The 265,347-nt window shown below is 40.1% G+C and overlaps 13 protein-coding genes across 22 annotated transcripts; 7 read left to right on the top strand and 6 right to left on the bottom strand.

Annotated features, from left to right (window-relative positions):
* Positions 1–41,970: 41,970 nt before the first annotated feature.
* Positions 41,971–80,096, bottom strand: LOC119740207. 6 transcript variants are annotated; one of them, XM_038215415.1, is made up of 18 exons: positions 79,613–80,096; positions 70,502–70,900; positions 68,753–69,055; positions 65,632–65,997; positions 59,751–59,919; positions 58,896–59,062; positions 57,866–58,021; positions 56,809–56,970; positions 55,907–55,993; positions 53,173–53,337; positions 51,812–51,952; positions 49,438–49,578; positions 47,615–47,758; positions 46,736–46,879; positions 45,817–45,945; positions 44,877–45,248; positions 43,949–44,086; positions 41,971–43,422 (listed from the first exon to the last, which is right to left on the bottom strand). In XM_038215415.1, the coding sequence occupies exons 1-18, from the start codon at positions 79,686–79,688 to the stop codon at positions 43,289–43,291; spliced, it is 3,393 nt and encodes a 1,130-aa protein (XP_038071343.1). In that variant the 5' UTR covers positions 79,689–80,096; the 3' UTR covers positions 41,971–43,288. The 6 variants fall into 6 exon arrangements, with proteins under 6 accessions (XP_038071343.1, XP_038071342.1, XP_038071347.1 ...); XM_038215414.1 differs by having other exon boundaries at positions 45,817–45,954; positions 79,613–80,095; XM_038215419.1 differs by lacking the exon at positions 79,613–80,096 and adding an exon at positions 72,359–72,476 and having other exon boundaries at positions 45,817–45,954.
* A 1,598-nt stretch (positions 80,097–81,694) lies between these two features.
* LOC119741634 (sodium/potassium/calcium exchanger 3-like) lies at positions 81,695–92,903 on the top strand. The gene is made up of 9 exons (XM_038217467.1): positions 81,695–82,905; positions 83,333–83,560; positions 84,243–84,326; positions 85,945–86,048; positions 87,207–87,313; positions 89,335–89,606; positions 90,243–90,488; positions 90,735–90,836; positions 91,502–92,903. The coding sequence occupies exons 1-9, from the start codon at positions 82,731–82,733 to the stop codon at positions 91,867–91,869; spliced, it is 1,686 nt and encodes a 561-aa protein (XP_038073395.1). The 5' UTR covers positions 81,695–82,730; the 3' UTR covers positions 91,870–92,903.
* Positions 92,904–95,244: 2,341 nt separating this feature from the next.
* On the top strand, positions 95,245–123,833 carry LOC119740994 (retinal dehydrogenase 1-like). 2 transcript variants are annotated; one of them, XM_038216540.1, is made up of 13 exons: positions 95,245–95,294; positions 101,741–101,845; positions 107,616–107,756; positions 109,002–109,128; positions 110,182–110,372; positions 114,775–114,888; positions 115,667–115,769; positions 117,009–117,193; positions 118,378–118,542; positions 119,580–119,737; positions 120,996–121,070; positions 121,375–121,414; positions 122,470–123,833. In XM_038216540.1, exons 1-13 carry the CDS (start codon positions 95,265–95,267, stop codon positions 122,500–122,502), a joined length of 1,467 nt encoding a protein of 488 aa, XP_038072468.1. In that variant the 5' UTR covers positions 95,245–95,264; the 3' UTR covers positions 122,503–123,833. The 2 variants fall into 2 exon arrangements, with proteins under 2 accessions (XP_038072468.1, XP_038072467.1); XM_038216539.1 differs by lacking the exon at positions 95,245–95,294 and adding an exon at positions 100,208–100,254.
* Positions 123,834–124,557: 724 nt separating this feature from the next.
* Positions 124,558–142,207, top strand: LOC119740785 (retinal dehydrogenase 1-like). 2 transcript variants are annotated; one of them, XM_038216208.1, is made up of 14 exons: positions 124,558–124,632; positions 129,086–129,143; positions 129,709–129,813; positions 131,406–131,546; positions 132,513–132,639; positions 133,326–133,516; positions 134,389–134,502; positions 135,401–135,503; positions 137,141–137,325; positions 138,300–138,464; positions 140,520–140,677; positions 140,858–140,932; positions 141,109–141,148; positions 141,740–142,207. In XM_038216208.1, exons 2-14 carry the CDS (start codon positions 129,114–129,116, stop codon positions 141,770–141,772), a joined length of 1,467 nt encoding a protein of 488 aa, XP_038072136.1. In that variant the 5' UTR covers positions 124,558–124,632; positions 129,086–129,113; the 3' UTR covers positions 141,773–142,207. The 2 variants fall into 2 exon arrangements, with proteins under 2 accessions (XP_038072136.1, XP_038072135.1); XM_038216207.1 differs by having other exon boundaries at positions 124,565–124,647.
* Positions 142,208–142,671: 464 nt separating this feature from the next.
* LOC119740786 (polyamine-modulated factor 1-like) lies at positions 142,672–149,005 on the bottom strand. Its single transcript, XM_038216209.1, has 5 exons — positions 148,775–149,005; positions 147,540–147,645; positions 146,784–146,887; positions 145,291–145,489; positions 142,672–143,759 (listed from the first exon to the last, which is right to left on the bottom strand). The coding sequence occupies exons 1-5, from the start codon at positions 148,966–148,968 to the stop codon at positions 143,685–143,687; spliced, it is 678 nt and encodes a 225-aa protein (XP_038072137.1). The 5' UTR covers positions 148,969–149,005; the 3' UTR covers positions 142,672–143,684.
* A 923-nt stretch (positions 149,006–149,928) lies between these two features.
* LOC119740784 (testis-expressed protein 45-like) lies at positions 149,929–158,726 on the top strand. Its single transcript, XM_038216205.1, has 8 exons — positions 149,929–150,202; positions 154,144–154,817; positions 155,150–155,259; positions 155,620–155,845; positions 156,575–156,693; positions 157,321–157,525; positions 157,939–158,030; positions 158,343–158,726. Exons 2-8 carry the CDS (start codon positions 154,265–154,267, stop codon positions 158,496–158,498), a joined length of 1,461 nt encoding a protein of 486 aa, XP_038072133.1. The 5' UTR covers positions 149,929–150,202; positions 154,144–154,264; the 3' UTR covers positions 158,499–158,726.
* Positions 158,727–161,519: 2,793 nt separating this feature from the next.
* On the bottom strand, positions 161,520–165,576 carry LOC119741832 (NADH dehydrogenase [ubiquinone] 1 alpha subcomplex subunit 13-like). The gene is made up of 4 exons (XM_038217742.1): positions 165,441–165,576; positions 164,434–164,512; positions 164,090–164,161; positions 161,520–162,651 (listed from the first exon to the last, which is right to left on the bottom strand). Exons 1-4 carry the CDS (start codon positions 165,565–165,567, stop codon positions 162,462–162,464), a joined length of 468 nt encoding a protein of 155 aa, XP_038073670.1. The 5' UTR covers positions 165,568–165,576; the 3' UTR covers positions 161,520–162,461.
* A 413-nt stretch (positions 165,577–165,989) lies between these two features.
* On the bottom strand, positions 165,990–200,994 carry LOC119741080 (3'-5' RNA helicase YTHDC2-like). 3 transcript variants are annotated; one of them, XM_038216744.1, is made up of 33 exons: positions 200,908–200,994; positions 198,660–198,811; positions 197,748–197,838; positions 196,800–196,987; positions 195,744–195,949; positions 194,697–194,863; positions 193,828–193,930; positions 193,264–193,420; positions 192,212–192,266; positions 191,873–191,925; positions 191,209–191,366; positions 190,126–190,261; positions 189,464–189,590; positions 188,861–188,926; positions 187,738–187,913; positions 186,633–186,814; positions 185,424–185,504; positions 184,788–184,870; positions 183,892–183,997; positions 183,206–183,325; positions 182,007–182,172; positions 181,073–181,179; positions 180,160–180,254; positions 179,102–179,278; positions 177,200–177,337; positions 176,192–176,420; positions 173,899–174,091; positions 171,571–171,696; positions 170,425–170,973; positions 170,162–170,376; positions 169,735–169,892; positions 168,589–168,673; positions 165,990–168,264 (listed from the first exon to the last, which is right to left on the bottom strand). In XM_038216744.1, exons 2-33 carry the CDS (start codon positions 198,769–198,771, stop codon positions 167,815–167,817), a joined length of 5,055 nt encoding a protein of 1,684 aa, XP_038072672.1. In that variant the 5' UTR covers positions 198,772–198,811; positions 200,908–200,994; the 3' UTR covers positions 165,990–167,814. The 3 variants fall into 3 exon arrangements, with proteins under 3 accessions (XP_038072672.1, XP_038072670.1, XP_038072671.1); XM_038216742.1 differs by having other exon boundaries at positions 170,162–170,973; XM_038216743.1 differs by having other exon boundaries at positions 170,162–170,973; positions 198,660–198,797; positions 200,908–200,981.
* A 321-nt stretch (positions 200,995–201,315) lies between these two features.
* On the top strand, positions 201,316–203,430 carry LOC119742137 (phosphomevalonate kinase-like). Its single transcript, XM_038218168.1, has 4 exons — positions 201,316–201,502; positions 201,713–201,776; positions 202,228–202,516; positions 203,116–203,430. Exons 1-4 carry the CDS (start codon positions 201,414–201,416, stop codon positions 203,259–203,261), a joined length of 588 nt encoding a protein of 195 aa, XP_038074096.1. The 5' UTR covers positions 201,316–201,413; the 3' UTR covers positions 203,262–203,430.
* A 1,287-nt stretch (positions 203,431–204,717) lies between these two features.
* LOC119741855 (cyclic GMP-AMP synthase-like) lies at positions 204,718–208,161 on the top strand. The gene is made up of 3 exons (XM_038217769.1): positions 204,718–205,230; positions 205,771–205,946; positions 206,297–208,161. The coding sequence occupies exons 2-3, from the start codon at positions 205,913–205,915 to the stop codon at positions 207,412–207,414; spliced, it is 1,152 nt and encodes a 383-aa protein (XP_038073697.1). The 5' UTR covers positions 204,718–205,230; positions 205,771–205,912; the 3' UTR covers positions 207,415–208,161.
* A 1,362-nt stretch (positions 208,162–209,523) lies between these two features.
* LOC119741152 (alpha-N-acetylgalactosaminide alpha-2,6-sialyltransferase 2-like) lies at positions 209,524–230,659 on the top strand. The gene is made up of 11 exons (XM_038216849.1): positions 209,524–210,564; positions 216,328–216,450; positions 217,110–217,371; positions 219,040–219,208; positions 220,079–220,262; positions 222,686–222,824; positions 223,529–223,632; positions 224,972–225,055; positions 226,241–226,331; positions 227,204–227,862; positions 228,378–230,659. Exons 1-10 carry the CDS (start codon positions 210,536–210,538, stop codon positions 227,369–227,371), a joined length of 1,353 nt encoding a protein of 450 aa, XP_038072777.1. The 5' UTR covers positions 209,524–210,535; the 3' UTR covers positions 227,372–227,862; positions 228,378–230,659.
* Positions 230,660–235,150: 4,491 nt separating this feature from the next.
* On the bottom strand, positions 235,151–244,290 carry LOC119740699 (alpha-N-acetylgalactosaminide alpha-2,6-sialyltransferase 2-like). The gene is made up of 10 exons (XM_038216077.1): positions 244,232–244,290; positions 242,974–243,084; positions 241,450–241,702; positions 240,549–240,717; positions 239,403–239,574; positions 238,098–238,236; positions 237,097–237,197; positions 236,171–236,254; positions 235,745–235,838; positions 235,151–235,324 (listed from the first exon to the last, which is right to left on the bottom strand). The coding sequence occupies exons 1-10, from the start codon at positions 244,288–244,290 to the stop codon at positions 235,157–235,159; spliced, it is 1,350 nt and encodes a 449-aa protein (XP_038072005.1). The 3' UTR covers positions 235,151–235,156.
* Positions 244,291–248,262: 3,972 nt separating this feature from the next.
* LOC119740698 (alpha-N-acetylgalactosaminide alpha-2,6-sialyltransferase 2-like) lies at positions 248,263–259,503 on the bottom strand. The gene is made up of 9 exons (XM_038216076.1): positions 259,310–259,503; positions 256,257–256,431; positions 253,204–253,372; positions 252,544–252,727; positions 251,342–251,480; positions 250,941–251,035; positions 250,115–250,198; positions 249,776–249,866; positions 248,263–249,012 (listed from the first exon to the last, which is right to left on the bottom strand). Exons 1-9 carry the CDS (start codon positions 259,501–259,503, stop codon positions 248,845–248,847), a joined length of 1,299 nt encoding a protein of 432 aa, XP_038072004.1. The 3' UTR covers positions 248,263–248,844.
* Positions 259,504–265,347: the final 5,844 nt, after the last annotated feature.

Below are 265,347 nucleotides of genomic sequence, written 5' to 3'. Positions count from 1 at the left end.
CGCTTGGCGGAACCTGCGATCTGCATCGACGAGCACGGGTCTTAACTTCGTGTTTGTCCTGTCATACAGCCGATTGGAAACAAAAGTCTCTGTGGCTCCGGTGTCCATTATTTCCCCTCGGATGTAAAGTCCCAACTCTTGAGATGAAGCAGGTCGTTTCCTCAAGCCAGACTTCGGCGGGACTGCCTGCTCCTGCGGCGAGATTGCCTGCGCCGTCGACGAGACTGCCTGCGCCGGCGGCGAGGCTGTCCGTGCCGTTGGCAAGACTGCCTGCGCCAGCGGCGAGGCTGTCCGTGCCGTTGGCGGGACTGCCTGCACCGGCGGGGAGGCTGCCTGCCTCATGCTGGTCTTCAGTGGGCACCGTGCTCGGAGATGCTCCAGACTCCCGCACTTCCAGCAACCTGCCTTCCATTCCTTGGGTTTTCTCTCCACCAGGCTGCGGCGCTGCAACTCCAAGAGCTTGTATGTAATCTCGTCCCTTCAACCCTCCATCGCACAAGAAGTGCGGGACATTCTCATCAACCCGCCTTCCACCCAGCCCTACACAACGTTGAAGGAGGAGCTAATCAAGCGGACTTCCGAATCGGAGAAAAAACGGCTACAGAAACTCCTGACAACTGAAGAGTTGGGGGACCGGAAACCATCCCAACTTCTGCGCAAAATGCAACAGCTGCTTGGTGAGTGCAAGTTGGAGAAATCCATCTTCAAGCAACTGTTTCTCCAACGCCTGCCTGGCAACGTACAACTCGTGTTGGCCTCCGATGATGTCAACATTGAGCAGTTGGCTAAACTGGCCGACAAAATTGTGGAAGTCACACCTCTTCCCAGCCATGTTGCCACGGTAACAACTGGGGAGAGTTCACCTTCACAGGCTACGCAATTTCAAAAACTAGCCGAACAAATCACCCTGCTCCAGGCACAAGTTTCTGCCTTGTCCAGTCAAGCTCAGCGTCGTAGCCGCAGCCAGTCCCGTGATCGTCATCGACGCACCCGCAGTCCATCTCCCGATACTCTCTGCTGGTATCATCGCAAGTTTGGCACTAATGCTCATAAGTGCACCAAACCCTGCTCTTTCACTACACCTGCCTCCTCGTCTTCGGGAAACGGCCCAGCCAGCAACTAGCGGCGACAAGCTCTGCTGGCCCGTCCTCATCTAGTCGCCTATTCTATGTAACGGACAGAGCAACGACACAGCAATTTCTCATCGACACAGGAGCAGAGGTAAGCATCATACCATGTTCCTCTCGTGAACGTCCTCACCGTCGTCACGGTCAAGATCTTCAAGCGGCCAATTCCTCAGCAATTGCCACTTACGGAGAAAGATCTTTGACTCTTGACATTGGACTCCGGCGGCCATGCCGCTGGGTTTTCATTGTTGCTGATGTCCAACACGCAATCATAGGCGCTGATTTTCTGCGACACTTCAACTTCCTTGTTGATCTTCGCCATCGCAGATTAATTGATGCAACAACTACATTGAGTGTTACAGGAACATCCTCGAATGCACCACTGCTCAGTCCTGTCCTCGCGACGCCAACCTCATCACAGTTCGCTGACATTCTGAAAGATTACCCCGACATTACGAGACCTTGCTATCGTGACACACCAGTGAAACACAATGTCACACATCACATCGTCACGACAGGTCAACCTACTGCCGCACGTCCAATCCGTCTTGCACCGGACCGTCTTAAAGTAGCGAAAGACGAGTTTCAACACATGATGGACTTAGGCATCATTCGTCCATCGGACAGTAACTGGTCATCTCCACTTCACATGGTCCCCAAGAAACAACCTAGCGACTGGCGACCATGTGGAGACTATCGCGGACTCAATCGCGCCACTGTGCCTGACCGATATCCTGTTCCGCACCTCCAAGATTTCGCCGCATCCCTACACGGTATGACAGTATTTTCGAAGATCGATCTTGTCCGTGCTTATCATCAAATTCCAATGGCACCTGACTCAATCTCGAAAACGGCCATCACTACTCCCTTCGGACTATTTGAATTTGTCCGCATGCCATTTGGGTTACGCAACGCTGCCCAAACATTTCAGCGATTCATTGATGAAGTCACTCGTGGACTTGATTTTTGCTACGCTTACATTGATGATCTGTTGGTCGCTAGCACAGATGCTGACCAGCACGCACAACATCTCCGCCTACTGTTCGATCGTCTCAGTCAGTACGGAGTCATCATCAACCCTGCAAAATGTCGGTTTGGAGTGAACTCACTTGAGTTCCTCGGACACCAAGTCGACTGCCACGGGGTACGTCCACTCGCAGAAAAGGTCAGTGTAATCTTGAACTTTCCTCAACCTACTACACTGACAAAGCTGCGAGAGTTTCTTGGACTTGTTAATTTCTACCGCCGCTTCATCCCACGGTGCTCTCAGGTCCTCCATCCTCTCACAGCTCTGCTGGCTAACACTGGAAAAAAGTCAGCACCAATCACATTCAATGACGCAGCTACAGCCTCATTTGAAGAAATCAAAGCTGCTGTCGCAAACGCTACCCTCCTCACACATCCCAAGCCAGATGCTCCGCTGAGCGTCATGACGGATGCTTCGGATGTTGCAGTAGGAGCTGTTCTTCAACAATGGGAAGATGATTCATGGCAGCCGATCTCATTCTTCTCCAAAAAGCTCCAACCAGCCGAAACGCGCTACAGCACCTTTGGACGAGAACTCTTAGCTGTGTATCTGGCCATTCGCCATTTCCGTCACTCACTCGAGGGTCGAGAGTTTCACGTGCTCACTGATCACAAGCCCCTCACATACGCTCTGTCAGCATCAATGGACAGACATTCCCCACGTGAGATTCGCCATCTTGATTTTGTTTCACAATTCACTTGTGACATCAGATACGTCAAAGGTGGTGACAACCCTGCCGCGGACGCTCTTTCGCGTATCGAGCTCAACTCCCTCAGCCCAGAGCAGTCCCACACACCCATCGATTTCAACAAGATGGCTGAATTACAACGACAGTGTGACGAACTCCAACAACTTCGTCAATCCTCATCTTCGCTGTCTTTCAAAGACATGCCACTCCCATCATGTGACACGACCCTTACCTGCGACATGTCCACAGGTAATCCACGACCATTCGTCCCAAATGACTTGCGACGTCAGGTATTCAACGCATTTCATTCCTTGTCACACCCTGGTATTCGTGCTACTCAACGCCTCATCACAGACCGCTATGTCTGGCCAAGTATCAACCGCGATGTAAGAAATTGGACAAAATCTTGCATACAGTGTCAGCGAGCTAAAATCCATCGTCACACCGCTGCACCACTTTCCCAGTTTAAAGGCCCAAGTGCACGATTTGATCATGTACACATAGATTTAGTTGGTCCTTTGCCACCTTCCAATGGATGCCGTTACCTCCTGACTTGCATTGATCGCTTCACGCGATGGCCAGAAGCCATCCCCCTGCCTGACATCACAGCAGAAACAGTAGCCCGTGCTTTCATCACTAGATGGGTTGCTGCATTTGGTGTACCATCTACCATCACAACTGATCGTGGTACTCAGTTCGAATCAGCCCTTTTCGGCGCTCTCACAACTATGCTTGGTACCAAACGCATCCGCACCACAGCATACCACCCAATCGCGAATGGACTTGTCGAGAGATTCCATCGCCAACTAAAGACGTCGATAAAAGCGCAGTTGAATCCTAACAACTGGACAGAAACACTACCGCTTGTTCTTCTTGGGATCCGCACAGCAGTCAAATCCGATTTCCATCACAGTGTTGCTGAACTCGTATATGGCACTACCCTTCGCTTACCTGGCGAATTTTTCGACAGTTCTAGTGACATTGCTGAGTTGGACCCGACAAACTATGTTCATCGCCTGAAACGCACCATGCATGAACTTCAGCCACCAACACCCCGCACGCAACAACGAACAAAAACCAACGTTCCAGACGATTTACATTCATGTACCCATGTTTTCGTTCGTCGTGATTCTGTGCGCAAACCCCTACAACCACCATATGATGGACCGTACAAAGTTCTCAGCCGTTCTGCTAAACACTTTGTCGTCGAGTTGAACAATCGCACAGATACTATCAGCATCGACCGACTGAAAAGTGCTCATTTAGACACTTCTCCTCAGAACACCGCAGTTCCGAAATCATCACATCAGTCGAACCCCCCAGTTGATGCTCATCCTGAGAACACTGATAACGCAACTCGCACAACCCGTTCTGGACGTAGAGTGCATTGGCCTAAACGCTATGTTACATTCGCTCGTTAATTGCCACACACTCACTGGAAGGGGGCTCCTGTAGCGTTTTCAGATTATCAATTCTTAATTATTAATTCATCTCAATTTTTAGTTAATTATCACACTTTAATTATCAATGTTCCTTTTGAACTTTTTAATGATTAATTCTCCTGAATGCATTACTCATCGTTTTCCTTGTATACACATACACCCACACAGTGCCTATGCAATGTGTATAGTCCCTATACTTTTATACAGAGCAAATGACCTTCACTGCCCACACACAAGTCATTGGTCAGTTTCTTAGTACAACCAAGTTACTTTCAAGATCATTGTTTTAAGGAACTACATTACTCATTCCTAGTCATTTTTCTGAGACTCAAGGAAACCAAGATATGACTAAGTTTCCCCATTCTTAAGTATTTCTTATTCCCAAGACTTCCTGTTTCCACCAGTATATAAGTGCTGCTCCACTAGCAGTTCTTCTTTTCTATTCTGTTTTCTATTCTAGTCTATTTCAGTTCACCCAGTTCTCTTTGTCTCAATTCACTGTAACCAGTTCAATCAATCAATGTGTAAATAACCAAATTGTTGTGGAATAAACAGTCACGGTAAACACAGTCTTCAACCAAAGAATTGTGTATCGACTCATCCATTCCCCAACAAGCTCCCGCAGAACCGACAGTATCTGGTCAGTGGCCGTGGAACTAAGGGTTTCCTCCTTTTCGGGACAAGGAAAGACTGCACGCGACCGCCCAACTTTTCTGCCTTGCACCACGTACGCCTCTTCTTCGGCCGCGATTTCAACTGTTCCATCGAGGGTCGAGGGCTTTCTCCCATCAAAATGCACCAAGTAATCCTCAATGTACGATGACCCATCGTACTCCCGAGCACACGCGGCGCCGCTCCGGTACGTTCCAAGTCAGCGTGCTGGCCAACCCCATGAGCAGCACTGGATCCGCTAGCAGCGTTGTCAGTGTGCACTGGTATGTGCCTGCCCGCATGACGAGGCTCGCAACCGCTGCGTGCCCCGGTAGGACTCTTCGGGGATCGACGGCAACTAACGTCAGGGTGGTGCTCACCTTCGCTGTCCGACTCACTGCACGCCGCCCGCCACTGTGCCTGAAGATCACCCACTACACTGCACGACTTTCTCCGCCTACCGGTATCGTCCCTAGTCGATAGGCTCGGCGTCACTGGCACAACATGCCGAGGCTGATGTCCGGTCGTGGACCCGGTCGTATTTCTGCGTAAACTGTCCAGCAGGGACCGCTGCAGCCGATCGATTTCCATGAAAATGGCGCCGATGGCTTCATCGATACTTCGTGCCGACTCCGTGTAGCTTGCCATACTTCTTCCCCGAAAATCCTGTAGAAAATCCCTTGAAAATCCCACCGCTGCCACCAATTGTAACGTGAACTTATTGGGTTCTTGTCCTCCCAGTCCGGCCAAACGCAAGAAAAGGGGACAAATACAAAGGATTTCCAACTTCTGAGGAAACTCTTATTTATTAGGCACAACAACTCTGTGGTCAACCTGCCACACTGCTACCAGTACCACGACTGCTGATTCCCAGCATAGAAATACACAGTGTCTGAACAAATGTATACAATTGTAACAACTTGCAATGACCTCGGCATCTTGCCAAACCTTTCCCGCGTCCCCCAACAAAAGAAACCCACTTAAAGGTAGAGTCCATCATTTGCAGCCATCCGAAAAGTAACTGGCGTAATTATTGTTGAAAAACTAACTTGGTTGAAAGATAGTAAGGAGACTAAACTCCCTGTGAAATTATTCTTTCTGGGAAGCTGTCATTTTGAAGTAATCAACGAAAGAAGGCATTTCCAACGGTGATTCTTAAGAAGCACCGTAGGAAAATTTAAATTAGTAGTTCGTTTTGTTATTCAGCGCAGCGCGCACAAGTATTCGAACGACGCACACGCGCGCGCGGTTGTTATAATTCGTCGGATCAGTGCGCGACGTCGCGTATAGTTGCAATTCAAAACAATTCAAAACATGATTCAGCAACTTTTGATTTGAAATTGAGATCTTAGAATGCTGTTTTTCTCGGAATGTACAGCTGAAGCTTAGCTGAAACTTCATCAGGTTAGTTGCTCAGTATCCTTCATTAGATTTTGAACTCTTTTGTTGCTTCAAACGAACAAAATGCACAAATTACAAATGATGGACTCTACCTTTAAGCAACCTATTTGTAGAGCCTATTTCCGGAGCGCGCTATAGTCAGACCCAAAACAGGTCAGGTGCGCGCCGCCGGAGCCCCTCCGCCGGAGCACTAGTGCTAGAAAGCAATGACAACAAAAGTGTGCATAAACTGTCCGTTACAATATCTAAGTGTTTTCTCAGTAAGTAGGCCTACTTCCACATTTTTCCCTGCCATAAATTTGACTTTTTTAGGACATATTATGGGAAAAATGTTGCAACCTGACGCCACTTTTTTCTTCATATATCGTCTCAATGAAGGTCACTCATCGCAAAAATGATGATAAATGTTTCTCAGTCCCAGATTCATGTCTTAATTATTAAGACATGAATCTGGGACTGAGAAACACTTCCAATTTTGTTAGGAAATGTTCTTGATAGGTCACTGAAGGGAAAATTTAGTGATGGTCAGATATGAAAATCTTTCCCCCACTAGTATCGTCCGTGTACTTGTTTTCGACTCAATAAATTCGAGGCATCAAGTTTTCGAGGTTTGTAGCGACGCACGCGCGCAGATTCGTACCACACTTGTTGTGTGTGCGGTACGGACGTCAGTGTTCAGGTTGCCGCCAGCCCCCCAAAAATTTGAAACCGCGGCTATGTCGGTGTTTTTCTCTTGCTTGAAACAAAGTTTTACACCTTCAAAAACCGGTACATCGAGGATAAGGTGTGACAAATAGTCCAGCTGTGTCGAGTACTGAGGGGCTATAATTAACCCTGTGTCTTCAACGTTCAATCAGCAGCTAGCTGAAATCACCACTGTGGCGCAGAGACCCACGCTCCACGGGTCCACTGTACTAATTCAAGCCCCATTGAAAACAGTGTAAAATCAACAAAGTTCAGGGCCAAGTAACATGCAAGCCAACATCACTGGGGTTTCTGAAACAAAAATTAAATTATTGTCTTGTCTTTCATCTTTTCATTTCTTTTCAATTTTACGTACATTAGCCAATTACATTTTTAAATATTCACACCCAAAAAAAATCACCTCCCGAAAAGTGATAGTTCCCGAGCCTGCATGTAGCCGTTTTACAAGTGGCATCTTTCCACTTTCACAGGCAAATAGGACCCATTTTTCATCCGTAATTTTATCAAGCCTACCCTCAGATGGAAGCCCCAAAACCAGGGAGTTGATCCTTGGGTATATTTAAACAATTCCATCGTTTTTAAAACCAAACGGTCTCCGTTTTCAAAAGAAATTGTGGGGGCACTTTTTATGCTAATGAGCTGGCATAGAAATTCTCGCTTGAATTAGTTCAGTGCACCCCCACGTGCAAGAAATCGAAATTGTTGCACCGAGCGCCACCAATAGTCGGTTGACACCACGCCCTCTATACGACAAATCCCACTAGTTTTAAATCAAGTTTAAATCAGTGCGGTTTGGTACTTGAACCATCAAGGCGGATGAAACGAGGGTTTCTTGCTCTATATGCCCAGATATCTAGATGCGGCTTCACAATTATAGTGTTTTGGAGGCGGGCACGCGGTAACGCTGCTAAATCAGCGAACCAACCAATCGATACCACTCCGTGGGAAAATGGCATGGTCGGTGTCGACGCTACGGCGCTCGATTTCGCCAAGGCGTTCGACACTGATGTACCACATCAGAGACTGCTTAAGAAACTTTATCATGTAGGCATCCATGGATCACTTCATAAATTGATTTCTAGCTTCCTAATCCAAAGAGAACAAACCGTCGCAGAGCTGACAAACCGACGAATAAGCGAAAACCTTGTTTTGAGTAATTTGCGTTTCAAGTTGGACACTTTTCTGGCCGCCGTATTGTACCATTAATGTTTCGATAAAAACCCTTTAAGTATGTATTCTGAATAAAATAGGAAACTAAGTATCCATCAGGTCACATCTAATCAGAGAAATTGTGCGATATCATTTTATTTGATCGTAAACGTATTCGTCAGTTTGTCAAATTACATTAATCTCCAATATCCGGTTGTTCTTCACAGTTTGTATGCTATTCGTCAGTTTGTCGGATCGTTGGTACTTTGAACGCACACCTTACATAAGCTGGTTACCAGCGAAATTTCGTATTCGTCACTATGTCAAATTATGGATTTGTTTTTGTGAGTGATTCGCCACAAGGGGGGCTTTGAATCTCAAAATCCAGACAAAAATTAAGAATTTTGGCATAAATACTTGAAAGAGCAACCTTCATTAACCCTAAAAATAACAAAAATTCGAAATCGCCAAAAGGGTCGATTCGCCGGTTTGTCAGCTCTGCGACGAAACAGTTGTGCATCCAGGGAGTCAGTTCCCAACCAGTCCACGTCTCATATCTGGGGTATATACAGGGCACTGTGGTGGGCCCTCTCGTCTTTTTGGTCTATGCCAGTATATCAACGTTACTGCTTGAAGGGCTTGTTCGCCGACGATCGTGTCATTTATCGCAAAATTACATCTTCATCTGACTGCGATATTATTCAGCAAGACCTGAAGACGCTGGGGGAGTGGGAGCATCGCTGGCAGATGTCATTTAAACTTTGGACAAATGCAATGTTCTCAGATTCTCCGATAAGAAAAACATCATTCAATCATCCTACAAGCTCTCTGATCACATGCTTAGTTAAAAACCACACCTTGGCGTTTATCAATCGGACAGTCATGCAGTCACAGCTAAACGACCCCTTAGGTTCAGCCCTGCCCAAGATCAAACTCCAAGCTTACCAAACTTTTAGTACATTTTATAAGATGGAATTTGATTCGGTTGATACATGTCTGCCCTCGTCTTGATGACTGTGCATGCAGTGTGGAATTCACAGCTACCAATTAACAGAAGATTGAGATGGTTCAACGAAGAGCTGCCCGCTTTGTCACCAACACCTATAGCTGGGACAATGCTATACATCTGACTGGTCTTCCTGAAATAGAGAGTTTTGTGGACGCGAGGGTGGTCCCAGCTGTACACCGCATCTTTGCACTTGTATTTCTGTGATATTTTTGGAATGAAACTAGACCTGCCGAAAGTCGCTCACAATGAAGAAATCGTTTCTCAAAATGGCGAAGGGCTTCAGTCAACGGTCAACCCCCACCCTCAACCCCCCCCCCCCTAAAAAATAAATACAATAAAATAAAAAATAAAAACAGAAAGTGAGAGTAAAATTTAGTCAAGCTGTATGTATCTTGATCACCTGTGAGCTTTCTGAGTAATTAGTCCAATTTGTGAAGTCGGGGTAAAAATCGTGCCAATTTACTGCTCTGCATGCCCGTGCCGAATCTACCCCTCGCCCACCAAGTGGTTTGGCCATTCATTGAGCTAGCTCATTCGAGGGCCAGGGAAGAGCAAAATGAGACGTACACGTTTGTTTTCGGTTAGGACTCGGAAGCGTATTATGTATGCACTGACAATGCAACGAAAACGTTGCATACAGCTTTACCCTGGATTTACCGTTAATTTATCATCATTTCTGTCACGACAACGCGGTGTAACTTACCCTTTACGATAATCAAATAATATTGATACATCTCGTCAGTCGCACCACGAACCGTCGTATCCCGATTTTTAGCCAAATTGAGTTTTTGTCATTCAACGTTTTTATTTCATCAAGGTGCTCTGCCCGTGCCGAATCTACCCCTCGCCCAACCATAGTGGTTTGGTCATTAATCGAGCTAGTCCATTCGAGGGCCAGGGAAGTACAAAATGAGACGTTCATTAATTTGTTTGTTTTCGGTATGACTCGGAAACGTATTCTCTAATAAGTATGCACTGACAATGCAACGAAAACGTTGCATACAGCTTTACCCTGGATTTACCATTAATTTATTTTTCACTTCTGTCACGCCAAGGTGGTGTAACTTACCCTTTACGATAATTCGTTCATATCATCAAATAATATTGATACATCTATAACCGTGGCGCATCGTGTCATACCACGTCCCTTGTTCTGAGGACAAAACTGTCCTGGATGTATACCTAAAAGTGAGGTCACTATCCAGCTGTGTTATCACTTCCAGAGTTATGTGATCAACAAGGTTTGCTTGTACTTTTTTCGGGTGCAGGGATCAGAAGGTTATTATATTTCTCTATACTAAGATCACGATTACGACACAGTGGCAGTTGCACTGAACATTTATGGAAGGGGGGAGGGGGTTGGAAATGGAGGCGAAACCCGAACATGCAAGCGGGGAATGTATTTGCTCACGTGCGTGCAATTGTCTGTCTAGTTGAAGTGATTCAATAACCAGTGAATAGTAGAAGAAAAAGGGAAAAAAGAAGACAAACCGCCTTACAAACAAATCATTTGAAACTTATAGGGGGCGCCCAATCTGGATCTGCTACGTGACCCGGAGGAACTTGTAGAAGGAATATAGCATTCCTGTTATCTATATATATAAGAGAGAAGTTTACTCGCCCCCGAGACGATGTTTGCTCCTGAAAGGATCCGAGACCGCGGGCTCCCGCGGCCCCAAAATCGCTCCACGTCCGTGGAAAAATGCGGAGGGTGTCTTCCGCCGGGTCGGACGCTTCGGGTCGTCCTAATTTTCCCGTACGGACTGGCGATCCGTTTCGTCGATTTTTCGTGACTGCGTTTTGCACAGGAATTTGCCGTCGTGTGCGCTTTCACGTTGACTGCCTGGCCGCCCCCCGTGCTGGCTTTTCTGCGTGTCTAGACTGTGCGAGGTCAGCGAGGTCAACGTAGGGATTTCGTTTACGTGTTCTACTCGGCCCTTCTGCAAAGCGTTCACCAAACGTTAGTATGGGGTGACCTTGGTAAAATATTTTTTGTCCATGGTGCGTGGCCACCAAGTGTCCCTATTCTTTCATATGCTTCGCTTGCCGCCCCTGCGCCGAGTGCAACGAATACTCAGAAGGACTACACATTAGTATGCCTAGCGCGGTCTGACCAATCGAAAGTCTACACTGCGTGGTACTTCCCGGCTATGCGTAAAACCGTCACTGGCAACGCGTACTGCAGCCTGCTCCACACTCTGGAAACGAGGTTGAGTCTACGGTGCTCGCTATTTGAAGCACAAGCATGTGACGTCGCGTGATAGAGTGTTGTTGCTTCCATAATGTGTTTACAGCTCGAGCTTCCACCAAGGCTGAGCGTTGTGAGTTCGCTGCCCGCCACGTATAATTCAGTGTAGCGTTATAATTTCGGGGGCCTGTTTGGGGTCAACGAAGGATCGATGCATTGCTTCAACTATCGCGATCTTAAACGAAGTCACAAAAAAATCGACGAAAAAGAGTAGTAGGGGAGGTGGGGGAACCGGAGCAAAATGGAAAAAATCTGCGGCAAGCCTGAGCACGCCGCTCTCGATTCTAAAAATAGTTGGGGAAAAATATAGGGGAATCCCCCGATCTCAAAAAAAATCTGACGCCGGGTGTGGGGGAGAAAAAAAAAAAAAAAAAAAAAAAAAAAAAAATCCTGACGCCGAGAGAGAGAGAGAGAGAGAGAAAAATATATCTCTGACGTCGGGAGAAAAAAAAAAAAAAAAAAAAAAAAAAAATCCTGACGCCGAGAGAGAGAGAGAGAGAGAAAAATATATCTCTGACGTCGGGAGAAAAAAAAAAAAAAAAAAAAAAATCCTGACGTCGGGAGAAAAAAAAAAAAAAAATCTCTGACGCCGGGAGAAAAAAAAAAAAAAAAAAAAAAAAAAAAAAAAAATCCTGACGCCGAGAGAGAGAGAAAAAAAAAAAAATCTGTCGTCGCTAAAATGAGGTGATGTCACCACCACGTGACCTTGAAAATATGTGAGTCACCACAACGTGACCTTGAAACGTGTTGAGGCACGATAAAAATTTGGTGTAAACAACGCGACCTTGAAAAATGTGTGAGTCACCACCATGTGACCTTGGGAATTTTACTACAGTCAAGCTCTCATGGATTATGAAATAATTGATCGCCCTCTAAAAAAAAATGAAAAAACAAAAAAAAATATTATATTTTCTATAATAAAATGGAGAGTAATATGTTTAGACCGACCGTCAAAGGATATTCTAAATGGAACAAAGCCACGCTGCGTGATTACGTACAGCGGTATAATATACCGCACAATGAAAATGTTTCTCTTACTCGTAAAGTATACATCGAGGGGATAAAACATTATGAAAGTAAATTTAAAAACTTGAGGAAAAAGAAACTTTATGAGCTCAAACAGATTGTAGACGAACAAAATCTAGAATACGTACCGACGGGTTATAAAGGACGAGTTTTGAAAAAAGATTTAATCTCGGCGATTAAAACATACAGACAGCCCGAATACTTTACAGAGTCAGCTTTTAGAGAAACGAGAAGGTTTAGAAATTACTACAGAAACTGGGAATTAAACCCCAGACTTTATAACCACGATTTAATCAAGTTTTTTGATTCGCACAAGGAACAAATAGTCAATAAAATCAAGTCTGAATTGAGAGAGCTGAGAGGTTTAAAAATGGAGCTCACAATCAAAATAAAATACGAAAAAACCAAACCGGATGGTACGATCGAAACGATCGAAGCTATTCATTATAGCAAACCGAAAGCCGTTTTAAATCAAAGTCAAATAAAACAGGTTTTAAAAGAGGAGATCGAAGAGCTATTCAAAAAGGATGAAAGGTATACGAATCAAGGATCGGGTTGGGCAGTCGATACAATACTCGCGTTATACATCAACATCAACAGATATAATCCAGCGAGAGGTAGTTCTTACATAAACCTACCCGAACATCTTAAAATTAAACAGGCGATGATCAACGTACAAAACAAAGACAACGAGTGTTTGAGATGGTGTTTGAGATCTGCCTTGGGGTTATACACAGACAAAGTAAAAAATCAAATAAGAAATAATCCTAAATATAAAATCAACGAAAGCAGACCGTCGATTTACACCAAAGACGACGGACTCAGTTTTAAAGGCGTTGACTTTCCGACACCGGTCGATCAGATACCCAAGATAGAAAGACAAAATAATTTATCGATAAACGTATACGGTTATGAGGGTGAGATATATCCATTATACGTGTCTAAAAACTATGGGTCACGAGAGATTGATCTGCTTTTGATTTCTAAAGGTGACAAGCATCACTATTGTTGGATAAAATATTTTACGAGGTTGATGTACGACGTTACGAAACATAAATGTAAGAAATATTTTTGTCGAAGATGTCTATGTCATTTTACCAATCAAAACAAATTAGACAGACATATCGCCGATTGTAAGGGTATAGATGCGCATCCATCAAAGATTGTATTTCCTATGGGTAAACCAAAATACATAGACGGGCAACCGGGCGAAAGAGACGTACCGATATTAGAATTTAAAAACTATAGGCACAAACAAAAAGCACCATTTGTCATTTATGCTGACTTTGAATCCATACTACAAACAACAACACCCACACAGACACTAACATCTAAACCTACTCACTCAGACAAAGAGACAAACACAAAAAAGATTAACGTTCACAAAGCTAGTGGTTATTCGCTAGTTGTAGTTCGATGCGACGCTAAAAATGTGTATCAAGAGACTTATAGAGGCAAAGACGCTTCAACTAGATTTATAACGACGTTGTTACAATTACAAAGCGATATTAATTGCATATTTGAAAAACCCCAAACCATGAAATTTAACGAGCGAGCTAAAGACCATCACGATAAAACAAACGCGTGTTGGATTTGTGAAAAACCAATTTATCCCAATTACTCGAGCAACTGTCAGTGCCAGAAGCCCAGAGAACCCAAGACGATAAAACAAAAGAAAGAATATCAGTACAAAAATAGTAAGGGATTTATCGAGTCTAAATGTCTCGACTGCAAAAAGAGCATTAATAAATTTAGAAAGGTGAGAGATCACTGCCACGTCACTGGTAAATATAGGGGTGCCGCACACGCTTATTGTAACCTCAAACTACAAATTAAACCCGGTTGTACACCGATACCAGTCTTTTTTCACAATTTACAAAATTACGACGCTCACTTGATCATGCAGAGTATTTCAGAATACGATAGTCAAACAGAAATACAAGTGATCGCTAAAAATTCAGAAAAGTATATTTCGTTCTCGATAGGAAATCTACGATTTTTAGACTCGTTTAGTTTTATGGCATCGTCGTTGGATAAATTAGTGAAAGCTTGTCCAAAAGAGTCGTTTCAGCTACTCAAAAAGCATTTTAAACATCCTGACTTGCTATTACAAAAAGGAATTTATCCCTACGAATATATGAACTCGTTTGATAAGTTTCAAGAGACCAGCCTACCACCCATCGGCAAGTTTTATAGCAGACTAAAAGACGAACATATATCGCAACAAGACTATGACAGAGCTCAACGCGTGTGGAACGAGTTTAATATACACAATCTAGGAGAATATCACGACTTGTACGTGACTACCGATACGTTATTACTTGCAGGCGTATTTGAAAACTTTAGAAGAACGTGCATTACAAACTACGGGCTAGATCCAGCCAATTATTACACCGCACCCGGATTGTCCTGGGATGCTCTATTGAAACACTCGGAAGTTAAACTCGAACTATTGCAAGACGTAGACAAACATTTATTTTTTGAAAAGGCAAAACGAGGAGGCATATCGAGCGTGGGTGGAATGAGACATCGCAAAGCCAATAATCAATATCTCGATGACTACGATTCAAACAAACCCTCGAGTTATATCGCTTATCTGGATGCCAACAATCTGTACGGTTGGGCTATGAGTCAATATCTACCGTACAGCGATTTTAAATGGACACCCTCGAAACCGTTTACCGAAGAAAGAATATTAACGCTTAAGAAAACGTCTAATACCGGTTACTTTTTTGAAGTAGACCTCGATTACCCGCACGATCTACACGTCAAGCATAACGATTATCCACTAGCACCCGAAAATATGGTCGTACCCCAAGATTGGATGTCTGATTATCAAAACGAGTTATTGGATACCGAACCTAGTAGCGACGTACAAAAATTAACGTGTACCCTCAATCCAAAACAAAAATACGTGTTGCACTACGTCACGTTGCAGTCATACCTCAATCTAGGTTTGAAATTAAAAAAGGTACATCGCGTGTTAAAATTTAAACAAGCGCCTTGGATGAAATCTTACATCGACAAAAACACGCAACTCCGAACCAAAGCAACCTCTGATTTTGAGAAAGACTTTTTTAAACTGATGAATAACAGCGTGTTTGGTAAGACGATGGAAAACGTTAGAAATCGAATAGATGGTTACCTACTGAGAGACAATAACGAGAGCGATCAAGAAAAATACAAAAAAATAATTCAAAAACCGAGCTATAAAACAACAACGCCGTTTCCAGAATGTGACCTGTCGTTTGTCGAAACGTACAAGACTAAAACCGTGTTAAACAAACCCATTTACTGCGGAGTGAGCATCTTAGATCTCTCAAAGACGCTGATGTACGATTTTTATTACAACCGATTGAAAGACAAGTACGGAGATCAAATCAGGTTGATGTATACGGATACGGACAGTCTGTTGATTGTCGTTTACACGGATGACATATACAAAGACATGCAATCTCACGGGCAACACTACGACTTTTCGAATTACAATCTGGATCACGAGTTGTACGATCCAACCAATAAGAAAGTGATCGGTAAATTTAAAGACGAGTTTGGAGGTAAGGTCATTCAAGAAGCCGTTTGCATAAGACCTAAGATGTACTCGATTTTAGCGGATGACAACAACATCACTCTTAAAAAAGCCAAGGGGGTCACAAAATCGGTCACCGACAAAAAATTAAAACACCGGCACTACTACGACTGCATCTTTAAAAATAAATCTAAAACAGAAACGATGACTCACATTCGGTCGGAAAATCACATCCTTTACACCATATCTCAAAATAAACTATCGTTGAGTCCGTTGGATACCAAGAGGTACATTTTATCGGATGGAATACACACGCTCGCTTATGGTCACCGTAATCTAGATATTAATTAGGCGGTAATTGCGTGTCCTCGGGTACGACTTGAAGCTCTTGTCTCACAAAACTCCTTTTTGGACCGTTTTGAAGGTAATAAAGAGTAGGACCCGTCGTGACTTTTTTACCGTTAATCATTTTAAATTGACTCGTTCTTTTTTCCACGTTATAAATGTCTACGCTCCAAATGGGGTCCGTGGCTCTTCTCGAGGTTCCACCCTCTTGCTCACCCGGGTAATATAAATATCTAACCATGGCGTCTTGCGGTAATTGTTGCTCTTTTGTTTTAACGGGGTTAGCCGGCGATTGCCGGACCTGTTCAAGTTTAACCGCCTCTGACGGTGCTTTAGCTATTAATCTCGTCGTTTCATCGTTTATAGCTTTGATCACGCTGGGTAATCGCTCGACCCATTGCGTGTTTCTACTCTCGGGATTTAACATTTCTTGAGCGTACTGATGACCAAACAGTCTCTCGGCTAGCGTTCGGTTAAATCTTTCTACGATACCCTGCGATCGGTGGTTTCCTGGTTCACCTACGATAATCTCGACGTTTTTTGAGGTCATCCATTTTTTAAATGCACCTTTAAATTCGGTACCGGCATCTACTCTCAACGTTTTAGGGTAACTCAAAGGCGATCTCGCGTAAATCTTGACGATAGCATCCTGGGTAGAATCCGCCGTTTTAGAAACCAAAGGTTCTGCTTCGTGGTATCGACTGGCAACGTCGACAACCGTCAAAGCGTATTTATAAGTCTTGCGTTTTACTTTATCCCAGGGTAGGTATAGCACATCCATTTGGTGAAAGTCGTTTGGTGTTTCAAACTCTCGCGAAGTACTCGTAGGCCTGGGTACATACGCGGGACCCGGTAGATAAATTTGCCAGATCGCTTGTTTTTTAAGCCAATCTCTGATTACCTTTTTATCGAATTTGGTTTTATCGTGTAAATGGTCGACGGCGCTTTCACCTTTCCAATAACCGCTCGGGCCATAATACAGTTTTTGAAGTTTATCCATCATTTACTATAATAATAATTTTAAAAGGCTTTATACATTAAATAGATGGCGTCAGCTGTTGCTATGATGGTTGGAGGTGCGATCATAAACGCCTTAGCTTTTACAGGTTCAAACTTTTTATTTTCAAGTCTAAGGGATGATGGCAGCAAAGAGCGTAAGAGACACGATTTAGCGACAGAACAACTCTCGGCCGCCAGATATCAGTGGCAACGAGAACGAACGAAACGACTCGATTTTCTCAACGAACGTATCAGAAAACAAAATGTTTCTAAAGAAACATTTTCCAACGTAGACCAAGCGTTGCGTTACTACAACGAAATGACCGGAGAAAACGTCGAGTTACCCCGCGAACCCAAACTCGAAGATTTTTACGAGCCTAGCGACCAACAAATAGAAAAAGAACTGGCGTTTATCGCGGGAGGAACGCTATTGGTGGGCTTCTTGGCTTACAGATATCTTTAAATTTAAAACTCGTATAAATAAAATGAATGCGTACGGAAAAAAGCTCAATCCCAGCAGGCTATTAAAAATACCCAGATCTATCAAGGGTGAGAGAAAAGAGGTGGTCATTACCCACAATCCTAGTAGTATATCGGCGGGGCAAACGCTGAGAGTTAAGTTTCCTCAATTGGGCGTAGACGACGTGATCGTACCCGGCACTTGTAAATTAGCTTTTAGTTTAGAACTCGACGGTGGAAGCGACGACAATAGAACCATTTTTAGCAATTTGGCCAGAAATTTAGTCAGTGAAATCAGCGTCAGGCTTCAAGGTCACGAAATTATAAGTTATCGTAACGCCGACGTGTATCACAACTTTAAAGACAATTGGATCAACAGCTCGGCAACTCGAAACATGGCGTACTCGGGCATAGAAAAAGAAAACGTGTCTAAACTAAGAATTGGGGCTGGAGATGCTAACGCGGGCGCCAACAGCGGTAAAGATCAGGCTATCGCGGATGCCTATGGTAACAGATATTGTATTCCCCTAGACATTGACATACTGACTTCGCATCACCCTTTTTACCCCAGCGGTTTAAAACAACCTCTGACGTACGAGATAAAGTTTAACGATCACGAAAAAGTAGTCAACAGTTCAGATACGGCGGCGATGTATTCTATCTCAGACTTGTCTCTCGAATACGAAGTGGTGACCAACAGAGACCTAGCTATCACCATCAGGAATAAACACAAGGGGTTAATGCAATATTTGTTTGATAAAATCCACTCGCTAGAAGTTAGATCCGTCAACAAATCGGACACGCTTTGGAACGTCAGCGTCAATCAACCCATCAGGAGTCTCAAGGGTATTTTGTTTTTGTTTAAAGATCCCGCGGTCAAAAATCCGCAGCGATTTTACAATCCAAAAATAACCAAAACATCAGTGACCGTAGAAGGTAAACCCAATCAACTCTACAGTCAAGGCATGTTTCAGTATCAACACTGGAATGAAATTAGCAAGTTCTTTGGAGACAGCGATACCGAAAGCGGGCGCGGAGTAGCTAAGGACTTAAATTTGACGGGTTTTGACCTCGGAGACTACCTAAAAGACAAGTACGGTCTGTGGCTCGATTTTAGAAGTAACGACGACAACTCCGCTCACGGATCCGGTAGGAAACTCGGAGACGGAGGAGGCATCAACATTCAATTTAACAGAGAAGCCGAAAGTCAAGGTGACCTCACGATGTACGTATTTTTGGTCATGGATGCTCAATTGAACTTGGAAGACGGGAATTTTAAATCTCTGTTAAGTTAAAATGACACAACCGCATTGCGCTTTAATCGTCGGCAAAACAAATTCGGGTAAAACCAAATGGATTTTGGATCTGTTAGAGTCAGACTATAAAAATACATTTGAAGCGATAGTCATCATTTGCCCTACCATATTTAAAAACAAAACGTACATCGAAAGAAAGTGGATTCAAGCAGATCCCGAGGTATACCTCTGCGATCCGGATTTGTACAAGATGACGCTCAACGAAGCGATCGATTTTTACAGTAAAATATTCGAAGGTGTTGCCACGCTGTTTATCGTGGACGATTGCTCTTCGGATCAAGAGATTAAATATCGTAAAAAGACGTGCGCGCTAAGCAAGATGGCGTTTAGCGGAAGACACATAAATCACAGCTGTTGGTTACTGACCCAAAAGTACAACAGCGTTTTAAAAGATTATAGAGAAAACACGGCTTGGTTGGCGTTATTTTACTGCAAAGATAAAACATCGTTTGATCAAGCGTTAGACGAAAATGACGTCGTACCCATTGAAGAACGAGATTATATAAAACGACGTTTAAGAGATGTGAAATATAGTAAATTGGTCGTATACACCGAACCTCCAGTTAGTTACGAGCTACTTGAGTAGGTCAATAACATAGCTCATCAACAAATAGGACCTAGCTCATCAACAAATATGACCTAGCTGCTTAACTAAAATAACCTAGCTGCTTAACTAAAATAACCTAGCTGAGTAATAACCTATTCAACAAGCTACACAGGTATTACAATTTGTTAATCAACAAACGTCAACAAAATACATTTTGCTGTTAGTAAATGATAGCAATATTCGAGTATTTGCAGTTTTTGGCTATTATCGTCATATCGATTAATTTATCGTTTTACACCTACGAGTACCTTCGCTTGTGTAACAAAGTTGCAACAGCTACAACAAAATTAAATTCCTTTCTAATTAAATGGAGGACCTAAAACTGACTTTAACGAACGAACAAGATCACAACGCAGAACATAAAGATCGTTTGTGCGGTGTCGTAGCAGCCGGAAACTCTAGAAAGTACTTGGGAAAGGAATACACCGTTAAATATATCGAAGCTCTTGACAGCAAAGAACTCGACAAATTATATCATCTGTACGAAACTAAATTTGGAAATGAAATTGTTAAAACCGTTGGTAAATACACTTTGAGTTTATTTTCGAGAGTGTTAGCCGTTGTTACACCCGTACAAGTTTTAGGCTATAACGTCACTATAGATTCTGAAGAAGAACTCACCAACGACTTGAGTTCCGATCCTATTATAAGCGCGAGTATGGCTGGTATGTTGAGCGACGTTTGTTACAAGTACGGAACTTTAATATCACCCCTAGTTGCTACGATTATCACAACAAAACATTTGAAATTTAATAAACCTAATATAATAAATGGAAGATCAACAAGCAGCGACAGCACCGATCACAGCTCAACCAGCAGAGACAGAGACGCCCCAACCGATAAAAACAACGTCGTCACCGACGGTAACGAGAGTGACCAAGACTAAAAATCCTAAACGAATACAGCAGGGTAAAGCTTTAGCCGAGCACAATAGACAGATGAAATTAAAATTAGCAAAAATGAACGTAACATCGGACGAAGCTACGAGCTCACCAGACTACAACTCTTGGGTGATGTGGGGGGCTATAGCGTCTATAATAGGAGTGGGGTTGCTGTTACTAAAAAGTAAGGCAACTGCGCCGGCCGTACAGCCAGTGCCGGCAGTCACGCAACCCACTACACCCAGCGCCCCCAAAACGCTAGACATGGAATAGATCAGACCTTTTAGGTCTGTAGCTAAACCAGCAATTTAAAAACTGTTATATTAAAAACGATGAGTAACTTTGACACCAACGGAATAGCTAATACGATTTATCACGGAGCCGTCATATCGGGTCTTTCGATGGGATACGCCATGGTAGGAAATAAACTACTCAAAATGAAAGCGCCGGATTTAAGCAAACTAAGCGTAGAAGATGCGGGTAAATTGACGGGTATTATAAGTGGAGCTCTGGCCACGCAAAATTGGTTGGTGGCCCAGGGTATACTACCGGGCAGTATAATGAAAACGGCATAATTTAAATAGGTTTATTAAATAAATGGATGAGGGAGGATTTGACTTTGACCCTGTTGATGATTACGATTACGATGACGATGATGATGTAGCAGAGACCAATGTAGATGACGACTTTGATACTACTACACCACCGGTAGACACAGAAAGCGTCCTCGGCACGGGAACAATAAGCAGATTATCTATAAAAGTAATAAAAGAAGATGTTGATTCATTTTACAAACAAAATAATATAGACCCCGCGTTTATCGACCCCAACGATTTTGAAATTGGTAAAGACAGAAATCTATACGTTAAAACATATAAAGGTCGAGAACCATTATCTTATAGACGAGGTGGTCAAAGAACATATTACAAATTAAGTACCTTACAAAATAAATATGGTACCGCATTTATTCGCGACACCCTCAAAATCGCTGACTATAAACCAACACTACTTGCCAAACTAAAAGATAAACTCGAAAAAGTACAACCCGAGAGTATCCCCTTGACAGAACTACCCAGAGCCACCGATGAGGTAACCGAGATTATAGACGATTTACAACGCGACACCAGCGCTCAAACGGAAGGATTAAATTACAGAGAACTCCAGGGTTTAGACAAAAGTCTTCAGACGTTGAGAGGTAGCCTAGAACTTAATTTAGCGCGTCTCACAGAACTGGACCAAGAGATATTTGATGCCGAACATGAATTAGGTGATCATAGGATCAGCGAAGAAGAACGACGAGAGTTAAACGATAAATTGAGCGACTTAGACGTCGAAAGATCCGCCAGATTAGAATCCGCAAAAGCCAACGAACGAGGACTCAAAAGTCAGATCGCTAGAATCAAAGAAACGATTAATAAAATTTTAGGCGACGACACGACTCTGGCAGAAAAGATTAGAACTCTGTTTAGAGAACAAGGTGTGACCGTAGTGAGTATTTTAGCCGCTTTGAGTTTAGCCATCAGCACGATAGTGAGTAGCATCGTCGCTAGCGTGAGAGGTGCGGGTGCCCCACCCGCACCATCGCCAACACCAACACCAACACCACCAAAAGGCGGTATTAAAGAGTGGATTTCAAAACAACTCGCTAATTTTGCATCTGCTCTTCAAAAACTCGGAGTGAGCGCGTTGGGTGCTCTGCCGGGTATCATAGGCAGCGTACTAAGTTGGATATTTAACGCGCTGAGTAAGTCCGTATCGTGGTTGGCCGAACACGTGTGGGCTTTGTTTTTGGGTGTGGGAGCCTTGGTGTTTGCGTACCTGCAAAAACGATGGTAGTAATAGTTGTAATCAAGTTTAAACAAAAAAAATAAGCCTTACCAGCACAAAGTTGGTAAGGCTTATTTTTTTGTGAGATTAGAGTGTGACTTATCGCGTTGCCTCGTAAGCTAAAATACCCATGCCAACGATAGCTAATATTCCTACCGTCAACGATAATTTTTCGTCTTGGTGAGTTTGTAGTTTCGTGGGTTCTTGGGTTAAAACTGTAGGTGCTGGTGTTGGTGAGGGTATAGGTGCTGGTGTTGGTGAGGGTGTTGGTGCTGGTGCTAGTGTTGGTGATACAACATCGTTCGTCATAGGCTCTAGGGGTGTTGGTGGCGCGACATCATCGGTGTCATCAAAAGAGTCGTCCGGTTGAGGTTGTGAGTTTAAATCTGGCACCAAACCAGTTTTCATTCTCTGGGTAGCAATTTGAAGATTGTTGTTATAGCCGTCGTGCGTTCCAACCCTCAAGTTCATATCCGATGGAATTAAATACAACCCCGGTTTCACGACAAAATTTAGAGGCGTTCTGGCATACTGCAAAGAGTCTTGAAATTGATTGATACTCGTTTCCATGTCGTCTACTGCATTGATGATATCTTCAACGATGACGTTAAATTGTCTCTGAGCGTCTAATCCGGTGCCCGGTGATAATACGCTCGTTTTTGTTTGAGCCTGCGCACCGAGTAAAGCGTACACGTAAGATCTGATCGATTCGTTGATCTTTATGATTCCCGCGGGGGTAAACGAACTCTTGTCGGGTATAAAATCTAACCAAGCCATTTTGACGATGTCGTCTTGTTCGAGATAACCCTTCCAATGCTTAAAAAAAGCATCGTGTTTTTTTGGATCGTCTAAACCCCAATTTTTATCACCCGTGGGGTTGATAAAATCGTCGAGTGTGGTCGTGTTTTTATCATAGTCTAACGGCAAGAGTAAAAATGATTTTGTTTTTTCGTTCCAAAGAAAAAGCCGACCTAAGCCATAAGTCTTTTGATCTCTCGTCTGTTTAAAAGACTTATTTTGATCGATGGCAAACGTCCGACAGATGTTGGTAAATGCTCCACGATCATAGGTGTTGCTGAGAGCATCAAACGAGTCTTCTCCCGGTATTGCTACGGCCATGTCGTTTAATATCCTTCTCACCGTAAAGTATAGATGAAAATTAAATAAGGCTTTAACGTAACGGTTGTTCGAGTTTAAAATATCGATTCCAACACCACAGCCCGTTGTAGCGCAATAGATCGCAAAGTTTAACTGATTTTGATAAAAAGACATGGGGTCTATTTTCCAACGAAGTACAGCATCGTTGGTATTGAGGCGAGATATTTTATAGTCCGAGATTAAGTCGGGAAACGGGGTTAAAAACGTGTTAGACGCGTTGACCGTAATCTCGAGTTCGCCAGTGAGATACGGACTGTCTAGTACATGCGCTGGGGTGGTAGCTTGTCGTTTAGCTACATTTTGATTTACTTGTTTCGTTACCTGATCGGCTATCGATTGTATCTGCTTTTTTAACGACTTAAAATCACTCATTATTTTAGTTTCAGTTTTAATATAAAAAGACTTTAAAATAAATGCATTCGTTTCACTTGTTTCAAAATGAGCAGACGTTTAAATTAGAAGACGTCGTAGATAATTTAAACGGTCAAAAATCTATACGCGTAAAAAGGGTGTTGTTTAACGCCGGATATTTTAATATTTCCAGCGCCACGGAGATTGATTGGTTTACGCAAATAGATGGGAGACCCGCGTTTACCACGGATAAACCTCCCCTCATACCCGCGGAGTTTCTTTCAGATGTACACATAAGAACGCCAGATAGAGATTTTATAGAGCGATTGTTACCCGATATACCATACCACTTTTTAATTAACGATGAAAATGTTTTACAAAAAACTATAAACGATCTTATAAAAGCGTACGAAGACGATAGACTAGAATCCGTTTTAGAATCAAACAAAAGAAAAAGAGCTATTATAGCTGAACGGCGAGGGTTGATTTTAGCCGCCATGAATTCAGAAATACCAAAAACTGAATTAGAACTTAATACGCTTCAATCTTTAGTAAGAATATTATTTGTTAGAGAAAGAAAAATCTTTGAAGGTGAGGAATTGGCTTTAAAGTTTATTGAAGGAGAAATGGGTGCGAGCGAATTGAGCGAGTTGAGAGATAGTAGGGAAGCAGGGGTAATTATCAGGGGAAGTCTTATCGTGACGGGTGAGGATTTAGATTTTATTCCTCCGAGTCATTTAGAGCCGTTGCCACTCGGAGTCACCGGTTCGGTCATCATAGCACCGGGGTGGTACGACGTCGATTGGTTCGATTTCATTTTAAATTCTATACCCGGGGTAAGTTTTCGAATATTTAGAGAATCTAAAAAGGTGACATTGGTGATAACCGACGTAAATCTCAAATTGCGCTTGAACAGAGAAGTCTCTCGATTACTCAATTTACCCAAAGGAAGACTGGTACCCAAAGTGGTGTATACGGGGTCTTACGACGTTAATCCGTTTAAATTTTTGTTTATTCACTGCCCGCAATTAAGTACTAGTGAAAACTTTTTTAATGGTCGTCCTTCTGACATCTTAAAAATCGTACCCGTGGCTACGCGCAAACCCGATATTGATAGAGCCGAGGGATTCAAAAATCTTAAAAACGGTATAATCGACAAACTGACATTTTCTATCAGCGGTGAAAAAGGACAGGTATTCAACAATAAGGGTGAGGGTATCATTATCGAGTTGGAGATCTTTTAATTTTAAAATCTTTTTATATTAAAAACATGAGTGTAGATGGTAAGGCGTTATACCCCGATATTTCTGGAGATGTACTCCGATTAAATAGTAACGAAGAAACAAAAGTGTACAGACTTAAAAAGATTGAAGAGATTCGATCTTTAATCTTGAAAGAGAGAGACCACCGAGAGCGCACTTATAAAAAAATAAAGAGAGTGATCGACACTATTAATTACGTAGAGATAGGATTAGAAGGATTGGGGGCTGTAGCGGGGGCTGTCAGTATTCCCGCTCTCTTGGGTGTTATATCAGCCCCCGTTGGATTGGTGCTAGAAGGAACGTTTATAGGCGCTTTTGGTGTAGATATTCTGCTTAGAATCGCGTCTAGGCGATTATCCGCCAAGCTAAAAAAGCACGACCAGATTAAAATATTAGCAGACTCCAAACTTAACACGATTGAAGAATACGTGTCTCAAGCCATCAACGACGGAGATATATCGCACGAAGAGTTCTTATTGATTACGAGAGAGCTCGCAAAATTTAACGAGCTTAAGCAGAAAATTAGAACAAAGACCAGCACAAAGCTTCAAAAGATTAAAAACGATACAGACTTTGAAAAAGAAGTTAAAAAACGGGTAGACGAACGGCTGGCAAAAGAAAAAAAATCTCTTATCGAAAAACTTACAAGTTCAAATTCACGGTAAATAAACATTATGAAAGCGAACCACCGAGTTATACCTCTATTTCACCTCTTAGGGCTACACCCTCGGCCCCGCCTTTATTGTAGTGGTCATCGTATCTTTTTAGTGCCTTATTAAATTGATTTTGAGTCACTTTAAATAAATCTCTAACTCGTTCTTTGTCTAATCCAACGACGTGATGATAACACGCCGCTATTAATGATCGTTTGACGCAACCGTTTCCCCTCAATGTTTTGTAATTAACGAGCTCGTTATATTTATTGATTGTTTCTTGGACATCTTCCGAGCCTTGCTCTGGGCACACAGACAAAACAAGTTTGTCCACAGTTTTTCTTTTGTTTCGTTTTAAAATTGACCAATTGATACGATCTTCTTGTGCATTTTCTGCCGAAAAATCAAAATAACGTGAAACTATTTCACCGCACGTTTCACAAACTAAAAAACCATTCTCGATGATTATATGATGATCGCACTGATCTGTTTTATTAGATAGCTCGAGGTTTTCACTCATTGATATATTTAATAAAAACCGATATTATTTTTTATTAATTTTTCAAATACTCGTCGGTCTAAACATATTACTCTCCATTTTTATATAAAAAACAGCTCCTCTACCTTTTTACAGGTAGAGGAGCTAATTTTTTGTCTCGAGTTTCAAGGTCACGTGGTGGTGACATCACCTCATTTTAGCGACGACAGATTTTTATTTTTTATTTTTTTTTTTTTTCTCTCTCCCTGCGTCAGATTTTTTTTTTTTTTTTTCTCTCTCTCTCTCTCGACGTCAGATTTTTTTTTTTTTTTTTTTTTTTTTTTTTTTTTCTCCCAGCGTCAGATATTTTTTTTTTTTTTTTTTCTTCTCCCGGCGTCAGATATTTTTTTTTCTCTCTCTCTCTCCCGGCGTCAGGATTTTTTTTTCTCTCTCTCCCGGCGTCAGGATTTTTTTTTTTTTTTTTTTTTTTTTCTCTCTCCCGGCGTCAGATATTTTTTTTTTTCTCTCTCTCTCTCTCTCTCTCTCCCGGCGTCAGATTTTTTTTTTTTTTTTTTTTTTTCTCTCACACCCGGCGTCAGATTTTTTTTTTTTTTTTTTTTTTTTTTTTTTTTCTCCCCCACACCCGGCGTCAGATTTTTTTTTGAGATCGGGGGATTCCCCTATATTTTTCCCCAACTATTTTTAGAATCGAGAGCGGCGTGCTCAGGCTTGCCGCAGATTTTTTCCATTTTGCTCCGGTTCCCCCACCTCCCCTACTACTAAAAGTGTCCGACCCGGCGGAAGACACCCACATTTTTCCACGGACGTGAAGCCGCGGTCTCGGATCCTTTCAGAAGCAAACATTTCTCGGAGGCCGAGTAAAACTTGCTCTTATATTTAGACAAGCTGGTTTACCCGATCATAGATCGGGTAGGGCGTAGTGTTGGGGATGAAAATGTGGGGAGTTAAATGTAAATGGGGGATATAGTTGGGGAGACATGCAGTTAAAGAATAACAATTTCTGTGGTGTGATCTGAGGCAATTTCTGATCACTAAAACCAATTTGAGCAAAAGATCGTCTGTGAAAGTTATGAGTTTTGAGTAATTGAATCAGCTACATGTATTCTGAGCAATAGAATCATTATTGTAGGCTACAATATTTTTATTCGGGGAAGGAAAAGTATGGGGGGGAGACCAAACAATGTCCCCCCTCAAAATGTGTGTGTGTGTGTGGGGGGGGGGGGGGGGGGGTTCCCCCTGTCCCCCGTCGATTTACGCACATGATAATTATGTACCATGGCAACTGTCTGTAAATGTTGCCGTTGGTCTGTTAAATTGGCTTTTTGTGAGGCAGTCGCATTTGGAAAACGTAGTGAAAATGTTACTGTAGTACACAGGCGAAGGCTGGTTGTACAGTTTGACAATAAATCATAATACAATAAAACGTGAAGGTGTCATTTAAAATGAAAATGTTGAGTGTTACCAAAAAATTACAAACGGTCTGAATCATGGAGGAAGGTCATAATTAAGTTTCAGTATTGGACTCTTCAACAAACGTAACTTGAACTTCTTACAATTTGCGAGACCGTCTGCGATGCAACTTTTATTCAAGTTGGTTAACGATCTATATATAAGAGCAAGTTTTACTCGGCCTCCGAGAAATGTTTGCTTCTGAACGGATCCGAGACCGCGGCTTCACGTCCGTGGAAAAATGTGGGTGTCTTCCGCCGGGTCGGACACTTTTTCGTCGATGTTTTTGTGACTTCGTTTAAGATCGCGATATTTGAAGCAATGCATCGATCCTTCGTTGACCCCAAACAGGCCCCCGAAATTATAACGCGACACTGAATAATACGTGGCGGGCGGGCAGCGAACTCACAACGCTCAGCCTTGGTGGTGGAAGCATGGAGCTGTAAACACATTAAGGAAGCAACAGCACTCTATCACGCGACCGACGTCACATGCTTGTGCTTCAAATAGCGAGCACCGTAGACTCAACCTCGTTTCCAGGGTGTGGAGCAGGCTGCAGTACGCGTTGCCAGTGACGGTTTTACGCATAGCCGGGAAGTACCACGCAGTGTAGACTTTCGATTGGTCAGACCGCGCTAGGCATACTAATGTGTAGTCCTTCTGAATATTCGTTGCACTCGGCGCAGGGGCGGCAAGCGAAACATATGAAAGAATAGGGACACTTGGTGGCCACGCACCATGGAGAAAAAATATTTTACCAAGGTCACCCCATACTAACGTTTGGTGAACGCTTTTGCAGAAGGGCCGAGTAGAACACGTAAACGCAACCCCTACGTTGACCTCGCTGACCTCGCACAGTCTAGACACGCAGAAAAGCCAGCACGGGGGGCGGCCAGGCAGTCAACGTGAAAGCGCACACGACGGCAAATTCCTGCGCAAAATCCAGTCATGAAAAATCGACGAAACCGATCGCCAGTCCGTACGGGAAAATTAGGACGACCCGAAGCGTCCGACCCGGCGGAAGACACCCTCCGCATTTTTCCACGGACGTGGAGCGATTTTGGGGCCGCGGGAGCCCGCGGTCTCGGATCCTTTCAGGAGCAAACATCGTCTCGGGGGCGAGTAAACTTCTCTCTTATATATATAGATGGTTGAACCAACTTGAATAAAAGTTGAATCGCAGACGGTCTCGCAAATTGTAAGAAGTTCAAGTTTACGTTTGTTGAAGAGCCCAATACTGAAACTTAATTATGACCTTCCTCCATGATTCAGACCGTTTGTAATTTTTTGGTAACACTCAACATTTTCATTTTAAATGACACCTTCACGTTTTATTGCATTATGATTTATTGTCAAACTGTACAACCAGCCTTCGCCTGTGTACTACAGTAACCTTTTCACTACGTTTTCCAAATGCGACTGCCTCACAAAAAGCCAATTTAACAGACCAACGACAACATTTACAGACAGTTGCCATGGTACATAATTATTATGTGCGTAAATCGACGGGGGACAGGGACCCCCCCCCCCCCCACACACACACACACATTTTGAGAGGGGACATTGTTTGGTCTCCCCCCCCCCCCCACACACACACACTTTTTCTTCCCCGAATAAAAATATTGTTGCCTACAATAATGATTCTATTGCTCAGAATACATGTAGCTGATTCAATTACTCAAAACTCAAAACTTTCACAGATGATCTTTTGCTCAAATTGGTTTTAGTGATCAGAAATTGCTAACACCACAGAAATTGCTATTCTTTAACTGCATGTCTCCCCAACTATATCCCCCATTTACATTTAACTCCCCCATATTTTCATCCCCAACACTACGCCCTACCCGACACCACAGAAATTGCTATTCTTTTACTGCATGTCTCCCCAACTATATCCCCCATTTACATTTAACTCCCCCACATTTTCATCCCCAACACTACGCCCTACCCGATCTATGATCGGGTAAACTAGCTTGTTAAGTATAAAATTAGTCAGTGGTAACTCAGGCTTGCCGGTGGCGACATATCACTGATGGTGTTTAGTGCTATGGGCTTGAAGGCACAGATGGAGGGTGCACACACGGCTGCTTCTGGAAGTTCCATATCCTGACAGTTTTATCTTGGATAGAAAGAGTAGGCGTATAGGCAATTAGGCATCGACATTGGAGCTTGGTTGCTGGTAGGGAATGGTTACGACGGATGGAGGATGATATGTGCTGGAAGTGTGGTGGAAAGCTGATGTTGACTAGTTGATGCTGGATTCCGTAAAACAGAACTGATTGGTTGAGAAGACGTCTCGTTTGGAAGCTTTCCCATTCAAGCTTTTGTATCATTGGTGTGGCAGAGGTGGTTAATAATTCCACGGAAGTCTTAATTGGAATACAAAGCGGGCGGCTTGGCGCAGGATATTTTTGAGGCGCTGCACGTCTTTGTTGATGTGATTCCAGGCTAAGGCTTCCGTACTCCAATTGGGGTCTGACTAAGGAGAGGTATGATTTGGCCTTAACAACACTGCTGCAAGCTGAAACCGTTCTTCTCAACATGCCAAGAGTTCGACTGGCGTTGAGCGCAGGTTTTTGACAATGGGTTGACCACTTCAAGTAGCTAGAGATGCATGTGATACAAGTACCAAGGTAGTCACGTTGTAACACTCTGTGCAGCTCTTCCCCAATCCCAGTGGAATGTGAAAAGAGGCTGGGTTTTTCTTGAGAGTCACAGACAATGATGGCACATTTCCCGACATTGAAGGACATAAGCTAGGTGTTAGACCAGGTAGCCAAAGTTTCGAGATCTTTCTGAATTCTGTCATGGTCAGATGGAGAGGGGATTTCTTTGTAAATAATGCTGTCAATAGCGAAAAGCCGGATGACAGATTGAAGATGTATTTATCGTATTCTTTGGTATGTCGGTGAAGGCTTCAACATTGAACACAGATTAGAACTGAGAGTTCAATGTAGCTGCTTAGGCAGAATCGGTGGCATGTAATTTTCCACTTGATTTCAACGGTGATATATTTATGTTCTCTGTTTTCATCAGGCGCACATAAGACCAAAAGGTCTTTGGGTTGTCCTGAAGGGAGCCTCCAACTACTTCATTAAGGTACTGTGTGTGCATGGGACTGGCGGACAGCTTCAGCAATTTTGTTACGAAAGAGTCCTGTAGGCAGTCCATTTACGGGAGCAATTGGTTTTCCGAGCTCTGCTAAACATCTTATCCCTCCTGTGCATCAACCTCTTCAGGGTTTGATCAATTCATGATAGATGATGCCGGTTACGAGACAGTTTGGATGGCACATGTTTATTCATAAGCGCAGTGAGACTTTGCTTAATCTTAAGCCAATTTACGTTCACACTGTTGTTTTGTGGGTTTGATGAAAGAAAATTTGCAGTAAATTTGGAAACGTCATCTTTTCAGGAAATCATTGTTGGCTTTCTTCAAGAGAAATATCTTTCTCTGAGGTTTGCCACTATGGGTTTCATGTCAATGTTGAAGACCACAATGCTGTGATCAGAAAGAACAATTTTTACTTATATGCTGATGACAAGATTTTGGTTGGACGTGACAATCAGTTCCAAAACTTTCCCAGATGCAAGACGAGTGATGTCGCGAACGAGCTGCACCAGAGAGTCTTCCATCAATAAACTGCAAAAATTTGTCATGAATGGATCTTGTAATCTGCATAGTTGGGGGTCCAGGTTTCCAAGTGTATGTCACCCAAGTTACAGTCTCCGCAAATTATAAGATTTGGAACTGGGCATGGATGTTTCAAGAACAGGCTTGAGAGAGAGGCATTTAAATCTTCAAGTGAGGCAGGACCAGCATTAGGTTTTCTGTAGAAGCTGTCAAGGTATAGATAGATTTTGCACACAAAATGAAGATTTGCCCATGAAATCTCGCTGTCGGAATCGAGCTCAGGAAGTTCGGGGACGATAAGAGGGTTTTGGATGCCCAAGACATCACCGCGACCCTTGCCGTCTCTGACTTTGCGAGTGATGTTGTAATTCTGAGGAAATACAGAGTAAGCAGCAATGGAGCCATCTATCTAACTCTCGCAGCCCGTGATTATTTCTGTTTTCAACTACTGCTTGAAACTCAGCTTGCTTCTTCTGTCCTTCTGACTCGTCCTTTAAACATTTCCATGTTTTTCCGGAACAACTGAAGGCGCCGTGATGTCATTTCAGGAAGACATTGTTCAGTTTAGGGGTTTTCTATTCAAATTGTGAACCCAAAAATGTGCTCACTGAAAATATTTGTGAGAAAAATTGCCGCTGGCTTACTGCACTGACACAACGAATCACCAGAGAATAGAAAATATACGACATCGCAGCAAAATATCCAAATAGTCTGGCAAGTTTTGGTGCTGAAATAACTGTAACATTGAGTTTTCTGCCTGAAATGACATCACACTTTTGCTCACGATTATGGAATTTCGAACTTAGTATAAAACCACAAAGGTACTAGAATACCCTTGAAAATGGCAAAACTAAAATTGAAATTAAGCTTAAATGAGACACAAAGGTGCATTTTCAAGGACTGCATTAAAAAAATACATTGCATGAACCCTTTAACTGATAAACCACAAAAGTGAAATTCATCATACATGCAATATATTATAGGATATAGGAAACACCCAAATGGGCTAAGAAATTGGCAGTGCAAATAATAATCGCAGCAGCACTGCACACCCGAACGGCTAACATCAGCACGAAATCAAGAAAAACTTACAAACCAAATGATTCAGTAATCGGCTTGGTCCAGGGTCGAAAACACAAACAAAATTTCTTAAGAACTTTATGAATCTGACCTGACTGCTCCTGAGTTACGGCAGTCGTGAGGTAGACACCAGCAACAAGCAGAAGAGGTACAGCTACAAATCTGGAAACCATGGTGTCAAATCCGTGATGCTAAACCCGCAGAGAAATGGGCCAAGTTCCTGAATTACGATTAGCAGTTCAGCACCAAAAGAACTCAACTGCCTGGCTTGCGATGACGAAGCAGCAGTACATGTCCTGCCAATGGTTCGCACGAGCCTTGACATGACTACTTGGTACTACTTGGTACTTGGTGGTTATCCTCTTCAGAACTCCTCGAGGAAGTATAACTAAGAGGCTTGGAGAGTGGCATAATTACGAAAGCCCATTAGCGCCACTGCAAGTATATATGTTACAGATTGTGTAATTCGTTATTACGGATTATTAATTCGTTATTACGGATTACTAATTCGTTATAACAGATTATTTAATTCGTTATTACGGAATATTAATTCGTTATTACGGATTATTAATTCGTTATAACGGATTATTAATTCGTTATTACGGATTATTTAATTCGTTATAACGGATTATTTAATTCGTTATTACGGATTATTTAATTCGTTATTACGGATTATTAATTCGTTATTACGGATTATTAATTCGTTATTACGGATTATTTAATTCGTTATTACGGATTATTTAATTCGTTATTACGGATTATTAATTCGTTATTACGAATTAGGTATGATGTTCTCACACGTGGAGAGCACGTGACCAGGGGCCTGTGTATATAGCGCCGCTAGGCGGCGCTATCTTTGCATACAACGTTTGCACTCCTGTGCCATACTTGCCGAGTATGACTCAGAACGTATGAGTAATTCGTAATAACGAATTAATAATCCGTAATAACGAATTAAATAATCCGTAATAACGAATTAGTAATCCGTTATAACGAATTAGTAATCCGTAATAACGAATTAATAATCCGTAATAACGAATTAAATAATCCGTAATAACGAATTAGTAATCCGTAATAACGAATTAGTAATCCGTTATAACGAATTAGTAATCCGTAATAACGAATTAATAATCCGTAATAACGAATTAAATAATCCGTAATAACGAATTAGTAATCCGTTATAACGAATTAGTAATCCGTAATAACGAATTAATAATCCGTAATAACGAATTAAATAATCCGTAATAACGAATTAGTAATCCGTTATAACGAATTAGTAATCCGTAATAACGAATTAATAATCCGTAATAACGAATTAATATTCCGTAATAACGAATTAAATAATCCGTTATAACGAATTAGTAATCCGTAATAACGAATTAAATAATCCGTAATAACGAATTAATAATCCGTTATAACGAATTAGTAATCCGTAATAACGAATTAATAATCCGTAATAACGAATTAAATAATCCGTTATAACGAATTAGTAATCCGTAATAACGAATTAAATAATCCGTAATAACGAATTAATAATCCGTTATAACGAATTAGTAATCCGTAATAACGAATTAATAATCCGTAATAACGAATTAAATAATCCGCAACATATATACTTGCAGTGGCGCTAATGGGCTTTCGTACATAATAACTAAATCAATGATTTAAATTGATTGTGGTTTGGGGCATTGATGACATCTTGGGGTAATTTGTTCCATTTTCTGACTGTTCTTGGTAAGAAGGATTGCATGTAGACATTGGTTCTTGCGGTGATTTCATTAAATTGGCAGTTGTTCCCCCTCCTTTGTCTGTTACTTTTCGGTTGCAGTGCATCTGGTTGAATGTTTACTGTGTTGTTGATGACCTTGTACAAAAATACTAGTTGGTTTAATTCCCTCCTCTCTTCAAGTGATGTCCAGCCCAGGGTAGCCAACATCTGAGTTACGCTGCTTCTTCTTGAAAAATCCTTGCAGACGAAACGTGCAGCTCGCCTCTGGACTCTTTCAAGTGAAGAGATGTTTTTGGTGGCATATGGGTTCCAAGCAGTACTCCCATATTCAAGGAGGGGCCTAACCAGGGTGAAATATAATTTCTCTTGGACGGACTTTGAGGCTGGGTAGAAGTTTCTCATGATGAAGTTGAGGACACTGGTGGCTTTATAGGCTGCATGTTCAGTCTGGCGGTTCCAACTCAAATTATTCTGGATGATGATACCGAGATAAGTGATCTCAGCTTTTACTTCAAGATTTACCCCTAACATGGTGTATGATGGTTTTACCGAGTCTCTTTTTCTGGAGATTCTCATGATATTGCATTTGCTTTGATCGAATTTCATACCCCATGTATCTGCCCAGTCAGCCAAGGTATCAAGATCTTTCTGGAATGAATGCTCATCGGATGGAGAATGAATCTTGCGGTACATCAAACAGTCATCAGCAAAAAGTCGTGTTGTTCCACCCACAGAGTCGTTGATGTCATTTATGAAGAGTAGAAACAAGTGCGGTCCCAGGACTGTTCCCTGCGGAACTCCACTTAATACTTGATGCCACTTGGATGTTTCACCATTGACCATCACCCGTTGTAGCCTGTCTGTCAGAAATGATTTAATCCAGTTCTGAGTTTTACCTCTGACTCCATAATACCCAATTTTTTGGATTAGCTTCTTGTGAGGGACGACATCGAAAGCTTTGGAGAAGTCTAATACTGCAACATCTGTGGTTATCTGGTTGTCGAAATTACTGGTCAGATCTTGCATGGTCATGACGAGCTGTGATTCACATGACAAGCCTTTCTGGAAAGCGTGTTGGTTCGGGTTCAGGATTTGGTTGTCTGTAATATGTTCCATAAGATGGCTGTCTATGATGTGCATATGATGAGGGATCATATCTGGAGCCCTTTTTGAAAACTGGCGCAACATTTGCTTTTCTCCAATCTGTAGGCAGAGTGCCAGTGTCGAGTGACTGTCAGTGTCGAGTGACAGGGCTATCAGACCTCACATGGCTACACAACCCCCAGGAGGTTGGGCTGCATGGCGTTGACATTACAAGGGTTTTTAACACTAATGTTTACAAAATGTTTCCAGTTCCTATATAGCTCGATGCTACTGCCTACGATCATCGATCACCGTGACTTTGGCATTTGTTTTTATGGCACCATGATGGGACCATGTGGTGGACCGGCCCGCTACAGGTAGGTTTACATTCCTGGTTTACATGGATCATGTCTCATTGATTGATGCAGTAAACAAGCAGCTTTCTCATTGGTGGAATCTTATCTTTGGAGCTTTCTAGTCCTGTGATCTCACTACTTTCACTTTGGCCAGGGTGCGTATCAAGCGAATGTCGAAGGTTTTGTCCTGTGATTTAACTTGTCCAGCTGAATAACATTGAAGCTGAAAAGTGTGAGTGAATCAAAATACCTGCTATATTCGTTCAGTATAATTATAGTATAGGACGGTAAACGCGCTCGCGGTATACTTATCACGTTTCCCGATCGGCATAGAGATTGGTAACCTTTGCGAAGTGTCCTGTCGACGTTGTTACCTCCGTCAAGGAGGTTATGTCACCGGCATTGGTTGGGGTGTTTGTTTGTTTGTTTGTTTGTTGGGGTGTTTGTTTTTTTGTTTGTTTGTTTGTGGACAAGGTAACTCAAAAAGTTATGGACCGATTTTCATGAAACTTTTTAGGGATGGTCCATGGTACAAACACAAATCATGAGCTTGTAGGAAAATTCTGCCTTGGAACTCTTGAAAAACAAAATTGGACTGTGACTCTAACAGAAATAGGAGGTTTTCCTCCTAATCTATGCAAATTATGGTTCTCCTGCTTTCCACGCCATATTGTTGCCAGAACCAATACTTACGCTTTGGTCTGCATTGCAGGGAGACCTCAAGATATTTACTAGTTCCGGGGCAAGGGTCCCCAAAGACATCGGTATTTATGGGAATCTCGCATCTATTCAAGCTTTGGCATCTACAAATTAAAGTGTAAGATTTACCATGGTAAAAAAACCCACAGGATGGATCAACATGTCATGAAGGTGAGTTCGAAAGGGAATTTGGTGAGGACAGACCTTATGGAGGGTGGTGACACTGTGATGATGAATGGTGTTTAGGGTCAGAAAGGTGAATAAATGTAAGTAAAAGTGCTGATTTGGGAATGTGATGCCTGTGCATGAAAATGGGCACTGAGTACTGATGGGAAGGTTTTTTTTTATTTGAATAAATTCCTCAATCTGGTCAATTTTCCATTGATGGATTTTTATAGGGAAAAACAGAGACGAGAAAAAAACTGTAAGAAGAAACTTGTTTGTCAACACATTCCTTTTTGTTTTCAGAACAGACAGAATGCATAAAGTTAAGTGCCCCATAACATATTAATGGTTGAGCAAGTTTGTCGAGATATATAACTATTAATTTTAACCTCCTCCTCTTTCGACTTAAGAAAATATGTACTTGTAAGAAAGCGTACAAAATGAAGCGGAACTGCGAAGCACTGAAGAAAAGTCATCACTTATACTTGTAAGAAAGTATTTTTTTCAAATTACAAAATTTCACATACTGTTTCAGCAGAAAAGAAAACAACACAGTCATCTACCTGCAAACCTTTAGAAATATAAAAGAAAGAAAAACAAAGAAGATACCTTGCCGCAACGATCGCAAACGAGTTGGGCTCAATGCAGTTTGTGTCGTTGACGGGCCCCCGGTTAGTCTGGGCACACGTGACGGTATCCCTCCGTCCAAAGTTAGCTGATTGCACTTTAATCAGCAGGTTGTCCTGGCAACGAAGGTGGAAAGTGTTGCCCTCGCACCCACTGCTCTTGAATCCCTCTAAATCGAAAGCAGATTATTAAAAGTCAGGTTGATAACGAGCCCTCATAATTATCAGCCTAAAAGTTGAACAAAATAATCCCCGGGAATTCTGCAGGGATCGGTTCACTTTGTCAAGTTCGTTTCGCATTAGTCCGGGCTTAAGTCACTTCACAATCTATCAAGAGAATTTGGATATTTTTGAAACGTAAAGCTAAGCCACTATGGGGTCAAGTTACATGGGATTTAGGCCTAATAATGGAGTTTGAAATTTATCGTAGAAAGAATGTTCCATGATAGTTTTCTGCGCATTGGAAAATTCAGGTCGAGGAAGGGGGAACTAAGGAAGGCTTTTAAAACATAAATGTCTATAACTGAGATAAAGTTCATGATGAGAAATAATTCCATCCAAGATTAAACAAAGGGATTGATTATTTAAACAGCCCAGATGACATGCACCTAAACACTGCATAAAATGCTTTAGGTTAGTAAATGCTATCCATGCAAAAAAAAAATCACATTTACAGGGGAAAGTCACATTCTTTAATAACGATTTTGAGTTTTCTCTCCGACGCATGCTAAACGACAGTACATATACATTGGAAAGAATTCCATACCTGGACATCACTAGACACCCAGGCTACAAAGTATTATTATGAGACTGGTCTAAAAACAGCCAAATGTTTTCTCAGTAAATGCTTCAATTTTCCCTGCTAAATTTGACTTTTTAGAACATGTTATCGCTTTCTGATGGCTGATGGGTCGCTGCATGGGGAAATGAGTGCTGTCCATGTAGCTTATATATAGAATTCTACCCAAATAGGTTAATTGGGACCTGATCACCCGATCGTATTAGGCACAATGAGACCAAAAAAGGTCCGCTCATGATCATCTGCACAATGGCTACATGTACATATCCTTTTCCTTTTGACGATTGTATTCTTACAACTCAAACAAGCACAGATAGTCGTGAATTTCTATAGACCCGAGGACAATGTTTCGTTTTTCCCTTTGTCCCACTCTCCCATAGACTATTAGATCCAGGACCGATTTCAACAAAAGACCAAACGCTCGAGGACTGAAAGGATCTTTTGTTCTCCCTTTGTGTGTCTGTCCTCTATCGTAAAGCCATGCAAATTTATCCAGGTAGAGAGGTAGTCTACTCATGCTGCTACTGCAGGCGCGGATCCAGGGGGGGGGGGGGGGTCAACCCCCCCATCTCTGTCCAAAAAAAAAAATCATACAAATTCCTAACAAATAAGTCGACCCCCCCCCCCTGCTGTGACACCCCCCACAAAAATTATACTGGTATAATGTCCGCCTGTTCAAAATACGGTACACCATTCTGTAATCTAGTGCTAATAATCGTCGAATTTGAACAGCGCCCCCTATTGAAATATGGTACCAGCCCCCCCCCCCCCTCCCCCTCTCCCCCCCCCCCCCCCCCCCCCCCCCCCCCCCCCCCGGGTTTTGATTTTACGGAGGCCAATTGTCCGGAGAAAAAAAACCCTGTGTACATTTTCAGATTTTTTGGCTGATGAAAACCCCCCCCTGCGAAAATTCCTGAATCCGCTCCTGTACTGTATAACATATGTTTCATCTGCCTGGAGCCCACTTACCAAAGAGAATGTTAATTTGTTAGAAAAGGTGCAGAAGAGGTGCCTACGCCTGTGCAAAGATGATATTGACATGGAGTCGTTGCAGGAGGGGAGGCTGAAAACAGACTTGGTTGAAACATGTAAGTTTATAAATGGCTTATACAAATCTCCAGCGGACTATTTTTTCACCCTCCCCCACAAAGATTTAAGAGGACGCTCCAAAAAGTTTTTTGTCGGGCGTACAAGAACCAAGCTAGCAGGCCATTTCTTCTCTAACAGAGTGGTGAGACACTGGAATGAATTGCCAGAATCACTAATTTCTGCACCAACTGTGGCTATTTTCAAGAAACAACTGAGAGTCCTGCCCATTGGCGAAGAGGACTAATCAACCAGGTATACCAAGTAAGTAAGTAAGTATACCAAGTAAGTGCTGTGCTTTCAAAGCAGAGATCACAAGATCAACAGTACCTGTTCAACCTTTTCAAGTTTAAGTTACAGATAAGCTTCACAGATCTAAAAGGTAAACTCACCAACTTCATTTCCTCCAACACTGAGAAGCATCAGAGACCAGTACACCAATCCACAAAACAAGATCCTTCCCGCTCTCGACCGGACAGCCATCTTGTCAAATTTCCCCTCGTTTGCTCCACCCTATGGGGCTGGGATGTAATGACTTTCAGAACACGAAGTTCAGCGAATATGGATCCGGATAGCGCGCTAGGCAGCAACTCGCCTGCTTTCCCACCACCTCCCCATTGCCAGCGGTAGTGACTGGTACGAGTATGTAACAGGTACGAGGTTGGGGGGTTAATCGGACGGTTCAGAGAGAGCCTGGCTGTCCTAGCCTTTAGCCTTGTCACTCACTTGTTGTGGGCGCATGTCTATTAAGGCCAAAAAAAAAAGTCTCCGGTTTCTGGTATGCGCGCGCGTCGCCGTAGCCATGCGCGTCGGCAAAATGAAAAAGTTTTTTTTTCAATGAAAGATAATGTCTCAAAACCGCCAAACTCACTGGTTTGACTGGAATCCTGGTGCTGCACAATTTTAACGTGTTTTCAGAGGGGGTTATGATCGAGAATAAGCTTTATGTGGCCTCTCTGGACTCCCATATATTAATTTGCACTAAGTTTAGTCGGGCACCATTTGCAGTCATCAGCCGACATTTGAAGCAAAAAAAATCAGGTAAAAAAAAAAAGCCGCGTCGCCGCACCACTTTTTGGGCAATCTCCATACCAGAAGCCGGAGACTTTTTGGGGGGGGGGGGGGGGGGCCCTAAGTTTAGTCGGGCACCATTTGCAGTCATCAGCCGACATTTGAAGCAAAAAAAATCAGTGTAAAAAAAAAAAAAGCCGCGTCGCCACACCACTTTTTGGGCAAGCTCCATACCAGAAACCGGAGACTTTTTTTTTTGGCCTAAGGAAAACAGAAATAACTTCAACACGGGAGATGGAATAAATAAAAAAACCTTGAGCAATTGCATGCATAGTGATACAATCAAAAGGTTACCGTACTTTCCCTTTTTATTTGGCTCTTTGTCTTGGTACATAAAGTACATTTTTGTACAATCATGGAGGAAGGAGGGTACAATGTACCGGTACTAATTGCACTTGCAATGTTAACAGGTTTTGGCAGGAAAGCCACACTTGGTCTATAGCCTTTAGTGCTTGATACTGTCCAAACGGGGATCACACGTAGAGGATACAGCTTTTTATTACAAATTTTCAAAATGAACCACACAGGGAAACCACCATAAGAATTATATCAATTGAAAAGTTGAACAAAGAAATTGACTGGAGCGACCAGGCTTGAACCAACCTAGGATCGCCTCCGGATATCCATTCCAGTGCTCTTATTACCAACTTAGCTACCCAACATATAGGGCTGGATAGCTCAGTTGGTAATAAGACTAAGAGCAACGCAACGCTGTTATCCGGAGGTCGCAGGTTCAACCCGCCAGACACACCCAAAGTGGAAGGAGGAGGGGCGTGGCCGTCACCCCCTCCTTTTCTTTTTCGCTGATACGGTTGCAACGTAATGATTAAGAAGAAAATTAAACTAGTTTATATTTGAGCTTCCATGCAGTGCAGAAGTGAAGAGTTTGCTGAAAGTTGGCATCGCGTTACCACAACATCCAATATGGCATACAAATCGCCTATACACCTTGAAAATAAGGATTCTTGACATAATACCGACAGGCAACCCAAACGTTTAAGCAGCTTCTGCATGTTGTTTGGCCTACATTAAGCAGTACATGTCACCACTTTGACACCAATATCACACTTCAAGAGATACTCATGCAACGGCAGAAGAGAACACAAACACAAGCACGAGGGGGCACTCAATGAAACGAGAAAAGAAGAGATGTCGTCTAAATCTACGCCATGCGATCTTCTTCGGTGTTATAAGATACTTTATAAAACAAAAAAAATCCAAAGGAAGTTAGCAGATCCGAGGAAGTTGCATGCGCGAATAATACTGTGAATTATGTGTGGGTATGTTACTGCATACAAGTGTCCTTCTTTGAGTTCACATTTTCAGTAGGATCCTGTCCAAGCCAATGGGTTCTGGTTTACAACTGTACAGTCTTTCCAAGAAGACTATAGTTTTAATGGAAAAAATGCATATTTATGAAAGTCCTATTATATAAGATGCATTCCTCGTGCTACATTCAGTTTCACCTTAAAAGATCGATTTTTTGTTGGTGTTCAATTGCTATTTTCCTGGCAATTGCTATTTTTCTAACAAAAAATCTACCAACGTTTAGTTATTGAAATATAATTAATAAAACTCGAATTATTGGCTGCCAGACAATAATTCGGCTCCAAGTGCAGGTTATTTTTTGCACATATGAAATTCCTTTTTTCAGAGGGTTGCAGACGCCTACAATCTGCATATACATGTAGCAGTTTTTCGTTAAAACAAAACATACAAATTGAAAATACGTTAGGAGAAAAAAACCCACATTTATTACAGAGCATGGGAATGCATCTTTAATGCAAATTTCACCATCAAACAAACCAAATCTATGACTGTCCGCACACAAAGCAGTTTTTGTCTTGCATATAAACGTTTTATTTCTTTCGTAAAATATAAGTACCATACAAAATATCGAAAAAGTAACAGTGTCAGTCATTCTAGCATGCAGGAGGAGGTTGACATAAAAGAATGAACTTATTTTTGGACTCCAAACTGATTGTATTTATTGTATTATACTTGTACATATTTAAGCTCTAAATCAATTTTATTTGTGGCAAACTTCAAGGTCGGATGACACATTATGCATTGTCATAATATAGACACTCGAATATTAAAATGTTATTTTCTCACAGTGTGTAATTATGCTCTACATTCAGGTACCGAAGTAAAACAGTAATTTTTGAAAAAAGCTAATAAACTTTACTTACAAACATCACTTCTAAAACTGTGCACTATAATACAGCAATCATAAACACTCAAAGATTACAATGTAATTAACATGTACAGGTTCAAAAGCTACAGTGTTGGTCACAAATACACAAAAACACACTTTTTGGGTCCCTACTCACTTTCTCAATTACTGAGCAAAATAGAAGCAAATAGTCGGATATTTAAAACAATAGGATCAATTGTCATTGGCAAACATGAGTTTTTGCGACATCAATAGTATTCAAACTGTCCCTAGATGACCTGCCCCTCCAGACACAAACATGGTAGGAACCATAAGAAATGGACCGTGTACAGGATAAATATGCGGCTCTGAAAAATCACTTGTTAAACCACTAGCTGCATACGCATCCTGTATGCGATCATTTCTAACTGTCCCTAGTGAGTTTAGAACGGCAGTGCTCAACATCGGGGAAGAGAACCTATGTTTCATTTTGGCAATGACATGACAGTCATCAGATGGGTGTTTGTGTGTGCACGGTAACAAAGACAGATTTTGTTCAGTGTCAAGTTCTGATAAATTTCTGAACTTTAAACATGCTCCGACACTATATTTATAATTGTTTCAGAACTATTTGTTGAATTTTTATTTATGAAAACCCGCAGTCCCTCATCTGCCTAATTTACTCATACCTTGGTGGTCAATTAATACAAGTATATACATTGTATAAAAATGACAGTTTTGCATGCAAAATATAACAATATCTATTTACGATTACACTGCATAAGTGATGTGAACTATAAAATGCCCCCACATCAAACAGTAAATAGTGAGTCTTTTAATTCCACTCATGTTTTAAGAGACCTACATGCTGTGCAGAGTGGTATTGTTTGCTGAAAGTTGACATCGTGTGTCCACAACATTCGGTTTTTGAAACAGGTGACATGGTCTACCAAATCCAATCAATTAGTAATGTGGCACAGGTGTTTGTGCTTGCCATCTTACAGCTCAACAGTCACCGAGTATTCCAGGCCGGAGCAGGTGTACACACCTTTGTATCTGGGTTGGAGGTTGTCAATCTGCAAACGAGTCACTGTGTCCGATACGTGGATGGCGCGGACCCTTCTTTTGTCTCCTGATGTCAAAAAAAGAAGACAAAATGTATGATTGGCAAGAACGTCATAAAACTAAACTAGTAAATGCAAAGAATTATTGGCTGACAGTTAAAGTTGCATTCCCATGCTCTTCAACGTGTTGATTTGTTTTTCCCCTTACAAGTGTTCCATTTGTATGTTTTTTTAACAAAACATTTTGGGCATCTGATAAAAAGGGCCTTCATTTTGTGCACAAATAACCCGCCCGCGATAGCCAAATTATTGTCTGGCGGTCAATAATTCAAATTTGTGAATAAGTACTTCAATAACTAAACGTTGGTGGATTTTTTAGTTTGTCTCATTCAAAAGTGTACAACTTTTATATTGCTGGGAAAAAAAAGCAATTGAAAACAAAAACAGAAATCTATTTTTCAAGGTAAAATGCATCTTTAACTGTCTTTTCATTATGAGCACATACACAGGTCTTCCGGACAAAAGAAGGATCAAGTAGACGGGTCGAAATGGATCCATGACGTATCTACTCATTTTCAGGAATGAATTGCCTACCTGTCTTGACTTTGGATCCGTCGGGAGTGGTCCATTTTGGCTGAATACCAGGCAACAGGTTGTAAGTACAGTCAACGGAAACGCCGACGCCTTCCTCTGAGCCCAAGCCCGCCACTTCACCAACGGAGACCTCTTTCACTGCACAGAGAGAAAAATAGACATCAGAAGGTGCATCAGGAGAAAACATCAGGGAAAACATCGGGCCCAAACACTTAAAGTGTGACGGTTTAGCAAGTCTGGTATTTCTGAAAAGTTACAAAAAAAACTTCTTTTGAGTTTTTCTGATGGCCAACGTTCTGAATGTACAAGTAGAGGGTAGTGCAAAAAAGCTAGCCTGTTTGCAGCTATGAACAGCACAAAGGCTGTAGTTGATAAACCCAAAAATATCATCTGTTGCATTACACAAAGATGCCTTTCTGATCTTAGACTTTTCAGTACACATTTCCACTGCTCATATATCCAAGATGCACAACTTGATGCTGAGAGTGAAACATGTACTACAGTCAAACAGTGGACATCTTGCAACTGTTTGCGACATTCTGCAGAATACAAGTGCATGGAAGTGCATTGCGAGAGATCAAAATTGACTGTGCAATAGTTTACGTCTGATCAGCGTTTGTGTCTAATTTCAGCCTATGTGAAGGCGGAGCGTTAAGCTAGCATTGTCTGATTTGGGCCCATCTCAATTCATATCCAGGACAAGTTCAGGACAAGTTGCGGACATTGTATCGGGTACAAGTTGCAAGATTCTGAATAACCTCCCTGCAATCTTCCCGCATATCAGTATCGGTGAGTCAGGCAGATGCTAATGAAACTTTCCCTGGGTCATGTCCGTGACAATGCCGAGCTTCTTCCAGACAAACCAAATGATTCCACACGCAACTTGTCCGGAACTCGTCCTAGATTATGAATTGAGATAGGGCGTTACCATTGTAGCACTGTCCATCGTCTTGACTAGGCAGCGCATCACAACCAGCACCGCCACCCAAACCTCCCTGTGGTATCAACTGTTCCTCCACCTGTTCCTCCGTCATCAGTCCCTCGAAGGTTTCCAGACACTTCCTGACAGATACCTCACATAATTCACGGCACGGTGGGAGTGGGAAATTACTACACTGAGGCACAAAGGTAGAGCATATGAAGGGTCTGAAGAAGGTTCCACAGCCGCTCTCAAATATGACCGATAGAGAACTAAACACATTGGCCACGTCTTCGGGAGAGAGACCGATGTCGTAGGTAGCCATGGTTTCCGTGTAATCCAAGCCGACTGCACATTCTGGAACGCTGATGGGCATGCAAGCTGAAAATAAAACCAGAAATTGGTAATTTAAAACAACTCAGTTCAGCAAGTCAGATCTTAAGTCCAACTAGGATTCGATCTGTATTACAAACCAAGCTGTCAAGTTGGATTTTATCTAAAAGGGATGCTTTTCTTGAAGTTGCATTCCTCGTACTCTTCCACAAATTTGATTTGTGTCTATTAATACATTTCAAACTTGAATAATCATTCCAACCAAACAACCTCCTTGTCCCCTTTTTTGGACGTCTGAAACCCTCTGAAAAAAGGATATTTGTTTTGGGCACAATCATTTGTGCTTTGGGAACAGAGTGGCACCTGGTCAGTACATTATCAAAATTACATGACTGTAGGACAGGAACCAACCTACTCTGAGATAATGGAATTCTTGTCGGGCAGCCAATAATTAGAAAGTGTCAAGTAATAATTCGACAACTGAACATGGGCCGATCTCACTCAAAAGTGAACAGCTTTTGTACTGCTAGAAAAATAACAATTTAGAAAAAGGAATCTTTTTGGGGGAATGAAACTTGTAAATAGCATTAAGCAACTTTAACACTGTTTGACTTACAGGTTGCGTTACAGTTCATTTCATCCACGCCTGTCGTGCAGTCATTGACTCCATTACAGGCGTCAGATATGGAGATACACTTAACTTCACCAGGACATGGAAACTTGCCATCAGGACAGTTGTTAACACCTGAAAGAACTGAAGAGAAAATAATGACAAATGAGATGTGATCCTATGAAACCTGGACAGAGTGGCAGAAGTTGCTTTCGCACACAGGGCATGTAAAGTCATCTGGGGGTGGAACTTACCATCCTAAGGTTTTGATATTTTCTGAATCAGTAACTGTAAATTTACAACTTCCCAAAATATAAACATAAAATCCATCAAGCAGAAGTGTGTTTTTGGTCAATTAAGTCAAAGAAAATGTGTATAGAAAGGTATACAAAAAACATTTCAATACATGTCAGGGAGTTCAGGTTGGTGCAGCGGTACTTTCCTCGCCTTCCACCGCTGTGGCCTGGGTTCGAATCCTGCCTGCCTGGGCCAACATGTGGAATGGGTTTTCAGTCCCTGCCTGATTCTGTGGGTCTTCCACAGAATTTTCTTCTGGGGTTTTCCTCCCACCTCTAGAACTGTAATTGCTTCTCATTGTCTCCTCTCTACAGGTTTTTTTCAGGCTTGCGAGCTACAGTGCCTAGGGCACTTTTTGAGGAGTTTTTGGTTTTATTGCCAGAGAAAAATGATGTGTTTATCTCATAATTGAGTTGTCAGGCTTTTACCACTTAATCCTTCTCCAAGGAGTGATAGGGTCACAGTACCTATGAAGATCATTTTCAAGCTGGAACCTCAGAAATTTGAATTGGGTCCTTTGCAATTCAGATTCTGCAGCGAATAGGAACAATTATCAACACCCCTTCCCTTTGAAAAGCCCATCTTGGACCCAGACTAGGATTAATGATGAGGAATGTTGAGATCTTACCGGCACCACCCTCACCACAAGCCATCTCATCGATGCCGTCATTACAATCCGGAAAGCCATCACACATGGCAGATGGTGGGATACACTGGTCACTTGTTGGGCAGGGGATGAGGCCATCAGGACATGACGATGGTGGAAATGGTCCTGGAGAACCAAAGTTGGAAAGTCAGTGATGCATCAAGATTTTATAAATTTTTTTTTTTTTTTTTTTTTTTTCTTTTCTTCAAGCTTGGATTGTACAGACAAGGTGGGGTAATATTTTGCTTTTTTGGTGTCCTCATGTACATTGGTGTCCTCCATAATTTGCCTTGGTGCTTTCGATTAGTTGCCTTGGTGCAATTTCCCATTCCTTGGTGCTCTTGGTAAAAAAACTTGAGGAGGTGCGGAAATAGAGGGCGCTGTTGGAGCTACCGCGGAACATTTTGGAGAAAAAAAAGATCGACGCGCATGATTAAAATCGACGCGCGCGCTGACCAGAGACCGACTTATTTTTTTTTTTGGCCTTATCCATGAAATAGGAGCATCTGTTAGCAGAAAATTATGAGCCAAGCAGCGCCATGAAATTGGGCCCAGATTACAAGAAATAAGTCTGAAGATCTTTTTCGTCCCTGGAAGGTACGTATTCAGCTCTCCACTTTGAATACCACACGAGTTTGATTTTCCACTACATGTGGATGTCGTAAATAAGGGAATAAATACGTGCTTGGCTGGTATTAAACATAGTGTTTAATACAACCAAGCACATATTTATTCCCATTCATAAATACTTTTCGGTCAAAAAATTAACACTTTTTGGTCCAAAAGTCAAAACCCCTTCCCTTTGAAAAGCCCGTCTTGGACCCAGACTAGGATTAATGATGAGGAATGTTGAGATCTTACCAGCACCACCCTCATCACAAGCCATCTCATCGATGCCGTCATTACAATCTGGAAAGCCATCACACATGGCAGATGGTGAGATACACTGATCACTTGTTGGGCAGGGGATGAGGCCATCAGGACATGACGATGGTGGAAATGGTCCTGGAGAACCAAAGTTGGAAAGTCAGTGATGCGTCAAGATTTTATAAACAGTGTGTTAAATGTTGCCCACTGCAGGTTTTTTTCTTTTTCAAATTGTTGACCATGCAGGGGCCTTTTTCATGACCTGCTTAACAGCAAAAAGTTGTGCTGACCTTAAGCACTTTTTTCATGGCATGCGCACTGAGATTTCTAGAATTACATCACTTATTAAGGCCAAAAAAAAAAAGTCTCCGGTTTCTGGTATGCGCGCGCGTCGCTGTAGCCATGCGCATCGGCAAAATGAAAAAGTTTTTTTTTCAATGAAAGATGATGTCTCAAATTCGCCAAACTCACTGGTTTGACTGGAATACTGCTGCTGCACAATTTTAACGTGTTTTTAGATTGGGTTATGGTTGAGAATAAGCTTGATGTGGCCTCTATGGACTCCCATATATTTGCACTAAGTTTAGTCAGGCACCATTTGCAGTCATCAGCACACATTTGAAGCAAAAAAAATCAGGTAAAAAAAAACAAAAGCCGCGTCGCCGCATCACTTTTTGGGCAAGCTCCATACCAGAAACCGGAGACTTTTTTTTTTTGGCCTAAAGCAACTTCCTCCTCTGAGGACAAGCGCACCTTGTGCTTACTGCTAACGTTATCCATGAAATAGGAGCATCTGTTAGCAGAAAATTATGTGCTTAGCAGCGCCATGAAATTAGGCCTAGATTACAAGAAAAAAGTCTGAAGGTCTTTTTTGTCCCTGGAAGGTACGTATTCAGCTCTCCACTTTGAATACCACACGAGTTGGACTTTCCACTACATGTGGATGTCGTAAATAAGGGAATAAATACGTGCTTTTTGGCTGGTATTAAACATAGTGTTTAATACAAACAAGCACGTATTCATTCCCATATTTTAAATACTTTTTCGGTCAAATAATAAAAACTTTTGGTCCAAAAGTCTAAACAAGTCAAAAATTAAAACTTTCCAACGATTTTGTTCAACAAATTTAATTTGTTTTTTGAAGCACTCCTCTTGCTATTTAATGGAGAGTACATCTCGCGAGTAAGAGGTAAAAAATCATTTTACGGAGATTGGCGCGCTGATGCGCAGATGCAGCTGTGGTTAGTGCATTGTGAATTTAAGACTGTGAAATAATGACTCACTGGTATTACGCATGCCTACATGAGGCTTGTGAACATTCAACCAAAATGCACTGGATTTCATAGGAGTCCAAATTTCATGTGACACTAGAAAAGTTTTTAAGATCAGCCAGCCTTGTCTTTATCATTCGTTTAAGACTGGCCACTTGACAGGCTCTCAACTAATGGGAATGGATAAACTGTCTTAGGTATTTAGGTAATCGTGTTTCATTATTAAAGAACACTGCATAGCAACTTTAGAGGAGCTTTCATCACTGTTGGAGTCAGCTTTGTGTACAAGTACCCCTCAACACCAAGAAAAAGTCAAGAGGGACCTCTAGAAGGAACTCTTCAACGTGTTGCCCACGGCGTCTGACACTCAAGTAATGATACAGGTCAGTGTACACTTGGAATAAAATAAGTCTGTGTACACTTTGTGCAGTGATGAAGCACTAAACGGTGTTCATTAATATAGTCCAGAGTCCATTAAATGGGTCAAGTTGTTAGAGAACGTTTGACTAAAAAATTTTACTCAAAAAAAAAGAAGGGCAAACGGACCTCCTTCCCCTCCACAGCTCATTTCATCGATTCCGTCCGTGCAGTCTTCGTTTCCATCACAAAAGGCACTTATCAGAATACACTTGTCATCGAATGGACAGGCGATCTGACCAATAGGACACTCTGATTCCGGAATAGGTCCTGCAAATGAAAACTAGGAAATGCTAACTTTGCTCCCAGGAAGTTTAAAACATTTCTTTTGTATTTATGGCGTTGTAAGTGGGGTGAGTATGGCCTGGTGGTTAGGGTTTATGACTCGTGATCAGAGGGTCAGGGGTTCGAATCCAGCTGCTGGGCATATGTTGTGTCCTTGGGTAAAGCCATTTCACCCCCACTTGCCTCTCTCCACCCATGAGTACAAATGGGTATCAGCATTATTTGGGAAGCAACCTGTGATGGATTGGCATCTCATCCTGAGGGAGTAGAACTATCCTCAGTCATTTAATGCTGCTAAAACCGGAGATACACGGTGGCCTGATTGGCCACATTGGTTCGAGACTGACTTTACTTTTTTTACTAAAAATAAAGCACTACATGTCTGAAAACTTGAGAGATAATTTTGCCTCGTGGTCTGGAACATTGAATTTGTGGTCTACGGGTTATTCTGCAGGTAGTGGGTTCAAATCCAGCCTGGGGTTATGGAGCGTGTGCCCTTGGGCAAGGCACTTTGTCACTAACAGAGATGCCACAAGGTTTGCTTGAAAAAAACGGAACTGGGTCTGCTTGAAAAAAACCGGAACGGCTGCTTGAAAAAAACGGACTTTTGTGTGTGTGAAAAAGCCACTCCGTGTCCGACACAAAGTCCCCGCTGTCATCTTTATCTTGTAGCCAAGCCAAGTTCTGTTTATTTTTTAATTTTGCTTCTATGGCCTTGAAAGCTGTCGGTTCGTTCAATCACTTTGACTTTTTCCATCCTAATATTTATTCTGCCTACCCGAATTTCCAACGTAATATTCGACACGAAACATGCATGATTCCACAACACTGCTGTCGGTGTACATGATCCTTGCACTACGCGATGCGCTCAACGAAAACATGGTTGGTACCCGCATTTTTTGTATTCACATATATCACTGCGATCGGAAACCACCGATAGCTGAAATGATAGACTTGATTTCCAGGCTGAATGCTACGTGTGCGTAGCACACAACACGCCCGCACGCGGTGAAGCACGCGCGAGGCGCCGTTGTATACTGCGTGCAATTAAGTACGTTGGCCGTTTGTATCGCATGCAGGCTCGGCAACAACATACACAAAGACTGTTTTTAAGACTACTTCAACGAACAACGTTGTGCCATGCGTGCGCCTAAATGTACTAAATCGAGGTAAAAATCAACGCATTTCCACAGTTTTTCTTCTCTTTTTCAGGTTAATTTGACGGCCGGAAAAACCGGAATTTTGTGAGATTTTTTTTAAAAACCGGAATTCCGGTTAAAACCGGAAAAGTGGCATCTCTGCACTAATTGCTTCTCTCCACCCACGAGTAAATGAGTACCTTGAGGGCAGATATGGTTATTGTGGTAGATTTTAGCTGCTTTGCGCCAAAATGGCAGCATCAAGCCGTATACTCCCCAGGGAGCTGAGATGGTCTTTGAAATGTTTTACTGGGGGAGTCAAGTTAGCGTAGCGGTACTTTCCTCGCTTTCCACCGCTGTGACCCCACCTCTGAAACTGTTATTTCTTTTCATTGTCTCCTTTGTACAGGTTTCTGCAGGCTTGTGAGCTACAGTGCCTGGGGCACTTGTGAGGAATCATTGGTTTAGTAATAATAATTCAACTAATAATAATAATAATAATAATTGGCCCATGAGCATGGTGATAATGATTATCTTCAAGCAAACTTGTATTCTCGATCCTAATCGGTCGATCCATGGCAACAATAGTGTGATATGAGGCTGTATTGCACGGTCCATATCGCAAGCTACGTATTGCGCTATTCCAAGATGTGAGCGACATTCCAGCTGCAAGCGCTAAACCGCTAAAAGGTTCGTGTAAAGCGATGGTCCAACTTTACTGCCCGTCAAGTTTGCTTGAAGATAAATTTGTTATCACGCTCGCGCTCGTGGAACACGGAAAATGTAGTGCGTCTGTGTCCCACATACCACTTCGGCCGAGTGGTATGTGGGACACAGACGCACTACATTATTCCGTGTTCCACTCGCGCTCGCGGGATAACTAATATTAGCGCCTTTAGCACCAATACTGGTGGATAGACGTGCGAATTCTAAACACTATGCATTATTATAGGAGTCACTTTACGAGTACAAAGCAATTTTTGTTTGCTGTATGTTGTTGGAATATATGGCATTTTCAAGGAGCTTCATGCATCCTGTCAAAAGAGTTAGATTTAAGAAAGAGAAGACACAAGACTGACCACCATCTTCACAGTCCATTTCATCCATTCCATCACTGCAATCGTCGTTTCCATCACAAATGGCACCCAGAGAGATACACTGGTCACTAGTAGGACAGGAGATTTGACCGATGGGGCAATTGTCCCTTGGAACAACAGGTCCTGTGAAATAATTACAAATCGACAAACTCAAAACTTCAACACACACTGTCATACTTTGTCATTTCAGCACCATGTCACACTTACTTGGCTATGACTTGAAATTACACACAAGTCTATGGGGCACGGCTGCAGCCGCTTCCATAGACTCGTGTATACTTTCAAGCCACAGTCAAGTAATTCGGGGCAAGGCCTAACTTTGGCTTGCAAGTTCACATAGACGTGTGCATTACTGCAAGCCGTAGCCAGGTAATTCCCATAGACGTGTGCATTACTGCAAGCCATAGCTAGATAATTCCCATAAAGGTGTGCATTACTGCAAGCCATAGCCAGATAATTCCCATAGACGTGTGCATTACTGCAAGCCGTAACTAGGTAATTCCCATAGATGTGTGCATTACTGCAAGCCGTAGCCAGGTAATTCCCATAGATGTGTGCATTACTGCAAGCCGTAGCCAGGTAATTCCCATAGACGTGTGCATTACTGCAAGCCATAGCCAGGTAATTCCCATAGACGTGTGCATTACTGCAAGCCCTAGCTAGGTAATTCCCATAGACGTGTGCATTACTGCAAGCCGTAGCCAGGTAATTCCCATAGACGTGTGCATTACTGCAAGCCGTAGCCAGGTAATTCCCATAGACGTGTGCATTACTGCAAGCCGTAGCCAGGTAATTCCCATAGACGTGTGCATTACTGCAAGCCATAGCCAGGTAATTCCCATAGACGTGTGCATTACTGCAAGCCATAGCTAGATAATTCCCATAGACGTGTGCATTACTGCAAGCCATAGCCAGGCAATTCCGATGGACGTGTGCATTGCTGCAAGCCATAGCCAGGTAATAACTATTTCCCACAGACGTGTGCATTACTGTCAGCCACAGCCAGGTAATTTGGGCACAGCCGTAATAATGAAGATGCTGCCCATCCCATATTGCATATTGCTACCAGGGATGTAGTCGAGTCCATCACAAGTTCATCACATCACAAATCACGTCACAAGTAAACCATAAGACCAGTCAGAAGTAACAGAGGATATAACAAAGGAATGCCTTTGGCAAAGCTCATCTGAATAGCTTGTGAGTTGAATTGGGACTGGAGGACTTGTGATGGACTTGCAAGGAATGATGATGATGATCCCTGATTGCTAATTAACATGCATCCACTCATTTGAAACAAGAATCTAAAAAATTCTCCAACGTGACAAACTGAAGCTGTAACCTACCTTCGCAGTTCATTTCATCACGTCCGTCGTCGCAATCTGGGATTCTGTCACACAATGCAGTCATGGAGACACATTTAGAGTCATTGTCACACAACATCTCCAACCGTGAACACACAATTGGCATGGGTTGTGAGCAAATCTCCTCCGATTCATCACGACCGTCCACTGTATAATGCAACATAAATCAATTCGGTGTCAACTCATCCTGATTTGATAAAAGGTACCCAAGAAAAGCCCCCGTCACAAATTTTTGGTTTGGAGCTACAGATCTCCACGGTTTGAAAATCATGATAAACCCAGGGAGTACCAGAGTTGTAACGAGTCACTGATTTTTGTGACTCGAGTCGAGTCGAGTCATTTTAAAGAAGGGACTCGAGTCGAGTCGAGTCATTAGGTCAACAAGGTCGAGTCGAGTCGAGTCGAGTCGAGTCACAGAGTGTGGTCGAGTCGAGTCGAGTCGAGTCAAGTATTTAGCTCGAGTCAATTCGAGTCACAAATATTTGAACACTAAATTACAATAAAAAGCAACAAACACAAGAGAGAAAGAATACAAGGCACCAGTCTATTACGGAAATCCAAAGACATAAAGTATGCTGTATGGTACCCAACCAACAGTTTCCATTGCTAGCTCACGTCACAGAAAAGAAGATGTGAAACTTCGGTCTTATAACTGGTTTGGCTTCGGGTCTAGATTTTGTTGTTCGCTGATCGCTGACAACGTTAAAACCTAATTGCATTATACAAAACTGTTTCTGATTATTTAAAGGTGGGCCCGTCCGTATCCATTTTTTTGTGTGAAATCGGGACATGAATTTAGCCAGCGTTCCACCAAGAACTTCAAAATCGCCTGAAACCAATGATGAAACCACAGATTGAGAAATGCGTTTTAAGTCTGGTTCCGGGTTTAGCATTACATGCTATAGAACCACAAGGTGGGAGTCCGCGACACGGTGTATGTTTGTTGTTTCATTATGGAGGAAGGAAACAGACTGCCGCTGTATATAAACGTACATTATTCGCGAACATTAACGTGACGTGAACAAAAACTGGCAACGCGAACGGCGCAGCGTAAGTCATTGCAAATATTTTTCGCAAGTAAGTTTTGCTTTTATTTTGGGACTCGAGTCTTATTAGCCTTCCTCGAGTCGAGTCGAGTCATTCTGATGAGGGACTCATGTTGAGTCGAGTCATTTGCTCGCAGTGACTCGAGTCGAGTCGAGTCATTTACCCGTCGGGACTCGAGTCGAGTCGCCAAAAAATGTGACTCGAGTCGGACTCGAGTCGAGTCATTGACTCGAGTCATTACAACTCTGGGGAGTACCCTATTCATCCTTAGTACATCCGTGGTTATCCGTCATCTACCTCGAGTATTTGTGGAGGGGCTACGAAACTTTTAAAATGTTCAAACCTTCCGTGGTGAAGCGTCATGAAAATCGATCCGTAAGGCAACCATGGGACATCCGTAGGACAACCCTACTGATTTGCAGTGTTATTCGTGGCTATTCGTACATATTCTTGGAGATTCGTAGCTCATTCTTGGTAGAAATCACGATGAATTTGCTATGAATGTCCTACGAATATGCCCGCCTGTGGAAGGGTTAATTCTGCTAAGGTGGTACCACGAATATCTTCATTTGTAGGAGAACCCTGGTCATCTGTGACCCAATTGCAGACAACCGTGGAGCAACTGTAATTTTTCTTAGTAGTACTGTCTCAATTCTTCACCAATCCGTCCACGTTCTTGACAAACCATGGTCATGGCTGTCCGTCCTGAAACCGTAGTGCATTCTCAGAAATCTTGACAGTTCATCGGGATGGATTGATATACCGAATACTGAATTAGAATTGTAAACTTGACCTTTTACCAAAGCATGGCCATGATTACGGAGCCTACTAGTATTGTAACTATGGGTGCAATCCCTGGCTTTACAGAGTGAGTAAAAAAAAATAAAACCCAAATGAAGGGACTATTGTTTTATTGAAGTTCTGCATGTGTAGCCCTTTCAAAATCTAGTATATGAAAGCCCAATTCATGAGCTTTTTTTTAGTACAAGAATCATTCAAGTCACTTTACTTTGCAAGTTACGGAATTTTAAACGCAACCACTCTTTTAAGGTTCTGTCCACGGATCACCAAAAAGGTGTGCGCTCTTTCAGCAAAACAAAAACAATTCACAAACATCCCTATGTGATTTGTTTTCGTTTTGCTGAAAGAACACTGAACTTTTTTGCGATCAGTGGACAGAACCTTAAAACAATGGTTGTGTTTAAAATTCTGTAATTTGAAAAGTACATAAGTGATTTGAATGATTCTTGTAATAAAAGAAAGCTTATGAATTGGACTTTCATATCCTAGATTTTGGAAACGCTACATGCAGAACTTCCCTAAAACAACGGTCCCAATATTTGGGTTTCGGTTTTTTTCACTCACCCTGTATACTGCTTTAATAACCTTTGACATGTGCACCGTGAACAAAGACATTGACAAATTGGGAAACCGCCAACACAGGGCTAGATATCTCAGTTGGTAGAGCACTAGTACGACATTCTGGCTGTCGCTGGTTCATATCCCACTCCAGTAATTGTTTTTCTTCAACCTAATATTGATTTTTTATTGAAATGTGTAAGATTTTTAAAACAATGATGAATTCTTTGGTTGCTTTGCCATATAGAAGTTGGGTTTTCAATCTAGCTCCTGCATTTATCAATGAAGTATTTCGTTGATAACCACTTACAACAATCCCAGTCTTGGTCACAAAGGAATCGTCGTGGTACACATCGTTCCCCGCAGTTAAATTCACCTTCAGCACAGGGGAATTCCACTGAAGAGAAAGGAATTATCACTCTTTATCGAAAGACAATAGCAAATGAAAATGCTTATCAATTGTTTCCCCCACCCCTCCCTCTGCCAGGTCGCCCCACCCAAGATGTGGGGATTGTCACTTCTGACGTGATGAAATCAAGTAAACCACAATACCCTCGGGTAAATTTTAAGTGACAATCTCTGACATACATGGGTGGGGTGGACTAAACTAACTGCCTTGCCAGCTTGTGGACCGAATGTAAAAATGTTTCTGAGTGATCAAAATCCCCACCCTGGGGCTTGAAAAATGAGACCAAACCCCGACATAAGACCTGGGGCCATGGGGGGGGGGGGGGGGAGAAGATGACAACAATAGTTCGGTGCATTTAATAGCAAATTGATGCTGAAAGCCAACATCACATGAACATATGTGATGCAATCAAGCTAAATGAGTCGTTTGTCGACCCTGGTCAAAAAATGTTTTATTACAGATTTGAAAAGAGCACAATCTCAGCATTACTCATGTGAAAACCGCATGCTGATACCATCTTTAGTTCACAAATTATGGAAGTCTGAACACCAAAAGATGTGATGAAGTGATGTGATGAAGTGGTCCTATTTTGGCCTGTATCTCCAAATGAAAATTCCCGTCAAACGACTCATGTTAAGCTTGATCGCATCACATATTTAATTAACAATGTTCACTGCATGACGTTTTGGCTGTAGGCTGTTTCTGCTCAGCAAAGTTTACTGGTAAGTGGTATGTATTGAGGTGAGCTAAACTCATTGCTTTAGCTTCTGAAGTCTTTGATGCCAATCTCATTCTAAACCTACCAGACACAGCCAGAGTAGCCTCAGTCAGTGTGACGTTCTTCTGATAACCAGTCACTGTGCAGAGATATATACCAGCGTTCTGTTGATCAGTGAAACCAGTGATTACCAGCTGACTGCTGCTAACTCCAAGTTGAGCAGCTCTTACGTTGCCTTCACTATCACCTGTAATAATTTAATATAAATATCAGGACACACATCATTTTAAAATGCTCTCTCAGAATTTTTGAATTCACTATTAAACTGACACTGACATAGCTGCATGTATACAGGGTTTGACGTTAGCAGTAGCCCGCTAGCCAAATGCTAGTCAAAACAGCGGTGGGCTAGTCAAACTATTCGTTAAGTAGCCCGGCTGGTGAGTCAAGAATTATTGGGCTACATCAAAGATGAAAGGACAGGAAGAAATAAATCATTAAAATGATTAAATTCTGAAAGCAAAAACCTGTATCAATTTGTGTCTAAATTTATAAACTGTTTAAAGTTAAATTATTATATCTGTTTATTAACAACACTGACAAGATTGCCTCAGGATACACGTTTTATGCACATTGTTGTTCATGAGACACTCTATGTAAGCAAAACATGCGGGCTAGTGAAAATGCCCGCAGGCTAGTTAAGAGTTTGTTCCTGTAGCCCGGCTGGCTAGTGAAAAAAGTAAAAGTTGAACCCTGGTACAGGGTATTATTGCTACCAGTTTTGCCTGACTTGCTTTGTACAGCTTAGCACTAACATGAATTTGGTTACGGTGCCTTGGGCAGAGTAGGGCCTTCAGAACACTGGTGCCTAGGGCCTACGGAACACTTCATCTTGCCCTGTCGTGCGTGCTCTTAATACAGGAACCGATACTTGCACGCAGAGGGTGTGGAGATGCAGGGTACATGAGGGTCAAAAATGTAGTTTTGCCAACAAAGTTAAAGTTGCGTTTCCTGTGCTTCGAGTTTCAATGGTTGTAGGGGAGACGGGTGAATAGGTCAGTGGTGGTCGGGAGAAGGTAGGGGGAGTGGGGAAGGGTGGGGGAGGGAACGGAGGGAGGGGTGTATGATTCCAGAGTACTTACTGACGGAAAGCTTGGTGCCTGATGGTAACGTCCACACAGGTGTTTCTGCTTCACCCACATACATCAAAACATCTTCAGTCGAGCAAATCATGTAGACGTCAGTGCCACTTACGGTTTCTACGACATTTAGATCCCTCATCTTCAAATCGATGTCTTCTAAACTCGTGACAGAAAATCAAATAAAAAGAGCACACAATGAGAAATCAAGATAGTTTCATTCCAATCGCATGACATGAAAATAAAAGAAAAAGATACACAAATGAACAAACAAAATATCAAACACCTTGTATGGGAGGAAATAAACATATAATTTAAATAACGTAAGTTTGAACTAACATTTTAACCCTAATTCCCTAGACCTTTTTGCTATGATGTAGCCACAATCCTGCAAAATCCTTTAATTGGCCTCATGGAAAAATAGCGTATAGCCTCAATCCTGCAAATTCCTTTATTATTTCTTGAATATGGTCCACGGAGGGGTGACCACTGCCTGAATCCTGCAAAATCCTTTTGGCACTGACTGTCAATATGTTGAGGCTTGGCCAGTGACATCCTGGAGCAGTACTAAGGATTTCAAGCATAATCCAGGCCTATATTTACACATGGCTGAGCAAAAACAACACAAGGTCCAGCCCAAGACCTTGACAAAGTGCATCCTACGAAATCAGTTACGCACTTTTGCAATCTAACCTCAATCCTTCAAATCCTCTACTTTGGCAAAGAGGATATTGAAGGATTCAGGGTGGACAGTTAATCTAGAGCACCGGAATGGTAATCCGGAGGTGGCAGGTTCAAGCCCCGCTCCAGGCAATTTCTTTGTTCAACTGTTCAATATTTTGTTTCTCTGATACATTTTCCATATCTCAATTAATCCACTTCATTGACCAAAAACAATGTTACAGCAAAGATGCAAATTTTACATGCCAGGAGTTAGTGTGTACAACTTTTACAAGACCTTACACTCTACAACGTCAATATTTTTGCCCGCCATTACAGTTGACAAAGTGTCTTAATTTTATGGCAAACTTACCCTTACTGCATGCCAAGATGACATCGTTATAATGGCTCGTGCACGAGAAATCATCAACGTACCAGTCCGACTTGGGGCAGTCGAACAGTGATTCCTCTGTGCCTTCGCAGTCAACATTTTTAAACATGACCGATATGAACCGGTCAAAGCTGAAGTCAAACGAAAGCCTGCAAATAAGGAGAGAATTTCAATCGTGGACTACATCGGTCAATCGTGGACACTTTGTTTGTGCCCTAACCCTTTTGTCCCTAGTCCACAATTGCCAGTGTTTACATACACACAGAAGGAATACGTGAGAGCAATATCCCCCTCCCGCTTACAGCCAGGGGGAAAAAAAAAGGGGGGGGGGAGAGATACGTTGGCAGGTGAGGTGGAGGGAACAATATCTGACTATTAGCGGCGCTGTTCAACAATCTTGGACACTTTCGACTAATAGGTGGCTTTTTTCCACACTGCATGTTTGCCAAGGTATGCCAACAGCTGGCAATGATTTTGCCAACCAAAAAAAAAAACAATTGCCCCCTCCCCATACTAGCAACATCTGTGGGATTGGGACGACCCATGCTTTGTATTTTGATTTGGTGGTTCATTTACCGACTGAGGCTCTGAATGCCATCAAAGAGATTATTTTAGCCCCCTCCAAAATACACTCCCCCACCCCCCCACATACACCCCACGTGAGTTACTATTTTTTTGACTTGAGACTTAACTTGACTTAAATGACTTGATAAATAACACTGCTCATAACAGTGGTATATGGAAGAAACTGGCAACTCAATGTACTTAATCATATTAATTTATAGTTTCAAATACTCTTTTTTTAACAGACAAAATGATTTACTATAAATGACATACTCGAAGGAGCTCATGTATTTGACTCCGTTATATCCCAGCTGACGACAGACGACCTCGGAATCCTTGACGTCCCATCCCTCCTCACATACAGTGCCCCACTCATTATTATAGAACACTTCAAGGACGCCCTTGCTTGATGTTCCATTGCTGAGGCGGATAGCGGTCTCTCCTGAAAGTGAGTCATGGTGGAGAAATATAGCTCAAAGTGTTGAAAAAAATTTCAGTCAAGAAATGTTTATAGTTGAGACAAGTGGTGAGATTTAAATTCCCCCCCCCCTCCCCACAGTCGTGTGGGACGAGTCTACGAGAGAATACTTACCCAAATAGCAACTACATTTGCATATTTCTCTCTGCCGGCAGGCCAATTCGCTAAGCGTTTAATCGCACAATAATGCGCCTCTTGGCGCCCACCCATGGTGCCATGCGGAGTCGCCGCCATATTGAATCTGCCTCTTTTCTCGTGCAAGTCAAGAAGGTAACTAGCCGAGCTGAGAGTGTGGGAGGTGGGTGGGATGCTATTTGGGTAAGTATTCTCTCGTAGACTCATCCCACATGACTGAAGGGGGGGGGGGGAGTCTACGAGAGAATACTTACCTAATTAGCAACTACATTTGCATAGAATAGCAGCTATATCTGGAGGAGGGTGCGAGGCGCATTTGCGTGAATGTGTTCTCTCGTAGACTCATGAACTTTCTTTCTAAGAGAATACAGACTCACCACAAGGGAGGTACCCCTGATGTTCTAGGAGGTTTCCTCTCTTGTCATGCTCCCTTTTAATGAGGCCATGGCCGCTGACAGGACTGTCCGGCCTGGTACGCCCTCAGTTTGGAGCACATCTTTGAGGTAGCAAGATGTGAACGTTGGAGAGGATTTCCAACATGCTGCTTTTATGATTTCTTCTAGGGAAACTCCCCTGAAGAAAGCCCATGATGTTGACAGTGCTCGCACTTTATGAGCATGTTGCTTCTGTTTATATGAACCCTCATCTGTCAAAGGCCAATGTGGGTTCGCTAATTTAATCACTGACACTATCCATCTAGCAACGGTGTCACGTGAAGCCACACAGTGCGGATGTGTTGTTGTTATAAACAGTTGTGAGGTCCTCTCACGTAGGGCCTTGGTCTGGCTGATGTACCATTTACGAGTCTGCACTGGGCACCAGACTTTGTCAGCAGGGATAGTTGATACTGTACGTATTTCTGGTACAAAAATATCTGGAGGCGTAAAACCCATAGATTGGTTTTTAGTCAGGATTGCCGTTGTGGGAATGCATATGTCGGACGCCTCCTGGTTCCCAACGGATGTGTCCAGGTTTAACTGAAAGGGAGTGGAGTTAAGTTCACTCCTTCTGTGAAAAGTGGCAGCCAGGAGAAACACTAGTTTAAGAGTCATGTGGTACAATGAAGCCTGGCCCAGGGGCTCGAAGGGGGGCTTCATTAATGACTGTAAGACTTGGTTGAGGTCCCAAAAAGGTATGAGATTTCTTATTGGGGGACGCTCAACAAACATTCCTTTGAGGAGATGGGTCACCGCTTAGTTGTTTCAGATTACGGAACCATCTTCAAATCCGTTGTGGATAACGAAAAGAGCAGACCGGTAGTTCTTGACAGTCGCTACGGTCAGACCCCGATTATAAAGGTACAGTAAAAAATCCCCGACCAACGTCAGAGGAGCTGAGGTTGGATCAACCGATTGCCTCCAACACCATTTTTAGTAATGCCGAAGTCTCGAGTCGTAAATTTTTCTTCTAGAGGCTCGGCTGCTGTGCGCTGCAAGAGTGGCAGTGTCTTGAGAAAGGCCTGCTGCTCTGAACGACTGTTGCACAGAGGCCAACAAAATAAATGGAGGTCCCCGGGGGCTGGATGAAGATAAAGGGACTGTGGTTGGAATATTATGTCCGGTCTCTGAGGTAGTATCCACGGAGTGCGAACTAGCAGTCTGATCAGCCTCGGAAACAAGGGCTGGCGTGGCCAGAATGGGGCTATTAACAACATTCTGCACGTCTCGTTTTCCAACTTGTTTAGGACCTTTGGAAGCAGGGATATTGGTGGAAAAACGTACGCGATCATCCCGTTCCATTTTATTGTTAGTGAGTCCACTGCCCATGCTTTTGAATCTGGGCGTTGTGAGCAAAATACTGGGAGTTGAGCATTGATGGCTGTTGTTAAGAGGTCGATGTGGGGTCTGTCGATATTGGTGAAGAGGAGACGGACAATCTCTCTGTTGAGTGTCCATTCTGTTGGAATTATCAAACCCCTGGACAGGGCGTCCGGGATCTCGTTCTGATCTTCCGAGATGTGGGAAGCGGAAAGTTGCACTTCTTCCCGGATGCACCAATGGAGGATGTCCCAAGTCAGATAACACAGTTGGGGCGATCGGGTGCCCCCCTAACGATTGATATACGACACTACAGTCGTGTTGTCTGTTTGAATTAGTACTGTGTGTCCCTGTATTGTCGGCTGGAAATGTTGTAGGCCGTAGAACACCGCTTGCAGTTCCAGAATGTTTATGTGTCAATTTTGGAAATCTGGTCCCCAGGTTCCGCCTATCTGGCATGGGGAGAGAGTTGCTCCCCATCCTAGATTTGATGCATTGGTTGTGATGGTTAAGGAGGCCTGAGGACAGGGAAAGGCGAGGCCTGTCCGTAAGTTCTGAGTGATTGACCACCAACAGAGGTGAGGAAGGAGACCTATGGTGATCGGAACTTGAAGATGGATTGGATCCCATTTTGGTCTGTAATGGGCCAGTAGGTGGAGCTGGAGGGGGCGCATGTGGAGCCTGCAATAAGGTACAAGATCTATCATGCTTGCTATCAGTCCCAACAGCACGAGCCATGCTCTTGCTGGGGCCACATTCTTTGAAAGGAACATGAGAACACAACCTTGAAGATTCAGGATACGTTCTTCGGTTGGAGTTGCTGTGCCCTGGTACAAGTCTATGTCTGCACCCAAAAAGACTGGATGCTGTGTTGGAGTTGGGTGAGACTTTGTTTTGTTGATAATAAAGCCAAGTTTGGATGTCAGAGCCCATGCTGACTGGATCGCTTGAAGGGTTTCTACTTCTGTGCGCCCTATGACTATCCAGTCGTCCAGATACATGAAGATTAGGATGTTTTGTTTTCGTAAACTTGCTGCTACTACTCGTGATATCCTTGTAAAAACCCGTGGGGCTGTGGATAGACCAAATGGGAGAGCGATGAACTCGTAGGTGTCCCTTTTGTATCTGAATTGTAGGTATTTGGAATGATGCCTGTAGATTGGGACGTGTAGGTAGGCATCTTTGAGGTCTAGTGATGCTGCCCAGGATGGAACTGGAATTGAATCTGGAACGACTCTTAGAGTTTCCATCCGGAACCGACGTGATCGGATGAATTTGTTGAGAGGTTTGAGAATTATGATGGGCGCCACTTACTGGTCCCTTTCTTTGGGGTTAGGAAATATGTTGACAAGAAACCACTGTCCCGAGGCCCCGGAGAGACTTGCTGGATTGCGTTTTTCTCCAGCAGAGAAATTATCTCTTCTTCTAGTGAATTTCGTTTTTCTTTGTTCATTGGCACCGAGGTGATGTGAGTGGTTGTTTCTGACAGAGGGGTACTCGTGAATTTGAGCTTGTAACCTTGCGAGATAGTTGCGAGAACCCATCTGTTGGAAGTAATTTCTTGCCAGGACCCTTCGAAAGAACTGAGTCGGCCCCCCATGGGTCCGGGGTTGGGGGCCAACTCGGTAACGTGAATGTCATTTTCGCCAGCCTCCGGTCTGTCAGGGTGCCGACGATTGCCAGCCGCGATTCTGATTTGTTCGGTAGGCTGGGCGATTCTGGTTGTAAGGGGTGTGCTTTAGTGGCCGTTGAACCGGCTGATGCCCCTGTTGCTGCGTTCTGACGAAAAGGTTCAAACGGCTTGAAGGGTTAATACGAGAAGGACGGAATGAGGGAGCTGCCTTTTGTTGCTTCCTGTTGCCCTTTTGTGGTTTGGCTGTGACCTTGCGTAAGTCCAGTTTCTGAGTGGTTTTGATTCGTTTGGACTCTGTCTCTAGGATTTTTTTGGCATTTCCCATCGAAGAGGTCACTAGACAGGAGGGGCAGTGACTCTAGTTTCTTTCTTGCCCCTGCGTATGGAATATAGATGGAATCTATTACGTTCTTACGACGAGCTGTCGTGGTTGCTAGGGAGACTCTTGTGAACTGATCCAAACTCCACAGTAACTGAGCCTCTTCAAGGCAACGAAGGGCAACTGCCATCATGTCAGGGGAAATTTTTGACTTCCTTTCCACTGCAAATGCCAGATATTCCGACAAGAGGAGGAAGGAAGGAATTGATTCTCAAGCCAAATCTGGCCGCTGAGTCAATCTTTTTCATGGTCTCCTTGAGTTTGTTCTGGGTAGGGTCTTTGAAAGACGACTTAGATGGTTGATATTTCCCATCAGCTACCAATTTGTCCTTAGCTGTACCGGGAATTGGCGGTACTACCAGGTAATGCTCATAGTCTGCCTTAGCAAACTGGTAGTACTTCATTTCCCATGGACAAAAGGGTCTCCACATCTTTGCACCCGCGAGTTTCTTCATGCGGTCAATGCACACGATGTCCAATGGTAGATGAGGAAGGAGTGGGTCCTGAGCTGAAGCTTGGGATGAACCAGTTCTACGCTTGAACAATTTACATGTACTTTTAGGCTGACTGGCTTTATCCACTGTTGGTATTTTCAATACTTGGGCCATGTCTCTCTGTAACAGACGGAGTTGCGTCTCGAAGGGAGACATGTCCCCTGGGTCTGCAAAATCATCGGACTCCAAACAAGTTTCGTCCAGTGAGATTCATAGTTTGGGTTTGTGGCACTCCACTCTGAGTTTTCAGCACTGTTCTCGGTCCTGTCAGAGAACTGCGAAGATGGGTGGATTGAAATGGATGCGTGAGGAATTTCACTTGCCTCCTATTAGAATAGGCTTACGAACGTACATATGCCACTAGCAGTGTATGGTCGCTCGGAAGGGATTGTCCCTGTTTCTATCCGCTATTGACCAAAGACCACTGCTGTGAAAGCAGTAAACGCCTCGAGGAGAAGACTGTTTCTTCTCGCCGTGGGTGGTAGTGGTAATGTGGGTCGAGCCCGGGGTGAGTAACTCGTATCTACCTGATGCAGGCTTCGATAAGTATGGCGGTACTACTTGTGGTAGTCCTGAGGCTAAGTCCTTGGGTAATAACCGGCCGCTGGATGACAGATAAACATGCAACGAGTGAGGCCGGTAATATCTGTCTGCGACCCGCTTTCAGTGAGCGAGGCCAGAAATATCTGGGTGTGCTACCCGCAGATGACGGCCTGAACCCGTCTGGCATCGAGGTTCGTCAAAACAATCGCACGCCTGGGTCCAGTCAATGTCAAAATAATCCCAGCGCGAAGTGATTAAAAATTAAGCCATCCATTTTTTGTGACACATGCTGAAGAAAACAACTGGAACATCCCCCATTTGGGGGGAGGGGCATAGTAGCAAATAGGGGGGCCAAGTACTGTAAAAAAAAAAATACAAAATACACATGTATGGCTTTTGCTGTTTAGGAAGCCAAGTGCTCGCCAAGGGGGGCCCGAACCCACCAGGCCCCAGGCCGCCCCCCCCCCCCCCTTTGGCGACGGGCCTGGCAAAGCCCTATATTGGACCAAACTGGATTTGGTTTCAAACTAACAAACTTTTTGTAATTATTTTCCATTAAGTGGTGTCTGGCGTCATTCTAAATGACTGCGACAGTCAACCATTTGCCAACTTGCACTAGAAGTGGCGCAAAATTTATTTAAATCTTATTTTTTTGGGGTCTACTCTAGAATGTCAGTATGAAACTATTTAAATTAACTGAAATTGTTGAAATGAAATGAAATAACGATGATTTACTTGATCCAGTGTCACAGATGACTCCAACGTCTGAATAGTGATTGCATCCAGCCTTGATATCCCAGGGATCAATGGCACAGTCAGCCAGGGTCGCTTCTTGACCTGTGCACTTTGACCCTGAGGCGTACCCAACGCCATCCCCAGAGCCAAACATCTGTCCAAGTGAAGCGATGAACAGCGCTGGACCGAAGCCCAGTTGTCTACAGACGACATCAGCGTTGTCTTCGTCCCATACCAGCGGGGCGCAGAGGTAACCCCACTGGCCGTCCTTGTAGTACTGAACAAGACCAGAATGCGGGACACCATAACCGCTAACAAGACGAACAGCTCCCTCTTCTGCTGACCCCTGTTCTGTTGATCCCCCTTCTGTTGATAAGAACACAATAGGGCTGTCCATTTTCGAATAAGTAAGTATTCCATTATTTTGGAACTGCGTTTCGCCGAATATTTGATCATTTGAAACTCTCCAATCCAGTTTTACACACGCCAGCTGCAACTGTGTGCCATGCCCGTCCATAGTTGCATGCAAAAGCGCGTCTGTTAAAGGTACATGTGTAGTCCATCATTTGCAATTTGTGCATTTTGTTCGTTTGAAGCAACAAAAGTGCTCAAAATCTAAAGAAGGGTGCTGAACAGCTAACCTGATGAAGTTTCAGCCCAGCTTCAGCTGTTTAGTTTGAGAGAAACAACATTCTAGGATCTCGATTTCAAATCAAAAGTTGCTGAATCATGTTCCGAAATGGGCCTGAATTCAGCGTCCAAGGTACGCTCTCACTGAGCTGATTGCAGCTATGCGATGTCGCGCACTGATCCGACGAATGATAGCAAGGCGTGTGCGTCATGCCAATGCTTGCACGCGCTTCGCCGAATACAAAAAATGAACTACTAATGGACATTTTCAACGACGCACCATTGGAAAGGCCTTCTTTCGTGGATTTCTTCAAAATGATAGCATGCCAGAAAAAATAATTTCACAGGGAGTTTAGTTCCCTTACTATGTTTTTCAACAACAATTATGTCAGTTACTTTTTGGAAAGCTGCAAATGATGGACTTTAGCTTGAAAATTTGCATGCAGCAATCGATATCATGGACAGCTGGAATGTTTAACACTTAGTATTTTATAAGATTCAAGGGCTTTAACCTGCTTAACGGATGGGAACAATGAATTACTGTCTACATTGTACATCTGCATGGGCGTCGCCAGGATTTTCTAGAGGGGGCCAAAATTTCTGTATTTCCAAACATATTCTCGATTTATCAGTTTTAGAGGGGGGCAGGGACATTTTGCCCCCCCCCCCCAACCCATTAAATTGACAGCAATATGACTTCGCGCCTCTTTTTCTTTTCTGTTTTTCTCTTTTTTCTTCTTCTTTTTTGTGTTTTGCTTTTCTGGGGGGGGGGGGGGGGGGCAAGCGCCACCTTGCCCCCCTTCCCCCTCACGAGGCCCATGGGCATCTGACAATATATCCGCCCGACCCCCTCCACTTGTTCTGACCTGGACATTTGTCATGAGCTGAGCTTCCCTGACTTTTTAGCCTGGAATCTGGCACAGCTTTTGAAAACCAAAAACATAAAGTTCTGACTATGGGTTACCGCACAGTGAACACCATGTAGTGTACACAAAGCCGAAATACCATTGGTGCATATAAATAATTAAGCTATAGTCATGAAATTTCTTAGGTATGTTCATAAATGTTGTTCCATGCAAGCACTGAGTTTCATAATTTTTTTTTGTCAATCAATGGCCAAGATTATCCCCCTCCCCATCCGGCTGTGAGATGGTCAACATAACCCGGCTCCTTAAAGCCAGCCTCAGGTCGACCCATGATTTGCCTGCGCCAAGGCGAAACCGTTTTTTCTACTCTTGCGACTGGTAATTTTTTTTTAGCACCAACTCATGCTAATTGTTTTAATATCATCGCAGTTACACTTGAGTTGTTTCCGACGGTCGTAGCTCAGGCACAGCTTGATTCTGAAAAGTCAGTTGCCGACTGATCTGTTTCGTCGCAAGGTCGACCTGAGGCTTGCTTTAAGGCTTTAAGCCGGCCTCGGGTCGACCTTGCGATGACACAGATCAGTCAAAATTAGTCGGTGTTCAAAAAAATCAACAGTCGCAAGAGTAGAAAAATTTCAACTTCTACGATAACGTCGCGATCATGTGCGCATAAAGATGATCCTTTTCAATTGTTTAGCCAATCAGCACACTACACTGGCGCTCTGCGCCTTCTGTGCAACATCACGCAGTACGCACCACGCGCGCGTCAATCATCATATAAGAAGATTGTTTACTACTACTTGCGAGAGGATATTCCATATCATAGCTAGAGGGGTGTTTAAAAAACAATGAAGTAAAACTGTTCAACAAAATCGTTGGAAATGTATAATTTTTGACTTGTGTCGACTTTTTGACTCAAAGGTATTTGTGAATGGGAATACAAGTACATTTAAGACCATATCAGGGGAATGCGCACTGATAATGGTTCGAGCTGAACCAGCCACATAATTATTCCCCTATTGTTAAAGAAGTCATATGACTGTTGAATCGTGGTGGATTGTCGCGTCGTGGGTGACATATGCATGGTTGCAATTATTTTGCCTCGTGATGCCGCTTGTTCAAAAGAATCACACGATTTCTCAGTTTTGTGACCTGAGCATTACTTTTCTGCTTGATGCCGATAGTTCCGTCGTGGCGCAAGCAAATCGCGAGGCCGGCTTAAGGGTTAACAGAACATCACAGTCGCACATAGTTTTTTTGTTCTCTCGAATATTCAAACCGGCTAAAACCTATTCGAACATTTGGGTGCCGGTCAAATATTTGCATATTCCATACGTGTAAATTGGAATATATATCCCATATTGCACCACTGCTTCCAGGGATGTAGTCGAGTCCATCACAAGTTCATCACATGACAAATCGAGTCACAAGTAAACCACAGGACCATTCACAAGTCCACCACAAAGGAATGCCTTTGTCAAAGCTCATAGCTTGTGAGTTGAATTGGGACTGGAGGACTTGTGATGGACTTGCAGGGACTTGTGATAGACCCGACGACATCCTTGATTGCTATCAAAAACAAAGACCAATACGATATAAAGACATCAACACAATGGGTGGCTTACCACTTGATGGCTTGGTCAGTGCGCTTGCCATAGCAGCCTCTCCTTCACCCACGAAATTGTACGCTCGCAATTTAATCACGTAATTGGTGATGGGAGTTAAACCAGTGATAGTGAACTCAGACTCTGTGGCTGCCAAATCAAACATCTTCATTATTGATACGCCATCTTCATATTCCAACCTGTACCCTTGGATCATGGTGCTAGGGTCTTCAGTTTCCCAAGACACAAAGATTGAATCGAAAGAAGCAACCACCTCGCGTAGGATCACTTTGCTTGGCAGGCCCATGCTGTCTACAAGGTTACCTTCAAAAATACAGAAAGAAAGGCAGAGTCAAACTTACTGGATGACATCAGGAAAATACACATTAATTTGCATTGATGGAATGACCAATTGACTCCCTCTCTTTACCGCTGTAAAATATTGATCATAAAATGACAGGGCATGGACTTTGCAGGGTGTTTACGGCAGCTATATGGTTTAAAGGAAACATGCAATAGGACTGTTATGACTTAAATACATTTAAAACAGCTTTCTTGCAATGTTACTATGACTTTCCACCTCCTTTATAGCAGTAAAAGGGAGAAATTTCAACATTTTAGTTGTTATGCTAACAATTTTTTTTGTATTTATGAGCCAAAGCGTGATGTCATTCAAGGCAGAGCAGTAGTTTCTCTATAGCTCTGTGTACAAATATATATCAAACATTTCTTCTTTTTTATCATGTTGAACAGCTTTTGTGGGTTATTTTGAAGGCCTATTTTTGTACTGTTCATATGCACTTTTGACAAGGAGTACCTTGTGTGACAAAAAACAAAATAGCGCCCTCTTACATTGATGAAAGGATTTGCAAATAATTGAAAAGTTTCTTTGTAACTTTCTTGTAACTATCTTGTCATGAAATAAAGATGAACTGAATTTCCACTGCATGTTTCCTTAAGTGGCTGCAAACAGCATCCTCTTTAGCTATGCTTGGAGTCCACAATCACTGGTTTACTTTGTAGATCTACATGTATCAGACAATGGTACCGATATCTGAGGCCACTCATAAAAGTGACCAAAAAACACCACAGGTGGTATGCATGCAATTTATACTGAGCACTCCTTCAACCAGCATAATTTTAATATTGCTATGTCCAATTATGAAACAGACAGCAAATATAGTACCATTAATATGAACAGAAAAACTCTGAGGATGTTCCAGGTGAAAAATGTTTGTAAAGCTGCATTGCTGCCAGAATATCCCAAAGTTGCAAAATGGAGGATTTTGCAGGATTTGAGAAAATATGGCCAAAATGTGTGGATGATTTTGGAGGATGCACTGTGTCAAGGTCTTGGGCAGGACCTTGTGGTGTCTATGCCCAGCCGTGCACTGGCAAATTTAGGCCTAGAACTTGAAATCCTCCGCACTGCTCCAGGATGTCACTGCAATTCTGCCTCAACATATTGACAAAGATTGCTGGAGGATTTTGCAGGATTGAGGCAGTGGTCACCTCCAAGGACCACATTCAAGAAATGACATCTTAGGATTTTGCAGAATTGAGGTTGCATCCTAGCAACAAATCCTAGGGAGTTAATAGGGTTTATGAGATTTGAAGGTTTGCATGGTGGAAAGGTACTAAGACAAGATAAGTTTGCAGTAGCACCATGTGAATAAATCTCTTAGTCTTATTTATTCACATGGTGCTACCGCAAACTTATCTTGTCTTAATAGGGTTTATGTTTTAATACAGGTGTATAGAGCGACTTACCGGCAATGCAATGCGGAACATTGCTCCTGGTAGGAAACACGTCACAGTCCAACTCGTCTGGCCACTCCAATCCTAAATCCTCCATGCTGACCTGACAATTTGCTTTGGTCGCAAGACACAGCTCCATGCAAGGTGGAACTGCATCTCCATTCTCATTGCATGCGGGTAAGAAAGCAGCACAAACGAAAGGCTTCATGTACTCTCGGCACGCCTTGTGCTTACGGCCCTTGAGTAGAGAGACAAGCTGCCTCCTTCCTTGAAGCGCTTTCTTTTGGTTTCGGTAGGTAGTGAAGCCGGCGTCTGGTCCCGGGCCATTGGGTAAGGTGATTGGTACGCTGGTGTATTGGTGGATGACACCTGAGCCTGTGCAGGTGTTTATAGTGATTGGCTCACACGAACCTGAAATCAAAACAGTAAGGGTTTTGCAAAATTTAACAGTGGTAACATGAGGCTCAACCCCGGGGTATCACATAAAACCCAATCAAAACTTGAGGAAAACCTCAGCTAAGTTAGACAAACTTTGCTTTAGAGATAAGGCCAAGTGTGTGTTTTTTAAATACTCGTCCGGGCTATTTGAAAACCTGGAGAAGGCAGCCCCCCTTTTTTTCTTCCAAGTAATATGGCAAATTTTACCAACTGGAGCCTTTTCTCAACTCTTTTGCTGATTATCAATACAAAATTGTGTCCAAAGGAGCAGTCACCCTTTCTTCAATTTACTACAATTTTGTTAGAAACAAAATGTGCAAACTATTGCATATTACTTAATTTTTATGAATTAAAAAAAATCGGGTTGATGTTTTTATCTTTTTTAAAATTGTGATTTTAATGAATATTTAATAAACTAAATATTCCTGACAAATTAAATATTCATGAGATGTATTGCACTATCCTTGGGTACAGGTGGTGACGTGCATCGATGTCACGTCACGCGCACTGCATACATCAATAACCAATGCCACAAATGGCCGCCGAGACTGTCTGCTGCCGAGCTGATGTGTGCATCCAAAGTGTGCTCTAAAAACACATTTTTCTGAAAAATGTCTTCACATTTCCAGAGCTTTCTGGACTCGTTTTAGGTGAAATCACAAGGTGATGTGAACATTGATGTGTTTAACTGGCAGATAACTGATGTACTTGTGCAGAATTCATTCCTTGCTTTTTTTGGTAACCTTTCCAATGATACCACCAACTTAGAAAGAATGTTGCATCCTGACGCCACTTTTTTCATCATAGTCAATCATGTCAATAAGGGTCAGTCATTGCAAATATGTTGAAAACACATGAATCTGGGACTGAGAAACATTTCCAATTTGTTAGAAAATACTTTTGGCGATCGTGTAGTGTAGCGCCCGGTTCCTAACTTAAGGGAACAAAATCTTCTTTAAAATCATTAGACCGTGTAGACAGACCAAACTAATTGGTGCTCAATAAACAGGTATGTCATAGATAGAGGGCAGGGTTTTAAATTTTTAAGGGAAATTTGGGGGTTAATTGACGATGACAGCGCGGCGACACAACACGCAACCCGAAAATAAAAGATGGCGATCACTGCGCGATGTACCGTGATGAGCACGCACGGCGCGCTGAATCGCAAGGTACAAACCTCGCAGGAAAATCGTGATTTCAACCTCAAGAGACTGTTCAAAATTGCAAAATGGGTGTCATTAGAATTGAGAAAAGTCTGCTTTTGATTATAAAGGTGATGTTTTAGCAACACAAAACATTTTTGACTCTAATTTGATCAAAACTAAACAGGCGCCCTACGCTACACGATCGCCATACTTAATACTTTGTACACAATCAAAGAAGTTGCGTCTGGATCATTACTATTTACTAAAAACAAGGCCAGGGACTCACTTATTCAGCAGTTCAGAAGTTCATAGCGAATTTTTGTAAATTTGGGAATATTCCACAAGCATGTGATGTACTGCTTTACTCAACTCCCCGCTATGAATAGGCTGAAAAAAAAATCCAGTTATGAGTATTTAGGGACTGTAATCTTGTTCCCTTCAACGAACGTTTGTGTCATCAGCAGACAGCAGCTGATATCCACGTGCAATTGTTGTTGATGTATAGCGCCACCAATAGTTGATTCATCACGCCCTCTACGACAAAATATTAACTTTATTAAATGCCATTCGGTTCGTTGAACATTATTACTGAGCGGCGGAGTTGCGAAGACCTATGATATGAAGCCCGGGAAGGGACAGGGTGCAAGTTTTTTTTGGAGTTTGCTAATTCGTTCAAACTAAAAAAAAATTCCACCCTGTCCCTTCCCGGGCTTCATAATAAAGACCCGTAGCGACTGGAGCAAAGATTAAGTCAGCACGCACGAGTGGCAAAGCCACTCGCATGTGTGGTCTCCATCTCCAGTCGCTTCGTGTCTAATGCGGGGAAGTTAAGCCACGATGGCCTTGGTGAAAGGCTAATGAAGGCACGAAGCTTGCTCATAAAAATTATCTGGCCACAGACGGTGCCCGTGCTAAATCGAATTCGAACCAACCAGTCGACACATCGGCGAGCTCCGTCGGTGGTCGAAGATGTCTGCACCAGTAAGGGTTTTACCGGAGTGTCTGTTAATTCTTTTCTCGCAAGTCTTCTACAACATGTGACTTTGTAAAACCATGGGAAAATAGAACAAACTGCTGTCGGATCTAGATGTGGGCATGTGGTTTTTGAAGGAAAAAAAAGGTCGTTCGAAATTAAGCATCGTCGATGTATCAATATTACTCGATTATTCGATATTATTTTGATATCGATATCGCCGGTAGCAATTATTTAATCATATCGAAATATCGAAATTTTCAATATTGAGGAATCATATCGAAAATATCAGATTCTCGTCAATAAATCTCCCGTTTGTGCTTTTACTTTGTGTTTAACGCTTGCTGTATAATGAAATAAAACTCGGTGGCAGCTTGTGTTTGTGACTCAAAATAAAAACATCGCGAAATGTCCAGTGCAAAGCGGCGTCGCTTTGTGCTCTGCATGCTACGCTGGAATTCGCGGTCTTTTCTAAAGCCTGTAACGTGCAGTTTCGTCTTAGCTTTTTAGTGGCAACTTAATTTCTCGGTTATAAGCAGTTTGGAACATGTTAATTGATATTTTACAATGTGCACATCACATCGCTTGCACAAATTAGAAATAAATGGGACTGTTTCCCCAATGTAAGGGTACCATTAAACGTAACGTAACGAACGAATTCTTTTCAAGACTGCGCGATGCCTTTTCGATTTGGATTCCGGAAGCCCAGTTTCACGCCCCCAAAAACATGTATTCTGGGTAAAGAAAATTTAAAAATGGAGAAAAAAAATAGTGTGTCACTTATTTACTTGAAACTGAATGACTTGTGATTTACTTGTGATTGATTTGTGTTGTAAAGGGAGGAAGAGAGGTACGTTAATTTAATATAAATCCTTATACCGCCACGTCGAAATCTCATCATGCTCATTTTTGAACGGATCGATTCTACCAAAACCCCTTTAAGCACCGTGTCGAGCGTAAAATAATGACTTTATATTATTCATGCCGACTGCCTATTTATATGTTGTATCAAACTTTAAAGCATTTGAACTTAAAACATATAGAAGTTATGGCAAAAATACTATTTTTGACCAAAAATGGGCAAAATAAAATAATGAGGAAAAAAATGTCGTCATAACTTTAATGTGCAATTTGGGACAATGTAAACAGCCAGATTCAGATTCAGCACCATCGAATGAGTAACGTTGACCTTATTGCAAGCTGACACCAAATAGTTAAAGGGAAAATACAACACTTGCAAACATCAAAAAATAAAACTACCAAATCATTTTGAAATACCTTGCTGGACTGTTAGTGAATGACAGTGTAAAGCATCCTGTAAAATCATGGCACCTGGTATACTGTCATTTTCAAGAAAAGTGCTATTTTTGTATCAATTTCCAACGCTGATCGGCCGATCAGCGTTGGAAAAAAACTGGCTTTGTTTTCAAATACTGGCCCCAATTGACCATCGCACTTGTTTGCAATCGATTACACACCTATGAACGGGTACAAGCCAGCTAGACTGGTTCCCTGACCTTACAATTCCCCAATGTATGTAAACTGCTCTGTTTCTTCTTATATGGAGTCAGGGAACCAGACTACAGGAAAATGATTGTTTTTCTTGGTTTTTATAGCATTTTTGAACCCAAAACCGCGAAAAAGTCAGTGTAACTATATTTGCTATATATTTCCAACCCCCCAATTCCATCCATTTCTGAAAATTACAGCAAAAGCAAATGATGTATATTCCCTTTAAGACGAACCTCAACTTCTGGACCTCATATAGATTTGGGCCCATGGCCTACAATGTAAAACCTGAGAAGAAACCGCCCGTTCTGGACAAACTCTCAGTGAAATTTGTTTTAAAAAGTTTGAGCAATATGCCTCAGAGAAAGCCGTGGAAAATTGGGGACTTCAGTCATCTTTATGGTCGTTAACTTTTACATGGGATAATCGATATATCGGATATTCTCGATATTGGATTTCCGATATATTGATTATTGATGAAAGTTCTGATATCGACGGAGAAAGCGTCAGATAATCACTGGGGTCGACCCCTTATACTTAGGCCGTCGGTATAGCCGACAGGGCTAGGGCGAGTCTGGTGGGGGCTTGCGTGAGTGAGTCATCCTCTTTAATATTAACTGTCCAGTTTGATCATAGTACCAAAAACGACGTCCAAGTACTCTCTGTCAGTCCAGATTTCTAGCAGTTGCGTAAATAATTGATCAGACACTTTTGATCAGAACTATTGTGCGTCCGATTGGTCCAACGTCCCATTGGTCCGACGGTTCCATTTTGTCTGACGTCCCATTGGTCCGACGCCCCATAGGATTAGGGTTAGGCCCTTAGGGTTAAGTTAGGTTTAGGTTCAGTCAACCTGAACCAGTAGAACTACACAGAATTATGCTTCATAGGACCAATGGGACGTCGGACCAATGGAACGTCGGACCAATGAGACGTCGGACCAATGGGACGTCGGACTATCGAGACGTAAGCCCCTTAGGCCAAAAAAAAGTCTCCCGTTTCTGGTATGCGCGCGCGTCGCCGTAGCCATGCGCGTCGGCAAAATGAAAAAAGCTTTTTTTTTCAATGAAAGATGATGTCTCAAAACCGTCAAACTCACTGGTTTGACTGGAATCCTGCTGCTGCACAATTTTAACGTGTTTTTAGATTGGGTTATGGTCGAGAATAAGCTTTATTTGGCCTCTCTGGACTCCCATATATTTGCACTAAGTTTAGTCGGACACCATTTGCAGTCATCAGCCGACATTTGAAGCAAAAAATCAGGTAAAAAAAAAAAAAAAAGTCGCGTCGCCGCACCACTTTTTGGGCAAGCTCCATACCAGAAACCGGAGACTTTTTTTTTTGGCCTTACCTTACAACGTGCTGTATGTTCTCCGTTTTCCATCATTTTTTAATGCATTTGCATTTTGGGGTTTTCCCACGAGAAATATTCGGGGGAGGGGATCCAAGTGTGCTTGGGGACACCATATCCCCCCCCCCCCTCCCGCAGGATTTACGCACATGGCAATGATTGACAACGTTGAATACAGTTAAACCCTGTACTGTACTGTAACTTTTACGATAATTCGTTGGTTAACGATACATCTATAAATTGTGGTACATCGTGTCACATGTTCACCAGCCTTGCACTGATGACAACAACAGTTCTGGAAGCCTTGAAGTTGAGGTCGCCATCCAGCTGTGTTATCGCTTCCGGAGTTATGTGATCAAGGTTTGCTTGTACTTTGTTTAGGGTACAGGTTATAGCATAACCCGCAGGGATCCCAGGGCTTTACCCTCAAGAACCGGTGTCCTTGCTGTAGGACAGGCGTGGACCCTGGGCTTGGCCTTTGCACTCACCCGAGCTTTAAAGGGAATATACAACATTTGCAAACATCGAAAAATAAAACTACCAAGTTTTTACGAAATACCTTACTAGGATGTTGGTAAATGACAGTCTAAAGCATCCTGTAAAATTGTGGCACCTGGTGTGAAGTCATTTTCAAGAAAATTGTATTTTTGTATACATTTCCAACGGTGGTCGGCCGACCGCCGTTGGAAAAACCTAACTATTTTTCAACTACTGCTCCAACTTTACACTTTTTTTCAGTCCAAATTTTGTTTGCTATTGGTTATGTTCATGAACGGGTGCAGGCCAGCTAGACTGGTTCCCTTACCTTACAATTTTCCGGCATTTATAAATTGATCTATTTTATCTTTAGTTGAGTCAAGGAACCAGACTACTTGAACATTTTTGTTTTTCTTGGTTTTTCCAGCATTTTCGAACACAAAACTTCAAACATGTCAGTGTAACAATATTTGATCTATTATACTAACCCCTCAAATAGTTCATTTCTGAAAATTACAACAAAAGCCAATGATGTACATTCCCTTTAAAGGTGTACTCGTACGGTGCATACTTCTCACCACACACGATATTTTTTTAAGCTCTGGCAGGAGCTTCTCTTCGTGGAAGGTCGGTATAGGTCCATAAAGCTAGGTCGGTCCCCGAAAAATTGACCCCAAAACGACCCGTATGTTTTCCATAAAATATAACCACCACATTTTAATTGCAAATAAAAGAAAGAAAGAAAGCAATATTGCTTAAATACCCAACAAAAAGTGTAAGTTGGTTGTCGAAATGTTGTTAATGGCAAAATAATTATGTGCAGTAATGTTATAGTCACGTGGTATATAGCGCGCTATATAAAAGTAAAAAAAAAAACCAACATGCTAATGGTTTGCGGGAAACTAAGAATGATTATTTTTTGGTCAATATTTTAGCGTGATTTTCGCGTGGGACGACGACCCGGGCTTTGTTCGCACAATCTCCGGTCAATACGCGAGACGTTTATGTAAGCAAGACGGCCAGAGCTTATTGTGCACTCGCACTTGTTTTCTCTAAACGAACACATGTATTCAGTTTGTATGTGTTATTTAAATGTACAAAAGGGGTGTCTTTCATTTGGGCTGCTTTTGTGCAGTTTAGCGGTGATGGTATATCATAATTTGCATAACTTACAGATCCGCCCTACGAATATCTCGGATATCAGGGGGCGAGAAGCATGAAGTCAATTCAACCCTGCGTGAACCTATTATTTGCCGGCCCGCAATGCAAATACGACATTATGTGGGGCCTGTTTTTTTTCGTGCGATGTCTCATTCAAAAGTGAATAACATTTTACAATGCTAGAGCAATTTAAAGATCTTTCGAGATGAAACTCACACGGACAGTAATCTTCACACTTGTTTGCAGGCTCCGTGTATACAGCCCACCGGGGACGTATAAGGACAGGCCTTGCCTCTCGTTGATTGAAACACTTCAGGATATTAAGATTGAAATGACTTTGTTTGGCCTTGGGACCTTTGTATAGAAGGAACGCAGGAAGGAATCGTATACAGCAAGTGCTGCAAAATAAAAGGACCGTAAATCACGCTTCCTGTGGCACTTTGACAAAACTGTTTGATGGCTAAGTTCAAAAATAAAGGCATCGTGCATGCACATCATCACTGCTTAACTATTAGGGCACAAAGTGTGTACATTCACCGTGCAGTGTGGTCCACACAAACCAGGTAGCAGCGTTGTGGACTTGCCCACGTTCACACAAGGTTTTCCCCTCTCTGGAAAACAGGCCCTGTCCGCACTGGACTTTTTTTGGATGCATTTTTGGGATAGGTTTATCCGTCGCAAAATGAATAGAAAGACTCAAGGGAATCATAGAATGTTTGTAACAGGTTTTTCCTAACTACACGAAAGCAAAGGAATGTTCACACTAAACGTTCACGAGCATGACGAGTTTTGAAGTTTTGAAGCGTCGCTATACATTGTAATATACACTGTTGCTTAATTGCTTTTTTACTTCTATGACGGATCTACTAAGTCTGAAACCATTACACTTGTTTTATTTTAATGAATGTTAGCTTAACACAATATCCTTATTTATGTTGAAAAAGATGAGTATTTTTGGAAAGAATGTCGCAACCTGATGCTACTTCAGCGGTTGTTACAAAGTTTATGGAGAGTCAAGACAATTGCCCAAGAATGTCCAAGCAAAATTGGAAATGTTTCTCAGTCCCAGGTTCATGTCTTATCATCATTTTTGCAATGACTAACCTTCACTGAGAGATATACGAAGAAAAAAAAAATCAGCGTCAGGTTGCAACATTCTTTCCAATTCCTTTTCGTTCTGCCTGGACCGTCCGCCGACGTCCGTAGCCCGATACGCGAGCGAGGGCCATTAAACTTTCCACACGTAATTTAAGCTTTGCGTGAAGGAAGGGCAAGGAACCGTGACCATAGAGGACTTGTTCGAGCCGGGTCGATCGATACACCACATAAATTAGATTTGGTCCTATATATGAATAGCATTCACGGATTAGCTTACAAAGCGCCATGGAGGAAGGAACACAAACTCCACTACGGAATACCCAATTAACACGATAAACGGACACATCATGGTGAAAAAGTACGGTAGACTACATCATGGAACTACATCAAGCATGTGAGTTGTAACGTAATGTATAGGCTATGGGGAAAAACCCAAAGGGCTCAAACAAAATATCCATGCACACGATAGCAATTGTTAGTACTTGCAACAAATCTGCATCTTCTGATCATGATGCTGGTCAAACATCATCACGAAATCACGAAAACTCACGAACTATAGATGATTTCGGCTTTCCCACTTTCTTATAGCTCCACGGTCCAACCGACCGTGGAGCTATAAACAGGGGTCCAAATACAGAACCAGGAACATGGTGTTTGTGTCCTTGGGCAAGACACTTCACTACAATTGCCTCTCTCCACCCAGGAGTATGAATGCCGGGTACCTGCATGTGAGGGTAGAGGACCGATTGAGCGCTGATATCAGCTGCCGCGTGGTCTTGTGGCCTGGTGAACCGGGTAATAATATTGTAAAGCGCTTTGATATCGTTGATAAGATGGAAAGTGCTATATAAACTTAATTATTATTATTAAAGAACCAGAAATTCCTCCTTGGTCCAGCCATGGCCATGGTCCAACATGATCAAACTAAAAACACAAACACAAAAGTTCTTAACATCTTTAAGGAATCTGACCTGATTGCCTCTGAGCTACGGCCATCGTGAGGTAGACACCAGCCACAAGCAGAAGAGGTACAAAACTGGAATCCATGGTGGAAAACCCGTGATACACAACCCGCAAAGATTGGGCCAAGTTCCCGAATTACCGGACCAGCAGTTCAGCACGAATGCCCCTCGCAAACTCAACGGCCAGACCTGTGTCAACTTTCTCTTACAAAACAACCGCACTGTCCGCCTCGGTGATTCGCACGAGCCTTGTCACGACAATCAGACCTCACAGGGCTACACAACCTCCAGGAGGTTGGACTGGCGTCGATTTACAAGGGCTACAAAACACAAGTGTTTACATCACCGACACTAATGTTTGTAGTTCCAAAAGCTCGATCCTTTTTATAGCTCCATGGTATAGCCTACGAACATCGATCATCTGCATTCCGTGACTTTTGTGTCAGATCAGAAGACCATGCATGTGGACTGGTACCTGTTGCTGACAGGTTATTTGCATTACAACGAGTACCTGGGCACATCCGCTTCCGTGGGGTTGTTAATCATGTCTCATTGATTGATGGTGCTGAACAATGCAGCTTTCTCATTGGTGGAATCTTACCTTGGGGCTTTCTTGGTCCTGTGACCTCACTACTTTCACTTTGTTCAATCATGGGTTCAAGTACTTCTTTTTCCTTTGGGGTTTGATATAGGGTGGGGTAGCGTGTACTAGCATGGAGGAAGCGAATGACCTTCGCCGCATACACGAATAATGTGACGAATTATTGCATGCATATATAACAAGGAAGGAAATGTGCCTTGCTCTATGTTGTTTTGTAGGTGATCATAGAGCTATAAACTTGTGTAGCTCCATGGTGGTGTGACGTCTACCAACGGGCAACCGGCACCTTCTGCATGTTATTTTGCCCACATTAAACATTTGATGTCACAACTTTTACGCCAATCAAATTTTAAGAGATACACATGCAGTGCAGAAGTGCACCGTTTGATAAAAGCTGGCATCGCGTCGTGACCACAACATCCAATTTGTAAACAATATAACATGGTCTATTATATAGCGTCTTGCTGCCCCACTTTGGCATATAAACGGATACTCAGGCCGCCTCCTTCGGTGTTTTAACGAATGCAAATTGTACTTTTCCCTTGCTCGTTAATTATCCACTCATAAACACTAATATTTTGCTCTTATAAGATTTAAGTGATTATACACTAACATCCCCCGCGTATCGATGCAATGAATTTTCTTTCTTTCACGATCCCGGGTTGCGAAATAAATAACAAGGAAGCTTTCCCAGGGGCTTGTGACCATGACGATGGATGGATGGGTACGGGTGGCGTGTGGGTGTTTCCTGACGGTCCTTGGCCAGGATTACACCGGTGTGTATGGGTTGAGTTGAGGGTCGGAGTGAGTGGGTGTGGGGTCATCGTACCAGGAATGGAGAGGTACGGGATCATGATACAACTAACACTGTCCAATGGCGGATCTACGGGGATGGCAAGGGGTACCGGTACTCACTAATAAACACCCCCCTCCCCCACTTGACTTACTCTCCATCTCCGCTTCAGCCCAACATGGAGATAGATATAGATAGATAGATAGATAGATAGATAGATAGATAGATAGATAGATAGATAGATAGATAGATAGATAGATAGATAGATAGATAGATAGATAGATAGATAGATAGATAGATAGATAGATAGATAGATAGATAGATAGATAGATAGATAGATAGATAGATAGATATATATATATATATATATATATATATATATATATATATATATATATATATATATATATATATATATATATATATATATATATATATATATATATATATATATATATATATATATATATATATATATATATATATATATATATATATATATATATATATATGTAGCTGTCCATCGTCGCGGTTATGGAAATGTGATCTCTTTAAACATAAACAGAAAAAAAACTTCATGGCGAGCTTAATAAGTGCCGGATTCAAGTTACCCTTGACTGGTATGGTACTAAGAAATATTCCTTACTCCATGGTCAGACCACGGAGGAAGGAACACAAACGTTCCTTCCTCCATGGTCAGACATAAAGGAACAACATTTGCGAAGGGACTTGGGAAACTTTACAAAGACTTTGTGTTAGGCGGATCATACGTGCGTTCACAAGTCGATCGTTCACGAGTTAATCTCCGCAAATCTTCCGGGCGCCGAATCGCCTGCGAATCGGGCGTCAGTCATGGGAGCCGCAGAGGGCAAGGCGAAGCCTATAGTTTGAAGCCTACACGTGGGTTGCTTTTGATGTAATTACGCAGTTAATGAAGCAATCGAGGGTCTTTTCCATGTACCAAGGTTATCGTTGTGTATGATCGGACGTGCGTAGGCAGGACGTTACATCTGTATTGTGACTCGGGCACCATACCATGGGAGACTGATATCGGGCGGTAGGCTTATTATTAATGTTCAATATAAAAGGAACTTTACAAATACCTCCAGTTTAAGTCGTTTTCTTTCCCAAAAATCTTTAGTTCTCTTGAAGCTGGAGATCTATAGATCATGGAGGATGTTGTTAACCTCCTCAAAAGGAATTAAACAATGATTAAACAAAACAACTCCAGAACCAAGAGTTTTAAAGCTTCTCTGAGTTTTGATATCTGTGCGATACCAAAAAGTCACTTAAAAGCGATTGATAAAAGAAAATGGTGGTGTTTCAAATTCAATCCACCAGCAACTTTTTCCATCAATACACAATCATGATCGACTCAGTGACATGCTCGTTAAAACTCTTACAGCCTCGACCAGACAAAGCCGACCATGCACGAGACTCGTTACGGGCACTAGTAAAACCGTATGGATGCAAATGTGCTGGTAGTTAGTACTCTGGTATTTCGATTCGACGCTTAAATAATTGAGGAGGCATATCATAACTTTACAAAATTGCACTCAAGCTCAGGATGAATACGCGAATAGTGCAGAAATGCGAGTGTTGGTGTCGGTACGGTCCATCATCAATATAGATCATTATGAACTCAACTGAATTGATTCTGATTGCGATTTCAAACTGAAGTGATGCAGTGAGTGTGGAAACATCTTCCCAAACTTTGCATTTTTTACGCAAGAATGACGATGAACGTGAAGTGTTTCCTTGTAGCGAAGATCTCCATTTTGTGCGTGTGTCTCGTCGTCCATTTTTCCTTCGGTTCCTTATTGCGTACAGCGGGAAAAGAAAGGACAGAAATAAAGGAAGTTTCTCCTGGAGAGGTGGAAGAGAAACTGACGGGTTTTGTGGCTATTGGTAAGGTTTTTTTCGTTTGTAGTTGTTGATATTGTTTTTTTGTTTTTTTTATCTGTTTGGGATTTTTTTCACAAGTCTAGGCTTACTTAAACAGCCTCATGCTCTTTCTGTTCTGTTGTACATAGATCATAATTCTTATTCTATTATTAGTTCCAAGCGTATACATTATTTTGTTTAATATATACTCGATGTATATTGATGTTGCTATTTTCCTATGTACTAATATTCTTTAATTATCGATGTATTTTCCAAAAGGATTGCGGAATAAATGTCTTCTTGAATCGAATTGAAGTCTGTCTTCTCGGCTTGTCATAGTAAATCTCATTTGACTTTGCCCCAAGCAATATCGGCTTTATACGCCATGTTATGAGTGTATTTACATTGCCGAACGTGCACTCATCCTTGATCCTTTTAATTCCTCTTTTAGAGGACAGGATTGGCAGAAGGCTTCAACAAACCGAAGATGCCGATGACAAGACCGACATCAACTGCTCGATGCCTGCAATCGTTCGGTTCCCTCGGACCATGTTCACCGAGAAACAAAGAGAAAACGGGGCCGTGATTCTCAACTTCTTCATCGCTGTTTACCTCTTTGGCGCCATCGCTTATGTGTGCATCAACTACTTTGTCCCCTCACTGGAAATCATCTGTAAAAGTTAGTTTGTATAACTCTTTAATTTGCCTTAGTTTGTATAACACGTCGGTAGTAATTTACACTAGCGACACCAGGCCAATGCAGTCGATTTCTAATGCTAAAGCCTTGATTTTACGCAGCAACGAATAATAAGACGAAACATGGGATGCAATCCTCAAATTATTTTCGAAAAACAAGCACTTGGAAGTCAATTCCTGATGGTATCAACGGGAACATATCTGTGTCGGCTTATCGAGGAAGATACGCTGAACAAAGGTCCAGAAATTTTGGTCAACAACTACAATCGGATGGACGACAGAACCCGAAACCAAAGACATAATAGGCCTAGAACAACGGGGTTGCATCTGTCCTCTTAACCCAAACAAGTTGGCGAACTCACAAGATGACGTTACTGGTGAAGTTTCAGCAAGGATTTAAGGAACAGCTGAAGTCACATTTCTTTGTTTCTTCAGCTGATCAGATTGACCTAATTTGTCAGTAAAAAGGGAAATATAGGCCCCAATACTGCAAAGCCAATGGTTGCATGATGGCAAAACGTAACAGAGAGGAAACATGAAGAGTGGATGAAGAAAGAAAGAAGTTCCATGATTATCTGGAAAATGGACGTAATATATCATACTTTCAAACAACACCCTTTTGTAATCATAAGGCGCCATTGTCTTTGTTGATAATTTGTTTGCAGTGTTAGGTATTCAAGAAGACGTTGCCGGGGCAACCTTCATGGCCATTGGTAGCTCGGCTCCTGAATTCTTCTCGGCTGTTGTAGGTGAGTTAATTGCCAACATGTTTACATTGCACAGAAAAATAACATTTCAGCACCATAAACATTGGTTCGATGATAATACTCCCTCTAAGTTCTCGTGAAAATCAGTTTATCAAAATCTTGCAATTGAAAATCCGCCTAAGTTAACCCTCGAAAAATTGTGTGAATTGGTGATTTGTCAACGAAGACGTTTTTTTTCACTTGATAATATTGAAAACTATCTTGCAAATTGACAACCGCTGTGTGGAAATGGTATTCAAGTTCTACTCGTCACGCAGATCGAAGCTGTTTTCTCTGAATATAGTCGGTGGCCTGCTGCATCATATCATTTATACCTTAAAGATATTTATAGAACAGGAAAAATGTGAAGTAATGAACTTCACTTAGGTTCAGAGACACAACTAAATTGTAGTTTCCAATACGCTGAAAGGCCTATGAGTATACACAAAAACAAAATTTTCATGTTACGTCATGTTACACTCATACAATTTTGATGGGTGCACTGAACTAATTCAAGTGAGAATTTCTTCGCGAGTCATAAGCATAAAAAGTGCCCGCACAATTTCGTTTGAAAACGGAGACCGTTTGGCTTTAAAAACGGTGGAATTGTGTAAAGGATCAACTCCCTGGTTTTGGGGCTTCCATCTGAGGGCAAGCTTGATAAAATTATGGGTGAAAAATGGGTCCTATTTAAAAGTGGAAGGATGCCACTTGTAAAATGGCTACATGCATGCAGGCTTGGGAACTATCACTTTTCGGGAGGAGATTTTGTTTGGGTGTGAATATTTAAAAATGTACACTCTAAAAAAGCATTAGTCAGATTTGACTAGAAACCAGTTAAATTTGACTAACCATTCAGGGTCAGCAGGGTGCAACTGAAAATCAGTCCATCTGACTAGAATTTTTTCCAGTCAGTATTATAAACTTTGGGAAAATAGTTATGCAAATAACTGAAATTGGAGTCGAACCCAACTACTTTTTCTAGTCATAGTATAAAACTTTGTATGTTTAACTAAATTCCTAGTCAATTTTCAATAACTAGGAAAACCAGTCAATATTTTGACTAAGTTGTTTTTAGAGTGTAATTGGCTAATCTACCTAAAATTGAAAAGAAATGAAAAGATGAAAGACGACAAGACCATAATTTCAGTTTTATTTGAGAAACCCCAGTTATTTTGGCTTGCATGTTATTTGGCCCTGAACTTTGTTGATTTTACACTGTTTTCAATGGGGCTTGAATTAGTACAGTGGACCTGATATGCCAAATCACAATACTACGGAGCTCTGGAAGTGCCATCCGACTTGTTGAGATCCGGACATAGTTTTCTCAGAATGACGATATTTTACAGGCAAGATGTTGATATCCTGAGATAATTTATCACGGCTGGGACATCGACATCCTACTTTCAGGATGTCGTCATCCCGTTATAAATTATCTCCGGGTGTCGCGATCGCCATCGTCATCCTAAGATAAATAATATTGAGATCCTGACAAAATTATTATTTTGGGATTTCAACAAGTCGGATGGCACTTCCAGAGCTCCGTATTATATTGTGATTCATCCTCACGTTTACTATTCTTTTGTCACAAAATCAACCAACATTCTGTGACTTTTTGCAGGTACCTTCATAACTTACGATAACACAGGTTTAGGCGGCATAGTAGGCTCGTCGGCATTCAATGTTTTCGTCGTTTTAGCACTCTGTGCGTTAGTCGCTGGTGGGGTAAGAATAAATAAAACTCTAACATTTTATAGCCAATTTAAGGATTTATTCCCCGTGCCATTTCGAGTTTGACATGGAGACTGTCTGGTTTGTTTTGTTCAGTTGCTATTTTGCAAGCTATACAGGGTGAGTAAAAAAAAACGGAACCCAAACCCCTAAAAATATATTTCATATTTAAAAAAATATGTAGCACCAAAATTAATAATGACTGGAAAGCCAATTTCAGAAACTACTTTCAGATGAAAAAATTACTGAAATTGCTCAATCCGTTCAAAGAGTATCATCATTTAAGCGCAATGACCCTAAAACCTGTTTCGTTCCCCCCCCCCAAAAAAAAGCAATTGATTGTGTATTCTGACTGTTTGGAACAACAAAGAAAATGACATAGAATACTTGTTTCAACAACTGTCAACAACTGTAGTACTCAATAACCCTGATTTATGTGAGTTAAAAAATCCACTGTTTATTTAAAAGACGGACCTTTCAAAAGGAATTTGTTGATTGTTTTAAACTTTTAAACTGAGGTTTTATCGCTGGTGATGTTTGAAGACAATTGTGACGACGATTCTTGAAATCGTATTTTTGGACAAAAGAGGTTTTATGGTCATTGTGTGTAAATGGTCATATTCTTTGAAGGGATTGAGCAATTTTAGTAATGTTTGCATCCAAAAGTAGCTTATGAAATTGGCTTTCCAGTCATTATTTTTTTTTGGTGCTACCACTGCTACATATTTTGTAAATTTGGAATATAATTGTTGGGGTTTGGGTTCCGCTTTTTTTTGACTCGCCCTGTATATGTAAAAGTTGTTCACTTTTGAATGAGACACCGAACGAAAAATCCACCGACGTTTAGTTATTGAATTATTTCTCTAGAAAACAAAATCGAAAAAAGGTAGTTTTTCGTAAAAACAAAACATCAGGAGAAAAAATCCATTGTTTGAAGAGCATGGGGCATGCATCTTTAATTTGTATACTACAGAATGCCATTTTCAAACTTCAAGTAATATTATGAAAGCTCGATATTATCGAAAAATAATGTAAGATTTAAAACCTGTGTGAAATCAGAAAATTAAACATATTGTTATATAAATATAAATAATTGTGTGATTTCTATAACATAATATCATACATGAATTTTAATTTTGTTTTGAAATTTAGAATGGAGGTTTACAGTTGTCATGGTATCCAGTCATCAGGGATACAATCTGTTGGGTCATCTCCATGGTGATTCTGATAGCAGTGACGTATGATGCCATGGTTCAGTGGTAAGGTTTGATTACCTGAGTCATTATATAGTAATCACATAATCAGTCGATCAATCGTGTTCATGTTGTTCAACTTGGTTAAAAAGTTAGCCCAATCAGTTGCGAGTAGATTGATTGCATATTGATTGGTCGTTGTCTTTGGTTAGTCCGAGTATCGTCCGTTATCCACGGAGCCAAGTCTCCTGTATATAACGTTTGATATGTCAAAGCATGCAGATTTATGTGATCACGAGCCTCAGCCAATCGGAGTCGAACTATGCGGCAGAATTCACAACTAGCACCCAACAGCTCGATTTTTTGAGTCAAACTTTTTGACCGGCGAAACTAGTTTCTAGCATGGTTCTCAAATAATACAAAAACGCCCAGTTTTTAAAGGATGGTCGTCTGGGCGTGTATATCCTACTTTTAAATGATCTTTCCAAATAATATCATTTCGTTTAAAATGCATTTTGTAGCACAATTGGGCGCATTACGGGACGGGACGTAATACCCCTATAAGAAAAAATGTTTACTACTGTAGATCGTGTTGTGTGCATTTACTACACTGAGCTACGCATGTATACACTTTTGGCGCACTCTTTGTGTATTAATACAACACTACACACTTCAAAGATGTAATCCATCTATATCTACAGTAATTAAATCTGAGCGAGTTTCTTTAAAGGGAATATACAACATTTGCAAACATCGAAAAATAAAACTACCAAGTTTTTGCGAAATACCTTAATAGGATGTTGGTAAATGACAGTCTAAAGCATCCTGTAAAATTATGGCACCTGGTATACTGTCATTTTCAAGAAAAGTGGTATTTTTGTATCAATTTCCAACGCTGATCGGCCGATCAGCGTTGGAAACAACTGGCTTTTTTTCAAATACTGGCCCCAATTGACCATTGCGCTTGTTTGCAATCGATTACCAACCTATGAACGGGTACGAGCCAGCTAGACTGGTTCCCTGACCTTACAATTCCCCAATGTATGTAAACTGCTCAATTTCTTCTTATATGGAGTCAGGGAACCAGACTACGGGAAAATGATCGTTTTTCTTGGTTTTTATAGCATTTTCGAACCCAAAATCTCCAAAAAGTCAGTGTAACTATATTTGCTTTATATTTCCAACCCCCCAATTCCCTCCATTTCTGAAAATTACAGCAAAAGCAAATGATGTATATTCCCTTTAAGCAGGAGAGTCTCAACAAACATAACCTGTTGGTTTTACCTCTGGTTCGGAAAGCACATGTCATTTTAAACGGGATTGGTACGTTCTTGTTCACAGTAAGGCCGATTTAAAAATAATTATTTGTTTGTGTGTTTATTTTTGTTCCTTTGTCCTGTCTGACTGTTTTGTCCAATCTCTGTCCTAAGGCCTCCCCAACACAAGCACATGCTTACCAGGGCCTGCCTCCATTTTTAGCATTATTATTCTGTTATCACATACCTACCTATTGTTTTAATATTTTGTTTATTCTGCTTAATGTTGTAAATCGGTGAAATGGAAATAAATGTCTTTGAATTGAAATTTGAATTGAAATTGAATTGAATAAGACGCATCTGCTCACCGAGTATATAATATGGGTTCTTCTTCTTTCAGTTTCTTCGGTCTGTATTATTACTCGTTGCTTTGATTTTTATTTATTTCCCTGCCACCGCTCCTCTGTTGTTCATGACGCGTCCTTTGTTCTTCATGCACTTTTTGTAATGCACAATTATGTTCTTGTTTGTCCTTTTCTTTACTTGTTTGTTTGTGCTTGTTTTTTTTTTTTGTTTTTTTTTACATTTGTCTACCCTGTGAGCAGTTATGTATATGTTTACAGGCATGTTATTATAAGCTTCGGCTTTTGTCATCATGCCTCTAGTGCATCATATTTTGTATTCTAAAAGAAATGTTTTTGAAGCGATGGAAATACATGTTCTTGTAATTCAAGTAATTCAAGTAACATTCCTCTTTTTTTATCGGACGGCGTCGTAGTCGTCACTATCATATCTTTACCTTGTTTCGGCATACATTATTTTTCATGACAGGTGGGAAGGCCTCATCATGACCCTTTGTTTTGCTGGCTACATAACGATCATGTACTTCAACAAACCGATCTCAGCTCTTGCCTTAAAATGGAGGGCCGACACCAAGCTCTTCCCATGCCCGGCGCCGCAAGTGGGCACACCAGGAGACACAGAAACAGAGATGGAAGAGACGGCGATGATAGACGGACTGGGAATGGAAGAAATGGGCGAGGGTGGCGGGTCTCGGACATCGTACGGGACATCGACAAGTAATTACGGGATCAATAATCCAGGTTTGTAAACATTTGGAAGTTGATTGGAAACATGATGAAAAACTTGTAAACATGATGATAAACTTGTTTTGTAAACATCATGTTTGTAAACATGATGAAACCAGTACAGAGTCGGGTCTACGTATTCACATCCCATTGAACTTTCCTTCATGTTTTGATAATTAAAGGGAATATACAACATTTGCAAACATCAAAAAATAAAACTACCAAGTTTTTACGAAATACCTTACTATAGGATGTTGGTAAATGACAGTCTAAAGCATCCTGTAAAAATAATTATGGCACCTGTTGTGAAGTCATTTTCAAGAAAATGGTATTTTTGTATACATTTCCAACAGTGGTCGGCCGATCACCGTTGGAAAAACCTAACTATTTTTCAACTACTACTCCAACTTTACACTTTTTTCAGTCCAAATTGTGTTTGCTATTGGTTACATGTTCATGAACGGGTGCAGGCCGTTTGTTCAGCATTCTTGAACACAAAACTTCAAACATGTCAGTGTAACAATATTTGATCTATTATACTAACCCCTCAAATAGTTCATTTCTGAAAGTTACAGCAAAAGCCAATGATTTACATTCACTTTAAGTTAACGATTTGATTAAATTATCAATTTTCTCCACACACATTCCCAGAAAATCCATCATCAGATGATTCCGACACCGAAAAGTCTGTTCCGTCAGTCTTTGATCCGCCCACCTCCACTTCTCTCTACATCACGTGGTTACTCGGTCTACCAATCATCGTCCTACTACATTATTCGGTCCCGGACTGTCGAAAGTCGGGCGTGTGGCGGCGCTGTTATCCAATAACGTTCGTGGCCTCGTGTGTGTGGCTGGCTGGACTGTCTTATCTGCTCTACTGGATGATTGTGGTCATAGGTGAGTGAAAACATGGAACAACTTTTAAAAAAAAAAAACAATAAATAAATAAAAGACAAAAAGAAGAAGTTCAGAGGTATAGCAGGGACAGGTAGTAAAAAATAATGTCACACCTTGGACCCTAAAGTTATAGAATGAAGGAAATTATATATAGTGTCCATGCATGTTTATCTTTAAATGTCCTTATCTCAGTTGTGGAATCATAACGATGCTTGTTTATTTGTTGACTTGTTTACTTGTAAACAGGATACACGCTAGGCGTACCGGATACCGTGATGGGATACACTGTTCTGGCGATAGGTACGAGCGTGCCAGATGCAGTAGCGTCCGTTTTGGTCGCCAGAGATGGTAAGTCAAGTTTCTCGATCTCTGCATGATCTCTGTAAGACACTAATAATCTCCATAAAAGAAGAAAGTTACATTTTAAAAGTTGTACAGATAAGTTCCCGGCCAATTTCCTAAAATGTTCATTCACTTCTGAAAATCGGTCATTCATTTTCGTCTGAAATTGAGAATCGCTCTGCCTCTGAACACGCGTTTTATTTTCGCTACCAGAACATTCGATTTCATTTCAGTTCAATCAATTAAGTGATTGAACAGCACCTTTCGTTTATGTCCAATCAGATTCGTTTAAAAGACTTCTTTTTCGCTTTTAGAGGGCGATTTCAAATATTCACCATTCTATTTCACCTTTAGTTTAGTGCCATCGGCACCAAATAAAATTAGGGGTTTCTTTTTCATTAACCGTCAATCAAATTAGCTGTACCAGAAATCAATTGAGAAAAGGTATGCTTGCGTAAATGAATGCACAGGTAACGTAATTGGCCGTCTGTTTCTCAAAACCGAAAGCACGGACAGTGAAAACGATTGAACGTTCGTTGAATTAAAATGGGAATAAGGACGTGCATTCAAATTCAGACGAAAACGAATGACCGATTTTCAGAAGTGAATGAACATTTCATGAAATTGGCCGGGAAAACCTATATTAAAAGTGGATATTTTTTATTTTGCAGGCTTTGTTGACATGGCTGTTGCGAACATCATCGGCAGTAACATCTTTGAAACCTTCATTTGTCTTGGCTTTGTGTGGTTTCTGAAGACTTTATTTTCTAACCCTGTCGGTTCACCAATAATGATCAACGCCGAGGGTCTAACGGTCACCTCCATCTCTCTGATGCTTGTTGTTTTGTTCATTATTGTCGCCGTTCACAACAACCGATGGAAACTGGATATGAAAATCGGCATCATCGCACTGCTCTTCTACATCCTCTTCATCGCCTGGGCAACTCTGAACGCTGAGGGTGCTTTTGGAGTGGCCCTTGACGGAACGGGTTCAAATTCTGCGCAACCGCCGTGTCCACCAAATGTATTAAATTTATGAGATTTTCTTTTAAAAATTCACTCATTAATGTGAAAGTACTTCTTTACATGAACTCTGCCGGATGTACAGGTATCTGTCTGGACCCCACCATCAGTCGTTTCCTAATTTTAGAAAAGTTGATTATTTTGTATAGACTGAGTATTATGGCCGTGTGGCAGCGCGGTACGGCGTGGCCGCCACACCCATAGGGATCGAAACAACGAACAGAGACAGTCGCCTTCGCAGAACAAAACTATTTATATGTATCTTTAATTAAAAACAACTCAAACAATTTAACGACTTATTCTGACACAGCTTCATGGGCCCGAGCAACCCGACGGCACGTTGAGACACCACGTGCCCAGAGCCCATCCCCCTTTATAACACACTGAGTAGGCCCTATCGCGTTATATAACAAAAGTATTTTAAGGATTGAGCGAACTCACTTATGTGAAGCTCGTGGCAAATTAACAAAGAACAAAACTTTGGGCCGGTGCAGGTAGCGCCATAACAATAGCTTTTCCTTTCGAATTTCGTTTTTATACATAATGTGTATTAGTGTATTTTGTCTACCGGTGCACAGGCTTAGTTTTAATCGATTTGCATTATTTGCAAAAAATGTATGCAAATTAGACGAATGTGCAACAGTGTTTGCAAAACCGGTCTTCGAATGCAAAGCTGTAATATATACTTGAGTTGTTTGTGTATTCAACGCGTGTATGCAACCAACATTATTTTTTTCTTTAAATGTTAAGTCTATATAATCAGTTCATTAACTGGAAATAAGTACAGGTTTATTTTTAAGGATAGTTCTATCATAAGACGGGAATTTCCCATGATTTCCCGACCTTTTCTCAGTTTGTTTGCCATTCCGGTAGTACTATTCAGCGAATTATTTTGCTTCAGTTTGTGTTATATTATTGTATATAGTGCATCGCATTACCAAATATTATGAAGGACAATTGTATTTATAAATACATGAAGTTTGTTTCCATGATATTGTACAATCGTTAAATAATTATGTATGCAGTAAATTATGTTCCAATTTCTGAAAATGGCGTGATGTGAGCCTCTTTATAAGTCCGGAGTGTTTTTTGTTAAGACAGAAATTCCCGCCATAAAACACCACAAGAATAATATTTAGGCCTATTTTTTAAATTTCTGCACAATGTCTAAACACCTGGAAATATGATTACATTGTCAGATAGCTTCTAGAAAATATATTCATTTACGGATCAATTTACAATAAAAACAATGCAGTAGGCCTACACGTACACCTATGTGATATGTCCCCCCTTTTTAATAAAGGTACACGTCCATCAAAGCTGCAACTGCTAGATTTGAGTACACGACATGGATTTGATAATATACATGTATTTATGAGGCCAGTCCGTATGTACGCGCGCGCCTGCATGGTTCCGAGTTTCACCAACTGAATCAGAACTCAGTGAAAAGTTGTTGAAGGCCATTGACAGTAGGTCCGCATTGGACAGCTTAATAGTGAACCAAAGTCGAATTTGGGATGGATATTTGAAACCCTCTCTGATACCACATGGGCCCGAGCCTAGATTGATAACTCGGTAGATCTCAAAGGTGCCGGGGGGGGGGATAGAGAAACGGGCTAAAACGAGCAATGGGGTTATTTGTGGAAGTCTTCTGCGCTCAGTGACCTATGGTTTGGTTATTCTTGTGGTACTTCTTAACTGATGATCGGAACTACAAAATAATATTACCCAGTGAATATCAAATGAATGAAGGTATCGCTTTTCAAATTGATAAGAAATAGTCACCAATTAATAAATCACAACGCCCGGCCGGCCCAGCATTTTTATTAATTCATAGTTTAATAATGACTGCCCCTGGAAATAACATCCGACAGTGCCCTTGTTGAGGGCGCTCCAGTGCCAGGGTGACCGTTTTAGCCGATTTTCGGCTAACTTTGACAGATTTTGGATTAAAAAACGAGTTTGACAGAAAATTTGGCAGAATGGGTTTTTTGGCAGATTTCTGGCAGAATTATGCAAAATTGGTTATTTGACAGAAATACATAGCAAATTTGAAAAAAAATGGTACATTTGTGTGAAAAAGCTTTCATCTTTTCAAACAAACCCTTGCATAATGGGAAAGGTTGGCTAGTCTAGGTGCTGAGGTTCACTGGGAACCGGACTTCGTAGTGACGCAGCCACGTTTTGCCTGAAATTTAGGAAATTTTTTAATATAAATATTTTTATGTAACTATAGATTGTTTGGTCCTTAATTAAGGCAAAACTGCAACATCTGCATGTGATTTTAAGTGGTCATAGTGTAATTCGAGTAATTTGGGGGAATTTGGCAGATTTTTGATAAATCTGACAGATTTTTGAAGTTCATTTAGCAGAATTTGGCCATGACCTTACGGTCACCCTGTCCAGATCCAGCGCACACATCAGAGGCTGGCGCAACTCTAGCCCGACTGCGTCTGGCCGTACAGTACTATCGCAAGCTCTGTAGTACGGCCAGACGCTGAATGCTTCCTAAAAGACTGAATTTTTTTGGCCGCTGATGTAGCGATTTTGCTACATCTTTTGATCGAGATTATCTTTTCATCCAGGACAAAAATTTCCACAGTTAAGGTTCTTAGTCGTAGAGCAACTCATACCTTTTCGAAAAAACGTTCTTTGGTCTCAATATTTTCATCCATCTGGCCAAAAGACGACTTTCAGTCATCATCTTCCACGAATATCGTCCCGAAAATGCTCCCCCATGCGATTTCAAAATGGCGGCCGCGCTGTAACTCATGAATATGCATAGACAGTCTGTGACGTATGACCTCGTGTTTTTTGACGTGCGTGCGGCGGCGCCGTACGTACATGTACGTATATGTACATTACTTGTAGACAACAACCCAGTACGTGCATGCACACGTACGTCCGCGCGGCGGTGTGCATGCACGTACATATGTACGTACGGCCCCGCCGCACGCACGTCCAAAAACACGAGGTCATACGTCACAGACTGCTATGCATATTCATGAGTTACAGCGCGGCCGCCATTTTGAAATCGCATGGGGGAGCATTTTCGGGACGATATTCGTGGAAGATGATGACTGAAAGTCGTCTTTTGGCCAGATGGATGAAAATATTGAGACCAAAGAACGTTTTTTCGAAAAGGTATGAGTTGCTCTACGACTAAGAACCTTAACTGTGGAAATTTTTGTCCTGGATGAAAAGATAATCTCGATCAAAAGATGTAGCAAAATCGCTACATCAGCGGCCAAAAAAATTCAGTCTTTTAGGAAGCATTCAGCGTCTGGCCGTACTACAGAGCTTGCGATAGTACTGTACGGCCAGACGCAGTCGGGCTAGCGCAACTCGTACGCAGGTCGTCTCTGTCCGAGCCACATTGAAGTTGTCTGAATTTGTCATTTGTTTCCCGAAATGGCTCCCCCACAAGTCAAGTACACACAGGTATGTACATGTAAATACACATTGTAAGGCAGTCTTAGCCTGGGATATTTTTTAGAGAATGCAGTAGTTTTAGCCCAGTAAATGTTACTTCTGAAATCAGAACTTGGGTTCTCTCCGTCAGCTGACTGAGAAGCCTTCTGATTTCAGAAGTAAGTAAATGTAGGATGGGACTCCGTAATATCGCGGTACTTATCACATTTCTCGTTCGGAATAGAGATTGCCCACTAACCTTCCCGAATTGTCCTGTCTTAGTTTTGTGATAACTCTTCCTTTTCAAATTGATATAAACAAATTTACAATAAATTCTGTGTTATGATGCCTGTGAAAATAGGCATGCATTGCAAGTTGGAGTGTGCGAACGGATAATCGCGTAGCCTATGCGGAAAGTGGTTTTTATAATCTCAACTTTTTTTTCATAGGCCTAGTTAATGTTTGACCCTCAAATAAAGTCTGATATTTTCGCTGTAAATTTATGTTCAAGTTCATGAAAGACTATATCAGCTTGCAGGATAATTTCTTAAGCATGTTAAGACCCTGCCCCAATCTTGTCCCCAGGGTGTCGAGCAGTACGCGTCCACCACTACCTGCTCTCTCACCCTGGTAATATTGGATCATTTGCAAATGTGCAAGATTTTTGAACACGTATGCAAATGAGGAATAGTCTGGTGCCTGCTTGTGCGTTACATTTGCATTTGTTTTTGTATGCGGTGTCTGGGGTAAAACAGAATCAATTCGTCGCAGCGCGAGCATGGCGAGAGTTACGAAAACACAATTTTATTTTAATTAAACTGTTACGATCTTAACGAGACAACATTCAGTATCACATTTCATATTAATATTAACAAATTGGAAAGGAATTGGGAAATGAATATTTTTGAGAAGACGTGGACGAATGATCGCGAAAACACGTACTGCACGTTGTGAATAACACCACCAAGTACATGATATAAATCCATTTCTAGCATGTCTAGCCAATTGACACAGGTGGGGGGGGGGGGGGGGGGCTGGTTTACCCCTGGATCCGTGCCTCCCACACTTCTTTACAGGGATATAGCGAACCTGCAATCACTTAAACGTGTGATATTAAAACCCTAACTCCCTAGGCCTTTTTGCTAGGATGTAGCCTCAATCCTGCAATATCCTCCAATTGGCCTCATGGAAAAATAGCATATAGCCTCAATCCTGCAAATTCCTCCGTTATTTCTTGAATATGGTCCTTGGAGGGGTGACCACTGCCTGAATCCTGCAAAATCCTCCGGCTATGACTGTCAATAGGTTGAGGCAAAGGCAGTGACATCCTGGAGCAGTGTGGAGGATGTTAAGTATAATCAAGGACTAAATTTATGCACGGCTGAGCATAAACAACACAAGGTCCGGCCCAAGACCTTGACACAGTGCATACTCCGAAATCAGCAACACACTTTTGCCATGTAACCTCAATCCTGCAAATTCCTCCAATTTGCAAAGAGGATTTTGGAGGATTCAGGGCGGTTAGGGTTAACCCTAACCGCCCTGAATCCTCCAAAATCCTCTTTGCAAATTGGAGGAATTTGCAGGATTGAGGTTACATGGCAAAAGTGTGTTGCTGATTTCGGAGTATGCACTGTGTCAAGGTCTTGGGCCGGACCTTGTGTTGTTTATGCTCAGCCGTGCATAAATTTAGTCCTTGATTATACTTAACATCCTCCACACTGCTCCAGGATGTCACTGCCTTTGCCTCAACCTATTGACAGTCATAGCCGGAGGATTTTGCAGGATTCAGGCAGTGGTCACCCCTCCAAGGACCATATTCAAGAAATAACGGAGGAATTTGCAGGATTGAGGCTATATGCTATTTTTCCATGAGGCCAATTGGAGGATATTGCAGGTTAAGCTGCACATTTGTACATGAAGGTTAAAGGTTATCATTGATTTTGTTGTCTGACTAATTTGTTTACTGTCTGTCTAGCCATAACTGAACCCAAAATATATTTTGGACTTTTTTCATGTCTTTTATTCTGTTAATGATCAGCCTTACCGATATATATATTCGTAATTAAACTCGAGCCCAAAATTGCCTGCTATTATGAGATAACTGAGACAAAAAATGTTAAAAACCTTTTCATTGCTGCAACATATGCTGTGCCTGAGACTTAAGGTGGACTCAATGAATTTCAGTGTTTTTACCAGGCTAGCACAGATAGTCTTGTGGTACATTGGAATTGTCTGTCACTGATAAAATAAAATGTGTTGGTTTGTCTGTGCCCTACATCAAGGTCAAATTGTCACAAACAAGTCCATGTGTCAACTTCACATGTACCGATACATGCACTAGATAATCAAGTCAATAATAGCTGCATATGATGTACTGGTACTGGGAGCATAATTGCCACACACATAATAGCTAACCTTTGAACTCAACCTTTGCCTTGGGCTTACCCTTGACAAACCTTGAAGGTGCTCCATAATGGATTTGTCAGGAGATGAAAATTATAAGTAGACAAGCTGATTTACCCGATCATAGATCGGGTAGGGCGTATTTGTGTTGGGGTTGAAAGTGTGGGGAGTTAAATGTAAATGGGGGATTTAGTTGAGAAGCCATGTAGCTATAAAAAAGCAATTTACGGTGACGCGATCTGAGGCAATGTCTGACCACGTACGATAGTAAAACAAAAGATCATCTTTTAAACATCATTTTCGAGTTTGGAGTCATTGAATCAGCTGTTCTGAGCAAAAGAATATTATAGTAGACGACAATTTTTATTCGGGGAAGAAAAAGTGGGGGTAGGGAACCAAACGATATTGCCCGCTTTAAAATGTTGGGGTGGGGGTCCCCCATCCCCCACCGATTGACGCTGCGCCCATGATAATTATGTACCATGGCATGTATAACTGTCTGTAAATTTTCCCGTTGGTCTGTTAAATTGCATTTTGTGAGGCAGTCGCGTTTGTTAATGTGGGAAAACTGAGTTGAAAGACTTACCGTATAGTACACAGGCGAAGGCTGATTGTACTGTTTTGACAATAAATCATAATGGAATAAAACGTGAAGGTGGCATTTGCAATAAAAATGTTGAGTGTGATACCATAAAATTACATGGTCTGAATCATGGAGGAAGGTCATTATGAAGGTACAGTATTGGACTCTTCAACAAACGTAAACTTGAACTTCTTACAATTTGCGAGACCTGCGAGGAAAAAGTCGATTTAACTATTTTATTCAGGTTGGCATGGTTCAACCATAATATAAGCAAGGCCAAACAGCCAACAACCGCCAATATTATTATTTATGCACTCTTCGTTATTCCAACCCAACATAGTTCAAAGATCACAATATTTGAAGCAATGCATCGATCCCTCGTTGATTTACCCGATCATAGATCGGGTAGGGCGTAGAGTTGGGGATGAAAATGTGGGGAGATGAATGTAATTGGGGGATTTAGTTGAGAAGACGTGCAGTTATAGAAAAGCAATTTCTGTGGTGCGATCTGAGGCAATTTCTGACCACTAAAACAATTTTTTTTTTAGCAAAAGATCATCTTTTAAACATCATTTTTGAGTTTGGTGTCATTAAATCAGCTATTCTGAGTAATAGAATCATTATACATGTAGTAGCTACAATTTTTATTCGGGGAAGAAAAGTGGGGGGGGGGGAGGGGACCAAAAAAGTCTCCACCGCTTTAAAATGGGGGGGGGGGGGGGGTGGAGGGGTGGAGGGGTTCCCCGTCCCCCACCGATTGACGCCCATGATAATTATGTACCATGGCAACAGTTTGTAAATGTTCCCGTTGGTCTGTTAAATTGGCATTTTGTGAGGCAGTGGCATTTGTGAGAAAACGTACTTGAAAGGCTTGCCGTAGTACACAGGCGAAGGCTGATTAAGAAGGTCATAATTAAGTTTCAGTATATTGGACTCTTCAACAAACGTAAACTTGAACGTCTTACAATTTGCGAGACTGTCTGCGAGGAACTTGTCGAGTCAACTGTTATTCAACTTGGGTCAACCATCTATATAAGAGCAAATTTTACTCGGCCTCCGAGAAATGTTTGCTCCTGAAACGATCTGAGACCGCGGTCTTTCGCGACGCCAAAATCGCTCCACGTCCGTGGAAAAATGTGGAGGGTGTCTTCCGCCGGATCGGACACATTTTCGTTGATTTTTTGTGCGACTGCGTTTAAGATCGCGATGTTTGAAGCAATGCATCGATCCTTCGTTGATCCCAGACAGGCCCCCGAAATTATAACGCAACACTGTGGCGGGCAGCGAACTCACAACGCTCAGCCTTGGTGGAAGCATGGAGCTGTATTAACACACGATGGAAGCAACTGAGCACTATACACGTCACTCACATGCTTGTGCTTCAAATCATGCAAATAGCGAGCACCGTAGACCCAACCTCGTTTCCAGGGTGTGGAGCAGGCTGCAGTACGCGTTGCCATCGACAGTTTTGCATAGCCCGGAAATACTACGCAGTGTAGACTTTCGATTGGTCAGACCGCGCAAGGCATACTTAATGTGAAGTCCTTCTGAGTATTCGTTGCACTCGGCGCAGGGGCGGCAAGCGAAGCATATGAAAGAATAGGGGCACTCGGTGGCCACGCACCATGGAGAAAAAATATTTTACCAAGGTCACCCCACACCACAATTTGGGGAACGCTTTTGCAGAACGGCTGAGTAGAACACGTAAACGAAACCCCTACGTTGACCTCGCACAGTCTAGACTCGCAGAAAAGCCAGCACAGGGGGCGGCCAGGCAATCAACGTGAAAGCGCACACGACGGCAAATTCCTGCGCAAAATGCAGTCACGAAAAATAGACGAAAAGGATCGCCGGTCCGTACGGGAAAATCAGGACGACCCGAAGTGTCCGACCCGGCGGAAGACACCCTCCGTATTTTTCCACGGACGTGGAGCGATTTTGGTGCAGCGGGAGCCCGCGGTCTCGGATCCTTTCATGAGCAAACATCGTCTCGGAGGCCGAGTTAAACTCTCTCTTATATATATAGATGATATAGATATATACCATTACAACACCACATACAGGCCCGTTGTTTTGGTTTGGTTTTAGGGAGAGGAATTAATCCTAAAAATTACAGAAAAATATGAAAAATGAATACAACTGCTGCGTGCTACTTACTGACTGGATGTAACTTAGGCCTGATTATGTTTCGATCCTGCCGGGGATTAAAATATCAGGCCCAATACATCTTTTTTTATTAATAAGGCCAAAAAAAAAGAATAGTTCTGCTTCCGATTACATGGCATTTGGAAATAGGGTAGGTATGTAGGGAATTTTTTTTTTGCAAATTTTTTGTGTGTACGATCATACGGAGGCTTCTGCATGTAGTCAAGGGTAAAAGGTAGAAATTGATGGTTTTGGGTGTTATTTTCTCATTTTTCCAATACAAAAATTAGGGTAGGGGCTGTCAGAATAGGGTAGGTAGGGAAACCGGAAGCAGAACTTTATTTTTTTGGGCCTAAGAAAACAGTACATTTAAAGGGCCCATGCAATGTATTTATTTCAGGCAGAAACCTCAGTGTTTACAGTCACATGTATTTCAGCACCAAACGTTACCAGAATTTTGGATATTTGCTGTTGTAAATTTTCTTTTCTTTGGTGATTCGTTGTTGTGGCAGTACATGGCAGTAAGCCAATGAGCAAACTTTTGGGGGTCACAATCTCAACAGATAACCCCTAAACCAACCTCGTCCCCAGGGTGTCGAGCAGTACACACCCACCACTACCTGCTCTCTCACCCTGGTATTGGATCATTTGCATGTGCAAGATTTTTACACACGTATGCAAATGAGGAACAGTCTGGTGCCTGGATATGCGTTACACATTAGCGTTTGTTTTTGTATGCGGTGTCTGGGGTAAAAACAGAGTCAATTCGTAGCAGCGCGAGCACGGCGTGAGTTACGAAAACACGATTTTTGAAATCAAACTGTTACGATCTTATCGAGACAACATGCAGTATCATATTTCATATTAATATGAGCAAATTGGGAAGGAAATTAGTATTTTCGAGAAGGCGTGGACGAATGATCGCGAAAACACGTCCTGCACGTTGTGAATAATAGCACCAAGTACACGATAAAAATCCATTACTAGCCAATTGCGGTATCCAATCAGGATACAGGAAGAAACTTTCCTATCCAGGGTTTACTATTGGAAACGCGGTTGGAAATAAAGTAAGCACTGGGGACGAGGTTGCCCCTAAACTGAAAGCTATCTTCCTTAAATTACACCTCAGCAACAGCGCCCTCAGTTGTCTGGAAATTTTTTAACGTTTAAAGAAGTGCACTTTTCAATAAAACTAACCAAAATGGGATGTCAAATAGTTTTCTTACATTTATGAGGAGTAAAAAGTTGAACAAATTTGAAAGTGTTCATTTCATGGACCCTTTAGAATATATACTTGCATTTGTATAGTAATGATTTTTTTGGTCATTTATTCTTAATGCAGTTGTTCATCAACAATGAGTTTGTGAACTCGGTCAGTGGGAAAACCTTCCCTACCATCAACCCACAGACAGGAGAAAAGATATGCGACATTCAGGAGGGAGACAAGGTAAATATGAAAAACATGGATTTGGTTTTGAGGTGCATGAAGAAATAGGTTTGTTAAAGGGACATTACAAATTATGCCCAATTGGGCTACTAAACACGTTTGAACGAAATGATGTTAATTGGAAAGAACATTTAAATGTAGGATATAAACATCCACACATCTACATGTATACACTGTACTTAAAAAAACCAGGCGTTTTTGTGTTATTCTTGTGTTATTCGTGCGAGAATGAATTTCGGGGTACACTTTTGCCACCCCCCCCCCCCCCAAATGAGTCTGTTCAGTGATAGTTGTGATTCCAGCCGCAAAGCATTCGCCTAACTGCGGATGTGTAAGAAACCGCATGTGTGCATTGGTGCTATGTGTAATTTATGTGACACACACAACGTTTATTGTGCATTGAATGAAAACGACAGGAAAAACGTATACGTACTCCGTCGTGTCCATGTTTTTTTCTCTTTTCTCGGGAACGGTAAGACATCTATAAGGTTAGTTTCCTTTCAACTAGACCTTTAAATAGTGTAAGTAAACTATCCAAAACATGAAATTGTTGGGGATTTTAGGCCGTTATGCCCCTTTAAGCAAATTACCATAAATTTCTACTAAATCCTTCCTCTACGACTCGACTTATAAAGTCAAATATCCCAGGACTCCTAATGTGAAAAACATTCATGTTTGACAATTAAGTTACCAGACATTTCTACTGAGGTTAATGTAATACCTATATCATTATGGGTAAGAGTGTGTGCCGTGCACTTTACTATTGCACCTTGACCCATAAAGTCATATTTTTTCCAGGTTTCCCTAGAAATGTGCAACCCTGCCACTGTATCAATCATACCCCCACACAATTCACCCTCCAAAAGAAATGCTAAACAAGGATTATATACAAAACAGTTGAGCTGTTCTATTGAATCATGTTATAAAGTTAAGTCAAGCAGAAATAAGCTTTTAACACATGAACAGGTGTCTGCATAAATACTACAGCTACTGGGTATATGTGACCTTTGGCAAACTCAAAGTTGTGTCTATTTGCTTTGCTTGATATTATTGTCATTTTACTGTTTGGTTTTGACAATGATGGGCCTTCCAATGCTTGAAATAAAGGAGGCCACCCCAGTTATGAACTGGGCTATTTGGTGTTTTTTTTGGCTGATTTGGCAGAATTTATAGATTTGTGGGACTCTAGTAGTGGTTTTCTCACAATGTAAGCAGACAAGAAGTTGTGTGACTATGGTGTGGGGCGCCTTGATCCAATGGTTACGGTGTTTGACTCATGTGCCGTGGTACGAGGGTTCGAACCCTGACAGGGAACGTGGGGCTTGTGTCCTTGGGCAAGACACTTCACTACAATTGCCTCTCTCCACCCAGGAGCATACAATGGATACCTGTGAAGGTAGAGACCAGATTGCACTGATCTCAAAATGCTGCAGAAAAATATGGTCTCGTAGCCTGATGAACAGGGGTAATTATTATCAAGCGCTTTGAGACTGTTGGTATATAGTGCTAGTACCACATTATTTATTACCATTGTTACTAGTTACACCTATATTTAAATAACATATAAAAAGAGTGTTAAAAGAGTAGAATGTCAGTGATTATGTCTGCAATCTCCAAGACTGTATTGTGATTAGCTCCTTAACCCTAACCTCCTAGTAAATCCAACAGAGTCCAACCAGAGTTTCCTGATCAATCCACTGGGCCTTATTTTCAGTTGCCTGCTGAATCCAACGGAGTCCAACATGGCGTTATAATGCGGTTCAGTTGCCTGCTGAATCCAACATTTTGCATCAGGAATGTACACCAGGGGTTTAATGCTCAATCCAACAGGTTCCATCGGGTATATGACATAGTTAGACCCTGTTGGATTCAGCAGGGTTAGGGTTTTAATTAAATTTACTGTCCTTTGGCTAAATCGGCAGATGGTCTGAGGAAAGAGCCAAGTAGATTGCAGTTATTGATTTCCTTACTTTCATCACGGAGCTATGAAAGGAGGGGCTCAATAACTCCAGGCATAGACTTCTGAATGGATTCCAGGGCTGCATTGATTTTAATTTCCTTCAATTTCCCTTAGGCACATAGTATTAGGACCAACTAAAGTGGAGTGATTTTTGTGTGGTTTAGCTCATTTTGAAATGGTACTTTTTGAGAAAAACTATGAAATTCAGTCAAAGATTACTTGATTGTGAAAGGAAAAATGCGTAAAATTGAACTTAGACTGAAAGCTTTTAAAGCTATGAATACAAAATTTGATTTTGATTTCCATTGATTTCCCTTAATAATAGGACCAACTGCAAGTGGAGTGATAAACAAATATTTTGTTTAGTGCATTTGATACTGTACTTTAACCCTAACGTTCCTGAATCCATCAAAATCCACACCCCTGTTTTGGAAGATTTCGGCGGAATCAGGATACATGTACCTCCATATTGAAAAAGTTGGGGGATTTTGATCAAATTGATGGATTCAGGACATGAAGCCTAGCGGTACTGCAGGATTTTGATGGATTCCGGATATCTCCATATTGAGCAGTTGGGGGACTTGGATGGATTCAGAATCTAAGTGGTGGATTCTGATGGACTCACTTGCCACCAACATTGTTTTTGCATGGCAAAATTGATGGATTTTGGCAGATTCAGGATACTTTCTACTACAAATACCCAAGGGGTTAGGGTTAAACAACGTTTGTGTAAGTCAAGAACATTGTGCCAGACATGATACTGTAGTCTTCCTATTTTAATTTATGATTTACCATGATTACTTTTTCCTTTCATCATGTTCTTTCCTAGTACATGTATATGCCTTTATACCACCGTGTTTTTTTTCCCTTAATACAATTTAGCCTTTGCTTTTTTATGCCCCGCGGCGAAGCCGAAGGGGCATACTGTTTCCGCCTTGTCCTTCCGTGGGTGGGTGTGTGGGTGGGTGTGTGGGTGAGTGTGTGGGTGGGTGGGTGGGTGGGTGGGTGGGTGTGTGTGTGTGTCCGGACAAATCTTGTCAGCGCGATAACTTGAGAAATACTTAACATATGAACTTCAAATTTGGTTTGTGGATTGTTCTTGGTAATCCTAAGAAGCCTTTTGCATTTGGGGCCAAAAGGCCAAAGGTCAAGTTCACAGTGGCTAAAACAATAGAAATCTTGTCAACGCGATAACTTGAGAAATACTTAACATATGAACTTCAAATTTGGTTTGTGGATTGTTCTTGGTAATCCTAAGAAGCCTTTTGCATTTGGGGCCAAAAGGCCAAAGGTCAAGTTCACAGTGGCTAAAACAATAGAAATCTTGTCAGCGCGATAACTTGAGAAATACTTAACATATGAACTTCAAATTTGGTTTGTGGATTGTTCTTGGTAATCCTAAGAAGCCTTTTGCATTTGGGGCCAAAAGGCCAAAGGTCAAGTTCACAGTGGCTAAAACAATAGAAATCTTGTCAGCGCGATAACTTGAGAAATACTTTACATGTGAACTTCAAATTTGGTTTGTGGATTGTTTTTGGCAATCCTAAGAAGCCTTTTGCATTTGGGGCCAAAAGGCCTAAGGTCAAGTTCACAGTGGCTAAAACAATAGAAATCTTGTCAGCGCGATAACTTGAGAAATACTTTACATGTGAACTTCAAATTTGGTTTGTGGATTGTTCTTGGCAATCCTAAGAAGCCTTTTGCATTTGGGGCCAAAAGGTCAAGGGTCAAGTTCACAGTGGCTAAAACAATGGAAATCTTGTCAGCGCGATAACTTGAGAAATACTTAACATATGAACTTCAAATTTGGTTTGTGGATTGTTCTTGGTAATCCTAAGAAGCTTATTGAATTTGGGGCCAAAAGGTCGAGGGTCAAGTTCACAGTGGCTTAAACAATAGAAATCATGTATTTATTCTGAGATTATAGGGATTAGGGATTAATTCATATAAAACCTACAGAAGACACTAATGCTGTCAATGAATGTTCCATGTGACCAAGGTACATGTAAGTTGAAGTTAAAAGAGTGGTGTTATGTCATGGGAACTGTCACCGTTGCGGGGCATTTGTGTTTGTAAACACACCTGACTTGTTTATTCATATATTTAAATCTGCTCCTTGCTTTTCTGTTTTCCAATTTGTGGTAGTTAATTTGTTGTACCTGTATTGTTTATTAATTACCTGTTTACTAGCATTTAAATTGTCTGGGTATTAAGTTTTTATGATTGTGGTTTTCTTGAATTTATGGCTTTTAAGAGTTCAGTGTTCTTTTAGAGCAGGTCTGCCATTTGTTTCCAATTTTTTGGTAGTTAATTTGTTGTACCTGTATTGTTTATTAATTACCTGTTTATTTGCATTTATATTGTCTGAGTGTGACTGTTGTTTGCTTGAGTTTATGGCTTTTGGGAATTCAGTGTTCTTTCAGCACCTGCCACTGACAAGCTTAAATTTATTATGGCTATTATATTAATTGCATTTTTGCTATTTTCCATTTTTGTTCTTCCTATGCATAATTTATCTTGATTTCTCTCACTGTACCCGTACATGCTACATTATTTTTTTGTGTGTGGTTGGATTGAAATAAATGTTGTATTGAATTGAATTGAATGTTTTTCTTCCATTTTTAGCATTCTGTGCTGTGGACATTACCAAGACTCACAGCAAAATCTTTAAAACTTACCAATGTATAGAACCTTTTAAAACCTATATTTCAACTTTATTTCAACAGGGAGCCTGTTTTATTTTTTACATTAGCCTACATATATGACCTATTTAAGTATAACATTAGCCTACATATAATTATATGACCTAGAAAAAACCTATATTTTCGTTCTGGCATTTATTTTAATAGTGTTTTAAGAAAATGTTCCGAAGCAATTTGACCCACATTTTATTTATCATAATCCCAAAATCAACACATTGTCACTAAAGGCCTTAAGTTTCTCGCTAAGAGTTTTCTACAAGTGTTTAAAATTTGGCGGTTTGCTTCAAATTGGTAACTTTATCTAGTGTGAAGAATTTGAGGTATGCAAGTCGCTAAAGTTCTGCTACCTCATGTTGAAATATTGCACGGTTTTGCGTCCGGAAAACCTATAAATACCTATATTTTGGCACTTGAAAACCTTTAAAAATCTAGTTTGATTTTCAAACCTTTCGAAAAACCTACTTGTATAAGAGCACTGTGCGTTTTTTACAAGTGTTTAAAATTTGGTGGTTTGCATGAAATTGGTAACTTTATCTAGTGTGAAGAATTTGAGGTACATGTATGCAAGTCGCTAAATTTCTGCTACCTCATGTTGAAATATTGCACGGTTTTGCGTCCGGAAAACCTATAAATACCTATATTTTGGCACTTGAAAACCTTTAAAAACCTAGTTTGATTTTCAAACCTTTTGAAAAACCTACGTGTATATGAAGAAGAGCACTGTGTATTTTTTACAAATTTGGCGGTTTGCTTGAAATTGGTAACTTTATCTAGTGTGAAGAATTCGAGGCATGCAAGTCGCTAAATTTCTGCTACCTCATGTTGAAATATTGCACGGTTTTGCGTCCGGAAAAACCTATAAATGCCTATATTTTGGCACTTAAAAACCTTTAAAAACCTAAAGTTTGATTTTCAAACCTTTCGAAAAACCTACATGTATATGAAGAAGGGCACTGTGCAGCCTGCATTACACATTTTGGGGGTCTGCCAGACCATTTGTTTTCTCATTTTTGTCCTCCGAGTCAAATATCATGCCTGAAAAGCCTGATTGTACCAGCATAAAATTTAAGATGACAAAGCTGATTTTGAGTTTTGTTTTGTTTTGAAGGCCGATGTGGACTTGGCAGTGAAGGCCGCTCGTGAGGCAGTCAAACTCGGGTCGCCATGGCGAACGATGGATGCTCAGGACCGCGGCAAATTGATGCAGAAGTTGGCCGACCTGTTTGAAAGGGATGCAGAGCACATTGCTGTAAGAAGTGGATTTTTTATTTGACTTTCTTCACGTTAAACTTTTCTACGATAACTTCCTTACATGTACATGTTAACTGCTCAAGGCATTATCAGTGGGAATGCTAAGTTCGCAGTTATGCTTAGCACAAACAGTTACTGCTTGAGCAAAACAAGTCACAAAACAATACATCATGTGATAAATGTTGTTTTAGCTGGTTCGTGGCCTAATTTCCCATAAATAATTTGCTGAGTAGTAATTTTTACTCAGTAACTTCATGACATGAGGTCCCAACTTGTAAGAACTTGGCCCACTTAAGACAGGCATGCAACTTTTTCCTCAGATCAGCTAATTTTCTCTTTTTTAAAAACACTGCAGTGACTTCTTTAACCCTAACATAACTCAACCCATCAAACCCCAACAGCATGTTTTATTGGAACCTGTCCGGATGGGTACAGTACCCCTAAACTGACAGTCTTTACGTTGGGTTGGCACACCTCCAGAAACTAAGTCAGAAATATGTGTGTACAGTTTCCCATACCCGGTATGGTGTTGGAATTTGCCAGGATGGGTATGGTTCCTAGTAAATCATGCTAAGGGAATGTACATCATTGGCTTTTGCTGTAATTTTCAGAAATGAACTATTTGAGGGGTTAGTATAATAGATCAAATATTGTTTAACTGACATGTTTGAAGTTTTGTGTTCGAAAACGCTTTAAAAACCAAGAAAAACACAAATGTTTAAGTAGTCTGGTTCCCTGACTCCACTAAAGATAAAATGGATCAATTTATAGATGACGGAAAATTGTAAGGTAAGGGAACCTTGCACCCGTTCATGAACATGTTACCAATAGCAAACAAAATTTGGACTGAAAAAAATTGTAAAATTGGAGCAGAAGTTGAAAAATAGTTTGCTTTTTCCAACGGTGGTCGGCCGACCACCGTTGGAAATGTATACAAAAATGCAATTTTCTTGAAAATGACTTCACACCAGGTGCCATAATTTTACAGGATGCTTTAGACTGTCATTTATCAACATCCTAGTAAGGTATTTCGTAAAAACTTGGTAGTTTTGTTTTTCGATGTTTGCAAATGTTGTATAATCCCTTTAAGGCTTGAAATGTCCTCTTTTTTGTGTGACTTCCTACCCGTAGTTTCATTCTTGTGCAGGCAATTTAATTGTTGAATCATCTGTAATCAGAAGCATTTGCAGTTTTATTTGTCATTGAATCAACATAACATTTCAAATATTCCTTTGACATTTAGTCCTTAGACACCCTGGACAATGGCACGCTGTACACGACTATGTACGGCTGTGTTCAAGGGTCGGTGGAGGTACTGCGTTACTTTGCTGGTTGGGCTGATAAGATCCACGGCAAGACCATACCGATCAGTAAGTCTTCCCAGAACTTTCTTCATTTTTCCTGCAGGAAAATAGTAAGTGATTTCTGGAAAAACAAATACAGATTGTACGGATTTGATGCAAATTAGCACCCACCCCTGCTTACATTGAGCCAATCCAAAATCCTTCAAACTAGATTCAACTGCATTTAGGCCAAGTAAAAAAAAAGAGTAGTTTTTTGAAAAAAAGCCAGAATGCAGAGTTTCCAAGATGGCGAATGAATTCTTCTATTATCTCTACCATGTTGCTTATAGTTATACTTTTGTGTCAAAAGAAACCATCACCCTTTCTACATGTACATGTACCAGATTTTGCATTTGCATGCATAAAAAGCTGCAATTTTGCTGGAAGAAAATAAGAAGACAAAATATATTTATGATTTAAAAAAGGGAAGAATAAGTGGGGAAAAATGAAGGGGTGGGTGCGAGAAACTGATTATTTTGTACTTGGTCTTACATACATGTACATTGTAAACAACCTCAAGATGTACTTATGATGATGTATTCGAATGTGTGATGCAAAAACCTCACCTGAAGAATTAAATTTGAGGAAAAAATTACATTTAAAATTTTTTGTTTCTCCAACTTTCACTCGGGAGGTAACACACTGAGTTTACAGTGTTTATACGTCGGTGAAGGGCAAAACGTAATATTGATTTACATCACCCGACGCCAAAAATCCCCCCAAAAATTCCATCTTATGAATAGTTTAATTGTGGTACCCGCTGCTACATGTTCATCAGATTCGAACCAGCCACCCGATCCCACAAGCTCGGTGTTGGAGTGGTAAGACCTCTGCACTAGAAAGCAGGAGGTCGTGGGTCGAGTCCCACCCGAGTAATTTTTTCCAACTTTCATTCGGGAGGTATTACACTGAGTATACAGTGTTTATACGTTGGTGAAGGGTAAACCTAATATCAAAAGCTTACACAGTTAAGTTGAACCGGCAAAACCAAATCACATTTTACAGCAGGCGGGATTTGGACCAGGGTCACTCAGGTTTAAGGTAAACCTGACCGTAATTAATTGGCTGTTTTTATTTCAGAGGGTGACTTTTTCTGTTACACGCGTCATGAGCCAGTAGGTGTGTGTGGTGCCATCATACCATGGAACTTCCCCGCTGAGATGCTGAGTTGGAAGCTTGGTCCCGCCCTCTGTTGTGGGAACAGCTTAATTATCAAACCAGCTGAGCAGACCCCACTCAGTGCTTTGCACATTGCTTCATTGATCAAAGAGGTGAGTAAGACTACGGCTACGGCTACGGCTGCAAGTAATACACGTGTCTTTGAGGAGTGGCTTCATAGGCATCCATAGGCATATGTGTAATTGCAAGCCACAGCCGCATAAATCAGATGCAGCCTGAAAAAAACCAAGATGGGTTAAATTTGGTCCTCAAATTGGTCAGGGGGGGGGGGGGAAAGGCCAAAGTGGCAAAAATAAAGGAAAGATTTCCATATACGAAGTTCACTAATTTTCCTCTGTATTGACTAACAAGCCCCTAGATAGCAATTTCATGTCATCAAAGTCAATTTGAGCAGTGAGAAAATACAAGCATTTTCTTAGAAAACACTTAGAATTTTTCAGTCCAATCTCATAGGGTTTATACACAGGGTGTTGAGTGAACTTCGTATATGGCTCTGGTTTTTTTAACATATACCAAAAAGCTTAATGGCACTTTGAGAGCCTCAAATTTTGTAAAGATACAGAGCTGGAAATCATTTTTCCTATTTTTTTGTAGCATAGACCTAGATTGATCTCCCATAGCTTAATGAAAATCCTACAACCTTCGTTTATGTGAGTGACGTGTTGCTGAACAGCCAAATGTTAACGGAATTTTGTCAACCAAAACAAGAGACAATTTTGTTTTGGTTGGAAAAAAATTAAAATCAGAAACAATAATTTTCTTTCCTATATATTATGAATAAGTATGAGTGGAACTTTAAGAAAGCGAACATTAATCGGAACTATCTTGATTATTTTCATGGAATGGTGCAATTGAAAATGGCGTTTCGGACGTTACATCTTCCGTAAACAATCTTACCCCTCATTTGACACACTAGGACTACAATTAAATTATATGATATCACTATTAAAATACACTTTCTGGTTACCCCATTCCAATGCCTAAAAAGAAAGTAACATTATTTTATTGCAGTGATGTTGTTTAAAACTTTTTTTATCAAATGAAAAAGTTATCTCATTTTCCGTAAACAGTTTTGTAACGTCCGAAACAATTTTAATTTTGGAGTCTCAGAAAATAAAGGAATTGCAGAACCTATTTATTATTTCATTTTGGAGGAAGCTCAAGGCAGCTTCCCATCCCAGCATAAATTAATGCAGTATCTAATTACATTACCATTATATCAGCAAAACAAATTTTCCGTTAACAGTTGTAACATCCGAAACAAATCTAACGTCCGAAACAAAAAATACCATTTCTCAGCTAATAACTCAAAGTATAGGGTACCTGAAGTGAATCAATCCTCATGAAATAAATCACTGTTAGTTTTAAAACAAATCTATACATAAATTAGATCTTTGATATCCAACAAATTTCTCGTAGCACAAGAAATTTGTTTCGGACGTTACACAGTTGTATTGTTAACACAAAATTGCCATTTGTCATGCATTTTTTTGATTATATCAATATTTTATGATTCTTTCATTGTTTTATCTTGTCAAGAAAAATATTTGAACCATTTCATTCAGTTTTAAAAGTAAATATAATGTGCATTTGATGCCAAAATCCAAAGTTACTGTTAACTTTCTAAGCTTTCTACTGTATTAAATTGGTAACAATGAAATGTTTAAAGACACTGTATGTGATGCATGGCATTGCTGGATTGTTCAAAAATAACCTAACTGTTACTTAAACTAAAACAATGTCAACCACAACTACTCATCAGAATTCTTGAGCCCTATAAATAATACTTTCTGGGGTATTGTTGTCATGTTTCGGACGTTACAGCATAGTGTTAACAAACGTTTTTAACGTCAGACAAGTTCAAATGAGGGAAAACTCTTACATTGAAAAAATAGATTTCAACATTTTAAGTCCCCCTGTTGTGTTTTGTTTTTATATTTTATCTGGTCTTGCTTCTATGAAGGTAATTCCAACTTATACAATATAAGTAAAGTCTATTTCTCAATTCCTGTATGGCAATTTTACACTATAGTACACCAAATTTAGATCTAGATTTTAACTTTCTGCATGCATGCTGGTCACCTCTATTAACAAAATGGATGATTCCAGTTCCACATGTACTGTATGGTGGGAGACTATGTACTTTGTACTTTTACCATTCTATTTTGATGGACATGTTCAGTTTGTTAACATGTATAATGTAACATCCGAAACAAACAAAAGTGAGACTTTTAAGGTAAAAGATTACATTCCCTCAATGAATACAGCTTACAAGTAGGTGTAATTATTTGCACTAATTGGTCAGTAGGCCTACCGGTATTTCAATCTCATGTAAATTCTTTGATTTAAAATTACATATATACAGTGCTCAAAGAACTTGAAAGGCAAATTCCATGAAAAGGTGGACAAATTAAAAAAAACCATGACATTTGTTATATCTTTAGAAAGTTAACGACAGTAAGTGTGGTATCAAATTAAAGGAGACAACACAATTTGGTGTTGCAGCAAGATGACATGAAGCAAAGCGTGAATTTTGGTTAAATAACCTGGTATTTTTTGATAAAATCATGGATTTTTGGTACAAATTTTGACAACTTGTTTTAACATGCAAAACTTGAATGGTATTTATGTATAAGTTTTGTATTTTAGAGAAAGGTGAAAATTTTGTACAAATAGAGGTCCCTTGTTTGAATATTAGTTTCTTTTTGGTATGTAAGAACTTTTGCCAAAGATGGGGGGACAAACTGTAACGTTGAAATACGCGCCCAAACAGTGGTGTTACATTGCTTAAAATGTAACAAAACTAACTGTGGAATTAGCACGAATCACATCAGTTTACCTTTAATATCGAGGTTTTCTACAGGTTTCATTCCAACATTGATTTTCAATTATTACATGGGATACTGTAACTGTATACCGATGTGGGTGAGCCAAAAATAACAAAGCAAACAGATCAAACATTAGCAAAGCTTGTACAAATTGATGATCTGATGTTAACATTATGTAACATCCGAAACAAAAGATGACATGTTGTCTTTTTGTACCGTAGTAAATGCAGTTCAGTATGTTTTCAGGTTTTTTTTTAATGATTACCACTGCAATCAAGTTCATATTTTGCAATTTTCCATATGCAACATAACGTTTGGAAGTACAGATAAATTAGACAGATCCAGTTTGCAACAAGTGCATGTACCGTACCGTACCGTACCGTACTATACCGGTATTTAAGGTGATAGAACACACTGCTAAACTATTTCTGTGGCAATTTGAATACAGAAATTGCATAAATGTTAATATGTTAGTTTATTTTCTGCCTGCAAATAAGCTAACAGGCCAATGATACCAAAGCAATGCCATAAAATGTGAGACAGGTTGAGATGTTAACAAAGTGTAACGTCCGAAACATAGCAGGGGACACAGGTATGAAAATTATCTGCCAATGTACTTTTTCCAATTTTTTTTCATGTAACTATATTGTATCATCCATGGTTTACATGCAATAAGTTTGACCCAAGAAAACCCCATTCTTCCATACCAAACAAAAACTTTAAATGGTGAAACATAGTATTTTCGGCTATATTTGACTTTGAAGCAATGTAAAATCGTAATTTTTTGTGATAGAAACTCAAAACTTGGCATAAATAATCTCTGAACCATGCTCTTAACATTAACATTCATTGCTAAAGAAGTTGGTAAAGCATGAGTTGAATATCACCATTTTGAGATGTGTAACAGTTCGTAGTAAAATATACAAATGTTGTTATGTTCATGGATGTTTCACAAGTTTAGAGTTAGATTTAAGCTCCGACTTTTACATTTCTCATAAATATAAATAGTTTTTATGCTAAAACTACATGTTTCAAGTGTGTTAACATATTTTCAATTTTTACCCTCTTGGTTGACAAATATGGGCATGTTAAAAAAACCAGAGCCATATGGAAATCTTTCCAAAATAAATATCCTGTTTATTTCATAATAATTAAGCAGATTTTTTGAATTAGCTAAATGTGGTTAACTAATCAACTAGCACTTGTGTTATATTGTACCACACTGTATGTATTCCATGATGAATCCATACAACCAGAGTGGGGGGCTGGTTTTTGGGCGGTACAGGGAGTAATTACAGGCAGGGCAGTTTGGGGCGGTACAGGGAGTACAGGCAGAGTGGTTTGGGGCTGTACAATGAGAAACAGGCAGGGCAGTTTGGGGTAGTATAAGGATTAAAAGGCAGGGTGCTTTGCGGCTGTACAAGGACTAACAACTGCAGGTTAAAAATGTTGGAGTTGTTGTTGGGAAAAATAAATGTTTTCAGTCAACAATCACTCAGTGGGAACAATTTTTTTCCCTCTTCCAAAACTGAATATGCATATCTCCCAGAAGTAACAATATATTATTATATGATTGAAGCCTATCAGCATTTGGCACATTGATGTTTCTTTGAATGACCAAGTCTGATTGACACCTTTTGACTGTGCTTATCCTTTTTCTTCCTAGGCTGGTTTTCCGGCCGGAGTTGTCAACATTATTCCCGGCTATGGCCCGACTGCAGGAGCCGCCATCTCTGAACACATGGACGTTGATAAAGTGGCCTTCACTGGCTCTACTGAGGTACGCTACTGTGCATGGTGGAATGTGTGTAAATTACTTTGGATTTGCTCTTTGCAAATCTAACTTTGTAAGTGCTGTCGGAGAGATTATGAGGAAAACATTATGCTGGTGAAGAGCAAAACCCAGGTTTAAAAATTTTCATCACCGATATGCAAATTTCACTCATAAAAGATATTACCTACAGCACCCCCCCTCCTTCCTGCTACATCCGATTCAAACCCGCTGCCTACCCAGGTAAGGTTGGTGATCCAGTGGTTAAGATGTCTGCAGTAGTAAGCAGCGGTTGTAGTTTTGAGTCCTATGAGGAAATAAGTTGTGAACTTTCCTCGGATATCACTTACCCCTTATTTTTACTTTGGTGAATGCAAGAGGTATCGTTGTCACCTAGGCATTGTCTTTGATGACATTCATTTTTTTCTCATTCTTGTACTTTTTTTTTTTTAACTATAGTTGCTTCTTCACAACCTGGGGTATAACTTGAACATGTAATTTATAAACATTGTTGATGACAGCAAGGAGACGCTAAATAGCTGAATTCGTAATTCAAGTGACTCTTAAAAAGAAGTGAATTTGTTAGGGTCACAGTGAACATCAAACTGACACTGCATTTTGTAAACATTATGAAATTTGCAAAAAAAAATTGCCTGAAGGTTGAACCAACCCTCATGGCACTTTCTTTTCAGTGGTTTGAAATGGCTCTGGAAAGACACTAAAAGAGTTTCTTTTATTCTGTTGCAATTAAGAGACTGCAATTGAGAAATGTTGTGTTTTCTTATAGATTGGGAGGCTGATCCAAGCAGCATCTGGGACCAGCAATCTGAAGCGTGTTTCCTTGGAGATGGGAGGCAAGAGTCCCAACATCATCTTTGCTGACGCAGACTGTAAGAAACTATTGAAATCTTCAACCTTGTATTACATAGCCGCCATACATGTACACTTAGTTTCCCTGGTCTTGGCCTTGCTGCCCTCTTCAGTAGACAAATCTACTTAACCCCGCCCATGATGTTTTGACCAATAACAGCCATGACCGTGCGACCAACTACTGCACAAAGGGCTTCACCCTAACCTTCCCAACTCCATCAAAATCCATCCTCCCAATTTTGGGGGATTGGCATATAAGCCATGTGTACAAGGTCCATCAAAATCCACAAGCGCCAGTGGTGGATTTCAACGGATTTGGTCCTGAAGCATTATGTGAAGCAGATTGAGTGATGGATTTTGATGGACATGGTTCTGTACTTGGTAAAACTAAGGCGGGAGTTAGGGTTAGTATGTGTTTAGTGTAGCATTGGATATAGACACTTGTTGTTGACCATGTGCACAAGTGGGCAGGTCTAATGGTTAATATGGAACATTCCATTGTACTTACAGTCAAATTTTAACTTCAATGCAGCGCCAATAATGACCCTGTCCATCATATCGTCACCGTTTTCACGAAGGAGCGAATTTCATGAAAATCGTCTGTTTTTCAAAATTTGGGGTTTTTTTGATGAAAATGAATAAATATATGAATATCTACAACCTGGTGAGGCTATAGTTTCAAAAAATTAATTAAAACCTTGGGCGAATTTGCCACAAAGTTGCATTTTCACGAAGGGGCGAATTTCCGCACTCTATGGTGTTAATAAATTTTCAGTAAATAAATACATTGTAATACAATGACGTGTTATCACGAAGGGGCGAGTTTCAGGCGTGCGCAATAAAACATTTTTTTTCACGAAGGGGCCAATTTCAAGGTGCACACGCAGTGGGGCAGAATCTGCGCGTACTGTACAAAAAATGCATGGACTCGGACGGCAGTAGGGCAAAATCTGCGCGTACTCACTTTAGCGTTTTCATGAAGGGACGAATTTGCTAATGAGTTGTTTTTTTCGTTTTCACGAACAGCCACTTTTCTTATTTGATTAATTCTGCAAAACTAATCACCCATTCGTGAAAACGGTGACGATATATGGAATTCCATACATTTTTCCAATCAATTGCTTGGGTGCAATTGAAGATTTTGTAAGGCACACTTCTTAAGTTATTTCGTCACTAGTAAAGCCCCATAAAATCATTGCAATAATTGACCAAAAAAAGCCTAGTTTTCTCAGAAAAATGATGTGTCTTTGTGTTTGTAGTGGATTACGCCGTCGAGGAGAGTCACGAGGCGATCTTCTTCAACATGGGGGAGTGTTGCTCAGCTGGGTCCCGTACCTTTGTCCAGGAAGGCATCTATGATGAGTTTGTCAAGAAGAGTGTTGAGCGAGCCAAGCGTCGCGTCGTCGGTAATCCGTTTGAAGAGAAGACAGAGTCAGGGCCTCAGGTTGGTTGGTGTTTTTTTTTTTTACACATTTCAGACAGGCGTTGCAGTGTCCAAACCAAAATGTATCAGGAAGGATTCATGTTCACCAAACTAAAGTTTGAATTCAGACAGGAGATCTCTAAGTATTGACTTTCCATTGAAGTCTGGAGTCATTCCAAACAACAGTCATTCTTTGGCAATTGTGTAGTCTACGGCCCCTGTTTAGTTTCGATCAAATTGGAGTCAAGGGTATTTTTTATTACTCAAAAGTGACCTTTTCATCCAAAAGCAGATTTCTCTCAATATAATGACACCTTTTATGTAATTTTTGAACAGTATTTTTGGGGTAAAAATTAAGATTTTCCTTCACGGTTAGCAATTGGTGCCGTCTGATTCTGTTGATTTAGCGTGCCTTACGCATTCACGGTACATCACGCGGTGATCGCCATCTGTATTTTCGTGTTGCGTTTTGTCGTCATCATCATTTTACCCCCTAATTTCTCTAAAAAATTCAAAACCCTGCCCTTTATATATGACATACCTGCATGTTCTTAATGTGCCAACTAGTTTGGTAGGTCAAATAATTTAAAAGTGAAGTTTGTTCCCTTGTGGGAACCGGGCCCGTAGATACATGATTGCCCATTCTTTTAAGGTACTTGTGCTGATAAAAAATTAATTGTTAAATGTTTTTAAAACTTCATGTACTTATTTCAAGTGGATGTTTTGTAATTACACAGACCTTTTTACAGATAGATTGGAAAAGCCTGTAACTGTGTGAAGCGAAGGTATAGGTCAGCGCCGACATCCAGGAACCTCTGAAATCTCCTTATCTTGTTCCCAGACCCATTTTCATAAAAGTGAATGGTTCCTGAGTCTGGAGTGCTGAATGGTAACACATGAAAACACACGTGCTACTGAAAAGATGCTTTCACTGGTTGATATGATGCTGCGCCGCTCAATAAATTGTGTGGCAGTGCAGAACAGTGGGCTATGAGTGGGATTTTGTGCAGTGCGAACTCTCCCCCTCAATTCATCACAGCATACATAGTCAATGCACAGTTCTAGTCCGATAGCTTTCTGTTAAAAGGTCTTTGCCAATGTCTGATTGCTCCCGGTGAACATGCATTATCAACCAATGAGATATCAGATTACGTCATGAATATTTATGAGTTGTTAACATTAGATTTTCTTCTTAATTCCTATAGATTGATCAGGACCAAATGGACAAGATTCTATCGTACGTCGAGATTGGTAAGAAAGAAGGAGCTAAGTTAGAGTGCGGAGGACAGCGCATCGGTGACAAGGGATACTTCGTCCAATCCACCGTCTTCTCAAATGTGACCAATGAAATGAGAGTGGCTCAGGAAGAGGTAACATCTTGCAACAAAAATTTCACGTTTGTAAATTTTAAGCACCTTAAGCAATTCACCGTTTTCACCTTGTTGTAAAATACAAAGGACTAGGCGCAAGGATATGTGAACATACATTTAGGTGTGACTGACATTTTAATAAATAATTATTCCACAGATATATAAACCTCAATGCCACAATTTCAAAATTGTCCAATTGCCACAAATGAAACATGTTTATCATTTTGAAGCTCATTACCGTAATTTTCGGAATATAAGCCGCGGCTTATACGTTGAATTTGCCCATGAAAATGTGTACTGCGGCTTATACACAGGGTGGATTATACGCCGAGCCTTGAAGAATAAAAATGACATTTACATGTGTATTTAATGTACTGGTAAAAGAAAACATCTGTTGCTGAAATGAATTATTATTGTACTTTTGTTCATTTGTTGGCCGAATAAATAATAATAATAATAATAATAATTTTATTGAAATATAGTTTATCTCTAGAAATGTTGTACAGTTTGGCTCTTACTTGCAACTAAGAAATAAATGAAATGGTTCCAAAAAAAAATAAATTGTCTGAGCATGTCTGATATCATCAGTGGTGCTTAAAGCCAATTTGTACCCCAGCAAAAAGTCATTTCTGAATCATTGTAGTATGACTACAATGATTAGTTAAACTAACTGATACTTTTTATCAGAATTAAAATCCACTTTATAATTATCATTTTAATTATGCACACTTGTCCATAATGTACGTCCGACACTGGAATAAATAGTACATGTAGATGGAATTTTGCATCACTATGATATTAAGAAGTGCCCGGCACATAATATTGTATATAATGATGTTTGTCCTTGTAATTGACCATGTAATGTGAAGTTCATTAGGGCAAAATCAGAAAAACAAGATACATGTGGATTTTGGGTCCTGCCAGAAGTATTTGTGAATTATTATCAGTGGCATGCAATGCATACAACGCTGTGTCATTGCAAACCATCAAGTCCTTGTAATTAATAATTCTTGTCTTCGTTTCTGATACATTGACAGATCTTTGGCCCAGTTCAGTTGCTCATCAAATTCAAGACACTGGATGAAGTTCTGGAGAAGGCTAACAACACTCAGTATGGTTTAGCTGGAGGGGTTTTCACTAAGGATATCGACAAGGCTCTGACGATCGCTAATAGCCTACAAGCTGGCACCATCACGTTAGTATTATTCACTCCCTGAAAAAAATGCCTTTTTTAAACAAATCTGGGTATTTTTTTTTGGGGGGGGGGCCTCAGAACATAATGGTCTTCAAATTATCTAGATAACATTGGAACAGGAGAAGTTCTGCCTGAAGAGATTCTTTTACCCTAAGCCCTTAGACCTATTTGCTAGGATGCATCTTCAATTATGCAAAATCCTCCAACTGCCTCCATGTTAAAATTTGACATAGCCTCAATCTTCTGAAATCATCCGTTATATCTTGAATTTGTTCCTTGGAGGGTTGACCACTGCCTCAGTTCTTCAGAATATTCCATCATCACTGTTAATACGTTGAGGCAGCGCCGTTGATATCCTGATGAAGCAGTGCGGATGATTTCAAGTATAATCTACATGTATGCCTAAATTTATGCATGGCTGAGCATAAACAACACAAGGTTCAGCCTAAGACCTTGGCATAATGCATTCACCAAAATCAACCACACATTTTTGTGCCATATGCAGCCTCAATCCTTCAAAATCCTTCAAAATCCTTCATTATGCAAAGAGGATTTTGGAGGGTTTGGGAAGGTTAGGGTTAAAGTGCTCAAGATCTAAAGAAGGGTGCTGAACAACTAACCTGATGAAGTTTCAGCTAAGCTTTAGCTGTATATTTCGAGAAACACAACATTCTAGGATTTCAATTTCAAATCAAAACTTGCTGAATCATGTGTGTCCGAGACACGTTCTCGCTGAGCTGATTGCAGCTACGCGATGTTGCACACTGATCCGACGAATTATAGCAACCGCGCGCGTGTGCGTCGTGCCAATATGCTTGCGCGCGCTGCGCTGAATAACAAAATGAACTACTAATTTGAATTTCCCATGACCTTCTTTTGTTAATTTCTTCAAAATGACAGCTTGCCATAAAGAATAATTTCACAGGGAGTTTTGTCCCCTTACTATCTTTCAACCAAGTATGTTTTTCATCAATAATTTACGCCAGTTACTTTTTGGATAGCTGCAAATGATGGACTCTGGCTTTAATGTGTGTTGTTTCTTGTGTAATGGATATTCTTGAATCATTTGTTGCTATTTTAGCTATTAGGAAAGTTTGAAGGAAATGACACAAATGGAGTTTACAGTAGTGCTGTACGTGGTGCTATGAGAAGACCAATTAAGACTTCAACGTTTTAATCTTTATTCGCTGTTCGTCTTCTGGAGGGTGCTGCAGGGATATAAGTCTTAATTTTGGTTTGTATTTCTATGTCCATGCAGGGTCAACAACTATTCTGGAGGTGGGGCTAATGCTCCCTTCGGTGGGTACAAGATGTCTGGCATTGGACGTGACCTGTGAGTACCTTGCAGTTTGATTATTTCAATAAAATTTCAGTGGGATAAAAGTGTTGCATCACACGTGGTTTGCTTTGTAGTAATCTAGCTCCACATTTATGGCACTGTTCGGCACCGTATGGCGCAGTAACTTTTGGATAAAGGGAACTTAATTTGCAGTAAACCATGAGGGTCACATTTGATTTTTGGTTAAATAAGAAATGCCTATGTTACAGAGGATCATTTTTATTAATTAACTAGAAACATTTTTGGGTTTTTAAAATTCAATTTTGAAATAAAGAAATCATTTTTCTTCTTTCAACAGTGGAGAAGATGCTCTGCATGAGTATTATCAAGTCAAAACTGTGAGTAACATTTAGGGTTTTATCATCAGGTATTTATTTTTAGAAAAGTGAGTAAAAAAATGGCGAGATAAGGCACAATGTATACATTTGAATAAAATGTAGACTTTTACAAACAGTTGTTATTACTAGATAACATGACATTTTAAAGCGTCAAATGATTTGAGGCGTGCAGTCACATCCCCTGAGAAGGGCGAATAATCGCACGCCTCAATCCTTCAGTACACCTCGGCATACATTTACGGCATAATACAGTGGAACGCCGCTATAAGAACATCGCGGGATCCACAGAAAATGTTCATAATAGCGATCATTCGGTATAGCGATTTTAAGCTGCCGGTGCTCCGGTATTTACTTTTCAATAAATGGCGCCCTTCATAACTTCACCGTGCATGCCCCATTAGTTACTGAAAGACGACTTCAAACACGTGCCGACTATTCAATTATGTAATTACACAGTTTTGAGCTAATACTACCTACATCGATGGGTAGCTTTCCCCTTCTATGCCTTGGGGAAATAATAGCCACTTGTCGCTCTTCTGTTGACTGTTTTCAACAACAATGTTTGGTTGGTTTTGTGCACAAAAACCGGGAGCCAAGGACGATGTTTGGTATAGCCGAATGTACAGTATAGCGGTGTTCGGTATAGCGACGTTCCACTGTAATACTTCTGTGAGTTCTTTAAATGGCTTTACTGCAAACCAAGATGAATATTTTTTTAAAAAACTCCAGATTGTACAGTCCCAGTTTGGACCACATAATCACACGCCTAGACAAATCACACGCCTAGAAATATCCACGTGTGCCTTTTTTTCTCACCTCTGTGATATTCAAATCAGAAGGAAAAAAACAATAATTGTCCTCATCCTTATCCTTATCCTTATCAATGTTCTAGATTTTCCTGTAGATGTACCAAAATAATCTCGATTCAATTCAGTAGGAAAGAGACGTTCCACAAATGTTACGGCGTAAACCTCCAACAAGAATTTCTTGTCTGACTTTCTAACAATCTTGTGTGACTTTCTAACAAGAATTTCTTGTTCGACTTTCTGTTGCAGGTCATTGTGAAGGTGCCAGTGAAGAACTCTTAGATCTTCCAATCTTGGACTTCAGATCAGTCCAGTCTTGCAAACATGTAAACGTTTGCCAAACACAAAATGACTGCCATCCAGCACAGTGCGTATTTCTAAGCAATATTTTTTTCACTTATGAAGCCACAGAAATGATTATTGAATTTCCGAGAGCATTTGCCTCAATGAGAATAATTTCAGCCAAATAATCTTGCTTTAGACTTGCTCAGTGCTTCGCCTAGTTATTACATTTTGTTTGAAGTTTTGACGACGTTGATAACTGTTTCTTCATTACTAATGTCTTTAACACCACATGTATACTGTAGAATGCAGCATTTAACTCTCCCAACACGACGCAATTTTATTTTGTCTCTTTTGTTGCAAATAAATTTTATTTTGAAGTTTGATATTTTCTTCAATACCAACTCTTTTAACAAAATTAATAGCTTGCTGTTTTGCTTTATGTACAACAATAATTATAAATTGTGTCTGTTGTTTAACCTTTATAGCAGAATCCATGATTTCCTGTATTGATTCAAGTTTGCCAAATTGTACCTTCTGATACAATAATATATTTTATTTTCAAATTCTCAGTAAGAAATGGTTGAGGAAAAGTAAAAATAAATCTATTTGATTCTTTCAGATAATGGATTTCACGATTGTGCCAGTTGCTCAAACATTTTAATTAGAATTCTCGTATTCTTAATCATTTATATTTTGAAGATTTTGTCACAAGTATAATCATGTAATTTGTAATCGAGAGCTAGTAATGCTCCGTTTGGTTTGATAATAATCAACTGAAATTCTGTGAGACAGAATTGTGATATTTGTATGAAAGTGATTTGTCTAGATCCTAATTAAACTTGAAATAATGTCCCACACTTGCAAATTCGTGACCTAAAAAGAAATAGTCATTGTTGGACCGTTTCAATTATTTCAATATAAACAGACCAGGTTGGTATTATGTAAGCTAATGACTATGTGAACAGTATAAAGATAGATTATAATCTTTGGCCATAGTACATCACAGCATAGTGAAAAATATGCATCAACCTTTTTCCAGTGATATGAAACATTGTGAAGTGGTGATATGTTTGTTCATTTTTAACAAAATTATTTTTTTTTTTAATTATTATATATCCAGCTTCAATCTGTTAAAACAGTTCTATAAAAGCCAAAATATTATGTCTGTTTTGATATAATAGAGATCAGATTGTGAATCGGATGTCGTAACTGATGCTTTTTGAAAGAGTTTGTTATACTTCTCAGAAGAAAAACAGAGAAAAGCAAGAAAACATACATAAATATCTGTAGTTTCATTTTGTTCAATAAACATTTCTTTCAAGGCTAAATTCCGGATGCATGCATGTTCTTCATTGTTTCTCTTAGTGCAATTTTCCCCCATTTTTTTTTCATAGTTTCAATTTTTTGTTAGTACAGTAGGAAAAGTCAACAGGCTCGTAATGGAAAGAGCAGGAATGCTTTTTTTTTTAAATTAAGATCCAAGGTATTGCATCAATAAACCGTTTTTAGCATTGTGGGGCCCAGTTTGAAGGGGGGGGGGAGCACTCTCATTTTCTTGAGGGGTGCTCATGCTCGATGCGTTTTGAGCAAATTTTGAGCTCATTTTTCCTGTCTGAAATTCTGGGCGGGGCACAAGGGAGAAGGGCACAGACCTTGAGTTTGGGAAATATCCTGGTAGCGCATATAATGTAGTTTTGGCTCGTCTCGCATACCAGAGAGCAAGGACAATATTTGTTTGCATTAGTCTAGAATAAATGAATGCACAAGGGGGTGTATGTGGACTGTTTTTTTTTTACAAAAGTTTCAAAATTACGTTAATTCTCTTTTTAAAATTTTGTTGGAATTCTCTTGAATGAACTTTTTTCGAAAAAAGTTATATTACTTCATTAGAAATGCGCTTTATTCGGGGTGGTTCTGGCTGAAATTTATTTTCTGGTGTGATTTTTTTTTGCGCGAAGCAGTATTTTATCGATTCGGAACTGAAAGGCTAAACTTTTGCTCTCGCGCGCTCTCGACCAACAGCGCCCTCATCAGCTCATCAGTCGACAGCTAGCTAGCTGCATGCGCTGCATATGCAGCGCACATGTAAACGACGACAGACAGCATAAACTTTCTGCGATCTTCTTGGTGAGCGAAATTCTGGTAAATTTCACGGGTATTCTGCAATTACTCCATTTCACGTTTTGGTTCGACATTTCAGGGATATGAGTTACCTAACCATGTCAAAATAATGCCTGTGAAATACTTGGGCTAAACATTTTGTGCGAACAGATAAGTTTGGACTTGGAGGTTGGGGGGGGGGGGTGCCAGTGATGTAGTGCCTTGATGCTGGGCCTTGGCCTTAAGGCTGCCTTAAGGCTGGATTTTAGGGCCTTGGCCTTGGCCTCGAGGCTTGAGGGCAAAAGCCTTGGCCTTGGCCTTGGCCTTGAGGGTTCAGGGCCTTGCAATTTTGAGTCAAGGCTCTTCAAGGCCCATAGATTTTTGCATTTTCCAGATAAATCTGTTCGAAGTTTTGCTGTTACCATTTTAATCGTATTACCATGGAGGAGGGAAGCACCCTATAGATTTGTGTGTTGGGCACACTTCCACTTTTGTAGCATCACATTTTGTTACCATTGTAGTAGATTTGCTGCAAAAATATTCCGTACACTTGTGGGGCTTATGAGATGATCACTTTAATTGCATATAACTATGGAATAGCTAGATCTGATTGGTTGTATATGTCTCCCTGATAAGTGCTAAAGATTTGCATGTATCTGTTTTAGATAATGCTGATATTTCTGACCATGTTGGGCCAGCAAATAAAAATTTCCCAAATCAGTTTCTTGGATCCCCCTTTTGTTACACTTGGGAGAATTGTGTGTCAATATAGAAGTAAATCATTATTTTGTTTAGTTAAACCATATTGAAGACCTGAACTTATACTTTAATAGATACAGTGCAGTCATAAAACGGTGTAGGCCTATTCGAGCATGTTGATTGCAATTAAAGAAATGTTGTTCTTCGTAACGAGCAATTCGTGATGATAAGGGTGTATCCAGGGGGGCCAAAAGGGGCCATGCCCCCCCCCCCCCTAAAAAAAAACGAAACCATTTTTTTTTATGTGACGTCGTAATAAAGGCAGGCAATGAGTACACCACCATCTTTTCCTCAAAAAACATCGGTTAAAATGGTCAGAAATTGCCTCAAATCGCACCACAGAGCATCTCGAATCCAAAATTTTTTTCGGGGCCCTTAAGCGGGCCCCGAAGCCCAAGCCGTAATTTTTTGACCCACTTTTTTTTGGGGGGGGGGGGGGACCAAAATTTCTTTGCCCCCCCCCCCCCCAAATTGTGTTCTGGATCCGCCCTTGCGTGATGATGTGTCACTCATTTGACTATACATGTAATTAGTTCTATATCAGTGGTCATTTCATAAAACAGGGCCTTGGCCTTGGCCTTGAGGGTTAAGCCTTGGCCTTGGCCTCGAGGCTTGAGGGTCAAAGCCTTGGCCTTGGCCTTGGCCTTGAGAGTCAAAGCCTTGGCCTTGGCCTTGGCCTTGAGGGTCAAAGCCTTTGCTCAAACACTGGGGGGTGCACATTTGATAGTAGCCCTGTCACGCCCAAACTATCGCATCGGTCCCAACTATAGTTGGGCCTGTCCCAACTATAGTTAGGCCTGTCCCAACTGTAGTTCCACAGTTGGGCTGGCCCAACTATAGTTGGGCCTGTCCCAACTATAGTTGGGACGGTCCCAACTGTAAGTTCCATTGTTGGGCTGGCCCATCTATAGTTGGGCCACTCCGATCTTTTTATTTTGCGGTGTCCCAACTATAGTTTACATTGATGTACAACCATAAAACGTTCCCTACAGCTCTGATACACGTCTGACTTTACTGGGGACCACTGAAATTAGCTATTGATGGGGCAAATCTATAGTTGGGCCACCCCAATCTTTTTATTTTGCGGTCCCAACTATAGTGTACATTGTTGTACGATTATAAAACATTCCCTACACTGCTCTAATACACATCTGACTTTACTGGGGACCAATGAAATGATCTATGGGTGGGGACCATCTGTAGTTGGGCCACCGCAATATTTTTATTTGGCAGTCCCAACTATAGTTTACATTGATGTACGATTATAAAACATTCCCTACAGCTCTGCTTACATGTCCGACTTGGGACCTTTGACATTAGCTATGGGCGGGGGCCCATCTATAGTTGGCCGGCCATGGCAATCTTTGAATTTTGCAAAATGTTGCTGGATAATAAAACCCAGCAGCTGGACAACTCATCCAACTAGGCAGTACCACGTGACCGGCCAGCCTTGCGGCATGCATGCACGACGAATACATGGTGCCAGCGCAGTGGAACATTTAACCCAACAAGATCTATCAAGCATGAAGCATCCGGCACAACTCCAGTCCTAACTAAAGTTGGGCCGACCCAACTGCCGCACTATAGTTGGGACAGTCCCAACTATAGTTGGGACCGATGCGATAGTTGGGGCGTGACAGCCCGACTGCGTCTGGCCGTACAGTACTATCGCAAGCTCTGTAGTACGGCCAGACGCCCGATGCTTCCACAGAGACTGAATTTTGTTGGCCGCCGATGTAGCGATTTTGCTACATCTTTCGATCGCGATTATCTTTTCATCCAGGACACAAATTTCCAAAGTTAAGGTTCGTAGTCGTAGAGCAACTCATACCTTTTCGAAAAAAACGTTGTTTGGTCTCAATATTTTCATCCATCTGGCCACAAGACGAATTTCAGTCATCAGATTCCACAAATATCGTCCCCCATGCGATTCCCCATGCGATTTCAAAATGGCGGCCGCGCTGTAATGTATGCAATATGCAGGCGCGCCCGCGCAAACTCATGAATATGCATAAACAGTCTGTGACGTATGACCTCGTGTTTTTGGACGTGCGTGCGGCGGGGCCGTACGCATCGGGCGTCTGGCCGTACTACAGAGCTTGCGATAGTACTGTACGGCCAGACGCAGTCGGGCTAATTTGATAGGCGCATAACTTAGACCCAACTTATCGCCTTTTTAACATTTGGACAAGGTCTGGCGCTAACTTCGATCTAACTGAATCAAAAATACTCTTTTGTGATCTGCGGTTAGGATGTTGCAACCTGACCCTACTTCAGCGGTTGTCATGGTTGTGTACAACATCTATGGAGAGTCAAGATAATCATCCCATTCACAGATGATATAGGAAGAAAAAAGCAGCGCTAGTTTGCAACATTCTTTCCCGCGGTTACTGTGATTGAGTGAAGGTTCTGGCCGAATTTCGGCTAAATTTGACTGACAGAATATTTGCATACAAAAATGAGTTGCACAGAAAATTCAGCATAATATTTTTTGGTCAGCAGGATAATGTAGATTGGTGTTTCTGAAGGAAAACGGAAAAGATTAGAGAAATGTAGTATTTTACATGGCAGGATGACTGTAATACCATGTTAAAATTCTGCTAATTCCACTTCAACAAGTGTCTGCCAAAATTGTGAAACTGAAAGGGTTTTTTAGGGGGATCTTTAAAAAAAAAAAGCTTTTTCAAACCAAATGTGCTGAAAAAGGGGGGGGGGACTACTTTTCTATCACTTTAAAGAGGTTGAGTGTGCTTCTAAAGTGTAAATAAACTACAAACAAAGTCTAATGTGAAAATAAAACTTGACAAAGTTCTACATTTTTGGGTAAATGTTTATGTGTAGCCTTTGTAGTCCAGTAAATTGGCAACATTTATGGCGCTAGCTAGCACACTGCCAGCATGTTACACAAGTACCCCATTTCGGAAAGATTTCCATATTAACCCTTACCCTACTTGACCCTCCAACGCATGCCAATTGTGCCTCAAGAAAATCTCCTATGTTTTTTGCATGGCCCTCCAATATCTGCCATGTCATTTCAAGGGTAACTGGACAGGCACTCCAATACATGCCACAGAGAACAATGAGAGTCCTCTGATAACAAAGTGAGTGCCCCCAGCTGGTCAGTATCAGGCACCCTCCAGGGCCTCCAACTCCTGCCAATTGGAGCCTTCACTGTTAAGACTTGTTATCTGCCAATAAACTGCAGCTGGAGGGCATTGGCATAACCAACTGACATGCAGTAAACTACCCTCAGAGAGTAAGGGTTATAAGAAGTTCACTAATTTTCTTCTGTATTGACTTACAAGCCCCCAGATAGCAATTTCATGTCATCAAAGTCAATTTGAGCAGTGAGAAAATACAAGCATTTTCTTAGAAAACACTTAGAATTTTTCAGCCCACTCTCAGTCTCATAGGGTTTGTACACAGGGTGTTGAGTGAACTTCTTATATGGAAATTTTTCCCCCATTTCAGACCATGATAGTCCAAAAGTGATCCGGTGTCATATGAAAATCGGGACTGACGTATGAAAATCGGACTAATTTTCCCTTTTATTGGTTAAACTCTCTCACGGTCCCTCTCCTAATTATCTATGCATGAGCATGCGCAATACCACCAATGAGTCCGCATTTCATAAAACTACACCAGAACAATCACCCTGATACTAACAGTAAAGGCCCACCTATAAATAAGTGACTTGTTGAATTTCTTAATTGATTTGCAGGTAAAATCTTTAACAAGCATACATCAAGATGGGACCACCAGAAATCAAATATAAACAGGTATAGTTGCAATACACGAATCGTCTTAACAATAACAAGAATCTCATAAACCCTAAGTCCCTGGGCATTTTCGCTAGAATGCAACCTCAATCCTGCAAAATCCTCCAACTGCCTCCATGTGAAAATTGCATAAAGCCCAGCCAATCTTCCAAAAATCATCTGTTATTTCTTGAATGTGGTCCTTGGACTTGGAGGGGTGACCACTGCCTCGATCTTGCAAAATACTCCAGCGATCACTGTCAATATGTTGATGCCGAGCCAGTGACATCCTGGAGCAGTGCGGAGGATTTCAATTATAATCTATGCCTAAATTTATGCACGGCTGAGTATAAACAACACAAGGTCCGGCCCACAACCTTTACACAGTGCATCCTCCAAAATCAGCCATACAGGGTACATTTTTGCCATATAGCCTCAATCCTGCAAAATCCTCCATTTTGCAAAGATAATATTTGAGGATTTGGGGAGGTTAGTGTTAATCACGTTAATTTTAATAATATTCTCCCAACATGCTGAAATTGTCAAATTCTTGGTTTTTGTCAGTGTTTTAAAATATCTTTTGCAGCTGTTCATCAACAATGAGTTTGTGAACTCCGTGAGTGGTAAAATCTTCCCTACCATCAACCCATCGACAGGGGAGAAGATATGTGACGTACAGGAAGGAGATAAGGCAAGTTGAAATTAATATCAGGTGAACATACAAGTATGAATGTCGGGAACAATCGGCTGCTTTGTTGCCCAAATATTTGTGGCAGTACAATAGCACAATAAAATTAATAATAATAATAATTTGGTTCTTAAAAAGCGCTTCATACCAAAGTTCTTCACAATTATTACCCCTGTTCATCAGACCACGAGGCCATTTTTTCTGCAGCAGCTCGAGAACAGTGCAATCTGGTCTCGCATCATACCTTCAGAGGTACCCATTTGTATACACTCCTTGGTGGAGAGCAGCACCATCGCCTGCCTCCCCCCTCCCCCCCTTAGTGACGGGCCTAGTGGAGAGAGACAATTGTAGTAAAGTGAATTGCCCAAGAATACAATATCATGTCCCCCATCAGCTAGGGCTTGAGCCCAGGCACAACAGCACGAGTAACAACCACGGCTCTCCAAATTCAAGAGTCATCTGGTCTCAAGTCTAGTACTGATTAAATAAAAGGATGGATAACCCTCCTTTTGTTTGATCAGTCACAGACAGTCAAAAGTTCAGTCCTGTTCCCCTGCCATGCCTTTTGTACAGGCTAATCACCAACAGTCAGATCATATTTCTTGTAGGCACTGTGACAGTCAAATTCCATCAACAGACAAAAGCAGGTGACTGGTAGGCACAGCTGGCGTATCAATCACCTGCAGTCAAAGCATGGCTATAATCAGGTTTCATAACAGTCACAGCCAGTCAATCCTGCTTTATGAAGGCAGGAAGCACTCAACTGTTAAAAACAGTCACTTGGTTTATTTTGACTGCTGGACCGGGCTTGTCGAAATTGCCAGCCAAAGTTTTAACAAGCTAGTCAGACATGTGACACTCATGTCGTCACCGTTTTGACAAAGTGACACATCTGTGCACACAGATGCAAAACCGAGTTTTGAGAAAATTGCGTTTGAAGTTGGTGGATTTTTCAGTTTGCATTTTTGTGTACATTTCTCCCCCAGAATTGAAAAATGTATAACTGAGACAATAGCACAGGAGTTAAATAGCCAAAAACAATTCTCTCTGTTCATAAAAGCATGTTGAATTAGAAGATATTAATTACTAAAGATATCCGTCACTTCGTCAAAACGGAAAATCTACTTCTTCACAAAAATGAGGCATGTTTTTGTACACAGCGCGTGCACGTATATAAAATTGATATATTTTAGAACGCAGATATGTCACTTCGTCAAAACGCAAATCTTGGAGGCTTCATATTTCTAAATATAGCACACATGTAAAATCAATGAGACTAAGTGACACATCGAGATCCGTCACTTCGTCAAAACGAAAAATTTATTGTGTATCACTGTCAACACTTTGTGCAATTAGCGTAATTAACGAACGATGGAATGGTGTGTCTTGAAATTTGGTAATCATGTAGAGGACATCATAAAATGTTAGGATATTCAAAAATCTCAGATTTCAGAAAATCTGGGTTTTGGACGGATGTGTCACTTCGTCAAAACGGTGACGATGTGTACATCCAGAGGGGTGGCTACAGTAACAGTCTTGATAATGACTTTTGATCTTTTACTATCATTATGCTATTGTACGTGTATTGTATGCAGGCTGACGTGGATATTGCTGTGAATGCTGCAAAAGACGCCTTTAAACTCGGGTCACCATGGCGATCAATGGATGCATCCAAGAGGGCATTTTACTTATTGAAGTTGGCTGAACTGTTGAAACGGGATAAGGAGTACCTTGCTGTAAGTAAGAGGGCCATCTTGGGGGAAAAAATGAACAAATGAATCCAAAACGGTGATTAGGCTAGGAATAAAAAGTCTGCATGCATGCGATGTGATTGGTTCAAGGAATTGTGTCATCAGGGTTTATCACAAATGGGCAAGTTTGGTTGCTACCCTTGAAATCAAGCACTTTTTCTGTATTTCCTGGGTTTGCAGCATTGTTTATGTTGCTAGCATCGTGACTTGGGGTGTGATCCCTGGCCATATGGGTTTATGGCTTCTGCTTCTATCTGGAACATAATGGGAAAACGCCGACATATTGCTGGATAGCTCAGTGGGTTGAGCACCTGAACAGTAATCCAGAAGTCGCAGGTTCAAACCCCGCTTCAGTCAATTTCTTTGTTCACATTTATCTTTGTTGTGTATGTATGTATTTATGTATGAATGCACATTTGACAATTTTTAGAGGAAATTGTATACAAATCCATGTTAATACTAGAAAGCACTCAGAGAGCGCAAACTTCCGCTGAGGATAAACAATTCCCCGACCTATTGTCAGTTCATTCACAGAGCGCAAACCTCCGCCAAGGCTAACCGACTCCCCGTCGTATTGTCAGTACACCCAAAAGAAATACTCGCATGAATGGTGAAGAATCCTTTAAAAAAATCCTGGATCCAGACCCAGATCCGGATCACTTCCAAAATCTAATCGATTTGTACTTGTACCAAGGACCACCCCTAAAAGAAATCTCATGCAAATCCGTACGTAATTTTTGAGTTATCTTGTTAACAGACAAACCAAGCAACCAACAAACATCGATGCAACCTCCTTGGTGGAGGTAACAATGCAATAGTTACAAGATTGGTTATTCATTTTTATTGTCATTAATAACTCGCTGTATCATTTTTTTATGTGCCCTGCTTTTTCTGAACATGATTGTTCACAACTATCGTAATCCTATTCCTTGTTTTTCTATATCACTCCAGTCCTTAGAAACATTGGATAACGGATTGATTATTGCAGGCAGCCGATCCTGTGTCGACCGTGCCGTCGGATTACTGCACTACTATGCTGGATGGGCCGACAAAATTACTGGAAAGACCATTCCTATTGGTAAGAAAACTCAGTTCTTAATATTTAAAGGCTGAATATCGCAACTACAGGGTGAGTAAAAAAAAAAGCAGAACCCAAACCCCAAAAATTATATTTCATATTTTAAAAATTATGAAGCACTTATCATAATAATGAAAGGAAAGCAATTTTGTAAGCTACTTTTAGAAAAAAAAAATACTGAAATCTGTTCAAAGAATATCACCATTTAAAACCTCAGTTTAAAAGTTAAACATATTCAACCAAGTCCTTTTGAAGGCCCGTCTTTAAAAAAAAAAGTGCATTTTATAAATCATATTGTTTGCCTAACCAGGGTTGTTAATAAGATATTGTGCACTACAGTTGTTGACAGTTATTGAAACAAGTATTCTCTGTCATTTTCTTTGTTGTTCCAAACAGTCAGAATACACAAAATACTGGGTTTTTTTTGACGAAACAGGTTTTAGGGTCACTGCGTTTAAATGGTGATATTCTTTGAACGGATTGAGCAATTTCAGTAATTTTTTCATCTAAAAGTATCTTATGAAATTGGCTTTCCTGTCATTATTATGTTTGGTGCTTCATATTTTTTCAATATGAAATATATTTTATGGATTTGAGTTCCGCTTTTTTGAGTTACCCTGTATTTCCAGGTAGTAGTGCCATATAAAGATTTTAGTATTCTGTGACGTTCTCATTTTCTTCCACAGATGGCAGCTTTTTTTGTTACACTCGTTACGAGCCTAAGGGCGTGGTTGCAGCTGTTACGCCTTGGAATGCCCCTATTGTAGTGATGGCTCGTAAGATGGCTACTGCCTTAGCATGTGGGAATACCGTGGTGCTGAAGCCTGCTGAACAGACGCCTCTGACTGCACTGTACCTTGCGTCTTTAATCAAGGAGGTAACTTAAGACTGATTTTTTTTCTTCTGTTTTTCCTCCTGCACTAGTTGTGTAGAGCTAGTCAGGGGTGAGACTGGGGGGGGGGGGGAATGGTAAATCCACGAAATAATCAGTCGAAGGTTCCTGGAGCACTGTAGGGTCTGTAGTTTACATAATTGTATTGCCTAAAGGCACCCCTTAAAATAACCATATGTTTTGTTCATAGATATAATTAGGTACAAACACCTTTACTTAGCCCTCCCCCCCCCCCCCGGCACACCCTCAGACGTCCCCCCGGCAGTAACCTCTTTTGATCCGCCCTTAGGTGAAACCTCCGGGATTCCAAATTTCAAAAGGGGATTCTTTAAAATTCCTGAAATCAGGAAAAATACAAACCAAAAAATCCTGGTATCAGGGAAAATATTGAAATCAGGAAAAATACAAAAAAAAAATCATGAAATTAGGGAAAATAAAGATAAAAAATCCTGACATCAGGAAAAATCCTGAACCAAAAAATCACGAAATGTGGAAAAATCCGTCAAACATATTACCCCTGCATGAATGCGCATCAAATCTGACACTGTATGTGTACAGTAGTTTGAATATAATAGGGCTTCCGGCATACTGAAGTTGAAAGTCTTGTACCTGGAAGTTTAGGATTAAGTTATGTCACAGAGCTACATGTATAAAAAGATAGCTTCACGTTAGTGCTTGGTGACCCAGTCAGTCAATGACTCACTATAGTTGGTCAAAGGACATAGGCTGCCCTTTGAGACCAGCAAAAAATGGTGTCTGTCCTTCAGAAAGAAGCTGCCCCCTTCATGCACAATAGTTTCTCTTGAGTTAGAAGCACACTCTTTATTTTATCTCTTTGAATATTGTTTCATTATTAGGCTGGTTTCCCGCCTGGAGTAGTCAATGTAGTGCCTGGCTACGGACCCACTGCTGGTGCCGCATTATCAGAGCATATGGATGTTGATGTCATCACATTTACCGGATCTGTAGAGGTGAGGCTAGTAGTTTGTTTTGTGCTGATAAAGAGTCAGAAACAGACCACATTTTGAGACAGTTTTTGTCCCTCATGATCTCAACAAGAACTCCACTTCTAATTGCATTGGCATGTTTGGATGCTAACAAGATTCTACATCTTTTTTTAAGATTGCACAAAGAAGTTGACTGGAGCGGGGTTTGAACCTGTGACCTCCAGACGGCCGTTCCGGTGCTCTAATAACTGAGCTATCCAGTCCTATGTTGGCAGTTCCCCATTTTGTCAATGCCTTTGTTCAAGGGGCGCTAGTCAGAAGCCATAAACCCATTTATGCCTTGTAGCCAGGGGTCACGCCCAAAGTCACGATGCTAGCAACATTAGCAATGCTGCAAACCAGGGAATGGGATCATCCAGAAAGGATATGGCTTAGGTAGAGCACCGGGAACAGTAGTCCGGCAGTCGCAGATTCAAACCCTACTTCAGTCAATTTTTTTCTTCAATCTTGAAATAGTTATCATGAACCTATGTCAGTTTCAATATGTAGTTTCTTTGAAGATTTTCGTATCAAAAGATTTTACATGGGTTCTATCAGCTACATTCACAAGGACCCCCTCACCGGCAAACAAAGTACAGTTGGGGGTGACCGACAGACGCCATCTTGGTTGACTGCAATTTTGCCGCGACGCGTGGCCGTACCAATGCGTGTACATAGTACAAATCCCCTGGTGCGTCACACACAAGGAACGGTGCGTGTTAACCAGTTAAATGTCCGGCCCATGAGACATCGTTGCTAGGTAAAAGGGTGCCCTCTTTCGTTGGTGCACAGAGCTCATAATGCAACTTAATTACAGATTTTCATAATAAGTTGCCAAATTTCTTGAATGAATTTGTTTGTTTGCTTGTTTGTTTTTTGGCAGGTTGGTAAGTTGATCCAGCAAGCCTCCGGTAAGAGTAACCTGAAGCATGTTTGCCTGGAGCTGGGGGGCAAGAGTCCCAATGTCGTCTTTGCTGATGCCGACTGTAAGTTCTGTCATTTATCTTTTTTAATCTGGTGTTAGGGCCAAGGCTTTTCCAAAATCCAAATGCCAGGTCGGTCAAATCTTTATAATCTACCTAAAAAATGTGATAAGGTCCAAGGTCTTACATAACAGATTGAAGTCACAATCAGTTCAGTTGTTACTGTCCAGTAATCCTTAAAGTCCTGTACTAGATATCCCAGATTACGATTTCAGTGGTATTTTAAACCTGCTTTGTCATGATGATACTTCAAAATTCTGAAAAGCATATTATATTCAAGGGGAATTCAACAGAATCGTAAACCCTCAATGCCAAAACTTAAAAAAAATGCCACAAATGCCACAAATGAAACATGTATATCATTTTGGAGATTATGATCTGTATTTTACAGAAATGTAATTTAGTTCTAACAATGTTCAACAGTCGAACTGTTACTTTTAAGTGAAACATTAAATAATGAGTACAAAAAAAATTCCATTTTTCTGAGTACGTCCAACACTATGGTATTTCGAGCCGATTTCTACTACACCAAAAAGAATTTGATGAATAAATTCTTGTTTGAATCATTGTAGTAACTAACTGATAGTTTTTATCAGAATTAAAGTAGAGTTTATGATAAGAACTATCACTATAAATGCACATTGTTGTAGAAAGCTAGCAAGTACAGCATTTTAAATAGCTACTTTTCGAGATTTCATATCATAGTTGTATATTCATGGACATAATTTTGTGGATGAACTTTATGAAGAAATTTTAGTTATAAATTAAAAGGTTTATCTGAACCGCAGTTTTAGACGAAATTATGTCATATCCCATGTTTTGAGCGATCACAGCCATGATTAATATCAGACACAGGTCTGACATGCAGTGAATCACATTACATCTACAGGCGTGGGCGTTATTACGTCAGCCGGTAAACAAATCTATTCATTTGCACACAGGTTTTCATCGGTTGCGATGAGTTACCATTTAACACTCCAGACTCAAAAACTGTGATTTCAGTTTTAAGTAAATAAGTCTGGGAACTAAACAAGGCAAATTTAGGGGCTAGACGTTGTTATGGTTTGATACGCGATAACCTGCGGCTGCGATAACTCGCTGCCGCGAGAGGGGGTTATCACGATCAACCATATCGCCCACGAACTGTCAGTAACAATGTCTAGGCCAATTCGTATTGGTTGTGTAATGCGCCTTTTGGTTGTGTTTGGCCTAATATATGCAGCGCGCAATAAAAAAAAAATCATAGTAATTCCGAAGCATTTCTTCCAGTAATATAAAAGATGCAGCAAGACTTTTGTGCAACTACACTGGTCAGCGTGTTTTTGTGTGTAGTATGTGTGGGACTGAAAATGGACCGTAATAGCCTGCAGAATTCGCGCATGCGCACTAGTTTCCCCCATTTTTTGGGGCCTAGACATTGTTACTTGATATGGTTGGTCATGATAGCGCCCTCTCTCGGCGGCGGGGTATCGCTGCGGTGGATTATCGCGTATCAAACAATAGCAACGGCTGGCCCCTAGATTAGACAAGGCAATGTAAGAAGCTCCTGGATATCCGCACCCACCTTTAAGGGCCTCGTAGAGTGGTTTATCAGAAGCTTGCCTGATTTATTTTGTAACTTTTTTCCTTTCTTTTGACAGTGGACTACGCAGTTGAGACCAGTCACAGAGCCTTGTTCACACATTCAGGCCAGATCTGTATCGCAGGGTCTAGAACGTTCGTCCAGGAAGACATCTACGATGAGTTTGTTAAGAAGAGCACCGAGCGAGCAAAGAAGAGGGTCGTTGGAGATCCTTACAATGACAAGTCCGAGTCCGGCCCTGTGGTAAGTGCCTCAAATATCGCAAACTCCTTGTTTGAGAGACAGTCTGTTTAACCAGTTCATGCCAGAGGACGTATTAACATAATCTGGCCATGTATTTTCACAGGGGTGGGCGACGGGTTAAATCATCAAGCTTTTTCCTGGTTTCCTACCCATTGGTAGTCCGTCGTGTCCGACGATAACAGTGGACGTGTATAAACATCAGTGGTTCCCATTGATATTGTACCCACCGTGTTTCAAACTTGAACTTGGCCATTGTAAATGGCCAGTTGTCGTAGAAAATATCGCTCCGTGGCAGGGCCTCGAAGTATTGCAACATATGAAGTTACGGTGAAAAGTATCATACAAATATTGTACAAATGACTCTCAAGAGTAAGTATTTGTGGTGTTTGACTAACTTTTAAAATTTAGCCTTTTTATTTTGGGGATTTTTTTCTTAAAAAAATATTAATTTTTCGGCCAATACAATCCCAGCAGCAAGTGGTTAAAGTGGTTGTTGATACAACCATGAATGCCTCATCGCATCTTAACTGTTTGATTGAAAATTGAAGCAAATCAGGCTAAATTTTCAGAACAAAACTAGCACGCATTGTTGCTTTCGAAGTTGCTTGGCGCGTTCAATAGTGCGATACGTCATTTCCTGCATACCTTCAACGGTGCAGGTAATTTGGGGTTTTGGGTAAACAGTGATTCCCAATGCTGGTATACGTATTGCACTATTGAACGTGCCCCAGATCCCATTCAAATGGTCAAAGCTTGTCAGTGTAAAAATCCAGCACATTCGTTTGCTAGAATTTGACAGATTAGGGAGCTACTATAAAATTGCACAGGATGTCATGTTCCAATTTGAAGTGGATGGACGAACAAATTGATTGATTTACTTCGGAATTGAAATTTGGGAGATTCCAGAGAATATTTTGAAAAGTGGCTTAATTTAATATTAATTCTGATATTATGTTTTGCTTTGGAAATGCTAGATTGATGAGGTTCAGGTGACAAGGATTCTTGGGATGATTGAGAGCGGTAAGGAGGAGGGTGCCAAGTTACAGTGTGGAGGGATTCGTACAGATTGTAAAGGCAACTTCATCGAGTCCACCGTCTTCTCTGATGTGACCGATGACATGAAAATCGCTAGAGAAGAGGTGAGAGAGTTGCAATAACTCAACACACTGCAGTCCAAACTTGAAGTTTGTAAGGTAGTCTTATTTGTACAAAAGCCATTTCTGAACTGAAAGTCCGTCACAACAAGCCAATATTGCCCCTCAGGCCGGCAATTCTCTCCGGTTTCAGTGACACGAAACGACTGAGAATATTTCTATTCCCCCCTGGATGGGATGCTAGTCCACCCCAGGTTCCTCAGCTAATGCCGGTACCCATTTATACTCCTGGGTGGAGAGAGGCAAGTGGGGATGAAGCATAGAGCTATATTAAATTACTAGAGCGCTAACTCGTCATTCTGCGCGCGGAGACGCTTTGAAGCCGTCCTGGGTGCAGACATTTTGAATTCATGTGCGTGTTTGTAGAACATAATGAAATTAGATGGATTGAATTTTGAAAGTGTTCTCTACATGCAACGCGCAAGTACAACATATGCAAACAACTTAAGCGTGTCATTGACGGTTCAAAAAAACGTGACGGCAAAAAGCATCTGCAGCGAATACGCGCACTGCGTTGCGCTGTTTGCGAAGAGCAAAATGACACGCTCATTTGCTGATCTAGCGTTTCGGTTTTGGGCGTATTGGCTTCGATAACGCACCGGTATGGAATACAAACGCAGATATTCAAATAGCCGTACAAAAGCTGTACAAAATTTCTAGTCTCCATAGGTTTGTGCACAAACATGGATGCGCCCAGCAGGCATTACTTTGTACACGAAGTTAGCGCTCTAGTAATTTAATATAGCTCTATGGGATGAAGTGACTTCCCGAAGGACACAACATATGGCTAACAGCTGGATCTGAACCTCTGACCCTCTGATCATGAGTCACAAACCCTAACCACTTGGCCACACTCCCCGCAAGGGCAAAGGGTAGGCACTATGTCTAGGAGGGAGAGGCTTACTTGTAACTTCAATCTCAGGAACCCTTTCACATTAGCAAGAATCCAACAAAGCTTCTACATGGATCTGGCTCTCAACACATGTAAAATCCAACCCTGGTCTGGACCAGGGTTAAAAGATTCTACCTGGGTAGAAAACCTCAAATCTACAGCCAACCAGTGTACACACCCTTGTAAAGGCCTTTTAACACTAGACAAACCTCGGGGTTGACACAGGGTTGGAAACATGCGATGTTTCACACTTCAAAAATTTTCAACCCTGCGTCAACCCTGAGCTGATTGAGTTCTCCTGGGTTGAACTCAACCCTGCTCCAGACCAGGCTAGAGATTTTCAACCTTGTTTGAAAGTCTCGCCAGGGTTCAAAACAAAAGTAACTGAGCGAAATGAATTTGGTTTGTACGAAACAAGTGTGGACACGATGTGGGGTTGGAAAATCAAGAACTCGACCCGGGGCGGCACTGGGTTTGCCCAGGGTCGAGTTTAACCCGGGTTGATATGAGATCTAGTGAGAAAAGGCCTTAGTGTGAATGGTACGCCTCCCCTACCCATGTTTGATGGGACTCGATTCGGCTTTCGGTTGACCCATGTTGATTTCAACACGGGTAGGGCAGTTGATGGTGTGAAAAGGCCTACAAGTCTCAAATACGGCCATCTCTGTAGGAGAACTGCCACTGCGTATTTTACGCAGTCAAGCATGCATTGCACAGTCTTGAAAATGTTCTAAACATGCGCGCTTGTTGCTCGAAAGTATACCTCCCATAGATTACTGAAACATGACATCAGCAGTCATTGTTCTGGTTCACACAGTCGTTTTTTGCTATGCTTCCGAGGATTGGCTTTGTGTTTTCCTTTGTCCCTGTAATATAACACTCTCCCATAGACTAAGCACACAAACCTGCGTTCGAGGACAATAGGCACCTTCCTTCGAGGATCAATGGCCCCTTTGTGCTCATTTTGTTGTCTGTCCTCAGGCGTAATGCCATGCAGGAACACTCTGGTTTGCGCGCTGATGTTTTCACACACTTAATCTGTGCGCATGGAACAGAAAATGCCGCGCACTTCGGTACTCTATTGCGGTATGCATCTTTGTTTCCAGAGACAGCAACTTGACATCTTGCTTCATTCCTTGACTCTGCAGATCTTTGGCCCCGTGCAGCAGATACTGAAGTTCAAGACACTGGATGAAGTGATTGAACGGGCCAACAATACATCCTATGGCCTAGCCGCAGCCGTGATCACTAAAGACATTGATAAGGCTCTGACTATGGCTAACAGTGTGCGAGCTGGAGTGGTATGGTAAGTTTTTTGTAATATAGTCATTTTCCAAATAATTGTACTTATTTTACAAAACGATTCAAGCATTCCTTCTGTATCAGCCAGCATTACGAAAGTTTAGGTTAATTTCTATGTGTTTTTGTGCAAGTTGATTGAAAGCAAAAGTAGAAATAAATATTACCTGGTTATTTCTGATGACAGGGTCAATACCTACAGCGTTCTGGATCCTAGGGCCCCGTTTGGTGGCTACAAAATGTCGGGCATTGGCAGAGAAGGGTATGTTATCTTCAAAAATTTCTCTTCTTTACATTTAATGTTAAAATTTCTGAGTTTGCCCAAAATAAGGCTTTTAGTACAATTTTGTTTTCAATTTCGCCTAATCATGTTCCAGCAAGGTTTAACATTTCACTTTTACTTTCATATTTTAACATTTTTTTGTTTTGCTCTTACAGAGGTGAGGAGTCACTTCTAGAATTCAGTGAGATTAAAACGGTAAGTTACTCATTTGATTCCTTCAATTTCCTTCAATTTCAATAGAATTCCTGTAAATGCAGACAAAAGTCTTTTGACTATAGTTAAAGTTTTGTTTCGAAGGCAATCAAACCATTTAGTGTTTATGAGAATTGCTACACTACAATTCGGGCAATTCATAATACAGCGCGCCACCAAGAGTTTGCCACAGAGTTCATTTTTCCCAGTGCATTGTGGGAGATGGTCGGGACATTTGAAATCGTTAATTTTTCCAGCCAGTAGATTCGTAAGTGTATGATTCGAGTATAGGTTTGCCCTTTTCTTTTCTTTTTATCAATATTGTGTTTTTTATTAGGCGGCAGAATGCTATGCCCCAATCTATAACAAATTAGCTCAAGTTGTCTACCGACACTCGTTCAAATGGGCCATGTTTTGTCGACCGTAAACTTGAAAAATTGACTCTCCATGGCAAGCTCTTGGTAGACACTGCTTTGTGAATCGCCCGAATTAACAACCCCTCAACAATTTATGAAATTAGAGTCTGTTTTTTTTCTTTGGTAGTATTTTTATGTGATTATAATGATATTCTCATCTGTGTGAAATTTGTTTAAGGTTGTCATCAAGATTCCGCAGAAGAATTCCTAGACTGTAGTGACTCAAGAAGACAACTATAGGACGACAATCAAATCAACCTTGCCCTGGAAAAGGTTTTAAAGAGTGTATTCCTCTGTGATGTTGATTAATTTTATGATAATTTTGAAAATGTTCACATGAAGCTCTTGGTAGAGCGCGTAAGTCTCACGAGTCCACGTTCACTTTTTATGTGAATCTCTTGGTGCCAAACACTTTCTAGTCACAGACCCTGTGTTTGAATTTACCCACTTGAGCGATTGAATGGAAGTTGAGGTCATCAACTACACGTATGATTTAATAATAGTCTTCAATTTGTAATATTTTCAGTATGTTTTACATTGCAATGCTTTCTTATGACATACCCATTTATTGCCATTGATTGGATGGGCCCAGTCAGGACACAAAACATATGCAAAAAAAGGACGTTTCACATGTTGTAGATCCTATCCGCTCCGTTCACAAGTACCCCCTCACCGGCAAAGGAAGTACAGTTGGGGGTGACCGACCGACGCCATCTTGCCTGATTGCAATTCATTTGCCGCGAAGCGCGGCCACTGCGTGTGCATAGTACAAATCCCCTGGTGTACGTGCGTCACACACTAGAAACGGTGCGCGTCAACCAGCGAAATGTCCCGCCCATGGGACGTCGTTGCTAGGTAAAAGGGCGCCCTCTTTGTCGGCGCACGGAGCTCATACATGTACATGGTGCCCATACATGTACATGGTGCCCAGATGTGCTGTATTCGTAAAATCTTGCAGGTTTTTGAGGTCAACTTACACACTTTATAGAGATTTTAAGAACCATTAATGTTCTTCAATTTACCAATAATAACATTTTGCTCTTTGTTAACTTTCTAGGAAAGAACAAAATAATTTATATACTCAAAATGAATTGATTCTTTTAAGCCTGATTACAGATTACGTTATTATGTTGGTTTATTTGCTTATTGAGAAAGGTTTTGTGATTTTAAGTAGCCTTAAAGGTGGCGGGAATCAATACAAGTAAGATAAAATGCAAATTTTAGCGCAATTTCTTGACAGCTAATGAAGGTCTAATTATTATTTGAATGATTTGTCAGTATACATAGCAACTTTTGCTATAATGCTAAAAACAATTTGCAAATTCATATATCAATTGCCAATTTCTGAAATCTGATTATAATTTGATTAAATCTATCAAGCTTTGACAAATTTCGATCACATTGTGTTTTATTTAATATTTTACCTAATATATATTTTATGAGAATATCCAATTTATGAATACTTTCTTCCATTTAGCACTTACTTCTTGATTATGTACTAATAACTTCATAATCTATTTTAGATGAAAGAAAACCAGTAATGTGTATATACAAATGTACATGTGAATCAAGACTGCTTAACAAACGTACATGTACAAATTAATGCATTCCCCATGTGTTTTGTTTTTTTAGGGTTACATCAAAAAATATATTTGATTTTTCAATTTCTATTTTCGAAGAAATTTAATAAGTTATTAACTTTTGAATAAAACATCGAACCCAAAAATCAACCAATAGTTAGTTATTGAATTATTTCTTCATAAAAATCACATTATTGCCTTCCAGACAATAATTCCGCTCTCGTGGGGGGGGGGGGGGGGGGGGGTCATTTGTGCACAAAAACGATATCCCCTTTTCGGAAGGTTGCAGACACCCAAGATCTGTATAAGTAGTTTTTTGTTAAAAGACGACAAACAAATTGAACCTTTGAAAGGAGAAGAAAAAATTGTTTTGAAGAGCACAGGTTTGCACCTTAAAAATGGCTTGAAAGGTAATAATTTACAAAACTTAAATAACTAATGTACAACTTTACAACTTCGTATGAGATACAATGATTGCAAGAAATATACATTTTTCTCCATGCTCAAATCATCTCATACCCTTGTTTCGCCCAAGAATCACCACTAGATGGCGCCAGACAATGTTGCACTCATCTCTTCCATTTCATCTTCTGGAATCTTCCTACATGCAGCTGCAGCCTGGGCACAATAAAACAACATGAGAAAACATATATTACTCTAAAATCCTTGATTCTTTGAATGTGGATTATATATGCAGAAGGCAAAACAACTAAACATGGAGAAATCAAAACTATCAAAAAAGGCACCTAGCCAATATGTCGTAACTCCTTTGACTGGTTCACAGTTGATGCATGCTGACACATACCACACTAGCTTAAAGTTAAAGGGAATATACATCATTTGCTTTTACTGTAATTTTCAGAAATGGATGGAATTGGGGGGTTGGAAATATATAGCAAATATAGTTACACTGACTTTTTTGAGGTTTTGGGTTCGAAAATGCTATAAAAACCAAGAAAAACAATCATTTTCCTGTAGTCTGGTTCCCTGACTCCATATAAGAAGAAACAGAGCAGTTTACATACATTGGGGAATTGTAAGGTCAGGGAACCAGTCTAGCTGGCTCGTACCCGTTCATAGGTTTGTAATCGATTGCAAACAAGTGCGATGGTAAATTGGGGCCAGTATTTGAAAAAAAAGCCAGTTTTTTTCCAACGCTGATCGGCCGATCAGCGTTGGAAATTGATACAAAAATACCACTTTTCTTGAAAATGACAGTATACCAGGTGCCATGATTTTACAGGATGCTTTACACTGTCATCCACTAACAGTCCAGCAAGGTATTTCAAAATGATTTGGTAGTTTTATTTTTTGATGTTTGCAAATGTTGTATTTTCCCTTTAAAGACATGAAGGATCATTTGGTTTTCATGCATTCTGTTCATTTTGTTCATATCCAATAGTAACCACTCAAAATCCGAAGAAGAATGTTCAAAACCTAACTTGTTGAAGTATCAGCTCAGTAGGTATTACTGCATTTTCGAGTAAAACAGTGAAAAAAAAAACATGCACAACTGTTTGATCAACAACAATTGCACTCTATTTCCAAAATCCAGTCAATGGACTGACCGTTAGAAATCACCTACATTTCTTGATTTCTTCTGAATGACAGCAAGGCCAGATTGAATAATTTCACGTAGTGTTTAGTACCAGTTACAATCATCCCTGACAGTCCTGAATCCTCCCTCCCTCTCTGGCTGGCAATCTCAACAACGCCAGCCCAGCAGTCAAAATAAATCAAAGGACTGATTTTTGACAGTTGAGTGCTCCCTGCCTTCATAAAGCAGGATTAACTGGCTGTGATTGTTCTGTAACCTGATACAGCTATGCTTTGACTGTAAGTGATTGATAAACCAGCTGTGCCCACCAGTCGCCTGCTTTTGTCTGTTGATGGAATTTGACTGTCACAGTGCGTACAAGAGATACGATCTGACTGTTGTCGTCTAACCTGTGTAAAAGGCACGGCAGGGGAACAGGATTGAATTTGTGACTGTCTGTGACTGACCAAAGAAAAGGAGGGTAAATCTCAAGAGTGCTCTGTCTGATGACAGGTTTAGTAGATGGGTATATCTAAGGAACAAAGACCATGAGGGCGCTGTTGGGGTTATTCATGATTTCTATCAATACGCACACATTTAATTAATACCTACCCTGTCAAACGTTTTCATTTTCTCGGTGATCTTCTGTTTAGTGTCGAGCAGATGTTGCTTGCGTGGTAGTACTGCTTGATGTAATCGTTTGTTCTCTTGCTCAATCTGATCTAAGAGATGCTCCAATCTTTCCTTCTCTCTGAGTTTGGGTTGGATGAGATGGGCGCGAGAATCCTCCACTGGGTCACCTGAAGGTCTCCTGAATAAGGCCAAGAAAAACAATATTTCCAATTACATTAAAAACAAAATAGGGTGGGTTGTGGATGGGTGGGTAAAATGTTTTTTTTTGCCTTTCAATTTTTACAGCCAGAAAAAAATATGCTGGATGCTGGATGAATATCAACTCTTGATTTTGCAGTAGCTACGTAGGGAGGATTCAGGACTGTTTAGGGCTACCCTTAACAGTCCTGAATCCTCCAGTTTTAATACAATTTTGCACGACCCCAAAGAGTTAGGGTTGGCTTCGCTGCACTGTGCGGCAAGAATGGACTGCCAAACAACTTTAAAAAAATGAAAAGAAATTTTGTTTTTTTAAATGTAGGAAAATGCCCCCCCCCCCAAAAAAAAACAACCCCTAGCGGACGGGCTGTGCAATCAGTTTTAAGGTGTTTTCTTCTGAATAAATAGATTAAGTTCCTGCATAATTTTCTAGGTTTGGTGGGGAAACCAGAAAGATTTTTCTTGGCCTAATGCAAGCCATAATTGACGTGTTGGAGTTGAGTCCAAGTCATCCAGTCCTAACTCAAGTCACAATCTCTTCAAATGAACTGGACAAAGACATTCCTTTGTTCATCCCCTGTTAATTGTGACTGGACTTGTGAAAGGACTTGTGATGAAGTTAAGGCCAACTCAACTATAATACCTCATTAAAACCCTCCGAGTGTTTGATCAGCCACAGACGGTCAAAATTTCTTCCACTTCCCCTGCCACGTATTTGTATACAGACTAGTAAAAAAACAGTCAGATCACATTCATGTAAACACTGTGACTAGTCAACTTCCATCAACAGACAAAAGAGGTAACTGGTAGGTACAGCTGGCTTATCAATCATCTCCAGTCAAAGCATGGCTGTATCAAATTAACAGAGGAATTCTTAACTGTTAGAAACAGTCTCTTGATTGATTTTGACTGCTGTGATAGCGTAGCTGAATTCGTCAGCCAAAGAGGGAGGGTTTATGATTCAGGTTCAAGCCATAAATGGGTTTATATTTTCTGTCAGTCAGGGCCTTGATATTTTTTTCTTTGAAATAATGGTAAACTGCTTCAAACTGACATCCAACTGCAGACAAAGTTGTTGGAGCAATTGGATTGGTATATTATGTGTATTGGACTTTTCTCAGATAAAAATATGCAAGTTTGTCGGTTTTGTGGAGTACAAGCTGTAACAAATGTGTTGTACAGTGTCTCTTCCACAGTGACAAGGGGAGATTTATTCAGGAAGTTTAATAGTGATTTGAAGTGTTGAGCTGAATTGTTTGATCTAGCAATCTTACCATGCCGGTTTTGTTAGCTGCGTTGGTGCGTCTTGTATGTGCTGATCCAATTCATTGAAGAGTTTCACTAAACCTTCCTCATCAATCATCAACTCCAATTCTTTCTGCATCAGAAAAAAAAAGAAAAAAAGGAATTCCAAATGTCAGTAACTGGTCTAGGTGGACTGGAAAGCAATTACATGAAAACAAATGGGGGATTTGTAATTTATTTAAGGCCAAAAAAAATTAAAAAGTTCTGCTTCCAGTAACCCTACCTACCTACCTTTTTTGGACAGCCCCTACCCTCATTTCTTTGGGGGAAAAATAAGGCGGAAAAAAACCCCTTAACCATAAATTACTACTTTTATCCTTGACTACAAGCAGACACGTCCATATGATTGTATACAAAAGAAATTGCCAAAAGAAAAAACATTTCCCTTCCTACCTACCCTATTTTTAAATGCCATGTAATCGGAAGCAGAATTTTTTTTTGGGTCTAATGTATGTTGAATTTATAAAAGGCTAAGACTTCCAAATTCAATTGAATACTTTCATAAAAAAAGTATGCCCCATGCATACTTTTATGAAAATGCATGATTTATTTATTACAAAATAAAAACTGTAGAAAAAATAAATAAATGTATATATTTCTTGAAAAAAAAAAAGACAAATTATTCCCCTTACTATCCCGAATACATATATCTTTGTCTCCGGTGGTATTTTTGGTTAAAGATATAGTTATAATATTTTAATTTTGAATCAAGAAAATTAATTAACCTGAATAGATGATTCCAGATTTTCCAGGAATTGTTCTCTGATGCTTCTTAAAGCCTCTGGTCTCTTCTCGTGTGCAAAGTAGTAGCTTCGGCCAAAAGTGCTGTATCTGTGTATTGAATATAATGAAGAAACAATGGATCATGGATGACAAACACAATTTCATTGTTGGGTAATTAACTTTCTTTCAAACATTTCTAGAGAACAAGGGCAGTGGATGTTTCACTGGTCCACAATTGTTTTCAATATTGTACCGACACTGCACTGGCAGCACTGCACATGCACACTGGCTTTTTGGGGGGGACATAGACATTTTTAAATTAATGCGACAAATCGTCATCTAGTTCCGCGCTAACGTTGTCGTTGCGACTTTGTGTTGAAGAGATGGGAATCAGACCTAGGCCCTTATTACAATTTTTACAGACTTTATTTCCCTTTTAAAAAATGCTCCGGATTAAATACTCTGCAATTAAATGATTCGAATTAAAAGAAACAACAAAAGAAGACAATTCTTATTTTTTGTGACACAAAAATAAAGTTTCAAAAACATCGGTCATGCTGGGACTCAAACTGGAATGGCGTTGCTTGTGAGGTGGGTGCTCTATCCAGCACTAGGCCACGCATTCGCTCGACGACAAATGGTATTTTAATAGCGGAAAGAATGTTGCAACCTGACGCTGCTTTTTTCTTCATATATTATCTCAATGAAGGTCAGTGATATGAATGATAAGACATGAATCTGGGACTGAAAAACACTTGCAATTTTGTTAGGAAATACTTGGAAAATGTTCCTGACTCTCCATGGACTTTGTACACAACCGCTGAAGTGGTGTCCGGTTGCAACCTTCTTTCCATAATACTAATAATACTGTGTAGGCATGGTAGGCCTACTCGTATACATGTGACGTGCATGAGGGCGCTATACGATCTGCCGGCTTAAGAATAAAAAATGCGAGACCGGTTCATGGCTAAATAAACACTTTGTAAACAAAATCAAATTTCTAGGCCTATAATTTCAAGTAGAAATTAAAATAAACAAGTCGGCCTAAATCCTTAATTTTCAAATGGTTTGAAATCCTACATCATACATGTCTGACAATAAAATAGCCTTACTCTCCTGTTTGCGGTCACCTAGAGAATCTAAAAAGCTTCAACTTCCGGCAAGTCGTGAAGACAATCATGTGTCGGAAATAAATGCATAACCATATATCACAGCATAAAACAATAATGTGCATTACCTCCCTGCCTCTAGACATTTTTTGACAGTTTTCTGAAGTGCATCCCTTAGGCGAATCATGTGAGAGCCTTCATCAGTCATTCCTTCTCCTGCTCTGGAAACTACCAGCGTAGAATCACGCGTCGACATGGTCGATGCTTCATTCTTTGACGTTTCCGTCGCACTGTTTACACTCTCGTCCGATCCGGTCGCCATATTTTGAAGAACCGCGCGAATTCCCTGGCTCAAAGAACCCGATTGAGGGCGCCTGTCACGTTTAACGAAGGTCTCCGTAAAAAGTGTGGCTTTGCCAATCGTATCTCCGTCTTGCACTTAGTTTCCGCTATAACACTCAAACCGAGTACAAAATAGACCAAAGTTTTGGCTAAATGATATCAGATTTGACTTTTTGAAGTAGAGCAGAGCATGAAGAACTAATAGCTAGAGTCTCCAAAATGAGGGGCATAAAATCTTCTGGAGTCGAACCGAAGACGAAGCCAACATTTTGAAAACCCCATATCCCGCAGGGCCAGGGGCGGATCTAGCTTTCAGGAAAGGGGGGGGGGGGGTGTTTGTTGATACGAAGGGGGGTGTTGTGTTGAGTGGAGCCGGTTCGACACGCCTTGTTAGGGTGATCCGGGGGTTGCCCCCGGCCGGGAAAATTTTGAAATATAGCGACCCGTTATTTCAGCACAAAAGTTGCTAGAATTTTGAGGTTTTTGCTGTCATAAATTGATTCATTGTTGTGTAAGTACATGGCATTATATACCCTCCACAAATGTTTTTCCAAGAGAAAATTTTGGGTTCACAAATTTGAAAACCTCTACAGTGTCTTCCTGAAATGACATCACAGCAACAGCGCCCTCAGTTATCTGGAAAAGCATGACTGTTTAAAGAAGGCAGCGAACTTATTTTCAACAAAATTAACCAAAAAGGAATGTCAAATATCTTTTACACATTTTAAGAGGAGTTGAAAGTTGCACAAAATTTGGTACTAAGAAAAATTCACCGCATAGACAAAAAAAGTTTCTCATAAGCCTACACGGTACGGTCGTGTACTAACGATGAAAAAATCAATGCATGGGGATAGGCCTACACTGTACATGTACACACACTGTACACCCACATACACAGGGATCAGTGCTTTCAACCCAAACAGTCAGTGTTGTCATCAAAGCGCCCTCATAATCAGACAAGTAGCATTGTCCCGTCACACAGGCAGGGAGCGCCGTAGCCATGGAAACGGCAACTTGGGGGACAGGTTGGGTGCACAAAGTACGTACACGGGACGCAGTCACTGTGTAAATCATGCTATACCAATGGAACACAACGATGTAAATGAAGGTTTTTTGGCATTGGAACCACCATCGAACATGGACATTTCTTTCTTTTAATTCCACCCGGCAATTCCTACAAGTGGAGTAAATATTACCCGATACTTCGTTACAAGGTGAGTGTCGTAGATTGAAGTGATAACCCTTTAGATTTTTGCAAAATTCACTTGTTGAGTGAGAATTTGTAGGTCTATAGTTCATTTTGACCATTCATTGCTAGTACATGTATTTGTGTCACTGTCGTCAAGGTCATACTAAAATTATGAATCAAACATTTTGTTTTCTGGTGACAGATATCTCTATAAATTATTTTTAAACGTAGCTATACAGTTTCATGAACGCTAAAGCAAGCAAGCATAATTTTTGGAAAACATCGATGGCTTACGCTGGAGAAAATCAACAGGCAGTACAGTACACACTAGGAAGTAATTGTTGCCAAGGGGAAGCACGTGCAATATAGGCCCAAATGAACAAAAACAATCACTTATTTTCCCACAAAAATACCAATAAGGAAATGCGTTATTATTATTATTTTTATTATTATTATATATTTTTGATGAGCCCAGCAACGTCATCAAAGCTACGTCTTTCCCCTGTCGGGAATTTTAAGGCAAAACACCTGTCGTCCCTTTTAGTACCATCTGCGGCGCTAAATGGCGCATCCGACTCTAAACTGAATAGCACTTTTCGGAAATCGGGAAAAAGCCACTCAGCACAAGATTATTAAATATTTAGAAGGACGATCACTGGCGTTGACATGGTGACAGCAGTGCCTTTTTTGGTTAGTTGTTGATCACTATATTATGAACCTGTTTGATATTTATGTTTCGTTCGAAACGACATTTTACTTTGATAATAGCAATCCCGCGAGCCATCGTTCTTCCAGCCGGGAAATAATTAAGACTACAAAGAGACTGAGAAGAAATACATGTTTAACGCTAACATCCTGGTTGAATGGGAGAGCGATGATTTCTAAGAAAAGTCTTGTCAATTGACAAGGGTGGAGTCATCCCCCTCAACAAACCCCTCCCGACCATCTCGTATCTCCCCATCTTGCCCCCCCCCCCCCCCCCCCATTGCCCCTGACTTCCCACTCGCGATCCCTGCACCAGGAGAGGCAAAAAAAAAGTTTTTGGAAACGATGATTACTGAAAGATGATGAAATTGTTTTTATATAGTTTTCCAGAGTGGAAAGCTATCCATCCCGGAGAAAATCACGGATACAAAGTCTAAATTTTAGAAGACATAGAAACTGATGTGTTGACAAATCAACGAATTAACCTCAGATTTTCCTACATAACTTAATTCAGAAACGAAATTTATGTAGTAGCGAGGCAACATGACTGTTACGAGTGTGATGATGTCAACAAAAGGCGAACATGTCGTTATAACGGTATCAATAACATCTGTTTGCTCTGGTTAAGAGAGCGATGTTTGTGCAGCAGATAAGTGCCGTGAAACCGATGCGTCTTTCTGAAGGGCCTGCAAATGTTGAAAAGCCTCCTAGTAAACTAATTATAAATTCTGCAGGGTGACGTTTGTTTAGTTATCGAAGCATTAAGATAACTGTTGCAGGAATTATCACCTCAAAACATAAAAACATAGGGATTACACAATATATCGTGAGATGATTTACACAATATATCGTGAGATGATTTAGCATTGCCATATACCATTTCTCATTTTAAATTGAACAAGCAAGCTACATTGACGAAACTTGTGAAAACATGTATAAGGTAAAATGTTCTGTGAAAATAATATTCATGAACGAGTGCCGACGCCAGCATGAGAATAAATTATCGGCAACGAAGGACCCTATAAGGACCCAATCCATGTTGAAATGGATTGTTTTTATCAAGCCGAAACACAATCATATATTCAGACCCTTATATACACTCTTCATCGCCGCCGCCCGTTGGAGTTTGAAATGCCCTTTATTGTATGTGAATTATAACTGCCTCAAAATAACGGAAATTTCATGCTTTTCTCCTGCATGAGAATAAATTATCGGCAACGAAGGACCCTATAAGGACCCAATCCATGTTGAAATGGATTGTTTTTATCAAGCCGAAACACAATCATTATTCTGTATATTCAGACGACACAGCTGGGTAAACAGTCGTTTTGAGTTTAATTTTGTCAACACTCATGGCCGATTGATTAAAGCGTTCACTTTTTTTGGCGGGCATATTATTCCAAATTTGAAACAAAAATTGCATATTCTGGTGATACATTTATTTTTTTTCTTCTAAAAGGGACTTTCAGTTTGGTTCTTTAAACGAGGAATCAAACATATGTCAAGAGAAAGCAAAAAACGCGATTTCTGTAAATTAATCATTTTTCGTATAGTTGATGCGATACGAAAGCAATTGGCCTTTGCAAACTTTTAATCTTGTTATTCATTTTAAGTGCTACCTCCTTTCTATGCGTTTCTGGTTGACTAACACGGCTGGCCACTACTTATAGTTCATTTTTTTTTCAAACGTGAAATTGCACCAGACATAATCCGAAACACCAGATACTTGCAACCATGGTTACGGAGTATGAACTTTTTCGTCCATGAATATCACTTTCGTAATACAACTCCTATTTGTTGATATTCGGGTTTTGCAGCTGCTGAATTTGTTAGCTGGCCGGTGGCTGGCCTGGCTTTGTATGTGTTCGTGACATTTGACCTTGTAACGATAAATTGTCCGTTTTATTACCCTCGCTAAGGAGGTTATATTTTCATCAGATTTGTTTAGTTTAATGGTTGGTGTGTCTGTTTTTGTTAACAAAATAACTCAAAAAGTTATAGACGGATTTGCATGAACTTTTTTTTGGGGGGGGGGGTGATCCTTGGCACAAGTATTCAGGGGCGGATCCAGGAATTTTCGCGGGGGGGGGTCATCAAAATCGAAAATTGAAAATGTAGAAAGTTAATTTTTTTTCCAGACACTTGGCCTCCGAAAATCAATGGGGGGGGGGGGGGGGGCTCCTACCATAAATTCAATGGGGGTGCTGTTAAAATCCGACGATTATTAACACTTTATCGCAGAATACCCCTTAACCAAGCTGGCTCTATCCGTATTTTGTGCAAAGGCGGACATTATTACCAGTAAACAAATTTTGGGTGTCAGAGCGGGGGGGGGGGGGGTTCGAATTATTTTGTCATGAATGTCTATGGAATTTGTTTGGGGACAGAGCTGGGGGAGGGGTGAACCCCCCCCCCCCCCCCCGGATCCGCGCCTGGAATTGTTTAGCCTTGGCGGAGGTTTGCGCTCTCTGAGTGTTTTCTAGTTGGAACGAGTTGTAGTTTTGCGAGAAAATGTGATTGATGCATGATATTTCCTCTCCCAATTGTTGCTATGTAGAAGTGAAGTGTCTGACTGAGCATTTATTTACAAAACGCGCCATGAACACAGAGAGGAGAACATGTCGCTGCTTTTATTGCCGCCAAAGTTCAAGTTTGAGCCAATAAAATAACACACGTGACGATCAAGGTGCCATGGCTACCAAATAAAGTTACTTGTGGTTGCTAGGAAACGAATACATTAAGCTCTTGGCTTCTCGGTTATGGATTCCGGGCATAAGTAGCAATCAAAGGTTTTGTCCTTAACGCTTAAAAGATCATTTGCATTTTATTATAAAAACCGTACTTGGATAAAAGAATGCAGTGCCAAACACCCCGTAAAATTATTACATCTGGGTTGCTGTCATTTAGAAAAAAAATCAAGAAATGCAGGCCTATAGTTGTAGGGATCAGTCAATTGACTGATTTTTTTTTTTGAAACAAAGAGTGCTATTGACGAAATCGTGCTTCGTGATAAAAAAATTGTGCATGATTTTCACTATTTTCTCGAAGAGTGTATTCCACTGAGCTGAAATTTTAACATGTTAGTTTTGAATATTTTTCTTTAGATATTGAGTGGTGGTATTATTGGAAACAAACAAAATGCACGAAAAGCAAATGATCCTATATGCCTTTAGATTTAACTCTCCTTTTTTTCATGGTTTGCAATAATCACTCAGAATATCACAAACATTTCAATACCAAATGGTTTCCATTTTCTTACAGGGTTTGTCAATAGAGTAGCCTACAGACAGTTTGATGTTGTCTCATTGAGTAAACTGGAATAAAACCTGACTGACTGGAAGCTTCGTTTTGATCCAGAAGCTCGCTAGTACCATCCGCCAAGATGCCGTCCGAATCAGTCACTCTCCCAGCCATCAATTCAATCCCAGCTCAACTCAAAGGCAAAGACTTCCTTTCCTCTTCTCACTTCCGTATCGGCAACGACAGGCGCTTATCGCGTAGCGCCTTGAGGCGCAGCACCTTTACCAAGGACTATATAGCACACGAACACTATGGCAGAGTAGCGGCCTCTGATCCACCAGCGCCTGCTGATGTCATGCACCGTGATCCGCACCAAGGAAGTCAGAATACCACAGAATCCAATTTGGCCTTTACAGGTCGCTCTATACCCAAGGTGCAAATGTGTCTTAAGCTCAATAAGACTAACTTCAAGATGGATACTGATGAGAGAGTGGATGTCTTCCACACCACGCATGCAAGTCACTACAATCCCAAGCCTCTAAGTAAGAGTTTTCCGTTTGATAACGCGATGAAGAGCTACGTACCTCAAGGGGATAAAGAGAAAGAGAAGATGCCAATGTCTGATTACAGAGATAACTTCTTGGGTCATGACACTAGGGTGGTCAAGGTGAAGAAAGCTCCGTGTATGCATGATGGTAAGACACAACTTCACTGTCTTAAAGATACGTAGAGGATTATATCCTAACCGAATAATCCGTCCATATCTTACCCAAATATTTCTGTCTGTATGCCCTGGCGGGATTTGGGACTCTATGTCGCATTTTTTTTTCAGAGCAAAGGCTCTTGATGTTGTTGAAATTATGAGGAAGATGCTTCCCGTATTTAAAGCAAATAAAAGAAAACAAGAAACCTGTAATGTATCCGAGAATTTAAAGCTGTTTTATCCGAGTAGAATTGTGTATGTTGATTTCTTGTCGTTTCAGTTCGACATTTCAGTTCTTGTAATTTCATTTCCGATCTTGTTCAGGCGGCCCAAGCACAATTCGTGGTGAAGATAGAACCCACAAGCAATTTGCTTCGTCGACAGAAGAGCAGTTTCCTGGAAGATATCTGCCTTATGTTGCAGTCAAACCGGATGTAAGGATTTTGTATCATTTGGGCGTTTTTATAATTATTTTTTAAACAAAAAATGAAACTTGTGTTTTTTTCACATTAATTTAAAAATTAATTTAAAGCCGTCAAATGTATACAACGCAATAGCATTTTTATGTTAAAATGTGTATAGTGTTGACCGTTGTCTTTCAAATTGAGACCACTGAAGTATTTTCTTTCACATGTTCCAAAAATGAATTATTAAAAGGGAGTGTCATGTATTACGACTGGCTTGATTCCAATAGGAATACCTTACGATTTGTAAGAAACTCTTTCGACTAAAAACAGGCTGAGAAAAATACTTGGTAAATGACCGTTTTCTATACTCTTTCTCGTTCTCGACAGCTTCTGGGTTCCAATATTCCTCGAGGCGACCAAGAGAAACTTGTCCATAAAGACACTACCCAGCTTCTGTCTTATCCTAAGCCTGGTTCAGCCAACTACCGCATCTATAGGCGTGACAACGCCCTCACCAGGCTAGGGGATACTAACTACAAGGTGGGGCACGCGAAGAAGTATGACAAGTTTGAGACGACAGCGGCTCAATCCTTCCAGCTGGATCAAATGCCAGGTTGGTTTCTTTGCTTTGTATTTGTCACAAGCCGCGCAGGTGGTGCGCACGTGTTGCTTTTCTTGACGCATAATAAGTACATTTTTTTTGTAAAAGTAAAGTCTGTCATGAGCCAATGTGGCCCATCAGGCCGGCGTTTATCTCCGGTTTCAGTGGCATGAAACGACTGAGAATATTTCTATTCCCCCTGGACGGGATGCTAGCATCGCAGGTTACTCCCCAGCTAACGCCGGTAACCATTTACACTTGGACAGAGGCAAGTGAGGGTGAAGTGGCTTGCCCAAGGACACAACATAATGGCCAGCAGCTGGATTCGAACCGCGGGGCGTACTGGATCCGTCTATTGCAGTCATGAGTTGGTTTCTGTTACGCTTTGTGGCAAAATCACTGAGTAACAAACCATAGGTTGAAAGTGATATGTACATGTACATGTACTTTCCAATGATTGCTTACGCAACTCAGATACATACATGAACACTTCGAGAAAAAACCATTTGGCATTTAAAATGGTTCAGTATAGGAAAGGCTATTTGCTGCTGATTTGTTTAATGTTGCATGTGCAGGTACGGGTGATGCTAAAAACATAGACTAGGTACTTGTAGGAATATAAGAGGTAGTCAGAATGTGCTATATTATTAGGAATGTGGTCACTCTCTGATTTTCCCCATTGTTTTTGACTGTGTGACTCGCAATTTAATACTGAAGTTACCGATTTTGCATTTGTTACAGCCCCGACAGAGATAATCCCCTATGAAAGCAATGCCAGTAGCTTACCGGAGGGCGATCGTAACCCAGAAAGGGTGAAAAGCAGAGTGACTACCACCAACTATACGTTCTACCACAAAAAGGTGAGCACTATGGTACTTCCAGAGAAACCCTTTTCGTACTTTTTGAAAATGTCAATTTCGTTCTGCAATTCCATTCCCTTTGATCTTCACTCACATTGGTCTGTCCCCTATTTAGTCCCTCTTTAGTGTTTCTTCTCTCAACCATGCATGCTTGTGCGTCCCTACATGTTTCTTTCTTGTATAACTGTGACTTGCATCTGAAGGTCTTGTTAAGACCGGAACGTCAAGCGCTCTTAATTTTGTTGATTTGTATATTTAGGGCAATCCAGCCAGAAAGCAGTTTGCGGCAGCTTTATTCAATTTCAATTTAAGTTATTTGCATTTTAAAAAAAATAATGTTAACAACAATGTTCCACGATGTGAGCAACAATGTTCCATGAGAAACAAATTTATCAGCTAGTCACTAGCTAAATTGTGATCTATGAAAGTAAAACCGTAATGACAGATGAAGGAAAAAGAGGAGTTATTATGAAAAGAGGAATGAGAAAAGAAGCATGGGCATGACATAGATGATTGCATTTAATTTTTGTCAAAAGCTATTTTTCGTAGTTTCTCAGTCTCTAGAGATTCCTCTTCAGACTTCACTTTACATTCATTGAATGACTTGAGTTATCTACTTCATGACAGCCCCCTGGGAATTTCCGTAATGACATCATATCGGGAGCAAACAAACTTACCTCCAGTGAGGTCGCTTTTGGAGTACCCAGCCAATACTCGGCGTACTACTCTACGACTCAGACCGACAATTACCCAGCATTCCATGTACCGGTAGAACGTGTGGCGGGACACGAGAAGATTCGGAGCAAGGTGCCTCTGGATTACTATGGAAACGGTGAGAAGAAATAACAGATATAAGGAGATACCTTCAACATGTACCTCTTTGAAAAAAGTAATCTGTTATCTTTGAAGGCATAGAGAGTGCTTTGATGAAGACACACTTGTAAGAATATGTTAAATACCTATGAATGCAAGATTCCTGATGAAATTTAAAATGGCATTAGGGTGAAAAGGAGGGCAAGCAGATGTCAACTCATATTCACATCTTTTACCTGGGATATAGCCCAGCTTATGTAATCCACCTTAAGATTCCACATAGTGTGATGATGTTTAGCTGAAAGTGCAAAGCCCAGCGAACAAAGTATCCAAAGTCCAGTCCATCTAGCCGTGGGCAGGCTGTATATTATGAGCTTATATACATGTAATTATGTTTAATTATTTGGTTTGATTTGATTTTGTCTTTTACAGGTACAGAGGTTGATACATCAACCACTAAAGATGATTTCCCATCCTGGAGAGAGATGCCATTACACACCGTCAGCAAGGAAACACTTGCTAAGGTAATAACGACATTTCTGTAAAAACTCAAAAGTGCAAAATAACTTCAATACAACTCTGAGGCGCTGAAAGAAAATTAGGTTGTGAACATTCTTCTTTGGATTTTAGGTGGTGTTATTATCGGAAACGAACAAACAGCATGAAGTGCAAAAGATCATATATGTCTTTTAAGAAAACGCTAGCAATTCCCACACTTTGGCATACAACTCTAACTTTACCCTTAGGTATGAATCACTATTCACTGGACACTGAACATCAGCAAGTTAGGTCGTACCTTTACATTGATTTAATGAATTTGTGACCTTTTTTGACAGTTGCGTCGATCCAACATCACCCCACCCCTTCACGGTGATCGTGAGTTTAATACGACTCACTTGACTTCCTACACAGCAAAGAGGGTTGATCGATACCAGTACGACAGTGGGAAACTACAAAGGAGTACAGTACCACTTGGAACTATGACCATATGAAGTTCAAGCATTTCAGAAATATGTATTTTCTTTTGGAAAGCAAATCCTTTTCAAGTTCCACATCTTATTTTGCCTGATTAATTTTATTTGGTTTGATGAGCATGTAATTTTAGCAGTCTCAGAAATATCAAAGCCTTGTATAGTCGTTTATTTTGCCTGAAAGTATTTATCGGCGTATTTTATTACATTTTTATGATTGAAGTGTGTATATATTTCATTCACTGCGTTAACACAATAGTTTAAAACATGGAAAACGTAGTTTGAGAAGTATGCTTCAAGACTTAGAATCACTGTAACACCTTTAATAAATGCACAGTTATGGGTCCAATTTTTTAAAGCAAATTAAATTCAATTTTAAGTTCTCTGTGAAAATAACAATTGCACTCATTAATTGGCGGTTCCGTTATCGGCTAGCATTTTGCTATGAACTTACAATTAAGATAGGGAAAGATTCCCATATCTGGTCATGTCACTTATTTTTCCCTTCAGTGACCTATCAGCCATCAGAAAGTGATAATATGTCCTAAAAAGTCAAAATTAGCAGGAAAAATTTTGAAAGTATTGACTGAGAAAACACTTAGAAATTTTCAGACTTGTCTCATGGGGTTTAGGGTGAGAAGTGATGGTCAGATTATGGGAATCTTTCCCTAGAGAGTTTTTTTGAATCCCACGTGAATGTACAGTTTCCCAACTGGTGGCAACTTGTACTCATCGATGAGTTTTGTTAAAATGCACGATTAAAATCTTGAGTATACATGTATTTACCTTGTTGCTGGAAATCAATCGTTGGACTGTAAGTATGGGTTGATTCTTACAAATTTCCTGGGAACACAGGAGACAGACAGAAGGGAAGATTGCTCCGGCAGTCAGGGCCGGCAATCAGGGGAATCAGAGGGGGAGCGACGGCGGAAGCGCCGAGGTCGTTTGCTGATGAAATTGCATTTCTTGAGATCCATTCTGGCCGGAAACTAAGGGCCGCACTTTAGGCGGGATAAGACAATGTCTTCACATCGGTCCGAAGACGGTAGGTGCTGGAATGGTATTGTCGTGCACACAAGATCCGTGGTGTGACAACCGTTTGTATACGTGTTCAAGTGTTAAATGCATGACGGCCAGCCAAATTGGAAAGCCGTGCATTGACGTGTCGGAGTATGGAAGGAAAGGCCACACCCAAAACACTCCCATTTCTAGGTAAAGTAAACTGAACGCAATTATGTGGTCCTAGTATAGAGCATTTCGAGGTATCCGCGTGGACCGCCTCTCACATGAAACTCGTGGCCAGGGAGTACACAGTGAGCAAGCACATTCCACTTTATGTATACAGGCCAACTACATATTTGTGGGATTCTGGCCTCGAGGAATTTTGCATCAACTGACCAGATACAGAGGTATTTAAAATCCCAGACTGTATAAAACAATACCTATGTCCATGTACATATAAAACATCAATAGGGCAGCGCGGCTTACGTCAGACAATGAAAACTTGCAACTTTCATTAGCACGTGCGCGCTCCTTCAGCACTCCAGACTCGAAACCTATTCAGTTTTATGATGATGGGTCTGGGAACGAGATGAGATTGCAGAAGTTCCTGGATGTCCGCGCCAACCTTACCCAAGAAAAGTTCAAACAAGAGAATTCTAGAACCTCTTTTTTTTCTGACTATAATCATGGAGCTTTTCAGCAGAGAGCAGACTTTAGAAAGCTACCTCAAATAAAGGACTGTTAAGCAATTCTGTTCTCTATCAACATTCCATTTAAAAGGAATGTTGAAAGAGAACAGAATTATCTAACAATCATTTCACCGAAAGAAATAAAGCCGGTTAGAGACGCTGAAAACGTTTAACGCTGTTTTTAATTTAAAGCAATTTTAAAGTTTTTTTTTTTTAGTTTTCATTTTGAAAGAGCATTGATACGGTAATAAATATCAGCTGTGATGAAGACAAAGTTGAACGCCTGAATTTTCCCCAAGCCTAACAAGTTGCATCATGGGTCATTCCACGTTTGAAAGTTTTAAAGGTACATTTGCGAAATTTAAAGTTCGAACTGACTAAATATGAAATATCCTACTTGATTGTAAAAGGATCAAGCATATCCTGCGAAATCATTGCGCCAAGTATGCCGTCATTTTCGAGAAAAGAGGAATTTGCCGTCAGTTCCTCGCGATGGTTAGGACGAAACCATCACTGAGAAAAATTACTGCCACTAATTAACCGAATTTAGTTTCAGTTTGCAATCTGTTACATATTATCTGTGAATGAGAATAATTTTCTCCGAGGGACAAACTGGGGATTAAACCACACTAGGGTACAAGTCAAAACATATTTATGAACATTTTGGGAGGACTTTCAAAGGAAACCCTGCTTTAATTTGCGGCGAGAAAATGAAGATGCATTTTCAGAGTTTTCTCAAAAAAGTACATGGTAGCGCCAGTATCTCAACTCCAGTGGTACACTTAAGATAATTCATGTGTTTCCTTTGAATCATTGCAAGACACTTGGGTTCTCGTTCTCTTTTTTCCTTAAATTAAAATTATCTCAACGATAAACTCGGAGAAGAAAAACAGTCGACGAAAATGAGCAGCGACAACGTGGATTCGAACCAAGGATCTTTGTATCCATAGTTCATCTTGCTATCCACTAGGCTACTGCGGTAGCTCGATGACAACCGTTCTTAAAAATGCTTTAATGTAACGGGTCGACTAAATGACAATGATCTTGATATCATTGCTCTGTTCTTATGAACAAACACATTGGCCCGTTGACGTACGAATAAATTACCATAAGTGGTGCCACTACCAAAAAGTATATCTACAGAGCTAAGTTTTCTACCGAGCTAAATTTTCGACAGGTTAGTTTTTACCTACTTCATATTTATTGCATTGTCCCTCGAATCGGCCAAAATACACTTTTTTTGTTTGCAGATAATGTCCTTTCCCTTAAAGCAATCTCTTTGCTTTCGTGGTGAATGAACCTAAATACACAAACTAGACAGAAACAAAAAAACACGGAAATAGGCAACAAATTGTTGAATTAAACTTGATGGTTAACTTTATTTACAACTTATGTATTTGCGCTTGATTGTGGCCTAGCTCATAAAATACGGTTTTATCAAACAAACACTGTCACACAATCTCAACTAAACATTAATTTAAGCAATCAAGGAAATTATTCAGAACTTTTCGTCAGCATGCAATCATTGAAATTGAAATCTAGGTAAACATACTCACCTCTGAAAAAACCACAGAATAATAAGCCTCTGTACTGATGACGTCACACTATGTTTACACATGTGCTTTCTTATGGGAGCCTAGTGGGGATGACTGTTTCGTAGCTCCATAGAAAAGCGCGGGCGTAGACAAAGTGTGACGTCATCAGTACAGAGGATTATTGAAAGGACATGTATTGCTATGTCTTGCATACTTTGGAAATAAAATGTGATTATGAGCTCAGGAAATGCATGAATTTGGATTAGTTTGACCAAAATGGAACTTCGATGATGTAAATGAAGTTCATTTTGTCATTAACTTAGATGCTTCCCTGAACATTTCCAATTGATAAACAGTAAGAATACACTGAAATTCAATACACAATATCACATCTGTGCATTAGTGTAATGGACACATCATGACTATAAAAGTGCTGCTAGGTTATGAATCTATTCTGCAAAACCAGGTGCTGAATATTGGCAAATTTTGAAGAGTAAGGGTTTGACTATTTGATAACTTCCATTGATAAGACCATTGTTTCTGACATCTTACAACAGTCTTACAAGTCCCATGTGATAAAAACGTTGTACAAATTATAAAAATAATTGATACAACGTATGTAAATGTTGTTCAAACAAACTAATGCACAATTTATGATCACGACTGATCCAACCACTGCAACAAAGCAACATCCCCACCCTTGAAAATAACACTGTAAAAACACTGATCCCTGCTGTGTTGCCACAGCAACAACCACCTCATACATAGGTGGAGAAGCCGAACAATTCCTTGTCTCGGACTTTCTTGGGATGGAGGTAGTAGAGGTCCACCAACATGGGGTCCATCCAACGCTTGCTTTCATAGATGCTCTCCCCTGCTTTCCAGCCCGGTACGTCTTTCATTATGATCGCTTCTTGCTCAAAGTTGGACTTCAGTATTTTCAACTTCCTGGAAAGACAAAAAAATAGTATGGTTCCTTGTAGTCAGCAATAAACTGAAAGTGAAACGTTAGGGACTCGACATGCATCCTAGTTCCTACTGGATCTGTCACCAAATACTAGATTTCAGACATGTGATGTCATTTCAGGAAGACACTGTTCAGTTTAGGGGTTTCTGTTCCAAGTTGCAAACCCAAACATTTGCTCTTTTGGAATATTTGTGAGAAAAGTTTTCTCATTGGCTTACTGCCATGTACTGACAACAAATAATAAAACACAAGAAGACAGCAAAATATCCAATATTCTGGCAGCTTTTGGTGCTGAAATTTTTGCTTATTTTTTTTAATGCAAATCGCCCATCACAAGGCCAAAGGCCACTCGAGGTGTGGGCTACAGAGGAAAGTGTGGAAGAACCAGCCCCTCACACTGAAACTAGACAAGATAATCTGATCTCTTCACAGTATGAATAGGGTTGGGATGGGTAACTAGTCCACTGAAAGGCATTAATAACGCCTCTACCCATATTAGGCGTAGAAATGGCATAGCCCAGGCTGGGCTCGAACCCACAACCAGCAGAATTACCCCTAGACCACTAGGCCATGGCACTCCACATGAGTAGCTGCAACATGGAGGTTTCTGCCTGAAATGACATCACACTTTTGCTCATGACTTTGGAAATTTGCATTAATATAAAAGCCCAAAAGGTACCAAAATACCATTTAAAATGACAAAACGTAAGTTGAAATAAGGTTAAATGGGACACAAAGGTGCATTTCAAGGACTATAATAAAAAATGTACATTGCTTAGATCAATAGTAATGTTTGTGGTGCAAAAACTAATATGACAAATAATTCTTTGTAGTTGAGGACCATATAGCTATTAGGTAGGTTGGGATGGGAGGGGTTGGGGCAGGGAGGGGGAGGGTTCGTTGGGGCAGGAAAAAGCGGGCTTTACCCCCTACAAATGGCATTTCACTCATTTAAAATAAGTTACAATTATGTCTACTTCCAAGTTTTGAAATAAAAAATATATATTTACAGGCCTTCACGCAGACCCAGGTGAAAAAGTAGAACAGTAGGATCAAAATAGAAATAAAAAAGGACAACAGTAGGAATTGTGCTCCATCCTCAACTAAGCTCTTGGAAGTAGAGTTGCAGTACTCCTGTGCCCAAGCCTTTCATTGTGTGATTTACATATGACAGTGTGTTATGAAAAAAATATTCAATGAGATTTCATTTTTCAGAGTTGTGGGACAAAAAGTAGGAAAAAGTAGGAATTTTAAGAAAAAGAAGGAAAAGTAGGAGTAAGGTAAAAAAAAAAAAAAAGTAGGAAAAGTAGGGATACTTGAAAGCCTGTAATTATATATGTATGGCCATTGGCCAATTAAAAGCAATTAACGCTTTTCATACGGGGAACTAACAAGAAGGAACATTTCACATTTACTTACTGTCTATCGTCTTCAGCTTTTAAGAGTGGCATGATACCGATGAAACTTTCGTATTCCTCTCTTTGCCACAATCTTAGAAAAGGAAAAAACAAAAGATTTGTTAAAAGGTTTTCTGTATGCAATTCTGAAGTATTCTTTCATTTCGACGGTTGGTGTTAATCTAAAAAAATATGAGAAATAACTTTTTGAATATTTTAGTTCACATTTAGACAGCCAGCAAAGTATTCAGTTTGCTCCTTATTGGTTTCAATCATCCTGTTTTGACTGCAAAGATAAACAAGACCAAACACACGACTTGTTTGCTATTGAATCTTGTGGGATTCTGCAGAAATCAAGATTATTACCTTCGTTGTCGGTTGTGTCTGCCAAAGAAAAATGTTCCAACTCCCATGACAGCTGCACAGGTAGCGAACATCATGTAGCCTGAAACAAATATAGATAAAATCCAGTTTGATTTTTCAATTCGCCCAAGCATATTCACAGTAATTTGCTCACAGAGCAAAATGCTTTGAACTTACGAAATGTTTGTCTGTCCCTCAAAAAAAAACAAAAACCCTACCCTTTCTTACGACACTTGTTTTGGTTATAAATGTTGCTAACTTAAACAAGTTTTGTACATGTACATCTGTCGTAAGCCCTAAAAGTGGATCTTTGTTCTTATACTATTTTGACAAGAATTTTTCATCAAATGTTATCATCTCAGTGAAGGTCACTCATTGCAAAAAATTGAACAGACATGAATCTGGGACTGAGAAGCATTTCAAATTTTGCTAGAAAATAGGCCTAGGCCCTAGTTCTAGGCCTACTTTGAAAATGCACTCGACTCTCCATAGACTTTGTACACAACCACAGAAGTGGCGTCAAGATACTACATTCTGAAATGTAGTAGCCTAAGAAGGCCTATCCAGACGTTGCCACTTCAGTGGTTTTGTACAAAGTGTGGGGAGTCCCAGGTTCATGTCTTTTCAACATTTTTGCAATAACTTCATTGATAAACATGATAAATGCGTCAGGATGCAACATTCTTTCCACAATAACAGACAGACATTGACAATCATGAAATTTGGCCTTTTTTTTTGGATTTCATTTCATGATGAATAAATCCCGGAAAAATTTCCGGCGACTTACAATTTACATTGTATTATAAATTATTAGGCCAAATCTGTTCCTTGCCCTAGTACTAGTACTAAGTCATGTAAGTACATGTAGTAGGCCCCAATGGTTAACTTAATGTTACATCTCTCCATTTGTCCATGGTTTTGGCACAGATTTTTAAAGATAATATTTTGGAAAAACTCGCACATAAATACGAAATATTGTTCTGCATGATGCACGGAATAATAATGATTACCAGACATCCCCCTTTTTGGAAGAACTCGCTTGTAATCGATGGGTGGATAGCCGCCTTTCGGCGGCATATCCTGCTTGAAAGTCGACGCCATGTTGCTCGATCGGTCGACCTGTCCAACGGCGAACATAAGAGGGCGCTCGCATGCAGCGTCATAAATCGGACCGCTTTTTTTTTTATCGGGATGCGTCCGACACTTCTCAGCATACTGTGCGTGGTGGAAAAATAGATTCGAATGTTCAATTTGTGTTTTGTTTTAACGAAAAATCTCCTTGGTTCCGATATTGGGCATTTGCAACCCTCTGAAAAGAAATGTTCATTATGCGCACATGGACCCTCCGTGTGAGAGCTGAATTATTGTATGGCAGGCAATATTTCCATTTTTGTGAAAAAAATAAAATAACTAAACATCGGTAGATTTTCAAGGTGAAATTCGAAAACAGCACGAGGAACGCATCTTTAATGATGTTGTATTTCCTGGCATTAAACATATTATAATTCTGTCAGAAAGCTTTATAAGTTAAAAACCCACACAACACACAATCAAAGAGAAACCTTTCAACTGATTGTTTTAGGATAGATTTTATTTAAAGTTCATCAACATTTAAATTTCAACCAAACATGAACATCTTAAAGTGATTGTAGACCCAGTAACTGAGGCCTGGAACTCCCATTCCTTGTTTGAAATCCAATCCAAACCAACATTTCAAAAAAAGGAGTTCTGGTGCCCCAGTTACTGGGTCCAAGTAGATTTGGGTATTTAAGATAGAGCCGCAAAATTATCTTGCTGCAAACGCTTACTGATTTACAGCAATTGTTCTCTACAATTAGTAACACCATTGCAAAATGACAATGTTGTATTGAACTTTGGTTGATATCTGGCAAACATACATTTAACACATTAAAAACTACCAGTTATGCACAATATTTCAGATATGAAATTGGCCTGTTTGACTCTAAAACCACCAAGATCTCTAAAAGCCACCATTGTTATTTCAAGATAGAAATGTTCAAAACATGATGACATGAATGATGGAAATAACAATGAGCATAGATTCAAGTTTTTACTCTGTTAACAGGTTGGGCACATACAATATTTAGTGCTAATGTAAGTACACCCTGTCAATTAAAATATTTTTTTCTCAGAATACTGAAATAATGCAATTTAGTAATGAATTTTTTTTAATATTAACAAATTTATTGCAACCATAAGGGGATAAATAAACAACTCATGAAAATCAACATTGGTTGAGACAAATTGGTGTCAACAATAATTATTTTCAACTTTTTTTTCTCAGTCAAGAAGGAAAAAAAGTTTTAAAACAAGTATCATAATAAACTGGCAAGATACTTCCTTTTTAACATTAAAAAAATCTTTCATTCTTCAATTAACTCACACACCTTAATTAACTCTCAATTCAACAAAACAAGAACCCTTTGACAGCTTTAAAACCTGACTTGATCTATCTGGTACTTTTTAAGTCTGCCCAACATTATAAGTACATTTAAATACACTGAATGTTACATAGTGTATGTAGCTTCAAATATCTCAAATCTTTCAGATTTTCGTCACATGTGAGGAAGTCTCCTAAAAGTAGATATCCCAAATATGTTATCTTAACAAAACACCTTAAAGTGGCCCATGTAAACTGTAAATCATCATTTTGAACAGGTATATATTTTTTAACATTCAATTCATACGTTTTAAGGCTTAATTCGGGGATTCAGCTAACATTCATTATTCTGTGAAATGATTGATGAATCGTAACTCTTTATATCTGCACATCAAGCCAGCCTCATTGTTTCAGTTTGAAAAGCTAAAAACAGTTTATTCTGACTGATTTCTCCACCATTCCAGACAAGATGACATCGACAGGTTCTTCAGTATTATTAGTCCATGGTGCAGTGGAAATCTTAAATTGCAAAAACTTCAATTGCATTGAGATTTGGTGATTCTGTCTTCAGCTTTTACATGATAAAAAGGGGTTACAAATTGACAATTCAAACACCGACAACTGCGAATTGACTGAAACTTCGAACCATTGTGATGAACTGCTTCAAAGATGATAATGCAATAATATCATTACTTATATGACAATACTGAATGGGAACACACAATTGATTGGCCATGTTACATATAAAGCTCATTTAAATGACCTTTACATCAGTAAATTAACAATAAGTATCCATCCTCAATTCAAATACAACACAAAACTTATGATATTCTAGAAGTATTGACTCGTTTGCTGGCAATTTTGATTGAATAAAACATCAAGCCAAATACAAGAAATACATTGTAACTTTAATGTACAGTTACTAGAATTTTCTATGTTGGAAACATAACCCTGGACATTTACCACATTGCTTACGATGTGTTTCAAGCGTGGTAATTACCGTCATTATAAGGCACTTGAGAAGCATAGAATCCATCAGTTGACTGGTACTCGCAGTCGTACGTCGTTATACCGCCCTCGCTTCCATCGTCAACTGACCATCTCCGCTCCTTCGAAACCGCCCCTTCTGCGTTCTGATAATCCTCCGTGATGCCATCACCGGATGGCCCCACCCCCTTCTTGCAATAAGCAGCCGGTCCTTGCTCATACGCTGGGGAGGAATGCGCAAGCGGTTGAAGCCTGCCCTCTACAGGCCAATTCTGACCATGCATCGTGACTTGCGGACTCTGGGATCGGATGCCTTGCTGGGGGTCCTGTTGACCCCTTGACTCTTGACCCCAGTAGGTCGTGGATGAGTGTTCAGCTCCAGCGTAGGATGCAGTAGGATGAGCCCATAATTGAAGGAGACTCTCTCCAAGCGATGGGTCCAACTCCTAAAATCAATAGAAAAAGAGGGGGTTTTAATAAATCCTCCTCTTATTTCAAAGGGATGTTGTACATTCACAAGACATAAATAATAACCCCAAAATATCTTAGATTTCTTACCCCGTAGCCTGCTGTATCCTGGGGAAAGTGGGGGGGGGGGGGGGGGGATTTCAACAGAAAGGAAACAAAATGTATTTTGTAATGCTAAAATCAAAACAAAATCAGACTGATGGGAGTTGTTGATTTCAGTTCCCATGACTAATCCAATTAAATTAATTTCCTAAGACAATTTCTATGATATAATGAGTTTCATCTTCTAGCCATTAATTCACCTGTCCGTCTCTGCTAAGCTGTACTCTCTGGTTATCGTTCCAAGCATTCAGCATAGAACGGGTCTGACCAAAACTCACATTGGCCCTAAAACAAGATAAAGAGATCGAGGTCCAAGTCAGTGTAATTTAATCAAAGGTAAACAAATACTTCCAAAATGTTAGTAGTATTTTAGCACTGACACCCTCTGCATTGTTATGATTCTTCATGTTTGTGTCATGATTTTTCACTAATGTACTGATGATGGTGTCAGTACATGTGAAGATTTGTATCCAAATGGAATGAGGAAAAAAAGCGGCCATTACTTAGGTTATCAGATCAATCCAATACTTAAGTTCTACAATTCATTCGACTACATGACATTTGTTTTAAATACAGTAACATCTATCTTTTCAACTGGTAAAATTCTTTTTGACAAATTCGACAATGTCCTAACGAGTGAGGGATAATTCAGCGAGATTCTTCTGATGTATGTTATTGAGTAAGCGACTACATATGTGACCTGTTCTGTCAAAATCAGACTTTTCTGGGCATAATGTCAAAAATGAGATTCTTGCATATTGTTAAAATATGTACATTTTCCTTTTAATAGGTGATTTAATTTTTGAAACCGGTCATTCCTGGGCAAAGTTATGCTATTTTGAAGTTCATCGTGTCGAAAAGTAAAAACTGGAGAAAATGGCAGTTAAAAACTTTGAAGTTTGGGGTCTATTTTAAGACCCGTTTCAAGTGACATTTCTTTAACTGATATACCTTAACAAATCATCAAAAATACTATATTTAGAGTACAAAGCAGGGTTTCAAATTTTATAGTATATTTGAGACATGTTCATGGTTACAAATATGCAAAAATTAGAAAATCGAAAACAATCACCCCCACAGTGTTTTTTTGCCCTATCTCAATTTCAACCTCTGCCCAGAAGCGTCTGCTTTTGACAGAACAGGTCACATATAAGTGTGAGACATTCCAGATTTTCAACCCAAAACCACCAAGCAATTGTTTCCGTTTTAACTTTTTAAGAATTCCCCCATCTGTTTTTCGTTTTCAGTGTAGGGCCTATATGTAAGAAAATGGGTGTCAATCTCTAAAGCAACATAGAAATGGCATGCACGAATGAATTATCAAGAACCAACGAAATGCATCTGACCTTTTGACCCACTGCACTCCAAACTCCCCGCCATTCCTCATGCAGCTGTCTCTCCACTCTACTGTCTGTGTGTACCGCAGGTCAGAGGTCATCCTGCCAAAACCTTGAAACTGACCACTGCCTTGAACTGAGAAAATCAGGAACACAGCTTGAGAGGTCTGGAGAAAATGGGGAGAAAATAAAATAGTTATAACTCTGTTGAAACCACAAAATATTGAGGGATTATTTCAAAATAATCAGCGTGTTGTCCGATTCTAAATTGCTGAAAAAGAAGTACCAAAATAACAAGGAAGGGTAAACTTCCCTTATGGAAAAAAAAACAAACCTTAAGATGATCATAAACAAGGAAGGCAATTTATTCTCCAGTAAATGAAATGTGTTGTGTGCTTGATTTGTTATATATAATCTTAAAATATTATCCACTTACCTTGAATGCATTGCTGAGGATTTGACCTGTGCTAGGAGACACACACCACAAACCACTGCTATGCGACAGCTCAATGTTCAAAGGATCATTGCATTTGACGATGAAGAATCTAACAGGATTGCCAGACCCATTAGGTCCTTGCTGACCTCCATAGACCTGAGAGGCGGAATTATTGACTCTTCCACTGCTGCTCGGGTTTATCCCACTGCTGACACCAGGTCCCATCCCGCCGCTGACACCAGAACCCATCCCACCGCTGACACCAGGTCCCATCCCACCGCTGACACCAGGTCCCATTCCGCCGCTGACACCAGGTCCCATCCCGCCGCTGAAACCAGGTCCCATCCCGCCGCTGACACCAGGTCCCATCCCACCGCTGACACCAGGTCCCATTCCGCCGCTGACACCAGGTCCCATCCCGCCGCTGACACCAGGTCCCATCCCGCCGCTGACACCAGGTCCCATCCCGCCGCTGACACCAGGTCCCATCCCGCCGCTGACACCTGGTCCCATCCCACCGCTGACACCAGGTCCCATCCCACCGCTGACACCAGGTCCCATCCCGCCGCTGACACCAGGTCCCATCCCGCCGCTGACACCAGGTCCCATCCCGCCGCTGACACCAGGTCCCATCCCGCCGCTGACACCAGGTCCCATCCCGCTGCTGACACCACTATTGCGGTGGTACACTGTCCTTCCTTGCCAGGGAGGAGCTGAGGCATTGAGTGTGGATGTTTGCTTAGTAGCGGGAGGTTGTTTGGTTTTATTAGGAGAAGCACAATTCCACTGCCTGGTACTGCCTGTGGATGGTCCTTTGTGGGGGCAAAGTAACATAAAATCAGTGGTAATTGTAGTAAGTAATTTATGTACTCAATATACACCCTCATGTTCGCAACAATGGAAAGAGACGGCAGAAATAACAAAACACGTTGGGTCAGATATTATACAAATACTGAACGAGAAAGCCGAGTGGAATGGAACATTCCATCTGTCACCGAATGAAGGTATTCTTCATATTGCACGAATGTTAAACATTCATTGTTTTTTATACAACGCCTAAATACATGTAGTGTGATAGTGCAATGGAACTTCTATTTACCATGAAATATAGCTTCTATTTTACCACGGAATGGACCTTCCATTTTTGCGGTGCAGCTGGGCCGTGGGTTGGGACGAATAATTCAAGACACGTGATCAATTACTCACTATTCAGATGACTGGGATTTATTCAGGCATTGTATAAAAATGGTTAATAGAGTAACAATTTCTGAGAAAGCTGATTGTCCATTATTTTGTGGCAGCTAAAATAGTTTTCTTCTTTATTTCAATTTGAGGGCCTTTAATTTTAAATCTGGCTGACTTGGTTGGACTGGGTCACTGTTCTTTTACTGTTTTTGAGGAATACTTACTGAATTCCAGATCTTTAGATGAGGTTGTTCCTGCCCTTGTACCTGACTGGTTCACCTGAGATGGCTGTTGGCCAAACCTGTTGGACACACTTTTACGGGGCGGTGTGTTGTTGAAGTGATCCATGGCTGCAATTGAGAACAATTCATCATTATTCCTTACAAACATGCTACCAATGTTCAAGCCAATTTACAAAGAAAGCGAAGAAACTTGGACTTCTCAGTGCTGGATCACTCAAGGAAGCTCTGTCTCAATAAATGATATCAGAAAACCCAGGATAAAAGGAAGAAGTAATTCAGGCGATTCACAATGTAGTGCACCACCAAGAGTTTGCCATGGAGAGTTCATTTTTCCCAGTGCATTTTGGGAGATAGTTGACAAATTCGCAGCGCGGGACATTTGAAGTTGTTAGTTTTTCCGGTCAGTAGTTTTGTAAGCGTATGATATTCGAGTATCTGTTTGCCCTTTTCTTTGCTTTTTAACAATATGGTGTTTTTTGTTATCGGCAGAACGATATGCCTCAATCTATAACAAATTAGCCAAGTTGTCTACTGACACTCATTCAAATGGGCCTTGTTTTGTCGACCGTAAACTTGATAAATTGACTCTCCATGGCAAACTCTTGGTGGCGCACTGCATTGTGAATCGCCTGAATTGATTAAAGGGTCCATGAAATGATTTTTTTTTAGGAACACAATTTGTGAATCTTTCTACACGTCTTAAATGTCTGAAAACTGATAGACATCCCATTTTGGTTCATTTTATTGTTAAGTGCACTTCTTTAAATATTTAAAATGTTCTATGCTTTTCCGGACAACTGAGGGCGCTGTTGCTGTGATGTCATTTCAGGAAGACACTGTTCAGTTTAAGGGTTTTCTGTTCAAATTGTGAACCCAAAAGTTTGCTCAGTAAAAACATTGTGAGCAAAGTTTGCTCACTGGCTTACTGTCATGTACTGACACAACAACGAATCATCAAAGAAAAGAAAATTTACAACAGCAAAATATCCAAACTTCTGGCAACTTTTGGTGCTGAGATAGCTGTAACGCGTTGAGGTGTCTGCCTGAAATGACATCACACTTTTGCTCATGAATATGGAAATTTGCATTAGCATAAAAAAACAAAAAGGCACCAACATACCCTTGAAAATGGCAAAACGAAAATTGAAAATAAGGTTAACTGGGACCCAAATGTGCATTTTCAAGGACTGCATTAAACAAATTACATTGCATGGGCCCTTTAAGGGAATGTACATCACTGGCTTTTGCTGTAATTTTCAGAAACAAACTATTTTGGGGGTTAGTATAATAGAACAAATATTGTTACACTGACATGTTTGAAGTTTTGCGTTCGAAAATGCTGGAATAAACAAAGAAAAACAGAAATGTTCAAGTAGTCTGGTTCCCCGACTCCACTAAAATGAAATGGATCAAAAATGCCGGAAAACTGTAAGGTAAGGGAACCATGAGTCTAGCTGGCCTGCACCCGTTCATGAACATGGAACCAATAGCAAACAACATTTGGACTGAAGAAAAAAAACCAATGGTTAAATATGGAGCAGTAGTTGAAAAATAGTTAGGTTTTCCAACGGTGGTCGGCTGACCACCGTTGGAAATGTATACAAAAGTACCGTTTTTCTTGAAAATGACTTCACACCAGGTGCCATAATTTTGCAGGATGCTTTAGACTGTCATTTACCAACATCCTAGTAAGGTATTTCGTAACAACTAGGTAGTTTTATTTTTCGATGTTTGCAAATGTTGTATTTTCCCTTTAAGAGATAGTTGAAAGAAGGTATAAAAATCTTAAACTTTGGGTATGAAATGGCTAATCTGTGCAGAAAACAAGTGTTACATTCTGTTGGAGTCAGCGGGGTGTCTTTAGGTGCTCATCCTACATGACGTCGCGCCAGTGCAACAAAGTCGTAACTCCATTCTGCAACAAAGTCGTATCTCGCGCGAATACGCTCCGTGCAACAAGGTCGTATCTTGACGTCCATTGACTTTGTGTGTACGGACGGGTTATTTTAAGCGAGATACAACCTTTTCACATTGTAAAACTCGCGTTTTGCGTTTATGCCATTCTAGGAGATACGACTTTGTTGCACTAACGGGACGATGAATTTGTTTTGTAATGATTGTTTTATGAAATACTCTGAAATAATTTTATAAATCACCCAGTTTCCTGATGACGAACAGAGCACACTTTTCAAAACGTTGAGTTAAAGTAACTAGTTCTTCTCAGAACCACCCAGCTCAAGAGAGATAAAACTCACACAAAACATCCACACTTTGTTCAAGTCAACATGCAAACCTACAAGTCTCATTTACCCATTGGTTTTGGTCTCTGCCCGATTCCTACTGGCTGCTGTAGTCCCAACGACTGCTCCTCATTGCTGAGCACTTTCACGATGGTTCTCAAGACGGCCTCGTCTCCTGGGGCCCACGGTTTGGCAGGCATTCGCATCCGACGGAGAAAGAGCGTGTGCCACTTCTGTCTGAGATGCAGGGCCAAGTTGGCAGCCTGTGGAAATCACATGGCAATTAGAATTTTGGTGTCTGTACAGAACATTGTCTTTGAGGATTATTGACAAATCGACAGCCTAAAGGTGTCAGAGTAATTATCCGACAGTCAAATTTAAAACAAATTACTGTAACACATGCACAGGGTAACCCCTCGTACCATATCTTTAGTTGACAGATTATACGTGTAAATGTACCATTAAGGAGACACGGTATCGTAATTTCTTCGCACGATGGGAGACATCGGTCATTAGGGCGACATTTTCATGTCTCCCTAATGTCACAGCACCCCTTTAGAGGCACAATTTTCCTGTCGCAATTAGATTATATTTGTTGCCCATGGTCTAATTAGTAAACATACCGAAAGTTGCGGAAAAAGGACAAGGGAATATTGGGTAAGGGCACATTTAAGTTTGAACAATTTTATGCACAAGTCTATGGGTATGCCTCCCAAATGTCCAATCCAGGGTCATTATTATTGTTATTATTATTATTATTAAACAAGAAGAATCAGGTAGAGTGGGAAAAGTGCAAGCACTAGTAGTTGCTTCTCAGCAACCCCCACACACCTGAAGCGTCAAAGAAGGAAACACAAAATGATGTGAGGTAGGATTCTAAATATTAGTGACATAGATTGGCATAAGATTTCAACAGTTGATATCTATTATTACGACAAGAATTGTTCATTATGTAGTACAGCTAAGGGATATAGTCGAGTCTATCACAAGTGCAATCACAAGTCCAGTCACAAGTAAGGCCCCCTTTACACAGGGCTGCGACCTTTGTACCGCCTATGAGTGACCAAAAAATGGCCAGGACGCCCAGTGGTTGCCTAAACCCAGAAAATCCTGTTTCTATTTAACTGCTCCAGCCGTGATCCTTGTGCCTCACTTGAACCACCAAAACTGCAATTGTCGGGCGTTTTTATGTCGAGCTACGAGCGACCTGTGCGTCCACTGAGCCACTTGCCTGCCTCCCCTGTGCTTCCCCTGTGCAACCTACGGCCATGGTGGCTCAAGGGTTGCCGTGGTCGCCGAATGGAGGCACAGCGGTCGCCAGAGTCATCGTTCAGTGCACGCTATTGGTCGGCCAAAGGAGGCAAAAGGGAGGCAGAAGCATCGCCCAGATTGAATTTCTAACAGAACGGATCTACGTGGCGACCATTGGCCGACCATTGTGCATCCATTCTGCAACCACGGCAATGCTTGTGCCTCCCTTCTGCCTCATTTGAGCCACCTTTGAGCAACCAACCTCCTCGGCGACCTTTGTGCGACTGTTTTGAACATGTTCAAAAATTAGAGGCGACTATGGCGATGTCTGAACATCCTGTGTACCACTTCTGAACAACCTAGGCAACCATTTGGCCTCCTTTGAGCCTCCAACGGCGACCTGGCCAGTTTTATGGTCGCACAAGGGAGGCCCAAAGGTCGCAGCCCTGTGTAAAGTGGGTCCAACAGTGGATGAACATTAACAAAGAAATGCCTTTGTCAAAGCTCATTTGAATAGCTTGTGAGTTGAATTGGGACTGGATGGACTTGCAGGGACTTGTGATGGACTCGACTACACCCCTGGAACAGATTCTCTTTGTGAAGTACAGTAAACTCTCGTTAAAGTCAAATCCCAAGGGAATTGATACAAAGTCTGAGGTATCTGGAGTTCGAGTTCAGCAACATTCCCGATTCTTTTACAGTCATGTCGTGTACATAACTGGCTTCCACCGTAACTCGCTATGCCAGGCTATGCAATGGACACGTTATTTGGCACCTTCCTACTTTTTGTCATTGAAGAAATCATCATTTTAATCCGATTTAATATTGTTCTTATCTAAAAGTATCTGCTCTAACGATAAACATATCAAGAAACCACTCAATTAACTGTAACTGCGAGTAACAAACCTTTAATTTGTTTCAATTGTCTATCGATATCGACGCCCACGCTCCGGGTTTTCTGATGTGCAGTCACATGGCTGGCCCTATTTAATCAATAGAGGGCACACTAGCTGCAACTGTGTCAGCGGTAGGAGGATTGTACTGTAATATGCAATTGCTAAGTATGAGATGCCATTAAAATTGCCCTGGATACTGATTGACTGATAACATACCTCAGTGTCAGCTTTGAGCACAATCCAATCATCCAACTTTAACCCCGCCCTTTGACCCTTATCCTCGTCCTCCGGGTCACTATCGCTCTCATCTTGGTTAGGATAACTAGAGATGTTATCATCAGGCTGGAAGAGTGCCTCTTGAGGCAGACGGGAAGGGCCACAGAAGAGGGCTATGGCGAGGGGTGAGATGGCAGTGGCACAGCGGACACTTGTAAGGTGGTGAAACCTAGTGTTACATAAATGAGTGTGACAGTGTTATCTAGTCAACAAAAAATTAATACATAAACTTTTCCTGGATGAATTTGTTTGGGTGAGCCTGAGTTGCTCCTAGGGTCCATCGATATATTGATATTACTTGATTAATCAATAAATATATATGTATATCGATGTTACTCGATTACTCGGTATCAATGTGATATCCATATCATCGATATCAGTTTTTTAAATCATATCGACAAATCTAAAAGTCACTATGAGAAAATGATATCAGAACAAAATGTTAGCCGCTCCGTCTCTGCGTGACGGAGTGTGGTTGGACCTGTCTCAAATAAAAATAGTTCCCTTGAAGTGACAGGTAGGTTTAAACTCATAATTTTAGTTAGTTGCAACGTCAAACTATATACGGTTTATCATGATGTCTACTTATCCGTGTCCAAACTTCCTAAGGCATCAACATTTTTTGACGTGAGAAAGTTGTTGGGAGGCATGTTCGGTAAGAAAAATGGACATAAAGGATTTTTACGTACGTTTTAACATGTTTTTATTATATTTTTTGCAACTGCCTGATACACGCTTGTTCGCCGGGCTGGCCCAAAAAATTGCAACGTGTGTTGTAAATAATATTTGATATATTGAATACAATCAATATTAGTTTAATGACATATCAATTATCAGAAACTCTAATAGCCGGACCCTAGTTGCTCCTAATACTGTTTGGGTTCAGCACTACTTTGGAACACCAGTTTGAATTGGGTATTACTTTCTTGCAAAATGCAAACATCTCACCTGGTCATCTCTTCATAGATGAGCCAATCAGTAGGCAGTGAGCTGACGATGCCTAGATGTGTCTGCATCATTGACAAGTTACCATTACCAGTCTCATGGATGACCGAGTTGGGATGGAAACGAATCTTGCTCTCTGTTCTGTATGAGAAGGAAAAACATTGTATGTTCTCGGTATATATTCTAGGCAGTGTTGGAGTCGAGTCCATCACAAGTCTATCAGTCTCAAGTCAAGTCACAAGAACAAATTAACCAATGTTATTGTTTATCTCCTGTTACTTGTGAAAGGACTTGTTCTTGGTTGGATATTGGTTGGTTCTTCTCCTAAATACTCCACGTGGGAGTTTATACAGGAGGCCAGAAACACCGGGGCAAACCCCTTCTCTTAGAGACAAGTGTTTACTGGGTTCTTTTACGTGCATTTATACAACACACGGGACCTACGGATTAACGTCCCATCCGAAGGACGAAGCAATAATGGTTAAGTGCCTTGCTTAAGAGCACAAGTGTCCGCCGGCGGGCTCGAACCCACGTCACTGTTGCCTCTGAAACACCAGAACATGAGTCCGGTGTTCTTAACCGCTAGGCCATGACACTCCAATACTTGTGATTTGCTTTTGATGAGGGCGGGCCAATTTTATAGAGCTGCTTAAGCATAAATTTTGCTTAAGCACAAAAAACTTTGCTTAATATAATCAGGTTACCCATCAAAACTCCATGTGATTGTTATGCTAAGTAAACAACAGCTAAATACTAGTCACAAGCAATGTACATCGCATGGCATTTTGGCCGGTATCCTGATTATATTTAGCAAGCTTAAACAGATTTTGTGCTTAAGCAGCTCTATAAAATTGGCCCAAGTGATAGACTTGACTGCATCATTGGTTCAAGGTACATGTACATGTACTTACTACATTAGAATAATATAAACACCGCAAAAAAGAAAAGAAAAAGAAAGTCCAAACTCAATGGAGGGGTCATAAATTTGAATCTGATCGTCCTATGGTAACTTTATTTGGGGAATTTGTTAGCTCCATTCTGATACCCCGTTTGCTACCAAAGACTGTAAATCGTCCAAGATTGACAATGGTTCATGAAAAAAGGATGCAGTTTGAAAAGTTGCAAATTTAAAGATTACGTGAGGAGAAATTGCAAAGCGCAAACACACATGCCCTTACTTGGCCCCTATCGACTGCACAGTGCCCGAACAAAGCACAGCTTTACAATTCAATTTCGCGTGCTCCGGGCAGTGCTCCATTTCGGGTAGTTTATCATTGCCATGCAGCAATTTCAACTCGCGTACTCTTTAAATTGGCAATTTTTCAAACTGCATCATTTTTTAATGTAGCTAACAACATTCCCCAAAGGTCTATATAAATGACGTCATCATAAGACGATCAGATTCAAAATTATGACCCCTCCAATGAGTGTGGATTTCTTTTTTTTGCAGTGTTTATAAGGTGTATAATTAAACAAAGCACTCTTTGAGAAATTTCTGACTTAACATCGCAACTGCAATATCACAAATGCAAGTCGGGTTGGCACAGTGGTTTCATTCCTCGCCTTCCACCATTATGGCCTGGGCTCGATTCCTGCCCTGTCTACATGTGGATTGGGTTTTCAGTCCCTACCTGATTCCCTGGGTTTTCCCCAGAATATTCTTCTGGGGTTTTCCTCCCGCCTCTAGAAATGTAATTTCTTCTCATTGTTTCCTCTCTACAGGTTTCTTCAGGCTTGCTAGCTGCGGTGCCTGGGGCACTTTTGAGGATTCCTTGGTTTCAGTTTGAGGATTCATTGATTTTCAGGTTTCCAAATTTAAGAGTATAAGATGATTATCCAGAGGCAAATATGTCATCATGTAACACATCAAACCGCACAACATGAATGCTTCTCTGATCTACTTACTGTGTCATCAGCTGATTCTTTTTCCGATCCACCTTCATGATGTTGGGATACATGCCAGCACACAGTGACGCTTTGACGACAGCCCAATTCTCTGAGTTGGTGTTGAGATCACGGATGTCTCCTGGACCACGGGCTCTGACAAACCCGGAGGCTCTGAGCTGACCGAGGAGTTGAGTCCTTGAAACAACGAAAATAAATCATAAACGCGGCTATAATGTCAAAGCGTCAGAATCTAGTGCTGTCCAGAATCTAGGGCTGTCCTTTTTTTTAATAATTTAGTATTCGATTACTGCGTTTGACCGAAATATTTGGAAATTCGAAACTTCCAGCTACAGCTGCGTCCATAAAAAGTTGCACGAAGAGAGTGCCAGTTAAAATTTGTGTGCGGTCATCCATATGGGGTACTGAAGTGTTTGGCAATACCGGTAAGTATTTTTAAACTGGAAAAGGGCTTGAACCTCCTAAAAGGATGTGAACAATGAATTGCCATCTACAAAACCTGGCACTTGACAATATAGCACCACAACCTTTATGATAATATAACATCACAGTCAAGTGTGTATGTGCGTGGTTTTTGTTTTCAAATATTGAAACTGACAAAAAAAAGGGACAGCCCTATCAGAATCTATAAATATATTCTACTCTTTAGACTGGGTACCATCTAATAGTTTCCTCATCGTTTGAAAGGAACATTCTTGATCATCTTCTTTCCAAAGGTTCTTTTGTCATGCTAGTAACAGTGTCATAAAATCATTAGATTCACTGCTAAAAGGAATACAACAATCACAATACAATCATTAACCCTAACTCCCTAGCATGATTTGCTAGGAACCATACCCATCCTGGCAAATTCCAACACCATATTGGAAACTACACACACATATTTCTGACTTTGTTTCTGGAGGTGTGCCAACCCACTGTAAAAGACTGTCACTTTAGGGGTACTGTACCCATCCTGACAGATTCCAACAAAACATGCCGTTGGGGTTTGATGGGTTCAGTTCTGTTAGGGTTAATTACAGAATATATAAAATAATAAATCAGTTGACAATGATTACCTCATGCCAACGATCATTTCCATGGTTGCCTGCGACAGGAAGTTTCTCTGACAGAATGCCTTCTCCCAGCCATCACTACGAGCTCTCTGCCAAGCCTTTGAAAATGAAAGACAGAACAGTGACAGACAAACATAAAATTGGATGACAGTGGCTTTTCACTGTTTGTGTAACACAGGGATGTGACTGGTTTGTGACAAAAAACCTGAAACTTTTATGCATGAAGTGCAAACTCCGGCGAGCGCGAAGCACGAAGCCGTTACGGCGTGGGGTCCGGGGACCACTTAAGATTGGACGACAGTGGCTTTTCACTATCTGTGTAACAATACCTTTCAAAAAGAAAGATTTTTTTCCATTGTGTGTAACCGACTTCAAATACATGTAGGAGCCTGGTATATATGCTGTCATTCTCAAGAAAAGAGGAATTTTGTATCAGCACTAACGATGGTTAGGACCTAACCATCGCCGTGAACATTTAGTTTTCTCAAATACTACATCTGTTAAACTGCTGTGAGCCAGCTGTTGACTTCATGCGTACACTCAGGCATGCTAGGTATATGCATGTATCACTGTCCCACAACAGAGCCAGCACTCGGACACTCCCTGTGACCTATGGGTTTTATGCATGACAGATTGCGTGAGATGCACGTTGATGGTTGAAAATGAACAGCGGTTTTTTGTGTGTTTTTCCAGCACCAATGGACGCAAAACATGGAACAGCTCAGTGGAACGATGTCTGTTATAAATTAATAGCCCTGAAATTGGTCAATTTCATGAAATGAAGAAAAATGCAAAATAGTATATCAATACTTTAAAACAACCAATGTCACTAAATTTCGTAAAGGAAAATTCTAAACACTGCAACAATTAAACTGATATCCAATTTCCAATTCCTAATTAATACATTCGACTGTACCTGGAAAGCTCTTAGCAATGCCATGTGATCACTGAACGTAGTGGCAGCATACTTCTTACGGACGGCCATGGCAGCACGCTTCTGAGATGGATGATTAGGCAGTATGACTGCACACACAACAAAGACAAGCAAAGCGATGTGTCGTTAAGAATTATATGAACATGTTGGTAATGTTGTTATCTCAAAAATGGAATGTACTCTTGTGATTTAATCCACTGCATATAAATCCTAATTCTCTTCAAGTCCAAACTTGGAGCATTACATATCAAGATTGAAGACCATGTTAAAGGCATATAGGGTCATTTGCTTTTCCTGCATTTTGTTTGTTTCCAATAATAACACCACTCAAAATCCAAGTTCGAAAGCTAACCTGCTGAAGTTTCAGCTCAGTGGACAATACACTTTTCGAGAAAACAATGAAAAACCATGGACAACCTTTTGATCTTGAAACAAGATTTATGAACTGTTCATCTCCAAGGATCAGTCAACTGACTTATCTTTGGAAATCACCTACATTGTTGGAAATCACCTTTAATCCATCAGACAGCAAGCCAGATGGAATAGTTTCATTGGGTGTTTAGTACCAGTACGATCTTAAATCCAAACATGCTTTTTGAAAAAAAATTGCTAGGTTACTTTTTGGATAAATGATCCTGTATGCCAATAATATCTATCCAATGTCAAATGTCGTGAAGAATTTGCTTCAAACAAATGAGTACCTTTTCCTAACCGGGCATTATTTTATTTCATACAGTTGCACATTAAGAGCCACACCCTATACCTAACCAAAATACAAAAGAGCTGAAAGGGACAAGCCAGCATCATTCACCTCAAAAGGGATCCATTTGTAGAAAGTTTTTTTGTTCCACTTTCATATTTTGTCTCTCTGAATACCTCCCGTTCTTTGAGAAATCCTAACTGCAGTTTTACTCACATGGATCTCTGTAGGCTAGCGCACACACAATGGTCAAGACTGGATCAAGGCACTTGAGTACAATGGAGTACAGCACCATCTTGCCTAGTCTGGGCTCCAATGGCAAATCAGCAAGGTGGTGTCCCAACTCAGTCATATCTTCCCAGTTATCTATTGCATCAATGGCCTAGGGACACAAGGAGAGTTTTGGTGTTTACACTGTTACACCTGACTGTCATGCATGTAATTATTCTCATATCTTCTCAGATATCTATTGCATGAATGGCCGGTTACACTCCTATGTTCCGACACACTTAAGTTCCGACACCCCTATGTATTGTTCCGACCGGAACATAGGGGTGTTGGAACATAGGGGTATAGGGGTGTTGGAACATAGGGGTGTCGGCATATAGAGAAGTCACCGAATGGCCTATGGGATCAAGAAGCTTAAGGGTTCATACTGTTACCCCTGACCGTTAAGCATGAAATCATTGTCATATCTCCCAGTTACCTATAACACAAGTGGCCTATGGGATTACAGAAAAAGATTTGTAATGTTACCCCTGACCATCATGCATGAAAAAAATTGTCACATTGCCCCAGTTGCTAAGTAGCGCCAGTATCACAACCAGGAAGAAGGTACATTACTTTTATCAGTAACCTAGGGAGTATAATGTTTATTCATGAGGAAAGAACAATGACGTCACAGCATATTACTTAGTTGACTAGCGACATTAAAGGAATTTAAAGAATAGATGTTGTCAGGTTGCCACAATAGCCTAGTGGTTAGTGGGATGAGTTTCTAATCAAAATACTTTGGTTCGAATCATGTCCATTTTTCATCTACTGTTTTTCTTCTCCAAATTAACTGGCGGGAAAAAGGAGTCCGAAACCTAAGTTTCTTGAAAAAAATATCGTGAACGGCTAACAAGGCCCTAGTGTACCTTCCTCCGGGTGTGATACTGGCTCTACCCAGTTGCTACTGCATGCATGGCCTATGGGATCAAGAATGGTTCAGACTGTTACCCCTGACTGTCAGGCATGCAATCAATGTTACATTGTTTGTTGAGCTTATTAAGGCAATTCAGTATTGTAAAGCACAAGTTATTCGCTGTGTCACTATCCAATTAAAGTTTTAAAGTTTCAATATTGAAAGCCACTTTAACACAATTCTGACACTTCCAAAATTGGCCAGATACACATCATTTCTGTGGTGTTACCTTTAATAATTGCACAGCGTTCTTCACTATGAGAGAGGCAGGTGGATCAGGTGCTTTGGATAGGAAATCAGCAATGGTTGAGTTGAGTGGTGCCAATAGCTTGGTGTGTAGACACAGCTCCTTGAAAATAATAATGGAAAAGGGGGAAATTGTGAATTAAGCACAAGAATATAAGGAAATTTAGAAAAAAAGGAAACTCCAAACCACACAAGACTTTGTACAGTGTTTTTCAATTTGTAATGACATTCATGAGAAGTAAAAACGAGGAAATCAGCGGATCAGAGGAAAAGTTGCATGCCTGAGGTCACTGTGTATTGACCTTGTGTCATAACTGAATCCATGCAAGAATAGATGGCGCTTTTCGTGTGTGCATACTGATTCGCGTGCGTATGGTGTAAAGTACGCAAGACTTATTTATTATGATACTCTGAATGTGCGCAAAACCAAGCATCTTTGCATGAGTGCCAGGCGTCGTCAGCAATGCGTTTGAATGTCCCTCCTAGTGGTCTCCCCCAACTCTCCCTATGTAACCACTGAGGGGACACCTGTGTGCGGAGTCCATAGTCCATGGATGTCTGAGTTGAAATTTTCATTTTGAGAATCAACAACTATCTTCAAAATTCACAAAGAATTCAAAAGAAAAGACGACAACTTTAAGGAAACTTACAGGAAAAAGGCAACTTTACCTGCAGAGGCAGTCTGAGAATCTCAGGTGTCTGGAAGTCAGGAAGACTCTTGTAACGAACTCTACTCATCAAATGGAAGCACATACCAGGTCTGCATCTACCTGCCCTGATAAATGGATAAATGGACAAATGGAATAATAATAAAATGGAAATGATCACTGGGATGTAAAATTACATGTACAAAAAGGTTAAGTTTTACAATCAACAAAAGTATGAGCTATTTTCAGTTTTGAAATTGATCATCGGGATTTTAATTAGTAGAAAGAGGCGGTGCATATTTTCAGTCTTTGGAAACTGATAGAGAGTTAGTTCAGAAAGTTGGATTGGACAGACTCAGACAGTCAGCAAAGTCTTCAAAAAAAAAAAAAAAAAAAATGCAAAGCATTCATCTACGACGAATTTTAGGGCTGAGCCAATTCGAATAATTGAATACTGGAATATTTGACCTTCTATTCGATCGAATATTTGAATATTAGGTTATACCGGAAGGTGGGTTTTCGGTCATCCGATTTCCAGTTGAAAAGGCCGTCATGCAGGTTTCATTATAATTGATTTCAACACAGTTGACATCAATATATCATTACCTAGAATGCTAACTTTGCACATTCATGAATTGTATGCGTCACAAATCTATTTTCTTAATCTTGGATGGATTCTACATTTTATTGTTGGGCACATATATTAGCTGCCTTCAAGTGTCAGACAAAACCTTGAAATGAGCTTTCAGAAAGCAACTTTGTTATAAAACATTTGACTTTTTCCCCCTTTTTTATTTCATTGCATTTCACGATCACCACCTAATATTAAAATCGAAAAATAAATATTTGGGTATTCGATAATCGATTGAATATTTGAATATTCGGAACAGACCTAAAAAAAACCCATTATTGACTTACCTTCCTTTTCTCTGCTTGGCGCTGGCTTTTGAGATCCAGTTACTCTTCAGCATGGACACTGAGGTGAGGGCATCAAAGGATTTCTGAGGAATACAGAAATAAACTTTTAAATCTGTCCATGTCCATCCAAGGATTTTTGATGAATACAGAAATATACACTTAAATCTGTCTAAAAAAAAATCAGCTAAAACTGTGCGTTAAAACTTGGCTTTTGTAACGGACTGTTGATAGGAAATTGCACTTTTAAAGGCATATAGGATCATTTGCATCTATCCCAAAATTAACCAAAACAATTATTATCAAAAAGCTTACTTGGATTAAAGATCGTACTGGTACTGAACACGCCATGAAATTATTCCATTGCTCTTATCTATAAAAAATCAATAAATGTAGGTGATTTCCAACGATCAGTATATTTACTGATTTTTTGAAAAAAAGAATTAAAAAAAACCAAAAAAAACCCCCCCATTTTGTGATTTAAAGATCGTGCATTGTTTTTCACTGTTTGCTCCAAAAGTGTAATATCCACTGAGTTGAAAGTTCAACAATTTCCAGATTAAATATCTTCAGAAAACCTCCAACTGGTGACAAAAGCCTGGAACATTTCAATGTGCTTACGTTCTAAATGAAACAAACCTCTTTGACTTTTCCAGAATCCAACACAAAGACAACGTCGTTGATGGTTACACTTGTCTCTGCGATATTTGTGGATAGCACCTGCAGAGAATTGTTTGATAGGTTTATTGTCAAATTATCTAATCTAAAAATGTGAGATATAACTCCCTTAAATTTGAAATAATTTACCACACAGGGAGAACTTTCAGTTGGTGCTATATAGCCATCAGATGACTTTTGGCAACACTCTATTCAATATTAGGTTTTGTCCTTCACCGACGTATAAACACTGTACACTCAGTGTGTTATCCCCCGAATGAAAGTGAGAAGAAAAATCACTCGGGTGGGACTCAAACCCATGACCTCCTGCTTTCTAGTGCAGACGTCTTACCACTAGACCATAAAGCTTGTCGGGATCGGCTGGCTGGTTCGAATCTGATGTAGCAGTGGGTATCGCAATAAAACTATTCATAAGATGGAATTTGCGTCGGGGCGATGCAAATTCAATATTAGGTTAGATGTTATCAACCTAAGGCCAAAAAAAAAAGTCTCCGGTTTCTGGTATGGAGCTTGCCCAAAAAGTGGTGCGGCAACGCGGCTTTTTTTTTTTTTTTTACCTGATTTTTTTGCTTCAAATGTCGGCTGATGACTGCAAATGGTGCCCGACTAAACTTAGTGCAAATATATGGGAGTCCAGAGAGGCCACATAAAGCTTATTCTCGACCATAACCCAATCTAAAAACACGTTACAATTGTGCAGCAGCAGGATTCCAGTCAAACCAGTGAGTTTGGCGGTTTTGAGACATCATCTTTCATTGAAAAAAAAACGTTTTCATTTTGCCGACGCGCATGGCTACGGCGACGCGCGCGCATACCAGAAACCGGAGACTTTTTTTTTTTGGCCTAATATTGAATTTTTTCACACGATGCAAATTCTATCTTATGAAGGGCAACACTCTAAATAGGATAGCTAAAAGTATATGTAACTTAAGAAATTTCCAAAACTTTTACTTCCCAAATTTTTTTTTTGAGAACTTTGTAGAGAACATTAAAAACTCCACCGATGATATTGGTAGTAGTTATTGAATAAAATGTAATTATAGTGTAGAAAACTGAATTTTGAATTTAAACTGAATGATTTTCAGAAAACTCTAATGAATATCATGACTTTTTCCACCCACTTTTAACATTTTGAATTTTGATCTGAATAATTGTATCCAATAAACTTACAATTTTCCTGACTCCTGAGGGTGGTTTCCTGAACACTTTCTTCTGGTCAGAACTCTGCATTGATGAGTGTAATGTGTAGACTTGATAATGATTACTGTCCGCAAATCTTGCATCATCGTTGAGGAGTATGTCTCTCAAGGCAACGATGTCATCGTAGCCTGGTAGAAACACGAGGATTGCACCTAACGAGATAAACAGACAAATAATACCAATATTTTAGTTCCTTATAATGTATGCACTACATTTAAAGGTTATTTATACAACATTTCCTTTTTCTGTAATTTTCAGAAATGGACAGATTTGGGGGTTACTATTTTATAGCAAATATTGTTACACTGACCTGTTACACTGTTACACTGACCTGTTTTCATAGATGCTGGAAACACTAAGATAAAAATGTTGTTCTTGTAGTTTGGTTCCCTGACCCTACCTCAGACGAAACAGAGCAATTTATAGACGTCGGGGAATTATCAGGTCATGGAACCAGACTAGCTGGCTTGCACCCATTCATGGATGTGTAACCGATTGCAAACAAAATGTGGACTAACTTCATTTGGTAAATCGGGGGCAGTATTTGGGGAAAAAAGTCAGTTTTTCCAACGATTGTCGGCCAAGGAGAGTAATGTGTAGATGTATGTGCTTGGCCAGTTTTAAACAAGGAAGTTTAAAATTGGCCAAGCTAGGGGCCTGGACACCAATAATCAGTTGGGTCATTATCGACAACCAGGACCCTAGCCGTTTTTTAACGTACTTGTTTAATACCAGCCAAGCATATATTTATTCCCATTCATAAATATCTTTCAGTCAAAAAAAATAACAAGTCAAAAATTATAAATTTTACTCCATGTTTTGTGAAACACCCCTCTAGCTATGTTTACGGTATGTGCCTCGCGCGAGTAGTACTAAAAATCTCCTTATATGAAGATTGGCGCGCGCCGCTTGATGTGGTACAGAACACAGTGGTTTTTCAGTCAAAAGTGTTTGAAACCAGTCGGTGTTTTATCAACCGTTTAAAACCACCCACGTGACGGGCTCTCGACCAATAGAAATAGGTAAACTGTCTCAGATATTTACGAATCATGGTTTGACACTTCTTAATACCCACCTTCTTGCGACTTATCGGAGATGTTCGTCAACAATGCCAAGATAAGATTCAAGTCGACTCTCTCGTCATCAAAGCTGTGCTGGTACGCCTGCAAGAGTTCTCTATCTTCAGCACTGATGTCTGCACTGTCTTTAATCAAGTCAGATTCGTCGTCCACCTCCACCTGCATGTTGGTTCTATGCCAAACACAAATTATGCTTCTGATTAAAACTGGAGAGCAGAACACAAGCTATCTGATTGAAGAGCTATTGTGGACATGGGGAAAAGGGCGGCTCAGATTGGGGTTGGAATAAATTTGGGAGGAACAGCGATTCATTAGAAAGAAAAGACAGAGAAATAAACATGGTTCTTCACTTCCTGTACATCACAACAGGGCCGAGACATGATGGCATTCTAAAATATTTCATTTGTAATGCTGACACATTACATTACATTTTCTTGTTATTTATGATAGGAAGTAGCTGTTTTTATACCAATTTATGAAATTTGTATCTACTTTCAATTCTCAAAGTGTCTAATGATTTCTTATTGAATGTACAGGGCGAGTAAAAAAAAAAAGGAAACCCAAATGGCAGGACCAATTATTTAATGAATTTCTGTATGTAGCACTTTCAAAAATCTAGGATATGAAAGCCCAATTAATAAGCTTCCTTTTAGTACAATAGTCAATTCTGCTTTATTTAGGCAGGGAGCACTCAACAGTTAAAAACAGTCACTTGACTGATTTTGACTGAAAGGACAACTTTGCTCAGAATGCATGTCTGCATAGGAAGGTTCATGTAATAGTTAAGGATCCAGGCCTCGTACAAGCCTTGGTTTTTGCTTGGTATCTGCCATCCACAACCCTCTGTATTCCTTTACATCTGATGTCTTTATATTTTTAATGTGGTGCTTAGGAAACACCCAAAGTACCCCCCCCCCAAAAAAAAAAACCAAACAAAAAACATAACAAACAAACAATGTTGCGCTTTGTTTACAAGTGTGCTTTCCTATGGGAGTCAGGTGGAGACGAGAGCCACCAAGCTCCCATAGGAAAGCAGACTTGTAATCAAAGCGTGACGCGTATTACATCTATTCTAGAATAATGAGGGTGTGGTAGATAGGGAATCTGTAGCCAACTTACATGTGAGCCTGTAGTATTTCAATCACGTCTGTCTGATTGAACTTGGTGGCCCAATCTAAAGGAGTCCTGTATGAAAACAACAAAACATGAAACAATTATAATAGGAAGATAACATTCATGTTCTTAATCAGAGAACAAAAGAACTTCTGTTGAATAATCAGGCTATTTGTCATTGTTTACAGCCTTTGCTTCAACATTAGAAGAAAGTATACAACCTACATATTCATGTCCATGGAAGTATTCTTGAAGAGGTTTATAACTATTGAAAAGTCAAGATCATTTCTTTGTTAGAAATGCCAACCCTGTCAAACATTTACTGGAACTGCTAAATCCACAAGGAATGAATCCTGCTTAATGCAAGAGCTCTATATGAATAAGAAATCGTCTTCATCCACTGCTCTAACAAGAGGACACATCAAAACATAAACACTTATAGATTATTCTTCACTCATATCTCGAAAAACATCATGTTTGTTACAAGAGTTTACTGACCAAAAGATTGTGCAACTTGATAATTAAAGGTTATCAATAGACAATGCTGATACAGCTCTAGCCAATACACAAAATATATATTAATTTCAAAGAAGCAGTTTGACTTCTTACATGTCATTTGAAGCTCTTTGTGTAGGATTAGCTCCGAGACTAAGTAATCTCTCAACAACCTCCACATTGCCCCGCCCAGAAGCCAACATAAGGGGCGTGGCACTAGTTTCAGAATGGGCGTAGTCAACTGTGAAAGTGAATAATGAATGATGTAATATTAAAGTAGGGCAACAGAGAGGGGTGAACAACCTCCTCATTGTCCCACCCAGATGCCAACATCAGGGGTGTGGCACTAGTTTCAGAATGGGCGTAGTCAACTGTGAAAGTGAATAATGAATGATGTAATACTAAAGTAGGGCAACGGAGAGGGGTAAAGAACCTCCACGTTGCCCCGCCAAGGAGCCAACATAAGGGGTGTGGCACTAGTTTCAGAATGGCTGTCAACAATAATAACAATGTGGTGCTTATACATGTATAGCACTTTATACCAAAGGTCGCCAAGCACTCCAAAATTATTACCCCTGTTTATCAGGCCATGAGACAACTGTTTTTCTTCAGCAGCTCGAGATCAGTGCAATCTGGTCTGTATCTTCACAGTTACTATTAATACTCTTGGGTGGAAAGAACTCTTGTGGTAAAGTCTCTTGCCTAAGAACACAAGCACCATGTTCCCCGTTAGGGTTCGAACCCAGTCACCAGAGTAGCTTGAGGCCATAACTTACCGCTGACGTTCTCATTTAATATCAGGTGCATGAGCTGGTCGAATGATTCAGATTTGCCCTTCAGCCAGCAGTCACCGAGGGCGCTGTCCATGGCTTTCATCAACCACTCAGACATGTCCGCTACATCTACTGAGGCCTAATATATTACAGACAAGAAACATGAAAAGGGTTTTTGAATACCATCATGGTCTTATGACAATTCCAAGGGTGAGATTGGGAGAAACTGAAAAATGAAAAATCCTTGAAATAATCGGCAGATGGTTTGAGGGTCAGGGAGCAACGTAGGGTCTGTGGTATATGTTTGTATACACCTAAAATACCATTTATTTGTTCAATATCAACTTTTATAAGTGAAAACACCTATACGGTAAAACCTCAGGAATCCAGATTTCAAAAGTGATTCTTTCAAAAACCTGAAATCAGGAAAAATCCTGACAAAAATTCTTGAAATCAGGAAAAATCCTGACAAAAAAATCTTGTTATCAGGGAAATCCTGACAAAAAAATCTTGAAATAAGGAAAATCCTGACCCAAAAACCATGAAATCAGGAAAAAAATCCTGACAAAAAATCTTAAAACCAAGAAAAATACTGACAAAACATCTTGAAATAAGGAAAATCCTGGCAAAAAAGCTTGTAGTAGGGGAAAATCCTGACAAAATGTTTTTTGAAATCAAGAAAAATCCTGACCAAAAAATCCTGAAATCAGGAAAAATCCTGACCAAAAAATCTTCAAATCAGGTAAAAAACCTGACAAATTCCTGTACAAAGTGTTCACTGATGCCTGTCATTCAAGACCTAAGATTGAACTTCAGCAACTGTAGCATCAAGCTTGTGCATCATCAGATCAATATTCTTCTATGATTCTTTCAGATGATCAGTTGAGAGTTTTCATAGCTTTCATTGTAGTAAGCTCTACTATTCGAAAGCTGATCATTAAAAAAAACTGTTTGTACGGGTAGAAGTTCTGAAGAGCAACAAATAGGAATCATCATTGATTGCGAAACAAAACAAGAATATTCACTTCACAGACAGCGTGTTAGGAAATGAAATGCCTCATCAATGACCAAGCAAAGAGTACTCACATCCAGTGATGCCTTGTCACTGTTTGCCCCACTCAACCCACTAACAGCAGAGAAGTCCTGAGAGAGTTTACTGACATCATCATCTTGCTCTGAAGGTACAGGACTGATGGCACTGGGCTCCTTGTACCACTCATTCAGCTCAACAGTCTGTTTGGCCACTGAAACGAAAGAAACTCACTGCCTGATGAATATATTCAGATATGAAATGCCTAAACAATGACCTAGCAAAGATAACCAGATAACACACATGTCGGTAACTGAATTTGTTCAAATAAACCACAAAGGAAACTGACTAGGTGCATTGTAATAATTTGCAAAGTTGAAACAAAGACATTGACTGGAGTGAAGTTTGAACCTGTGACCTCCGGATTGCCGTTCCGGTGCTCTACCAACTGAACTACCCAGTCAATAGGGCTAGATAGCTCAGTTGGTAGAGCACTGGAACGGCAATCTGGAGGTCGCAGGTTCAAACTCCAATTCAGTCCATTTCTTTGTTCAATTTTGAAGATTACTAAATATATTACAAAAAAGAAAGAACAAAAAAAGAAAACAAAACAGTGATCTTCAAGACCCAATTGGCTCCGTCCTTTTTTGTTCATGTTAATTGCTTTCTTGGCTAAGCTGTTATAATTTTAATTGTTTTTAAAGATAATTGACAACTTACATTTTGTCTTTTCTTTCATGAACTTCTTCATTTTGTCGTTGGTGTAACCAGTGCTGTATCAACAGAGAGAGAGTGGCAGTAAAGAAATTAACTGTACCCTTTTTTTCTGTTTTGTAAATTCAAATCTTGCGAACAATTGAAGCTTGTCCAATAATTGGATTTAGAATGCAGTATTGATTGAAACAAACACAATTGACAAACAGAAAACTGGTTTTGGAACAAAATATAATCCCAAATAATTCTGGGATCTGACAGAAATATTTGATCGGGTGAGGATCCGGACATATAATTATGGTAAGGATTAAAAAAACAAAAGAAAATGTAAGATGTTTTTATTACCATTTCAGTGCATCTTCAAGAAAAAGTTCCTCCACATCAAAGATTTTGCCTGGAACTGGAAGAATTTGGAAAGGAAATTCAAATTAGATGCATTGCATGTCTTACTTTGGCTGATAGAATAACACAAATGAAAAACACTAGATTTTGTGAGGTATAAAACATAACACCAAAAGTAAAGTTTTTCCTTCACAACATACGAACAAACTTCAGATTTCCTAACGCCTCAGCAATACAGAGCACTATTAAAAGAAAAAAACATCGCGCAACAGAGCAGACACTCAATTAGCTAGGAAGGAACCCCAATTGTAACCTGCTATATCATAATGAGGAATAACCCCCAACTTTGACTTTTCACGTTACACACATAATGTTAAAGTGCAAATCATTGGCTTTCCAATAATACCAAATTATTTCTGTAGCTTAATTTATTCCAAAGATATGCCGCAGGATCTTCAACAGTGTCCCGCCGAATTTCGCCGACCCCATTTCGAGAAACACCGCTTTGAAAAAAGAAATACGCATTGCGCCGCCAATGACAGTGGAAATCTTTCTTCAGTTTCCAACTTTTGGGGATATTTTTTTCTCAACAAAAATACATAGTGTGAATCTTGGATACCTTGGTTACTCAAAACTAAGAAAACAAACAATATTGATTTTGACATACATTTTTTAGCGTACCCAACTGCAACTGTTGATAACTCAAAACATGGTTTTGGGGGACATTCTTCATTTTGCCACAGAAGGTCACAATTATGTTTTATAGTCTGCCATCAGCACCATGTATAATAAAAAATACTCAAATAGGAAATGGAATTTGAATCCAGATCACACAGTGAAATGTTACTTGTAAGTGACACTGCCCCAGTATCACCGAATGCGTTCACGAGTTGATCGTGCACAAGTTTGTCGCCCAGGAAGCAAGCATTTGCTGCGTAGCGTGTGTTTGCCTTTAAGGCAGTCAAGCCACCTCCCCTGTGAAGTAGGCCAGGCAGCTAAGCTGCCTACCCCGCAGAGCAGGCGAGGCAGAGCTTCTTATCTATAAACAAACATACCAGATAACAGAGGGCAGTTGTTGAAGTATCTGATGAAGAGCTCAGTATCGAGAGCAGCACTCATAAGGATGACTCGTAGATGCTTCTGTCTGACTAAGATTTCTCGCAGTTGAATCAGGAGGAAATCACTGAAACGATCTCTCTCATGAACCTCATCCTGTCAAACAACGTAAAGGCACATTAAATTGTCTTGAGGATGACTCTAAGTTGCTTCCAAGAATAACGATTAATGAAAAACTTTCCGTCATTAAGCCTAACCGAACTCAACCCATCAAAGCCCAACAGTAGGTTTTGTTTAAATCTATTAGGATAGGTACAGTACCTCTAAACAGATGGTCTTTTACATTGGGTTTTGCATACCACCAGAAACCAAGTCAAAGCTTGATTGGGAATTTAAAACTTCATTTCCAAAAGTGGCAGTATAATTTGGATTTGTTTTTTTTTTTCTTCAAAAATGGGGCACAGAAAACCCTGTGTTGATATATTGATAATATTTGATTAGCTAAAATGTAATAAAGTATGGGCATAACCAAATGGGCATGATAAGAATAAACTCCTACTTACAATAATGACATGAGTTACAGATTGCAGTGCATGATCACCAGCCATGAGGGTACGCAGCAGGACACCATTGGTGCAAAATGTCAACAATGTCTTTGGTGATACCCTGCATAAAATGTACAGTAGTGGTTTATATCTAGATTTGCAATCGGGTTGAGAGTATCCTTCTAATGATGCAAAGACTAATTTACCACTCAATGAAGTTGACGGTTATCCGAGTTAAGTCATAATTACCAGAACACAAAATTGTAGATTTTAAGTCATAATAAACTTGCCTACTTCAACAATTTGTTGATATGACTTGCTTCAGCAGCACACAGAGCAACCAAGTTATATGTTGTTGGATTTTAAAAAGACAGACCACTAGAATAGAGGCCCACTTTCTAGGTGCTATTTAGCACCTAATTTTTGCTGATCTTATTTACACACATTGAATACAGCTAAGAGCCAACCACAAAATTACCAGAAACTATGCCTTTTTAATTTATTTGTTTATATTTATTTATTTCGACAACATCCAACATCGCAAGCGCCAGAACAGGATGGATAAGACTTGGTTGAAGATGTGGAAGGAAATTACAGTTTTAGGGTTGGGAGGAAAACCCCAGAATGATATGCTGGGGAAACCCACGGAATCAGGCAGGGACTGAAAACCAAATCCACATGTTGGCCCAGGCGGGACTCGAACCTGGGTCACAGCGGTGGAAGGCGAGGAAAGTACCGCTAAATGCCAGCCTGATCCTCCATTTAGTGATGCAACAATGGAATCTCGAACAGAATCGAATCCACATGACACAAATGCACTAAAGGTGACACTACATTTCTTCGTAAAAAAAAAAAAAAAAACTTATCTGGTTCCATCTAGATCTCACCTGCTCTCCAATCTGATCTGATATCCGACTGTCTGTCCAATACTCTCTCCTCTCTCAGAGGCAACTCTCTCAGCAATCGACAAGGCTGATAACCGACGAGGCTGTGTACACAGTATACGACAACTCTGCTTCTTCTGGAAACATTCATCTAGAATAAACTGTGGGATCTGCATTGGAATTAGAAAAAGGAATAATCAGTGAAAACAACTATAATCAAAAATCAATCAACATTAACTCTTTGAATAAGATTAGTCAATATATTGTCTCAAAACGTCCAATATATATGCTCAAATGTCATACGGCATTGTTTTAATTCTGTTTAAGGCAATTAATTCCACACTCAAAAAAGTTAGGTGAATTTTCTGTAGCCTGTAGCAGACAGATTTCCATTACCCATGTCAAATCGAGTTTACGATAAGCTTTCAGGATTTCACTAGCCTTGGTCAAGGTGTTTGACAATAGTGTCTGACGATCGCTGGTCAACAAAACAGTAGCCGTGTGCTATGCAATCACATGTACTGTACGAAGCACAAAGAGCGAACTCACGTGGCTAGGCTACGATAAGCATCCGTGGGCCATTTTTTTTCGGGCAAATTTCTTTTTTTTTGTCGCTGGATTTATATCGAGTTATATTTGGTCTGTGGACTCCAAACTTGATGGAGAATGAAGCCACACTATCCAGCTCTCTATCCATGTAAAATACGACCCTCCACGACCAAGTACCGAATAATAATCTCGTCTTTATTGGCATATGGGGCCGTCGCTGGAAATCCAGCGACAAAATAAAGAAAAACATAAGCCAAGGCTCACGGATGTTCCAAGGTGCTTGTTCAGCACCAGCTGATTTGAATATTGTAGCCTAGCCATGTGAGCTGTTTGTGCTTCGTGCAGTACATGTGATGTGAGTTATGGCATACGGCTACTGCTGACCATCGTTCATTGGACTCTATCGCTGAACGCCTTGACCAAGACTAGGATTTCATTAGTAAATTATACATACGAGATAGTCACATAGGAGATACTACATTCAAAGTAACTACCAGATACCTGTGTAGTCTTTCCAGATCCCGTTTCTCCAGAGATCATCGACACTCTGTGTCTGTTAATCGTCTTCATGATCTCATCTCTCATAGCATACACCGGTAGAGTCTGTCTGAACGCATCCAGATCGGAGGGCGCCCTCTTGGCTGGGACTTGAGGGATGCCATTGTTGAGCCGCCCTGTGGTTTTCGGGATCTCTCTTGGCTGCCCACCTAGATAAATATCACACATCCAATCAAGATTAAATATGTATTGCAGTAGAATGCCGCAACAACAACAAATACTGTGATGAAAATGTGTCTAATGAGGGTAATCAGCTATTAGAGTGTCTATGTTATGTAATGAAATGAAAAGTACACTGAACATTCGCATTAAGCCCATCATATTGGCATTCCATGCCAACAAATAGGAGCGTCCATTTCTTAATTCAAGCTTCAGGAGAATTTCTGATGGTAATAATTTTATGATTGCCCTCCATGATCTATTTGAATAATAATGATATTGATGTGTATTTATAATGCACTCGTATCCACCAGTATTGGCGCTGAAGGCGCTAATATCATCATTACCCTGCTCATTGGGCCAATGAAACATTCCAAAGGCAATCGCAGCTCCCTTTGGAGTATACAGCTCAATGCTGCCATTTTGGTGCAAAGCAGCTAAAATCAATCACAATAACCACCTCTGCCCTCACAGGTACCCATTTACTCCTGGGTGGAGAGAAACAATGAGTGACAAAGCGCCTTGCTCAAGGGCACACACACACAAGCGTGTTCACACCATTGATCATGGACGTCCTATTGTCCCTCTTTTGTTTGTAACTTTTTAGGAAGACTCCCACAGGTTTTGTACACGACCCCAATCGCGGACGTATGCTGGGAATCGTGGACGATATTGTTCTCTTTTGTTCTCTGGAAGTTTTTGTCAAAGGCTTGAATAGATGAGCACGCCCACCATAGCCGCAGGTTGGACTCGAACCCACAACCTGCAGAATGACCCGCATGATCACAAATTCAATTCTCCAGACCACGAGGCCACGGCACTCGTGGTCTGGAGTACTACCTGGCATGCCAAAGGCTCGTCTCTCTACCCGAGGCTGTAGCTCTTGTCTCTCCTTCGGAGTGACTGGAAATCGTTGGAGCAAACCGTGAGATTCATTCCTAGAATCTCGTGTCAGATCAAATGTTGTCACACTGCCTTGTTTGGTGTTCTCTTTCTTGTACAGAGTCAGGTAGCGACTGGCTCCCTTGCTATGAAATTGAAAGAAAAAAAACAAAGCTGGTACATAAAAATATTGCAGTGAATTTCTTTATGTTTTAAAGGTGAGATTTTTATTTTTTAAGTTTTGAAGATAACTGAAGATGAATTATTTTCATGCAGCTGGGAAACTTATGTGGGCAGGGATGCTTTACTAATTCACTGGTGAAGTCGAAACGTCACTCAGAGGTCAACTCAGTGCAACCATGGTTATTGGTTCACGTGCACTGCTACGACCCAGTGCATACCGTGGTGACACTATGGCTGTTGTGAATCTGTTTCATAATTGGCTTGAAATTCGTCTTTGAAGTGAAAATAGTAAGCACAATTGTGGTTGTTGTAGAAACATTTATTTCAATGTTGCCATTTCCACACAATGAAATGTTACAATGCCGTGTAAACATATTATACAGAGCAAAATGCAATGAATTATGTAATTGTGTATAATAATGTACATGGATCAATACTAGAACAAATTAACGACAACATTTAGGTATAAGGTGAAGTGCACCTTGTAACGGTTGTAACTGGTGTGTTGACAATCTGCTGAAAGGCAGTGTATGAACCATTTTCAGGTACTAAATTCGTAAAATGTAAAATTGCTGTCTGTGATCGTGCGTGTTAAACGTACATGAAATGTGTCGTTATGGAATGGACATGAACCATTGTCATGGATTGACCTGGGGAGGAGGTGACATGACACTTTCTCAGCGCATACTGACATGACTGAATTGTATGAGGTTTTATACATACCCTTTGCTTCTGGATTTGAGTCCTAGGGACTGGGCCAGTAAATGGATAAACTTCCTTTCTGCATTGCTAAATGATGACGGGAATTCAAGCTCTGTTTTAAGAAAAGGTAAAAATGCATTAGAGCTAATATACATGGCAAAAACTCAACTGCACCGGAAGAGTAGGCACATGAATTTCTTTGGTAAAGTATGTAAATATTTACAAAAATAGAAGACGGTCAGAGCATACTGACCGGAACGTCGAGTTTATACCTCTGGTTCTTTTCAGAACCATTCTCTTAGTTGAGAAATTATTAGCACATGGTGTTTCCGCAAACCTTTCATTATTTAATACCTCCACCATGCAAAGCCTCAAATCTTACTTACAAAAATAGCATATTTTTAGTTTTATGTATCAAATAAAATTCTTTTAGTTTGCATTCTGTTCTGAGTAATGATCACAGTGAACACTAGATTGAAACTTTAAAGACTTTTCTTCAACATTTCGCACCTGAAAGTGAAGCCAAGTGATTTCAATTTGAAGCCGAAGACTAGACTGGTACATGTCCAACGTATTGAAAATATCGACCCTTCAGTAGTCTGGGGGCATGACTATAGAGAATGTGTAGTAACAGAGCTAGTTACCAGATGTTTCTTTTGACACAGTTGATTGATGCAGTAATAAAGGGGTGTTGGACTGTTTTTTTCATGTGCCAGTCTATTTTCTTGCGTTGCATTTTTTTACTTTCTGAAGTTTTGGGACTCTCATACACAGCATTGAGAGTCCCAAATTTTCGGACTAGTATTTGACTAAATGCCTCTCTTCTTTTTTTTTTGGTATCACACATTAAAAAGGGAAGTTAGTATCGTTAATTCGTAGTGCAACACAAGTAGGTTAGCTTGCTTGAAAGTTTCTCCCCAAACCCATTCGCACCTTTCTTGCTTTCATCATGTCTGAACTCTTTGACGGCAATATTTACAGCTATCTTGATTTCTTCACCAACTTCTTGCGACGCTTCCCCTTTCTCTTTCTTTTTCCTGGGCATGTTGCTATGGCGATTGTCCCTGCCTTCTGTTCACAAAAGACTGATTAATATAAGAGACGTCTTATCATTATATGGTGATCAATAGTTTTGTACTTATTACAAGCTCATGAGTCACAGTGAACATAAAATAGTCAAAATCACCAAACCATTTATATTAATACATGCATGTCCAGAGACCATAGAACACCTTTATAAACATTTGGATGTCATCTATCACACAAGATTCCAAGGTCAACACAAGCCCACACCAACTTGGACCCACACCAATTTTGGCGATTCTGTAAGTTCTAGTTCTGGAAGTAATACTATAGCTAGCGTCAAGTACGGTAACGACACTGGCAGTGGCTATCACTATGGCAGTCATGGCAGTCGACAGTCTGGTTCCCTGACCTAACAATATTCAAGGTCAGGATCTTTCTCTTGGAACCAGGCTATCAATCGAATGGTTCTCGGACTTTATTTCCCTTTAAACAAAATCCTCCAGCCACTGATATTTAATAACAAAGAAGAAAATGAAATCGACTTAAATAAAAAGAACGATTCGATTAAAAATAGATAGTGGATATATTGCCGGCGGCAATCCCCATCAACAGAGGGCGCTGTACTCTCTAAGATAGGGCTGAATTATAAGATATATTAAATTACCACCAACGGTTGTGTAGCACCTGTGGCCTAGTGGATAAGCAATGGATCTCGTATGCGGAAAGATCCGGGTTCGAACCCCGCTGGCAAAATTTTTAAGGATTTTTTACCCATCCCAAAAAATAAGAATATTCTTCTTTTATTATGTTAACATGTCTCAAACATTTTATTGCAGAGTATTACATTTTCTTTTTCAGATTTGTGGCACTGGAGGATTTTTTAATAGGGAAATAAAGTTTGAAATTGTAAAATGGTCTGACTCCCATCTTGTAAATACGAAGTTACAACAATAATGTGAATGTTGGCTTGGAGCCAGACTAAAATTTGTCACCAAAAAACAGTAACTGCGCATGTTCAGTAGTCCAGTACATATCCGGCAAGCTAACGTTTACTAAAGGTTTGCCGTATCCGGCTAAATATCCACTGCCTTAAAAATATAAAAGAAAAGAAAACTAACCATCAGACCATGCTAACTCTGTCATGACTGTTATGTTGTCATTGACCATGTTGACATTAGACTTTACAATTGCAAATTTGCAGTTTATTTATACTTTAGATCGCCCTTTAACTTATCATGCTTATATAATAAAGCTACCAAAACGTTCTGGTCGGATGGGTAGTTGTAAATGTGATATAGATTCGCAATGGTGTTGTTGCAATGCCGTACCAAAGTTGAAAATAGCGTTACCTGGGTACGGCTGCCGTAACGATAGCCAGGCACTACGAAAACTTTAGGCAGTGGATATTTTGCCGGAGACGACAAACCTTTAGTAAACGTTAGTTTGCCGGATATGCACTGAACATGCGCAGTTAATGTTTTTTTGTACTTAAAACATTTTCCGCTGACAAATTTTAGTCTGGCTCCATGCCAATATTATCGTTGTAACCTCGTATTCACAAGATGGGATTCAGACCATTTTATAATTTCGGACTTTATTTCCCTTTTAAAAAAATCCTCCAGAGCCACAAATCTGAAAAAGAAAATGTAATAGGCTACTCTGCAATAAAATGTTTGAGACATATTAAAATAATAAAAGAAGAATATTCTTATTTATTTGGGGATGGGAAAAAAAACCTTTAAAATGTGGCGGCGATCGGATTCGAACTCGAGTCATCCCGCTCACTAGAGCTTCTGCTTAACCACTACACCAAACGTGCTACACAACTTTTGATGGGACCTTAATACATCTTATAATTCAGCCCTATCTTAAAGAGTACAGCGCCCTCTGTTGATATGGATTGCCGCCGGCAAACCTTTAGTAAACGTTAGTTTGCCGTCATTACCTCCGGCAAAATATCCACTATCAAAACTTTAATATACTATAGGCTACACAAACATGTTGGTTGCCTTTAACAACTGTTTCAAAAATCTACACTAGGCCTACAACACCTTGACAAAGTTAAGTAGATCATGAAGTTTCATTTTTAGTCTTAAAATTGTAAAATGATAAATAATAATGCAACAAAACCAATCTTAAATTCCAAAGAACTTACCCCGACTTAAAAAGCGGGATTCCCCAAAATGTGAAATGACAGTTCAGTAATTTGAGTCTGGCACCATTAGCTAATTTAGGTTACAAAGATCATGTTTGGAGTCTGGTTACCGAACTTATTTCCAAGCGTGAATTATAACTAAGTAAAAAACTTCAAGTTTTACGATTCCAAACAGTAATACCTGGTACAATAATTACGCATTAAAATTAAAAACAAGAATTTTTTTTTTTAAACGACTTATTATTATTTATTTAAAATTAATTTGCTGCATATTTTTCGCTTAACCTTAAATAACCCCTAATTTTACTACGATATTGAATGTCTGTTATCCTGACTACCATAATGTATTTTGACACACACAACCAAAAACATTTGTCAGACACTGACTACACGAGCAGACGATCAGCTCATTGCATGCATGCACTGGCTGCGTGCTGCATGCGCAGCCGTGCATTAGCACTAAAACCCATCATCCCCTGTCATGATAAAACACGAAATCGTTAAAAATGGACGTGAATGTTCCGGATGTTGTACTTGTATTCAGTGGCAAGCGGAAATCGGGGAAAGATTTTACAACTGATATTTTACTAGAGCGGTAAGTCATTGTAAAGTAGTGAAGGATTGGGGCCCGAAAAAAATTGTTACAAAACATGCGCCGACTGCATACTGCGCGGCGGGCCTGCCTCCCACGGATCCTTCGTGCGCCGCCTAATGACAAGTTAGCCAGTGAAGTGCGTGAAGTCGGCCTTCATATTGATCAAATCCTCATTTATTCATGTTACATTACATGTTTTACTTTTTACAGATTGGGTGCAGATTTGTGCGTAATACTGAGACTCTCTGGACCACTCAAATTTCAATATGCGAAGGTATTTTGTCAAATTCAGTATTTTTTCCCTGCAAAGTTCAATCACCAAATTTTTAACGTTACAGCAGTACTGCCTATATGTTGGTGTTACCACCACAGAGAAAGGATATAGGGCCTACATTGTATTGTTAATGCCCTGCTGCCTTTTGTCAGTGAGCAGGATCATACGATTAATAGTAATGTTGGGTTGCTGGGCTAGCCCTACAAACATGGCGGTATGGTTCTCTTTTAAAATCTGTCTTGTTACTGTCGGTAATGGCGACAGTAACAAGACAGATTTTAAAAGAGAGCCATACCGCCATGTTTGTAGGGCTAGTTGCTGGGCATATTTGCTGGGATTTCGATTTCATTGCCAGTCTATTGAGATCATAATTTCATAAAGCTGTTAAAGATCATACCACTTCTTCCTGTTAATTAAAGGAGTCAACGACCTTTATTTACCCATACCCTAGGAAAACAATTTGGACTTCAATAAGTTACTTGATGCCACCAGTTACAAGGAGAACCACAGGGCAAAGATGATCAAGTGGGGTGAGGAGCAACGCCAGAAAAACCCAGCATACTTCTGTGGTTTGGCTATCGAAGATGCATCACCAAACCACAAAGTATGGATCATCAGTGACGCTAGGAGGCAAACTGATGTGGAGTTTTTCAAAGAGAATTACCCCAAGCAGACTGTCACTGTAAGAGTGACTGCAGATGACAGTGTCAGATTGGCGCGAGGATTTGCTCATACCAAAGGTAAGTAAATGTAATTTATCCCTACACCCCCCCCCCCCCCCCCCCCCCCCCCCCCAGTGAAGATGAATGGAGTTTGAGAAACATGGGAATTTTGGGAGGATTGAGGATGAATGGTGTTTGAAGAGGAGGATTTTAGAAGATTGAAGAGGAATGCATTTTGAGAGGCAGGGCTGTTTGATGACGATTTTGAATGAATTTTGAATGGTATCCTTCATTTGAACATAAGTGCAAATTTTTTAGAGGACTTTGGAGGATTGAGGATGGTTCCTAATCCTAGCAAAAAGGGCCTAGGGGGTTAAGGTTAAGGGTTTCAAAACTTTCAACCCAGAAATATTGAAACCTAGACAGTACCAAAAAAAATGTGCCTCCACAAGTTTTTTTTTTATTAACTTATGAAGATCACTTCTTTTCTCAGTCTGTAGTCCTTCATTTATGTAAACAGTTAATTACTTTTCAATGTTGTAAATGCATTGTACTTAATTCAAGAAATAGAATTTGACTTTATCAACCTATCTCCAAATTCTTGTCTTTTATAATCAATAAGACATGTTTAAATGTAATTTGACATTAACTTATATTGTTTGTTGCCATTTTCTTAGGTGTTGATGATGCAGAGTCTGAATGTGGCTTAGACCAGGGAGTAACTTGGGACTTCATCGTCTCCAATAATGGTAACATGGCTGAACTTGAACCCCAACTTGCCAAAATTATTGACCATATACGAGAAATGTTATGCAAAAAGTAGTGACTGCTAATGATGTTGGCCATTTTAGTATTTATTGATTCATTTTTATATCATCATTTGTAATGAACTTTAAAAAAAAAATTATGTTCACATTTTCAGGGAGCAATGCTAATGTACAGGGTGAGTCAAAAAAAGCGGAACCCAAACCCCATATAGTATATTTCATATTTAAAAAAATATGTAGCACCAAAAATAATAATAACTGGAAAGCCAATTTCATAAGCTACTTTTAGATGAAAAAATTACTGAAATTGGTCAATCCGTTCAAAGAATATCACCATTTAAACACAATGACCCCAAAACCTGTCTCGTCCAAAAATGTGATTTTAACAATAGTCGTCACAATTGTCTTCAAACATCACCAGCGATGAAATCTTAATTTAAACGTTAACAATATGCAACAAAGTCCTTTTGAAGGCCCGTCTTTTCAAAAAGTAGATTTTATAAATCATATTGTTTGCCTAACCAGGGTTGTCAATCAAAATACTGTGTACTACAGTTGGTGACAGTTGTTGAAACAAGTATTCTGTGTCATTTTCTTTGTTGTTCCAAACAGTCAAAACACACAATAAATTGTTTTTTTTGGACGAGACAGGTTTTAGGGTCATTGCGTTTAAATGGTGATATTCTTTGAACGGATTGAGCAATTTCAGTAATTTTTTCATCTAAAAGTAGCTTTTGAAATTGGGTTTCCAGTCATTATTATTTTTGGTGCTACATATTTTTTAAAATATGAAATATATTGTTTGGGGTTTGGGTTCCGCTTTTTTTGACTCACCCTGTAATTTTGTGAAAACCTAAAACAGCATTTGACCCTACATTGGCTGTGCAATACCTGACCAAAAATACTTATGCAAAGCAATTATGCTGGTTAAAAGAGTGCTCTTAATGTTAATTATACTTGTACATTGCATCCTACTGTAGTTTTTATGTTCAAAAAGCTATCATGATCTTTCCACATTATGAATTCACTGTGCAATCTGATCATTGTGAAGTTGCAAAATTATGCTGGTTGATGAGAAGCTTTGATGCATTTTGTGTGCATCACATGATGTACGGGTAATAAATATACATGTACATGCAGTTTTTAGTTGTAATAAAATTTGCACAAATATATATTCATGATCATGGTGTTTGATACTAAGAGTCTGATCCATTTTGTTTTGAATCAATTGAACACAAACTCAGTATTAAGCAATTTTCCTGCATTCTTATTTTGTGATGTACAAGAAAAAAAACCGATTATAAATAAACATCATTAGCCATGACATTCCAAAAATACCCTGAGTTTATCAATTCTATTGTGTTAAGATTATCTTTTTGTATCCAAAGTTCAATGATAACCCGAATCGGTGAATGATGTATCCGACAGTGTGCTAGCGATGCTATGACATTTTTGCCAGGAGAATAAATTAATGGACTTGCCAGTTAAGTAGCGCCCTCTATCGCGCACAATGACGACTTGTACTAAAATCCGTGCCAACAGTGTCCTCGGTGTTGTTTATAAATCTCGCCCCCAATAGGTCAGCATTTATGACCCTGCCCATTGAAAGTTTTATTGACTGTTCGTGCTGAATGGCGCTCGTTCTATTGATTCGCTGTAAACTGACTTGGTTCGCAGCAGTTTACACGCTCGAATAGAGACATACATTTACATGTACCGGGATGTGTTTAACCGAACTTGCTCGTTACTAAGTTGTGTGTGCACGTACAACTGTATTAAAGTTTACATATTTGTGAAGCCCTTTGATGATGATGATGAAGTCACCCGTTTCCAGGTTTATAGGGAGGACTTGTACGCAACTAGCTAGTATGAGATCAAGAGGTTTTTTGGCATTGAGCCGATTCACCATTGAGCCTTCACCATAAACCATGCAGCACGAACGATTATTACAAGCCTGCTATTGGTAGTATCACCGCACAGACCATGCCTGACTCGCTTTCGATCTGCATCTGGTAACTAATTATGGTAAGACAATTGAAAGATGGCATAAGTTCAAGTTTATTATACCCTGAAGCAGCTTGTTAGCCATAAGAACAATGGAGATATCTGCAGTGCGGTACCCTAGCTGCGTGTCACGCGGCGTTCATCGGGATAAATTATAAGCGCCATCGATGTTTGTGTGTATAGATTTGAACCTATTCTTTTTAAAATCAATATGCCATTATTTCCCCTGTCTTGAAATTTGCCAAGTGTTTTAATAATACGTCCATGCATAACGTAGGCCTACAAAATATGCATTTTGTTATTCACATTGTCAGGGTCGTGCAATTTCGTTTGTTTTCGACTTTCGTTACCCGTGCACGAAGCTATATATTATATAGGCTGTTAGTTATACATGTAGTTACACCGCTTAACTACCACCTTAACTACATGTATTTGTTCTTTTAAGGTGGACCTTATAAGTACATGTATATAAGCATTGATACTCGACATTCTGACCTGGCCCGTCAGAAACACGTAGAAACTGATCATAAGTGTGTTTCGTTCACTCCATTTAAAATGCAGATCCAGAAAAACAGCGTGTGTGTCATGATGAACCGACATCAGTGCTCGCCCATGCACCGACTCACTGGCAAGGCCGCGAACCCACCAATTTTGTGTTCTGAGGGTTTTCTGACTTAGTGAGGGTGACTCGATTTCAGCAAAGATGTTCACCCGTGTAGATCCTGCCCAGAAGTCGGGTAAATAAATTATTAAAGTTAGTCAGTCTGTGATGTCCCACTGTCTGTGGCTTGTGAATAAAATCTTGCAGTTGGTGCATGAACCATTGAAGATTTTTGCTACCCACTGGTAGCCACACACCGGGTCCAGTAAAAGCTAACTGACCAGACTTTACTGTATCGAAGTCTTTTTTTAGGGGGGGGACCACCAAAATGCCGCGGGGGGAGGGGGGCAAGTTGCACCCCGATGGATACGCCACTGTAACTGCTACTGCTTGTTAATAAATACGAGACAAAAATTACTTCATCAATCTTGTCATTTTCTTAATGATTTAAAATGCATATAATGGCCTCTGTTTTCATTTGCACAGATAAGTATTTCCTCCGACAACGCTGGGACGAATCACCCGCCGTAAGCCAGCAAACAGACGCCATGAAAGGAAGCACCATTCGGGACGCCCTTGAAGATTTCTATACCAGAGAGGTCGAAATTCCCGCGACTTTATCTGAAATAAGAAAAGCTAAATTGGATCAGATCTTGCCTGGCCTGGTTGCCCGAATCCAGCGAAATACCTCAAGAGTTAGGTGCCTGGAGCCCATCTATGTTGGGAGTGTTGCAGAGGAATTAAACACCCGGCAAGGCAGTGATCTGAATATCATTCTACCATTGTCCGTGGTCGGGACAGTTACGCCCGTCCCCGCAGCTCATCAACCGGGAATGTATGAGCTCAGACTCCCACGCTTGTTCAACATCAAAGAAGTGAACGAGGATAGGTGGGTCGGATGGAGAGGTGATCGTGACTGTTTATCACCCGTATTAGCCAATAAGATGTTCCGAAAGTTTATCACAAAATGGCACGAAGTCAGGCAACACACAGGAACGGTGGTCGAACCGAAAACTGCTGGCAAAACCTCGCCAGTTCGAGTTGTAACCACTCTCAGTGAAGCTGAGATTGACCCCCAGGACAAGATCTTGTCGATTGAACTCATCCCTGGGATTGCTATCGGCAGGAAGAGCTCCGGTGACCGACGACTGTTTGTTGCTAAAGACTTCAACCTCGCGACTGATCCCTGCTGCGACTTGCTTTGGACTATCGTAACCTACGAAAACGAGAGGACGCTGTTGTCGAAAGTAAACAAAGCAGACGACGGCTGTAGGTTGAGAGCTCTGAAGATTCTGAAGGCGTTACGATGCAAGGATGAAACACTGGCCCAGCTTACAACGTACCAGATGAAGCACGCCCTCTTGCACCTGTGTGACGAACAAGTAGATCAGACTCACTGGCAGAGGCGAAAACTCGAACAATGCTTTGTAGAAATATTGCGCAAATTGGCCGAGTTCGTCGCGCAAAAAGAACTGCCGCATTTCTTTGTTGAAAAGGTGAATCTCATGGAAGGTATCCCTGAAAGGACATTGGCGAAATTGGAAAGCCGTTTCAAGGTGTTGTCCAGACGGGAGAAAGAGCTGGGACGACTTTTGAATAAATGAACAGTTCCCATTCACTGACAGCTAAATAAACACTCGAGAGACGTGTATAGCCTTGCCACAAACTATCAGAATAATAACATTTAGTAAAATATGGTATCATCACCTTCGCTGATGTTATTGATAATGAATCTGACACAATGCATAATGAGATACAGCTTTGCATCTAGGCCGTTAATTTGTAAGTTCTTGACCACCATTAACAATGACGGGTTTGTTATAACGAAAAAAGAAATTAATTAATTTGACTGCACGTATAAGGCCCACGTATTCAACACCTTCACTAAAATGTAAAGCTTTGATAACATCAAAATATATGTACCATCCATCCAACTTGGAAACATTAAATGCACAATAGACATGATACCTTTCCTACGTACGTAGAACCGTTATGCATTTTAAAATCTAGGAATCCATTTAAAGATTTTCATTACCAAATTATAGAAGAAGACAAAACTCAACGAGAACAAACTTTGCTGGCGGGAGGGGGGTTAATTGGATGGAGATAGTCTATGTATGTAATAGACCCTTGGAAGCAAGGGTCTATCATTATCTGAGCCGAGTTGCTGATAAATAAATGTAAGACAACCGCCTCTTCACGATGACCTGTAGATTTTGACCGTCGGCAGACGCTTTCTATTGTGTCTGGTCATGGATATCTATAAATAAAACATAGACACGTTATGATATTATTATTAGTATTTATTTAGCCATTCTTACAACATAAAGAAAGTCAAGGAACAGCAAAAATACAAGTACTGTGGTCCGAGGACCTGCTGCTCCGATAAAGTGAATTGAGCAAAAAGTCGGTGGTCCGTGACGCGCCCTGTAGCGATATGTTAATCTCATCTCATATTTTTATGTTTCTCATTGTTGGATTTTCTTTTAAATTTTTTTTTTTCAATTTTCAATAGTGGGCTTTTAAATTGCAAGCTTTTGTTTTATTGTTCAATACGCGATATGCCGGCAATAATATAGCCGGCCAATCACGGTCGTGTCTGGGTATTGTAGACCAGGCGCGCCCGGCAGGTTGTTTTATTTCAAAAACACTGCATCCGAATCGACATATCACAGTTTTAGTCCTGATTTGGGAATGAAATGACGTCATAAGAATGAGTAACGTCGACTCCGATTGGCGTTGCATAGGCCTAAATTTGCATTCCTAGATAAATAAGACGTTCGACCGGAGATAGGGCTCAGTGGAGAACGAGTGATACTCATGAGATGGGCGAAAGATGAAAGCTGAAGTTGAATAACTTACCTGCAACTTACATTCGGTGATATGATACACAGCTGCCCATCAAATGTTTTTTTAATAAAAAAAACAATTCTGTGTAAGATCAATAGTTGTAGGGTTGATTAAAAAAGTGTAAACTGAAATGTCGAACAGACTGTTAATCACATTCAGTACGTGGTACATCCTTCGGGCATGACGTCAATAAACGAATAATTGAATGTTTTACCCTTTTTTAAATAAAAAATGTAATAAAAAAGTATGCGCATGATCAATATTATTTTGTAATTGTAATGATGGTTTCAACTGAAATGTGTAGACAGCTGTTAACCACATGTTCAAGTGCGTGGCTCATGATCCGGGTATGTGCTCAGAATAATAGACTGCACTTAACTTACTGTACGGTAGTGGGGTGATTTTAATGAATAAAGAATCTGTTCTAAGCGTTTTGCTTTGAAGTTGGGTTAGAAAAGAATCATTTCAAATAAAATGATGGCCGTCGAACAGTTTTTTGGACACCGTTTTCACTGTCATAACTTGTACTTTGTAAATCGTAGCCCAAACGGAATCTAGCCATTTTAAAAGTCCACTGATAAGGCTTTATCTTAGTAAGTTTTGTTTAAAAAGTGCTATCGTTTTCAAAAGCTTATTAAAGGTTTTTTCATCAATTAGATTATCCTCTTGCTTTCCCCTGTTCTGCAAACATCTATACATATTGCTTTTTTTTTGCAATAATGCGCTGCACAGGCATGCATAATTCGACTTAGACTACCACCGTAGACAGACTATAAAGCCAGTCTAATAAGAGGGCAGTCTAGTATGGGTCCAAAGGTCCATTACGATCTTACGTGTATCTTTAGAATTGAGGGTCAAGGTTCCAGTCCGTATCTACGATGGTTGCTCATGCGTTACGCGTCGCACTTGCACACAAATAAATTGTGCATATATTTTACGGAAGCATCAGCAGCTAGCAAGAATCTGCACGGTCACAATGCTCCGGGAGCTAGATAGACAGGACTCGACAAAGACGAATTATTCACGGAACACACTCATGATGAGAGAAGTACAAGTGTGTGTGAGTACAGTAACACAAGGAGCCACACCATCATCAGGCCTGTATAGCTGAGTATGACAACTAGTATTGAATGTGTGCGCGCACCGGAGTGCCGAACCATTACACGATAACAATAATTTAACATCAGTTCCTACACCAGCGCTGGCACTGCCGTGTCCCCGGACGTAGATGTGTTGTGGTCATATGCTGTTACCGATCATGCAGAGATAAGATATTAAAGTAGGGTAGATGCTGAAGGTTAATTTTATCCGAGCAGTGTCGATGTAAATAAATATGAATGCTTTTAATTCTAATTATGTGGACCGTCATTGGACCGTGAGATCTTGGAACCACAATATCGATAATCGATATTTGACGTTGGTACTGATCTCATTCTCAGCACTAACAACAATGTCAACAGAATGGTAGCAAGAACAGGCCGATGCAGTACACTACAGATGTCGTCTTTATTGCCTCAATAATTGGCGATTGAAGCAAGCCGGTCTCGGAGGTAGAGAAAAGAATAAAAGCCGTTTTGCCAGTAGGCTAGGACGTATCATTAACAGCACGAATTATGCATTATTTCTGAGATTACTCTGTGACCAGACCATGTGTGCATGTCCGCGGAAAAGACCGAGTACCACATGCAGCTAGCCTACCGGGCAGCACCGTGTGCTAGACGGAAGGAAACGCAAGAGAGTCAGCAAGAATGGCTGGTCATGAATTGATCGCAAGCTAACAACGACAGCCGTCTACATTCATTTTTATACCTGTATGCTGTTTACAGACAGCTAGGAGTGGCTTTTATTGTGCTGTGATCGTCTGGAAAATAGCGAATGCACGCCATGGCGATCCCAACAACGCGGTAAGTGTTCAACAGTAATATAACTTGAACTTTATACGTTCTGTGGTTCATGATGGAGAAAAAAACACACATGGTTCATGATACGCTGTATTATGATGCACTGCGCATGGATTAAAGTTGGCAGGGCAATAATATAGGCCTAATTCAAGACGACTGTAACATATGTACGTAACATATGTATCCTGGAGAAAAAAAACCGATTTGGAAATCATGGGACTATTATGACAAACCATGCTTCATTGTTTCAATATTTGCCGTACGTATCTTAGTTGAAGATCATGGAAAAAATACGTACATAAATCGACTTGGTGGTAAATACTTGTTGTGTTTCTAGAAACCCATATTTCTAACTCGCGGTTTTGTTGATTGCTTTTATAGAATTATAATTGTCTGTAGTATTGAGCTATCTTGCCATATCGTTCATCATTTGTAAGTCTTAGCTCACATAATTGGATAGGTTATTAAAGCATTAATTTGGAAAAAAAGATGTTGCAAAATGACCCCACTTTTTCTTCAGATATCATCGCACTGAAGGTCACTCATTGCAGAAATGATGATAAGACATGAAACTGGGACTGAGAAATATTTCCAATTTTGTTAGGAAACACAAAATTTTCCTGACTCTCCATAGTCCATAGACTTTGTACAAATTTTCCCATTATTTTTCATTGAGAATTCGCCCGTGCATTTGGATTTGAAGGGGACATTATAAGAATATAATAATATGAATTGTGAAATGTAGACCTACATTTATAGGTCGAAAAATATAATTTGTTCGATTTGGCAATATGATATATAGGCCTACATACACTAGTTCCTCGGTAAATTTTCATGGTTGTTTGGCTGACATTGATTCCTGGATTCACAAATCTCTGAGTATTCCCCTACTACATGTATTGTGTTCGTGTAAGGTTGTATGACGGCACGAAGATTTCAATGAAACTGGCCGGTTTCAACATGTCCTCATGTTTCCTGTGTACCCGGAAGTAATCGGTTGTGTTTGGAGTTTAGCGTGTTACTGCATACAAGTTACAAGGAGGAAATGTGTGGATCTTTTTCACACAATTCGCAATTTCCATCGAGCCATCAATTGATTTAACAAATTAGAGACTTCCTTAATTGGAACCTTATCAGCATAACATGATTAACGTTGAAAATCGGTTAAAAAAAAAGGGGGGGGGGGATTCACAAAAACGCTATTTCTTTTCTGAAGTGGGACTTATTTTAGCGGAGGTATTGTAACGCACTTGTACGTTACACATGCCATTTGTACAAATAATAGAATTTGAGTTTCAAGTTAATCGTTTTGAGCCGTACGAGATTAAAGTGCTGCAACCGGACCCCACATTAAAGAAAACCACGCTTAACTGTAGCCCCTTTTTTCACATGTTTGAATCCCAGACATGTTTAGATTTATGGATGTCTGTGTTTAGGCCTAAGCATCGTACAAAAGCCCATTAGTACCATCCAGCATAAATCTTAAAAATACATAAAAATGGCTTTTCGGGTTCAATTCAGCGGGCTAAAACACACCTGTTCACTCTTTTTTAATCACCTCTCGCAGAACAACGATCTGCAAAATATAAAATTTACGTAACTGTAACAGGCTATCATGGTGTGCAAAAAAATCTAAACATATCTTAGACTAAAAGCATGAAAAAGTGGGTACCAAAAAGTATTTTAGAACTCTACGCATCATGTTTACAGTGTAGTAAACCTGAGCCAAATATTCGATTCAAGGTGAGACTTAAAGAGAGTCCGTTAGTCATTCAGTTAGACAGGTATATAAAGAGGACTCTGGGACCAGCAAACAAAATTGCCATTTTACATTACTTGATCAACAAGAAAAAATGGAGACCGACCAAAAATAAATATACGATGGTTTTATATAGCATGACACTATGAAGTTACAAGTCTTCCAGTTCAGAAAATTCACGGCTGTGTAAATATTTGTATAGCCATTGTTTACTTTGCAAATGGAAACTATTTGCGCAACAACGGTTTTGCGCTTGGGTCAACCAGTGTTGACCATTTGTATTATTGTATATCATATTGAGTTTGGACGATAGGACGCACACGCGTTTGCATCAGTTGCCCATGAAGTGTAGAAGAGATAATACAAATATTGCCGTAGTTTGAAGACATCCAAGATTGACTATTACGGGCCAACAGATATATCGTTTTGGAATTTTAGCTTGTATTAAACTATTTGTGAAGAATGTTTGTAAACCTTCTAATTTTGTTGAACATTCAAAAACTTGAATTACCACATTTCGAATTGGAATTTTCAAACTAAAACAGTGTGTTTTGTTGCTAATTTTTTGTGGTATTTTACACTACATTTCAAATGATCGTGTCACAGACTGAATGACAGTTTGCACCGTTCGCGTTCTAGTAAAAAAAAACAATAAAAAAAGTTAGATTAGTGTTATAATAGGAAGTTGCTCGTTGCTATTACATTTCCACCAACCCGACATCCATATAAAAATCGTATCGAATGAAGCTTATGAACACTGTGCATAGTGTATGCATGAAGCCTATACTAAACCATGTGCCGTTTTGCACACCGTTTTGCCGTTCACCCCCCCCCCCCCCCCACAGTATTCACACCTTATATTCAACCTGACCCATTTTCTAATTATAATGACAAACCGTGCATCATCCTGGAATGCCCATGTCTCATGAAAACTGTCTTCATAATATAATGGTGACATCTCAAATCGTAAGTATAGGTTACCCGAAAATAATACGTTTTCTCTATCTGCCTCGGGAACGAATCGCCCTGCTGTGGCATCGCCGTCAGAGATATTGTGACAGAGACCGCCGTGGAATTCTACACACATAGCGCGTGAATGCAATTTTACGAGACACGTTCTGTGAATTCCAAGCAGACGATAGGTGTAAAATGTGATATTTAAAAATGAGGCGACTGTCTAACGTTCCTTTAAACCCGGGTGTGGAATAAGTAGGTTGGGGTTTCTCCGCTGTGGCTCTGGGCTTGGTTTTTTTTTTCTATTTAAGTGCAAGCAACGTGTGAGTGCGTCTGTGCACTCGTGCATACGGTGGAACCATCTTGATGGCGATAGATTCCTGGCTCGGGATGGAGCTTCGCCTGCTGGCATATGGCGTGAGGTAGCTCACTAATAATTCATGCTTAACGGTACTATGAGCTGTCTCGTATGGTCTCTGTGGGCACGCCAACTGGATCAACCGTGCGTTAGTCTCTAGGTGCACTTGGCTTTCAATCATGTCTCGAGAGAATCCAGAGGATTTAGACTACCTGCGTCTCGGTCTGCTTGCTCAAAAATATTTGTTCTCCGGTTTTAAGTGAATGCACTACCGACAGCACCATCTGACATTTCAATTTCTCGCTATTTACTCGATACTGAAAATCAGTTCATCTTCAAACTCAGACTTTAAAAATGTGGCATCCATTTTGACTTGAAGTTATTTTCTCTGAATTGTGAGTTATCTTGTGAAAATTGTCTTCCGTCTCTGTTGAACCTATTGTTTTCCTGAGGGAGTATCCTCTCTATACCGATAACCTTTATGGACATGTTCCTCATTTTAATGTGCATGCCATCATTGATTAACTGCATTAATGGAAGAATATTTGCATGTAATACATTTTTCAACGACTGTTTCATATATCATATCACTCGATCACCATTTTTTTCCGCCGAAGGTCTGTTCCTTGCTCTGTGATCAGAAGTAACCATGAAGTGGCGTTAAGCGGTTGGCAATCTTTGGATGTTTCGTTTGACCTTGGCATTGACCTCGATTTTGCTATGAAGCTTTACCATTCTGATGTGGGATTCATGCATGATATCTGATACTAAGTCAGGCCCACGCCAACCTGCTGTTCCATCATATGAACTTCTGCCCATGCATTTTCAGAAGATACCACTGGGGCGTCATACGTTGAACCCAAATCCATTGTCAAACATTGGTGACAGGCTCACATGGATTCGTTTCCCTGCTCGAAACGGGCATTTAGGGACAAATATTTACCTAACCACCACGCCGACATGCTGATTCAATAGATTGCCTTCTTTCCATGCACATATTTGATTTAAGAGCATACCACTAGGCGCTTTATATGTTGCTACCAAATCATAGGCTGATATTTAATGATAGTTAATCCGTTGCTGTGTTCACAAGGGTCCGTTCCCCGCTTGATACGGGCAGAATGTCTAATATTTACTTTAAAGTCCACGCTATCATGCTGATTCAGTTGAAGATTTTCAGTCTTGGATTCGATAAGAGGTACCACACTGGGCGCTTCATGTCGTCTATTAACCAAGACCATGAACTAGACTCTCTTTGTCAATGTTTGCCCATTTGAATTGGTAAAATTGTTTATTATTTATTTTTGGGGAGAATATTTGGAGGAGTGTTGTCCCCATACTTACGGGAACCGGGTACCTTATTGAAGTAAAACACTGGTACCCGGGTAACCGTAAAAGAAACCCAACCCTAGAATTCAAATCCTGGGAGTTGCTGTTCAGATTATTCATAAAGGTGCACACGAAAGAACCATCACATCGGTGCATCAGTGCAGCAAGATGCATTTTAAGGCAGTCATTGGGGGTGGAAGGATTTGCAACTTTAAAATGCACATTTCCTTGTAGCCTGGTTTTCATTTTGAAAATTACTTAAAACTGGTGGGCATGCAAAACCTTTCCTTTTCATTGTTTGCGAAGTTACTAAGTAATTTGTAAAGTTTGTTACGGGTACCCATCCCATAATCTGGAATTGTTTTCTGAAATCAGCGGTCGGGTACTTGTCTACCCGGTTCCGACGCACAGCCCTATCTCTACTCTAAGTTTTTTTGCTAAGGTATTAAAAATGTTGGCATGTGGTTTTTATTTGTCTTTGTATTTGCAAGTGGAATCAAAGTTTACTTGATGGACTTTATACATGCATGTTTTCTTTTTCTCAAATGGTAGATTTTGTTTGGTAAAGCGAGTTTCGGTTTTTATTTGTACTATAGTAGCTTGAAGTTTAGGAAGTCATTACGATGTGTAACCTGACTGCCATTCCTAAAGCTTCACTAAATCAAAACTCGTGTAGTTTCACTTTAACTCTTGTATGCATACATTTTGTTCAAAATATATGATACATGAATATGAAATATATCACAAAATAAATGTCTTTTCCGAAAGTTTGTGATACTGCATTAAAGGGCCATTTGAATTTTTTTTTTAATACAATCCCTGGAAATGCACCTTTATGTCCTACTTGACATTATTTCAATTTTCGTTTTTCCATTTCAAGGATGTTTTGGTGCCTTTCCGGTATTTCTGCTAATGCGAATTTCCATATTCATGAGTTAAAGTCTGATGTCATTTCAGGCAGAAACCTCTATGTTCCAGCTATTTCAGCACAAAAAAAGAAAACCCCTAAACTGAACAGTGTCTTCCAGAAATGACATCACAGCAACAACGCCCTAAGTTGTCCGGAAAAGCATGGAACATTCTAAGTGCTTAAAGAAGTGCGCTTTTGAATATAATTAACCAAAAAGGGATGTCAAATAGATTTCATGCATTTAAGAGGACTAGAAAGTTGAACATAAATGTGTTCCTCAGAAAAAATCATTTCATCGACCCTTTCAGTTTCAGATATCTACCACCACTCGCTGCAACTATACCTTCAAAAATCTTTGCTGAATAAATTGTTTTATCTTGTCAATTTCAACACCATTGAGATGATGTACATACAGTTTTATTTGGTTCTAATACTGTTTTTTTCTCTTTTCTTTAGTGTTGGCAAAGGTCTCCTTACCCTGTTTTTGGTAACCATATGCTCTCTGGCTGTACGGTACTACGTGGCTCATTTGCCTTCGTTGACTGTACAAGCAATATATAACAATGGATCAGGCCAAAGGTAATTGGAAAACAGAAACTCAAAATGATTTTAATATATAACAAAATTGCAAAACATAACCGATCATAACTGATCAGAATTTACAGATCAGTATCACTGGTGTTTTGTTCATATATGCTGGAAAAACCAAGAAAAATATGTTCTTGAAGTCTGGTTCCCTAACCCTATACTTCGAACGAAAAAGAGCAGTTTATAGACGTCGGACAATGTCAGGTCAGGGAACCATACTAAGTAGCTTGCACCCGTTCATGGATGTGCAACCGATCGCCAAAAAAGTGGACCAACTTAATTTGGTAAATTGTGGGAAGTGTTCGAAAAAAGTCGGGTTTTTTTTCAACGATTGTCGGCCGACCATCGTTGGAAATTGATTCAAAAATGCACTTTTCTTGAAAATGACAGCACACCAGGTGCCATGATTTCACAGGATGGTTGAGACTATGATTCACTTAGAAGGGTATTACGCAAGTAATGTATTTCATAATAATCTGGTATAGTTTTTTGATGTTTGCAAATGTTGTGTATGTGACATTTTAAGAATTAGTTTCCAAGTTGATGATAAAATGAGGATACTGATTCTGTTATTTGTTGTTTCTATTGTTGTTGATATGTCAACAGATTTGAACAATTATTGCCAATTATTGGGTTTTTTTCTCTTTCAGTTCCAGTACCCAAAGAACCAACGTTTTACAAAGAATTCTTCACAAAGCCTTAGACTTTTCACCAAAGAGCAGTGAAGAATCTGCCCTGAATGAAAACAGAACTCTTTCACGCATTGAGAGGTTTTCACAAAGTCAACCGCCAAACAGCTCTTATGGAGAAACATTTTTAAATAGCATTCGGCAAAGGGCGAGACTAAAAGAGACGCATTGGTATTCAGACGAAAAGGAGTTTGTTCGCGATAGTCAATTTTTAAATTATTTGGTAAGTATACACTTTCACCTCAATTTCCTCCTAAAGTTCTTGGGGTGTATCGTATAATATTATTCCAATTCCGTACATATATTTGTCTATTCCTAATGATTTAAGCTTTACGGTAATTCCTATGGAATTACACAATACTGTAAGATATGCAGTTAAGGATATCACAAAAGTTTGATATCACTGTGGAAAATTTCCCACGGCCAGAGTAAGTAGACAAATGTTAAAATATTTCAATATACATGTATTTATGAGGAAATGCATTGAGATAACGATCATCGGAAGTGAAAGTATCACTGAATGTACATGTAGATACGTTTTTTTCCCGGCGCAGTGTGTGTCAGCTGAAGCGAAACTAATTATTGTGCGAGAGGTCATTAGCGAATACCGTATAATACGCACTTGTAGAAGCTTAAAGGGTCCATAAGATTAATTTTTCATGGGAACACATTTTGTGCAACTTATTACTCCTCTCAAATGTATGCAAACTATCCTTTTTTGGTTAATTGTATTAAAAAATGCACTTCTTTAAACATTTTTTTAAACAATTTCCTTGCGTTCTCGGACAACCGAGGGCGCTGTTGCTGTGATGTCACTTCAGGAAGACACTGTTTAGTTTAGGGGTTGTCTGTTCCAATGGTTTGTTTAAAGTTTGCTCACGTTTGCTCATAAATATGCAAAATTTGCATTAGCATAAAAACCCCAAAGGCACTAAAATGCCCTTAAAAATGGCAAAAGGAAAATTGAAAATGAGGTTAAATGGGACACAAAGGTACATTTTGAAGGATTGCATAAAAGATTACATTGCATGGGCCCTTTAATGCGTCAAGAAAATTCGGTATTCGAATGATATTCATAATATATTATTCGTAATAAACCGTACGATCAATAGCAAGCATGAACAAATAAGTGAAAACGATTATACTTCGTAGAAAATTGTGAAGTAGATAGTTACATACACTATTCTGGCTTTATGGATAGTAAGCGTCATTACATTTTGTTGTAATCAAGATTTGGTTTTAATTGGTAGTTGTTTTCTCCATACTGACAATAAATGTAACAGACATTAAATGTGATTGATCGTACAAGTCGTAAAAGAATATTAACCCGACGTGCGCATACATCTTTAATTAGATAAGATAATTTACTAGAAACAGGTCCATATGCATCATAAAATATTGAGTGAGATTGGAGTCTCTTGAAATAAACAAGAAAATAAATCCACTGGATATGTTCGATGGAGAATTTGTTTTATTGCCATTCATTAATTTGAAATTATGGCCTCTCTCGCGAGTGATTGGAATAATAATTTCAGAGCAAGCGAAGGGGAAGTTAACATGTCTACATACACGATTGAGCTTTCACTGAAGGAATATATTATTATTCGTGTCGAGCATGTTATTCGTATTTATGTATCATTCGTATTCGTAACGAGTATGTTATTTGAATTACATTATTATTCGTATTTGCGTAGAGCATGAAATGTCGTATTTGTGTCATTTTTGGTTATTTGTTTCCTTCGATGTCAACTAAAACAAGATAACATTATTATCCCACAAAAGTCACTTAAAGGGGAGTTTTCACGAGGAAAAGTTTACCAGAATAAATTAATTCACTCTACAGATACACACTCATGAATAATTGACGTTTGCTTTAACCTGTAACTTACAGAGATGTCCAACAACAGTACGAAAGAAAATGCTGCAAGAGCCGTTATCAAACCAAAAGTTTTTACCAGAAGTACCTATACTTATGTACGACGATCATTTCAGCCATAACGAGTACCAGCGGTTGTCGAAATTCAAAGGCATCTACGGCTGGGAAGACATGGACGAAAAAGGTGAGAAGTTATTACTTCGTGTATAGGTTAAGCTTTGTTTAAATGCATTACGATAGCAACACAAATATTTTTCAACACTCAACGAAGTCACGTTAATGAAGTATTAGTCGAAACTGTATAAATGTCTGGTGTTCTAGATCATGAGCTATGCTCATTCGAGGCTGACTGCAACTTTGATTGGAGATGCGACCCAGCCTACTGAATGCTTTGTCAGAAACCGTTTCACCACAAAATGTGTGCCAGACTCGCGAGGCATTTTTGGAATTTAAGAATATTTTTTTTTAATGCGGTTACTCATTGCATGCACAACCAATTAGGTGGGTTTTCTGAATTCGAACAAACAGCATATTCCTGTGAACAGTCAAGAGTTATGATAAACACAAAACAGTCCGTTGGTGTTCTCTGCGGAAACCCAATATAAAAGATCCGAGTAACGTTTTATTGAGATTGAAATAACTGTTGAACGGTATGAAGTGGAACAAGATAGTGTTTCAACGTTTCGACTTAAAGGTATGATGGACATCGTTTGCAAAAATAAAATGCATTGTTGCCGATTCAAGGAAAACAATACAATGATTCTAAAGCATGTTATTAACTAAAAACTAACCTGCCATAATTTCAGCTCATTAGATATTTTCCACATTTTTTTTCCTCGTGCAATGATTTCATAGGATGCTTCATCCTATTATCTACTTTCAATCCAGTAGGATATTTCATAATATTTTGACACTTTCATTTTTGAATGTTTGCAGTTAGTTTCCATTTCCTTCAAATATTGAAGCCTTCGTCAAGGCTTCTGGTCCGATCAAACGAGTTGCCATTTAAGTAGCTAAATACCAAAATATTTCTTCTGTTAAATCTATTGAACAGAACTCTCTGAAGCTTTAAAGTCTCTCCACACGCCCAACAACCGGTACATGTTTGACGATCGGTTTGTGGAGGGCTTTATACCTAAGGATGTAGGGTGTACACGATGTGCAGTCATCGGGAATGGTGGAATGATGAACGGATCCAAAAAGGGAAAAGAGATTGACGCACATGACTACGTCTTCAGGTATTTGCAGTAACTCCTTTTATAACGAGCGGTTTTGCTATTTATAACGAGTTGTTTTCATTTACATGTCGTAACAGCCCTTCTGTTTCGCTATTAAGGATGTCATAAGCAGGTATAAAAACAAATTGTAGTCGGGAATTGTTGAATGGTTTACACATTTTGGCAATAATGAATCAAGAATTCAGAATGCTTCCCATGACAGGTTTTGTGACATTTGTTTTGTTTCATAAAGTAATTTGGGGCGTCTGAATTTCTTCATTGTTTGGTGATTGAGTTCATGTATTCAGGAAAGAAGTCGGTGGCTCGGGGACATTTAAAAATAGAGATGAAGGACTTTAAACGGAAAATGCTGCTGCACTTAAACTTTAAAAAGCCCTTGCAATGTATTTTTTTTTAATGCAATCTTTGAAAATGCACATTTTGTATCCCGTTCAACGTTATTTTCAATTTTCGTTTTGACATTCTTCAAAGGTATTTTTGTGCCTTTTTTGCTTTTATGATAATGCAAATCTCCATATTCATGAGCAAAACTGTGATGTCATTTCAGGCAGAAACCTGCAATGTTACAGCTATTTCAACACCAAAACTTGCCAGAAATTTAGATATTTTGCTGTCATGAATTTTTCTTTTCTTTGGTGATTCGTTGTTGTGTCAGTACATGGCAGTAAGCCAACGAGCAAAATTTCTTACATTTTTATAAAAATATATTCAATGAGCAAATTTTAGAGTTCACAATTTGGACAGAAAAGTCCTAAAATGAACAGTGTCTTCCTAAAATTAAATCACAGCAACCGTCCCCTCAGTTGTCTAGAAAAAAAAAAGAAAATTTTAAATGTTTGAAGAAGTGCACTTTTCAATAAAATTAAGCTAAAAAGGGATGTCAAATAGTTTTCATACATTTAAGAGAAGTAGAAAGTTGCACAAAATGTGTTCCTAAGTAAAATTAATTTCATGGACCCTTTAATACCTACATGTACACCCTCTTCTCTTTTGACATCATTGGTCGAAACCAACGAGATATGGTAGACCCCATCACGGCTATACATCGCCTGCAGACCCTCTAACTATTAAATTATAACATATTGTTAAACTATCAATCCATATTTTTGTCTGGTATGTCGCTTAAAAGTGTCCCCATCATCCCCTTTCTATGAATACATGTACCATCAACCTTTGTGTGACCCACGCATACCCTGGGGGGTTCAGACGGGACAATCAATAGAACCAGCTTCCTCAGCTTATTTCTTGAAATTAAACTGCAAGTTATTACTACTTACATGTGTGGTATGCAATGCATACGTGGAACATTAATGAAATCTAAGCCCAGCTCATGCTAGTTATTATAGAATGCACTTATCGTCTCCCAGCATGAATGTTTTTTGAGAGTAAAGGTTCATTGGTTTTGTTGGAAAAGAACATGAAAAACAGAGGGGGAGGTGCATGTTTTCTGCAACAAAAATAATGCGGTATACCACCCGTTGTATGTTACGTTTATTTCACCGGAATTAATGTTGACGGAAGACCATGTATTATTATAAGAGGTCGAGTGCACGCGTAATACTAAGGGCAACGCACTTCCACGAACATGCTGTACAAATCATCTGAGATTTTGCAACCTTTTACTTGACCTCGGTTGACGTTGATTTAAGGATCTTAAAGAGATTAAGTGGTCAAATATGCAAAATGCCGGTTATGAACACATCTAAATGATTGATAGATTATTATTGAACCCAGTTACTGAACAGGGATTTAAATATGGAAACAAAAAGACAATATCAGTTTCTCGTATTTATTTATTAATAATGTATTTTGTATACCATAGACGTCATGCAGTTAAGCCTAATGCATTGTTTCAATATTTTTTACATTTACCGGATGCACTATTCCATTAATATTTCAAGGGGATTTTGTCGTTTTGTTGCTCGCCGCAGATTTGCGTTTGTAACCAGCGTTTCCTTGACAACTCCACCTCCACGTAGCTTAGGCTGATAGCTTTTTCCTTTTGATAAATCAATCTGATTGAAATTGGGCAAACACTGTGTCAGCTTCAGCACAGTTTATTTTTCTATTCATTATAATGACAAATGATACTGCATTACATGTACATGTACAAGCATTTGTGTGCGTATTATCAGCTGTCAAAATGATCGTATAATAGAATTGTACGATTTCACGTGATTATTTTGGGGTAAACAATGCTTTTTTTCAGCATACATTTACCAGAATCTCCAATGTTTATAATGTAACTTAACAACTCTTGGTCAACATATTAAAAATAATGCTTCATATTGTAATTCGATCACCTTATTTTGTAGATAGGGAAAAAGTGAAATGAAATGTGAATGAAAATATTGTTCTGGATTTTTAATGAAATGTGAATGAAAATATTGTTCTGGATTTTCCCCCCCTTTTTGTCCCTACAGGGTGAATGTCGCTCTAACTAAAGGCTACGAGGAAGACCTTGGTACTAAAACGTCATTTTATTGTTTTACCATGGTTACTCTCTCCAACTCTTTACGAGGGGGAGGGCGATTGGGTTTCAAAGAACCACCGTACGAAAAGGTAAAGCAATTCACTATTCATGTTCAATTATGAGTCATTCTAAAAAAATTGGGGTCCACCTTTTTTCCTGTTCCTTTTACATCTGACATCCGTGATTTGTATAACTCTGATGCGCTCCATATGCAGTCTTCTTCCAAGAGTAATTATGAATGGTAAATTACCTACCCAACAAATCAAATTTGGTTTATGGATTGCTCTTGGTAATCTTAAGAAGCCTATTGCATTTGCGGCCGAAAGGTCCAGGTCACAGTGTCTAAAACAATAGAAATATTGTATGTACAGGATCTATTCACATTCACTCATTCTTTTAAATCAAATGACTTCCCAACAGGAAAGCAAAAAAACAATAAAAAAATTCTGGGACCATTGGTATTGGATCAATACAGGACATAACCTAAAGAAAACAATAACTATATCAATGAACGTTCTATATGTTTGTAAGTTGATGTTAAAAGAGTGGTGTCATGTCATGGGAACAGTCACGGTTGACTTATTTACAGACTATTATTGATTGTATTTTTAGAAATGAAAGAAGGCAAAACACAGTAAAATATTTATTTACCATATTTATAATAAGCTGGATGCCAGGACAGCTGTTTTATCCCCATGATTGTCATGAACGTTTATCTAGTACGTTATTAATGTCTCCATAGCACACAACCCTTAATGGGAAACCTTTCTATTGTAATTCTATTGTTTCTCAGGGAATTCGCTACGTGTTTTTTGCCGACAATGACTGGACCTACAGTTACCTGAATGCTGTATTGAACAATAGGCCAGCTCCGCGCAGCGCTGACAAGTACAGAAGGTAATAACTCAATCATCAGATTCTTTTCGTATCAATCAAGTTTCAACCATTTTAGTATCTCCCACTTGTAAAGTGCAAAGTACAATGAACTTTTCGGTGGATTAGTATTTAAAAGCGCTTTTGACAAGGTGAAGTACATGTATAAGAATGTACTGCAGAAATAACAGAGATGTAAGCCTTAATTAATAAGGGAATAAATGTGTGCTTGGCCGGTTTTAAACACTCTGTTTAAGACCGGTTGGAGTCTGGATGTTGATAAGTACCCGAGCCGAACCTTTTCAGGTCCATAAATCAAAACTGTTCGGTCCAAATGTCAAAACAAGTCAAAAGTACAAATGTCCAACGATTTTGTTCAACAATTATTTTTACTTCATGTTTTTCGAAACATCCCTCTTTCTATATTAGGCTATGGTATGTCCCCCTCGTAAACAAAGCCTTATATGGAGATTGGTACTCGCGTACTGCGCGACGTAGCGCAGAACGCAGCTGTGCCGGTGTATTGTGCATATAGGACTATGAAATACTGAATCACTGGTAGTATTGCGCATGTCTGCGTGAGGATTGTGAACGTTCAACCAATAAAACGGAAAAAGGCACAGGATTTCATAGGAGTCAATTTCATGTGACACCGGAAAAAAGCGTTATCAACCGTTTAAAACCGGCCACGTGACGGGCTCTCGACCAGTAGGAATGGGTAAACTGTCTTAGGTATTTATGAATGTAGTTTTTACCTTTGTTAAAGGATACGGCACGTAAGTATTAACGCCCTTGGGGCGGAATCCGCCCCCCCCCCTCAACTTTTTCCGCGAAAACCTTGAAAATTTTTTTTTCGCGACCCGAGCTGTTATGACTTTTTAGCCTCGAGCCTTGTGCATCTTTTGATACCAAAAACATAAAAATCGGACCACAAAACATAAAAATTTTCCGGCACTACGCGCCGTAAAAACAGAATTTTCCCGTATACGTCGTGTACACAGAGCAGAATTGCCATTCGTACATATGAATAATTAATTTGCCATAATTCCAAAACCCTTTAACTTATAGTCATGAAATTTCTTGGGTATGTTTATGAAGAGTTGCTCTATGCATGTACCGAGTTTCAAAATTTGTCGTCACTCGATGGCTGAGATCTTGGGGGGGGGGGGGGGGCGGAATCCCATCCCCCCCGAGAGATGGTCAAAATAACCTGGCCCTTTTAGGGTTAACAGAAACGTACTTGATGAGAGGAATTTGTATAAGCTGCTTTTATCAGGGTATTCTTCAGATGTCCACTTGAGGTCAAGGATAAGGTTCATACCTCAATTCACGCTTGGTCTCTGACTCACAATCTATGTTCCAGGACACCACCGAATTTCGTGAAGAACCTACAAGCAGAAGACGTCAAACTTGTTCATCCGGACTTCCAGAGATATCTCAAATGGAGGTGGGTCGCTGTATTTGTTGATCTTATTCAGATGAAATTTAAGTTCGTGATGTAGTACATTACGAACAATTTCTGTGGATTCTGCGATGTTTGTGATAGCGGCATTCCACTGTATCTAAACTGGCATATGGAGAGTCTTTTAATACCAGGAAGCTTTCCCATACCTTTAATAATGCATTTCAGGAAATGTTAATCAATTTCCAGTATGACTTAATTTTCCAACTAAATTGGTTTATCGGCTGATAGGCTTATTTGCAGTTCAGGAATGTATTAAGCGATCTCTCGTATGCACTTGGATATTAGGAACATGCCCCATGCATGGTTCATATATTTAATTCCCAATCCATTTATATCAATGGGTTCAAAAGGGACTGGCCGTCAGTAGGAAAACACCTTGACATTTATGAAGTACAGAGCTGCATACATTGTGCCGTGACATTGTTATCTATGTGAGTCATACCTACATTGCAATTTTAGGATTGGTAAGCATGTTTCATAACCTGGCTATAAATATGCACAGATCTTGATGGCATATACAAAGTCATGTAGGATCATTTGCTTTTCAAATACTTTTTGTTCGTTTCTAATAATAACACCACTCAAAATCCAAAGAAGAATGTTCAGAACACGACCTGCTGAAGATTCAGCTTTGTGGATATTACACTTTTCAAGAAATCTGTGAAAAAAACATGCACAACCTTTTGACCATGAAAAACGATTTCGTCCATGCAAAGCGCTCTTTATTTCCAAAAATCAGTCACTTGACTGACCGTTAGAAATCACCTTCATTTCTTGATTTCTTCGGAATGACAGCAAGCCAGACTGAACTTAACTTCACATGGTGTTTCGTAACTGTATGATCTTCAAACCAAGTAGGGTTTTTGGTAATAATTCGGTCGGTTATTTTGGGGATGATTGCAAATGATCCAATATGCCGTTAATGGTTTTAGTGATCAAGAATTGAAAATAAACTTCCACGAATGTCGGTGTCATGTCACGTTAATGTTTGACTCATGGGTGTCGGTGCCATGTTGCACATAACTTTTGAATGTTTTATAATGGCCATCAGCCATTAGAAAATAAATAAATAAATATCAGGTCTTATTTTAAAACGAAACAAACGTGTCTTGACTATTAGGCATGATGATAATTGAAGTGAAAGTGTTTCACGTTTCTATTTTTCAGTTGGGTAAATTCTACGGCGCAGCACAAAACAGTCCACAGACCAACCACTGGGGCTATCATGTTGCTGTTGGCTCTGCACACGTGTGACGAGGTAGGATTAGCTTACTATCAATTACAACTGTGTCTTGCCACATTTTAGCGGTATGCACACTGGTGTCTCTTGTGAAAACGGTATACACTTCCTGTGCATATATTATAAAGTGCCTGACCAAAACGTTGCATATCCAGGATGTCAGTCCCTTCCTGAGTCCCTTAATCTATGTCATGCACACCAACTTCATGCAGTGCGAAGTTCGAATTTAAAAAAGGGAATGGCCTGATCAGCATTGGGAAGCGATGTTTGTTATTGACCTCAAAAAGGGTTGATGAATTGCGAACAGTTCTTGGAAAGGTGCACGACAAGGTTTGCCTGTTTACAGAGTGTTTTGCAGATTGTCTGTGGACATGTTCTGTTCCACACCTGACAAATAATGGCCATGTATATAACGCCATCAACTGTATAAAAGAAAAATGCCAAAACGTTACACATGAGCGCCATTGTCTATAGGTAAACGATCATCACAGATGTAAACCCGGCATGCACGCCATATGTCTGTAATTGGCTCTATAGCGCCCTCTACAGGATTAGTGGAGCAGAGCCTTATGCAGATCTAATTACTGCTATTTATCATTTTATGCTGGCGCCTTGATCGGTTTCCCAGATAAGCGTGCTATACATGTCCATAGATATATGATCACGGTTGAGAGCACACACGAATTTACTCGTTGCATTACTCGTTGCTGTATATGCCACGCAGGGAGTTGAGATTAATACAGGAATAGGATGCACTGAGTTGTAAGAGCCATACTTGAAACAAGATACATGTACACATCGCAATCAAAAGATTTATTAATACCAACCAACAAGGCTAAACGGTGATTTCATTGACCTAATAAAGTGTTTGTGTTGTTTCACATTTGAAGGTCAACGTGTACGGATTTGGGGGGAGTTACTCCAAGTTTTCCGAGCACTACTACGACAAGAAATTCACCAAGCATATATTCTTCGCCAACCACGACAACAATGCGGAGAACGCCCTCTGGAAACGTCTACACGACCTGGGCATTATCAATCTGTACACGAGGGATTGAAAGTGACCCATGACGTCATCTACACGTAGAAGAGGTTGGTGAGAAGTCCTAAAACGTCGGGATATAATAAAGGTCGGTGGTAAACCGACTTTAATATCTATTGAAAGAATCGAGATGGAATATATATATTTTTTCACCAGAATGGTGAGCTAGGCCTATATGTTTTATATCTACACAAAAAATGTCTCGATCGTAAGTTATAGAAGTTCAACGTAGCATGCTGTCCCTTACCGGTATTTCAACTTTTCTGATTGAAAACAAAAATCACAAACTATCGCAGCGCAAAACGTAACGCATATTCTCTCCTTCCCGATTTGGATCATACTGGAATGTTATAGCGCCCTCTATTCCAATTTTTTTTCAGCAGTACTAAAGATGTACGTGACATTTCAGATCGAAGCCTGCAGCCAGGACTAACACTGAATAGTGTCACCAACCAATTACACAAGTTGAATATCAACTTGTTTCATTTGTCTGAATTGTTTTTAAAGGTAGAGTCCATCATTTGCAGCCATCCGAAAAGTAACTGGCGTAATTATTGTTGAAAAACTAACTTGGTTGAAAGATAGTAAGGAGACTAAACGTCCTGTGAAATTATTCTTTCTGGGAAGCTGTCATTTTGAAGTAATCAACGAAAGAAGGCATTTCCAACGGTGATTCTTAAGAAGCACCGTAGGAAAATTTAAATTAGTAGTTCGTTTTGTTATTCAGCGCAGCGCGCACAAGTATTCGAACGACGCACATGCGCGCGCGGTTGTTATAATTCGTCGGATCAGTGCGCGACGTCGCGTATAGTTGCAATTCAAAACAATTCAAAACATGATTCAGCAACTTTTGATTTGAAATTGAGATCTTAGAATGCTGTTTTTCTCGGAATGTACAGCTGAAGCTTAGCTGAAACTTCATCAGGTTAGTTGCTCAGTATCCTTCATTAGATTTTGAACTCTTTTGTTGCTTCAAACGAACAAAATGCACAAATTACAAATGATGGACTCTACCTTTAAAGCACGTGGTGACAATAAGCCATTTGCGAGTTAAATTTGAATAAAATCTGGAATGCTGACTTAATCCAATGCTTTGCAAGTTCAAGGCTTTGCATTCTCCCGACCAAAGAGACTTTTACTATATCATGTGACTGGGGGCAATCTTTATGTTAGCAAGCTCCAGCATGGTATGGTGTCTTTGTGCCATTCTCACCCATTGTGAACAATTTATTGGTGCTGAGCGTCTCTTACGTAACTATGCAAGAGCTTGCCCTGAATCATGTGATTAGCAACAGTGTCTTTGGTCTGGAGAATTCAAAGTTAAAATGTGCCAAGCATTCTGCTTCTTCTCAATTGTGCAACCACCTCCATATTGCGGTTATCACTCTGAGCAAGTCAGTGTACCAGACTTTTTTCAAATTTAAATTCATAAGGGCATAGGTCACTCGCAAATGGCTTATTAAAATCACATACCTCTAAACCAAAGCCCAGTGGGTGAAGTTACGTTTCTGATCACCTCATACCAAAGTCATCGTAGTCACGTATGTTTTGTATTTGTTTGGTTGTTTGTGGGTTAGTTTCGATGTTATCGCGTAACGCAGTGCCTTTTTCTTCAGATTGCCAAATAATTTCAAGAATCACATGTACATAGAACTATTGTTTTGGAATACACCGGCTTTTAATCATGTACTAAGCGACTTCCAAAGCATAGAGTTGACATTGTTGATGGAATACATTATAGTTAGCTGCATTTGGTATGTTAATGGTCCTTCATCGCTCGAGACATCAGTAGTAGTAGTTCTTCTACTTAAAAGGCATATGGTCATTTGCATTCATCCCGAAAGTAACTTAGCAAATTATTATTAAAACAAAATTAGTTGGATTAAACCGTACTGGTTCTAAAGATCCCGTGAAATAATTCCAACTGGTTTGCTGTCATTTGGAAGAAATCAAGAAACGGAAGAGTTGTGTGTTTCGTGACGACAAAGTTGTGTATGATTTTACAGTTTTTATAACACTGTTAATACAAATCTTTAAACAAGTTCATCTGGATTGTTGGTATAACATGAGTTAGGAGATTTGTTTTTTCCATTTTGTTTTCATCTTCACGTTTTATGATTGGAAAAAACGAATCTCCTAACTCACTATTAATACAAATTCTGGTTACACAAACGTAAAACCTTGGTCCTGACTGTGCATTTATGTACACAATGAATTGGACCAGCACTCCACTTAGTACACAATTCTGTAACATCACAAACATTTTGGCTAAGTCTAGCTGAGTTCGTATAAACGAGAGTCGACTGTACACTGTTGGCGAAAAGTGTAATTTCCACTGAGCCGAAACTTCTACAGGTTAGGTTTTGAACAGCCTTCTTTGGATTTTGAGTGGTGTTATTATTTGAAACGACCACAAGGCATAACAATTAAATGATCCTATGCCTTTAATTGTGCGAATTTCATGAAAGTCTACACAGCTGATTCCTCGAATATTCGCGAGCTGATAGGACTGCATACTCGAATATTCGCGAGCAGATAGAACTTGATATGTTGAGTGTAGCACGACCCTTGGAGCGTTACGTCCTCGGATATAGTCTGGTGACCTCATAAACTATGTATCATGACATCGGTGTTCCTGATATATCCCACGTGGTACAAGACATTAATTCTGGATTTCTGTTGAATTGTTGACCACCATTAAACCATGCCTTGGACTGTTGCTTTATATTATGGACAACGGTATTGAGCCTGTAAAGGTCATTCTATAAATCTTTGTTCCAAAGTGTGACATTTTTCCTGTCCCTGTTTCCTTGGTTCTCCGTCATTTGTCGTTCAAGTTTCATTAATAATGACTTCAAACATTTTGTTTATTTCTTGGGTAGGTGGTTTGCTATTCATAATCACTCTTGGAGGATGACTGCATTAAGGAATGCATCCAGAATCATTAATTCAAAGATGTCAGATGTAACAGGGATGGGAAAAAAAGTGGACACCAAGTGTATAGAATCACTCATATGCAATTTTTTTTAAAGAAGATATTAAAATAAATCGTTGAAGTTTGAGAGCTTAGCGTTTTGATGGTTGCCGAATCGTTCTCAAAGGCAAGATTTATTTGGCCTCTTTAAAAGATTCTGCGAAGGATTAAAATGTTACGCTCTCTTACTTCAACGATTTTTATATTTAGTGTCACTCCAGTCATAACGCAGTCTGTAGGTCTTTTTTTTCTTACGACATGGAAATAGTAAAAGAAAACTGCACTTCAATTTTTCATTAAAGGGAAAATACAACATTTGCAAACATCAAAAAATAAAACTACCAAATCATTTTGAAATACCTTGCTGGACTGTTAGTGAATGACAGTGTAAAGCATCCTGTAAAATCATGGCACCTGGTATACTGTCATTTTCAAGAAAAGTGGTATTTTTGTATCAATTTCCAACGCTGGTCGGCCGACCAGCGTTGAAAAAAACTGGTTTTTTTTCTTCAAATACTGGCCCCAATTGACCATCGCACTTGTTTGCAATCGATTACACACCTATGAACGGGTACAAGCCAGCTAGACTGGTTCCCTGACCTTACAATTCCCCAATGTATGTAAACTGCTCTGTTTCTTCTTATATGGAGTCTGGGAACCAGACTACGGGAAAATGATTGTTTTTCTTGGTTTTTATAGCATTTTCGAACCCAAAACCTCAAAAAAGTCAGTGTAACTATATTTGCTATATATTTCCAACCCCCCTACTCCATCCATTTCTGAAAATTACAGCAAAAGCAAATGATGTATATTCCCTTTAATGTGATGTTTGTTGATTGTTGAAATAACAGTTACTGAAATCTACCATCGGATATTTAACACGCATTGCACGTTGATGAAAAAAATGTGTTAAAAAAAAGAAACGTTGTATATCGTATTGGTGAGACGCTCCAGGAAAATAAGCTTTGCATACGTTGAAGTACCGATTGTTTAAAGTACTACATGTTAATTGAATTCATTTGTCTTTTTGTTAATTTTGTTCATTAGATTCGCTTAAAAATATTTTAGTGCACTTTTTGTACTTTGTTTTCCCTGGAAAATTGCAATCTTTGGTTGAATTCCGCAAAATAAGCAATTTCAAGAAATCGTTCGTGTTGTTGAATTTAAATCTGCCATGAAATTGAGCTGTGGAGTGTTGATAAATCGTTATTTACAAGATGTATATGCACACTCTAAATCTCCATATAATGAGACAGAGGACCGGACGATTTAGGCTGAAAATCGCTGAAGTTTTATATCGAAATTTGACACAAAAATCTCAGCGAAAGGTCGATCTATTGGATCGAGAAAACAAAATCTAATATTAATTGTCCTTTTCAGTGGGACGGAGCTGATTTTTTCTTGCACAGGAATGGAGTGAACTCCACTCGCTAGAAATAAGTAATTTTAATGTCTTATTTCAGTTTATCTCAATGTTTAGATCATTGTGACATTTTGATTATAACTTCTAAGTATGCCCCACTTTTACAACTTAGGTGTATAAAAAATGACGTCATCACGATAATATCGGATGTCGCGATATATTTCCCCCGATATTTCGGTTTGGAAAGAAATGGATATCGAACAAGCTTAAATTCTAATTTTGATTATTACTTTTAAGTATGCTCAGCCTTTACAACGTCAATGTACGGAGTTTGCTGTGGACTGACATAAAATAGTTGTGGAATCGGGAAAGGACGGAGCAGGAATCAGTCGTGGGGTCCAAATTGTGGCAATAGAAGACATTTCGAAAAACATTAATGTGCAAGACGAAATTTATAAGGAGACACCATACGTTTCCCTCTCCCATTCACCCTTCGTATACTACACTGCAAAGGGTGTGGTGTTAAAATTACACCTTGCATTATTACAATAAGAGTGGTTCAGTGTATCGATACCACATGGTGTTACTTTACACTATATTTTTGCAGTAAATCTCACTTCCAATTAAGGCATGAATATTTTTCAATCTATATTTACCTTCGTTAGTAATGCCACTTTAAGTTTGACAGGCGTATGAGCGTTCATCGTTGGACAATGCGGTTTAGCTCTGCCGGATTGTTGAGTTACGTAAAGCAGATTAATGATTGTGCAATACTTTTTGGAAAAGTCACATATTTACACCAAAGTGTTTATTCCAGCCATTTAAAGTTATATTATAATTACACAAAATGATTTCTAAATCTTAAGTGATATAATATCTTATATATAGTTAAATAGCTCTATTCTAGGACTATGGAGTTGATTGTCAATTCCTTTTAAGTTCTTGGACAGTACGTTGATATTTTCTTTGCATTATTTGGAAATGTGAATGATCATTGTAACGCCAGTTGCTTCTGTTTGTATTTTTTTCCAATGATATTCCACACCTAAGTAGGCTGGAGTGTAACATTTTGATTTTGATTGTTTTTCTGTATAGTACTAAACTAATGTTTAAGTTTTATTCACCAGTTCGACCTGATTTAAGATGGTGGGTTACAATGAAATAAAGTCAGCAAGCTTTAAGTTTTGTTTGAGAGTTCCAAACTCTATTGGTAATTTAATTTCCCTCCAATGGTGTACCGAAGTCTGGTGTAGTGTTACATTAAGTTTGACATTTTTGGCAAAGGTTTTGTGATATATTGTCCTAAACATGGGCGTCGCCAGGATGAAGGAGGGGAGGGGAGCGCTTGGAACATTAACCCCCCTCCCGGCCCACCAGACCCCCACCCCACCCCCCGGAAAAGAAAAAAAAGGAAAAGAAAAGAAAAGAAAAGAGGTGTGAAATCGTATTTGCTATTAACAGACTGTATACACATTTAACAAAATGGGCGTCTGCAGGGGTGTGACTGGGGGTAGAGTGGGTAAATTTCCCCGCCTACCCTCGGGGGAAAAAAAATGATAAATTGTAAATATGCTAGAGAAAGTACAATGATTATTTTTTTGGGCCCTCCCCCCCCCCAAAAAAAACCTGGCGACGCCCATGATCCTAATTTTTTTCCCTCCAGGCTGCGTAGTGGTTTTAAAGATCGTGAAAATATCTCTACCATGATCTAAATATCAAATATACAAAGAAGTGTTCATCATCTGTGAAGCAAAACTTCTTCAATTGTTCCATGTGAGGGGAAGGTACACGGTATATATTTACATATTTGTTTTTAATTTACATTTTTTTTTTCAAATTCGATATTTGTCAAAAATTAAGAAAGTTTAAGGAATGTGTTGTTTCTTTAGAATGTATAGGAACAAGTTGGTTTTGTTTCGGGCGTTGTTTGAAACAAAAAAACTAACTTTCTATATCTTAAAGTTTTTCTAAGATGCGTTTTATCAATGTACTAGTGACAAATGTCTGTACTTACGACAGATGTCTGTACTAATGACAAATGTCGGTACTAATGATAACGTTTGTACTAAACGTGCTGATTAAAAATATCCAAAGCTCGGTTAGTTAATATATTGAAAGCTTTAAACACGGACAATTTTGTAAATGTGCTACTTTGTTAATAAAAAATGTCTATAAAATGAATTTATGAGAAAGAACCATTTGCCCCAGTATGAGTGTAACTTTCTTTCATAGTGTTGTAAGTATTATACAGGCATGCAATTCTCCTCGGATGAGCTGATTTCTTCTCCCCATGTATGCCATTGAAAATTGAAAAACACTACACAAATTCTTCTAAATCTCGGAAGTTCTTCTTTTTGTGACTTTACAGTTCCACGCGCGAGAATACCTGATATTCATTGCATTCCAGTATAAAGTCTACAGAAACTCCACTGGATTCAAAGTATTGCTTGATAAATCTACAGTATACTAGTATACAGTGTATAAAAATCAATATTTACAATTAAGTATGCTGGCTGAACATTCAGAAGAATGACCTATTCCCAAAAGTAGTCATTTATTTTAAGTATAAGAATCCATGACAAATTAAAAAAAAGAATGGCTATTATTTATAGATGTATACTAGTTTATTAAAAATCATCGTGGTGGCACATGTCGAATTAAGGTGACAATACAATGACAATGTAATCAAAAAAGAAAAAAAACGGAAAAAAAAGCAATTTACCTTCCCCAAAACATCCTTACACTTACTCACTTGTGACGGGCATGAATTTTTTTCAGACTTTTGTCTGAATTCAGACTTTTGAATCTGAGAGAAAGACATTGTCAGTATAGAAAGAAATGCATCCTTCAAACCTTTTATCCAATTTTCAAACTTTGTTGGAAACTGACAATGTCATCCCTGTACATGTTGTGGCAACAATAGGTTAAGGTTAAATTTATTTCCGTAATAAAAAGTGAACATGCGCGTCAAATTGCAGATCGCATACACTCGTGGAATGGCTCTCCACTTTTCTCAATAATTATGTGTAAAAGAATTTTTAAAAAACCTGCAGATCTTAGTTCAGTGGAGAATATCAAATCGTCTTAACTATCCATATGTCGACGGAAGGAGCCGGGAGAAATGTTGCAACCTGATGCCACTGTTTTCTTCATATATCATCTCAATGAAGGTCATTTCATTGCAAAAATGATGATAAGACATGAATCTGGGAACTGAGAAAAATTTCCAATTTCGTTAGGAAATACTTAGAAAATGTTCTTGACTCTCCATAGACTTTTACACAATCGCGGAGTTGGCGTCAGGTTGCAACATTTTTCCCAAGTCTAAGTTTCATCTTCACTCACTGTTAACGCCAATACTTCTTTTGACGCAATGGTTTAAGTCGAAGAATACACTCGCAAGCGTGGATTCTTAAATTACGAATCCACACTTTCTCGTGTATTCTCCTTAACACATTATGAACTCACTCCCTGGTGTACAGGTTAATGATGCCCAGTTGATGTAGTTGGATCCAGAGTTCCTTCTCAATGTCGCTGTCATGGTTGAGATACGATACGTGTTTCCGAAACGCAGTGTCGTAGTAATATTCCGAGTATTTTGTAAAACTCCCGGCGAATCCGTACACATCCACCTGTTTCCAATTAACAATAATAATTGCAGTACATTGTATTACAAGTGTTAGGATTACTCAGCCAATGAAAAATGTAAGGCGATATAAGAAAGGGGTCTTCTTTTATCAAAAGTAGGCCTGTGTATGTTTTACCTTTTGTGTATTTTAGGTGGTGAAAGAGTTCGAATTTCTGGGGCACTGTTCAGAACATGTGTGGTAAAACTGGTAAATTTTTTGCCAATGGTCAATGTTGAAGATTTGTACACTACCTATGACGAGCGCCCTCTATCATTCATTAACCAAAATAACGATTCTTGGTCAAGTAATCATCAACAGCTATATCCTTCTGTCTGTGGCCGTCGCCTAAGCATTATATTGTATATCTTAAGAATACATGGGATATGTTATAGGAGGTTTTTTTTAGGGTTTCTGATATCTCACCTTGTCACAAGTATGTAACGCAAGGATGAGCATAATAGCACCAGTAGACGGACGATAGAATTCTACGTTTTTACGTCTTGTAGAGTTTACCCATCTTGGGAGCAATGGAAAAAATACATCTTAAATGAACGTAGGTCAAGTAAAATGAATAAGGTTAGTAGCTATTTAACAATTTAACCTAGGGTAATTGAAACTGTGCAAAAAATGCACGTTTGCCTAGAACATATAGCTACGTCTATCTGTCTGTCTGACTAATAGGTCTGCCCACCACTTAGTTCAGTATGGCAAAGGATTCTGTGCTAGTTCTTTGTTTACTGGAGGATTGCAACACGGGTTTATGGTTTTATAAACAAGAATATTTGAAATTCCAAAATGGACGAGTAAAACAGAGGAATTGGACAGGGACTGCAGAGCTGATATACAGACCTGTCTCTGATGTATCTCTCAAAGTCCGGATGAACCAACTTCACGTCGTTTGCTGTCAGCTTCGTCTGGAATTTCGGGGGCGATCTGAAATAAAGGAGAATTATTGTGAAGAAACATTATAGACAACACTAAAAAGTGTGCTGGCCATGCTTTTAACGAATCCCCCCACAAACAGATTATTATTGATATTTTCTAGCAATCACGGATGTTCAGTTTTGAGTGAGAACTAAACTAAAAAATAAATGCGACCACGTCAGTGGCATATCCAGAGGGGGGCACCTTGCCCCCTCTCCCGGCAGATTTTTGTGAAATATATTTTTTTCAGTAGCTGTTTCCATAATAATGGTCACTTTTGAAGAGCGCCCCCATTTTGAAGATTGGTACCAGGCCCCCCCCCCCCCCGCCGCTTTATGATTTTACGGAGGTCAAGTGTCCGGAGAGAAAACCCCAACCATGTCTACATTTCGGCGCGGATGTGCTAGTGCGGTTGCCCCCCCCCCCGACATCAATGATACGCCACTGGATCACGTTATTATTTCACAAATATCGAATTATAGATTTATGATTTCAAATTAATTGAGGCTGATCTGTTGAACATTACAGGCGCAAAGTCATCCAAGTAAGACTTTCTCCGGGTTAAAGCGGGCAATATTTACAAAAACACTAAAAAAAAATCCCCGTTAAAACAAAGCAAATTTCAAATTCGTCGGGAGGAAGAAAAACAATCGAAAAAACCGATAATTGATAGAAATATTATTATTAATTTATTTATTTTTATTTATTTATTCCCTATGTTAACAATTTCAGTAAAGGAAAATATTTTTCATATTTATTTTTCATGATATGTTGACCCATCACTTGGTTCTTGTGAAATAACATTTGGGATGGAGGGGCCGCAGTACTTCTCCCTCATCAAACTGTCCTACCTTCCATCTGCAGGATTTCGGGGTGCGGGTTTGTCACTGAATACAGCACTAAGAAACATGTAGGCCCAGTCCGTTTTGGGAAAGAACACGTATCTGATGCCCTGAAAGAATAAGGAAACGGACAAGATTGTATTTAGAAATATTAAGGAAAGTGCAAAGTCTTTAAACAAAATTTACAGCACAAACCCACGGCTCCCTTGCAGATTGCAGTAAGCCTCTTGCGAGGGCCTGGCAGTCGCAACTTCATACATGCTGCGTCTGCGCTCACTATGTCTTGTTTGCTGGGCTAATTTGTATAATGAATGTACGCAAGGTTCAATCCTGTATATCCCAGTAAGAGAAAGGCATTGCCCTCTAAGATGGCTGCTACGCCTAAGGTCTATTACAGCGCTCCTTTTAAGGCCGCCATATAGCGTCAGACCGTCAACCAAGTCCATACTCAGAGGTGGCATTATAATGGCACGGACGCCCAACCCAGCCCTACTAACTCTAGGCCAGTGCCGGGCCAGTGTCGGGCCAGTGCGGGCTGTTGCAACTGATAATGTAGTAACCAACGGATAAATGTATCACCAACCGATAATGTCACATAAATTGACCGACACTGTACCACTAACTGATAATGTAACACGAAATTGACCGATAGTGTAGTAAAATGTACTACAACTGTCAGTCAATAATGTTGTTACATTATCAGTCCTAACCGATAACGTAACAACAATTAACTGATGTGGTAACATTTACTACAGTATTCGTCATTTTTTGTTACATTATCGGTTAGTGAGACAATATCGGTCAATTTGTGTGACATTATCGGTTGGTGATACGTTATCCGTTGGTTACTATATAGATTATCAGTTGTAACAGGGGGTATTTGTTAGTTTGAGTCACTAACTGGTACGCAGCGAAGACGTAATACTAGGCCTCCTCTTCAAAGGTCAGGTTCAAACATAAATAGCCTAAATAACCACACGGTAATTGAAACAGAATTCAAGACTTTATACCTTTTGATATGGTGGAGCATGGAAACCGTATCTTGCACCACTCATTACTGAGTTAGACAGAGATCGGAAAGCCGCACAATAAAACGATGTCTTGGTTCCTACGTCTTCCTCATGACCTTTAGTTAAAGCAACATTGACCCTGAAAGAATAACCACGTAAACAATAATCTTCACATTGCGCCAAAATGGACTATAAATCATAATTATTTTTTCATTTTAGTTACGCTTCATTATGGTAACCTGAGATTTTCAGTGCGTATCCATAAACAATTTTTTATAGATGGAAGTGACATGGAACCTCAAAAAATCAAATTCCATTGATTCTATATTGTTCATTTTACTATTTTGGTGTCCTGACAGTTTTTTTCAGGGATTTGTTTTTAATTATTATCAAATGAATACATTTCCGCCGCAGTTTTGTATTTGCACCTGCACACTTCCTCTCCAATTTAGGGGGTTATACCCTATAAATTCAAACACTTATGATCATCATAAAAAATCATCTAGACTATACACCGACGTTATCCTGCCGATCACCATTCTGAATTCAATGCAGATTTTTTTGGAAAGTTGAAACTTTATTTGGTGAACATTTTTGTGTAATTATAATGTATATTGCATTCCCTAAGACGGATTTCTATGGGAAACCTGTGACGATACACTCTATGTGGCGTTAAAGGTAATATACAACATTTGCAAACATCACAAAAAATACCAACTATATCAAATCATTATGAAATATACTTGGCTGAAAGTGAATGATAGTCTCGAGCATCTTGTTAAATCATTGCACTTGGTGTGCTGCCATTTTCAAGAAAAGTGGAATTTTGTATCAATTTCCAACGATGGTGGGCTGACCATCTTTGGACAAAAACTGACTTATTTCTCTTCAAATACTGACCCCAATTTACCAAATTGTGTTAGTCCACATTTTGTTTGCAATCAGTTACATATCCGTGAACGGGTGCAAGCCAGCTAGTCTGGTTCCCTGACCTGACAATTCCCCGACGTCTATAAATTGCTCCATTTGTCTGAAGGGAACTAGACAACGAGACTTTTTTCCTTGGTTTTGTCCAGCATTCATGAACACGGATTCAATTTTACACGGGTCAGTGTAACAATATTTGCTACAAAATACTAACCGTCTAATCCATCCATTACAGCAAAAGCAAATGTTGTACACATGTATTACATTTAAATGAACGCCATGTGATATATTCATCGAATCTCTTGATTGTCGGACTCATGTTTACATCTTTGCAGCGCGAACGAATAATTATGAAAACAAATTGACGGCTTTGCTCACCTGAAGACATAATCATGCGAGTCTATTTCCTTTCCCATCTTAGAACCATTCAGTATTCCACCATTCCCGATTACCGCACACGATGTGCATCCGTCTTGTCCAGGTGATCGGTCGTGGTCAAACATGTACGTGTTACTCGTCGTATTCAACAGACTCAGAGCAGAGGAGATTACTAAACAGCAAGAAATCAAAGAATGATTGTAAGATGCTATACTTTATGCAAAGACAACAGTAGACATGTAGACATTCTGTCAGAAAAATCCATCCCAAACTGCCTTAAAAAACCTCTTCAGCCAGTGCATATTGCAAGCAATGAAGCGAAACTTGGACTTCTAGCAAAGATATGGAGCGGAAACTTCAAACTTCCCAAAGAAGTACTAAAAGGATGATGACTGCTTACAGTGGGAGGAATCGTAAAACAAATAGGTGGATCAGAGACTTGACAAAAGCAAATGGTGTGACTAGTAAAAAGGAGCAAATGGAGATGGGCAGACACCTGGCAAGAAAAGAGGATGAAAGATAGAGCCGACTTACAGCAGAATGGCAACCACTATATGGCACAAGGAAAAGTGATCGAGAGACCTCGGTCTAGATGGAGAGAAGAACTGGTGGTGGAAACAGGGACAACAACCTGTTAAGGACATTCCAAAGACAGAGACAACTGACGTGCTATGGGACAGGCCTGTGCCCAGCAGTGGGACGATACAGGCTGGTGATGATGATGATGATGATGATGATGATGATGATGGTGATAAACAGTGCTCATATAGTCATGTCATTCAAATCAAAGTGATTTATGTTTGAATACAAGTAATTTTCAGACCTAAACGACTTTGATTATTAATAAGTCATTTTGCGGTCAGTTTTTGTTAAGAGGTATCTCTTGAATACGAAATGACCATCTCAAGTTCGTGCGAATTAACTGAATAAGAAAGGTTACGAAATGAGTCAATTTGTTCTCTTAAAATAGTTAACTCTCTTGCTAATAGAAACAGTTTCAGTCGGTTTTATAAAGGTAAGGTATGCGATGGTCAATATCTATTTTGCTTTGAACGATTCTCAGAATAGATTGATGACGTAACTAGCATTTAGTTCCCCGTGTAACCCTTTTAAGAACCTATAACATCTTCGTTTTTTTCATCTTACCGGAAGCACTGGCAACTTTCCATCCGAAAATGCTGCGAAACTGTGCTAAACGCTCATATTCCTCTTGACTGTAGTGTTTATTCCATATTAAAATTGGAACCTCGGGCAGATACTTTTTGGTGAAAAACGACTCGAGAAGAAGCTTTTTACGTACCGACGTTGCACAGTTCTGTACAAAATGACAAAAATAAACGATTGTCACTAATAAGTGTCTCTAAGGACCTGCTTATACAATCAAATTACTGGATAATCATTGGATATGCCACTTTAATGGCAGTGGCGTAGCCAGCGGGGGGAGGGGGGTGTTAAGGGGGTATTTACCCTCCCCCAAGATTTTGTAAAGACTGCCCTTTTCCATTCAAGTGCCATTTTTTCGCAACTGTTTATGCCCACCCCAATTTTTTAAAGAGTGTCCTTTTGTTTAGATAAGTGCCCTTTGTTGTTGTTTTTTGTAACAAGTGCCCTTTTTACTCAAATGAGTTCCTTTTTTAACTAGCGGCTGTAACGAGTGCCTCTCGGGAATTTCGTGCGTGTGCCTCCTTGAAAAATATTGTCCGATAGTGTGTATGATCGTCCGCTTCGAACAGCGCCCTCATTGAAAGATGGTACCCCCCCCCCCCCAACTTGATTTTCGGAGGCCAAGTGTCCGGAGAAAAAACAGTCTACATATTAAGCACGGATGTGCGCGTGCCCTTTTCAAGAATTTGTTACCCCCGCCAATAGAAATGACCTTGCTACGCCTATGAATGATGAAGTAAGACTTAAGAAGGGAGACATTATGTAGCCTATACCGTATTTCATCAAGATCTTGAAGGAAGTCATTAGCATCTCGTACATCAGAAGATTATTCTTCTCTTTGACCTCAACTTTGTTGAGGATCCTAATGAAGTTTCATGCTTACCATATAATTTACAAACTGGGTGTCGGATGTGTACTGAGCATCACTCAGTCTCCAGTTACTTGGTCTTTGCGCTTCTCTCCTCTCTATGTCTGCAGCTAATGCATCCTTGTAAGTTTGGTTGAAAGCAATTCCTTGAATCAGAGTGTCGATGTTGGGAAGATTGCCAGATTCTTCCTTCATCTGAGGAGCGGTGCTGTGTAAGGTGTCATTTCTGCCGGAAGTCAACGGACGGATCGTAAACGCTTTATTTGCTCTGTTGAAGAGACGAATGGTGTCAAATTCATATTTGAGAAGCTAAAATGTGACACTATTTCATAATAATGCCGTTAAATAATGGTCTAGCATTCAAGCCAACAACACACATTCAATTCGTTCAGCCTTAACTGATTTGATACATTTATGGTGGATGTATTTTCTACCGTTATGTTAAACTGATAGGCAACAGAGGCAGGTGGGATTATGTGTCAATCAACACCCAAAACACGTCAGAGCACTGAGAGATTCATCTACAAACACATCTCTGCAAGCAAGAACGGTTACCAGAAGTTGTTGTACCCCAAAACACTGCCTGCGGAATATGCTATCTGATGTGGCCCGCTGTGCCCCAACGTTACATAGCTTCAAGTATCAACTACTAAAGATCGAGGTTGCTGATCTACATAATATCTGATCATAGCCAGCAGCTCAAAAACTAGTTTGCACCGACTCCTAGTATTGCGCTTTGTACGTGATATATAGCTACACCAGGCGTTTGTACAGAAGCAAACAGATGCAGATGCAGATGCAGACGCAGATATGTCATTGTTCCCTCCCATTTTGGAATATCATGGATATAAGCCGCTCCTTAACTGTTTGATGTCAAGTCATGGAAGCTGACAGTGACGGACGTTATGTACTCCCACCTTTTATAAACGTGTTGAAAGTTTGGGAGCAGAAAGGGACATGCTATAGGAGTCGAATGTACATTATTATGAAGAAGTTCAAATTTGTTAACTGTGGCTCCACCATAATATGTCTATCACTACTTTGTGTACAATGCAAACTTTTGCATCGGTGTGATTTATTTCATGTTTTGTTTTGCCATTCATCGACGCAATTGCACAAGCACTTTAAACTCCGATTCCGGATTCGAGCAGGCCGGCCGGCACCGGCGGGCTTGGTGCTCTCGTGGTGGGACGTTTATGCTGGTAGTTGGGAGGCCGTGTGTTCGACTTCAGCTCAGGTATAAGCATGTCGTTTCCCTCCGCAAGCCCTCGGACAACACTGAGTATAAAATGTTTATGAAATTACTTTTGTGAAAGGCAGTACCCAGCATTCAATCCATGATATTCCACATGTGCTCCCGCCTATCAAACGTCTGTAACGTTAACGTTTTTGAATCTAACTCACTAATTATACGTAAGATTTGAGGCTTTGCATGGTGGAGATACTAAATAATGAAAGGTTTTCAGAACCATTCTCTTAGTTGAGAAATTATTCGCACATGGTGTTTCCGCAAACCTTTCATTATTTAATTATACGTACAAAAAGGGTATCCTTTCTCGAATAGTTTGGATGGTTGTGAACTTGAACGTTCCGATCACTAACGTGTAGACCGTCATTCCAAGACACAACGCTAACACCAATCGGACGACTCTGTGAATAAAGACATTGAAGGTTGGTTAACGCTTTTCTCGTTCATTTGGATATTTATATCACATTAATCTTGTTGCAACATTGTTCTGATACAAACTTTTACTTGACCTGCACAATCGACCAGCTAGACAGGTAATATACCAACCTCACGACCATGCCTTTGTGCAAGGGCGGATCCGGGGGGGGGGGGGGGCAAAGGGGGCCATGCCCCCCCCCCCCAAACCGAAACCAATTGGGTTTTTTATGTGACGTCGCAATAAAGGCAGGCAATGAGTACACCACCATCTTTTCCTCAAAAAACGTTGGCTAAAGTGGTCAGAAATTGCCTCAGATCGCACCACAGAGCATCGAGAATCCAAAAAAATTTCGGGGCCCTTAAGCGGGCCACGAACCCCACGCCGTAATTTTTTTACCCACTTTTTGGGAGACACAATTTTTTTTTTGGCCCCCCCCCCAAATTGTGTTCTGGATCCGCCCTTGCCTTTGTGTGGACTGTTTGTAAGTTAACAAAATAATACACAAATTGACGATCGAGACTTGTTCGACTTTCGAACCATTGGAAATTCATTCTTAATTTCTCTCTACCCAGCCCAATGCACCCCACTTGCGAAAGGAGTTTACATATGTACACAATTAAAACGTTTAAAATTATATTCTATTATGGACAAAATCCCTGTTACAGTCTTCCAGGAAATCCGTGTTATAAATATCGTTACACTGAATGAAATCCAGGAACGTTGTGTTTTAAAAAATGTGTTCATATATTTAAGATAATACCTCGATAAGCATATATTTCTTAATTTTTTTTCCAGAACTGATTTACATGAGCAAATATCTTGAAAACATGTCAAATACAGAAATGGAACAGTTGCACAGTTATCTGTCAGAATATCTCATACTAGTAAACTCTTGATGTTACGTAAGCTGCTAAAATCTGTAACTGTGGCCTGTGACGTTTGTAAACTGTCTAAATTGTAAAGACATCAGACATAAAATATTCACAGTTAGATGCCAGGAGTTGTTGGCCTACATGCACCTGTCTCTAAACCGTTTGATCGTATACAATGATAGACAAAAAAGGCAACATTTTAGTTACGCTTGGCAAGCTGGGGAAAAAAAATACGAAAAAATGTGTCGGTATACATACCTGTTAGAGATGAATCTACCATGTCCGGACGATTTACAGTTGAAAAGTTTACAAATCATCTTTATTTTGTTGGTTGTATGCCCACAATTTACAATGATATGCTCCACTAAACTTGAATTCTATACGGTTATGTTCCGTATTAGTCCAGAACTCGGCATGTTGAGTTGTCCGTGACAGCAGCTGATGCGCGTATTGTAAAATATCAATCGTTAATGCCGCAGAGTAAAATTAATAAAAGTCATTATCGCAACTCGACTGAGCGTGTCTGCCTAAGGTTGCAGCAAAGCGCAGTGATATGTTAATTTGTGTGGTATTAAACGAAACGGTGTGGCGTCACATGGAGTTGTAAACAGTCACATACCAATTAACATTTCGTAAATTGCAAATTTGTTTTTGTTTCAACATTTGTACTACACAACATATATAAATTTGAATCTTTTTGAAATCTTTTCTTCGTTAAAATCAGACATTATTTTGGAAATACAGCTGGCCGTCTTTGGCTTCTACGTGCATTTCAGTTGGGCTGGCTTCTTGTCGTTTAAAACAAGTAGATTCAGCTCTGACATCTGTTTAAATTGACAAAAAAACATCCGATCGATTTTGAATAATTTGTAGATTGGAAGGGAATCGTGCGGGGAAAAAAAACAGCTGCATTAAAGGACAACAACTATTTCAACACTTTTCAGGCTTTTATGAAATAAACCGACTCTTCTCCTAGCATTCATTTTGAGTATTTAAAATTTTTATTTTATTTTATTTCTTTCTGGTAATGAAACAAAGGATTCCTCAAAAAGAAATCTTTATTTCTGTGAACGTGAATATCTTTGATATATTCTACATGTTCTAAATATTATTGAATGTGATATGCTTCCCTGAAAATTTGACATCTAGATTTTATGGGAAATGCTGGTAGTTGTATAGATAGTAGAGTGAAACCGACCCATCTATTTTATGGCTACTTTTTTCGGGACGGGGTGCCTCCTTTGATCAGCCACTTTTATGTATGACCTGAAACGAATGTCTTTCTACGTTTAATGATACACGCCGTTCCCCGTGTGACTCATGTGTAATTTAGAATCCGATAAAATCCGAAATCTTGTATATTAACCCTAAAGGGGCCGGGGGGGGGGGGGGATCCGCCCTCCCTCAACATTTTCCGTAATAGCCTCTAAAAAAAATTTTTTCGCGACCGAGCTGTTATGACTTTTTAGCCTCGAGCTTTGCGCATCTTTTGATACCAAAAACATAAAAATCAGACCACGGGTTGCCGCGTAGCGAAAAATTTTCAGGCGCTACGCGCCGTGAAAACTGAATTTTCGCACGCATATACGTCGTGTACACGGAGCAGAATTGCCATTCGTACATATGAATAATTAATTAGCCATAATTCCAAAACCCTTTGCCCTATAGTCATGATATTTCTTGGGTATGTTTAGGAAGAGTTGCTCTATGCATGTGCCGAGTTTCAAAATTTTTCGTCACTCGATGGCCGAGATCTTAGGGGGGGGGGGCGGAATCCGCCCCCCCCGGCTGAGAGATGGTCAAAATAACCCGGCCCCTTTAGGGTTAATATTACTTATGCAAAACAATCGATAAACCCATATGTTGTACAGTTCAAATTGCTCGCCACATCTGCACTAAGGCCACATATACATTCTGACTAAATCAGAGAAATATATCTGAATCTTAATTACTTGTTTGTGGAACCGATTTAGTGGCGCAAATCCGTGTCGGCGAGGGGGAGGGGGGGGGGGGGGGGGAGGGGGGATGGGGGGGGGGTGACAGGGATGGGGGGGGGGGGGGTTGACCATAGGGCAAAGTCCTAAATTTGCCCTGCCGTGGAGATTCGAAAGAGGTATGGACACCACGTGACAGTAGGGGGCGCTGTTCATGATACTAATGTAGATATACATGTAATACAAAGTTGCGCGCACTAATGTTACATAACAACAGTGCATTGAAAACCTTTCTGTTTTCCAACTATTTAATAAATGTGGACTGCTGAAAGTTACGAAATAACCTCAAAATCAGCATTTCTTTTTCTTTCTCATCACACAAATGGGGGGAGGATGATCCAATGGTCCATCCATCTGGTAAAAAAGTGTGCAGGGATATATCCTCACCACCCCCACCCCCTGGATTTACGCCCATATTGAAAATAATTAAATAAGTCATTAGTGAACAGGACGTCATGATGACAGTGATGAGGAAGGTGTTCAAAGTAGTGATGATTACCATTTATTTCGTCATGCAAACAATCGTTTGCATGCTTCTTGATGTGGAATCACAGAATGGTTCCCAGACATATAGTCTAGAAAAGCACATTTGAATGAAACAAGTAAAAACAAATCGTATGATTAATTCTGGCTGATGATGGAGCATAACACTGTAAATCAATGCAATCGAATGTCTTAGTTAATAAATGACTTCGTCCTCGCATTTCAACAGACGCTTTTTGTACCACGGGTGTCGCTTGGATGGGGCAAGGGCAGTGGCGTATCCAGCGGGGCGGGGGGGGGGGGATGGGGGGGGGGGGCACTTTGCCCCCTGATGGATTATTTTTATGGACAAATTTCTTTTGTCAGAAATGATTTAAATAAATTTGTATAGAGTTTTTGTGACATCAATCCCACAAAAGAAAACCCGCTCAACAACCAATACAATGCGCCGTGAAAATTATGCATTATAATGGTCAATTTTGAACAGCGCCCTCATTTGGAAGTTGGGTACCAGCCCCCCCCCCCCCCCCCCCCCCCGCTTTTTGATTTTACGGAGGCCAATTGTCCGGAGAAAAAAACATGTCTACATTTCGGCGCAAATGTGCGGTTGCCCCCCCTGACATCAAAAGCTGTATACGCTGCTGGACAAGGGGGGGGGGGGGAGCGCCCCCTGGAAATTCCCCCCACCCAAAAAAAGGGGAAAACTGAGGAAAAGAAAAAGGAAAAAGAATAGGAGAGATTCCAAGTAAATATGTTACTGTGAATTTAATGTATATTTAGCAGTAGGAACTACCGAAATGACCCTTAAACGCGTTTTGATTATTATTTTTTTTTTTACATAAACATGTAGGCCTACAAAAACATTTATGAACAGCGCCTCCAAATGTCAAATCACCCCCCCCCCCCACGCTTCTGATGAGTGCTTTGCCCCCTCCAGAAAAAAAAATCCTGGCGACGCCCATGATAAACGATGTCTGCAAATCTAGATACATTTTAGATGGAATTATCATTTTTCTTAATACGCTAAATTCTCCAAAATAGGTCCGACAGGGTCCATGAAACGAATTTTACAATGCAGCATAATTGTGCAAAAAACAAAAAAACAAAAAACAAACAAAACAAACCAAATCTGAGACTCCATTTTAATACAGAGCTAAATGTTAGTTTTAAAAGTCCCATAATGTTGCTGCGATGCAAGTTCAGGAATACATTATACAGGTTAGGGGGTTTAATGCAAATTACCAACCCACTATAGTGATGGGGTATGCCACATCTTAAAATTATCTATCATAACTTAAATTATTTAAAATATGTCTTTCATCCAATGATTATTGGAGAAGATCCTTAACGTATGCTTTCCCTGATGCGCATTTTAAGATGTTGATGTCTTTTGGGGCCGGGAGGAATCGGATAAGTACTACAGCTTAATAATGAGCAGGAACACACTCGCCGGGAGTCGGCAGAGGGCCGGTCGCAGGAAGAGAGGACGTCTAAAGCAACATCAGCAATCATAGAATTTTAAATGTAAGACTTGCGACAAATGAACCCACTCACGCGTTTCTCCAATACTAATGATGATCTCTGCACTCGGAAAATACGCGGGTCAGATTGACCCGGAATCTGGGTTATATTTGACTCCAATTTTTTCCGGGTCAAAATGACACTTTTCCGGGTCAAAATGACACCTTGCCGGGTCGAAAGGCCCGGGAAAGTGCATGTCATTCTGACACCCTAAAAGTGTACTTTTGACCCGGAAAAGTGTCATTTTTAAAATCTCCCATAAAAAGGTGTCATTTTTTACCCCCCCCCCCCCCAGTGTCATTTTTGACCCGGAAAAGTGTCATTTTGACCCGACAAAGGTAAAAGAACCCAGATTCCGGGTCAATATGACCCGAATGTTCCTAGAATGGTTGAGCGCTAAGAAGCTAAATAAATGAATTGTATAGTAACAATGGACAGGGCAATATTTCATAGCGCTGCTTAACAGCCGATTTTGTACATGTACTTACCAAGCTTCCATCCATTTCATAGAGAGCGTAAGCAATAATTACCACAACAAAATCACGCTAACCCTAGAGGAAAAAGTTGCTTAAATCAGTGACGCGATGATAGAAATCTTCATGCGCACGCAACTTAACCGTTAGCAAGTCCACGCCCCAAATTAGGGCTTTGGTAGCAGCATTATTTTTTACTACAGAAATTAGCACAACTTTTCAACTGTTAAGCAGCGCTATGAAATTGGGCCTTGAAGGTTTTAATGCATCCGACAAGTCTAGATTATAAATTCTGATGGAAACATCACATTATTTATTTGGAGATGACAGATCATGACTTGTCCGTGTGAATCGACCAACTGCCACTGTCGGGGTCAAGGGTCACAGTTTTAGAAGCTGACTATCCCCGGGTGTACATATTAATGATACCAAGATTGTGTAGTTTTTTCCAAAGCCTGTTCTCTGCCGTAGTGTCGTGGTTGAGATAGTCGACATGTTTGTGAAACGACTTGTCGTAATAGTGCTCCGAAAACTTGGTGTAACTTCCACCGAAACCATACGCATTGACCTGTAAAGACATTTAATATAACAACACTTAAGTTTATGGCACTTGCTGAGCATGAGTCGTTAAAATGTCTTGATCTTATTTTTTTTGTCATACTGCACTACTTTAAGTCAGCGGCGTCGGAACAGTGCTGAAACTGGGGGGGGGGGGGGGGGGGGGGGAGGGGAAGCAACAGCGGCCCAGAAAGCGGCCGGCCATTGCAAATTACTGCGGTGGGGGGGGGGGGGGGGTTACAGCGGACCAGAAAGCGGACCAGAAAGCGGCCGGCCATTGCAAATTACTGCGGGGGGGGGGGGGTACGCTTGAGTGCGCACTTTTATGATGTTTGTTTTTCTGTTATTCTGTACACTAATACGTTAACAGAAAATGATGAGTACGCTACAGTGTCGATTTAAAACCTTTCATTTTTAATACTCGTGTTCTTGTTTAATTACACAGGGTGTTATAAAAAAAGGAAACCCAAATGGCAGGACCAATTTGTTTATGAAGTTCTTCAAAGAGGACTTTCAAAATCTAGGATTTGAAAGCCCCAATTAATATGCTTTCTTTTAGTACAAGAATCATTCAAATCACTCATGTACTTTTCAAAAATTTTAAACACAACAACCGTTTCAAAGTTCATTCCACGGATCACAAAAAAGGTAAGTGTTCTTTCAGCAAAACGAAACCAGTTCACATAAGGGTGTATGTGAATTGTTTTCGTTTTGCTGAAAGAAAATAAAAACACTTTTGTGAACCGTGGACAGAACTAGTAACAAAAACTGACCTCATCACACGTATGTAATGCCAATAGAAGCATGATGCCACCGGTTGTTGGTCGATGAATTCGGCTGTGTTGATTGGTCGAATTTACCCAGCTTTGTTGCAAGGAATAGAACAGAAAAAATAGCAATAATTTCGTAGTGATCCGTGGATACTTAGCGGCGAAATATTGGTACTGTTGCATAGAAAACCCCACTTTGTCTTGATCTTATTATAATGGGATATAGTGCACAGTTAACAGATCAATTTGTCTATATTACGATGGGACTATAATGTTCAGTTCCTTAAAAGTAAATGAACAACAATGTGCAACAATGAGCAACTTCTGCAGTTGAATACAAACCTCCATTTAAGATATCTCTCAAAGTCCGGATGGACCAACTTGATATCGGTGGCTTGCAGCTTTTTGGGAAATCGAACTGGATATCTGCAAAATATATGCATGAACCACCAGTTAGATTCGACCACAAAGAATAATGGATATAAGAACCGGTGTATGATTAATTGAAGATTTGAATATTGAAGATTGTTATTCTATCATAAACAGATATGGAAACACCGAGTAACGGCGTTTAAGATATGGTTAGGGTATGTTATAATGGTTTGTTATTTCGTGTGTCCGCCAGTTCAGTACAACCCGTGAGGTCATATAGATATAGTAAGACAGTAAGAGACGAAGTGGTACTTGAGCTGATGTGGTTTATTCGGTTGGCTGTGACGCTCTCTGTCTGATTTCTAGATTCTACTGTTTTTTTTATACAGTAAATGGACATTCCAATCTTACAGCTATCTTACAGGTTTTCTTGCCTTATTAGAAATTGTTCACTAACTATTGAATACTAATAATACAGAACTGAAGGTGTTTGGTCAACTTGTATCTGGGGGCAGGGCTTGGCAAATTAATAGAACAATCGGATTTCTTTATAAGTCCGTGGGCTGAATCACTGTGGCCTTCCGGTGCAGCCCAGCATCCACCCACGCAGACCTTGTGGCTAAACTGGCCATTCCTTAGATGTGTCTCATTACCAGGAAAGTGGTCCTGTTCCTTGAAGGTCAACTTATACAACTTATACAGTAAATATAAAACATGATATTTTATCATGGTGATATCAGTCTTGTTCGTTCACATTTCTTTGTATAACATCAAGACTCTGAATATTTCCGTGTACCTGTTTGTCATAACAGTTCCTTTGCCTCCGTGTAACACTGATGCAAGATACGTGTAAGCCCAGTAGCCGTCAGCGAAAAATACATACCGAATTCCCTGTGGATGCCACAAAATGATGTAAAGTCTTAATCGGGTCGTGTTCATGCCATCAGCAATTCTGAACATAAAATGTAAAATATGTGTACACGAAACGAAAGAGGATAGCTTCCCGATGACGTCACAATTACGTGATAACGCAATTGGAAGAATACAACATTGTTCGTGGGGTGGGGTGATTTCTGATTGTAAATGTTATGCAGCATCTACAGTGAAATAAGGTAGATGATGTTTCATTGTTGTTTGATTATTAAATTTCAATGTTATTAATGTCTTTTAGAGATGGATCAGAAAGAGTCTTCTTACCTCATCATTAGGAAGTTGTCTAAATTTCGTTTCAAATCCACCTGCTAGTGTGTTTGACAGCGTTGACATCCCAAAACAATAGAAAGAGGTTCTACTTCCTACATCTTCCTCATAACCCTTGGTTAAGGCCGTGTTTACTCTGCGAATTGAAGCGGTGTTAATAGTTGAATTCACTGTATGTTTACTTTATTCTGCTAAAATAATGCTATCGATGTCAAGTAGTTGTTGACAAAATGTATGCTTTACGGCATACCAGGAATTATTATATCCCTGTCGAGATCCATGGTTTTGTCAGTTGTTTCATTCCTTTGTTTACCCCGAAATTCTATTTTTCTTTTAAAATAATTAAATGATGATAGCGCTCCTCTCATCTGAGGAAAAATAGTAGGCAAATTCTTATACTTAAACCAACTGCAACTTTTGTTTGAAGCTAACATAAGTGAAAACAACAGTCAGAGGCAATATTAAGGGGGAAAAAATGTGTCTTTGGCCGGTTTTAAACAGCGTGTTTAAGACCGGTTGGAGTCTGGATGCTGAGCCTTGGGTAATTATCAGCATACAGACTCCAACCGGTCTTAAACATAGTATTTAAATCCGGCCAAGCGCATATTTATTCCCATTGATAAATACCTTTTCGGTCAAAAAACGTCAAATCGTTTTGGTCCAAAAGTCAAAACAAGTCAAAAATTATAAATTTTCCAACGATTTAGTTCAACAACTTAAGTTCATGTTTTTCGAAACACCCCTCTAGCTATATTATGGTATGTCCCCCTCGTAAACAACTCCTTATATGGAGATTGGCGCGGGCGTCGTGCGTACTGCGCGATGTAGCGCAGAACTCAGCTTTGCCGGTGTATTTTGAATTTAAGACTAAGAAATACTGACTCACTGGTAGAATCGCGCATGCCTACGTGAGGATTGTGAACGTTCAACCAATAAAACGGTAAAAGGCACTGGATTAAATAGGAGTCAAAATTTCATGTGACACTGGAAAAGTGGTTAGAACCGGCCAGCCGGTCTATATCAACCGTTTAAAACCGGCCACGTGACTGGCTCTCGACCAATAGGAATGGGTAAATTGTCTCAGGTATTTATGAATAGGCCTATAGGTTATGATGTTAGTTGTGAACTCATAAGCATAAATATTATTGTCGCACATTGTAGTTGATAAGCTGTCGTTGAAGTTGTTGAATCGAACTTACCTAAATACATAGTCATTAGCATCTATCTCTTTGCCTTTCTTGGAGCCTTTGAGGATACCACCATTGCCAATCACAGCACATGTGATACATTTATCGTCATCGGGAATCTTACCGTTGACGAGGCGGTTATCAAACAGATATCGGTTGTGAGGGGAATCAAGCTTTGTCAGCGAAGAGGATATATCTGATGGTGCATAGAAACGGGCAAAATAAGATCAATCATGTTCTTCCTTTCTGCTGACCACAACTTCACTTTGCAAATGATTTTTGGGTCGATTAGCTGATTAATTTGTTCTTGGAAGTTGATATCCACATTGTGATTATCTTTCCACTGCCTCAAAGAGCAACATAGCAGCATATTGCAAAAAACGTTCAATAGACCATTCACTTTTTATGTGAACGTCTTGGTACCAAACACTGACTAGTCTAGTCACAGACTCCCGCGTTGGAATTTACTCAATCTGCGTGATAGATTAAACAAAAGTTGAGGTCAACATTGTAAATTTCATGATAGTAATAAATTCGCAATAGTTTCATATGTTGTAAATTGAAAGGATTTCTTTTCATTCAAGGTACCCATTTATTGCTTATGAACACGTTGTAGATACGGTGCCTGGATGTGCTGTATTCTCGTATAAAATCTGAACGCTCTATTATTACCTATTTCATTGTAACTTTTCCATCCGAAAATGCCATGGAACTGTGCAAGTCGGACGTATTCCTCGTGAGAGTAATGCTCATCCCAAGCCAAAATTGGAGTGTGTAAGACGAACTTGTTACGAGTGAATGGAGTCGTCAACATCTTGTGTCGAACCGAAGTCGGGCATTTCTGAAAGTAATGCGTAGGTGATGTTTTTATTATTATTTTTGTAAAGTTGCTAACTGTTTGAATCATTTAACGATATGATTTTTTTTCACGACACCCTCTCTCAGTAGCATTTAACATTTATTAGTATTTTACTTGTTGTGAACTTTGTTGATTGTTAAGCTGATGAAACGCCATGTACGAAATTACGGACGGAATTATATCCGTCACAATTCGACCGCGACAATCATGTCAAATAAAACAGATTCTGGTTGACCCCTTGTCGTGTTCTATAAACATCTGCCATCAATGGTTTGTTTAATAATGGCAATCACGGAATGGGCAATAATACGGCATGCTCGATCGGCGTCATGGTCTTAAAGTAAATGTATAAAAAAAGGTAGTCCAAAATCAATCGGCTCATATGTAAAAATTGTAGAATGTGAAAGAGATTTCATTTTAAAGGTTAGTTCATTAGCTTTCAATTGATACCATTATTACACCTCTTTAGTCACAGATGACTGAGCACCACTGCTTGCAAAACAAATGCAACACCCCCCTCTTTTTCCAAGTTTACTGAAATATGACTTTGTGGCGAGTTAAGCTGTCAGAAGAATGCACTGTGCAGCTGTGGACAGTGCGTTAAATGGGTATAGGCCTATGTTGGAGATGTTGTTCGTTAAAATGGTAACTTATGTTGTCCGTAAATTATTAATCATTGCAAAGATTTTGCTTTTCATCACCAACTAGCAATGACATATCAAAAGTCTGTAAAACATAGCTGGTAACGGGCATAGGCAAAGCATATACCAAGTTGGGCAAACGCCAAAGCTAATTAATTTTGAAGACACTTTTGCATTAGGTAGTTATTATTTTAATGAGTAAACAAAGAATCTTTGAAGTGATTGATTTGATCATGAAACGTGATACTCCATTTTATGTTCAAACACTTTCAACATGTCTTTCTCCTCCCATAACACATAATCCACCGCGACTGCGCACTTTTTTAGACAGGCTCAATTTGCCGCTGAATCAGGTAAACTTGGTGTGTTTAGACGAATTGGCCTTGTGGTGATAAACAAGATCTCTGAAATGATCCATCATTCATGGACAACATGGACCATTTTATGCAACAATATTATCTGACACACCCTTTTTAAGGCACTGTCCATAGTGACAGCGCATTCTTCCGACAGCTTAAAGGAAATATACAACATTTGCAAGCATCACAAAACAAAACTACCAAATTATTATGAAATGCCTTACTGGACTGTTAGTGAATGAGAGTCTAAAGCATCCTGTAAAATCATGGCATCTGGTTTGCTGTCATTTTCAAGAAAATTTCCAACATTGGTCGGCCGACCAGCGTTGGAAAAACCTGGATTTGTTTTTCAAATAGTGTCCCCAATTTAGCATTTTGTGTGCAATCAATCACACAACCCATGAATGGGTACAAGCCAGCTGGACTGTCTCCCTGACCTTGCAATTCCCAGATGTGTATAAATTAATCCATTTCAATTAAAGTGGGGTAAGGGAACTAGACTACAAGGACATGATGGTCTTTCTTGGTTTTTCCAGCATCTACGAACACAAAACTTCAAACAAGTCAGTGTAACAATATTTTTTACAAAATACAAATCCCCCAAATCCATCCATTTTTGAAAATTATAGAAAAAGCAAATGTTGTATATTCCCTTTAACTCACCACTTATTCAGCAAACTCGGAAAATGAGGGTAAGTTGCCCTTGTTTTGCAATCAATGGTGCTCAGTCATCTGTGACTGAAAAGGTGTCATTATGGTACCAATTGAAAGCTATTGAACTACCCTTTAAGATGGAACCACTTTGACAGTCAACAATTTCCTAACTTGTACGTATTAGCCGATTGATTTTGGATTACCTTGTTGTCTGATACACCCTGTACAACACTTTTTTTTCAAAACTGTTACACTGACTCGTTTAAACTTTTGTGTTTATGGATGCTGGGAAAAACCAAGAAAAAAAATGTTTTTCCTGTAGTCCGGTTCCCTGACTCTATTTCAGACGAAACAGGGCAATTTATTGACGTCAGCAAATTGTTAGGTCAGGGAACCAGACTAGCTGGCTTGCACCCGTTCACGGATGTTTAACCCATCGCAAACCAAATTTGGACTAACTAAATTTGGTGAATTTGGGGCAGTATTTGAAAAACGATTGTTTGCCAACCATTGTTGAAAATTGATACATGAACTCCATTTTCTTGAAAATGACAGCATACCAGATGCCATAATTTCACAGGATGCTTGAGACTAATGTTCACTTATACAGTCAAGTGAGGTATTTCATGATAAATTGGAAAGTTTGGTTTTTAATGTTTGCAAATGTTGTACATTACCTTTTATTTGTTTTGATTAGAAAATTGTCAGTTCAATTCAACAACTCCTCGAGCTAGTATCAATCATGGTCAACACTTTATCATTTGTCGGCACATTGCAGATAAAGATGTTTATGCTTACCAGATAATTAAGAGACTGACTATCCTGTAGACTTTCTCGTTCGTGTCGTTTCCAGTGTACAGTTCTTGATTTTACGCGATTAATACTATCCATCAAGACGTCTCTCAAGACATGGTCTGATTGTTTCTTTTGTAAGAAACTTTCAACCTTTGTTAGAAACCGCTGCTCATTTCGTCCTAGACCTGCATATGTGTTGGGGTTACTGTCCCGTCGTTCAGATGTCACTCGTCCCATTTTCCTGGTCAAAATATCTTGGACAGCTTTACGTAAAGCTGTGTTAATTTTCTCCTTGTTCTGTAAGGTACGATTTTGGGATAGTGATGGTGATAATATTAAATTTGTTGCAACAATGCTGGAATTTGACTCTGCTCCATGATCCCATTTTGCAATGGTTGTACCATTCGCAGCATTTACTGTCGGTTCGTTTGCCTTTGTAAGAGCTTCAGCTTTTTGAATCACGGGCGTCGGCTTTTCTGTTGTAACTGTTACAATATCCGAACCATCGTTTTCACTCGAGACTTTCGCCTGCACTGGCTTGATTGCTGTGGTTTTCCTGTCCACGACTCTTTGATATTGCTGGACGTTCATCCTGTCAAATCAAGAAAATTGACAATGAAATGACAATATGAATGTGTGATTTTCACATGGTAAACATGCCCCTCTGAGCACCTGCAGATATATATCAAAGAATCAATGCCTATGTAAAATATATATACATTAAATCAATAATACCTTTTGCACGATTTGCATATATGTTAAAGGCATATAGGACCGTTTGCTTTCATGCATTTTGTTCGTTTCCAATAATAACACCATTCGAAATCCAAAGAAGAACGTTCACAACCCAGCCCGTTGAAGTTTCAGCTCAGTGGATATTACATTTTTTGTGTGAAAACAGTGAACTGTTCACAACTTGTTGATCCCAAAACACGACTTCGTCTATATAACTCTTTAATTCCAAACATCAGTCAACTGACTGATCGTTGGTTTCTTGATTTTAAATGACAAAAAGTATGACGTAATCATTGTTTGTTTAGTACCATCTTTAATCCAAGTAAGCTTTGTGATAATAATTCGTCCGTTACTTTTGGGATAAATGCAAATGATGATGATCCTGTCTGCTTGAAAGAACAATGAATATTACATATCACTCAACGGGGTCAGCTCATAAGTCCAACGCCTCATAGGTCCGACGCCTCATACGTCCGACAAAATTGCATCCCCTAACCAAATAAAGGCCCATAGTCCGACGCCTCAAAGGTCCGACGCCTCATAAGTCCGACGCCTCACAGCTCCGACGCCTTGTAAGTCCAACAAATTAAACGCCTCGTTTTTCCGTTGTTGGACTTAGGAGGCGTCGGACCTATGAGGCGGAATAAATAAATGTTATGCCTCATAAGTCCGACGCCTCATAAGTCCGAAATTTCGGACTTCTGAGGCGTCGGACCTATGAGGCGTCGGACGTATGATACGGCCCCCACTCAACGTGTCAGGATGCGTAATTAACCAATTTTTCTGAACAACAAATTGCTCCGTCTTGAAAAAGTTGTCGGTACATTATCATCCATTTCTCACAGTATTTAATCAGGAATATTTGAATATGTGATAATTGGAAATATTCATATCTCAAATATTTTCAACTTTCGTAAATCCGTCTTGAGGAGATTGGAAATTATGGCCTTGCACATTTTTGTTAGTAAATTTAACCCAGGCAAAACGTCACTTTCTTTGAAACAAATGAATAAAATTGCCTACCTTTGCGGCGTCATACGGATTGACGTATTCACTGTGTCAAATTTATAAAACATTTTAAGGGTCAAGAACACGAACGATGTCAGAAGGCAGAGTGCGAATGCCACGCGAAGTGTTCTGCAAAAAAAAAAAACCCCAAAAGTACAGCCGATATAATAAAACATTGAAACTGTCATTCATGGCGAGTTACTTGAAAATATGATTGAAAAATGTTGTGCGTTTTCGTTTTACAATAATTATAGTGTGTTTCCACTTCGACTACGCCATTTAAGATATTAAAACTTTACTGGCGTTTTGAAACGTGCTACGTTATTATATTAGGGAATCTTCACACAAAAATGTTGTACATGGTGATGTAAAAGAAAGTGACTGAATCAGAAAAAAATATTGAAAAATATGTGGCTCGCACCATTAAATATAAAATAACGTAGGAATAAAGTACATGTTACTGATTAGATACTGTGAAAATTTCACGTATACTGTTTCCAGATGTTACCTCTATTTTTAAAATACCACACAGTTTAGCTGTCCTCTACTGATCGTTTACTGATACGCATTGATGAATCACTTCTAAATACAATGAACCATGGGAGTTTTCCCACCTCTACGAATAACGAAAACTTGCAAAAGAAAACAGACAAAAATCACAATCGTCATGTTAGAAAAAGACTTGATTTGTTCCTCATAATACAAAACACAAAATCTGATATAAAAATAATGTTTCAGTCTTGAGTCACATTATTAAAATCTGATTTGTATTTGAAAGCATTTAGCATTCCATGGACAGCTGTAAAAATATATATTTTTTTTTAAAGTAAAACATGGATAAATGGATCAATTTCGGTATTTTTTTCACATGAGTGGAAGAACATGCTCGTATAATACATGATTCATTGGTGTATCGCATTTAATAATTTCTAAGTGAAAAAAAAAACCAATCATCAACCCTGTACTTTCTCCTAGCCCATCAGTTTTTATATGTGGTTGATATGTGTTTTTATTTATTCCAAATTTGATGTTGTGATGGATTCATAATTTGACCATTACTTTAAGACACAACACTAATACCAATCGGATGACCTTGTGAAAAAAAGCTTTAATCGTTGGTTTGAAGTTGCCACAACTTTTTCTCGTCGTGACATTCTACTGATACAAAGTTGTACTTGGCCTACATAATCGACCAGCAAGATCAGGTTATGTTCCAACATCACGACCACGCCTTGGTATAGACCGTTTGTAATAGTGAACACAACGTTTTCGACTTTCCAACCATTGGAAAATTCATTCGTAATGTCTCTTCACTGCAGCACCTGTTTTAATTTTACGTCCTTAATTGTGTACATAGTCATCAACATTTTCTAAAACTCGTTTTCATATATGGACAAAATCCTTGATAGTTTTCTCTAGTATAGGCCTACATGTAGTAACTGCTGTGGGGATATCTGTCGGTGTGGGAGGGTTTCCGGTAGATGTTGCAGGTGACTGCCGTGCTGCTTTCTGGAAACCTCAACACCAAGAAATGAAATGTTGCCCTCTCTTTCTTGCTCCATGGTGAATTGAATGCCGCGGTGAAGCCCGCTGAGGTGTTCCGTAGCCAAACACGTGGGCTGTGGTCTGCATGCTGTGGCGATGACGGTCAGCTCGAACTCTTCCATGAATATGTCGGCCAGGGCCAGGGATGTAGGAGATCCCATGGAGGATCCAGCCGGGCCGACCGTTCAAAGAATTTATCTCGCCAACAGAAGCCAGATGAGGTGACATAGGTGAGGAGAAGGTAATGAAGCCGGTCAGGGGTGAGGTCGTTGCGATCCTTGAGGATGGAATCCAGTTGAAATCTTTCCTTGCCAAATTTGCAGGCGTCAGAGGTGGGGACATTGGTGAAGAGAGAGACAGCATCAAAGTTGACCATGATGTCATCTGGCTGAAGGGTACGTGAGGTATTGGATGAAGGTGGCAAACTCGTCGGAGTTTTTGACGTGGTGTTCGGTGTTGCCTACAAGAGGATGAAGGATCTTGGCCAGGTGTCTTGCTGTGTTGTAAGTCGGACCTCACATGGAGGCCACGATGGGGTGTAGAGGGACATCTAGCCTGTGGATCTTGGGATATCCAAAGAACTTGGGGGTATTTGGAGCTGGAGCGATGGAGTTGCCATAGTACAAGGACTGAGAGATGTTGCTGGAGCACTGGAGGGAGAGGAGCTTGCTTTGGATTCTCTTCTCAATAGACGGTGTGCGGGTCTTTGCGAAGTGGTCGGAAGGTGTCTGAGTTGAGGATGTCCTCCACCTTGCGGTCGTACACGGCCTTGTCCATGAAAACAGTTCCCCATGTCAGCTAGCTTACAGGATGTGGATGGAATGGTCTTGACGAAGTGATTTGATGGTTGACCGGTCTTGTTCGGATTACATACCGGATTACATCCAAGAACGTTGTGTTTACAAAAAAATATGTCCATATTATAATAATACCTTCAAAAGCATTGCCAAATTAAAAAAAAGGCCTTTTCTCAATTTGTTTGGTTCAAACTTTCAGTGAATGTGTGCCACAATAACATTGATCAGTGGCAACCGTGATTTTTTAATTTTTTTTTTAATTTTTTTTTTTTTACAGTGAATTCATTTTCTGTTCTCAAAGTCAGAGTACCATAGTAAACTCTTGGCATAACGTTTGTCCAAAGCTGCTACAACAATCTGTAACTGTGGCCTGTAAAGTTTGTCAACATAATTTTAGTCATGCTTCGCAAGCTTGAAAAAAAATAATATAGAAGGGTGTCGGTACATACCTGTTAAAGATGAATCGACCGTGTCCGGATGATTTACACTTGAAAAGTTTACAAATCATCTTTATTTTGCTGGTTGTATGCACACAAATAGCAATGATATGATCCACTGAGCTTGAACTCTATACTGTTATGTTCAGAATTAGTCCAGACCTCAGCATGTTGAGTTATCCGTGTCGGCAGCTGATGCGCGAATTTGTAGAAATATCAATCGTTAATGTCCCAGAGTAAAATAAATAAAAGTCATCATCGCAGATCGACTGAGCGTGTCTGCCTAAGGGCGCAGCAAAGCAAGGTTATAAGTTAATATTTTTGTATGAAACGGTGTAGCGTCACATGGAGTTGTAAACATTCACATACAGATTAGCGTTTTGCAAATTGAAAATTAGGGTGTGTGGTTTTTTTCAACATTGTATTACACAACACACATAATGGCGTCTTTTTTTTTGAAATTTCTTCACTATCCGATTTTAATAATTCGTCTGTGGCTTCTACGTGCATTTCAGTTGGGCTGGCTTCTTGCCATTGGTAACAATGCGATTTGGATTCAGCTCCGACATCTGTTTACATTGACCCCAAAACCAAATCGATCGTAAAGTAATTCGAATGTTGGAAGAGAAATAAAAAAAACACCAGCTGCATAAAAGCAAACAGTCAGACTACCGACGCACCAGACAAGGCGACAGAAGTAGTGTAGCCACTTTGATTGCACGAAAATGTAAATTCAGTTTTTACATTTCGCGGTAACCTCGGAAAATTATACAATGCAGTCTGAATGAATTTAATTACATCGTTTGTTGTCACTAGCCTGGTTGTCGTTCATCGCCAATTCGTGACTTCAGTTCAGATTTTGTTAATAATAGCGGGTCGTAAATGAGATTTAACTTGTTTGTTTGTTTGTTTGTTTATTTCCATTTGTATAACACAAATAGAGTGAGAAATTACAAGAAGTTGATAAATATTAATCAATAAAATGAAATAAGTACAAATGGGGGTTACATCCAGAGGAGGCAAAACCCTTCTGTAACGGAGCACCCAGACTGCTGGTAAGTGCTGTATTGGGTTTGAAATATGATGTTTGTTTAGTGATACATATGCAGTTACATTGACTTAAGCACAGTTATCAAGATTAAATAAAGATGTACATGTTTATGAGAAAAATAAATGAGATATATTTAGTGCCTTGATATTTTAAGACATATATAACAGTTCAAGTTAGTACAGATGAAATCATTGTAGTTAATTACAGAACTCAAGTGCTTCCTAGAAATACTAGTACATTTTTTATTAAGACAAGTAGGAAACTAATTGACAAGGTTTGGAAGAATATTCTGATAATTTGATGACGCAACATCAACTCTAGTTATTCCATAATGAATGAGAATACCTTGTCTTGTAAGAGAGAGAATGAAATTCTCGGTTCAAAGGAAAAATAAATTGGATCACTTACGTTTTCTGGAAGCAAATAAAGAAGATAATCAAAATAATGAATTGCAATTTGCATATTGTAGATATCTTCCAACTTAAGAATTTTATGTGTTACTGAGAGGCCACCGCCACCGTATAGCGGTCATGACACAAATCCTGTGGCTTTTGGTGTCATTTTTATTGTCATCTCAATACATTTTTCTTGAGACATCTGGGATGCCTCTTTACACCTGCAGAGGATGACCCGTAGTGTTTGGTATGCGATAATCAAATAGAGTACTTGTTTCCAGGCGTATTAAATGCAGTCCTTGTATAGACAATTTCGGTTTGAAGTTTAACATTTAGAAAGATGACTATGATGGTTATTTCGTATAGAGGTTCGATTCTTATCACACACAAGGAAACGAGCAACTCGAGAACAAACACCTTATGCTCGGAGACATCCGAATTTAGGATTGTATAAAGTGATGTCTGTGCAGCTACACAAAAGAATGCATCATTTTGCAGGAGCCAATCCAGATGTGGGTGGTCCGGAAAATTTGGTTTGGAGAGTTTGTGGAGAGGCTGGTCTGAGGAGTAGGGCCTGTAGATTAGTTGAGTGAAAACCGGGGTGAGGGGGTGGGGGTGGCGGTCACGGGTGCATACCTATGTTCCCCAATACCGATGTTCCCCGAAATCCCTACCCTATAACCCTAACCCTAGCCCCAACCCTAACCCTAACCCTAATCCTAAGGATTTCGGGGAACATCGGTATTGGGGAACATCGGGGTAGACCCCGGTCGTCACACCCACTTAGTCCTCTTTGATCCGCCATTTTTTCAACCTCTGAACTGAAGCGAATGTCTGTCCGCGTCTAATGATGCACGCCGTTCCACGTGTCATGTGAAATTATTGTGGATTTCCGGCAGAGATCTTTTATATACATGTAATATCACATACGCAATACGATCGATAAGGCCACGTGTCGTAAAATCCATATTGCTTGCCACACCTGCACTGAGGCCAAATTATATTCTGACTGCATCAAAAAAAAAAAAAAATCTGAATCTCAGGTTTAGTTTGTTTGTGGAACTGATTTAGTGGCACAGTTGGGGGGGGGGGGGGTATGACCATAGGGTAACATCCTTAAATTGCCCGGCCTTAGAAATTCGAAGGGGGGGGGGGGGGGGGGGGGCTGCACACCACGTGACACTAGGGGGCTGCTGTTAATTATACATATAGTTGTAATACAAACTAGCGCGCACGTCACATACACTTGAGCAGTGCACAGCGGCGTATCCAGCTTTTGATGTTGGGGCGGGGGAGGGGAGGGCAAAATCAAATGTCTTAGTCAGGGGCTTATTCAGCTTTTGATGGGGGGGGGGGGGCAAAATCGAAAACCTTTGTGTCCCGACATTCTTGTGGTTTTTCTTGTATTTCGTTCATGTCAGACCTATCAATACCATTTATGGAAATAGTTACTAATATATATATATAAATTCTTTTAAAAATAATCTGCCGGGGGGGGGGGGGGTTCTCCGGGGTGAGAATTTCTCGAAAAGTCATCAACCCACCAAAATCTGAAAAGAAAATGAAAGACGACATGTTGATCATCATTTTTCCGTGCAGCCTGAACACCTGTGACAGTTTTGAATATTATTAAAAGAATTGTAAAGAATGGGCATTTATCACTGTTGTCTATATGAATTTGTTTGATTGGGCGCACCCATGTACGCCTGAGCAGCGCCATCTAGTGTTCCTGCACGGAGTTCAATAAGGTTGGCACAACGTCTCAACTAATATCATTTCTCTACCCTTGTTCCAAGCGCTAATCTTCTTAAGATAGTCACAACTTCAGTCAGGGTTCGCAAAGAAAAAGTCTTGCAATTCCAGAACGGGGGGGGGGGGGGGGGGGGTGGACCCCATGATCTGAGAATTGCAAGACTTTTTTTTGAAAAAGTCTTGCAAAAGAGTCTTGGGTTTACGCCCTATTCCCCCCCGACAGATCTGTAATCATCCCCTGTCCATGGCAGCTGATCGGTATTTATTTACAGCATCAGAAAAAAGTTATCTCCTAATTACCTCATTGGAAAACGTTACCTCCCATTTTCCTGGTAGTAACATGATCATACCAGCTATGCGATTGGAATCGATGGTAATTTGTCGATAAACCTTCCGAAAAAAAGAGATAAGGCTTATAAAAGTATTTTATTGTTAAAAAATGCTTAGTTGAATTGGGATCATTTTTGCATTATGTAAAACCGTGGAACATGCTTGGGAAAACATCTTTAACCGTACGAACTGTTACCATCTTATTAATAGGACTTCGATTCATGATGGAATTTTGTTTAAATAGAGCGCCCTCTTTGGGTTGTTAGTTAAGATCTAAATTCACGTTGGTGGCGCTGTTTGATCTATCACAGCCTCCGGAGTTTTGTCCCGTGTCATAAGGTTGCAGACCAGTAAATCGGTCCGAAATTGCCTACGCCGGCCAAATCACGATTTGCATGCCCTCTAAATCTTCAGTATTTGAGCATGCTGTGGGCCATGAACTTGAGGGTTTGTAAAAAATATGGGTGGAAGCCGTGCACAGGACTGTGAGCTTGTAGTTCCGTTCAATTTGGATGAAATTGGGGCCCTTAAAGCGTTCTATTTCGCAATGGAGTGTAGGCATCCTTTTTCAAAATGGCGATGGGCTTCAGGACTATTTTCAGGGTTGATCATCTTCGGATGGAAATTTCTCCTAAAAGTCATCAGTTGACCCCCCCAAAAATTGAAAAGAAAATAAAAGATGGTGAAATGAGCTTTAATTTTGATGTGTGTCTCGAACACCTTGGAGAGTTGTGAGTATTTTTCCCAAATTTCTGAAGTGGGAGCATTTACCATTGGGGTATATGGAAGTTTATTTACTGGTCTGCTACCATAAGGACCCACTATTGACCTCTGTATACTGACTGGATAGCATATAGTGTCGAAGTTATATGTTATTGAAGGCATATTGGGGAAACCTCGTCGCATAGCCGAAGCCAGCGGGGGGGGGGGGGGGGGGGGGGGGTTACACATGTGTTACAACTGATAAAGAAGTAACTAACTGATAACGTATCACTAACCGATAATGTGACAAAAAATGACCGATAGTGTAGTAAATGTTGCTACACTATCGGTCAATATTTGCTACATTACCGGTTAAGACTGATAATGTAACAACAATCGACTGAAAGTGTACTACATTGTACTACACTATCGGTCAATTTTGTGTTACATTATCGGTTAGTGCTACAGTATCGATCAATTTGTGTGACATTATCGGTTGGTGATACATTATCAGTTGGTTACTACATTATCAGTTGTAACACACGTGCCTTTAAAAAAAAAGTCGTGCCCTTTTTTATGCCATCGGCCGTTACGGGAGCCTTTTTTAATTTCGCGCTTGTATCGCCTTGAAAAGCACCATTGTCTGAAGTGTGCATAATCGTCAGTTTTGAACAGCGCCCCCATCGACGGATGGTACTACAAGTACGAGTACAAGAACGAGTACGAGTACTTTATGGAGAACTCAAGTAAATCAAT

Source organism: Patiria miniata, unplaced genomic scaffold (assembly GCF_015706575.1).
Source record: "Patiria miniata isolate m_02_andy unplaced genomic scaffold, ASM1570657v1 HiC_scaffold_5, whole genome shotgun sequence".
Taxonomy (NCBI): domain Eukaryota; kingdom Metazoa; phylum Echinodermata; class Asteroidea; order Valvatida; family Asterinidae; genus Patiria; species Patiria miniata.
This window is presented reverse-complemented; position numbering and strand designations above follow the sequence as displayed.

Excerpts from the sequence above, each read along its gene's own strand:
- LOC119740207 (XM_038215414.1), bottom strand. The coding sequence starts at position 79,688 with ATGGATTCCAGTTTTGTACCTCTTCTGCTTGTGGCTGGTGTCTACCTC. Across the intron at positions 59,063-59,750 it reads AAATACATGAGCTCCTTCGA|GCTTTCGTTTGACTTCAGCT; the intron begins GTATGTCATTTA and ends CCTTATTTGCAG. Across the intron at positions 44,087-44,876 it reads CGATGGACAGTGCTACAATG|TGAAAGAGGTCTCCGTTGGT; the intron begins GTAACGCCCTAT and ends CTCTCTGTGCAG.
- LOC119741634 (XM_038217467.1), top strand. The coding sequence starts at position 82,731 with ATGACGATGAACGTGAAGTGTTTCCTTGTAGCGAAGATCTCCATTTTG. Across the intron at positions 87,314-89,334 it reads TATGATGCCATGGTTCAGTG|GTGGGAAGGCCTCATCATGA; the intron begins GTAAGGTTTGAT and ends TTTTCATGACAG. Across the intron at positions 90,837-91,501 it reads CGTTTTGGTCGCCAGAGATG|GCTTTGTTGACATGGCTGTT; the intron begins GTAAGTCAAGTT and ends TTTATTTTGCAG.
- LOC119740994 (XM_038216540.1), top strand. The coding sequence starts at position 95,265 with ATGGCTCCCCCACAAGTCAAGTACACACAG. Across the intron at positions 115,770-117,008 it reads CATCTTTGCTGACGCAGACT|TGGATTACGCCGTCGAGGAG; the intron begins GTAAGAAACTAT and ends TTGTGTTTGTAG. Across the intron at positions 119,738-120,995 it reads CTACAAGCTGGCACCATCAC|GGTCAACAACTATTCTGGAG; the intron begins GTTAGTATTATT and ends ATGTCCATGCAG.
- LOC119740785 (XM_038216208.1), top strand. The coding sequence starts at position 129,114 with ATGGGACCACCAGAAATCAAATATAAACAG. Across the intron at positions 131,547-132,512 it reads GGGATAAGGAGTACCTTGCT|TCCTTAGAAACATTGGATAA; the intron begins GTAAGTAAGAGG and ends ATATCACTCCAG. Across the intron at positions 133,517-134,388 it reads TTGCGTCTTTAATCAAGGAG|GCTGGTTTCCCGCCTGGAGT; the intron begins GTAACTTAAGAC and ends TTTCATTATTAG.
- LOC119740786 (XM_038216209.1), bottom strand. The coding sequence starts at position 148,968 with ATGGCGACCGGATCGGACGAGAGTGTAAACAGTGCGACGGAAACGTCA. Across the intron at positions 147,646-148,774 it reads AAATGTCTAGAGGCAGGGAG|ATACAGCACTTTTGGCCGAA; the intron begins GTAATGCACATT and ends TTCAATACACAG. Across the intron at positions 145,490-146,783 it reads CAGCTAACAAAACCGGCATG|GAGACCTTCAGGTGACCCAG; the intron begins GTAAGATTGCTA and ends GGCCTTATTCAG.
- LOC119740784 (XM_038216205.1), top strand. The coding sequence starts at position 154,265 with ATGCCGTCCGAATCAGTCACTCTCCCAGCCATCAATTCAATCCCAGCT. Across the intron at positions 157,526-157,938 it reads TCTGGATTACTATGGAAACG|GTACAGAGGTTGATACATCA; the intron begins GTGAGAAGAAAT and ends TGTCTTTTACAG. Across the intron at positions 158,031-158,342 it reads GCAAGGAAACACTTGCTAAG|TTGCGTCGATCCAACATCAC; the intron begins GTAATAACGACA and ends CTTTTTTGACAG.
- LOC119741832 (XM_038217742.1), bottom strand. The coding sequence starts at position 165,567 with ATGTTCGCCGTTGGACAGGTCGACCGATCGAGCAACATGGCGTCGACT. Across the intron at positions 164,513-165,440 it reads TCCAAAAAGGGGGATGTCTG|GCTACATGATGTTCGCTACC; the intron begins GTAATCATTATT and ends TATTTGTTTCAG. Across the intron at positions 164,162-164,433 it reads AGACACAACCGACAACGAAG|ATTGTGGCAAAGAGAGGAAT; the intron begins GTAATAATCTTG and ends TCCTTTTCTAAG.
- LOC119741080 (XM_038216742.1), bottom strand. The coding sequence starts at position 198,771 with ATGCCCAGGAAAAAGAAAGAGAAAGGGGAAGCGTCGCAAGAAGTTGGT. Across the intron at positions 189,591-190,125 it reads ATTAAATGAGAACGTCAGCG|TTGACTACGCCCATTCTGAA; the intron begins GTAAGTTATGGC and ends TCACTTTCACAG. Across the intron at positions 171,697-173,898 it reads GCAGAGACCAAAACCAATGG|CCATGGATCACTTCAACAAC; the intron begins GTAAATGAGACT and ends TCTCAATTGCAG.
- LOC119742137 (XM_038218168.1), top strand. The coding sequence starts at position 201,414 with ATGGACGTGAATGTTCCGGATGTTGTACTTGTATTCAGTGGCAAGCGG. Across the intron at positions 201,503-201,712 it reads ACTGATATTTTACTAGAGCG|ATTGGGTGCAGATTTGTGCG; the intron begins GTAAGTCATTGT and ends TACTTTTTACAG. Across the intron at positions 201,777-202,227 it reads TCAAATTTCAATATGCGAAG|GAAAACAATTTGGACTTCAA; the intron begins GTATTTTGTCAA and ends CCCATACCCTAG.
- LOC119741855 (XM_038217769.1), top strand. The coding sequence starts at position 205,913 with ATGTTCACCCGTGTAGATCCTGCCCAGAAGTCGG. Across the intron at positions 205,947-206,296 it reads AGATCCTGCCCAGAAGTCGG|ATAAGTATTTCCTCCGACAA; the intron begins GTAAATAAATTA and ends TCATTTGCACAG.
- LOC119741152 (XM_038216849.1), top strand. The coding sequence starts at position 210,536 with ATGCACGCCATGGCGATCCCAACAACGCG. Across the intron at positions 210,565-216,327 it reads ATGGCGATCCCAACAACGCG|TGTTGGCAAAGGTCTCCTTA; the intron begins GTAAGTGTTCAA and ends TCTTTTCTTTAG. Across the intron at positions 226,332-227,203 it reads CTCTGCACACGTGTGACGAG|GTCAACGTGTACGGATTTGG; the intron begins GTAGGATTAGCT and ends TCACATTTGAAG.
- LOC119740699 (XM_038216077.1), bottom strand. The coding sequence starts at position 244,290 with ATGATTTGTAAACTTTTCAACTGTAAATCGTCCGGACATGGTAGATTC. Across the intron at positions 243,085-244,231 it reads GGTAGATTCATCTCTAACAG|AGTCGTCCGATTGGTGTTAG; the intron begins GTATGTATACCG and ends CTTTATTCACAG. Across the intron at positions 236,255-237,096 it reads CGAAATCCTGCAGATGGAAG|ATCGCCCCCGAAATTCCAGA; the intron begins GTAGGACAGTTT and ends CCTTTATTTCAG.
- LOC119740698 (XM_038216076.1), bottom strand. The coding sequence starts at position 259,503 with ATGGTCAACTTTGATGCTGTCTCTCTCTTCACCAATGTCCCCACCTCT. Across the intron at positions 256,432-259,309 it reads CGAGATAAATTCTTTGAACG|GATGAACGTCCAGCAATATC; the intron begins GTCGGCCCGGCT and ends TTGATTTGACAG. Across the intron at positions 249,013-249,775 it reads CATTACATACGTGTGATGAG|GTCAATGCGTATGGTTTCGG; the intron begins GTCAGTTTTTGT and ends ATGTCTTTACAG.